This window comes from Phoxinus phoxinus (genome assembly GCF_949152265.1).
Source record: "Phoxinus phoxinus genome assembly, chromosome: 24".
NCBI lineage: Eukaryota > Metazoa > Chordata > Actinopteri > Cypriniformes > Leuciscidae > Phoxinus > Phoxinus phoxinus.
In genome coordinates, this window is record NC_136899.1 from 8,526,401 (window position 1) to 8,814,758 (window position 288,358).

The 288,358-nt window shown below is 37.6% G+C and overlaps 10 protein-coding genes and 2 long non-coding RNA genes across 29 annotated transcripts in view; 4 read left to right on the forward strand and 8 right to left on the reverse strand.

The window, feature by feature from the left end:
- Positions 1-635: 635 nt before the first annotated feature.
- Positions 636-32,380, reverse strand: tmtopsb (teleost multiple tissue opsin b). Its single transcript, XM_079602749.1, has 4 exons — positions 32,002-32,380; positions 25,466-25,794; positions 11,017-11,250; positions 636-2,985 (listed from the first exon to the last, which is right to left on the reverse strand). Exons 1-4 carry the CDS (start codon positions 32,363-32,365, stop codon positions 2,710-2,712), a joined length of 1,203 nt encoding a protein of 400 aa, XP_079458875.1. The 5' UTR covers positions 32,366-32,380; the 3' UTR covers positions 636-2,709.
- A 24,129-nt stretch (positions 32,381-56,509) lies between these two features.
- Positions 56,510-69,574, reverse strand: tnk2a (tyrosine kinase, non-receptor, 2a). Of its 3 annotated transcripts, XM_079602393.1 has the most exons (17): positions 69,234-69,574; positions 67,588-67,733; positions 65,327-65,504; positions 65,008-65,078; positions 63,864-64,091; positions 63,618-63,773; positions 62,691-62,968; positions 62,486-62,612; positions 62,261-62,407; positions 62,017-62,111; positions 61,527-61,721; positions 60,563-60,654; positions 60,411-60,455; positions 58,960-60,332; positions 58,777-58,872; positions 58,549-58,676; positions 56,510-58,357 (listed from the first exon to the last, which is right to left on the reverse strand). In XM_079602393.1, exons 3-17 carry the CDS (start codon positions 65,487-65,489, stop codon positions 58,351-58,353), a joined length of 3,201 nt encoding a protein of 1,066 aa, XP_079458519.1. In that variant the 5' UTR covers positions 65,490-65,504; positions 67,588-67,733; positions 69,234-69,574; the 3' UTR covers positions 56,510-58,350. The 3 variants fall into 3 exon arrangements, with proteins under 3 accessions (XP_079458519.1, XP_079458520.1, XP_079458518.1); XM_079602394.1 differs by lacking the exon at positions 60,411-60,455 and having other exon boundaries at positions 69,234-69,353; XM_079602392.1 differs by lacking the exons at positions 67,588-67,733; positions 69,234-69,574 and adding an exon at positions 65,640-65,785.
- Positions 69,575-69,703: 129 nt separating this feature from the next.
- On the reverse strand, positions 69,704-80,266 carry tfr1b (transferrin receptor 1b). Its single transcript, XM_079602498.1, has 18 exons — positions 80,071-80,266; positions 77,907-77,956; positions 77,562-77,787; positions 76,484-76,664; positions 75,973-76,110; positions 75,698-75,785; positions 75,472-75,597; positions 75,220-75,306; positions 74,741-74,880; positions 74,502-74,647; positions 74,310-74,426; positions 74,142-74,227; positions 73,976-74,039; positions 73,052-73,181; positions 72,843-72,933; positions 72,375-72,611; positions 72,121-72,270; positions 69,704-72,020 (listed from the first exon to the last, which is right to left on the reverse strand). Exons 2-18 carry the CDS (start codon positions 77,949-77,951, stop codon positions 71,778-71,780), a joined length of 2,295 nt encoding a protein of 764 aa, XP_079458624.1. The 5' UTR covers positions 77,952-77,956; positions 80,071-80,266; the 3' UTR covers positions 69,704-71,777.
- Positions 80,267-85,440: 5,174 nt separating this feature from the next.
- On the reverse strand, positions 85,441-87,681 carry ccl20b (chemokine (C-C motif) ligand 20b). The gene is made up of 4 exons (XM_079601902.1): positions 87,481-87,681; positions 86,919-87,021; positions 86,077-86,154; positions 85,441-85,979 (listed from the first exon to the last, which is right to left on the reverse strand). Exons 1-4 carry the CDS (start codon positions 87,566-87,568, stop codon positions 85,931-85,933), a joined length of 318 nt encoding a protein of 105 aa, XP_079458028.1. The 5' UTR covers positions 87,569-87,681; the 3' UTR covers positions 85,441-85,930.
- An 8,253-nt stretch (positions 87,682-95,934) lies between these two features.
- Positions 95,935-123,427, reverse strand: map3k15 (mitogen-activated protein kinase kinase kinase 15). Of its 3 annotated transcripts, XM_079601035.1 has the most exons (30): positions 122,646-123,427; positions 120,944-121,083; positions 118,472-118,495; positions 116,486-116,563; positions 115,659-115,852; positions 114,390-114,558; positions 114,201-114,307; positions 113,901-114,071; positions 112,841-112,953; positions 112,578-112,737; positions 112,198-112,348; positions 111,997-112,104; positions 111,867-111,916; positions 111,544-111,639; positions 111,240-111,327; positions 111,009-111,142; positions 109,943-110,070; positions 109,730-109,860; positions 109,542-109,647; positions 108,007-108,164; positions 106,958-107,141; positions 104,606-104,783; positions 101,986-102,160; positions 101,727-101,912; positions 99,640-99,745; positions 99,319-99,550; positions 98,372-98,490; positions 97,669-97,778; positions 97,449-97,525; positions 95,935-97,271 (listed from the first exon to the last, which is right to left on the reverse strand). In XM_079601035.1, exons 1-30 carry the CDS (start codon positions 122,950-122,952, stop codon positions 97,175-97,177), a joined length of 4,077 nt encoding a protein of 1,358 aa, XP_079457161.1. In that variant the 5' UTR covers positions 122,953-123,427; the 3' UTR covers positions 95,935-97,174. The 3 variants fall into 3 exon arrangements, with proteins under 3 accessions (XP_079457161.1, XP_079457162.1, XP_079457163.1); XM_079601036.1 differs by lacking the exon at positions 116,486-116,563; XM_079601037.1 differs by lacking the exons at positions 116,486-116,563; positions 118,472-118,495.
- A 5,053-nt stretch (positions 123,428-128,480) lies between these two features.
- Positions 128,481-172,997, reverse strand: sh3kbp1 (SH3-domain kinase binding protein 1). Of its 7 annotated transcripts, none has more exons than XM_079601163.1 (20): positions 172,965-172,997; positions 172,376-172,460; positions 158,216-158,373; positions 143,606-143,729; positions 142,806-142,847; positions 142,322-142,428; positions 142,053-142,182; positions 140,460-140,653; positions 137,886-137,961; positions 137,660-137,754; positions 137,293-137,394; positions 136,858-136,909; positions 135,142-135,213; positions 134,700-134,859; positions 133,226-133,290; positions 132,884-132,993; positions 131,209-131,358; positions 129,766-129,983; positions 129,337-129,400; positions 128,481-128,786 (listed from the first exon to the last, which is right to left on the reverse strand). In XM_079601163.1, exons 1-20 carry the CDS (start codon positions 172,980-172,982, stop codon positions 128,748-128,750), a joined length of 2,061 nt encoding a protein of 686 aa, XP_079457289.1. In that variant the 5' UTR covers positions 172,983-172,997; the 3' UTR covers positions 128,481-128,747. The 7 variants fall into 7 exon arrangements, with proteins under 7 accessions (XP_079457289.1, XP_079457288.1, XP_079457290.1 ...); XM_079601162.1 differs by having other exon boundaries at positions 133,226-133,293; XM_079601164.1 differs by lacking the exon at positions 142,806-142,847 and having other exon boundaries at positions 133,226-133,293.
- A 26-nt stretch (positions 172,998-173,023) lies between these two features.
- klhl24b (kelch-like family member 24b) lies at positions 173,024-189,411 on the forward strand. Of its 2 annotated transcripts, none has more exons than XM_079601169.1 (7): positions 173,024-173,239; positions 174,634-175,612; positions 177,419-177,603; positions 179,598-179,716; positions 183,717-183,905; positions 186,367-186,555; positions 187,431-189,411. In XM_079601169.1, the coding sequence occupies exons 2-7, from the start codon at positions 174,693-174,695 to the stop codon at positions 187,629-187,631; spliced, it is 1,803 nt and encodes a 600-aa protein (XP_079457295.1). In that variant the 5' UTR covers positions 173,024-173,239; positions 174,634-174,692; the 3' UTR covers positions 187,632-189,411. The 2 variants fall into 2 exon arrangements, with proteins under 2 accessions (XP_079457295.1, XP_079457296.1); XM_079601170.1 differs by having other exon boundaries at positions 173,065-173,239; positions 174,665-175,612.
- Positions 189,412-191,561: 2,150 nt separating this feature from the next.
- On the forward strand, positions 191,562-218,542 carry LOC306992887. Its single transcript, XR_013796356.1, has 3 exons — positions 191,562-191,675; positions 214,024-214,143; positions 215,789-218,542. It is a non-coding gene; the product is annotated as an uncharacterized lncRNA (long non-coding RNA).
- A 3,526-nt stretch (positions 218,543-222,068) lies between these two features.
- On the reverse strand, positions 222,069-223,239 carry LOC306992957. The gene is made up of 3 exons (XR_013796371.1): positions 223,007-223,239; positions 222,621-222,673; positions 222,069-222,133 (listed from the first exon to the last, which is right to left on the reverse strand). It is a non-coding gene; the product is annotated as an uncharacterized lncRNA (long non-coding RNA).
- Positions 223,240-226,245: 3,006 nt separating this feature from the next.
- Positions 226,246-228,533, reverse strand: camk2n2b (calcium/calmodulin dependent protein kinase II inhibitor 2b). The gene is made up of 2 exons (XM_079601513.1): positions 228,117-228,533; positions 226,246-227,563 (listed from the first exon to the last, which is right to left on the reverse strand). The coding sequence occupies exons 1-2, from the start codon at positions 228,274-228,276 to the stop codon at positions 227,493-227,495; spliced, it is 231 nt and encodes a 76-aa protein (XP_079457639.1). The 5' UTR covers positions 228,277-228,533; the 3' UTR covers positions 226,246-227,492.
- Positions 228,534-230,513: 1,980 nt separating this feature from the next.
- Positions 230,514-236,835, forward strand: chrnd (cholinergic receptor, nicotinic, delta (muscle)). Its single transcript, XM_079601512.1, has 12 exons — positions 230,514-230,903; positions 231,434-231,579; positions 232,066-232,110; positions 232,321-232,430; positions 232,516-232,671; positions 232,771-232,883; positions 232,965-233,165; positions 233,602-233,713; positions 233,848-233,962; positions 235,368-235,578; positions 235,683-235,801; positions 236,379-236,835. The coding sequence occupies exons 1-12, from the start codon at positions 230,849-230,851 to the stop codon at positions 236,559-236,561; spliced, it is 1,566 nt and encodes a 521-aa protein (XP_079457638.1). The 5' UTR covers positions 230,514-230,848; the 3' UTR covers positions 236,562-236,835.
- Positions 236,836-240,422: 3,587 nt separating this feature from the next.
- Positions 240,423-288,358, forward strand: part of cnksr2a (connector enhancer of kinase suppressor of Ras 2a) — a 79,903-nt gene continuing 31,967 nt past the window's right edge. For 2 of the 7 annotated variants that reach the window (XM_079602395.1, XM_079602399.1), the window contains exons 1-8: positions 243,998-244,508; positions 261,144-261,307; positions 266,241-266,443; positions 271,892-271,997; positions 277,724-277,765; positions 280,504-280,623; positions 281,337-281,396; positions 282,761-282,829. In XM_079602395.1, the coding sequence (XP_079458521.1) occupies positions 244,445-244,508; positions 261,144-261,307; positions 266,241-266,443; positions 271,892-271,997; positions 277,724-277,765; positions 280,504-280,623; positions 281,337-281,396; positions 282,761-282,829 (828 nt within the window). In that variant the 5' untranslated portion in view covers positions 243,998-244,444. Of the gene's footprint in view, positions 240,591-243,923; positions 244,509-261,143; positions 261,308-266,240; positions 266,444-271,891; positions 271,998-277,723; positions 277,766-280,503; positions 280,624-281,336; positions 281,397-282,760; positions 282,830-288,358 lie in introns of those variants that run through there. The other 5 variants (XM_079602397.1, XM_079602398.1, XM_079602400.1 and 2 more) reach the window with 4 other exon arrangements.

Genomic DNA, 288,358 nt, shown 5'->3' on the forward strand with positions numbered 1-288,358 from the left:
GAGAAATTAAAGTATTACTGGCCTCAAACTTTTGAACAGTAGTGTAAAATGAGACGCTGCTTTTTTTTACATTACAGTTTTTAGTGTGACCCTAACAAGAAAGTATACTGAATAAGTACAAATGAAACTGATCAGTAAAAATTTGATACCAAAACACAAAACACTTACAGTAAGAAATACTTTGAAGAAGTCGTAAAAAAATATCTACATCTTTCAAATCTGCTTCAGAGTTCAAAATCTTAGCTACATGTGATTTATTTCTCTTATAACATTTCTCTTGTCCGATTGTGAATGTTGCTGCATTTGTAAATGCAGACCAGCTGATTAGAACAGTCACATCCCATCTTGGGACCCCTGGACCTATCCCACATTATTCAAGTCTTGAGGAGTCAACGCTGAGAAGCCTGTCCCTTTAATGCTAAACAAATGTAAATATAGATTACAAAACTTAACTACCAGAATCAAAACATATAAAATGCTCGTAATGATTAAAAACTGTAAATAAGTTGTGAACAGTTTCTGTTGCATGTTTTGGCTTCAAGGCATCACATTATGGTTTATGAAAGCTTTTTGGCATTTCATTATTATTCTTGTGTATTGGTAAACAGAATGATGAAGAGATTTCATGGGTGCTTGCAGCCAATTTCACATAACATGCCAAAGAAATTGTGAATTGAAAATGAATGAATTGCTCATTTAAACCTGGAAATATACTGGCAAGGCTACAGAGAACTTTTTTCCATTGCTAAGCAGTTTTACATGTTAAACAATAACTGTTAAAATAGACAGAGTGCTAAAATAGAACTTCAGAGCTTACGTATAAATATTTATTTGTAAAAGTGTAGTTCATGTAGACTATTGCATTTTAATTTTAAAGGGGCCATATGATACATTTTTAACACTTTTCCCTGAGGTCCATTAATAATGATAGTCAAGTTTTCTCATGCCTCAGTGTTTTCTAACATTTTGAGGATTATCATAAAGCAAATCCAGCTTTAAGGGGTAATTCACCCAAAAAAATAAAAATTCTGTCACCTTTATGTCGTTCATTTGTGTTCCGAAGATGAACAAAAGTCTTAGAGGTTTGGAACGACATGAAGGTGAGTAAATGATAAAAAAAGGGGTCACTATCCCTTTAAATGAGCTGCGTGGACTGACTGATGCAATCAGGGTTAAGATTCATGAAACTTAAAGTCTATTGACAATTTACCTTTTTTTTTTTATGGAATATTGCTAGCCTAGAAATCTAGACGCACCCTAGAGGGAGCAAAATTAATTTTGCAGCCAGGGTAGTCTAGCAACTCTCCGTTGGCTTTCGAGCTGGAAAAACCGAACTCTAGTCAGGCCAATCACATCGTGTATAGAGTCGGTGGGCGGGCCTAACATAATGACTGCAGAGTTGTGACGGTTCCACGTGAATTCCCTGCTACTTGAAAACAAAGAATGGCTGCTGCTGCCGGCGAACAGCGGTCTTTCGAATCGGCTTTGGCCGCGACTCTGGAGGACTTGGAGTTAAGCTTTTCTTTGAGAAAAGAACAAAGAACGGCACTTAAGTCATTAAGTCACGAAGCTCCGTAGTGCCATTAAAAGCTATGGCAGACGTGTCATTCAACGTATTGTAAGTCGATGTACCATCACAAGGGTCTTGGAAATATATTATGAAGGTTGAAAAACTACATGGTGTTGCTTTAAGTCATTCTTAAAAAAGGAAGATGTGTTCGGAGTTTTGCCGACCGGATACGGCAAGAGTTTATATCAACTAGCTCCGCTGGTGGGAAAACGCATGGGTCTCACTCAGCCACAACCGTTCGTTGCTCTGGTTGGTTGTAGCGCTATCCTATTGCGTGCAGAGGAAATTTGACAAACAACCGTTTATCCCTTTCCCTTTGGATTGAGCCATGCCAATGGTGAGTTCCCATACCTAACATCTTGATGTGGGGGTCTGGCTTGCCAGGCTAGAATATTGCAGTAATTCTTACAAATGATTTATCTGTTGATGTGTAAATGATTTATCTATTGATGTGTAAATGTGGACATGTTTTAAATGTTTTTGGAATTTTTATAGTAGAATGACTTCAGAATGTTCAGGAATTAACAGATGCTCTTTTTGGATTGAGGAGGAAGTTATGAGAATCTATTACTGTATTTCAAAAGATCAAGGAAAATGATATGACCCCTTTAAATTTCAGCAACATATATATCCCTTAACAAACAGAGCATCATGTGCTTACTGTGCTTGTACATTTCCACATGATGAGCAGAATTACAAGAGTAAGAAAAGTATCTCTTTAAACAATCTGTTCTAGTCTTGTTGTCCAACCACAGGAAGGAACTGGTAGTGAAAGCGTCCTTGTTAAAGTAAAATATCAGAAACAAACAGGCTCATCAGTTTCACCTCACCAAAATCTGAGAGCACGTTTACATCCTGGACTGAAGAAACATCAACCAAATTAACAATTAGATCCATGTGCATGTCCATGTTTACTTGTTCTAGAGAAGTCATCCCTTTCTCCAGCTTTTCACTAAATATCCATTCATAGTTTTGTTCCCCCAGAAAGGTCATGACATGATTGTCAGTAAGGGGCGTGTCCTAGTTCCATATTCCAAGACACGCCCACTTATCAATTCTATTTTCTTTCTACGCAATCCGTGACCTCCATCACCTGTAATTCCACTGTATTTGTGTTGGTTTGGCCTGACCGTATGAGCTCAACCATTGTAATAGGCCACAAGAGAGACAACAGGTCTGTTGGTGAGCTGGCCCGCAGCAGGAGATGGTTTCTCACCCTCGGAGGAACTTTTCGGGCCCCCACTGTTTGGGGCACAGAAAGTAGGATGGCCAGCCGAGGCCACCGCGAAGGTCACATTCTGGCCATTGGCGCGTCGCACTGTCCTGAGAGTTTTGGTGACTTTGGAGGAGTTTTTAAAGCTGGAGCCTCTCTCTGGGGTGGTGCACATGACGAGCGCATGGAAACATCTGCAAAACTGACACACAAAGATTGAGAGAGCAGGGATTACATTTCTAATCCTTAAAGGGATAGCTCACACAAAAATGAACATTTAGTCATTTATTTTTTACTCACCCTCATGTCATTCCAAACCTGGATTTTCTTTCTTCTGTGGAAACACAAAAGAAGATATTTTGGAAAATGCCTGTTCACACTAAGAATGATAACTATTTTAGCATCCACACCAAAGGACAATACCATTCTGTTATTAAAACCAATTCTAGTTTTCATTATAGTTAATGTCCTTGGTGAGAACAGGCATTTAGTGTTTTTCGTCCATACAATGAAAGTCCAATGTTGTTTTGGACCCCAATGACTTTCATTCTGTGAGCAAAAAACACTGACATTCTCTTTAAAATATCTTCTTTTGTGATCTTAATACTAATTATAGTTCTCATTATAGTTGTTGTCCTTGGAGTGTACTGGCCTTTAGTTGTTTTGTTTTTTGTCCATACAGTGAAAGTCAATGGAGTCCATGTTGTTTTGGACCCTAGTGACATTTATTGTATGGACAAAAACTACTGAAGCTTTCTTTAAAATATCTTCTTTTGTGATCCACAGAAGAATATCAAACAGGTTTAGAACAACATGAGTTTCCTCTTTAAGAGAAGGAAATTCACATTTTCAGTCGAAAGACAAACAAGACAATGCCTGAATGTTCACTTGATTGCACAGCTCAGCTCATTTCTCCCGTTCTTTGCCGGATTTGCAACTGTACAGACAGCAGGAATAATACAATAGCAACGTGGGAATCATCAGCCCTGTAACAACAGCTGATGCTATGTCTCCTCTAATGTGGACAGGGTTGTTTGCAAATTGAAAGCTCTCTGTTCACAAAATTCATTAACAGAGGCAGGACCTCTTGGCAGGAGTGTAGGCAGTGATTATCTGAGAATGATAGAGATGCCTAGACTGGCGATTTAATTTCGCCCTGGAGCTCAGTCTCGAAACCTGTACATTTATCTATCCTGCTTCCTTTCCAAATTTGCGGGAACCAATCACAAACTGGCTTATCCACCTGACGCGCTATTGGCAGGTTTAACACGATAGAATGACGATAGAAAAGCACCGAATCCAATTCCTTTTAACCTCTCGACGATGCTCAATGGCTTCTTTAGTTTAGCAAACAAATCGTTCGAGTGGGTGTAAATACCACTCACTTTCATGTTTTTTTTTTGCACAACCTGCGAAAATCGCTCGATGTCATTGCTGTTAGCCCTGCAAACCGCCTATCAATGCTACAAACCAACATGTTTGTTTTGTACAAACTGGAGTTTTCGCGTCTGATTGGTTGAAGGACTATCCAATTGCGCACAGAGTCATTTGAACTATGATCACGCCTCTTGTGCAGTAGAAAATACAGAGCAGACTCCCCAGACTAATGTTAAATCTTAAAAGATTGAGCTTGGTCTGGTGACTGCTTTGACTTGGTCCAAACAAAGAGATGTCTGATTTAAGGTGCAAATCCCTCGCTGAGCATCTGTGTATATAACTCTACATTCATCCGCACGTGGATCACACACTCAGAAGAAACAGTCTGTAGGCTTTGACCACCAGGTCGCCACGGATGGAAGCAAAGCTAGCTCTGTGTTCTTACACTGCACTTTTCATTATAGATAAAGGTTTATTGTAATTAATCATAACTGTCTGCTAAGGTCTCAGAGGAGAAAAACACATTTTCCAAGAGAAGGTGTTCTGTCGATATGTGTGTGAGATTTACCACATCCTCACAAAACAACCTTCACCATTAAATTGACAAATTCAGCCAAAACTTTGAAGAGAGTTTTATGAATACTAAAATGCAGAGGTGCAAGTATTGGTCACAAAGGTTGAGCAATTCAATTTCTGTAACAGTAACACTTATTTTAACCTTAAAACAATGACAAAGCAAAATATTTTGCTCCAAGCAAACCCATTTTCAGCAGAAATGAGGAAATGTTTGTGTGGCCATGACTCTATACCACCTTCAGATTGCATGCAAGTGTTGAGTAGATGAATGGCTAGTCATGAATTGTTCCCTCAGAAGGAGAGTGGAACTAATCTGCCCTTTAAAATCCTCCTTGTTTCTGGAATGGTGGCTTTTGAAAAACATTAAAAAATATATATAATTTCAACCTGGAAATAAACAGAAAGTTTAAGACGTTTGACAAATACAGAAACATTATGATATAAAATGAACAAGAAAAATTTAATTGTGAAGTATTTCCATATATATCATTGAACAATATATATTATTGTAAATACTTTTTTGACCTAGAAATACTCAATTACATCTTGTAAAATAAACCTTTTTCTGCACAGATTTTAAAGTAACATAATCCACAAAACACAGAGCGAGATTTCACCCCTTGAGAAAACGTAGTGTACTTAGTATACGTCCATGTTCACTGTATACTTATAGTCTACTACATTTCCTCAGAAGATGCAGAACCGTCATGTTTTGGCAGTTTACTCTCTTTGTATGTTATATAGCCTACTTGAAACATTGCTGTATTAAAACAAAAGCTTTTTAGATACTCAATAATCAGTGCCTTTCAAACAGAATGACAACCAAAAGAGAGAGTCAGAGACAGACCTCTGCAGGGGGTTAGATTTGGGTCACGGGGTCACGGTTAATGGCAGACTGCAAATACACACTTTTCCCAAGACATCTGACTTCAGTGATCCTGTTAATGGCCATTCAGTGTTCTGTTAGTGCTGATGGAAAGCAATCATGCATGACCCCGACACTCACTGATAGTCCTCCCAAAAACACTCTTCATGCCTCCACCTGAAATCCACAGCTAGTCCAGACATACACATGTCCTTAATGCTTTCTACAAACATGGATGACCTATAATGCAATGAATCTGAAAATTGGTCATGTTGCTGTCAGCCGTTGCAGGTGTGCAGCTTTTTTTTGAGCGAGCAGGTGAGGAATGTGATGAGTCTAAGGTGGGAGGAACGAGTCTATAAATGGATTCAGATCCACACACTCATTACAGGAGCTGGCAGGAGGTCTGGTGAACCCCGCAGAGATGACGAAGGTGGCTTTGCATCTGGACATGCTGTAAGACATAACACAACTATCTGGCTGGGTGTTTCAACCGGAATCAGGTTTAGCGCATATGGCACATTGATTTTACATGGCCATAAACTTAATTTACAAGGATTAGAAGACATTAATTTAGTTGATTAGTGTGTGCAATTTTCATGGTTTAAAACTAATTAAACTCCATTGCCAGCATTTGTGGCAAAATGTTGATTACCAGAGAAAATATTTGTGACTCTTCCCATAGTATGGCATCTACAATGTAAGTACATGGGGCTGTTAGATTGGATGGATCTCAATGCCAGAATAGGGATTTGCATCATTTGATCCGACCCAGGATAACGAAACCCTGCCAGAAGATTGAGAAAGCCAGAGAAGAGCAGAATCAGGAGACGAAGGGATGATAATAAAAAGAGCAGTTTATTGAATAATCTTAATGCCCATAATGTTTCAATGCTCAGACTTCATCTGACTAGTACAAATTCAACAAGTGTTATTATACCACAGCAAAAATAATTGAAAATGACTGCTTCGCCACACCGTCCTTTAACGTTAAAAACCTTGAAATGGAAACATTATCTCTTACTCATGAAAACAAATAATTCTTGAAACCATACAATCACACAATTAAATAGCAATCATTAGGAAGCATCGCAAGAGCAACAAAATAAGTTAAAAAAAAAGTAAAATAATAACTATTTGATAAATAAACTAGCTAGTGATGGAGGACATGTAGAACTTTGTGAATGACCGGCCTTCAAATTTTGCAGACATCAGCAGAGCTTGCAATAACACCTTTACCTGTACTTTATGTTCCCCATGATCTGATAATCTGGTAAGTCCAAGCGTGAAAATCCAAACTGAAGCGTGAGGGGAAAAAATGTCTTTGCAATTTCCCTAAAAGTCTGAACTTGACTTAAGCAGTTCTTTCTCACCTCTGGCAGATAATGAGCAATAATTTCTGTGTATACTCATGCTGGATAAGTGCATGTTCTTTTGGCCGGGGTAGCCGGGTACAATCCGGATCAAAGAGGAGTGCTGGGTAGCAGACTTTTGAGCAGATGATGGTCTGGAAAGGAGATGATTGGCTCTCTGCGGGGTGCTGAGAAGCTTGGGAGAGAAGGACAGAACTTACTCGCCAATTATTCTACACCTGATCACAGGTGGTCCGGAATAACTGATCCCAGTGCTTGGATAAACTGCCTGTCTCTCTGGAAAGCAGGTTTGTTTGTCTCATTGTCTCTTACATAGTGTGCAATACAGGTAGGCTATATTTGCAGTCACTTTTACAGCAAAAAACAAACAAACATTTATTTACTTATATTTTTTGTCTTGTTTTGCAGTAAAACCATCAAATTATCACAAAAAACATACTCTTACCAGAGAAGAACAAAGTTGTAAGACATTTAGATTTGGTTCACCATTAAATTTGGAATTTTTTATTTTTTTTGCCAGGTGGGTTTCTTGTTTTAAGCTTAAACCTCACAAATGTGTGTTATATTTATAAAAACAATGAAATATAAGTAAGTAAATAAATAAAAAGCAATTAAGTAAGTAAATCTAGTTCAGTCATGAAACTCTATGTAGGGCACAGGCTGATAGGCCCTTTAAATGCTTGTAACTGTATGGCACAAGCCACAAGCTGATTGGCTGCTCTGCTAATCCTGCAGCTAATGAGATTGCTTGCTCAACATTTAAATAGTCTGTTCTGTAAGTCTTCCAACGAGTCAGAGTTCCTCTAAAACCCTCCTCCTCCCCCAGCTCCACCTGTCTAGATCTGCAACAGGATTTATGTATGTCTATTTATGCAGCAGCAGCAGCAGCAGCATCTCTTACATGCTCACAGTCTGTGTATCTATTAGCAAGTCCATACAACAGCAGTTGTAACACTTCAGTTTAGGGTCCTATTCTAACTAACTATTTGCTTATGGTCATGTATATTACTAGGATATTGGCTGTTTATTGCATCCAATCACTGGTTGGCTGGTATCTCTTGCCACAAGAGTAACCCCTGACGTCATGTACAGTATGATGTAGGATATCGGAGTATCGTATATTAAAGTTTTAAATATGGACATTTTTCTTACAAAAACCCAAACCAACAAAAAAGTCAACTTGCGCAGTGCATATCTGCCAAAAGCTAGTTATTATAGCTAATAAAGTTTTAAATATGGATTTTTTTTTTTCTTACACAAAAGCATCGCTTCGCTTCACAAGGCCTCTATTAACCCCCTGGAGACGTATGGATTACTTTTATGATGGATGGGTGAATTTTTTTGTGCTTCGAAATCTCCCCCATTCCTCCCATTATACAGCATGGAAGAGGCAGGATATTTTTAAATATATCTCAAATTGTGTTAGTCTGAAAGAATATAGATCTAGGATGGCTTGAGGGTGAATAAATCATGGGATAATTTTCATTTTTGGGTGAACTATCCCTTTAAGGAAGTTTTCAATGGAAGCCAATACGAAAATATTGAGAAAATTACTTTTTTGCAGTGCAATTTACATGTGCTTGTGATTCTTATAGCCAATTAATGAACAAGGGAGTTTTTTTCAGTGCACTGATGCTTCCCCTAAGCACACATTGTGCTCTTAATAAGGGAGAAAATGTGAAATGTGCCAGAAAATTCTTTGCGTCCCAGGAAAGAGGAAGCAGTAAATGCAATTACCACAAAGCATGACAGCTCCTGAACCAGGGCGGTATAACAGTACAGTTATTTACTCACGGGCTCAGGGACTTTGCAGCTCTCTTGCACTCCAAAACTCACTCTTTTTCCATACTCTTCCATTTTCTGCCGTCTTTCAATCTCCGGTGGTCATATCGACACATGCCGAGTAGATACTTGAATCTGTACAGCACTTTAAGTCTTCAACTCGCCTCAACTCACAGTTTCCATGGTTACGGGCTGGGAGGAATTGAAGACTGAAAATGACATACAGGTGACTGGTGTCTCCTCCGACAGTCAAAACTAGTTTCTCCAAGTCTTCATCTCCGGTCTTATCACAAGGAATTGTTTGGAGCAGAAGCTTAAACCCACACAGAAGAGATAATACAAAACCTGTTCATATGTACACAGGTTCAGAAATAACAATAAAATGTGCATCTTGTATCAGTTTGATCATATAAGAAGTGCTGCTTTGAATGAAAAGTTTCTTTGAAAACTTTTTACTTTCGCTGAACATACTCGGATACAATCCTTGATCACAAACTAGAGCATTGAAAGTTTATATTTACTCGAATGGTTTGTGCATTCTTCCAAAGACCAGCATAAACTATTTGCTGTTTCATTTTTTGCCATAAACTAGAATGAAAATTCAAATGGAATACAAACCAGGCATCAAAGCGGCATGGGATGGATTTGAACAGCTTTACAGGAGAATGCACACTGTAAAATATAATCCAAAGATAAAAAAAATAACAACACTAAAATACAAAAAAAAAAAAAAAAAAAGTTTTTTGCTTTCTGGAAAACAAGTAATGCATCTAAAAGCAGCTTTTCTATTACAATATGTTCAGATTTTCTGAGAAACTTGGCAGATTAGTTGGATTAAAGCATTTTTTTTTAGCTCAAATACGATTATATATATATATAGGCCTATATATCAAGAAATTGGTTTTATGATTCAGTCTCATTTTCCCTCTTTCCAGCATTCACTGGAGCTGGGATAATCAATATTGTTTGGCCTTTTACCAGTAATTCACATCATTGTTGTTAGCTTTATCATGTGTAGTAACTTGAAATGATAAGGTTTAAGGTATTTCATGCATATTCATGAGCATCCATATAGTTTTTCAACAATTTAAGCCCTTTGCTCTCCATAACTTGTACATTACTTAAAGAAATGAACAGTACATAAGAACATAATTCTGAACAATTTAAAACCATGTAAATAAAGGGAAAAGTCTGAATATAACTCTTTGCGAGCTAATTCACCCAAAAATGGTAATTCTGTCATTATTTACGCAACCTCATGCCGTTCCAAACCTGGATGACTTTCTTTCTTCTGTGCTACTCAAAAGAAGATATTTTAAAGAATGTTTTTAAAGAATTTCTCAAAATATATAGAAGAAATTAAGCCATACAGGTTTGTAATGACAAATGACAGATTTTTCATTTTTGGGTGAACTATCCTTTTAATAAATCTCAATATATAATTTGAGTTTGTGGAAACATGACCTTTTAAGTACATTTTCATAAAATAAGTAGATAAGTTGTACAGTGCAGGGTAGGAGAGGAAAAAGATGAGCAGAAAGAGAGATTAGAGGTTATTAGCAGAATACAATTCAAAACCAGTTTTTAAAAAAAAAGAAAAAAAAAATCCTTGTTCAGTTTCCTTGTCCACTTTTTGTCCCCAATGAAAAACTGAACCTGAGAACCTGATCTTAATATTACAGCTTAATAAAATGTTCAAATGGTACAGTTTAAATCAAATGGTCTTTGTATGTCAGCCTTGTGATTTTTCAATACACAACCCATAAAATGTTATAATTGAATCTATAATGACTTGTCCAGAGGAGCTATGAGGACTTTTATTTTTATGGAGCTATAGTTTAACTTAAGCAACCCAGACATTCAGACAATTTTGCCTTCACATTTTTTTTCAGCCCACATGTTTTGGACAAAAATAAGTTCTTAGGCAAAACACATATTTCACATTCAAAGGCGAATTGGACTTAGACAAAGAATGCCTTTAACTAAGTTTGTGTGATCTGTGCTGTTAAATTCATTCTAAAATGAGGTGTTGTTGATCATGTTCTTTTGGGAATGACACCCAAACTGAAGTTATCAAGTTATCCTGCTTTCAGTGTGTTATTTTAAAGAAAAACTGTTAAAGACTAAATATAGCAAAGAATAGCATGTGCTTATTACAAAACACAGTAGCATCAAAAGCATTGAGTGACATAACATCATGTAATATTCATATTGATATAAAAATAGCAGATTACTGATTAGTAGCTTGTGGGTTACCCACCTGTTTGTTCATGAAGATGTAGATGATGGGGTTTATGACGGTGCTGGTCTTGGCTAACAGAGAAGGAACGATGCTGGCCGCTGGTGTGACCAGGCCGGGCCGCCCAAACGTAGCTAGCAGGGCCATGATCCCGTACGGTAGCCAACACAGCAGGTAACACACCACCATGGTGACCACCATGAAGAGCACACGCTGCTCCCGTTTACGACTCACCACCGTATTGATCCGGCTCACCTTTGTCATTGCAATTAGGGAAGAGCAAAAAGAGGAGAAAAGAAGACAAAGAAAAATATGTGAGGAACATGACATTACACTGACAGCGGTGTCATTGTTTCTAAGGCAAAATGATAAAACTGTATATGCAGACATTTACAGATTAGATGAACGTTTAGCATAAGCTTCAGGACAGTTTGGCAGAAATGGATACAGCCGTGAATCGATCGCTCTGGTCTGTAATAGACCCTTAAACACAACAATGGGCGAACAGAAGGATCATTACACGTTGTAGAATTGCCTACTGAGCATGACACACCATTTTTGCGGTGTTGTAGCACTTTGTCTGACAGCTGCTAAGTGCTCTTTTGGTGTAGGTGCCCAAGAGCTGAGAGTTGCTACTTTGGTTGAACTTTAGTCCCTGAAGTTTGGTGCAGTGGCGCTCTGAAGTGCATTTCGCTCCCAGAACGCAATGTGGATGCGGAGTCAAGTCCTTTTCTTTATCAGTGCTTTTGTCTTATTCCAGTATAACTGTCCACCAGATACATTTACTTACTAACACTTCTATTCAGCAAGGAAGCATTAAATTGATCAAAAGTGAAAATAAAGACGTTTACACTATGTCAGTTCTTTTGAACTTTCTATTAAACAAAGGATCCTGGAAAAAAGTATCCACAAAAATATTAAGCATGCAGCACAACTGTTTTCATCAATGATTGTAATTTTTCTTAAAATCAGCATATTATTATGATTTCTGAAGGATCATGTGACTGTAGACTGGAGTAATAGCTGCTGAAAATTCAACTTTGCCATCAGAGGAATAAATTATATATTATTACATAGAATAATATATTATATATTATAATATAAAACAGTTATTTTAGATTGTAGTAATATTTCACAATATTACTGTTTTTAATGTATTTTTGATTAAATAAATGCAGTCTTCTTAAATATAAGAGACTTCTTACAAAAACATTGAAAAAATCTTACCAACCCCAAATTTCTGAACAGCGGTGTATGTAAAAAAATTATAAGTAATTTATGTGATCAACTTTGGTCATGGGATCTTCAAACTACAAATGCAACTTTGAACTGGTTAACAAGAAACATCGTGCAACCCAAATCTGAAGTTTCTCCTAAATACAAATTTATTGCATATTTAAACCAACATATATTATTTTAAACGAAAGCAGGGTATTTTTTCTATACGTAATATAAAATATTTACAGTTTGGTTCCACGTGCGAAATATCCTAGCAATGTTGTTTTCTAGTTTTAAGGTTAAATTGAACTATTTATATATATTTTAGATTTATGCTTTAAACAGTAAAAAAGGGGCATAGAAAAGAAACATGAAGATATGTTCTCTGAAAAACAAGTCTTAATACCTTACACAATTGCGCTTTTGATTTAGGATGTTTACAATCCTTTTCTTTTACTGGAAAATTAAGCAAAAATACTCAAAAACTCACATTCTTCCTGCATTCATGTCAAATCACTTGTCAAACCCAAATAAGTGACCATACAAGTAAAATGAATAAAGCTGTCTGGAAAAAGAGAGAAAGCATGTATTGGTAAGTAGTAGCCTTGATAACGTTTAAATAATTTACAATAAGCCACATTTCCTCACACATAACTTGATCAGAGTCATCCAGCACTTTGAATTATATGCGATACCTTAAATTACAACATGAACACATTTCTTCCTGATTGGCCTCTGAATGTAATGTAATGGCCAGTGCCCCGAGTAACATAATTGGGCTTTGACTATGAGCTAATTAAGAGCAATGGAGTGGAACGAGTGCAGCCTTTTCTTCACAGGCGGTCCGCGCTAGGCACCCTCGATTCCACCGTCCACCTTGAGCAAAAGCCGCAACTTGACAAATTATTACTTAGCGGAATGTCAGATCAATGTCAAGTTGCTAATAGGCTCCCCATGGAGTTGTGCCACTGTTTTTTTTTTTTTTTTTTTTGTGGTTACATTAAAAAGTCCTATTTGCACAGAAGGGCACCACACAGGGGTTCAGACTGTGAATAACACTGCGAGGTGTGAAGGCCTACGGGGGTGTGAAGTCATGGTGCAGAACATCACCAGAGGACACAGCCAGCGGCACATCTGCGGCCGCTCTACCAATTAAGAACTAGAGAAGACGTGATGGCTGTTTGAGATGCAGTGCTGAGGTGGGTGGACAAAAAAAAAAAAGGGCAGTTCGTAACCCGTTAGTCATCCACAACTTCAACCCAATTGAAGTTTGATTGGCAGGTGGAAATTTCATGGTCACATTAAACACAGGATGCCAAGCAAAGCAGGCTAAAGACAGACAACCTCAGATGTGAATCACAATAGGAGACAGCGAGTTTGTTGTGTTTCTGTGTAGGTGTGTGTCCGTAATCCTCAGATGAATTCCAGTAATTACAGCACAACTCCTGATGAAACATTATTGCTGGGGAATAGCAATTATAAGCAGTTATTTAAAAGTGCCGAAATGCTAAATGGATTAAACAAATAAACTGTGAAATAGGGAAAATCAGTCTAACTAGGACAGCAAATGTGCTTTGGGAACATTACAATAATCACACGGAGTGTGAAAGCAAACGCTCAATCAATGCTCAAACCCTTATTAGCATAAATACATATATTGTTTAGCGCTCGATTGAATAGATTAAGAACAAAAAAACACAAAAATCTGATGACAGTCAGAGCTGTCAAACTAAAATGTGCCTGGAGAGACATACTGCAACCGTTCACAAAGTTGCATCATTAGAGCGGGCGAGTGCATGTAGATCCAGGCGCGTGTTACACACCTAACCCCGATGTTGTGGTGGTGTTGTGGTAATGAGGCTCTCCCCTCGGGGTGCGTGTGAGCCCTGCAGTCAGAAGGTGGCAAACCCAGCAGGATGGAGAGCCGTGAAGGAGATGCTAATGCAAGTGGCATATCCAGCGTCTGTCAGAGTGTGTTTGGTCAGGGAGGATCCCTCGGGTATGTGGGTAGGTGGACGTCAAACATTATGTTGCTAAGAAGATTCTGAAAGCTGTGATCACAGCTGAGATCGGCAAAATAAAGTTGTTTCCGGAGATCTCACTGTGGTCTTCTTTAATACTGATAAAACAACAGTCTCCCTTAGAAAAAGAAATGTCTGTCAGCAGTCTGGGGAACTTGGGTAAATCTTTCAGTTCTCCAGTGAACCTGATATTTTGCTGATCTGGGGGGTTCAGTTCTAAAGGCTTAAGCAAGATGATGATACTCCTTAAAAGTTCACTGCTCCGAGGCTTTATGAGTGATCCAAGTGCAGCATTTATTTAGGACAATCCATAAAAGTAGTCAAAATCAGACAAATGGTCAAATACACACAGCAACCCAAACTCAGCAGAATCCAAGGAAACTGGCCGAGGACACGAAATACCAGAACAGGGAAAAACAACACAGGTGCTCAGAAATGCAGCGCTAACCCTAACAAGACTACGCAATGAAAGCAAAGGAGAATACAGGTTAAATAGGCAAATACAAACAAGCTAATGAGCCACAGGTGGGAGAAATCAAATCCTAATGAGGCATAATAATCCTAATGAGGCATATTACATATTTCATATGTAAGCAAAATTGACATTATAACTGAAATATACCCATTAATCAGAATCAAATCGTAATCAAATTGAGCGCTTCTGAATACAAATCAAATTTAATCAAGAAATCTGTTTCTGTAAATCTGTATACCCAGCCCCACAGTACAAATGATCATGAATCCTGTTCACACACACAAAATATCAATTTCACTTGCTACCAGTCTTAGAAACAACAGTTGATATAGATAAGTCTGAATGCTTCCATGAAGTTCACAAAAACAGTTACAGAGAACAGTTTCTTATCATTAAATAATTTCTCTGAGCATGCTATTGTATGGAAATTTCAGTAACTGGCTCCATATATCAATTATGAAAACAGACTGATCTGTTTGATGACTCAACTGTACGTAATCATTCAATAAAAAGAACAATAATCTGGCGATAGAACAGTTGTAAGCAGTGGGCACAATCTGCACCCACCGAAGATTTCCACAGAACTGGAACAACCTTCATTCACCAAGTTCTACACATCCCCCAACTCTTTCATGCTCAATGATTAAATATTTGGGCTAATTTAATTGTGTTTTCAGCTTCCAATACTCTCAGCTCCGATTAACACATTTTCCCATGCTTAAATCCCTTCGGCAGATTTCCCCATAAATCAACGCAGAAAATAATCCCCAGATTCCCTCTGGGCCTCTTAACCATTAAAGCCTATAATAGGACATTTTTATTTGTTAATAAAACTCTGACATTTATGACATCAGCACCATTCCACTCATATGTTCTTGTGCATCCCCGAGCTCTACATTTTACACCATTAAAATAATAAAAGATGGATGGATGGATGGGTGGACAAACAAAGGGGCAGATAGATAGAAAGACAGACAGACAGACAGACAGACAGACAGACAGACAGACAGACAGACAGATAGATAGATAGATAGATAGATAGATAGATAGATAGATAGATAGATAGATAGACAGACATAGATAGATAGACAGACAGACAGACAGATAGACAGATAGATAGATATATAGACAGATAGATAGATAGATAGATAGATAGATAGATAGATAGACAGACCCTAAAGCACTAGATCTAATTAAAATAATTATTCTTGAGTAATGAAGGACATTAGGAACTAAAAAAAGAAACTAAAAAAGTGTGTGGGGGGGGGGAAATAAGTAGAGAAAGAGAGTTGATAGTTGAAAGATGGATGGCTGGGGTGACAGATGGAGCAGTGAGTGAGAAGCACAAAGCAAAGTCAAAAACAGACTTGAAGAAAGTGTCAGCCAGCGAGAGAGAAAAGGGTGACGGTCGGTACTACAGTGTATATGTATGAGGAGTAGGAGTAGAGTGACAAGGGAGAAGGACAGATAAAACATTCTAGACCAACCCATTTCAGTAAAATAGGGCCTGAGGATCCTCTCCTGATTGATTTGGGGCATAACCTGATCCGTCGTCACTCGCACTAAACAAATACAGTGGACTAGATCATTAAATCTTTTGTCTGACAGGTGGGCAGACCAGTTGTGAGTACAGCTGCTTAAAAAGCTCCCAGGAGAGTGTGTTGCTCTGTGCCTCTCTTTCTTTATCATTCTTGCTCTCCCTCTATTTTTAAGCAGCCAGTTGCTAGTACAGCATACATAAATCAATGTCTTTTGGTAAACAGAACAGAGTGCAGACGTGAATGTGATGAACTCATTTTGGCGGACTCTGTCCTCATGTAAACTGGTGACGGGGTTGAGTGTGTGTTCAGCAATACAAACGCTCCTCCCACCCCCACAAATCAAATTTTCTGAGTGTAATTATATCACTCTATTTGTCATAACATTTTGATTAAATTCAGTGTCCACTAATTATAGACTGTTATAAAACTCAATCAAATGGAAATGATAAAGTCTGTGCAGGAGTTTCATGAGAGAGATAAGCCAATAAGAAAAGCATGAATGCATTATAAATGAATGAGTCACATTTTATCCTTTTAATTTAAACTGTACAACTGTTTCAATTGGACAGCTACTTGTGTGTGATCAGTCCTGAGAAATTAATCTTTAAAGGAACACACCAACTTTTTGGGACTTTAGCTTATTCACCGTATCCCTCAGAGTTAGATAAGTCCATACCCTTTTCATCTCTGTGCTTGCCGTAACTCATTTTAACGCACCCACCGCTAGCCTAGCTTAGCACAAAGACTGTGGTAAACGGCTCCAACTAGCATACTGCTCCCAATAAGTGACAAAATAACGCCAACATTTTCCCATTTACATGTTTTGATTTGTATAGTCACAGGGTGTACAAATAACAAGGTCACATGAGACACAGCCATCTTCTAACCGTATATACTGGGAACTATATTCTCAGAAGGCGACGCGCTGCTACTTGGGCGGAGTGATTTGCTCACAGCACCTGAGATTTGCTCACTGCCTCCGTGCGGCTCATCCTCTGTGCCTCGGGCTTCCCCTCCACCAGCTTGGGGAGAGGCCGAGCCCCCAGCTGCACCTAGGGCCTCCGGGCCCATATCTCCACCTCTGCCTGTCAGCCCGCCACCATCGACTCTGCGGCCAGTCTACCCGGTAGCTCTGCTGGGCTCCCTCGTCTCTCCAGTTCAGCCCCCGGTGGTCGACGCCCAGCTTCCGCATCGGACTTTCGGGATTCCGGCTGCTTCTACACCCTGCACCCCTACAGCTTCATCAAACTCCTCCCTTCCTCCAACCTCCCTGTATTCCTCACTCGCTCCAGCGTCATCCCGGTCATCCAAGTCCTCGTCACCGCCTCAGTCCAGCGAGTCAGCGGCTCAGCTTCAGCCCTCCAAGCCTACGATGTCGCCCCGGTCCATCAGCCTCTCTGCTCCACCAGTTCTTCCGCCACTCGCCTCCATCCATCGATCCCAGGGTTTCGTCCGCCCCCTTCTGTCAAGACTCCCCCCTGGTTCCTCCCACCGTCAGCTCCACCATGATCGACAATTCCACCGACTCCTCATCACCATCCGTCACCAGCTCCACGCCTGTTCTCTTTAGTCCCCGTCCCCGATTAGTTTACCGTTCTCCACCTGTGTCTAGGCAGTTTCCTCATTTCCTCCTGTGTATTTATACTCCCTGTTCTGTTCAGTCCCGTTTCGGTTCTCGTTCATGTTGAACGTGGTTGTGTCTGTCCTGCCTGAGTTAGTTTCAATAAAGACTGTTGTTACCCACATCTTCGTCTTGTGCCTTCAACGACCACAACAGTGTTACAACGTTTTTTTTATTTTTTCCCATATAAGCATTATTTATCAGCATATTAAGAGAATTTCATAATAAACAATGTTCTAATTTGGTAAATTATTTAGAGGTGGCAAGGGAAGACTTTGAAATTCACCTTTGTTTTGTCCTCATGAGAGTTTTGATTAATTAGATTACGTACGTTGCTTGATTATTACTTTGAGCAAAATATAAAAATGGTCCATATTTTTCATAAGAGGTAAACGCTGCACCCCCAGTATGTTTTCTCAGTCCCAAGGCCATCTATGTGCCATACACCCATAGGTGTAAAAAAAGAAGTGCACCGTCTGGATCCATAATTATTATTTTTTAATGCCGATTTACATTCTCAGTGCATATCGCCACCTATGGGGCAGTTGTGCAATCATTTTTTAATCTTATCTTTTAATCTTTTATCTTTAATCAGTTTTTTTATTACGTGAACAAGAATTAAATAGTTTTATTTTAGTGTAATCATTCATCAAACAAACAGTGTTTGCAAAGATAATATGGCTGTAAAAGTTAATTTAGACATTTTACTTCCACATTTCATGTAAGGTAAGATGTATCACATAGTCTATGTATTTTTATAGAAATATATTATATAGAAAACGTCCTGCTGCCAAAAAAAGAAAGAAAAAAAAGATCTACAATGTTTAAAATGAGAATATATGCTGAATACCTCTGAAGTAAACTAAACTGCTCCAGAGTTATGTTCAGAGTATTGCTATGGCTACATACCCTGAAAGTTACCTCACGTTATCCGCTTACTCTGAGTAAACTTACCCAGAACACAGCACATTACCTGATTTCTGGATTAGGTTTGCAGAAGCCCCTCCCCTCTAACCCATTCCTGAAGGACCCTATCCACATTAGAACATCTGCAACATTCGCCCAACCACAAAAACAAAACAAAAAAACACTGCTCTAAATAGTACAAGACAGAATATGACAGTGCAGCACATTTTCAGAATTGCCTCATAATAATCTCTTTCAGGACTGCAGAGTAGGATTTCAGCAGCGGATATAATAAAGACATGTGACAACAGAGATTTGGTGAATTATCTGACAACCTGAGGGCTGTCTGTTCAGTCTGAAATGAAACAGAAGATGAGGAAAGACTGGGAGAGAGATGGCTAGCTAAGAGCAGGGGTGTCCAATTCTGCTCCTGAGGGGGGACATTTGTCCTGCAGAGTTTAGCTACAACCTTCCTCAACAAACTTGCATGGAAGTTTCCAGTATTACTGAAGACTTTGATTAGTTGGTTTCAGTGTTATTTTTGTGTCAATGAGATATCATTATAGATTTTAATAATAGTTTGAAGATTTATATTTTCCCCTTTAAAAAATGATGGGTTATTTCAACCCATGTTTGGGTCAAATATGGACAAACACTATTGGTTTAAATTTTTTAATGAAAATTTTAAACCCAATGGTTGGGTTTGTCCATATTTGACACAGAGTTGGGTTAAAACAACCCAGCATTTTTGAGAGTACATTTTTGTTATTTTGTTATTTTTATTTACACTTTTTATGAACACACATTTGTTCACATTAGTGAATGCTAACATTAACAAACAATGACCTACATTTGTTACTATTTTTATTCATTTTTCTTAACGTTAAATACAACAGTTTATTGTTAGTTCATATTAGCTCAGGTTCATTAAATACTATTAAAATATATAACTTTTGATTTTAATAATGCATTAGTAAATATTGAAATTAACATTAACTAAGAGTAATAAATGTTTTTCAGAAGTATTTTTAAGTTAGTTAACTAATGTTAACAAATGGAACCTTATTGTAAAATGTTAGCATTTTGTATAGTTTTTATTTTATTTAGTTTTAGTTATTTTAGTAGGCCTACATCAAGTTAAAGTAAATGAGAAATATTTCCTTGACAACTATCTGAAAAACTATCTTTTTTTTTTTTTAACCGTGTTCAGCTGTGTTTAATTAGGAATGGAGTTAAACTCTGCAGGATGGTTCCCTTCCAGTAGCGGGACTAGACACCTCTGTTAATATCATTGGTCCTTGAAGTTCATTAAAGAATAACTGCTTTTACAACATATGGCCACTTAGTCTACCAATTCTCCAAAAAGACTTTAACTTCATTGCCGATGTCATTTGAAGGCTCCCAATTAAGAGGGACTGCACTGTAAATAGCAGACTAATTAAGTTGCAAGTCGTCAGGCTCAACTTCAAAACAAATAATACAAAATAGGTAATACTTATATACAGCTCATCATTTACTCACCCTCATGTCATTCCAAATGTGTACGACTTTCTTTATTCTTTGGAACACAAAATATATTTTGAACAATCTCAATGTTATATGCCGATACATTAACAATCAATGGGGCCCAACACAGTTCCACTTTGATGTTCATTATATGGGCAAAAGCAGTTGAAATGTTGTTCTGCCAAAGAAAGAAAGCCAGAGTAAATGACATAATTTTCATTTTAAGGTGAACTATCCCTTTAAAGAAATGCAATTTGAGAAGTTAGAAAGAGCTGGGAGCAAGCAGTAAACTCTGACGAAAACCATTCAACCCCATGCAGCCTTCAAATCCAAACCTATTCAATTAAATCAAAACGATTCATCTGCAAAATTTCATTCTTCAAACCTCACCTGAGGTCAACACTTTTCAGCGATGGCAATGTGACCTATAGCAGATGTGAACTTGGTTTCTCTCTCTCTTTGTCTCTCGTTCTGTCTAGCCTGTCTCTGTGCGAACGGACAGTTCTGTCTCGAAGGATGGAAAAAACGAGCGTGGCAAATCTGCTGGGTTTTTCTCCCTACGTTTCCCCAGCATGCTCCTTTTTCACCCGCAGTGTGAGTTTACAGAAAGAGACAGGCCGTGTCCGAGCAAATGAGGCTGTTCTTTGGGAAGGCGCTCGGCCCCCTACCGGGTGACATTTTGGATGGGTTAGTCAACGGCTGAGTGGAGCGATAGGAGCTGGGAGGGTTACTATGTGCTCCATGCACTGTGAATTCGCAACTGTCACATCTTCATTCAAACTTATATAACAATGTGACACTTTCTGGGGGACGGAGGGACAAAGCCTGTAGGTGTACTTACTGTAGGTGACATTCAGACTGTCACAGTTTCCACCCTAGACTCTTAAAAATAAAGTTTCCAAAAAGGGACAGAAAATTTATAGAAAAAAACATTTTAGGTTACCTAAAGAATCTTTTAGTGAACAGTTCTTAAACTAACCATTTTTTCTTAATTTAAAGAAGGAATGAAGAAAGAAATTTTTTTCTAAATAACGTTTTGTAAGGTTCCGTCGATGTTAAAGGTTCTTCATAGAACCATAGACACCAATAAAGGCGCCATAGCACGGAAGTTGCGATAGCCTTTTCTTCCTTGTTGTGACGTACGTCCAAGTGAAACGACTTCTCGGACAAGTAAAAATGTAGGCCGGGACTTGATTTCGTCCATCAGGAATTGATTGGATCTTTGTTAGTTTGTAATTGCTGTGATTTCATGTGAGTGAAAGGCTGTTGACATTTATAATAAATGCTGCAACATTCAATAAAGAAAAATAGGAATATTCAATTTTGATTTCATGGTGGTTTTAAGAGTGCATGTTGTAATAAAAGCCTGAAAGGTGGTTTGTGGTGTTATTGATCGTAAATGTACCTGAATCATTATCCAATTGATTGCTTGTGATGCATGCGATTAAAAAGAGCTTTTAGCTTAATCGAAGAGCTGGTAACTATGTGTAATATAACATCATGTGGCATTTTTTATCACCCCCTTTGAGATTTATCAGAGTGGAGGGTGAATATATTTGACACCTGTCCCCCTAGGACTCCACCGCATCGAGCGGTCAGAGTCACATCTCGAATAAACACACGGGGTGCTAATTGTCTAAAAGACTCTGTCTCTGCGCCTGTGGTTCAATACCATCAGTGTGGAGCTACAATCACTCTTATACAGTGGAGACGACACTCTAGTTATCTGATCTCATGCTACGATTGGCCTATAATTGCCTTGCATTAAATGACATCTAAATAAATTGCAGGCAGCGGATAAGGAAAAATGCATTTGATCAAATTCAATGATTTTATCATCTTCAGGACACCATTATGCAAATGATTTCGTGTGAGGTGTCATAATGCCGCTCTCTAAGCATCTACATGAATCATATAGACTGTTATATACTGTTGGCAATGTCGTTAGTAATGGTCTAGCCTATTTATAGACCTACTGTAAATAACCCTCAAAAACTTGAATGGAGGTATGAAGTTAAATGTCATGTAGAGGTGACTTCAAACTGCAAATCTTGAGCACTTAAGCACTTAACCCTGGGTTGCTGCAAAGGGACTAATGGCGCAATTGGATCCCCGAGGCCAGTTCCGTAAACGTAGCCGCCAAGTTAAGACCATGCCTTAAGAACTAGTCTGACAAACTAGCGATTAGTTACGGCCAATCAGTCTTTCTTTTTGTATTCAAATTAGACCAATCTACATTTTCATGTAACTGATTTAAAATAGCTTTGAACAGTCTTGAAGAAGAAAAAAAAACTTGTAAGGCTAGTCTAAGCAGTTTATGCAACCAGCCCCTGGTTAGTGAGGAAGTGTGCACAAATTGTTACAGTATATACAGCTTATATACAAGACCCAAGACCCAGTATATACAAGACCCTTATCTCGACTGGGATCGTGTCGAGGCTTTGAAGCTGCATTGAAAAAGACATTTGAAGCTTCTTTGACCATTGGAATATTTGGTTGCCTTTAAAGTCCATTAAATGGAGAAAAATCCTTGAATGTTTTCCTCAAAAACCTTAATTTCTTTTCGACTGAATAAAGAAAGACATGGACATCTTGGATGACATCGGGGTGAGTAAATTATCAGCACTTTTTTTTTTGAAAGCAAACTAATCCTTTAATCCTACCCAATTCCTAAACTTAACAACTACCTTACTATTATTAAGCATTAATTAGGAGTTTATTGTTCATTTTATAACAAATTTGGTTAAATTTGGTTTATTTATTTATTTTAATACATTTTTCAAATGTAATTTTGTTCCTGTAATGGCAAAGAAGCTGAATTTCCAGAATCTTTAATCCAATCTTCAGAAATCATTCTAATATGCTGACTTGCCGCTCAAGAAACATTTCTTATTATTGTCAATGTTGAAGAAATTTTTGTAGAAACTGTGACAGATTTTTTTTCAGGATTCTTTGATGAATAAAGTATCCAAAATAAAAGGAGACTGCAAGGTTATAAGCCCTGTGAGGTACCCATTCTAAAGGTTCGTTTCCCTTTCTGCCCTTTTGAGATAGTAACTCGTTAATTGGAAATGATTTCCGCTCAGGCTTAAGGAGAGACCTCCCTTTGTTCCTGCATCTATCAACACAAGCCCAGGCTCAAAGTTATCTGCTCTCACAAGCATGTATCTGTCAGAGAAGCAAAGTCTTTTCACCTCTGAGGTTAGATCACACCACTGATGTCTGGCGATAAGTCTTGACCTAAATACAGTACTGTGATGCAACACGGTATAACCGTGGCTTCACATAGGCTATACAGTGCATGAATCTACAGAAGACATTCAGACCAAAATGAGATTCAGCAGAGTTTTCGCACGGGAAAATAACCTCTATGAAAGTGCTTATGTTAATGCGATGACACAAGCTGAGCGGTTTGAGTTTCTGTTGAATGAAGTGAAACGAAAAGGTGACGCTTCCAGTTCTCAAAGCATCAATGGCCCATTTTAGACAGGGCTAATTTACATAAACATGAATGTTTTAATTTCCAAACTCTCTCAGAACATCACAGCATATTAAAAGTGCTGAAACACCCATTTCGTACATTGTACTCCATTTAGACGCAGAGATTTTTCATTCATTGTTGCTTTTGAAACGTAATTCAGCTGCAAATCAAAGCATTTTGTTGAGTCAGTGCATTTGATGTAAGCAGCTGGTGGCCTCTGTTAGCTAAACCACTCGGCGAGGAAGGAAGGAAAGGAATTGTGGGAGCTTTGAGAGCACTTGTTTTGTGTTTACTTCAGAAAATTGGGCCACTCTGGGTAATCAAATAAAAACTTCTCAATTGAAATGTTATTTTCTTCCCATCTTCATGCAAATTTGGACACGATTTGCTCTGTGCCCGACGTAATATGGCGTTTAATTTGCATTCAAGAAGTTTCACACTAAGCATTGAGAATAATTGTCAATTGTTGCTGACGGACTGTTGATCACCGGACAACAGGACATTTCCTGTCGAGCGGTCGACAATGAATTAATCTGGCTTCCTCTGATAAATTGGAAATGATAGGAAACACAGACAGGAAACTGCCGCGAGCTGAAATACTCAAACTGTTTTTAATTCAAACCACAGGTCGAGAGGCCTGCTGAGTGGTTTTGTCAATTAATGGTGCAAAAAGGTCATTGTGAAAACTCATAACAATTTATGAATATTACTCTAATTGAACTTGAAGTCATGTAAAGGAGTTTTCCACACAAGAGAGAACATTTTGTTTTCCCTGCAATTGTATAACACATTTCAATACAATATGATGTATTACTTCATGATAAAATATGAAAGCAGATGCCCTGATCCACATTTTTGTTGCTTGTAGTTGGGGGAAATTCATGAATTCTGAATTGCTTATTTGCACATGCTGTTTGCATTAAGAAAATGCTTCACTAAAGGAATGATCTAAATCATGTAACAGTGCAAAAACGCTCTTAAAATGAATGCTGAATGCAATTTGTATAGTGTAATTCCCTATCTTGCAGCCCGAATCTGAGTGCTGAGTTCTGTACGATACTAACTTGATCTGGCATAGTGTATTCCTGTGATGGCAAAAGCTGAATTTTCAGCATCATTACTCCAGTCTTCCGTCACATGATCCTTTAGAAATCATTCTAATATGCTGATTTGCTTCCCAATAAACATCTCTTATTATTATCACTGTTGAAAACAGTTGTGCTGCTTAACCTTGATACATTGGTTAGGATTCTTTGTTAAATGGGAATTTCAAAAGAACAGCAATTATTTGAAATAGAAACCTTTTATAATTTTGTAAACATTTTTACTATCACATTTGATCAGTTTAATGTGTCCTTGCTGAATAAAAGTATTAATTTAAAATACTGACCCCCAAACTTCTGAACGGTAGTGTACACTTACACTACAGAAACTATTAACAGTACTAACGCTTCTTCGTTTTGTTTTCAAATATTTTGTCTCATGGGAGTTTCCTCTTTGTCTTTCTCTATCATTTAGCATTTAAATGCGGAGATATAGTGAAAACAATGGTATTACTCAAAGTTAAGTGTGAGAAAAGCACTTAAATCAATACTTTAAGTCTCTATACAAATCACATAATGGACTGTAACTCTAGGCAGAAAGCTTCTTTGAAACCAATAACTCATCAGCTGTGGTAGACGTAATAGTTTTGACACCTACCTGTGTGATAGCCTGGAGGAGTCTTCCATAGCTGTAGACAATCACGATAAAAGGGAGAATAAGGCAGAAGAAAAACAGACAGACAATGTAAGACACGTTGTTGGCCGTCCTGGCGGCCCAGTTGACACTGCATGTGGTGCCGGGACCCTCCGGACCGTAGCAGCTCCATCCAAACAGTGGTGGAAGAGTCCAAACCATGGAATATATCCAGGAGAAGGCAATACCCATGGCCACCTTTCTGTAATTAGTAGAGTCGGCTTGCGTAGCCCCCATCATGGTGCAATAGCGCTCGTAAGAGAGCACCGCCAGCGAGATTAGAGACACAACGCCTGTACAAACAGAAGAGAGATACAGACAACACAACGCTCTGTTATGAGTAATAGCTGTGGTCCTGGGTTGCTTACAGATCATTATTGGCTTTGAGGGTTTGTTTACATCAAGTAAAAGGCCAAAATCTGCAGATTTATCGCATGCACTGCAAATATACATCAAGCTCAATGCTGTTGGTTTACCTTGCTTAACAGGAAAAATTTGAATTTAGATGCACTGCATCTACACCGTGAAAAAACTTTTTTCGAAGCTGTAAATAAAACAGATTGTTGGATTGTTTTACAAAAAAATACTATGTCAGTCTCAAATAATAGAAATTTAATTTAATTTGTTAATTTTCTTTCTTTGTAATCATTTGAGAAATTTGGTTAAAATTGTTTCAAAGTGTCACACTGTGGTTTCCTCAGGAACAGACTTATAGATACAAACTTAAAACTTTAATAATAGTAATCTAGAAGAAGCTGAGAGGCAGGGAAAACACACATAAACGCAACAGAGATCAGACAAAGACTGAAAGAAAGGGTGCATTTTAAATAGCAAACAGAACCGAGATAATTAATCATACACGGCTGGGACAAATGAACTCATAATGATAGTAACCATAGAAATGAAGGAGTGGTGGGAAAAGAACAAAGGAAAACAGGAACCAATCAAAACACAAACTGAAAGTCCAAACATGCACTGACATGTGACAGAAAGTAAATCATACAACTTTTTTTTCAGTGCACCTGTTTTGCATCTAGCTTTTTAAAAACTATATATATATATATATATATATATATATATATATATATATATATATATATATATATAAACTATTGTAATTTTAACAGTAAAAGACTGTAAAAAAAAAGAAGCTGTTAAGTTCCCTTTACAAGTGAAAAACTGTTTTTTTCTGGACCTTTTTTTATAGTAAACTACTATTAATGTAGTTTTTGGAAGTGAAAAACAACGGCTCACCTTAAAGGGGTGGTTGATTATGATTTCACTTTTCTAACTTTAGTTAGTGTGTAATGCTGCTGTTTGAGCATAAACAACATCTGCAAAGTTACGACGCTCAAAGTTCAAAGCAAAGGGAGATATTTGCTTTTAAAGAAATTGCTTTTTAAGGACTACAACAAACGGCTGGTAGGGACTACACAACATTCCTCCCAGGTTAGTGACATCACCAATTAAAAAATTTACATAAACCCCGCCCCCTGAACACGATTTATAGATTATCATGACAGAATATGCTAATCAATGACTACACATCAGCTACATAAATTCATCAACTAACCATTCAGAAATGTTGTCTACATGTTGTCACTTCTTCTTGAGTCCCTCCATCATTGTCCAACTCCGGTTTGAACATAAAAGGCTAAAAGTTTTTGAAATTTTCAGTGCGTGTCTGTGTGAGGTAAAAGGACACAAGCTCTTGAAGCTCCGCCCCCTGTGCCGGGAGCAGCAGCTCATTTACATTTAAAGGAACAGACACAAGTGTTTTTGCTCACCCTAAAAAAGGGACAATTTTAACATGCTATATAAAAATATCTGTGGGGTATTTTGAGTTAAAACTTCGCAAACACACTCTAGAGACATCAAATACTTATTTTACATCTTGTGAAAAACCTTACATTTTTTCTTAGAAAAATTCTGTGAAGTGTTCAGAATTCTCTGTTACACTTCACATTTCAAATAAATGTATTCTTAGCTTTTTCTTATCAGCTATGTACATAAGGGTTTTATACTAAATCCTAAGTTGTGAAATTAATGTTTGTTTGTTGCATAACTTGCATTATTTTAGTGTTGTGTGTTTCCATAATGGTGTTTTGTTTTTGTGTGTATTACACGTTGTGCCTTCTATATACAGTATTTGTATTTACCTCAGCTTATGGAAAAGTTATTTGTAATGAACTTTGATTCATTTTTCTTTTCTTTTGGTTGTCAGTTTCTCTCAAAAGTAAAAAGGTAATTTTTGTAATTTGATATATAAACATTATTTCAGGTAATTAAATATACATTTATTTTACTGTAAATTTAAGTTAAACTTAAATTGTTGCAACAATATTTTGTTACAGTAAAGGCCTGGCAACCACATCTGCCTTTTTTATTGTAGGCTACTGTACAATTCAGAGATTTTTACAGTGCCATAAATAATAAGAACCAGATCTTCTACTACGACAAAGTATTATTTGTCTCATCTTATCGAGTTCCTCTTCAGATAACCTGCTTTAGTGGGGGGAATTGTGCACTCCTCCTCTGACATTGTATAGTGTACTGACATTTGTGCTGGCAAAGCCAAAAAACTCAGGTGGATCTTAAATTATCTCACCTGAAACTGAAGGCAGCTATCATGTCACTGCCATTTTAACTGTGAAGAGCAGGTGTTCACACTCATTTGAGATGTGACTAACTGCAGGGTCTCTTGGTAACGCGCAAGGGAGTGTCTCACGATCAAGCCAAATGTATAATAGTGCAAAGTAAAGGTGTCAAATGTGCCGGTACTTCGATACCAAGTTTGATACCCAGCAACAAACAATAACAAAACAGTTTTACAGAGTAGGCTACAGACTCAATTCAGTGCATGATTTATGAAACGACTTTAATTTGTAGCAAACAAATACAGGATTATAATAACAAAGTGTCAGAAGTTGTAACCCTACCATATTAATTATTCAAACGAGTGGCTTAATTAAGGCTTGATTAAGCAAAGAAATAAGGACTCTACCATTTTTTTTTTTTTTTTATCAGCCAAGTGGTCAATTTGTGGCATTTAGGTTTGTTGTTGTTGTTGTGTGAATTTGCAGAGTTCACCAAACTATGTTAAGCAGAAAAAGTAAAAACTTGCAATGTGCTTATGTTTCCCGTCTCTTGCGCAAACTCTTTGGGAGATCATTTCATGAAAATTATCTCAAAATCCAGCCAACTTCATCATGAAGAGCTTTTTAGAAAGACCTTCGCTCAAAAATTATTCAAAGAGACTATTAGCTTGAATATTTAAACTATACGCCTGAAAAAATATATATATATCGAGAACATTTTGATTGTTAATAGTCATATTTCCCCGCCTGGTAGGTGTGTGTACGACACCGATACATCTGGATAAAGCTATGTCTTCATGAGCCTGACAATGTGCTTGATGATTCAAAGAATAAAGGCTGATATTTCTTATACAAGTATTAGCATTGTTAGTGTAATTTATTCAAGGTAGATAATCAGAGAAAGAAACGTATAGTCCGCTGCTTAAACTTAACATCATTATGGCATTAGACATTGTTAACGAGTAAAAAAGCAACTTAAATCATATATGCATGGTGGTTCCTGATGAAAGCTAATCAAGAAAGCGAGTAATGAGCCTTTTCAAAGCAATGAGAGGCATTTGTCATCAGGCTTTCAAGGAGTGGAACTGATTACAGAGCTTTTCTCCATAAAAAGCACACTTAGTTCTCCCATAAGCACAGTTTCATCGAACCAATGCCGATTCATTCTGCTTTGTTTAGCCGAGGTCCCTGACCGGTCACTTAGGGTTTGACAATTACAATGAATCAACAATATTCTTTAATTACCAACTAGGTTGTACTTCTAAGCACTGATGTAAAAATTTGTTGTCATGTAATACAGACCAATTCGATCTTAAGGGGAGCTGGCATGAGAAAAGTGACACCTGTTAATTAACTACAAAACAGCTATTCTACTGACTGGAAATACTACACTCATCTCTGCCCCATCAGAGCCTGTGTTATGGGTCAAGTACAGGACAGCACACATCTCTTTTCCCTGAAAACAGTTCTCCACACCTTCAGGTCGATTGCTAAACCCCAATCAGGAGAGGAATACACCTCTGCCCTGGTGTGTTTATTCCAATTATGGAGACGTATGGGTCTTTTCAACAGTACACTGTACAATGTTTTCATAATCTTTGTTTCCAATTATTTGTCATTTCTACTTATTTAATGAGTTTTCAACTCATTTAATAGTTCCAATTTCATTTTCTTCACCAGTAAATAGATTAAAAGTGGTGAAAAAGTGCAATGAACTTATTACTGTGGTTTGTAACCTTGGCAAGTTTTCAATTTTAGTGGGTTGAACTTTTTTTGTGTACTTTCCAGCATTTCTTTTTGGTGTAGACTCGAGTCTTTTCTTGTTCACAATCACATTCCTATACAAAAATGTAGGCTACTACGTGCCACCACGTTATAGTATCAGATCATGTACTTTGGAATAGCACTAAAGTGTATTGCAGTCTGTGGTATATTTCCAGAAATATGGTACTACACTTTTTGTGGAACATATGTTCCATAAACTAAAGCATAACCAGAGGAGTTTAATCTATCAACAAGAAAACATCCCTTTAAACTGATTGCCATCTATGGGCCGAGGGGAGTTATCCTGCTTTCCTATTATGTGTAAACATACAGTATATATATGTTGGATGAAGCAGCTATATTTAGGCCTATGTTACAACTGCATTCATTTTTGGATTCTGTGCTATAAAGAAGAAAAAAAAATCAAGAAACCTTTCAAGAATCAAGAAAAAAAGGATAGAATCACAAAAAATTTAGATATCAATATGATGTATTTTATTGATAATAATAATAATAAATAAATAAAAAAACAGACCAAACAACGTTGGTGGGACGTTAGCTATATTTGGTTCTTTGCAATAAATGGTAACACTTTAGAATACTGTTCTTTCATTAATGAATAACTACACAGGAACAAATGAAATGAGTAACGGACTATTAACATTCTAGTACTATTAACTAGAAACTTTGATTAACGAATTAGTAAGTTATAAGTGTTACTACATCCTTCTCTAAAGGAATTTGATCAGTATATATCAGTAAAAAGCTTGATATAATATTGACTGAAGTCATAAGCTTTTGAGGTTTTTGTAAAGTTGTGGATAGTAACTCAATAGACTCAAGTGTTACATCTTTCCAAATGAACTACTAATTATTTGGATCAGTATTCTAAAGTGAAGATCACACACTAGTAATGACTAAAGTGTTACCAAATCCATCGGAAGGAATTAGGCTACTGTTTTTCTTTCAAAAATCTCAAAAGCTTACAATGACTTCTGTCAATATGTATTTATCATTTTTTTTCACTTAGCCTAATTAGTTCCTGTTGTAACACTTGAGTCATTACTAGTGGGTTACCATTACCTTTTATCATAAATTATCCATTATTCATGTTAATTATGAACCTGTATAGCTTAGTTCTCTGGGAGGTAGCCTATGAAAAAATTTGTTACTGATTAGCTAATGAACAACCACATTCAACCGCGCTATTAGTGTTATTTTGTTAGTTAATAGTAGTTACTAGGATGTTAATAGTGCTATACTCATTTGTTCCTGTGTAGTTATTCATTAAGGAACAGTTTTCTAAAGTGTTACCCAATAAACTTTCCAATATTAATGGGAAATCTTTCTGTCCCAACAACGGGTAGTTTATTACCACAACAGCAAACATTACACTTTAATAAGTTGCAATTATTCATATTATTGCAACTTTTGGAATGGAAAAGACTTCTAGAGTGGGCGTAGCGGCAAAGTCTGCCTGGCGAAGCCCCGTTAAACTAGCAGCGCGAGCACGAGTCTGACAGGAGGCTTCTGAAGCGAGACGCTTTACCTCACGAGAAATGATTTCAAAGATTTATATTAAAACCATGCAAATTACACGATTGCTTTTCAGATATCATTTAAGTGTATAGGTTACCTAAAGGTAAGGAGGATTTTAAAAAGAATAATACGACTAGAACGCTGGTAGGTAGGCTATTGTCGGTTATTCAAATTAGTCATGATGACATAACTTGAGTTCAGAACGATAAGTTAGCATGAAGAAGTATACAAATATACTTATACATATCTCTCTTTATTAATCACACTATTATGTTAGACATAAACATGTTTTTGAACAAGACATGAACATTTTGACGACGTAGTCTACGTCGTAGCGATGTTTCCAAAGTGTCCCAAAGGGAATGTGCTAAAACATTTCTGCAACGTTGTGAAAATACGCATTTAGAATGTTATAACATCGGTCGTATGAAGTAGGCTAGGCTATCTAAAAGGCTACACAAACGTTATAATAACACTTTCACGATTAAAAAAAGCGTTATTAATATGGCTCGCGTGATTCCAAAGTACCAAACTATGGCAACTGCACGCGATTCCTAATTTAATCGTTTATTGACATCGCTATAACATATACAGACTCACCCAGACATGAGTTTATGAAGCCATACCACACGCATCCCGCGCGTCCGATGAGCCACCGTCCCTGCGTACTGGCGGCGAAGCTGAACGGAGTGCCGAGGACGCACACCAGCAGATCACTGACTGCGATGCTCACCAGAAGATAGTTCATGGGCGAGCGCAGCACTTTGTAGCGACAGAACAGAATGAGAACGAGCGTGTTGTTGAGAAACCCGAAAGTCCCGATGAATCCAAGGCACACCGCGACCACCAAGTGTCCCGTCGGACTCAGAGTGTGTTCTAAATGATTCTCATCCAAATGCGCGCTGGTCCCGTCACCTCCTCCAGCGCACCACGCGCAACCCCGACTCATGTTGGACTCAATCATTGCACCATTAATTATGGCTTATGTAAAGGATTTAGTCAGTTTGCTTTTTAAACGAGAGTCTGTGCTTGGTTTTCTAACCCATTGTTTCAGTGGGACTGGAGTTCACCAAACGCTAAATGCAGAAGTACATTATTGCCACAGATAGAGGTTTCAAGATGTGGTCAAGCCAATTATGCCCCTCCTTGGGATGAATGGGAGTTTTTATTACCCCCCGCCTAGCTGACGTCTGCGTCTCAAGCCACCGATCTTCATATGCCAATATGCCACTCTTTCCTCGTTCATTTTTCACCCTTAAAGCCATCCCTTATATTTATTCACCAATATGCAAAATGCTAATTATAGCTTTAAGGGTGAAATAAACAGTAAAAAGTACAAAGGTGAAAATAAGGAGGTTGGTTTATTTGATTTAACCTGACAAATATTTAATAAAGTCAGGTTCATAATTATGACTTAAAACCATCCTTTTTAGGTTACCTGCATGATATTGTTTTTACTCTGTGCTATACAACATAACTTGCATTATAAAATAGTCTACTAGTCAGAAGCAGGTTATAATTAACAGATAATGCCAGGTCAAAGTCTGTTGAATGCTCACAAATTTCATAGCGGAAACACAATAGGCTACAGATTCATGAGCAGTTTTATGATTTTTTTTTTTTTTTTTTTTTTTTTAATGGTTGTGTAACCTTTCTTTCTATTTATCCATTGTGGTATATATTTTAAATATGACGTGTGACCTAATAGATGTGGTTATGTGGTAAAATATAAATTAATTGCTTTTATATTCATATTCTATATTAAAATATTAAATTGGACAAAATATGCATGGATCTATAGATTGCACCATAAACATTTACTTTTAAGGTAAAAAACAACCTTCACTGTACTTTTTACCTATTTGTTGTTCATTTTGAAAATGTTACAATAGTTTTTATTTATTTATTTTTATTTATTAAATAACAATAATATTAATTACATTAATTATAGTATAGCCTAATTAAAGCAGCTAAGAGAGATTTTAATTCTACTCCATAAACTCTGAAAGTGCTCTGTGGAAACTCATAGGAAAATAAACTCAATGAAATGATGCTGTTTAAATATAATAAAATCTTGTACTATGTGCAAACACATATAAATTATTGTATTAAGATTGTAATAAGTTTTTCTTAGAAGCAGCAAGGCTACATCCGCTGTCTCCTGAAAAAAGATGTATGTACATAGGCCCTATATTAAGTTATTCATAATTTACTCAATTTATGTTGCATAATTATTATTTTTTTAAAGCATACTGGCAACAAATTGATTTCCAATATTCCAATTTTGTCTTTGCTGAACACTGACACCTGTGGGTATTATATAATATATTATATAAATTGATATAAATATATTATATAAAATATAATAAAAATGAGACCAAAATAAGATGCGTTCAATGAGGGAACAGACTTTGTGGTCAATAAAACTTCAGTGTTTCCAAAAAATAAAACATAGCCCGGCTTTTCCTCTAGAACCTGTCCTCATTTGACTTATACAGACATAGTTCAGAAATACACATTGAAGAGTTCAATGCAAAATCATTTCTGATCGGTCATCTGCTTTTTTTGGTTGCCTGATCAATCTTTTCCTTTCTAAGCATATTTACCTCTTCAAATGGATTCTTTTTGACAGGTGAGAGGTCAGGGAAAGCAATTTTCTCTCCCTATTTATCCATCTTTTTCCACAAGGGCTCCGCAATCAATTCTATTGATATGGGATTTCATTGTGTTTTTTGTACCACTTGAGGTCCAAATCTATCAGGGATGTTTTTAAAGAAAAGTATAAGAACATCTATTTTGAGTGAACTGTGCAACACAAAAGAGATCCATTCTCTGTATCCTGTGTTAATTATTGCCATTTGATGCATCTTTGAACACACTTTAAGCTCAAAATTGAATCTTATTTGAGCAAAGTCAGGTTTCTAACCATCATAAAATTGCAGTTTATACAGTATAAAAATCATTAATTCAATGAAAAGTCCCCATAAAACATGCAAACCCAATGTGTGTATATAAATCACCAGAAGATGGTCTTTAAAAGTAAGATCGCCATAAACTGCATGGGTTCCATGGCAACTTTACGAGCAAACTGTGCAATAAGATTCCAGGTTAGGTTAAAAGTTAAATCACATTAGTTGGAAATAAAAAATAAGAGGGCTCATGGGCATTACACTTTTGCTGATCAGCACTATGAAATATCATGCACCACAAATATCCTTCCCTCAGAAAACCACAAAAAGGAAAAGCTGTGAAAAAGCCAGCAACGAATGGGATATTTTTGAGCCCTAAATATTTTTCCTAATAAAACATTATTTTGTCTTCCACCAATGGAGCAATATCTGTATATTATATCCCCTTCCCCTAAACCTACCCTAACGTTCAGCATATTTGCATTTTCAAAATACAGAAATTTGTGTGATACAAGCGGGTTTCCTCAAAAAAAAATCCCTACAAAGTCAAAAATGACTGGTATTACTATCTTAATATTAAGTACCACAACTTTTTTCACCATTGATAATAATAAGAAATGATTCTCGAGAACCAGATCAGCATTAGAATGAGTTCTGAAGGATCATGTGACACTGAAGACTGGAGTAATGGCTGTCAAAAATTCAGCTGTCTGAAATCGTATACTCTCGAGTAGGTACTTGTTTTGAATAAGTAATTACTTCGCAGCAGCTTGTGTGTGTAGTATGAATGTAATCTGTCATTATCATGTGACCTACAGTACCAGTGTCAGTTACTTCGCTTCACTGCCATTCACAAATCCTCTCTCGTGCCTCATGGGATAGTAAAGTGTCCATCGTATCCACACTGCCAGACCTCGGCGGAAGAAGTAGCTCATCGGGGAACCTTTTGCCTATTAGTACTGAGTACTGTTAATTCGGACAAACTTATTTGTCACATAATGTTTTTCGCCTATAGGGAAGTATGTGATTTCAGACGCAGGTATGCTGCATGGAAGTTACTGCATGGAAGTAACTATGTTCCTTATAACTCTCAAAACACATATCAGCCAGCATTACCACTAAACATCTAAGCCTGGTCGAGATCTAAAGGGCCAATGCTCATGAGTTCAGCTGCTGTACAAAGTGAGTTTGAATTAACAATGACACGGTAGGGGTGAAAAGTAGGGTACTCATTGATTTATAGGATACGTTTTCATCTTTCGTCTGTACCTGTCATCTCTGAAAAGAAACAACAAATCTCCAAGACAAAACATTTTTTTCTAATAATGTTAGGATGGCAAGGCAACACCATTGCAAAATAAATCCATCCCTCCAGTGTGCTATCAGCTGGGAGGCTGCAGTTTATTGAATTTGCTCTGTGTGCTGTGCGCCGCTCAAGGTCGTAATTATGAAGTCTGATTAGTTCATATGGGTGGACATGAGGGAGGTGAAGAGGCCTCAAGATAGAGTGGGATTTGTTTTATATAGTCTTGCTTAGCTTCTTCTCTCACACATTAACCACACGCATGAACATACATTCATTCAAACCACACGAGCTTCATAGATTCAATTTGATTGTATTTACTATCACACCATAGGTGTCCTAGACTTTCTTGCAGAAATCGAAAGCCTGATAATGAGAGTGATACAAGTATGAGACACAATAAAATAACATCCAACCGCCTACAGACTGGGATGGACTAAGACTGAACTTGGAGGGGGAAAAAAAGTCCGGCTTAAGGTCTCATCACTGCTAGAGATTCACAATATAGTGGTACATATTGAATAATGTCCAATATTTTAGATTTCATAATTGTTTTTGGTAAATAATATCAGATGCTTAATTGTGCATGCTCAATTTTGCCACCACTTAAAGTTAATCTTTAAAAACATAATGAAGTAACACTGAAAATGTAATCTGTAATCTCCAAATGAAGATGTATATCCATTTTTCATTCTGCACATTTGTTGTTGTGACCTATGGTTGTGATGCTTGAATTCACTTGTAGCATTTAAAATGGTTTATTTAAGTTTGTGTTTTATTTATACTTTATTTAGCACTGATTTTTAAATCAGCGACTAACATGGAAGTAACAATGTCATTCACTATAAACTTGGTAGTCATCAAATCCTGAAAAAAAGCATATAACGATTTCCACATAAATATTAAAGCAGCACATCTGTTTTTAACATTGACGTATTGAAAGAAATGTTTCTTGAGCACCAAATCAGCATATTCGAACGATTTCTGAAGAATACATGAAGATATGACCTTATCAATATCAGCCTGAATTTTAATATCAATACATTTGAAATATTTTCCAGTTCAATCCAAGTAGATCCTGGCCAGTACAGCTTGTCCACAACCTTGAGAAGACTTGCTGCCAAAGGTCAGTGATACAGCCTAAGTACCATCTTTCTAAACTGTGTTCCAGTATGCTAATCATCCCATGGGTATTTGCAACAAACCAACAAGCCACGACTCCCTTTTTAAGTGCATCGTATGTGTGAATAGTGACTGTCGCAACAAATTTCCATCAACGATGCCTTATGTCTCAAGATGGTCTCTTTCAATAGTCCCACAGTGAATCGTGACAGGGTTACAAAGTACACTAAAACGTCCCTTTGCATGCACAGGCTCAGAATAACACGGGGAAAAAAGCTGCTTTGTTCAGGAAAGCAAGCCACCTTGCAGCACGGTCACGAGAAGGGAAAAAAAGGAAGATGGAAATCAGCAAAAGAGATTACCTGTAACGAATCAAACAGGAGTAGATGGGATTTCATTACGTCAGGGTTTCAACTAGATATCGAGCAAAAAAAATAATAATTGAGCAAAGCCATCAGTGTTGGCGATGATAACACCAGAGACTTATTCAGGATTGCACAACAGCCGAAAGCAATAAAGTTCAGTGAAGGCAGAGAAGCTCTGCAAACAAACACATGAACAAGGCTTTGATACAGTCAATAAATGATCTAAAGCTCTAGGGTTTCCTGTACATTGAAGCTTTACTTTACAAGCTATAACTGGTATTTTCAGACCAAGGCTCTGTACACACAAATGGAAAGGACGTGATTTACATTCTAAATACACTGTACGTTCTTGGTCTTATTGTGAATAATTCATTGGTGCACATCTTATATCAACTTTCCTCACCTCTGAAAACGTCACCTCTAAAACGACTTGCATTTTTGGATGACATCAAGCCCTTTAATTGTTTGCCCCTCCCCTCCAACCACAAGCCATATAGAGACCAATACTCACAATAACTAATTATAATAAAGTCGACCCTAGATTTTGTTTGTTGATTATACTGACTGAGAAATACATGAAAAGACAGAAGTGATCATGAATCTGTTTCATGTTGACTTAAAGGTATAGGGTAGGCACTTTTTTTTTTTTTTTTTTTTTTTTTTTACGTTTTGTTATACTGGTTGAAACTCTCTTCACATCCTGATATCAATCCATTATAGAAGTGGTCTAAATATGAAAACATGTACATATATAGTCTGTGGTCCCCAAAATGTTCATCCAATCATTGCATTCGATCCGATATTAGAATGAGTTTTGAAGGATCATGCGACACTGAAGACTGGAGTAATGGCGAATATTTGGAAATGAATAGCAAAGGCACTTCTGGAAGCCAGATCGCTGAAAAAGTCAGCAAACGCTGTTGTCATATTGCTTGTCATGGTTTTGCAGTGAGATTTTTGTTCTCAGTTCCGAAATTTTCCACTATTTGAGACATACCCCGAGCTTGAGAAACATATAAGAGAAGCGAAACTAACCGTTCATGTCAAATAAAAACAGAGGGACATGTTCCCACCTCACGCTGTCTGATTTTAACCAAAACCTCTCACTTTCTCATCACGCCGCGACTGTTCCGTCTAACGTGATATGAAATCCATGCCTCCAGTGTGCTATCAGCTGGGAGCCTGCAGTATATTGAGTTTCCTCAGCGTGGAGTGTGCAGACCAAGGTCATAATAATGATGTCTGATTAGATCATATGGGTGGACATGAGTGAGGTGAAGAGGCCTCAGGATCAGACAGGGATTTGTTTTATGTAGTTCTGATTAGCTTCCTCCTTCTCTCATTACCATCGAACACATGCATCTACGACATGTGAGCATTACGCCAGCTTCATAGGTCGCCTCTGCTTGGTATTCACCCTCACACACAAACAAACTTCCTACAATTGAAGAAATCGGAAAGGTCAAGTGTTTCAGTGGATGCTAAAGCTCTATTCACAAGTCTGCCGCTTCAATAAAAGACATCTTGAAAGACATCAGAACTTGAAGAAACATTCAAACTCTCATTCCTTTTAACTGAAAACATGTTGAGTTGATACATACAGAAGTTTACTTTTTCAGTGCCATGAAAAAAGCAAATGAGGTTCATATGTGACATCCAGATTCCAGAAGGCCAAGAACCCAGGCACATACACACTAAATATGGTTGTCACGGCTCTTCTGTGCTCAATGCTGGTTGCCTACGGGAACGGCAACTGAATTGTACAATAGTATTTTTTTGTAATTGATTAAAAAGTTGTGTGCATAAACTTGAAGATATGCAGAAAAATAATTCCCCTCAAGTCATGTGGAAACACATATTTGCGATTTTGTTTTTGCCATATTCTAATTTTTCACTCAAAGTAAATGAGCAACTTGACTGGACACAACCACAGACAGATTTTGTGAGGTGGTGCTAGAAAAAAAATAGAGTTGGTGTTTTAACTCATTAGCAAACATTAATAAATGTAATGTAAACTATTAAAAATTCTTAACTACAAAGAGCTAATTGCTTACACATTAGATTTAACAAACCAATGGTTCATGTGAAATCCATCAGACGTTCTTAAAGGAGAACTCCGGTCAATTTTAACATTGAGCTCAATTTTTAGTAAATTTGGAGTGCTGTCAATACAGAGAACAACGACAAAAATCGGTGTTGCCTACACCGTGTTATCCTATTTTTAAAATTTGCACCCTATTGACTTGAATGGGGCAAGTTTTAAACCTGCTTTTATCCTCTTAACATCTTTGATGTGTCATTACATGTGCCCAGCCATGTGAGTGATTCCTTCAGAGTGAACACGAGTGAATCTGACTGCATTAGATGTGAAAGATATGAATAAAAATGATGTTAATTCAGCCAGCGCAAATACCTGTATTTAGTTCCTGTTTTCGGTGGAAGTTCAAAGTAGTCGATTGTCGAGTTCACGCGCGTGATCATAGTAACTAAACCTATGCGCGTGAACTCGACAATCGACTACTTTGGACTTCGACCGAAAACAGGAACTAAATACAGGTCTGTGCGCTGGCTGATATAACATCATTTTTATTCATATCTTTCACATCTACTGCAGTCAGATACACTCGTGTTCACTCTGAAGGAATCATCTAACATGGCTGGGCACTTGTAATGACACATCAAGGATGATAAGACTAAGAACTGGTTAAGTTTAAAACTTGCCCCATTCAAGTCAATAGGGTGTAAATTTTAAAAATAGGATAACACAGTGTAGGCAACACCGATTTTTGTCGTTGTTCTCTGTATTGACAGCACTCCAAATTTACTAAAAATTTAGCTCAATGTTAAAATTGACCGGAGTTCTCCTTTAATTAAAAGGGTTACTGAATTTTACATTTGACAGCCATCAGAAATGTCATGTAAGCAACTAATACTTTAGTAGAAAAAAGAATCCTGTACATGTAATCCAGGGATGGGCAACTTTGGTCCTGGAGGGCCACTGTCCTGCAGAGTTCAGCTCCAACCCTAATTAAATACACCTGAACAGGCTAATCGATGTCTTCAGGATTACTAGGCAGGTTTTTATCAGGATTGGAGCCTTCCAGGACCTAAGTTGCCCATCATTGCTCTCAGGCACTACTACACACAAATTATGAATCTCCTCATCCTTTGTGTTTAGGGTTTAACACTTTTCTGTAGTGACAGCGAATTCTGTTCAGGACAAACTTCCCTTTCCCTAGGCCACACATTTAATGCCAGAGTGTAGATAAAAACATACTTATCGCTTCCATCTAGACACAGGAAATCACTTTTAGGCTCAAACCTACAGCACAGCATAGGGAGTTGTCTGCTCCCACTTTCCCTGGTTCCTCTGGGATATGGGCCAAGACAGGAGGAGATTTGATTGGAGGAATAATGGTAAAGAGGATCTCGAGAGGTCAAGAGGATGGCATTTCCACCATTAATCATGTTCTTCAGAGCTATGTCAGCTAGTGTCACTCTCCTCCAAAGCCATTGGGATCCAATCATAGCTCCACAGCTGATACATTTACTTCAGCCACAGTTTTACATCCTGTCTCTCTTCATTAAGTGTAACAGTTTCAATGTGTCATTTGTCAAGAAACGTACACATATGTATGCATGGTGCTGCTGGGTTAACACATATCCAGGGTAAAGAATATGGAATTTTAATTGACTCTTTATACACAAATATGATGGGGTGACATATGGCAAGATGACACTTGATGGATTTTTTTTCTCGAATGTGTCTGAAAACTGAGCTAGAACTCCTTACATTGTTCACAGTCAGTGTGAAGATGTTCTAAACATGCATGACGTTCTTTCTTCTGTTTAACATAAAGGAAGATATTTTGAAGAAAGATGGAAACCAAAACAGTTGCTTGTCCCCATTGACTTCCATAGTATTTTTTCCTATACGATAGAAGTCAATGGGGACCACAAAATATCTACATTTGTGTTCAGCACAAGAAAGAAATTAATACAGGTTTGGAACAACTTGGCGGTGTCACAGTGTCTGGTGGTTCCCTGGGTTTAACATTAGAGGTCTCAGTTTTCACGGTGTCTAGGCATCTTCACTACATTTCCCATAATCCTGTCTGCCACTGATTGTTCATTTCCTTCAGCTGTTTCTTGTCACCCGCTTCGCAGAATCTGTCTTGGTTTGTCTTAGTGTTTGTTTCTTGTTTTTGGACTGCTTATATGGTTTTGACCCTTGCCTGGACTGGTTTTGTGAGTACGGATTACCCTAATAAATAATACTGCTTTTGGATCTACCTGTTTGTGTGTGCGTACGTGACAGGCGGTGAGTAAACGATGACAAAATGTAATTTTTTTGGGTGAACTATCCCTTCAAGTGCTTCACTAACACAGATTGTTTTTTAAAAAAAACAAATGAGGAAAAAGTAAATATTTATTTTTGGGGTAATCAATATTGTTGTTGATTGAGCGTTACACGATATCCTATCACTTGCCCAACTAGCAGTTATTCGCCTCCTGAGAATATAGTTCCCAGTATGTATACGGTTAGAAGATGACTGTGTCTATTGTCCATTGTCTATTGAAATATTCTCAGAAGGCGAAGCACTGCTACTATACAAATCACAACATGTAAATAGGAAAATGTTGCCGTTATTTATTACCCACCCACTAGTGGTGGGTGCGTGACGCGTCAAACAGAGTTAACTTACGGCACGCACGGAGATGAAAATATATGGACTTATCTAACTCTGAGGGATACGGTGATAAGATAAAGTCCCAAAAATCGGGATGTTTCTTTAAGTGTTTTTTGTGTAAAGTTGTACTCAATTTTACCACTTTGCTACCATGATTACCATGATTGTAAGTTGTAGAAAATTAAGGATCAACAATCAACAGTATCCCACAAAATGCTGTTTATTGAGCTTACATAACTGAGCACATTATTTCAGCAAATTTAACACATGGTTAAAGTGGATTGCAAGTGGTTGGTGACATTAAAATACTGCATGCAGAGTGGCACAGCTATTGAATTGTCACAGAAAGTTTTTAGCATGCCAGTGACGTCCATTTGCTGTTATTTTGAAAGCGATTCAGATATCTGCTAGAATCAGCCTCATTATTCATATAAGAGGCATCAGTGATCCAAACAGCAACACATCCTGCCATGCTGTGGTATGAATGAGCCATGACTCTGATACGACAGTGAAAAATGTTATATGACACTGCTACATATCTGGCAAGAGAGATGGAGTGTGTATGGATGTATGTGCAAGAGAAATGTGCCCTGAGAGTGTCTCAGATATATCAGACATTGAATCTTTGCTCACTTATCCAGAATGACTGATACATTTTTGTTCCGTCTCGCCTTACAAAGTTACACAATATACTGGAGAGATTTTCCAATAATGTGACAGAGCCTCCCTTGTGGAAAATTCAATAATGATCAAAAAATGTGATAGCACTAAGATATCCTACACACTTGGTTCAACAGACTCCAAGCTACATTCAAAAGCATTAAAGTTTCCTCAGAGTATTAGGTAGGCATATAGGTACACCATTAAACTAATAACTAATTTTCTTTGGACAACCTCATAAATAATAAAATAATTCAGAAAAGTTAAATTAGTTTTGAGAAAAGTCTTCAAATTATTTTTGGGGTCACTGTACATTTTTCAGTCATGTGTCAGTTTTCAGTATAAACACTAAAGTATCTCAACAGTCTCCTTTCTTTTAATTAAGCTTTGCGATTGAATCATCAGTTTATATGCTGTGTACTCCGACAGATTCATTCAACGAGATTAAAGTTGCCTGCCTTTCATATTTTACTCGACTAAAGAGAAATCTGCCTCACTGTCAGCTGGTGATTGTCCATTCCACACACCTGCAAATGAATGCAAATCTCTTTTTTAAAGGACACTGGAGTCCTGTTTCCTAGTCAAGAAGAACAAACTACCGTTCTGCTGGGAGTGGCCTTGCCTTCTTTTCCAAAGCCATTCATCACATTGTCAATTACTGTAGGAGAAAAGAGAAAGTGCATACATAAATCACCATTATGAGTAAGTTCGAGAAAGAGGCAGGCAAGGTGAGGTGACACAGACTCAACCAAATGATAATGTGGTGGAAATCAGACTGCTGAATTGAACTTAAGGGATTGTTCACCAAATAAAATAAAAGAAGAGAAAGAAAGAAAGAAAGAGAAAGAAAGAAAGAAAGAAAGAAAGAAAGAAAGAAGACAGAAAGAAAGAAAGAAAGAAAGAAAGAAAGAAAGAAAGAAAGAAAGAAAGAAAGAAAGAACATTCTGTGACTAATGCTGATGTCGTTTTAAATCTTTATATATAATCATTGTAAAAAATGTTGCCGCCTTAAATTTTCATAAAATCAACTTAGATGTTTAAGTCATTTCAAGTTAAAGTACATTAAAGTGACTTAAAAAATCTTGTATAACATAAAAAGTTGAAAATTACTTAACTTATTTGATGAGTTAAAGCAATGATTTAAAAAAATAATAATAATAATATATAGGCTATATATATCATTATTATTATTATCATTGTTTTAACCCATCAAATAAGTTAAGTAATTTTCAACTTTTTATGTCATACAAGATATATAAATATACAGTATACACACAGCTCTTACTGGCTCTTACAACTCGAATCTGGCCAAGAGCCTTTTCCAGCTGTGCGATATTCACCAAGTAGGCTACAGCACAGACGCACTCTAACCGTTTCACCGTTTGTATCACTCCGCTTGCAGCGACTGTCATGGTGGTCAAACAAATTGAATTCACCATATTTAAAAAAAAAATACTACTGTTGTTGTGTCATGAAATCAGTGTCATCTCGGCCAGTCCTTGGGGAATTTGCCGCTGGCTCTTCTGTAGATAGTGGTTAAACATGATATATAATTCATTTGGTACATCAAACAGCAATATTTAGTCTTATTACTCTATTACTTGTTCCCGAGCCAATTGATTTTGGTCAAGGGGATAACTATGTTTCATCACTTTATATTAAGGCTATTTCGCTTAAATCCTGTACTAGAGTGCTGCCTGTTTGTTTTTACTGAATTGTTTGCTTGAGTGTATTTCCAATTGTCTTTTATACTTTTATATGATGTTGTTATTTAAATATTGTAGTTCAATAAATGTTATTTTATATAAATAATATGCCGCATTAGGTATTGAGAAAGGATTGAGATATGGAGTCATAACATTAACATATAACAATAACATTTTCTTCAAAATATAGGACTTTATGTTACACACAATAAAAATACTCTTGATCCAACTGCATGTGAAGGTAGCCTTCCAAAAAGCAAGAAATCAATGTAGAAAAATACACAAAGCTTCATTTTGCATATTTAAGTGACTGAAAATCCATAGGTATAATGTACCTATGATCGTTGCTTCCTTGATGGAGCATTTGATCAGTCATTCTCGTGTGCAGCTGAGCACGGTGAAACTGGAGCAGGGAGTGTGTTAATACGGTCAAATAAACAGCTAGGCGTTTTGCATTGTAGCATGAATCATCAGTTCACCCTGCGCCTGAAGGCCTCCTGCAACGAATACACATCCCATCCTTACAACAAAGTCCCAGTCCCACACTTAGTCACCATCACAAGAACTCCAATGCCTAATAATGACTAAATAGGGAGATGGGGAACAAGGTGAACTTACTGTATTCAATCTGTTCTCAATGGTAATACAGAAATTGGAGGTCAGAAAGAGAGACAGTGTGAAAAAGTGATCGGGGTGCTCGGTAGTCATTATTCATGTTTAAAGAAGTCCCTCTGCGCTTTTTTCATGACCATCTCAGTCGCTGATGTGTAACTTTGTTTGGTGATGCATCTGTGTCCATTTCCACAGCCCATTACAGGCATCTGTCTCCATTAAAGACCAGGATGAGGGAGAATCCCCATAGAGAAAGAACAACAAACACAATGTTTTTTCTATCATGGAGACTTTCCATTGACTTCTATTGTTTTATAGTGAGCTAATCATATTTTCTGTCCATTAACCCTTGCAGAAACCTTTCTACATTTTTACCATTTTCATTAAACTAATTCCTTGTGCTTAAACCATCTTCAATCGATATCAGCACATGACCTCAGTGCCATTTAGAAATGAACTGAAAATGCACTCAATTCTTTAATTTGAAATAAACTGAGGTAGCAAACATGACACAGAATTTTTTGTTTGAATGGAAGGAATTATAATAAAAATGAACTAAAAATGAATTTATGATTTTTTTAATGCAAAAGCAAAGTTCGTCAAAAAATTGAGAACGATTGATGGACAGAACGCCAGATGGATGAATGGGTGGACAGAAAGATGGAACGGACGGATGTATGGATGGAATGAACAATTGAAGGATGGAACGAACATTGGCAAGGCAAGGCAAGGCAAGGCAAGTTTATTTATATAGCACATTTCATACACAGTGGTAATTCAAAGTGCTTTACATAGAAGAAATTAAAATAATCAAAAGAAATAAGAATAATTAAAACCCTATCTGAGATGGAAGTGATTGAGCAGGTTTGCGGTGCCACTGGACCTACAATCCAGGGATGTCCTCTGCTGGGGTGGTGTCCCCCACAGAGTACGTTTCACTTTTGCTGTTTTAAACAAACAGCGAACCTCTATACTCTCCGTAGTATAGATAATGGATGGATGGATGGATGGAAAGAACAATGGACAGATGGAACGGGTAGACGGATGGAACGAACTATGGATGCAACTGGCAGCCTTATTCATAAGCTTACAATTTGTTGTACCAGAAAATCTTGCAAGGTTTCAAAGACTTGCAAGATGACCTGATAAAAGGAGGAAAAAACATTACAATGCAGAGTATAAGAAGAACACTAGACAAGCATGGCTTTCATGTTGGGACTTGAATATGCTTAAATTCATTTGGATAGACCAGCTCTGGAAGAATGTGTTATGGAGTGATATGACCAAACTGGAATTTTTTTGCCCCATGGATCAAGATTTGCACCGTCTGGTGCAAAAAAGGCAAAGCTTATGAGCAGAAGAACTCCATCTCCGGTGGTCAAACATGGAGGTGGTCCAGTCTTGTTATGGGGGTGCTTTGCTGTTGCAGGAAGTGGAAATATTGACTGTCTGAAGGACATCATGTATTCTTTGAAGTATCAAGCCATTTTGGCAAAGATGGTGATGCCTTCGGTGCTGAGACTGAAGCTTGATGATCAATGGAATTTCCTGGACAGCCATTTCAAAGTATAAATCCAAATACTTAAGCTTGGTTCAGGGATCAGATGTAGAATGCCCTTGAGTGCGCCTCTACCATCTTCAGATTTAAATCTCATTGAAATTATTTGTGGTAATGTGAAAACCAACGGTTATCAGTGATCTGGAAGCTTTTTTACTGTAAGCTATGGGCCAAGATTGCAGTAGAGAGGTGACAGATGCTTCTAAGCACTTACGGGCAGCGTTTAATGGAGGTTATAAAGCAAAAAAGATTCTGCACAAAATTTGGCTTTGGGGGATTGACTAATTTTGTACATGAATATTTTGAGCCAATTTGAATTTTTTCCATTTTTCATCAACTTTAAGTTCTCAGAATCACTCAAATGTGTATTACGTAATAAACTTTATGTAAAAGACTCCTACTGGTGACTCGCAGAGGGAGCATTTCAATGGGGCATCAGCTAAAAAAAACCTTGAGGCAACATCCATTTAAAATCTTTATTTAAAAAGGTTCATCAGACTGGTTTATTTGTACAAATCCTCAACAAAAATTCCTGAGCAGCAAAGAGAAGAACAGAGAGTAACCTGCTCTATACAGTAATGCAACCCTTCTTCAAGGCCATAACTGGAGTCACAACAGGCTGCAGTTGCCAACAGTGGGCGGAGCTTCAATGACATCAACAATGGCATAGGGATTTAGGCATAATAGTTTATTGATGCCTTTATTTAATTATTTTCATTCAATTTTGTTCTCGGCAGCAAAATGTCTTGCAGGTCAAGGGGGTGGAACAATTTTAATTGAAACGATAGATAGACAGATAGACCGATGGATGGATGGATGGATGGATGGATGGATGGATGGATGGATGGATGGATGGATGGATGGATGGATGGATGGATGGATGGATGGATGGATGGATAGATAGATAGATAGATAGATAGATAGATAGATAGATAGATAGATAGATAGATAGATAGATAGATAGATAGATAGATAGATAGATAGATAGATAGATAGATAAAGAAAGAAAAAATAACATTTGGATGGATGGATGGATGGATGGATGGACCCACATACACACAAAAACATGTATACACTCATGCTGAGTGCATATAAGAAAGAAACTTACAGTATATGGTGATGTTTTATTGTCCTTAATGAAAAGAACACTGTACATACACTGCTCTCTTCGGCTCATGCATTAGGACACCATAAAACCCTTTTCACACTTGTGATACACAGAATCACACTCAGAGGAACAGAGCATAATTATTATGATATGAATTTTGAAAAAGCCCAGTGGACGAGGATGAGCAGAGGTGAAAAGAAAAGTACTTAAAATTTCACACCACGGAGCGAGAGGATGACGAAAACAAACACCTTCAACCCAAAGTCGCTGCCCTGGCCAAAGGCTTCTGCTTAATGAGAGGTGAAACCAGGAAAAAGACTAAAGTGAGAGAGGAAGACTGAATGATAAACATGCATTACGTCACACATTACAGAGATAACCAAGAACTTTGATGGGAGGGTTTGTATCCATTAGTCATCAAAGCGTAAATTAATTTGCTGTTGGCTTTTCATCAAGGTGTGTGTATGTTTGCGTGTGTGTGGGGGAGGGGGAGGGTGTTGGTACGGAAGCGTTATGATGGTGGGGAGCTTATTAGGTGACCTGCAGTTATCTGTCACTAAAATGACAGTTTGGAAATTGATGGGTGTAAAGCTGTTTGAACTACAGCCATGGTCTTATCTTAAGACGAGCCACCTGCACCCTCACATTTGTTACTCCTCCGTCACGTTAATGTCTAAAGTCTGACCATCAGACATTTAAGTTATAAGAAAATGTCACTCAAGGCCTTCTTTCTCTCTGTATACACCGCAGACCGTTCACAATATACGGACAGAAACAAATATTTTATAATATATATTTATAAACATATATACATAAATCGCACTGAATGCATGGAATGGTTAGACTGTATAAATCATGCTGTTTGTTGGTACTGCATAATCAACATTTTGTTGATCTGAGTAAAAAAAAAGATACTTTTTTTTGTTACATACTTTCCCCATATTCCAGTTTAAACCCATTTGGAGGCTGACTCCACCAAAAGTGATTAAAGCTTATGAATTAAACAGATAAGCTTTCCATTGATGTATGGTTTAAGATAGGACAATATTTGGCCAATATACAACTATTTAAAAATCTGGAATCTGAGGGTGCAAAAAAATTTAAACATTGAGAAAATCGTCTTTAAAACTGTCCATTTGTGTTCGCGATTGTGCTGCATTCACTCACAAAAATAAATGTTTTATATATTTACGGTAAGAAATTGACTAAATATCTTCATGGAAAATGATCTTTACTTAATACTAATCATTTTTGACACAAAAGAAAAATCGATAATTTTGACCCATACAATGTATTGTTGGCTATTGCCACAAATATACCCTTGCGACTTATGTGATCCATGGTCACATTTTATACAAAATAGTAGGCTATACCTAGTTTTAGTTGCTTAGTTTAACTTTTAATTTTTGGCCTAGTATGTTGTTGGTTTCAGCCAAGAACTTTCACTTCAGTGCGCTGCGCTTACGCAATTACCTTGGAATATTCCTTTGAATAGCGCATTATCTATCTTGTAGCCCTTGGGTTTAACACCTTTGAATGAACCTTTTTGGGGCCCGGGGAAGAGCCAGACATCATCTGAGTGTGATGGGATCAATATACTCAGGTTCGGCAATGAGTCACAGAACATTTAGGTCTCCAACACAGCTTTTAATGCTCCGGCAAACACAAGACAATAAGACTGGGAATATGTCCCCTTTTTCTGTATGGACAAACAACCACTGCAGACAGCACTTTCGGGTCTCTTGGTAATAACGAACACACACCCTTTGCAGATGCACACCTTTTAGTTTAGCCAACTGTGTCATTTTCCTCCTGAGATTTAGAAAATGCTGAGAAAACCTGTAGGCCTATATATAAAGGTTTGAAGTATCACCAGCTGCCTTGGTATACCAGGGCAACTCAAGGGAAGCACAGCAGCTTTGCTTACAACAGGAGTGTTATCGATCTGAATCTCAGCTGTCTTAGATGTTTCTGTGATCGCGGCTTCTACAGCAGACACAAATCTGACCTGTAGCATTACTTCTAATGTCTAACCTTAGCAGGAACAAGAGTCATCGGATATTACTTGAATGCAGTGGCTTTTCAAGCGTTTAAAGAAACGTATTTGGTCTCCTAAAGCATTCAATTCCAATTTGAATTGTTACTGTAATATGTGTCAGGGCTATTTCAATATTTCCAATAGTCTGTGCTTTATGCGCCACAAGGTTTTAATAAACAAAGGAATTACTGAATGGAAATTTGATTGCACGGTTCACTCTGATGCTTTCTTGATCAGTGCTTCTCAATTGGTTTTGCTTTAGAGCTTTACGTTGGACATCAAGTGGAGACCCAATAAAGAAATCAAAATGATTTGTGATGCAAACGTAAACTAAAATGTCCTTTAAATCTTAATGTAAAAAATAATAAGCATTAAAGCATTAAGCTTATTAATACCCCCCCCCCCCACCCTTTATAGTTGTAACCCTTTATACACCACTGAAAACATATTTATATGATATTGCATTTCTGTCAACAGATCCTCCTAAATATTACACAATGCACGTTTAAAGGGGCAATTAAATAACCTTTACACAAATATATATACAACTTTGAATAAGACAAATAAAAATGTATGAAAAAATTCTTAAATATAGCCTATTATTATCTGTTTATTTTTCCCCAAATAAAATAATAAATGTACAAATAGTGAAATAAAAAAAAACAAAATTTTAAGGTTAGCTACATAGTTATTTTCATTTTATATCCGATAACCTATAAATGGGTTATAGTAAAATTCTACAGTATTTTGTCTAAATCAATTGATGTAATATAACGTTTTCGTCAATTCTGTCCACAGATGGCTAGGTTTATGGATTTGATGTGGACCTTCTTGTTTACTTTTTTCTAAAAAGGTTTTCTCTAAAGATCAAATCGCCACCTCGTAAAATAGTTATGTTTTCTCATGATAATGGGTTGCAAGATGCCTGAAAAACTGCAGCGAAAGAGAAGGATGAAGATAAGACCTATGAAGTCAGGAGTGTATTCACATTCAGCTGCACAGATGTCTTTGCAAATTGTCCTTCCCAACCAAACACACACATTCACACCAACACCTCCGGGACAGCAAAGCAGGTGTCAGCGGCACCTTCTAATTAAGAAACTTTACTAGCATGAGTGTGACAAGTCACAAGGCTTGAGACACACTCCCTTTTTCAAACACACGTGGTAAATTTCAATGGTCACAGACTAATAAAGCGATTGTCTCCTAAAAGAAAGAATCGATTCTGAACGCCGGAATGAGTTGTCAACAATTCCCATTACATAACTACGTAACAATTAAAAAAAAAAAATTGCATAATGCTTGCCTATGGTCTTCATTTGCTGCCCGTGAACACATACTTTGATCCGCCCTCAAACACTGTAGGTGTAGCTGAGGCATGGAAGACTCGCACTGGAATTAATACGAAAAAATGACTCCATCAGAACTGTTCGTAATCAGTGTGTATACAAGTGTTGAAGAAGCCTCTGGAGCTGAAATTCAGAGATAGCAATATAGCGTTTTGTTTTACGACACATGCTGTAAGTGGTAGACCAATCAGAGCAGAGTAGACTCGTGGAAAGGAAAGGTTAAGAGAGACTGAATCTTTGAATTAACTGTTTCAGACTCTCTGAGAAATGAGATGATGTGCAATGTAGGCTATATTATAAGTGTTTTCCTACATTGGATGCGTGTAAACCGATTGTAGGAGACCTAGAAACGTTTAAAATAGCATAATAGGGGCACTTTAAAGTAATACATGCTGATGGCTAGTCTAACCAATCCAGTCTGAATCTAAGTCTAACTGGTTTTGTGCTTGGAGCGAAATTTTGTACGAAATAACATGGATTCAATTAACCAATCATCCCCTGAAACAGAAGAAAACCCCAAGAGACAAACTTACACCGACCTTAAGCATCTCAGTATTGACTGAGTATTGATTTAGCAGACCAACAAATAAGTGTAGTTTATTATTTAGGGAATGAAATGTAATCCATAAATTCCAACACTAAGCATGATCATAGGTTAACTACATGTCTTGTTCTTATGTCATCTGTTGGTTGAAATAAATGTAAAAAATAAATAAGGTAAGAAACATAATTGATTAGACAAAACTGTATAATTTACCATAAACACACCACATCCCAAATGTACTTACATAAATAAAATATGGTATTCTTAACCAGGAGAAAATATCATTTTGATTTAGTTTTACACATTTTCACTGAGCATGATAAAATTAACTCCAGATATTAGCTTAGGTTACTACATGTCCTGATGACTAAACATCGAGAAGAAAAAAACAAACATTCAATATCCTCCCAGTCAACACTTGAGATCATGCAATGATCACAGTGACATCACACCATTCTCATAGTGTGATACTCAGTGTGAGCAATATGTGAGCTCACTGTGAATTCAAAATGTTGAGCAGGTTTAGAGGAGGCAGTTCAAATGTCAGTTACCGGAGGAACATTATACTTCCTGTTTCTAAACACTGGAAAACGTGGATAATGCAGAATTTTGTAAGCAAACCGTTTGTGCTGTGTACAGTTGTGTTCTGGACTTAGCATGGAATTGTTACACTGGAGAAATGGTGAGTGGTGTCATTAATTGCTATTCACATACACTGATCATATGAAATTTTAATGTCAATATGCACTGTGGCCTGACCTTGTGTTAGCAGAGTACTGGCACATGGCCAGGTAGGCTACATGTGAACTAGCCATCTTGCCATGGTGTGGAATCACCTGGCTTCAGTAATCACACCAGTAATCAAACTGATTGCATTGACATATTGCTCTCTGTGTTTCAGAATGTGTTAAGTCTTTTCAAGGGGAAAAATAAATAAAGGTTAAGAAGTGAAAAGTAGACACCAAAACAATACCAGAATCTGAATGCATCCGTCAAATAGAAATATTTGTGTCAAATGCCAACAGCAAATAATACAAAATAAACAAGGAAACTGAATTTTGTTGAAATACTTTGTTGATGGAAATAAAATATGAACTTCTTCATGATGTTTGTGATATAACAGACCAATATTAGAGACATTTTAGATCACAATGAATTCACACTAAACTGACAGAATGAGAGTTCTGCTTGCTCATAAAACATTCACTATAGGCTTAAAAGATCGAACCAATTTAGATGAAAACGATCTCAATGGTATTGCAGCTAGACACGGTATACCTACTTGAATTTTTTTTTTGCGGATATTACGATGTTATTACATATTTATTACTGTGTAATTATATGTTTGTTACTAAAGTGTTATTACATGTTTACTACAGTGTAATATTGTTTGTTACTACATTGTTATGTTTATTAGAGTGTAATAGTACATTTGTTTCTACAGTGTATTTATACGAAAGCCCAACAATGCCCCCTGGAGGTATCTATGTTGGTGCTTGCACGGGCTTGGACAAGTCATGGCTTTTTAAAAAAAGAATCCATATCGCTACTTAAAAAAAAAAAAGCTTCTTAAAAAAAAAAATGTATCCATCCATCCATCCATCCATCCATCTTCTTCCGCTTATCCGGGGCCGGGTCGTGGGGGCAGCAGTCTAAGCAGAGACACCCAGACTTCCCTCTCCCTAGACACTTCCTCCAGCTCTTCCGGGGGGACACCGAGGCGTTCCCAGGCCAGCCGGGAGACATAGTCTCTCCAGCGTGTCCTAGGTCTTCCTCGGGGTCTCCTCCCGGTGGGACGTGCCCGGAACACCTTCCCAGGAAGGCGTTCAGGAGGCATCCGGAACAGATGCCCGAGCCACCTCAGCTGACCCCTCTCTATGTGGAGGAGCAGCGACTCTACTCTGAGCTCCTCCCGAGTGACCGAGCTCCTCACCCTATCTCTAAGGGATCGCCCAGCCACTCTGCGGAGAAAGCTCATTTCGGCCGCCTGTATCCGGGATCTTGTTCTTTCGGTCATGACCCAAAGCTCATGACCATAGGTGAGAGTAGGAACGTAGATTGACCGGTAAATCGAGAGCTTCGCCTTGAGGCTCAGCTCTTTCTTCACCACGACAGACCGGTACAACGACCGCATTACTGCAGCAGCTGCACCAATCCGTCTGTCAATCTCCCGTTCCCTCTTTCCCTCACTCGTGAACAAGACCCCAAGATACTTGAACTCCTCCACTTGAGGCAGGAACTCTCCACCAACCTGAAGTGAGCAAGCCACCCTTTTTTGACTGAGGACCATGGCCTCGGATTTGGAGGTGCTGATTCTCATCCCAGCCGCTTCACACTCGGCTGCAAACCGTCCCAGTGCATGCTAAAGGTCCTGGTCTGAAGGGGCCAACACGACAACATCATCCGCAAAGAGCAGAGACGAAATCGTGTGGTCCCCGAACCTGACACCCTCCGGCCCCTGGCTGCGCCTAGAAATTCTGTCCATAAATATTATGAACAGAACCGGCGACAAAGGGCAGCCCTGCCGAAGTCCAACATGCACCGGGAACAAGTCTGACTTACTGCCGGCAATGCGAACCAAGCTCCTGCTCCGGTCGTATAGGGACCGGACAGCCCTTAGCAAAGGACCCCGGTCCCCATACTCCCGGAGCACCCTCCACAGGCCGCCTCGAGGGACACAGTCGAATGCCTTCTCCAAATCCACAAAGCACATGTGGATTGGTTGGGCAAACTCCCATGAACCCTCCAGCACCCTAGAGAGGGTATAGAGCTGGTCCAGTGTTCCACGGCCGGGACGAAAACCGCACTGTTCTTCCTGAATCCGAGGTTCATTAAAAAAAATAATCGCTACTTTAAAAAAAATAATCGCTACTTAAAAAAAAAATAATCGTTACTTTTCCTAAAATGAAAGCCTAAATATAAATGCATACAACGGACCAAGATATTAAAAATATGGTGAAGCCCAATGTTTCTGTACCTTAATGTATAACATACGTTTAAAGTATGACGTTTCGTGTGTAATAAAAGCATACCGTTTCGTGTCTAAGCAAATTACGCTCTAAAACGTTAGGTGGCGTTACTCGGTTTACGCTGGTGTTAGAACGTAAGCTCCGCCCCTCACTTCCGGTTCTGGCGCTGGTGTTAGAACGTAAGCTCCGCCCCTTACTTCCGGTTCTGGCGCTGGGGTTTTGAAACTGGTGGTGCTGCGGGTCTGCAGCTGGATACTATAGGCTTGCACGGGCATGGACAAGTCATGGCTTTTTAAAAAAAAGAATCGATATTGCTACTTAAAAAAAGAAGAAGCTACTTTTCAAAAAGAATCGCTCCTTTTCTGAAAAAGAATCAGTACTTTTTGAAAAAGAATAGCTACTTTTAAAAAAAGAATCGCTACTTTTAAAAAAAGAATCGCTAGGCTACTTAAAAAAGAATTGCTACTTTAAAAAAAAAGAGTCGCTACTTTTCTTAAAATGAATCTATACTTTTCTTAAAATGAATCGATACTTTTTTTTAAAGAATCACTTAAAAATGAATCAATACTTTTCCTAAAAGGAATCACTACTTTTTCAAAATGAATCGCTACTTTTTCCTAAAATGAATCGCTACTTTTTGAATAAATGAATTGATACTTTTCAAAAAAGAATCGCTACTTTTCTTAAAATGAATCGCTACTTTTCTTAAAATGAATCACTACTTTTCTCAAAAAGAATCGCTACTTTTTCTAAAATGAATCGCTACTTTTTCAAAAAGAATCGCTACTTTTCCTATCATTTTTGTATCGGTGCATCTCTACTTATTATTAAGATAAATATGATTTAGGATAGATTTGAACTTAATGTTAGCCTAATCGAGAAGATTTTATTTACGGACCAAAAGAAGCATGCCCAGCTAAACTGTAGAATTATTTTTGTTTTACTGATATCCTACTTTAAGTCAAATAATTGTTTATTCATTTCTTAATGTCTGTGAATAAATTTAATATTTTAAAACCATAGATTGTTTAAAATTCATTGTTATTTGGTGCTAAAGGCATTTAAAATCTGGATACCCTGTGAAATATAGTAAATCATAGTGGACAAATTTAATCTTATTTAATCTTCCAGATGATGGTTCATGTCCTCAGATTATTATTTTTAATGATTAAACAATAAAATAAAAAAAACTAGATATGGTTTGTAAAATAATGAATATGGGTGTCCATACATAGAGCTCTGGGAATGTTAGAATAATGTTAGAGGAACATTAAAATATTGATAGAATAACGTTCTGGGAAGGTTAGAATAATCTTGGGGGAACGTTAGAAGAGGAATGTTAAAATAGAATTAGAATAACGCTAGGGGTGTGTTACCATAAGTTAGAATATGTAGAATGTACATTCTACAAACCAAAAATTTTCTATTTCCGTTTAGAAAACTTTTCTGGCTAACCAAAAATAAATATATATATATTATATTATGCATCAGACTTTCAGCCAACGGTCTATAGGTGTAACGTCTGAGGCTGACTGATGGACTCCTTAAAATCTGGGGTTATTTGTCAAGTTTGCTCTAGTGCTATTAGTGTAATGGAGAATAAATTCATGTCTGGGGAATATGAAATATGATACAAGTAACTTAGACAGCAATGCAATCTTTCATTCTTTAGCACAGCACTGACATCTAATGGTGGATTAGAGAAATAAAGATTTAGAGAAATCGTCAAAGTATCAGCATCCAAATTTCAAATATATTTTGATGCCTGACAAACTAACAACATAACAGCAAAATAAATGTTCATTCAATTTTAATATTTTATCTATTTCATTATATTCTAGAAATATATTTATATTCATTAGACAACACCATGTCCTGTGTACATTTTGACATTCAGTAGATTTTCTGTAAGACTTCTCATAGCTCATGTGGAAATCCATGGTGCAGCTCCACTTCCAGGGTCAGTGGGCCCTATGGTGCAGCTCCACTTCCAGGGTCAGTGGGCCCTATGGTGCAGCTCCACTTCCAGGGTCAATGGGCCCCATGGTGCAGCTCTGCCTCTTGGCTCGATGAGTCCATAAGATTTAAGAATCTTGCGTTCTGTATAACCTGTGAATAGTTGCCATAATACTTCAAACTCAAAAAGGCTGATAAAATAATGAAACCTCATTCACACCAGTTTTAAATATATACTTCATTACAAAAATACATAAAGATAATTATAGATTACACATTTATAAAGCTTTTACAGTAAGCCCAGCATTTTGCCATCCAATTCAGAAAAAGTGGGAGGCAACCTACATAAGGTGAGCACTGACACAGGCTATATTCAAAAAACTGAACAATTGCAAAGACATGAACACAAAACCAGTGTGGGTAAAACATGACTAGAATACTGAGCGTCTGTACAGGAGGCAGATGAAAATTACAGAGCACACAAGCACAGAGCAAAAGCCTCAATTTGCGTAGTAAGACGTCTGTGTGTGATTGATGCAAAGTGTATGACGTGAGGTCGACATGTTCTGACAGAAGAAAAATGCACATAAAAAGCTGTTATTCAGTTCCAGTTAAGATCATTTCATTAATACAAACTTCCTGATCTTCATACAGGCTAAGTGCTGTTTCTGTGATATATGAACCTGAGCAAAATGCAAAGTTCAAAGCAGAGTTCCACTTACCTAAAAGTAAATGAAAAAGATAATATTCTGATAATAGCTAAATCAGCAACTGAGAACAATTGGTTCCGTGATAAAGACAATGAAGACCAACAAAACTAACAAGAAACTGATGAATTAAGAATACACTAAGTGCATTTACAGTATTGTCTGCAGCCATATGGCACATGAAAAATGGGTTTATTCTAAAATAGTCTAGTCTAGCCAGACTTTTGACATGAGGAATGCACATTGACATTCTCAGTTCGTCCACAGTTTGTTTGTTCTAATCGTGGGCTATCTAAAATAGATTAAATCACAATAATAAAGGTATGGAAAAAAAAAAAACCAACTGTGGGGGATCTGTGGCTGTGCAGTCTCAGGCGGCGACTAATTTTACCACCACAGAATAAAATAAAACGAATGAAAAACTAGTACAAGCTGATATTAGCAACAAGGCCTATATACTGCATGCAACATCATGAATGAGAGCTAACCGAAGTATGAGCGGAATAGATAATGCATAAAGGTGTGCTAATATTATCATGAAATTTCACAGGAAAAAGTCCATTGTAGCGATGTATGAAGCACAGCTTACACAGAAGTCCCTTTCAAACTAAGCAGCAAAAGTCACTTTCAAACCAAGTTGGTCATTCGCCATGTGACCTTGAACCCTTTGAGGAATCTGTGTGGGGAAATCTTTTACCCTCACACGAAATTGCTGATCACATGGACTTCAATTCCTATTGAAATGACGGACTTTGTACACAAAAATTCACAGAACAGTAAACGCGACTGCATCTTAATGGTCTATACATCCATTCAAAAGCTTATAATGTCTGACCAGTATACCCTGCAATTTCTTTACATAAAATATGGGATGTAGCAACCATTACAACTCACATCACTCAATTAATATTAAGCAGTGCTGATAAGATTTAAATTATGTCTTCACTTTTCAGATAGTCCCTACACCCCTGCATAAAATATTCTGAATAAATAAACTACAAACATTTCACAGGCTGAATGCAGTAGGGTAAATTCACATTTGATGACCTTTCACAAACTTTTCTCTATTTTAAAACTTAAGCAAAATATACAAACACAATCTGATGTACAAGGTTCATTTTTAACTGTTCACATTGCACTTGTTGTCCTTCAAGTAAGTGAATTATGCATTTTTCTTGTATTGATTATAAGCAGTTAAGCAATGAATATTCAAATGACCTGCATAATCTATTAGCAAATATCTATTGTATAACTGGTCCACAGTCAAACAGCTGAATTCTCATTGGATCGATTCTCATTGGCTTTGCTTCGCTGGAACGGAGATCAGCTCTGTTCTTCCTTTTTTTCTGCCATTAGAACCTGACACAAATCAGAAAGATATGTTGAATATATGATGTATTCTTCTTTACTTATTATTTTTCTGTGTAACACAAAAGACGACATTTAAAGAATTAGTGAAGAAATCACTAAAGAAAGAAAGTCATACAGGTTTAGAGTACATTTTCATTTTTGGGTGAACTATCCCTTTAATAATCATATAGTTATACTACCTATGTCTAGATGGACCGTAGGAGTCCAGCATTTGAGTGCTGGCCTGCTCCAGATTCCAGCCACATCTCTCCAGAGCTTCTACGCATTCAGGCCGAGCCTTCAAACCCAGTCGGAACAACTGCTCCACCTACATCAGGAAACAGTCATCTGTGTAAATGCTTCAAAGATCTTTCATCATCCACGAGCACCTCTCTCTCTTTTGTGTCTGAAATGAAGCACACAGATACCTTCAGATATTTCACGGCCTCCTGAACGTTCCAGCTGTGTGTCTGAAGGGCCGTTTGACACTCCTCTACAGTCACTCCATGTACCGCCTCCTGCACCTACAGAAACAACCAATCAGTCATCTCGAAATACCATGACATCGTTGAGTAGCCAATGGTGAGAGTCTCTGGTGAAAAATTGCTTACTTGTTGTATCGTGACACGGTTGTAGGCACCTGCTTGGGTGCTGCTCGGCCAGGCCAGACTGTTGGAAGTCCCGCTGTTACTAGTGTGTCCGGGGGAAGAACTGGGCATGTTGATTTGCTGTTGAACCATAGGCCTCACAGTGGCCATATTTGTGTTTTTTTTCTCATTGTTTCCCTCTGAGTCCTTCAAGAACCTCTCGTACTTGTCCAGGTATGCCGGTTTCTCAGGTAGCAAGTAGTAATGAGTGCTGCTGGCCTTCACGCCACCATACACGATAGGGAGGATGCAGGGACTCTTAGCCAGAGTCTGGCCCACTTCAGTAGATCCGTACTGAGAACTTGCAGTGGTGGCGGTTGACGTAGATGATGTGATGGAGGAGCTGGATGGCGCAGAGGAATATGACGACGGGGATAGGCAGGAGCCCAATGATCCGACGCAACAAAGGCTGGATCTCTGTTGAGGGGAGCCGCCTTGCGGCACCATAGGGCTCGGTGCCCGGGAGTTGGGCTGAGATAGAGCGTGATCCCTTGGGGGTATCTGAGGGGGACAGCGGCTCACGTCTTCTTGGTCTCCAAGAGAAACCGACAGTCTGCTGCCATATATTCCTGCCCGCTTAGAGGGTCGCATGGGTGGGATTGGGATTCTTGGAGGGATTTGAGGCCTGTCCTCATAGGAGGATGGCAGGATGATCTGTCGGTGGGGGGCGAGAGCTGAAGGAGTCGGGAGGGGTGAAGAAGGGAGGGAACGTCCGGTTGGAGGGACCCGAAGCTTCACCATCACCTCCCTTTGTAGCTCCTTGAAGATGTCTGCTGATTGGGAAAACGAGTGGGATTCCTCACCATGCTTGAATGCTTGAAAGAGGTTGTCCTCCACATTGCATTTACCATCGACTTTAATGTCATCCTCTGATTGTGTCTGTTCAGATAGAGTGTCTTCCTGCACCGCAGACGCATTTATGGAGCTCACTTCCATGTCTTCCTGCTCAGCACACTCCAAGGCCACTTCGTCATATGCCGGAAGAGAAGGTAGGGGCCGCATATCCCAATCCACCACTGGAGTAGGGTGCATGGGGTTGGGAAGGGCTCGATTGGGGCTCTGCAGCGGCGCCATATCTAAGATAGACGCGGCGTAGGATGCAGGTGGTTTCGCTGTGCTGGGGTTGGGCGTCTCGGTAATGGGAGAGGGTGATGTAGAGCTGAAACTATCGTCTCCAAAGTCAATGAGTGAGACTTCACTAAGGCGGTCACTCGGACTAGTGCTTTCCCAAGGCCAGGGGCGTAAACCCAGGTACGCGGGAGTCTTAAGCGAGAGTTTCTTCACACCCGTCACTATCAGATCATCATCATTGTCCAGCACAGAGTCGTAAAATGGTTCTGGGAACAAGTCATCAGGAAAAACTTTAGGAAAATTGTTTTTGTCTTATTTCTTAGAAGAAAAGAAATGGTTCTTACTCTTAAGAAGAACTGCAGGTTTAGGAGGTCTGGGGGGAGGTTGTTCTGACACAACAGTAAGAAAATATCAGAAATAAAAGAAGACAGAGAGAAGTGGTGAATTTGAAGAAGAGCAGAACAGCCCAGCTCAACAAAATCAAGCAATTGCTTACTTTTAGCCCGGTTTGGAAGTTTAGTGGGCTTGGCCGCATTCGAATCCATCCCAAGAACATCTGGAGGATCCATAGGATTACCAAGATACAGACTGAACACAAAGCACAAAGCAGTAAATAACTAAATCCACCTCTGCGGATTTTCTGTCATTCAGTGGTTCTCAACAAGTGGGCAGAGATGACTAAAACAGTATTTAAATCAACAAATTATTATGACTATATTAAAATAATTCTAATTAAAATGCTTAAAACACATCAAATCAAAATCTAAAAGAAAATTTCCCTTTTTTTATATTTATATTTTATATTCCCGTATTTTATATAAAAATAATAAAATAATGCAACAAATACATTTACTTGCTACAAATACTCACAACAAGTGTCAAACCTGGATGAGACATGCTTATTGTTCAATGTCTACCTGTCAGTGGTGTTGACGATGACCTTAAAGGTGAGTTTTTTGTTTATTTTAACATCCTGATCGTATGTACGTTGTGAGTATTTACAGTGTGTTTCTGTATTTGGTTGTATTGTGAGTATTTTGAGCACATGTGTTGTTAAACTGATGTTTCCTGATGTTTTCCTCATTTGCTGTTTTTTTTCTATTTGCATGTGTTTTATTTTTCAGTGCATTGAGCTCTTTCGGGCACTGTATCATAAAGTTCTTGAAATATTTGAAATAAAAAAATTAATCAACGTTAAATAATTTAACATATCAATATTCAAAGTTTCCATTAAAAGTTGAAAAGCAAGAAACTTAATTATAATTACAGCAGAATTCCCGGAAATAGCATATTTCGGGACAACGGAGAGCTTTAGAGTAAAAAAGGTTAAGAATTGCTTGGTTAAAATAATATATTGCTGCTCTCTAGAGGTGAACACAAGTAAAGCGGTCTGTTCCCTGAGAGATAAACAATAGAGTCTGCTAACAAGAGGTCAGTCGTGCATGGTCATGGAATATTACTCATCGATCTTGTCAGGGGCGCCCCAACTTCGGTGTGGGTCTGTGTCTCCATGGCCTGTGTGGATGAAACTGTGCTTGAGAGGTCGGCTGATGTCGTGAGCAGACAGACCAGCCACAGAGGTCACCACATTCCTCGGGAACTGTCCCACCTTCAGAGTCTGTCTGTTCTGACCTCTCCACCAATAGTTCTCTGCTCTGCAGTACAGAAATGATGCTGTAAAAACAGACTAAAAGAACTAGAGTAAATACCAAAATCGTTTTTTAGAAGAAAGCAAGGCTGCTTTGTTAAACATTCATGTCATTAGCATAAATGGTGAAAAACTAGGACTGTCAAGAATAAAATAATTGCAATTAATTTAATGATTATTACATTTCTTTATCAAATTCTGACTTTGGCATACCTTAAAAAAAATTCTATCTTTCCTGGGCCACATAATACAGTGGTTCCTCACACCTGGCTGATGCAAAATACTCTAAAATATGTCCTCACCTGCCCTCAATGATAGTGATGATGTCATTGGCATGAATTTTAAGTTTGTCTGGTTCATCAAAGTCCTGCAGTGCCCTCATGTCAGTGGGCATTGTCTATAAGTGAATTAGAAAGACTTCCTTAATTAAAACAACCCATAATTATATTGACATTCTGGTGTATGTGCAATTCAATAAAAAGACTTTGATACAAGGACATTCTATCCAGTATAATCACCTTCTGCTGTTGCTATCTGAGACCTTACCTCCACGAGGAAGTCCCTGAGGGACACAAATGTCGGCCTGTCCTCGGGTTTGGGCGACCAGGACTGCAGCATGACGTTATAAATGTCCTGCGGACAGTCCTCTGGTTTGATAAGCCTCTCTCCCTCCCTATCGATCTTATGGAGAATCTATGCAAAAGGACACACAGATGTCACACCAACTTTACTTACATAAAAAGGTGTTTAGGGTCAGGTATGTGTGTATACCTGACTACCATTGAGTCCAACCCATGGTTCTTGCCCGTGAGTGAACATTTCCCACAATGTTACTCCAAACATCCAGGTATCACTGGCATGGGAGAAGGTACGGGTCTTCAGGCTCTCTGGAGCACACCTGAAAAGCACAGAGCATGTCAACATGGGGTGGGGGGGAATGAATACAAAGTAGATGGTGGTCTTTGACTCTTCTCACCAGGCAAAAGGGACTTTGTGATGCTCCTGCATCACATAATGATCATCGTTTTTAGGCAAGGCCCTCATTAGGCCGAAGTCACCGATCTTGATGAGGTCGTTGGAGGCTAACAGGATGTTGCGTGCAGCCAGGTCTCTGTGAATGAATCGTCGGGACTCAAGGTACGCCATGCCACAGGAGATCTGAACGGCGTAGTGGCACAGCACCGCTATCAATATATGGCCTTGACGCTTCCTCAGGCGGTCCAACAAAGCACCCAATGGGGCAAGTTCTGTCACCTGAAACACAAAGAAGACGGGTAGTTCACACAAAAATGAAAACCATTTACACTACCAAATTTCAAAAGTTGGGGCCAGTAAGATTTTTTTTAGGTTTTTGAAAAAAGTCTCTATTGCTCAACAAGGCTGCATTTATTTGATCAAAAATACAGTCAAAACAGTAATATTGTGAAATATTATTACAACTTAATATAACTGTTTTCTATTTTAATATATTTAAAAATGTAATTTATTCCTGTGATGGCAAAGCTGAATTTTCAGCAGCCATTACTCCAGTCTTCAGTCACATGATCCATCCTGTAGAAATCATGGTAATGTGCTGATTTGGTGCTCAAGAAATATGTCTTATTGTTATCAATGTTGTGATGCTTAATATTTTTGTGGAAACCGTGATAAATTTTTTTTTTCTTACAGGATTCTTTGATTAATATAACATTCAAAAGAACAACATTTATTTGACATATATTTTTGTAACAATGTAAAAGTTTTCACTGTCAATTTAATGTGTCCTTGCTAAGTAAAAGTATTAGTGTAGTTCAGTTTGATTTGGTTTAGGTTTGTTTGCTATACCATAAAGGTCGACTATATAGTTACTGAGTTGACACAGACACAGAATGCCATTTTTAGTACTTCAATTCTCATTCCTCACCATCTTCATGGGGTGTGTGAGGACAACACCATATAGACGAATGAGATTGTGGTGGTCCAGGGAATGCATGGCGTTAACTTCCCTTATGAAGTCATCTAGACCTTCCCCCTGCTGGTCCAACAGGTCTGTCTTCAGGCACTTTACAGCCACACTCAGCTACAGCACAGGAAGAAACTATGCATTATATTCATTTTGCATATGGATACCTAATCATTACAAGTGATGTTTATCTGTCTTCCCTCTTACCACTCTTCCAGAGGGGGCTTGCCATTCTCCACGTTTCACCACTCCGAAGGAGCCGTCTCCCAGTTTCTCGTAGAGGGTGAGGTCTCTGTCACTGATGAGGCAGGTGAGATCGGCTGGCTGACCATCTGGTTGAGCTGATGATGGGGATGAGCTGCGGAACACCGCTGGGGTCTGGGAATCGGAGTCAGGACGCTTCCCGGTGAACACCTGCTGGCCCAAGCACAGAGACTACGGCTGAGGGTGATTTCACCTGCCTCTGACTACAAGATGCAGTAACTTTTCAAACAGTGAGAGGTGTCATTTGTAAACCTGGCAGACATCAGTGATAATCTATGTGAAGCTTAAATGCAGATATGAGAAAAAAATACTTATTTAAAATCGACAAAAAATGTACACATAATATCAACATATTAAAAAAAAATATATAAGTATATATATATATTTTTTTATTTATTTTTTATATGTTAATAGAAATAAAGCTGAGATAAAATAAATAACTGAAATAAGTTTAAGTTATTAACTGGAAATGTATGAAAACTTAAACGCACTGGAATAAAAAATATAAAAAAATATAAATTACCCTTAAATAGCATTCATTAAAAAAACTAACAAAATGATACTAAAAATGTAACTAAAATGTAAATAATATTAATAATAATAATTTTGTACATTTTTATATACGCTTTTCTGAGAACTCAAAGTGCATTACATTTGGAAGGGGGGAATCTTCTCAACCACCACCAATGTGCAGCAGAACAGAAGCCATATCGCGCCAAATTTTGCCATGTTACACCCCTACTCTTTTAAGAAAGACATCCTGGGATTTTTAATGACCACAGCGAGTCAGGACCTCGGTTTAACGTCTCATCCCGAAAAACGGTGCTTTTTGACAGTATAGTGTCTCCATAACTATACTGGGGCGTTAGGACACACACAGACCACATGGTGAGCGCCCCCTGCTGGCCTCACTAACACCTCTTCCAGCAGCACCCAGGTTTTCCCAGGAGGCTCATCCAGGTACTAACCAGGCTCATCCCTGCTTAACTTCAGTAGGCAACCAGTCATATATCACAAATAATAAAACTAAAACCATATATATATATATATATACAGCCATTTTTTCATTTCAGGATCCACACCATACCTTGCTCATCCATGACTTCCGTTTGCACAGGGCCCTTCTCCTTTTCACTGCCTCCCACAGCCGTCTCTGACCTGCGGAGCCAGAGAGGGATGAAAAATATAATATAATATAATATAATATAATATAATATGATATAATATAATATAATATAATATAATATAATATAATATAATATAATATAATATAATAATACTCACTTCATCTTTTTTATATTATATTATATACCCAAATAAAATAAATAATTAAATAATAATTTCATGAATTCTTCCAACATTCAAAACTCCTCTCACACAGTTAAAACCCATGCAACCCCACTCACCTGGGCGGCCCATGCCGATCTTTTCAAGGTCTTCATTTTTGACATAGTCAAAGTGTGAGAGACGTGTGACATTGAGGTCGTCACGGATACGCAGAAAATACTGCTGGAGCTGCACATCGGTGAGCAGCTCCTGGAGCCACTCCGTACCCTCATCAGACTGCATGTCTTCACCGTCCGGCTGCACACACACAACATAAGCATAAACAATATTAGCCTCCACAGTTCTGCTTCTCAAGTAAATCTGTTATTTTAAGGACAAAACAAAAATAGAGTTTTTTGCTGTGTAGAGGAAACAGTACACAGCATCTTTTACCTCGTCTTTTACATTATAGTGTCGCTGGTAGTCTGAGACTGCCGCCATTTGTACATGGAAAGCAGTGCTTTCAGGGAGTGTGTGTATGAGTGAACCGCACTCCCTCGGGGTGTGTCCTGTTTTCACAGTAAACTGTCAAGCGTCTCCTCTAATCTGCAAGATATGTTTGTTTGATTCTTCTTCCTCCCATCAGCCGCAACATGAGGCTCTCTTTTATGAGCTATACAGTCAAGAATAGCGTGTGTAATCTGATTCTTCGGTGAAAAAATAGTTGCAGTCTCATGTGAAACTGTGTCTTCTGTTGCAAAACCTCTGCCCAGCCTCCTGAGACTCAGCGTGAAAGATTATTCCCAACCCTTGTGGATGAATGAATCAGCGCGCACACTCGCACAGTGCCTTAAAACCAGTTCATTGCAGTCCTGTCCTGTCTCCCAAACATGTCAAGATCCAGCATCCGTCTCATCTCCTTAAGTCTCAGTTAGATTCATAAAAAGGTCACAGCTTGTTAACGGTAAAGCATTTCCATATTAGAGCTTTTTTTTCCAGAAGCAGAATTTTGCTTTCTCTTGCTGAGTCACTGCGAGATGCAGTACGAGTGAGGCAGACCTCAAGACACAATCCTTAAGCAGTATTGCAGCACAAAACAGAATGTGCTCAACATCGCACAGCTTAACCTCGCCCACAAAAAAAAAGAAAAAAAAGAAGCGTTATATTGATGTGTCAACATCATTGTACAAATCCTTTGTTTTATTTGTGGTCATTTTTTATAGTGACAGGAAATTACTGAAATAGGATTAGGAAACGTCTCTAGCCGGATTCAAACTCACAAAAGTGTCATGCCAGAGTATGTACACTATAACGGACGGATGTATAGAGAGACAGACAGACAGACAGACAGACAGACAGACAGACAGATAGATAGATAGATAGATAGATAGATAGATAGATAGATAGATAGATAGATAGATAGATAGATAGATAGATAGATAGATAGTCTATTATGTAGTTTTGCAATTATTTTACATAAATATAACACAGATTTAGCCAACTGACCAATCAGAATCAAGTATTCCAGAGAGCCGCGTAATATACATATATATATAGAGAGAGAGACACAAAGGGTGTCAAAACTTAATTGATTCTATTGGGGAAATGTACATCCACTTATGAGCAGTAAATCAGGACATATTTACCCATTCACTACTGATGAATTATGAATTATGCAGCCTCCCAGTGCGAATGAGAGAAAGGTGTCGAGAGAATGTGATTGTGAGTTGCCTAAACACCCTGAATTAAAACAGCACACACACGTGCATGAAACATATTTATTCACACTTTTTCATGAAACACGTAAACCATCATAAATCCCCCACTGAGTGTGACAATGATGACGCATTAACCCTTGGCAACTAGAGCATGACTAAGAGGAGCAGACAGAATGCCACATGGCATCTCTTTCCCTTCTAGAGATCCTCGACGCACAAATATGAGGATCTCCAATACAGGACACTGTCGTAGGAGACAGGGTGGGTGGAAATGTCCACCCTTTGAAACTGATACTGTGAGATATTATATTTATGCAAAATAGGCTCACACTGGCCTTATATAGAGGTACAGCAAGTATAGAAACAATATATGAAATATTTCATAACCAATTTAAACTTTTCAGTCTGTTTCAGGACATTCTAAGTTTAGAGAACTTAATAGAAATAAGTAGATAGACAGACAGACAGACAGATAGATAGATAGATAGATAGATAGATAGATAGATAGATAGATAGATAGATAGATAGATAGATAGATAGATAGATAGATAGATAGATAGATAGATAGATTTCAATTCAGTCTTTTATTCAGGACATTCTAAGTTTAGGGAACTAAGTATAGCCTTGCTTATATTTATCCAGCGAGGCATTTATAGTGAATTGATATCTAGAAGTGGTCTTACCAAGCTTTAGGCCAGTCCCGAGGTCTTCAGAAAATGTCCACTAAATAGAGGATGTCAGGGACGGTCCTGGCGGTCCAGTGTTTGACAAGGCCATGACAGGCACATATGAGCCAAATCAAGGCCGCTTCTGACTAGTCGACGTCAAACTGCAAAATAGATTTACATAGTAATAGTGAGCTTTTTTTAACCTTGTTACAATGTTTATTTTCAAACATTTGAAACTGATTGCAGAGATTTGCATAGATGACCGTAGGAGGGATAATCGTGGACCCTGTAAGGTGAACATCATCCAGTTTACATTTTCAAATCGTTCTTGTGGACTGACTTTAATCTTTCAATTCGGAACTGCATACTAGCAGACTGCTCTTAAGAGTAGTAGCTGTATGTGGTTTCCAAATGCAGCAAGTGTTTTGAATCTGTATAAGACTCTTACTTAATATACTGTATAATAACGCTTGTTTTGATCGCAAATTGCTGTGTGTTAAACAAATCTGTTGAGTTGAGTTGAGATGGTTCCAAATCATGCCAGCCATTCATAAAACACTTTTGCCACTTGCGGAACAACAGCATTCAAATCTAAATGAATCTTTTTGGTGAATGGGTTCAAAAGATTCGAATAACTGAAAGTAATATAAATCCATGTTATTTTAGCATAACTGAGATTTGTATTTATCATTTTAATTTTAAAGTTTTAGTAATTTTTGTCATTTTAGTTATTGAATTTTTAAATGTCTAGTTTTTTATTGATTTTTATTTCAGTGTTAGTTATTTTAGTAGGCTACATCAAGTTAGACTAAAGGAAAATGACAAATGTTGCTTTGGAAACTAGCTGAAATAAAATAAGTTTATGATTTTGTTTTTCAGTTAGCGTTTATTTGATTTCATGTCAGTTAACAATTTTTTTAGTTAACTGTAAAAATAGCCCTGATCTAAATCTGTGACTAGTTGAATATGGCAACCGGATAGTTGGGATAATGAACTATATTACAATAATATTTATAATAATTGTTTATTGTTTGTGGTGACTGAATTATGAATAGGGCTATTATTGAACGGTTGCGTTTTGTCGTATATTTTATCAAATATATTGTTGTTGCGTCGTGCTAAAGAACACCATACCGTGATGCACTGCATCTTGTGGGTTTATTTCTTTAAATTATAACATTTTATTAGAAATTTAGCTTAGATCGAATGGAAATATAAATCATAAGCCGGACAGCCGGTCCAAAAGGAACTATAAAAACGTGTTGAGTTTCCCATCTGGACAGCATTTCAGGAACCTTAAGCGCGTTTCGAGTCTCCATCTCAGGCCCATCAGTGTGGTCTAGCTAGACACAGCACGCTAGGTTATGAGACACAGCCACTGTCTTCTTTATTTCAGATAGAGGCGGACATAACAAGCTGATTCAAACGAGCGTAAGTAACCTCTCTATAAATAGATAGTTAAGTTAAAGCAAATAGGCATTAAAGGGCGGTGTTATCCATACTGATCAGTGATCACATGCTCAGTAGTGATGCAGTCAGTCATCAGGATGGTTAGCGCAGAGGTACCTGCATTGATCAGTGCCGCAGTCCGAGCTCACATTTATGTAGTTTTGAGTGAATTATATTTAAAAACAGACAAGACTGTCTAATGATTTACTTACCTCTTAAATAGTCGTTTTAAAGAAAGAGAATAAGCTGCTCAACGGCCGTAATCCTTCTTCCCCCTCGGTAGAACAAGGATTGCATCTCTTTCTTAAAGCGACAGCGCTTTTTACGCAGACGAGCGCGCGGGGGCGTTTGTATCGTTATGGGAACCTTACTACTATTTTAGTTACGGTGGTTCTTAAACTGATCAAAATGTTAATATAATGAATGAAGACTTAATATAAACATGCATCTGAACGTGTGATTGGGGACTACAATGTTTAGTTGCAGCACATTCTAAGGTAATTTCCTATAATATCGTCAAATGAGGTCCTAATTTGTTACTGTCACTGACCTCATGAACAGTGAACAGCCAGCACTTAATAGTTTTCATGGTGCATTATGGGGATTTTGCACTCCATTACAGCATATTTGCTTCAATTGGTTGAGAACCACCAATTGACACAAACACACAATTTATTTTATTAAATTGTATTTATTTTATAAACTAATCAGTTACAAATACACCATATTATAACGTATTAATTTTTTCCTTCTTTTCAGAATGTTGACCCTCACAGTTTAACAAATATGAACATAAATGTTTGTCCCATTAGGTGAAAATCAAAGACAAACATGTTCAATGTTTTTCACTACAGATCTGTTTTATGTCTTGTGAAGTAAGAAAATAATAATAAAGTCTTACACAGCAGTAAACATACTAGCAATGCCAGAGTTTATTACAGAGCAAATTAAGATTGACAGATGTCAGTTCTAACAACTAACAGTAATCAAATGATTGTAAACCCCAACACCCAACACATCTAGACATATTTAAAAGATACATTTCCACTTCCCTATTTATTTTGATTAACATAAATTTGGTAAATCATCCCCACTTGTCTAAGTAAAAGTTACATTTAGATTCGATTCATGCACATTTTTACATGCTATGAAAGATCAAACTATTTCTGTTTCTGGTAAGTGCCACAGAGGAGAAAAGACAGTTTCAGAATAGTATGCATAACTTGCTAAATGTGTCCACCAAACTTTGTCAGAAGTGCCTTCAAACATTAAACCATCACATAAAATCAGCAGTAAGCTAATCAGTCATACATATTTAAATCATTGTACAATGACCACATCCTCTTTCCTAACACCTGCCTTAGAAAAATAACAAATACAGAAATACACAACCTAAAAGCAAAAATCTGAGTTTCTATATAAATTACAATTACATCTTTTTGAAATTGCAACAGAAACAGACCAGAAAAGAGAAATCTGAAACAAGAACCCAATGAAACACTGAAAAGAAACTGACTCTGATAAACAAAGTCATGACTAGATGTAACTCACAACTTCAATAGTTATTAATAGTAACAAAGCAGGAAAAAGCCACACAAAAACATGACAATAATGAAAAATAAATATTTACATAAACTATGGAAAACACTGTTCCCGATAATTTGATCCACCCTACAGTGAAATATGAGGATCACTGCCCTCGATATATACACGCCGGTAGGCAAAAACTACCTTCAAACACTCTACATTATGGAAGACACTGCTCCCGATAATGGTTTTAGAATAGAAATATAAATGTTACAGAGAAATGCTGTTGTTACTTAAATGCTTGAGCCCACGAGTTTGGTCAAAATGGAAACCTGCTTTGCCAATTCAATTTAATTGTTTTAGACCAACGAAAACTAAAAAGATACTTTAATATGAAATGATCTGAAAAACCATTCAAAATCTTCACTCAACAGCCCAAACTATTATTTTCTGGTTTCAGTTTTGCCAATTTAGGGCTTTTCTTAATAAAAAATGTTTTTTTAAAGAAGAGGAACTGCTCCGTGTGTAATAAAACCGGTGCTTTTGAACTTATTTCCTCAAGCACCTGTAACAAGAGACATTTCTGATATCAGCTGTTGGTAACATGCATTTCTGTTAGCAGATGCTGCTTTTAAGAACTGACAGTATAACCGTCACAATTATGGAAAACACTGCTTCCGATAATTTTTAAAAAAGAAGACACTTTTATAGTGAACACTGTCACTGATAAATAAATAAGAAATAAATATAGTATGGTCCTCAGTTGGTCACAAAGGCTGAGTTTGGGGGTTTTAAGTGCAAAAAGGACTAAAATCCCCAAGTAGCAGCCGAGAACAAGGTTTACTCCATATGCAACTTGATAACGAGTCATGGATGAGGAAAAACATCTTGAAAGAATTAACTAGGACTTGAAAAGCACCCTAAAATCAGTTTGCAGAAGAACAAATATTGTATTATTTATCCTTAGTCCAGCAAAAATAATGCTCGATATTATAATCATAATACAATAAGAATGATATCTATATAATGTATTAGCTCAATATAGTTCTTAATGTTTAAAGAACTTTCACAATTTAACTTAAAGCTGCCCTATCATACATTTTGAAGCATATTGGGTAAAAAAAATCATCGTTCCAAATCAAATCAAATCTACTTTCATAGTGGCAGGATTATTTGTGTATTGAGAAGCACTTTTAAGCAAAACCGATGTCAGGTTGGTTGATGCAATGCTATATTTGGTTGTCTAAGGACCAGATATCTCCAGCCAGGTCATTGGCACAGCTCTGGATGGTCCAGGTGAGTAGAGCAAACTTGTTTAGGACCTGGTCTATGTCGAAGCTTGCTTTTTGTGCATGTACATCATCCAGGTACTTTTCCAGGTCTGTGGCGGTTTGCCACCCATTACCAAAGAAAACGTGGCGGAACGGGATCTCTCTCATAGAGACGTAAGGAGACAGAAAATTATGCTCCACCTTAAAAGAGGAAGAAAATGACAAGAACATGAGAACTTGGCCAATATGTATCAATCAATGATATAAGATGCACCTAGAAAAGCCAAGAGGAGAACTTCACCTTCATTATGCGGTTATTGATTATGCGACACATCTCGATATCATCCAGGTTGCTTTCATCGATGTCAATAGCTAGAGAGGCTGCGGCACGGCTAAAGGAGCCCTTTGCTTCGTTCAGCCACTTCGTTGACAAAGACTCAATTTTATCAACCTGTTGAAAGATTTTGAGAAACGAGCAAGTTATTTTGCAGATTAAAAACTGCTTAAAGTAAACCAGCATAGCAAAAACATCATGCATATGACAAAAAGCATTACCTTGTCAGGTTTGAGACTGTCAACACGACTGATGATGGCGTTCACGTGATTTGTGATCACGTTGCCATACGTGGTAACGTCCAGTTTGAGAATGTGGTCATGAACGAGACGGAGGGCCATCTGCCCAGCAACCTGAGCAGCAAGCAAGGACAGATCAACCACTTTCTGAGAGGTGACATGATCCAATGTGTTTTTATCATCCATATCGGTTCCAAAATACTCGTAGTCAGTAGTGGCCTGCTGAAAGAAATCATAAAATGAGTACGCAAACTTATGGATGACCTTTATGAACAGAGCAACACTTAGGGCCATCAGTCTCTTAAAAGCACTGGCTGGTGAGCTTGAATAGTAAGAAAATGGCTTTTTGAGGAACTTAAGTAAGGTCAGGCACAATGATTAATTTATCAATTCATTAATTTGTTTATTGTTATAATGACAGACCAATAAAACATTAAAAACAACACTTACCTGAGAAGAGACAAAACTAAAAGACACAGATGGGATTCCAGAAAAGGCCAGGAAAGGATATGCAGCATCATCCATCTGCATGGTCATCAGACTGAGCATAAAACGAAAACTGATTCAGGAGCATGTGCATGGCATATCACCACAGAAACAGTCACGATTATGTTGATGTTTCGATCCATTAGAGCAAAAATCAAAGTAGATTTACTCACAGAGGTGACAAACTACCCCCAAACTCTTGGAGAAGAGTTGAACTTGACCCAATGTCTTTGACTTTTTTCAGGGTTTTCTGCAGAAGGGTGTGCAACAAAGGACTGGCAGAAGCTCTAAAGGAGCCGTTACCTGATGATTAAATAGAAACATTATATTTTTTAAAGGATATGGAGAAGAGTAGGGAAATAACCAACAAATGACATTAGTGGAACTCAAACTTGTCTGCCACATGAGCATCATAGAATTTCTCAGGTGCATAGGCACTAATATGCATTAGATGATATAACTGCCATGTATCTCTTTCAATATGATGTGTTTTTACCACAAAATCAACCATCTTGGAATTTCCACTAATATGGAAGTGTTAAATGAATAGTTTACAAAAATGCATGCTATAAAAAGGCACAATAGAGATATTTAAACATTATTTAAACATTACATAAATTATTTATTTGTCATTCCATCATTCACACTGATAAAAACAGTTGGGAAAAGATAAGATGTATAATGATTTAACATCTTGCTATTCTCAACCTGATGGACATCATTTGTATTACAGCCTTCATTTGAAATGTCTGAAATGCTGCTAGCCCTAGCCAAATTATGTAGATAAGTAAAGAAGAGAAAGAGGAAGCAGAAGAAGAGGAAATAGAAGGATCAGTACAAACACTTCAGTTCTTGGACCCCTAATAAAAATATTATCCATGTGTAAACAGTGAATAATTAATACAACAACAACAAAAAAAACAGTCATGACATTCAGTCTTTACAGGAAATTGTACAACTTGGTACCGAACCACATTATTAAGGTAGTGTGACAAACTTTAATAGATATAAAAAAAAATAAAAAAAAAATAAAGGGGAATTGGGTGTACAAAAGCCTATAATAAACTCACTTGATCACTTGCACTCAGTAAACTTACCAGTGACAACCCCATCCAAACTGATGTAGGTAAAGGCTTTCCTGTCCAGTGATGCCAAGTATCCCTGTTTAACACAAAAGAAACAACATGTTACAAAACCGTAACGGACCTTTAAAACAAACTGCTTACAATTATTGCCAAGCACAGATGACATTGGCACACAAACCTCAAGCCATTCAGTAACTCCGACGTTACCAAAATCCCCTGCAGTCCAGCTGGCAAACACAATGCTTCTTTTGGGTTTGAAACCATCTAAGGTGAAGAGGACAAGGAGTGAACGCATGCCACAATCTACTGACAGACTGCATTTGAACACAGGTAGAGAAGAACATACCTTTCTTCAACTCTGTGAAAGCCCTTGCAAGCTCCATCAGAAGAGTAGTGCCAACTGTAGACTTGGCATATCCCCAGCTCAGGGAGTCCCTCTGCGCTCCAATCACGACATAGCGATCTGACGGATTCAGACAACCACAATGAGACTACAGACGTTCAGATACCTAGACTTAAGCAAAATGTAGAAACTCACCAGGGTCAACGTATCCTTTGATGACTCCAAACACGTTATGGATCTGGGTGTCAACAAGGTTATTATTGACAGCTACGGTTACTTTGTCAGTTTCTTGTCCCACCTTATAATTGGAGTTGTTACTCTTAACATTTTCTTCCATTTTTCTGTGAGAAATGAAAGAATACCAATTCATTTTGATGTTTCTGGACAAAGATTTTTAAAAAAAATGATCAAGGTAAACCAAAACTATAACATACGCAATGATTTTTTTTGCCATTTTATTAGTAATCGTCTGGGCGAGAATTCCTGGGAGACCAGAGGACTTGACTGGAGGAAACTGTGTGTGATTAAAAGACGGGAATCCTGGGGTGTAAGGATCACCTGATCCTAGGTGGACCTGTAATTAATGACCAGAATGAATGAACAAACAACAAAAACAATAAATAAAATACATTTATTATTTTACTTGTTCATTTCATTTTTAAAATTCAGTTCAAACCATCACGGTTACTGATTTTTAATGTTTTGTAAAAGTCAACATTCAACAGGCAATTTAGATTGCCTTTGCCATCATCTAAAAAACATTATAATAAATATATTATAAAAACTTGTATTATAAAATAAATTAATTTAATTAGTCTTTCCATTTGAAATAAATATGCATTTAAATTAAAGAAGATGTAATAGCAATACAGTCAACACAACCATATGAATGTTATTCTTCTGCATAACTTACATGGCCATAGAGCTCAGTATCCTCAGACACTGCCTGGTCTGGGTAGATCAGAGCTGCTACTGCACCCATCTTAGCAGCATTCATAACCTAAAATGGTGACAAACATATTTTGATCAGCACTAGCGAAAAGTATGTTACTATTAATAGACTGTTACTGTTAATGGAGCTGGGCACATTTGAGCATGAGTCTCTAGCAAAACACTAATAGTTCAGAAAGAAAATGAACGTATCGATCTGCTCCTCATGCGTCACCTTCTGTGCCAAGCTGATTTTTCCAGTTCTCATCAGTACGACAGACCCATTTAGATTCACTTTGTACTCGTTCTGCACAGTCTGTAGGTCAGCAAGCTCACCATAGTTGGCGTACACCACTCTGCCCTGTGAATATAATTGTTTGAGAAAATAATTGAGAATGCAAGTCATGGACCAACTACATGACATAGCTGACTGACAAAGCAAGAGGAAGATGAAGGCTCACCTCTTTACTTCCTGTTTCACTGTAAGCCAGAAACCCCTTTGGACTTCCGATCTCATCTGAACCAAACAACACTTTGTTTGGTTTGGAGCTTTTAGGGTTAAAAACAGTCCAGATTACAAACAGGGCAACCAAAGGAAGATGGAAGAACTATGACTGCAGCTTACTAAGGTGTTCTAACATGTTGCTATGTGGTTTTTACAGTGTTCAACTGCTATACTTGCTGGTTGATGAGTGGTTTATTTTTATCGTACAGTGTTTCTGGAGAGCCTACTGACCTGCTAGGATATTGTAGCTTCACATAGTGATCATCAACCCAGGTGTGCATTTTCAGTTCCTTGAAAAGATCATGGATTGTGTCACCTAACTTGTTATCTCCAGATGATCCTGCACACCGGTCCCTCTGGTTATTCTCGCTTGGAAGAACAACGGAAAGTCAGAAAAGAACAATAGCAGATGTGTACATTTACGTATTCACTTGTGTTAATGTTTAAACTGACAATGCAAACAATAATCAATAATATTAAAGGTAACATTTTAGTTTAGGGTCAAATTCTCACTATTAACTACGACTTTTGCCTTAAACTCTTAATTACTACTTATTATTAGTTGTATTATTAAATGTAGGTATTGGGTAGGATTAGGGATGTAGAATAAGGTCATGCAGAATAAGGCATTAATATGTGCTTTATAAGTACTAATAAACAGCGGATACCTAGTAAAATGTTTGATAATAAGCTAGTTAAAAGAATTGTTTCCTAAACTAAAGTGTTACCATTTTAATGATACCTTAATTTTTTTTTGATGTTTTCAGATGACAGTTTATCATTCAGAAGTTTAACAATGTCACTCCAATCCATAGAGGGTGCAGAAGCATAATTAACATCTTGATTTTCTTGAACCTCAGAGTTTTCCAGAGAGCAGGAAGGAGACTCAGACTTACGGTGGACATAGTATCCACTGATTAAACCTGGCACAAGAAGAAAAAAAAAAGAAGAGAAAACATGAGAGTGGTTTCTCACATGAGTCCTAGGGAAAAACTGATAACAATAATTACTTGTTACATTGCTCTCTGAAACACTTTCTGAAACTATTTTGATTGGTCACTCACAGCATTATGGGGTCAAGCATTTTTGTACTGAACTGACCATCGTCCCTGGCAACAAATTTATATCGCTTGTAACAAATTAAATAAATCAATATTTGCAATAAACCAAGAATCATACAAGATCACCTGATCACCTTTCCGCAATGTGGAATCATGGAATCCAGTCATAAAAATGGAATTTACTATAATGTGGAATGTCATAGATTTGGCAAAATTTGGATGAACAAAAAGCATGGGTGTACAATTAATCAAATCATGATCTCACCGATGTGAACACTCTAGGCTGTTCCCTGGAGCATACGATCTCATCAGTGGGATTATAATGTTCAGTGTGTCATGTGATCAACTGCTAAATTCAAATCTGCTCTAGCAGAGACAAATGCGCACTGTGCTTGTCAAACATCACAACTGTTCATTGTTTTCAACCACATAATGTTTCAGACATTTAAATGCACACGAGTACTAGAGAAAGTTTATAAAATACACACTTGCGTTGATGGACGTAATTTGATAAGGAGTTTTATACATATCAGATACACATAGGAAACTATAAAGTTTACTCTATTCTTCTTCCAGTTCACCGGTGAATCACAGCGCAAACTAAAATGCCAGCATCCATCGCCCATTGTAGATGAACTAACATGATCATTATAAAGGTGTTCAAATGACCATAAGTTTTTTATTCTTTAATAATGACTGAATGATATTTAATGACATTAGGATATGGTAAAAACCTAGATAAACTACTAACACACTCACCCACACAGAAGACAGTCAGTATTACACCCACGCAAACCAGAATCCTCCTCATGTTCAATGGCGCAGAAACACTGGATCTCATGTACTCGTCGCGTTGCACATTTCCTTGTTCCGTACCATCCATTTCCTCCTCCTCACTTTCCACAGAGAGCTTCACCACCACACGGCTGCTGTCTCCATCAGGATTCTGAGACTGACTGAACCGGGTGTATGAGCGACTGTTTACCTGTTAACAGGGGGTGGGTTTTTTTTTTTTTTAACTTAATTAAAAATTAAGTTTTAAATTCCAGAGAAATACACAAATCAATATTTAAAGATGGCAAGTTTGTCCAAAACAGAACTTACTATTCTTGAAAACTTCATTTTGGCTTGGTCAATTGTTCCTGCCATGGAATCTGAAACGGAAGAGATAGATCTTTAGCAACAAAGTTTCTCACATGATCAGACAAAGAGAGCCCTTTTTTAAAGTCTCTGAATCCATAAACACAGCCCTACTTGTTCAAAGTCCAAACATTTATCCACTGAAAAAAGGACAAGTCTTTGATTCGTTGAACTGCATCCAAAACCCAGAGCCGCCCTCTACAGCGGCTCCAGAGCTAGTTAAAGCAGTGATAGGAATCAATATGGCGATTATATAATGTTGATAATGTGACTTGCACCACAAACATTTACTAATTGTGAAATACTATGTTTAGTTTAAATCTAGTGGCCCAATAACCCGTTTACAAGGAAGAGTGACAAATACAGATGGAAAAATACAAAATTACTTTTACATTTACGCATTTAGTAGTTGCTTTAACTAAAGCAGCTTTCAACAGAGAAACATAAGCAATTCACCACAAAATCTAAAAATATTTAGCCTATAGTATACAATGCCAGGTTTCTTATACAGCTAGATATGGCAGAGGAGAAATGTAAAAGAAAAATAGATGTGTGTGTGTGTGCGTTTAAGGTTTAAACTTGTATATTAAACAGCAACTATCCAGATAAATAAGCAATGACAGAAAAATTAGAGCCACAGGTTTATGACCCAAATGTTGTTGTGTTTTTTTAAAACTGTGGCTTCATAATTAGTGAAAAAATACTTGTTGCAGGAATACTTTCCCAATGATGTCTGTTGTTATGAGGTTTATTATATAATTTTTTCTGCATTCAACTGAATCTACAATTTTTTCATTAGAGGAAGTAGTTGGTTGTATGTGGCTACAATTGGCGCCAATTTTTTGTTTCGTAACAACTGCATGCAGTTTCACAGGAAATAGTTCAGCAGTTAAGACAACAAAACTGCTAGAGGGCCAATGAATGACTCAGGACACTTCTAAATAAACGTTAAGCCAAACCCAATCCAACCTTTGCCAAGTTAGTTTAGATTTTGCCCTTGATGATTATCCGCAATGATATTTCAAGGTTTCTAATTCTTGAACACAAAACAGCATTCATCACGTTTCAACAACCTTGAACAGTAAAATAATAATAAAAATAATAAAGCGGGTTTAATTATCAAATAAAAAACATACAATCTTCTCTCTATTCTAAGTCCAATTAATTTATTTATCCAGCAATGGTGATCAACATGTCAGCCCAATGAGTTGGGGAGTGGGTGGGAAAGCATAAATGTAATTTAAGCTAAATTAGACATGGAAGCATGAAGATATTATCCTTCAAGACATGTGAGAGTCACAACCAGCATCAGACATTGATATGGAGGCTGGTTCATAATGATTTTCATTGTAAATTGGGTTATAAACCACTTCTTGCAGAGCATTGAGAACTAACAAAATTAGAAAATCTCTGTTTTAACGTTATTCTCATCTCCAGAAAACAAGGAAGTTCCTTATTATAGCACATGCAGCAAGGACGAATATTAATATAATTATTTTCAGTAAAAAAAAAGTAGTCTGTAAAGTAGTCATTAAGTTAATCTAAGAAAAGAAAGCAAATATATGTATTACTCCTTATAGAACACTTGAAGGTCAAAGATGTTTAGCACTTCCTGCCCACGTGCTGGCGCAGAAATTTAATTAATTCTTTATGTTCTAGAGAAATAATAATTAGAAAACAAACTTAAGCACAAATTAATATTCAATTCAGATCAGATGTTATGCCATGTAGGACCTTTTTATTGTTGTATATTATACCATTTACATTTTAGGTCTGTATTTCCGCCTACAAAATCATCATCAAAGAGACTATCTGCTGATCTTTCTAGTTTTAACCACATAATTAATGTGTATGTTTAACATTTTAAAAATAGCGCAAACCACTAAAAACAAACAAACAAACAACAACAACAATCAACTTATTTATTCACCCAAAGCATGGCATGAAGTTCAATGACAGCGCACGATATTCTCACCGAGCTGTCAGGCCATCCGGCTAACGTTAGTTAATTCATAAAAGAAGGAGCGTAGTAGCTTGTTGAAGTGCAACATTCTTGCTTTTACATGAGAAAACTGTCCTGTAAAAGAACGTTTCTTCTTATGTGTGTTGTTTAAATATCAGTACTTACTTGCAAAAGCGAGTTTGAATGTCCTGAATGATCTCACGCGCTCGGTCGCCAGCACCGGTGAGGGTGAAACACACGCACGGCACGTATACACGCACACGCGCACGCGCAGATCATTCTCAACGTCACTTCCTAGTTCCTCCTAACAGGCTTGTTGATCAGCCAATAAAAGATGTAGCCTACACACATGGACAGTGCCATATCTGTATCTCTGCTAAATGAATTTAACACAATGTTTGTGATGCCCTTTATTTTTCAGTTTGGTAGTTTTTTTATTGTTGTTTCAAATTGTAGCTAGGCTACTTACCGAATGTGAAAATGTGTTAAAGAACTTGATATGGAATTCTGTCATAATATATATATATATATCTATATACATTTCTGTTTAATAATAAAATAAAAGAAGTCAATTTAAAAATGATTCCTCATTATTACCCTTAATAAATAAGTAAATTTAACCGAAATGTTTCCCCACTCTGCTCTTTTTGCCAGGAGGAGGAACCTTCTCTTTCACTCCTAATAGTACCGGTACTTCCACTTTTCACCTTCCTACTTCTTGTGTTTTACCAGCTTTGTAGCCTAATATCTTCATCAGTCATTTATTTTTCACTCTGATGTTTCTGACAATAAGGAGCTAGATCAATGTCTTAAACTTTATTTGTATTATGGCTAAATACTATATGATTTTATGTGATATGTAGTGTGTGGTTGTGCAGTGTGCCTGTGTAAGCTACTGTAATGTGCCCTTTTAAATTTCCCCCAGGGGACAAATAAAGTGCTTTGAATTTGAATTTGAATATTCACAATGCAAAATACCTTAAATTCCAACCTAACTGCAAAGTATTCGCTTATGATTTATATTTACTATTGTCATCACTTCAAAAAAAATCTCCTCCAATAAAAAAAGCATTGAAAACAATGACCAGACAGACAGAAAGACAGACAGTTGACGGTAGGCATTGACTTCCATAAAGGAAAAAACAATACTGTGGAAGTCAATGGGGTCCATCAACTGTCTGGTTACCAACATTCTTCAAAATATCTTCTTTTGTGTTCAACAGAAGAAATAAACTCATACAGGTTTGGAACATGAGGGTGAGTAAATTACAACATTTTGGGTCAACTACCACTTTAAGACATAAAATCTATCTGCTCTTTATTCAGGAACACAAGTGTATCTAATGTAATGGTGAAGTCATCAATTCTCAACAAAGCGATTCAAGAATTTTTAACAGTTTGTAAGATAATTCTGAAGAAATCTAAAGTTCTTACTGCATAAAGAAAATATTTTGATAAAACATGCCCATGCAGAACATCTGGAAATGGTTGTGGGTGTTTGCACATGACTAAAAAGAGTAAAAGAAAAAGAAAACAAGGGAATTTTTAATCATCATTTCCTTCTTCTACACCGGTTTTGTTTAAAAGTCAGCCAAAAAAGTATTTTTTTTTCCATTTCAGATTGGAACTTCAATACAAACAACAAGGTAAGCTTATCACGCATATCTGTTTGAAGTAAGCCGTGCTGTGTGTAACTTACACATCATGCAATTAAGGGCACAAAAAGGTTGTTATTATTATTTAAATGATTGATTTATTATTATTCAGAATCTGTATCAATATGTATTATAAAAAAAACATTATTTTTAACACACTAAACAACACAGTCTTCAATTTTTTTTAAATAAAAAATAATACCAGAAAAAAATGAAAAAGACAAAATAGCAGTTGAATGAAATTCAATCCACTGAAAAAACAACAACTTTAGGTTGAAAACTAAAACTGGTGAAAGAGAAGGAAGTGGTCAATAAAAACCCCATCCTTTACTTGTGTCTAAAAGATGCACTTTTAGATCCTTAAGTGCACAATAAAGAGCACATTTGTGTCTTAATGAAAACAGCAGATCAGAAATGTTTTGCTGGCGTGCAGTCCACTGTACTAACAACTCAACAAGGATGTGCTTTTACTAAACTACATTAAGCAACTGATTGTGAGAGAAGTGAGTGACTAACAGGAACTTTAATGTAAAGTTGCATGTTGCAGCTGAAATAAGAGAAGGAAGATCTGCAGCATTTCAGCAATCCAACACCATCTAGTAAACTGCCTCGAAAAAGTTACCATTCTGGTTGGGCCGGTCTTGATCCAAGCCATCCAAACGTATGTTGAGTAAAATGTAAGATAACTCTGACAATAAGGTAAAGAAATGTGCAGGTAAAGTATTATTAGACAAAAATATATATTTTTTTATGCTCCAAAATTTCACGTATAGATTTTCCAGTCTTTACAGGACTGTGTACCCTCATTTTAACTTGATGACATGCTTGGCGGTTTGTATTACACACGGTGTTACATCATGGAACCCAACCAGTCAGTTTTTAGGTATCCATTCCAGTGTTTTCACTCCATTGACATCTAAACCTTTTCAAAGACTGTTTGATTGATTCCTCAGCTTCAAATATAAATGGTACACTATGCAACTTTTGTTTGTTCGAAATGAGCAAAATTTAAATAAGGAGTTAATACACCATCAATCCTTCTTCCAAAACATGTTTTTTTTTTTTTTTTTTGTCTTACCCTGATTCACTATCCTGTTATGTGTATTTTAGACCTGACAGGCAGCATGGTTTTTGTTGGGAAATTGCGTACACGTCACTTGCCTGTGTGTGTCTCGCATCTGGCGTGACACTTTCAGCATCAATCTCACCTCTCACGCACACGCAAGTAATGTCACGCCAAAATGTCACGCCATTTTTCTCCCCTCTCAATCCGTTAATTTTCTGTTGATGAGACTAGACCATAGACAGTATATAAGAGGACTAGACCACAGCATGACAGGAGGAGTTTAGCTGAGCCCACAGCTGTAACATCTGCCTACAACGTTCTCACTGCAGTATTCTCTGATCGTTGATTCGTTGAAATCCTTGCACCTGATACGCCAGTTGCGTGTGAGAAGTTCAGAGCATAGATATACCAGAGAATGTCTAATAAGGGGAGAAGGTTCACTCTCGCTACACTTCCGGCTTCTGACTGGTTGCAGTTCCACTCTGATTCCATATGAGGGCGCTCACAGGACGAGTGCAGAATGAATGGAGGTCTATGGAGCTATACCCCTCAAAATCCACTTTTCTCAAGATATAATTTTTTGTCTAGTAATTTGAATGTTGTATTCGTAAGGAGATGCAAAGAAATTGCACATTGCTGGGTGTTAGATTTTTTAGAGTCACTTATTTGCTTTAAAAAGTCTTTCAAAATGTCAATGACGTCATACACATCGTACGACCAGAGATACTGCTTTACGGCAATCCTTCAGTCACTGTGGTGCTTTCGCGCTCTGCACTTTATTTTCTCTCGAGGCATCGCCAGCACAGCGGACACAGGTAAACACACGTGCTAGAAGAGTTTCTGCTAGAATACATTCTGTTCCCGCTTCGGATGCCATGATGCCATCAAGCGGTATCTCTGGTCGTAACCAGTCATTCACTGACCAATCAGCGTTCGTTAGCAGAATGCTAGCGTGTTATGGGCAACAACAACTCAACCTGTAAGAAATCGAAAGGACATAAGTACTCGTTCATTCAATTTTAGACCTATAACCCATGTTGAACTTGCCAAACCTACAATCAAATCTGAGATTTCTCAACGGCAATCGGCTGAAAGGGACAAATTTAGCCGTCTAGCCCCATAGACTCCCATTCATTTTGCACTCGGGGGTGATCGCCCCCAGTGGAACTCTGGTGGAACTACAACCAAAATTCGGTACAATAGGACTTAATAGGGAGTGAACAGGCTCTCCGTAGACGGGCTCTGGATATACATAATAAAGGCTAGGGGTGCGTCCGAAATCGCGTACTATGTGAGTAGGTAGGCTACTACATTTAAATTAGAACGTACTTCGCGACCGTTAAAAAGTAGGCTACGTTCTATATAGTATGAGTACGGGTAGTATGGATGGAGTCCGGACCTCAAAGTTGAAAAACCGTCAATGCAAGTGAATGGGAGAAAATTATTATTTTCTGGTCCCGTTCGAATTGTGCCATGAATGTGAACATATGTTGTCTGTGAATTTTTTATATAATCTTTCGTGTGAAGAATGCTACAATTTAGCGAGTAGAAGTTTGATACGGGTAGACTTTGTGTGAGAGCACTTTGTGGACTACAACTCTTCGCTGCTTTCGACGCGTTTGAAACGTGAACACCACTAGCACACGGCTCTAGCTCACGGATCCCGCTAGACATGGCTGTGTCTTTGGTGCACTTCACCGCCTTCTTTCAGGGAGAGACAAAATCGTTGAGGTTGGCGAAAACCACGGGTAAGTCAACTTTATGGGGTGACGTCACATAGGCGACATGTAGTCTTTCTCGTTATGTCTTTTCCACAACTGCTAGCCGACGAATCATACCATATACTGTCAAACTTGTAACATGAAAGATTATATAAAAAATATAGAGCTGGTAAGTCCCGCCCCCTCCGTAAAACCCCGCTGGACCTCAAAGTTGTAAAACCGTCAATGCAAGTGAATGGGAGAAAATTATTATTTTCTGGTCCCGTTTGAATTGTGCCATGAATGTGAACATATGTTGTCTGTGAATTTTTTATATAAAAAATATAAAAAATATTTCTAGAGCTTTATTTCTGCGCGCGCACAGAAATTTTACAGTCTCACTCCAGCCAAAGTCCTTTAAATAAGAGAAAAGTTGCTCTGGCTACTTTGACGCGTGAAAGTGGCAAAGGTTAGGCTACTTGTTACAATGAGCGAGAAAGGTTGACATTTGCCCGACTTGGACGGTAATTGTTTCTCATGGGGTCGTAAGGTATTTTCAACATTTACCGGGGTTAGTCTGTGATTTTATTGCCGTCCGAATCCAAATTGTCAGTTTTTTCCCCCACCACCGGCGTAAAAATCCCCAGCTGAATTACCTACTGTCTAGAAAACTTCATGGCTAACCAAAAACAAAACTTAAAAAAAAAGACGTTCTGTGAACCAAAATCTAACGTTCTGGGAACCAAAAACTAGCGTTCTTGGGAACCAAAAATTGTTAGCTGGGAATATCTTTCTCTGTCTGGATATTAATCGTGCTTATCATTTTTGAGCAAAATAATCGTGATTATCAGTTTAACCACTATCATGCAGTCCTACAAAAAAATTATTGAATTAATCAGTTAGTTACCATTCTCAATGAAACAAGCTCTAAAATATTTTGCTTTGTACATTTTTTTTAACTGAAATCCATTGTATAATCATTGTATTTGTAGTGCTACTGTATTACTGTAGTTCATCACAGAGATTCAGAGTGAAATTAAGGACCTTTATTTAAAAATACAGTAAAAAATAACAAGTGAAAATATAAGTGAAATGTAACAGAAAACAAAAACAATTTATATATAAAATATTTATTATAATTTATAATATTATATTAAGATGTCCTACTTAGTCGTACTGGCAAGACTTGAACAGAAGAGGGCAGCAATGAGTAACCAAAGGCAACATTCCAAAATACAGGTTCAAGAGACCATTTGTGAATCGTAGAATCTTATCAAATATACAACTCCTTTACATATATTATTTCTTTATAAGAAACATTTAAATAGTATTTGAATGAGTAAAAGACAAAAAACACTCAGTGAACTGAATTAGGTATCAATACAAAAAGCTCTAAATTGTTTTGCTTGTAAAAAAAGTAAAAAAAAAAAAAACACAAAAAAGGCCTAAAATACATAGCAAACTAGCTATTTAGTAGCTCATATTCCACGCTCTATAAATACTCTGTTGAAGAAAGTGCAATTAAGTAATGCCAATAAAGAATGTGTGTGTGTGTGTGTGTGTGTGTGGTACAGAAGTACTGTAACTTTAAAAGTAAGAAGTTCTTATATTGGATGTCCACTGCTTATGACCTTCACTTCTGCTGCTTTCATCCTATGGGGACAGAACATTTTTCCCATCAATTTATATATTTTTAAGCACACAATATAAGACTGCATTCTTTCATGTTAGTGATTGATAAGTCACTTACTTTAGGCACTCGACTCTCCTTTGTGTCCAATTTTGTGCTGGGTCAGCGCAGATTGATTTTCCTTTTACGGTGTGGAAGCTGCAATGACATAACATGCCATGAACTCAAGCACCAGAGACAATATTTTCATTATTATGTCCATAATAAAATAAAGGACCACACAAAGAAAGAATTTTTGCTAAATCAGAATTGAAAAAAATTTATAATGCTTTATATTTAAACTCAATATAACAAAGCTTGGGAATGCACATACAATTTTTCCACATATTCACACATAACAATATACACACAATTATTCTGTATTATTACTATTTGTCACAATTGGTGAAATAATCAAAACTATAATATAGGCCTAACACATTTTGCTTTAGTGCACTTTTTTTTGTAAAATGATTAGTGCTGGGCAAAGATTAATCTAGATTAATTGCATCCAAAATAAAAGTTTGTGTTTCCATAATGTGTGTGTACTGTGTATAATTATTTTCTATATATAAATACACACGTGCATGTATATATTAAAGAAAAATCTGTTATTTATATATAAAATATTTATATTTATATATAATATAAATTATATATAAATATATACACAGTATATAAATGCAAATATTTCTTAAATATATACAAGCATGTGTGTGTATTTACATATACAAAATAATTATCCACAGTACACACACATTATGGAAACACAAACTTTTATTTTGGATGCGATTAATTAATCTTTGCCCAGCACTAAAAATTATATTTACTCATTTATTATATTATATTTCTAACTTAGAGTGCATCAAACATGCACTAAACATGCACTAATGTATGCAAAAAAAAAAAAAAAAAATGCTTACATAATAGCGGCAAGATCACATCTGCCAGTTATAGCTTGGATATCATAGCCTTTCAGAAGTGCACAGCGTTTGGGTCTTTTAGTGTAACTGAGGCAGCAAATACCTGTGAAACAGAATGGAAAGAGTTATTCAGGTCTACATATCTACAGGCTGTGTCCAAAATGACAATAACAATAGTAAACGGTATTGTAGTGTAGCATTAAGGACTTTAACATGCGTTCGTTTAAAAGACAGCAAACGCAATGGTTTCTAATTTTAATTCAGCATGGACAGGCCCATAACTGAACAGACCTATGAGATACATCTTGTTTTTGTACTACAATTGTACCAATGATCGTGAAACATAATCTTAATTTTTAAAGTGATACTAAGTCCATGCAATCAATGGGTAGTGTAATTCAAAAATATATACATTTTATTTGAAAGCAGTTGCTCAACATTTCAGCAGCACATTTCTACAACACGAGTCAAACAACATCATGCTGTCGGATCATTAGCGCGTTCAATAGAGCGCATTCAATTTAAAATATCTGTTGCATATTCGTTGAAAGCACTGACTCACCTGCCTCTGTCTCCACCTGGAAAATGAGGAGTGTAACGAAGGCCAAAATACATATTTTTACTACCATCTTTGAACTCTGAAAGTGCATGGTCCAGTAGGCTATCTCATAAAGTGTTGTTAAGAGAGTGGTAACACACAGAGAAAGATCTGAAGAGCTTCAGCGAGATCGCTCTTTTTAAGCCCTTGATTTGGGTTTCCCCCACCTTTGGAATTTATGTTTACTCCCCTTTGAAATTCCTCAGTGGATTTGTTGGACGCAACTGAGCAGGTGTGAGACCGTTGAACAGTAATCTACTTCCTGCTTTCAAAACCACATTCCTTTGAATGAGGTTCTGATATTAAGTCTATCAAATGCATTATGCTTGAAAAAACAGATTTGACTAATTCAAAGGCTAATTTACAAATAAAATAATTCTTTTAAAATATGACTTTTTCCCTGTAAAAGTGTTCAGATGACAAAAAAAAAAAAAAAAAAAACGCAAAAAAAAAACATTTTGTTCAAATTCTGTTTGTCCAAACACTTTTTAAACAGGCCTATGAGGGATGGATAACTGTGATGGATACCTGTGATCATAAATACATAGAAACCAACCAATTAAATATTAATAGATTAGATAAAGATTCATAAACATTTTTATGCCTTTAAAGGTTGTGCATGATTTACATTTTAGATGCTGTCTATTCAAATGCTAGTGTACGTGTGATAGAACCACATCTGACGTAGATTAATACTCATCAGATTATCATGTTGCACCGTTGCAATCGGACAAAAATGCAGTGTATGCGTAACTCACATTACAACTAACGTGAGTTACGTAATCAGATTACTCTCCCCAAGTCACTAGTAAAGTACACATTGCATCACAACAAAATATCTGAGATTACTTTTTCAATTGAGTAACACAAGTTGACAGCTCTCCTGACCCCATAAGAATTCGGGAGTAAGTGCAGAGGCGTTGTGTGCGCTATTGTATAGTTCTACACTAAAGGTGAGCATGCATTTCCTCATTCAATTTGCACAAAAACAGATTCAGTATTCCTCAAAATGAATATAAATAGTAAACTGCAAACTCAGAATATTACGCAAACCTGCAATAATTAAATAGGCCTATTAAAACATTCGATTGTCCAATTCACCCAAACCAATTAACAAAACTTACTTTAGATAAGCATCACATTTGTGTTCAATTTTGTTTCATTTAGTATTATGGCTGCGTTTAACTCTTAACTCTTTTAGACACACTCGTGAACTTTCCTATTCACTTCCCCTCGATGGAATCATAGACAGTGAATCCCCGCCGCCATTTTGAAGCGCGTTCAACTTCGTTAAGGGGACGAGACGTTTTTTTGAACAGACCATCGATCGACCCCTCTATTTTGACCAAGGGAGCAAGTCTACTTAACATGTACAGTACACTTCAGGCAGATCCATAGACCACAATGCACCATGATTGTGACAATCATGTCACAGCAGATTGTGCTTAATTTACCCGCACCCATCACAACTCTATGTAGGCTATTGGCATTATTTTGACATTTAACCGCATTTAATACTTGTATTATTGTAGCTACCTTGAGCACATTTAACACAGTTATAGAAATGATCATTTTCGTTTGTGTATTTTTAATATAGCCTAGATAAATTATAATATTTATAAAAATGGTGCATAACATTTAAAAAAGTTGAAATAATAAATTAGCACCATAGAAGATTTCATGTCACTTTTGGTGTGAAAGGGCATTTACATTTGCCAAAAATATAACTTTTTTTGTTAAATTATTAAAAAACAAACAAGCCAAGCCTATGAGAAAAAGTAACACAAAAGTAATGTAACATTACTTTCCAGAAAAAGTAACTAACGCAATTAGTTACTTTTTTAGGGAGTAACGCATGTAATGTATTCATTGTAATGAATTACTTTTAAAAGTATCTCTCCCTTACTCTGCAGAAATGTATGAAGAGCAGTCATTTTTGTCAACAATGTATCATGAATGCAGCTGATGTTACATTAATTTTGGATGATTTCTATTGCACACATTTTTGTATCAAGGACATAAAAAAGTAAGAGCTGTTATGACTCATCTTATAGGCCTAAATCCACAGTTACTCAATCCTTTGGACTTATCAACTAAAATAACGTAAGCATTTACAGTTGCTCACACCTTATTTTACATATCTTCATATTTTATCTTTACAACTACAAACTTCCGTCGAAAGTGTCAGCACTGACGTGCAGCCGATATGATAAAATGTGCCGACTAATCAAAGATTAACTTATGGATAACAAAGTGAGTAAATAATGACAGAATTTTCACTTTTGGGTGAACTGTCTCTTTAAGGAACAGACCTATTATTAATTTGTAGTTTAACAAAACTTCACAATAAGTCTCCGATTTCAACGGTTGCATGTGGTTTTAGTCCTTTTCACTCTTTTTGATCGACTCACATTATGCTGATTTGAAAGTGCTTCTAGTCTTACACTGAGACACATCCCTTGATTTATGTGGTTCATTTTCTTTAAAGCGTCACCAATTACAGTTGAGGTAAAATCTGCAGAAATTAATGAATAACTCACTGTATGAAGAAAATAGCACTCGCTAATTTTAGATGTAACCTTTTACTATTTTGAAATTATGTAAAATAATCATATCAAATTGTGTACAATTTTGGATCTGGGCTTAAGATGTTTTTCCAGCTGTCTGTACTTTGTTTATGCAGAAGTCTAAAAATAGCAACGTGCTAAATTTAGTCGTCATTCAGAGCTATAAATAGCACCCAGGAAATCATTTGAATGCGATATGGTGAGAAGCACAGGTTTTAACTGAAAGGGACATTAAAAAAAGGTGATGTAAGATTACATTTTAGAAATATATATATAGTGAGGCTTATGCTTAAAAACATGCAAATATAGAACAAGGCAAAATACACTAGAATAGATGTCTTGAAACAAGCACTTAGATCTAAATCATTTAAAAAAAACTTTAATTTTTTTTTTTTTAGCTTGAAATCTTTTTATATTATATACCGGTATATGGTAAAATGTATTATGCATTATGGTAAATATATAATACACTTAGTACCATTAAATGTATTTTATGCATAAAAAAAAGATAAACGGCTAGATTCATGCAATCAGTATAGATCACTTAAAAATATATATATAAAAAATATGATTTTTTTATGATATGAAATTATACATGCATTATTCTCCAATATATGAATTTTATGCTTTTATCTTGATGTTCACTTAACCAAGTGAGTGCTTGAAAACCTTTGAAAATATCCTAAAATGCCAAATATAGCTAAATATTAACATAATGACATAATCATTTATCAATTAGAATTGTTCTTCCATGAGATCATATAGCTGTACAAAGTCTGGAGTCTCCTGAGGCTGGCCGGGCACGCTGTTAAACATTTGTTAAAGGCAAGCGTTTTTCACAACAGGTTCTTTATTGGTATCTACGGTTCCGTGAAAAACCTTGAAAAACCATGGAACATTTCCATTGCACAAAAGGTTCTTTAGAAAATTAAAATGTTCTTCACACCAAGAAAAAAACATCTCCTTTAAGACCTGTTCACTGAAATGTTCTTTGGCAAACCCAGAATGGTTCTTCAATGGAATCGCCGTGAAAACCCCCTACCTTTATTTTTAAGAGTGCAGACAAGGAGCCAGCAACACTGTGAAGAAGGCACCTTGCAGGTCACTTCTTGGACATTGTTGGAGTCTGTGATGATATCTTTACATGTTTATCTTTGGTGGAAACAGTTTGCATACCAAGTTTATTTCCATGATCGTTGTTTAAATTCCAGACATTTTTGTATCTTGGCTTACCCTTAAATTGATCAGTCACAAAATGGTCTGTGTGCGTCACAAAGTGAGCACACCTGCTCAGGTTTCTTTGCAACCTTCCTTCCCTCTAACTTGAACATAGTGACATTTAAATTACATTTATAAGAGTTTCGGTAAGAGTTCGACCAATACTTTTCTTGGCGTTGGCGTTGCCTTCAAGATGCTGGTGGCCAACACCATGCATTCAGTAATGCATTCTTATTTTGTTGTCATCAGGCACAACAAAACAGAAAGAGTTCCATAGGCCAAGTCCTTCTGAATGCAATAGCCCATATAACTGCATGTTTGTTTATAGCACTTGAATGATTTGTTTGATAAACATCGTGATGTTTTATATAGATATATCATATTTCTCAGTGCATGAATACTGGCACTATCTGTGCCTACGTGTTACATCCTTGAGTTGTTGTTTTTTCTTTCCTTGAGTCTCTCTCCCTTTCTTAGTGAAATTAATACATCTCTCTCTCTCTCCTTACTTTTTACTGTTTTAAATTATACATGCATTATTCTCCAATATATGGATTTTATGCTACACTTATTCACCTTTTTTATAACCTGAGAGCGGGCGCGACCATTTGTAACCGGAATGTGTCAGGCTTGCAGTTTCATCCTCTTTTATTTTACCAGTACAAAAACAGTCCATTATACTGCTTTATATTGCTTTTGCATGTTGGTACATGTACTGGTATGTTATCACATTATTCAATGCATTATAATAATAATAAACACATTGGTATGTAGTGCAAATAGTTTTACTGTTTAACGCACTTTGTTATTCTTCTGGAAGCCTATAGCGGTAAATGAATCGAAATTCTCCGACATTTAGATAAAATAGTAATAAGGTGGATATGAGCTGTTTTGCTTCAACTATAAAGGCAATTAGTATGGCTGTCAATTATAATAAAACCTCTGTTTTAATAGAGTTCAAAAGTTGCTCCTACAGTAGTTCCCTAAAAACTATCCACACTAACCACCTCATTTGGATAGCTGAGCTCATCCACAAAAACAAGAGGATTCCATTTCCAAATTTGATTCACTGAAAAGAAACTTTGCATTGGTCACTCTCATTTACGAGTGCTCCCTGCAGACTCAGGACATCAGTGTAACGTCAGGAAGACGTTGGACTCCCAACTTTGTGCAGACGTAAAATTTTGGTTGAAAATGAAAATCGGACTGATGTCGAAATTCAACGTTTATTTGACGTCAAGCTCCAACGTTGGCATCAAATTTTGGTTGAAAATGAAAATGAAAATTGGACCGACATCTAAACCCAACGTTTGTTTGATGTCAAGCTCTGTTGTGCAGATGTAAAAATGTGGTTGAAATTTAGGGCTATAAACGATTAATCGAATCCAAAATAAAAGTTTGTGTTTACATAATATATGTGTGTGTGTTGTGTATAATTATTTTGTATATAAATACACACACATGCATGTATATATTTAAGATTTTTTTATTTATTTATATATAAAATAGTTATATTTATATATAATATAAATAAAAATATATATGCAGTATATAAATGCAAATATTTCTCAAATATATACATGCATGTGTGTGTATTTATATATACAAAATAATTATATACAATACACACACATATAATATGTAAACACAAACTTTTATTTTGGATTCGATTAATCGTTCACAGCCCTATTGAAAATTAAGATCGAGTTACGGCTAAATCCAATGTTTGTTTGACGTCAAGCTCCGATGTTGAACAGACGTCAAAAACTAGTATTAATTTGATGTCAAAACCTAATGTTGACTTTAAATCAAACAGAGTACCTAAAATGATTTAAATAAAATGTTCACATATGGAAATTTATCACATATGGATTAATTAGTAAATTGGTATTTTAGCAACAAGCAAAACTAAAAAGCAAGGTAAAATGCATTGGAAGTTGGAAAACAAGGAAGGGGAAGAACAGTTTTTTTCTCCATCACTGATTTTATATAGCCTGGGTTTCCCCATACTGCCTTTGCGCAGCCCGATTTTGTTCACGCTGAAAGTCTCAACGAGAATTGGGTCTGGCGTTAGCCAGGCTAGATTTTATAGCTAACTACGTATCATATTTGTAGACAAAACTCTACATCATACTTATGTTAGGCTTGCGATGCAGCTAAGTGAAACTTAAAGTACTTTAAGCTAGGTGGAAAATGGTGCCAATTGAACAATCCTGAAAATGCTAGCTTGCTATGTCCCACAAAAAAATCTAACAAATGTTATCATGACCAACATTCATTTATATTTTCCTTACCTATGCTCATGGTCAGTGCACAATCTTCTTCTTTGGGTTTAATGACGGATTAGTGTCGAAATCACATACCGGCAACCTACTGTACATTGTGCATCTATGCTCCAAATATCACTAAATTACGGTGACCGGGAGGGGACATGTTCGGTTCACTTAGTTTTATCGTGGCCACAACATAAACTCGTGGGAACGTGATAATATGTTGTTGCCACGAGATATTAATTTGTGGGAACGTCATATTAAGTCGTGGGAACGTGATAATAAATCATGGCCTCGAGATATGTTGAGGGAACGATATAGTTTTCTCGTGGCCACGTCTTCATATTTTGAGAGAACGACACATATTTCTCGTGGCCACGAGTTATGTTTAGGGAACCACACCGGTCAATACTGTATACAGCACTCGGAGATGGAGATGACAGATGAAACAATATATTATCACGTCCCCACGAGTTTATATGTTGTGGCCATGACAAAACTAAGTGAAGCGAACATGTCCCCTGCCAGTCACTGTACTAATAGGCCTATGCTAATATACTGGAAGGATTATCACCACTAGATTTAAACCTACATAAAATCATGTTTGAGATTTTAATGATAATCAGAATAGAATCAATCATTTATATTTGTGTGGACATTAACATTATGTTGTTCAGCAGACGTTAGGTTACAAATCCTGACTTAAAACCACTCCTTCCATCTCCTGTACGGTTTTCCCCATCATGAACTACACTTCCCATAACCCATTGCCTGGGCTCATTAGGGTCACATTACTTGCACCTGTGTGTGTGATTAACTTGTTAGTGTTTGCCTTTTATAAGCTCTTCATTTTCTGTTTTCACTCACTCATGGCGAAGTCTTGTTGTTACATTGCATTTCTGAGCATTATTCTGGTTTCCTGTGTCTTGTTTTTTAATTTTCTGCTTTTTATTTTTAGGATTATCCTTTTTGCCTGTGTTTTCTGCCTTGTTTTTGCGTGTTTGCGTGTGTGTTTGACGATTTGCTTGTTATATGGATTATGATCCTGGATTGTCTCAATAAAGTTGGCTTTTAGTAAGATACCATGACTTAAAACCATGCTGATAGGCGTTGTCACAGACGCAAGAACCTTTCAACCAAATCGCAATGTCTTATGTCAATAAACGTGAGCTTGCTGGGTTCAGTCTAAGGTAAGCACAATTTCAACATCACAATTTCAACAGAACCAGGCTTTCTGCATTTCTCCCCTCATTTTACATTGGATTTGGAATGACAAAAATGAATCGTCCATTCAGTCATTACGTCTCAGATTCATGACAAATTTGTATCAGTCAATTTCCTTACGGTCTTAAAGGAATAGTTAACTTGAAAATAAAAACACTGTCATTATCAAATTACCCTTATGTTCCAAAGCATCACATTCCAAACACATATGGCTTTTAATCCACCATGGGAAAAAATATGTTTCTGAAAAATTACATGCACAATTTGCATACATAGGCCTATTTTCCATACAGTGACAATTGTCTTAACCTCAAAGAAAGCCAAAACAACATTCAATCATAATAACGGCCAGAAGGCTTCCAAGTCACATGGTAGCATTGTGTGAGGCCAAGGCGGAAATGTAAGTCTTTTTTTCCTTACTGAAAATGTTTCTCTGTACAGTGATCTGTTAATTCAAGACCCACTGTGAGAACCGGCGAATCAGTTTAAATCATGACCAAATCATTTAGACTAGTTTTATAGTACGGTGTGTTTTTTTTATTTTTTTTTAACAGACTATGGTTGAATGTAAAAGAAAAACTATGCAAGTAAATGACAGGACTGGGACTGAATTTTAGTCCAATTTGACTTAATTTGTTATGTTGTTTAATCTTATGCCAATGAATGGATGTGATGCTAACGATTAGTTTTATCTTTAGCATCTGACATTTAGATTGAGAACTGAAAAACAGATTCATTTTCCAAAACATGACGTATTTCCAGAGAGCAGTTGAGGATGAATACATGCAAAAATTATACAAATTATGTATTTGTGTCACTGAGATAAAACAAACACCACTACGGTGATTACTTTCCTTAAGTTTACATGATCCAGAAATGGAAATCTTACAATAACAATGTTTTCGCTCCTTATAAAATCAAATTTTTCGTTTAACTTTTTTTTAAATTCTTTCACATTTAGTGATTTTAAATGCACGTCTTTCTATCTTAAGAATGTTCCCAGTGATTGCAACCTTTTCCATAGCTTAGTTTCCAAACTATGGCAAATATTTGAAGGCAGTCAAATGACTTGCTTAGTCTAATAACTGTCATGTTACATTTAATGGAAAAACAATTTGTGGCCTCAGACATTTTAGAAATCCAGTTGCATGTCTGAGCTTTATTCACCTGAAGGGTTTGGCAATCAGAGAAGCAAGTTGGCATTTTATCTCAGACACAGCCTGAATATCCAGTTTACAAATCATTTTGAAAAGTCAGAGAAAGGCATCTTCCATCATCACATCATTTTCAGCGCACACAGAAGAGCAATAATTTAAACAGCTTAGACAGAACATTGGTGCTCAAGCACTACCGTTCCCACAAAACAGATATGCGATGCATTAACACTGAAACACGACAGCTGAGATATAAAACAAAAGATGACCAATCAATCAAATCAAACATAATAATTGGTGAATCCAAGACAAACAATTTTGGCGCTTTGAGTCATTGCATTTTCAGGTCATGGTGTTCAGCTCTGTATCAGACTACATGAAGGCTGAATGAACCCATATTAGAGCAACCACTGACACAACAGGTCTCATCATTCTTAAGAAATTGGATACATGTTTGTGGAACGTAAATTGCGGTTTAAGCAAGCCGAAGGCTTTTGTTTTCTGCAAGACTGGTCTTGCACATATTTTCATAAAGAATGAAAGTTGTGCGACGGTTGAAGTACAGGTAAGTATCATAGTTCCTGAAGTTGCATCTTGAATGTCATGATGAGGAGATAATGTTTATTTAAGTATTTATCTATACGTACAGGGGTAATTACATCCAAGCTTATTATAATACATCTAAAAGAGGCTCCTTAGCCCTGGTCCGAGAGGTCTGCGGTCATTTTGTCCATACAGTCCCTCAAAAAAGTATGTCACGTAATATTTTAGAATGAACTCAACACATTTTCCAGACTTGTAACGCTAAAACAAACAGTAACCTATATAAACTTTCTATCATTTAAAATGGCATGATCTGAAGTCCTACATTAAGTAGGTATCACTCTCTCCTCTTCCATTCTAGGCCCAGTCCATAGTCTCTTGGAGAGGGTCATTTCTTTACAGGCAACACCTCTCTGTAAAAAGCGGAAAGTACGATCTTTCCTAGATTGAGCCGTTTCATCCGCATGGGTTTTCCAATTGATATTCAAATGGAAATTAGATGTAAATCTTGGAGAGGCTTAAAACATATACAAAAATACCACAAATACATTAGGTCATAGCTGAAAGACAAGTAAACATGTCCAACCAGGAGAGAGCATGACATAATTACAAGTCTCTCATTGTAGGGATGTGTGTGAGGATGCAGGCTCAGGTGTACATTATCAGCAACTTCCTGCAGCTTTCATCCTTCTGAATTTCCCTCGTCATTATTGACCTTTCTAAGCCCTTTGTTTCGGTGCCTCTGAATGGCTTTCCAGACACGACACAGCACGCCACCCCTATAGTATGCACATACAAACAAAACAAATTCTGCAATTATCTACTGCAAGTACTGTATTATATTATATTTATTGCATTTAAAATGTGGCTTACGTGATCAAATAATTGAGATCACTATATGCAAATTAATAGTATACACACTCACTCAATTAAACATATCAGAATAAAACTCTCACCTAAGCCTGAGGCAGCGAAGGTCTTCTTTAGTCACATCGCTGAGAATGTCGTTGAGTGTATAATCTTCTACAACAAACTGTCAGAAACCACAAGCACTTGCCATGAATCATCTGTTTGTTTATCTATGAACAATCAACTTAAACAGTGAGTCATCATTTTTATATCGTGGGAAAGACACTATACACACACAGCATGATTCAGTGTTTAGTATGTTTTAACCTTATCTATGGTCTCAGGGTCAGCATCCTGCTCTTTCAGCCAGTCAGTGAGCTTTTTGTCAGGCTCGGGCTGTGCAGTAACGTGGAATATAGAGGGGGTGGAGGGCGTCTCTGGTGAGGATAAAGGAAAGATGAAGGAATGTTTAAGCACAGATGCTAAGATCCTTCTATATCATGTTAAGGCTCACTATGCAGAGCATTCAAAATCATTCAATGAGGTGCCACGGGCATTTCCTCAGATTATTTATTCATCCAATTATTTTTAAGGAGGCATTGCCTCTTCAAATGAAGTGGATGAGAAAATAATCTGTATTACAAAAATAAAACTGCAAATGTGACAAAATATGACATTAAAAAGTGTATAAATCACTAGTTTTTCTAAAGTAACACTGTCCAACAGCGTTTCAGTCCTCATTTCAGAAAACCACTGCACAACACTGTTGTGTTCTGTGATATTTGAGGTTGCCTATGTAGGCAGTAGACAGCATGGCGTCTCGCTAGTTCTTTTTAACAGAACTTGTATTTGCTTTGTTCTTTGAACTGGTTGTAAACAACTCCAGAGGTCAGAATGGGACACGGGAAAATAGATAGTGGTGAGTTGAACACTTTCTCTATTATGATTTCAGTGTAAATAAAGACAGAGTGAATGGCATAATAAGCGAGTCTAAATCAATAAGTGTGTGTGATTTGGTTACACAACTAACCTGCAGCAGCAGACTGCTGTCGGATCCTGATAAGCTCGATGTCGTGTACCCGCTGTTGGAGAGTTTGTCTCAGTACCTGCTGATACTCCCTCTCTTTCTGTACCAGCTCTTCAAGCAGCCTGCAGAGGGAGACATATTGAAACACTGTCTCTCAAACTATTCAAGCTATTGTCTTTATCATGAACTAATTGTAGTCGTCAAAGATCACATTTCACCAACTAAATCCAACAAGAAATGTCAGCACACAGAACACGGTTTTATGTTGTTTTTACAATCAAGATTTACACTCAAAAGTAAAACGGGAGAGTCTATAAGTGTTTTCCACAAATATGAATAAAAACATGGAATTTATTGGTAATATACTCACAGTATATTTTGTATTTGTAATATATAAAATACATCACCATTCAAAAGTCTGGGGTCAAATGTATATATAAAAATTTTTTTTAAACGTTTATTCAGCAAGGATGCATTGGCGTGATCAAAAGTGACAGTGAATATATTTATATTTTATGAAAGATTTCTATTTCAAATAAATGATGTTATTTTGAAGTTTCTTATCATCAAAGAATCCTGAAAAAAATTATCAAGGTTTCCACAAAAATATTAAACTGCTTTTTCTAAACATGGGCCTATTTTAAACTGTAATATTTCACAATATTACTGTTTGTACTGTATTTTGACCAAATAAATGCAGCCTTTGTGAGAAAAAGATATTTCCTTTATTTAAAAATAAAAGTAAGTAGGCTTACTGAGCCCAAACTTTTAAATGGCAGGGTATTTTAAATAAAATAAAGATCGATGGCCAAGAATTGTTTTTTTATGATTAGTTTTTTAGTTCTATTTTGAGTTTTGTTTTTCAATCCACTCGCAAAAAATTATTTTTACATTTAACTCCCTTCATCAGAATGATATTGAGTGTTTTATGAAGAAACTGCGGTGTGCACCTGCTGGTCTCCTGTTTGAGGCGTCCGAGCTGGGCTCCCAGCGGGTGTTGTGGCCGCTGAGCCTCATGGGATATGACTGAACTCAAGGTGCTGACTCCAGACGTGAGGGCTTGATCTTCCTGCGTCGTACGTGCCACTGATCCAAACACCCCATCATCCTCTTCATCTACTTCATCTGCGTCCTTATCTGCGCCCTCACTTTCCGATGCAGGCCCGAAATGTGTCTGCAGCTCTAAAACAGAGAGAGTGAGACTGTTGAGAAAGGTCTCAGTCTTCTGGTTTCTGGTTTTCCTTGTTTTTCCTTGTCTCTCACTCACACACCTGGAATTAAAATCGTAACAGCTGCCTGCACAGCCCGTCTGATGATGTTGTCCATGGCAAACATCCAGTGTGGTTTAATGTGGTGGTTCCTCAACACTTTATTCACCTGAGACACAAACAGTGAGGAAAGATGGATATTAAAGGGTTAATTCAATCAAAAATTTAAACTCTGTCAGCAACTACTCACCACTCACCCGTGAGACTTTCGTTCATCTTCGAAACACAAATTAAGATATTTTTTGATGAAGTCTCACTGCTTCATAGGCTTCTAGGTAATTTCAGTCTCCCGGCCCAGAAAAGTTAGTAAAGACACCGTTAAAATAGTCCAAGTGACTACAGTGGCTCAACCTTAAGATTATCAAGTGACGAGAATACTTTGTGCATTGTGTGCAAAAAAAAAAAGAAAAATTGAGAAGATGACGTCATGACATAGCCGGAAGCGCTACATTGTCTGTTTACAAGCAGAGGAAGACTTGTGCTGTACATAAAGCTGTCTTCGTAAATATGTCCGCAGATTTCGACGTAGATGAAGACTTGAAATTTTTTAACAAACCTTACTTATTCGAACCAGAATACACAGATATCTGTGTGAAATATCTGCGTCATCTTCTCAGTTCTTGCGCATCCGTCATCAGAGACCCACATGGAAGAAAATGAATAGTTGAATAGTTTTTTTGGCGCACAAAAAATATTCTCGTCGCTTGATAAACTTAAGGTTGAGCCTCTATAGTCACTTGGACTATTTTAACAATGTCTTGACTAACTTTTCTGGATCGGGAGAATGAAATTAGCAGCCTGTGAAGCAGTGAGAGCTCTCAAGATTTCAACAAAAATATCTTAATTTGTGTTCTGAAGATGAACAAAAGTCTTACGGGGTTGGAACAACATGAGGTTGAGTAATTACTGACAGAATTTTCATTTATGGGTGAACTAACCCTTTAATGTCATCAAACTCAAACCAAACACAAGAGGGAGACAAAAATGAGGCACTAACCAGATTCTAACATTAGGGGCTTTCACACCGGAGGAACCTTTTCATAGTTCCTAGACCTATTGGCGGAAGTTCTCGGATTTGGCAATAGGAACGATTTTAGTTCTAGGAACGCCTTTTGGAGGGACTAATTTAGCTCTTACTTCAGAGTAGGGTCTAAACCAGCACTATAGGAACTACCAGTGACGTGAGTGTACGCTGATTGGCCAAACGCACACGAAACACCAGCACCCGCCATTTTTAAAGCTCTGTAAACACACAGATCATAGCCTATATGTTTACTCTAGAAACGAACTCTACGAACATGGAAAACAGTGATAGATGGGCCTCTGAACCTTTACGTTGAGGAGAAAATACAACACAACTTTGAGGGGACCAAGCCAAACATGATTAAATTATGTATTTCTACTCAGCAAGCAACACTGGACATCAACCACATGGCATATGCTTATAACTTTTCATTACTGTCTACTACTTTCTATATATAAGTATAACAGTTCTATCTAATAACGTATTAGACAGGACTGTTAGACACATCGTAAACTAATGAACACGGAGAATGCGAGCGCTGTGTGCTCATCGGCTGGTGTTCTCAGCGCCGGGCGCCGTCAAAATGGAGCGCAGCTTACGGCACTTTAGAGTTCCTACTGGCGGTGCGAATGCAACCAGGAAAATGTTCCTAGGGGAACCATTAGTTCTCGGGGAACCACCCTGGCGGCTAGTTCCTAGAACTACCAGGTGTGAAAGCCCCTTCTTTATCAGAATACTTTATGTACTTTTTCCAAGATGTTAATCAATATAGAGAAAAGAAGAATCTCTTTGATGAATGAAGAGAAATTTCTTTGAAAAATGTCTTTGGTCCCACAACCAGGTGGATAAAAATCACACATCATTTGTTCAATGTACAACTATGTGCTGTGCGATTATGGAACACTGAAAATCCTTTGTTGGTGGCACATTGCAACAGGAGCAACAGCATATCCTCTGAGAGATAAATAGGATTTCATCAACTGTGTATCCTGTCTGGGAAGGACAATGAGATTGTATACTGCAGCAGCATTAGAAAAAGATACTATTCATACTGCAATCCACTCACAGAATCCTGAAAACCAAACAGAACAAGCTGGATCTGGTTGATTGACGTGCTGTCAAAGTCCAGGTCCAATTTGAGTTTTGATATAGTGGTTGCCATGACGCGTCGCTCGGGGCAACGTATAAAGTCCCGTAAGATGCAGATGATCTGTTTGATGTGGTCCACCGACAACTTCAACTCCTCCTGACCCTAAAAGACAAGGACACAATAATCAGTGCATGATTCAGACAATACACACAGACAATTACGCAGGGATACACACCTGAATGTGGTTCTCCATGAGGTTGGAGATCACTTTATCTTGGTCCTCATTGAGGACCTTGTAGAGTATGGCACGTCTCTCACTGTCTTTCTTCAGCAGGAAGAGGCCGGAGTCGCTGTTCTCAGAGGAGGCTGGAGAGCTGCGGTCCTCTGCTGTAGGACTCTCATCTGGAACACTGAATCAGTGAGAACATATTAATCCAAATAGTCTTCTACTTCAAAATATTTTAAAATGTAATTTATTCCTATGATGGTAAAGCTGAATCTTCAGCATCATTACTCCAGTCTTCAGGGTCACATGATCCTTCGGATCATTCTAATATGCTGATTTGCTGCTCAAGAAACACTTATTATTATTAATGTTGAAAACAGCTGTGCTGCTTAATATTTTTTGTGGAAACTGTGATTGAATAAATGTTCAAAAAAACAGCAAAAAAACGTTTGAAAATGTCATGGTTCTTGACGATTGATTCTACTATGGTAATCCAGTGTTTTTGCACAAATAAATGGTAATTTCAGAAGTAATTTCTAGTACCATATACAGAGACGGCCTTTTCAATTCGGAGGCCCATTTCAAAGAGAATGAGAAAAAATGTCTCAATGAGAAAAAAAGACAGACAAAAACAATGTATGCAAGCGTAATAACTTTATTATCTCTTATTTTATACTTGCTAGTTTAATATAAACGCATTTTATGTACCACTATCTCTTTAACCAGAATCGTGACCAATCACTGCCGAAATCACAACCATGACCAAAAACAGCATTCAATCTTCATCCCTCTCTTAGCCCCTCAGCGAGCATATTGGAGAGCGAAATGACTAGGCATTTAGAGCAAAGAAATACAAATTAGAGAACACGGATTAGATAAGGGGTTTAATAGGAATTAGTAATAAAATATGAATACGGATAGAAGTTGGCATTCCAATGACGGAGTGTTGCTAAAGCCCTGACAAGTTTGTCCTTATCCAGCAATCTCATAACATTGTGCTCGATTGACAGCAAGTGCAGACAGTCTCTTAATGCAGCATGGTGGATTTTATCGCAGGTTTGATTTTATCAGCCGCAGGCACGAGATATAAATATAGAAGAATAAAAAGCTAAAACTGTCATTAGGTGGCGGGAAATCATTGTTTTAACAGGCGAGTCATTGGCTGCATCCGAAATCGCATACTTCCCTACTATATAGTAGGCGAAAAAAAACAGTATGTGACAAAAGTTGACAAGAATTCACAGTTCTCATAAAATAGGTAAAAAGTACACGGATAACCTACTACTTCAAATGTTTCGCTCAAAACGGCTGTCTATTTCTGCCATAGATAGATGTGATTAACGTAGTACGGGAAGTATACTAGTATGCAGTTCCGAATTCAGCGTGCCTTGAGTCGTTCATTAGACCGATTAGTTCACTAAGGAAACATCAGTGTGTTGCTCAGAGATGCGTAATGGCTCTACTGTGGGATTTGTTTGGAACTATTTTCGTTTGCGAAATAGAGCAAAAACAGACAATATTCTGTTACAAAAATAGTCTAAACTGTAAGTCGCCTTATATTAACTTATTGTTTATTGAACTGTTGTATAAAATCAATATCACATTTGCAATTGTGCTGATATTCAGGAAAAAGCAGCTCTTGCTCGTGTGGTATTGCCTAAATATTAAAAACTCATAGATGGACATGTATATTTTCATCATATCTTAAATTTTGTCAGCATTTAAATATTAATTTTATTAATTTGGCTATTAACAATTTAATCTCATGATTTGTACCATTGTTTTTTTATTTTTTATTATCTCAAATATGGAATTTTAAATGTTTTATAAATGTTATTATAAAAATGACAATTTGTAATAAAAAATATATTAGGTATAATGAAATGTTAAAAATTAATAAAAATTAATAAACTTTAGGACAGAAAAAAAATGTGTCACTAGTAAGCAGCAGAACGTTTATTACATTTTACAAATGTTTTGCTCATATCTCATACTTGAGCTTTCAAATATCAACAAATTACCTGTGAATTTAATTTATCTGAAAAGTAAATGTTAACTTTGCCAGCCAAAGTATAAATAAATCTGGAGTGGTGATTAAAAACGTGATTTCGTTAGAGGAAAGAGGAAACGTGGTTAATGTGTGACAGCTCTGTGATTGGGTGTGTGCGTTGAAACCGAGGTGAAGAAGTGGTCAGTAAAGTGTTCATGGGATTATTTTATGAGCAACCAGAGAGCACCTGTTGTAAAAGGCATTATCTCATTACACACACATACATACACCTGCCCAGAAACCGCGGCCCAGCACACCTGTCTCCTCATTCCTCCGTGTTAATTAAACAGCGTTTCCAAGGAGTCGACTAGCTGTCAGGACGGGCCTCAGCGCTTCATGCCCAGGAAGTTGATTTACTGTCGGGCTGAGAGAGCCGAAGCAGACGCGGGTACTCAAGCTCCGTAAACACAGTCACGTCATTAACATTCCAGACGCTAATCCAACGCTCACATAATCTCATACATATACACACTTAAGCAACTACAGCTATCGCTGACCATGCATGACCTAAACTCGTCTGGACCGGTTTTCGGCTCTGCATTCACCTTAGTGCTCTGGCGAGGAATCTTCTGAGCTCACCTGAGGAAGTTTGAGTTGGGCGGTTTGATGAGGTTCTCGGAGCTAGAGAATTTTTTCTTCTCGAAAAACACGTCTTGTTTGGAGTCGCAGTCTGGAGACACGGAGCCCGGTTCACTGCTGCTGCTTCCCGTGGCCTCCGTCTGTAGCTGTACTGGTAACGAAACGCTGCGGATGTAGTCTAAATGGAGTAAAACACACACGGTTACACACACACAGCCACACAAATATGTACTCATTCAGTCAGACCAGAGTTTACCACAATTTTTTGGCTTTTTCCCACTCTGAAGTTCAAACCTTTCAATAAATTTATAATAGCCTAAATAATAAAGTGTAGTGTTATATTTTTAATACACTTTAAAACAAAACATTTTGTTGGGGCTGTCAATTCAACATGTTTTTTATATTGTTATTAATTAATTATGCCTCCTAAAGGCCATTAATAGACTATACAATATACATATAAATATACAATACCTACTGGCTACTGTATATACAAATACATAATAAACAAACAATTATTTACTCTAAAGACACATTTTGTAATGTCAGTTCAATTATTAAACTCATCTTCCACATTAATATAAATATATTTGCATTAGGGGTTTTAAATCAGCAAATATGTGAGATTGACTGCAATTAATTAAGAAATAATAATAATTGACTGACAGCCCCCAATTTAATTTATTACAATATAAAAGCACAACATTGTAACACTTTACAATAAGGTTTGATCTGTTAATATTAGTTAACTACTACATTAGCTAACATAAACAATGAAAAAATACTTACAAAGCATTTATTAATCTTAGTTAATGTTAATTTAAACATTTAGTAATACATTATTAAAATCAAAAGTTGTATTTGTTCATATTTTTTTATGGACCTAAGCTAATATCTAACTAATAATATTAAAAATGAATAAATACTGTAACAAATATATTGCCCATTGTTAGTTAATGCATATTAACAATAACTAATGGAACCTTATTGTAAAGTGCTACCCACAATATTACAATAATAAAACAACAACAAAAAAAATCTAAAAAGCTTCAATAGTTAAACCCCTAGAACCAAATCAATATTAAATCACAGAGAACACAAAGGAAAAGAAAAAAATGAAGAGAATTAGGAAAAATATGTCACAAAGAGCCAGAGCACACAAAGAACATGCACTCAATACAATCACAAGAAAACAAAAAAATATCTATGATTATGATTTCATGGTCCTCAGGAACACATAAGGACACATAGATGGGAGACACAAACCTTGCCACACTGTTAGACAGAGAATCCAAGCAGCCGATTGGTTGGCGTGAAGGGAGAAGGAAATATTGAGTTGTTATCATCTGCATGCTCCAGAGGCAAAGGCTGTTCAAAATATACTCCCTCCTCAGAGGAAACTTTTTTTGACCAAATTTTAAGGTAACACGTAGCATGTATGCTTCACAGAAATTACATTTTCCAGAAACCATTCCAAAAACCAGTAACAAATTCTTTCAAATACATTTTACAGACCCAAAACTTTTGAACGGTAATATATACAAAATTATATTTAATTTAATACATAGAAGTATTAACAAAAAGAGTGTTTAAACAAATATTTGGTGACATTTTTATTATTATTTTTGGTTAAACTTTTTATGTAGGCTAGCCTATATATTTTAATTCTTATTCGAGTATCAAGCCATTAGCTTAGCAACATGCTAACACCAAACTATTAAAATCAACCAAGGCTTCTGTGCAAAAAGTATTTATGTTGTTCACTACATGGAGTTTTTTTTGATTGAGTCACTCGTGAGCTTAAACGACAGACAGCAGTAGCCAGCTCACTAATATTTGGAACAGAGCTCTCTCACTAACATTGTTGTCTTCTGTCAATGTCAAAGAGAAATCTGAGTGGTTTGTAAGAAAGCAGTGTGCATGTTTGTGTGAAACACCACACCCTGAGAATGCTTTTCACGGACAGCGGGGTAGCTGACATGTGCGGCAGGATGGAAACAACTTGTGATGGTAGCGTGAGGCCGTACTGTGGGCTTTCCTCTGACCCCTCCCCTTTTCCAGGTCCTGTTGTTCCAACCCATCTCTTGTGCAAGTTCGATCTGGACCGCAATCGGCCGGCTGAGAGCAGTTCGGACCTGTTGCGAGGATCCCAGACAGCGCAGAGAAGCAGGAATGCCGGGCAATGGGGGGGGTTTGGCAGCTCTGTGTGTTTGCCTGCGAGAAATTATCCATGTGCGCGCTCTCACAGACCCAAAATGCCTTACACACCATGGATATGACCAGAAGGGTCAACCCAGGTCACATTATTATCACAGCTGCGGAAAGCATGTTAGACTTGGTAAGAGACGTTACCTGAGGGTTTGAAAGCGATCTTGCTCTTTTTGCCTTTGATGTTTTGACGCAGGAACAGATCCTTGAGCAGGTCCCCGGCCGTGGCTCGTTTACTTGGGTCCGGCTCGAAGCAGGAAAGGATGAAGGATTTGGCCTCTGACGAAAGAGACTCTGGGATCTCAGGATGGATCTTAAACATGCCCACCTGGTAGAAAAGAAAACCGAGATGAATGGAGGAGATGCTCTCTGATTAATAATAGCCTATTGAAGAGTATGAACAATACACAATATTTGACCAAAAAACAATGCATCTCTACAATCAAAAAAACATAGGCATGATGATCCATATTTTTTATTCATCATTTTAAAAATAAATAAATAATTAAATATTATTATAATTATATATACATACAAATAAATCCTTTCTTGGTCGGTTACCTTCTGCTTTGAAACCAAATTTTCTGTAAAGAACTAGATTATTAAACAAAATGATTTCTAAAAAAAGATCTCCAAAAATACTGTAGTAATTATATATTTCTTTAAAAGATCCAATAAATTAATACATTAAAAATATATATTACACACATATGCACAGACACATTATATGTTGCTTTATATAGTACATTCAATACCCATATGCATAAATAAATTATTATGAATTATACATTTATGTATATATTTCAATGTTATATATGGTAAAGTTGAATTTTCAGCATCATTAGTCCAGTCTTAAGTGTCACATGATCTTTCAGAAATCATTCTAATATGATGATTTATTTTCAGGGATTCTTTTCCGAATAAAAGTATTAATTTCTTTAATTTCTTTCCAAAAAAAAAATAATTTCTTACCCCAAACTTTCAAACAGTAGTGTATAATAAGTGTATAACTTGCACTATTGATATGTTTTAAAGTTTTTTAATCAAAGTTGGCATTAACATGCTATAACTTCTATCTAATGATAGTAAAATTAGTAAAGATACATTTATTGGGAATACACATGAATGAATGAACGAAGTATCAGCACGTTCCCTTTTTTCATTTATATTTTTTCAAGGAAATATATGTATACCTTGAACATGGCAGCCTGTGGCTCTCCCAGCTCATGGAAAGGTGGTTTGCCTGTCGCCATCTCTATGATGGTGCAGCCCAGGGACCAGATATCAGCAGGTGCCCCGTAACCTCTAGGGCCTTTATCGATGATCTCAGGGGCCATGTACTGCAACGTGCCTGGACAGAGGTTTACCAGAGAAGAGCAGAACTTCAGGAGATACGAATGTGCTGTGACAGGATGTTACACAAAATACAATAAATCAAGGAGAGAAGTTCAGAAGTGATGACGATGACAGTGGAAGGCGAGAGGGAGGACGGATGAGTGCACCTGCTCTGATGCTTCAGCAGTCACTAATGAAACACAAACACACTCCTGTCTCAGACGCTATGCTAATCTAATTACTCTCCCACAGGAGACATTCTCATGTTACCAGTGACCAGGACTCAGAATCGCTCACAACACTAGAAGAAACGCAGTCTATTTTGAGTCAGGAAATAAGGGTTATCTAAGTCCTGGAAAGGTGACCAAGTCCACACCAGTGGTTTGCAAAAAATGACTAACAGCCAAGTGTTTTCAAATATTGAGGAGACCCTTTCTAAAATATAAAGCTATATAGACTATTGTTCAAAAAGTTTGGGGTCACTAAGAGTTTTTTAAAGAAATTAATACTTTTATTCAGCAAGGATGCATTACATTGATCAAACATGACAGTACGGACTTTATAATGCTAAGAAAGATTTTTATTTAAAAAATTTTTTTAAACAAAAATATTAAGCAGCACAATTCGTCCATAACACGAATAAATTACCGGTACATTTTAAAATAATTTCAAATAGAAAACATATTTCACAATATTAGTTTTTATTCTATTTTTGATCAAATAAATGCAACCTGGGTGAGCATAAGTGACTTCTTTGTCAAATAATTTTATGTCAAATTATTATAGTTTAATCAATTACTTATTAAATACATCTTTATTTTGAATGATTAACTATTATTATTCATTTAAATAGCAGCTATTTGTCACGTCTTGTTTCGGTCCATGTTTCATGTCAGTCATGTGATTCCCTTGCCCTCATGTGATCCTGCCAGGGGAATGGTCTCCTGGAAACATATGTGGAGAAATGTATCGGACTCTGATGACAGGGGATCACAAGACTAGAAAAATGAACCACATGACAAGACATGAAACATGACTGACATGAAACATGGGCCAAAACAAGTCGTGACACTTTGATTATTTTACACTATTTTTCTCTTAACCTTTTTCCATCGACCCCAATTTGAAAACCCCTAATGTAGAGCATTAATACTGATATTGGAAATCACATTCTAAAATGTATTAATGTATGCTGACAGTGTTGGGAGGAATGAAACTCCCTCGGATCCTGTTTGGTGGGCTAATGATGGACTGAACTTTAAGCCCAAAACCCTGACCTGGCAAGACCACCAGGATGTATGATGCGTGACACGGGTCAAATGGAACAGGCAAGAGGGTCACATGGAGAGCACATTCTGTAACTAACAAAAGGCGATGAAAGTGAAACAAATACCAGTAAACGTTTCTGTGCAGGGATTGACTCCAGCCAGCCTCTTGGACGTGCCGAAGTCTGAGATCTTCAACACGCCGCTGTAGGTGTTGACTAAGACATTGTCTCCCTGTGGACAGATGAACGGGCATTGAACTTCTGGTTTTGGTTGCCCGCAAATATAGACCCAAAAGGTTTGTCACCGTTGTTACCTTGATGTCCCGATGAACGATTTGGTTCTCATGCAAATAACGAAGTCCTTCCAAGATCTGCCGAGTGTAGAAGATTATGGTGGCTTCTTTTAGAGGACCCCACTTTGAGCGTAACAACGCTGACAGACTTCCTGTGGAGGAGAGATGATGAATCATTTTTAAAGTAGAAAAGACATACTTAATATTCTTCCACACATGTAACCACACATGTACCTCCAGGGACCTGTTCCATGAAGATCTTGATATAGCCATCCTCTGACACAGAGCCCAGGTACTGAACAATGTTCCTGTGTTTCAGGTACTTGTGGAGGGCTATTTCCTCATGCAGTGGTTGGGAATACCTGTATATATCAGTGTTATTATAGTATTATTTAAATGCTATTATAGTATTCAAATTAGCTTTTATTTTTATATTTGTACTTTTCAGTTAACATTTTTAAAGCTTTAATTTCAGATTTTTTCTTTCGGTTATAGTAAGTTTAATACTTTAATTTAGACTAGTTTAATTTCAGTTAGTTTCAGCAACATTTCAAATTTTTCTAATTCATTTTTTATTTGATTTTATCTTTATTTCAATTAACAAAAACTATTATTAATAGTTTTAGTTAACAATAACAACACTGTAGAGGTGATATCAATTGTATATATCTTATGATTTAGTATTGTAGAACTACAATCGAAAAAAATGTAATTCTCTATTCATCTTCCCTCCTGAAAAGACCATCTATAGACCATTTCTCTGTCTGTCATACAGGGACCACTTTTCACAATCAAATCAATTCCAAATTGATCAAATTAAGTCCTACCCAACATTTATTCTGGTTAATATCATTTCAGTTGGAAATGCATCATATTGCTCCAAACAAAATCCAAAATACGGTAAAAAAACAACAACAGTATTGTACATTTTTAAATTCATTACAAAATTATTATTTGTTAATTAAAGTTATTGTTAATCATTACATACATCATTTTTATAATCACTCACTCACTCACTCACTCACTCACTCACTCACTCACTCACTCACTCACTCACTCACTCACTCACTCACTCACTCACTCACTCACTCACTCACTCACTCACTCACTCACTCACTCACTTTAATGTTCCACAAAAGAAAGTCAGACAGGTTTGGAACAACATGAGGGTAAATTATGACATATTTACTATTTTTGTCCCTTTAAGTGCCTGATGGAAACACCAGCATCCATAACACAACATATGCTGGTGAACATCCATGCTGGCCTTATCAAAAGGGTTATCATAAAAATATCTCACCTGCTGTCTCTCTCTGGGATCTCTTTGATGGCAATGCGCACCTGGTTACTGAGATCTCTCCCTGCGTAGACCACGCCATACGTTCCCCTACCTAGAACCACTCTGTCGCCATTTTCATTGTAGTCGTACTCGTACTACAGAACAATTCAGGAATTAAGTACACCAATCCACACCAATCCAACAAGAATCGACTAGTTTTTAGTCTAGTTAGTTAGTCTTTGAAGCGTTCACCTCCAGGGTGTCCCCGTCTCCCTCCCCCTCCAGCTCGACTGCATTTCCTGATCCGTCTGTGATCAACTCCTTCACCATGGAGCAGAACCTTCAAACAGGAGACAACCATTCCCACATCAGTGAGCAGATGACTTTTTTCAAGTAAATATACTTTATGCATTTAATCTAACTTTATTAACCAATGTCTTTGCTTCTGACCTTCAAAGATCCAATGCAATCATACTAAGCAAACATGACTTTAGATAAACATCTCATTTGCGTTTCATTTTTATATATTTTATAGAAACTTGACCTGAACACCAACCTGCCACACTGTTCCTCTGTGGAGAAGTAGATCTGGAAGTCGTCCGAGTTATCGTGGACGTACAAAAAGCAGCAGCGCTCATCAAATTTTGAGATGCTAGAGAGTGGAAGGATGCAAGATTTGTTTCACATCTCTGAGATCATCAATAAATTACATTTAAATGGAAGAATTGCAGCTGAAACAACATATTTTCATGTTTTGGCCGATATTAAAATTGTATATTATATTACCTATAAAAACAAACACTAGAAATAAAATGTATCGTTTTTTTAAAATGCTATTGTTAATTTAACCATAGAAAAAAAATCGAGACAGAATCTCACCTAATGCCTTTGATGGATGACGCTGTGAAGTTCCACTCATGTATCCCCTTCTATAACCAATTCGGAAAATCAAACAATGATACACAAAATAAAAGATTTCAGCAAACATGACGTCACATAAACCACTGACCGTCTCAGAAGGGGACACGTGCCATATTGAAACATTCTTCTCGTCAGCTTCACTGTTAATGGACACGTACGAGGGCTGGTACACTTTAGTCGGCTCCAGAATCAACACCTGCGTAATGGAAATAGGGACGAGTCTATTAAATGCTGTTTGGCCGATTCAGTTGTGTCCTGGATTAGACACTAATGTCAGGTGGTTTAGTACCGGAAAACGGAGGCCGTTCGTGGTTCCCTGTGTGGCCTCCACGATAATGTCCATCCAGAAGTTGAGTCTCTCTCTTTGAGGAGAATGCTCAGTATTCTGCTTCTTAAAATGCTGAATCAACTGAAGGTTTTGGACGACTGATCGCAGGTACCTGAAAGATGAAATGAATGCGAGTTGCATTAAAGCCCAATTTTGCCATTTCAGAAAGTTGAGCTGTGAAAAGAAATAAGTAGAAGGAGGAGGATGGGGCCAGATTCAAATTCACATTTCCAGCATTTTGGCGAAATGCATCTGGACACAACCGTTAGGCCACAGCTCCAACTCTATTTCTTAAACTTAACATATAGAATAAATATTCTACAGGTATATTGTATATGTACCATATGGGTGGTTTGAGTTTGAAGAGTTTCTCTGCGGCCTGGACAGCTTTGGGGATGTCATTGGCAAGCATGCCGACAGTAAAGAACTGCCCCACATCCCAGTAGTTATTCATCTTCTCCAGACTGCCTTTACGGCCCAACAGACTGTTCAACCTCACACCTGAGAAAGAGAGAGAGAGAAATGGTGATAAGGATGGAGCTGTGCTCTTAATAAAGTCAATGGACTGGGAGAAACAGGATACAGGAAGTGTGCTCCTCCTCACCGATCTTCCTGAGTTCTATGGAAGTCTCAAACTGTTGTCCGGACACTATAAGCAGCACTGCCAGATTAATGCCTGAATACAGAGTGGGCTGCAGCTCAAAGCCTTTTCTATACCTACAACACATACACACTACACATTAACATTTTCATGACAGTCACCACCACAATAATACAGTGTCATAGGTGGATGCCAGTGCTTTGCTATGTACTGTAATTGCTACGGGTTTTTAAGTAGATTTGTTGTGGATGCTAGGGTGTTCTTGGTGTTTTAACCCACTTAATGCAATCATTAGGGTGTTTTAGCACATTTAAGGCCCCGAAATACTTCAAGTGAAATCGAAAAACTGATGTGACGTCATTTCGAAGTTTGTTTCGAGTCAGATGTTCGTGGGTAAAAACATGAACCCACTGGAGACCCGTTTTATATAGAAATTTTCAATTGTCCTTCAGATGAAATGAGACACTGACACAGTTTTTCATGTTTAATACGGCAAAGCTGTTTGCTGTTAACAATCTACCCCTAGGCGAAGAACGAAAGAGAACTTCCGCTTGAGTATTTCGAGGCCTTTAATGCGGCTGCGAGGGCGATCTAGGTGTTTTTATGCAGATGCCTGAGTCTTCTGGGTGTTTTTAGCACACGTAATGTGTCTGCTCTACTCAGTATTTTTAGCACATTCAGTGTTGTAGCTAAGGTGTTTTTAGCACACTTAATGCGGTTGTTGGTGTTCTGTGTGTTTCACGGCTTTTCTTGCACCTGCTATGGTAATCTGGGTGTTATTAGCATATTCAATACACCTACCTGGGTGTTCTACCACATTTAATGCAGCTGCTAGTGCATTCTGATAGTTTTTAATGCAGTTGCTAGGGTGTTCTAGGGGTTTTAGCATATTTAATGAGGATGTCAGGGTGTTTTTTTAAAGTTTTTTTTTAGCATACTTAAATAATGAAAAAATTTTTAATAATGCAGATATTTGTTCCAGAGACTAACCTAAAGGATTTCCTCCATTTAAAAAAAATTAAAAAATAACATGACCTTTGAAAAGTGAGCTTCGCGCACTCACCACTGGATGGCGTTCTCTCTGTTCTTGGTGTCCTTGCAGTCAGAGTCGAGGAAGATGTCTTTATAGATGCGCCCACACAAGCAGAACATATCAGGTGCAGGGTGCTCACATGACTGAAGAACCTGCAACATCACACGCAAAGCCTGCTCTCGATCTCCAGGGCTGTTTCGTCTGCGTTCGCACACACACACACAAATATAAATGCATGTGTTCCTGAGATCAAACGCTGTATAAGTTAAATGTCTGTTTGCCAAGCATATGAATAGGAGAATATACCACACAATGCAGATTTGTGGTCACCTATTGAGCGCAAAAGCATAGTGGAACTGAATCATGGGCTGGATGGCCAAGTCACAGGTGGGCAACATCTCAATGGTCTGTACCAATTTAACCATGGCATCATAGTCCTGAAAACACGAACCAATGACCATTAAAACTCAGCTGTAAAGTTTTTGAATGCTTAGATGTTTTTTGGTTGATAGTATTTACCTGTATATCTCTGTAGGAGAAAAGCAGGTTCATTACAATGTCCTGAGTCAAGACCTCAGTGTTGTCGATGCGGAGTTTGATCCGGGTAAGCTCCTTGGCCAGCTCCTCACCCTGGTATTTATCTCGAGCTTTTCGGATGTCGTTCAGGAGCGTGTCTTTGTAAGAAGCACTGTCAGGGAGGAATTTACAACAGGATTTAGTATACACTGATACATCTGCAGGTACTACAAACCTCAGGTATACTCTTAAAGGGATAGTTCACCCAAAAATGTAAATTCTTTCAGTAATTATTCACCCTTGTGTCGTTCCAAACCCGTAAGACTTTCGTTCATCTTCAGAACACAAATTAAGATTTTTTTAATGAAATCTGAGCGCAAGAAGTTTGTTCTCGCGCGTCAAGCAGGTTCGGTTGAGCTTCTGTTTATGTTCTCTGATCAATGTTTATATGTGAATAAAAGCCAGTTAAATCTGTTTATCAAATAAAGCGACCGAAAATTTGGACTAAACCCCTCAATTCATTTGGATTAGTTTCTCTTTATGAACTTTTCAAGCATCAAAGTGGTAGTTGCACATAGCTTTCAATGGAGGGACAAAAAAAGCTCTCAGATATCATCAAAAAGATCATCATTTGTGTTCCGAAGATGAACGAAAGTCTTACGGGTTTGCTGTGAAAACTACGGTGGCAGAGAGAGAGCTCTTTTTTTTTCAGTCGCAGCGCATTGAGCACTCTCGGTCCGCGTAGAAAACCCCTTTTTGGGACCATCTGATGCATCTAAACATCATGCAACAACAATTAATTTTGTTTGTACCTTACGTGTTCTTGCCCAGCTAAAAAGTGGGTTAGCAATAGTCAAAAATCTATCTACACGAGACTTGTACTGTGTGTAACAGGGCGCTGAAATCATTACACTACAATCTGCGGGAGTTCAAAAATTTGATACCAGAGCTCTAGGTGAAAGGACACCCCGATGCTTGTTAGAAGCTACAGTAGTTCCTAATAAATCTTGCATGCACCTGTGCATGTCTGTCTTGACGATATTATCTGACTGCTACATCCCATTTGGGCTGAGTCCCATTTCTACACTTCAGGGACAAGGAGATGTGGTCAAAAAAAAAAGTGTAACAATCACAAATTAGAAGATGTTCGCTTGATTTATGTTCAGCAAAACATGGCATGACACGGTTACGTAACTCTGTAAAGGATCTTCTGAAAGCAAGACCATAGAGTGGGCATCCTGCCAAGAGTGATCATAATGTCAGCAGTCTTACCAAGACGTGACGTGAATGTCTTTGAGTAAGTTGACAAAGCGGTCCACCAACGGGACGCACAGAGGTCCAAGAAGGTTGTCCCAGTTTGGTTGCATGTACTCCGATGCTCTACGCTGGGCCACGTTCTCACAGCACAAGTACTCGTTGTTGGGCGTCATCAAGTAAGGGATGAAATAGTAGTTTCCACTGGAGGCCTAAGAAAGAGAAACAAATTCTAAATCTGAGAAAAAATGCAGTATAGACCTATTCTTTGATGGTAGGAGCACTTTAGAGACCACTGGAATATGAAGTCTGTACCTCTGTGTAAAAGTACAAACTGTCTGTCAGAAATGATGTGTTAGCGATCATGTACTCAAGCAGCTGCCAGCCAAGAGATGTGAAGTGCCAAATGAAATCTTGTTGACACCTTTGTGATCATGTACTGTCCCAGATTTCCAGAGTGAAATGGAGGTGGTCGAAGCGCATCTTAGCAATCTGCCACATCAACACCTCAAATGCAAGGGGTCACCTAAAGCCTCTTTCAAGTCAAATGGTCACCTTACACTTCTAGACTATTTAAACTGTAAGGACTGTGTTCTAATCATAGCTACTGAGCACATTTTAAATCCTCAGACTCTTCAGCTAAAGCATTGTGGTTTTTAAAATGGGGTCCAAGGGGGCCACAAGGGCATGGGGGTCCAGAAACTACCAAGCATTTGGATCCACTTAATGGAAATGAAGCATTTAAAAGTATTTTAGTGATAGTGACAGACATCAGTGGTCACTCTCATACCAATACATGAATATGGGATTTTCCCAGCATGCACTAGCACACTTACAGTACCTACTTTGTTCCTTAGGCTGGAGCCCCTGTACTCAGGAGGCAACTGGACCCATGGGAAGCCTATTTTAACAGGCCTTGCAGCCTACTCCAGGTAACACACGAGATAGAGAGAAAGAAAGAAAAGGAGAGCAAACAGTGAAGGGAACTGAAAGGAAAAGAGAAAAAGAGAGTGACAGAGAAAGAATATACACTACACTGCACAGTATGAATTAAAGACAGGAAAATAAAGGCGGAGTAAGACAAAAGCAAAGTTCATCCGAAAAATTCTGTCATTTACTCACCCTCATGTTGTTCCAACACTAGTCACTCTTTTCCGTGCATTTACATTTAATAGGGAGTTGACATTTCAAGCTTCAAAGAGATGTAAAAACGTAAAAAAAAATATGAAAGATGTAGTTCATACGACTCATGCTCTGTATGAGAAGCCATTTAGAAACCGCACAACACCTTTGTGTGAGGCAGTGGCATTATTGTTAAATAAGAACTATAACTACTAAAACATTTTTGTTAATCGAAAAAAATTTGATATGAAATAAACTATAAATATCATATTAAAAACTTAGTGGACCTATTATGCCCCTTTTAACAAGATGTAATATAAGTCTCAGGAGTCCTCAGAATGTGTCTGTCGAGTTTCAGCTAAAAATAGCCCACAGATCATTTATTATACCATGTTGTAAAAGCTCATTTTTGAGTGGAAGAAAAACCATGCTTTTTCGTGCATGTATCTTTAAATGCAAATGAGCTGCTGCTCCCCACCCCACTTTTCCCGAAGAGGGCGGAGCGTGCCTCGAACACCCTGACAAAAACTAGAACATCCGTTTAGTTTTAATTATCATCTCTATCGCGGTCACGTGACATTGCAGTTCTTCATCATTATGAAAGTTTAATATCTGCATTAGTTTGAAAGCCATATCAGTCTAAACTTCTGATATATGGTTTCCTGAGCGCACACATCCGAAGCACTCGCGCAGAAAGCTGACTGTCAGACGCCGCGTCCCGTGAGTCTTAAACTAAGTTCTCTTTCACGTCTTATTGCGCTTAAACTATCAAATACACACAAACAAATTCACTGCAAATCCTAGCTTCATCCTTGCTACGTTTATGAGAGTTGATGAGAGAAGTAGCCATTTGGAAATGACTCTTTTCAATGAATTGGCTGATCCAGTTCATGGGTCTTTTTACTCATGAATTATTATTCACACAGCGATCAAGTTACTGGAAGTTAATGTCATCCGAAAAGAACACAGATTTAAATTTCACCCCGTTCCTCACACAAAGCCTTCACATGACACCAGAAGCCCACGAGACATACGGACCATTTTTATGAGTGTTTTTGCTGGTTTTTGAAGCTTGAAAGCTTCACTCACCATAAAACTGAGGCACAGTCTTGTCCAACAGAACAAAGAAAGTCATACAAGTTTGGAACATGAGGTTGAGTAGATAATGTCAGAATTCTTGGGTTAACAATTCCTGAGAAAGATGCCCGAATAATTCCTAATGAATATTAAAGAGCAAAAATTGAATTTCATTTGTGTCCACAAAACTGATGTTAAGAAAATAACACACTTTTGCTTGTTTCTGAACCATTTCAATGAATCACATAGCTTTAAATTGCTGCTATAAAAGGTCAGATTCCTCTCTGTATGCATTCAATAGAAGAGGTTTATTTAAAGACTAACACTCAACGACCATGACACCTTGAGAGCCCTTCATCAGAATTCGCAATAGTCTTCACAACTGGACACAGCGACCCGCCATAACCGTGTGTCCACTCACAGATTAGTGTACTGTGTGTGCATAAAGAAGAGTTTGGGAAATTATCTGCCCACCAAATGAAGTGGAGGATATATTTTCGAGCGCTGACACAGAAGAGCATGTAAACGTACTGTATGTCATAAGAGCTCCAAAAATAGTCTCATACACAAAGCTCTTGGCACACCAACAACGGAGTCCAAACCTCATCAGATTACATCCTTTTGATACTTACTGTGTTTTTCTGTGCCACCATGTCCTATGCAAGAAACAAAAGAAAAGAAAATAATTACTGAATATTTCCAAAAATGCATGCATACTAAAGCAATAAGCCTCAAGAAGCCATGGTTTACAGTGAATTTAGAACAGCTTAGTGGCGTTGTTAGGCATGACGCAGAGCAAAACCCCATTAGCTGTTCTAAATTCACTGTAAACCATAACTTCACAGGGCGTATCGTTTTATAAAACGGTTATTCTACATACCTGGCAAGGTTTTATAAAATAAACACATAGACAACTCTTCCGTCAAGCAATATAGTTCTTCAGAACAAGCAACACAGAGGCATAGTGGCGGAGTAATATTGATGTAATGCGGTCACATGTGTATGTTTGTGGAGTCATTTACAATGGCTTAGAATGTGGGTCAACCAATCATAATCAAGGACTCGAACTGTCCAGGACTATCCTATATAAGTCCCAAACTTCCCAAGTTTTGCTGTCATGTCATTTATTATACTTATTCCATGACTGATGGCCATGTGGCGCAGTGAATGGAACCGGACTGAATCAGTTGGACACAGCAGCGTGACAGACAAATACACAAACAGATCGTGTGACAACAACGCTCCTCCCCGCACGTGATTGTCATCATTTCAGTATGCTAGAACACATGCCTTCCAATGTCTCTGTGGCAATGTGGCTATGAGCAGCTGTCCCGGGCTGATAGCATTCCTTAGCTCGAATACAGATCGTGTTGTTCAGGCAGCTCTCCTGTCCGGTGCCACGAAAAGATAAACTCCATCCCAAGCTGAGAATAGCAGGTCAGGCCCTGCAGCCTAGTAGTGGACGGCCTCTTTGTTCTGGTGACAAAGATACTAGTCTGAGGGCTCGAAAGTTTAACCTCCCATCAATCTTTGCTAGTATTTGTGTGGTGGTTGCACTTAGAAAAGGTTCTCATAAAAATATGTAATTCTTAAGTAACGCAGCCGGATCATTTCCACAATGACCAACGCAATCTACCAAGAGATGCTTTTTGGGCCATTATGCCATTTTTTTTTTTACAATAGCCCCAACTTAGGAATTATATTATATTCCTGTCATAACTTAAAGTGCCACCACACAAATACTAGCAAGGATTGAAGGGAGGTTAAAACTTTCGAGCCCTCATGGTTCTCTTTTAGTATCTTTGTCATCTTTGTCAACAAAGGCGCCGCCCACTGCAAGGCTGCAGGGCCTGGCCTGCTATTCTCAGCTGGAAGGAGTTTATCTGATAGGGAAACTCCTTTAAATGCATATGCAATACAGTCAGCCGCAAAAATAACCCTTTTTTTCACTGTGTGTCTTTAGGAAATCCTTACAGTAGTTTTGTAGCGCCAAAAGAGAGTTTGCACAGGTGCAAGCTATTAGTAGATCTGACCCAAAGTCTCTTTTTGTGGACATTTTTTAGGTGAAAAGTAGTTAATTCAATATTAATTTTTTAAATAAAATTTCTAGAAATTAGCTAGACATCTGCAAAAGTGCTTTTTTAAAATGAATAAAAAAATATATATTTTCAAGAAATAAGCTAAATAAGACAAAGCTTTTTTTGTGTGGATGTCTTAAAAGGGGAAAGTAAATGTTTTATTTATTTATTATTATTAATAAATAGGATTTTCTTTAGGGGTAAGATTGTGGTTTTGGATAACTTTCTGCAATCAACAGCACTAAACAATTGCAAAATAATTACTGTTACCAAACAGGTTTCCAATCTTCCATTGTACAGGCAGTCCTACCTCAAACTCAAACTATTCATTAAATCAATATTATTTAAACCAGTATTTACTCTTTTAGGGAAAATCAGACTACATATAGCTTTGTTAAAATCATCGAACATTAAAAAAGTGACACACATCACCTTTAAGGGTGATATATTATGATTTTTTTTTACATTTCTTTAGTGTGTAATGTTGAGCATGAAAAAGGTCTGCAAAGTTATAAAGCACAAAGTCCACTCCAAATGAACGTATAATCTATATCAGGGCATACTGTTTCTGAACCCCCTGAAACACCATGATTATAATCTTGAGTTTTCTTACAGGAACGTACACATCACAATATCCCACATTTAAATAATTCCCACCAAGGCATATGCAAAATAAAGGGTTGAAGCCTGGCTGAGTTGTGTCGAAACTTGCAGTAATGATAAGGGGAGTGGCATTTCCGAAACATGCTGGAAGCGGTTGACCAATCATGACACACTGGTTCAGCCAACCAATCAGAGCACATTGAGCATTTTTGAAAGGAGGGGTTTCATAAAGACCAGAACTAAACAGAGCGTAACTGACAGAATGTAAAATATGTGAAATATAAGGTGTTTTTTTTTTTAATTCAAGCATGAAAACCTATTGTAGTAGACCCTATAAACAAAATCAAAACTTTGTTAAAGGGCTTAACAGGTCAACAGAAGTCTAGGTAAACATACTGTTCATGAGTGTGTTAAGACTCTCACCTTAAGGGATTGTGCCGTGTCAGGGTCCGTGTCGTGGTAGAGGATGACATTGTTGGCCATGTCAAAGCTCTCACGCACACCGAGGTGATAAAACAGGGATGGCTGTCTGAACACATCGCTCATGTCCACAACTGCAATGTCTGCAATCAATCAAAAGACAGTAAGCACTCGGGGAGACCATAATGCTGAACCCCACTATAGTACACTCTAGTTTTGCATACTTTAGGCATCAGTCTAAGTGCCTGTTATTTAAGAAACATTTTATGAGCTTCTTTTGTTTATTATGACTGTCCATGACAACACGCACTAAACTCTTTAAATAACCTTTTGTCTGTTTAAAGTTAGTCCTAAGGGCATATTTGTTCTACTATATATGGTTATATTTGTTCGATTCCAGTCAAACACAGGCTGTGCTTACTCTGTTGAAACTATGCAAACATCTGAAATCATGTTTAAAAGCCATGCACTAGTATAAGCTCAAAAATACAAGACCAGACTTGATGTACTGTAAGATGCATGACTCACATTCATAGTAAAGAGGAGAAGATGGAAATACAATAACAAGAAGACTTGTCTATAGAACTGCAGAGAGTTTTGAGAAGTGCTGCAAATGAGCCATGCTCTAGCAAATTTTTCTCATTTTCTCACCCTCCTAAAGCTCACATGTAAACATATTTTGATCACCCAGAGTAATGCGTGCAGCCACTCCCACGAGAGAGAAAGAGACCTCACTAGACCTGGCGAGTGAATTCCAGGAAAGGAATGTGCTTGAGGCAGAAGATCCCAAAAACACAACTAATATCCCTTGAAAGAGATTGCCATAACCTTTAAGTAGGCTAATAGCCTTCCCATAGGAAAGCTCATTGATCCCTAACATCACTTACATTACCGTTAACTATTTAGCATAATTACTTTTTGAGAAACTTTTTTACCTGTAGTACTATCTGTCTGTAATATGTATAATATACTGTTTTATAATATATATTTAATATGTTTAATATATATATATATATATATATATATATATATAATGTAGGCTATAAAAAATAATATATATAGTAATTATAATGGTTGCTTTTTCTTGTGTTATATTGTTTTATTTATGATTATTCAATGAATATATATATAATTTTTTTGCATGGTATTACTATTATTCACTTTTTTAAATGAATTTACCGGTATGTAATAATTATAAGAGAGCAACTACATGTTCTTGATTATGTACAGCACCACCATTTATTTATTTATTATTTATAATTTTACATATTTATTTATATTGATATTTTATGAAGTTTTGTTTATCACGTTTTATTATTTATATAATATTATTGTATTTGCATGATATTACTACAGTTGTAGTACTATTTCTATTCTTACAAAATAATTTAATTCAATTGCAAACCCATGCTCTAAATCTTACATGACCAATGCCAATGAGTTTCTATCCTTCTAGAGATGCACCATCCTGCAGAGCTGAATGTTATTATGCAAGTCCTGGTCCAATAGGCTCTCTAAAATCACACACTTTGGATGTTTCCGTGATCCAGCACACACTATTCAACTCATTAGCTCGTTGTTAGAGGCTCCAAGAACTGAACTGGGTGTGCCAGATAAGAGAGACACCCAAAGGGTAAAGTGTTGGGGGGCTCTAGAACAATATCCTCGAGCACCCATGCCTTAAACCTCCCTTGCAGTGCCTCACCTGCGTCATAAAATGTATCAAGCACAGTGGTCTCCCCAAAGTCTAATCGTCCAAAAGTCACTATAGTTAATATGGCACTCTCCGCGTCGCAGGCACGCTGGAGACACTGGAGCGCCCCGGATTCCGGGCTGTTCGCGGCCACTGCTTTCAGTCCATCATTCAGCACATAAACCGCTCGCAGGGACCTCTGTTTGGTCACCGGACTCGGGCTGGTCACATCAGTCCTCTCCACGCCTGCCGACATGGAAACCGCTGCGGTGTGGTCGCCACCAGTCTCTGATGTGGGTTGATTGGACATGATCTCCATACTGCGAGTAATTGTTTTGTCCCTCTGCGCGTTCCTCCTTTTCTTTGCGCCGTTAATCAATAATGAATAACCAAAGTTTAGGGCGCACCTGTGGCACGGAAAGGCGCGTGGCTGTGACGTCCAGCGTCTTGCGATTCATTAAAGCAGCGCGCATCACTACATATTAAAATCCGGTCCAGTTTTATCTCGTTTGGGCCAGCGGTTGTGCAATTATACAAAATGCAGCTCCTGTGAATTAACGCGGAAAGTGCAGAAAGTCAGACAAACTTAAGGCGTCCCGCGCACTCGACGTCTCCAAAGACAGGCATTACCATCCTATTTGAGGAAGTCATTCCTCCTGCCCTCTCTGCAAACTGATCTGATCATTTCCTCAAACCTCTGTCCTTCCGTTCAGGCGTAAGTGCATTTCATAAGAGTTTAGTACGCGAGGAACGTCTTGTGGTTGTTGCTGCATGTACGGTCTCTATTGAATCATCTGGAGGAGATGTCTATATATAAAACTTGCCCGTGTTGATACGCGCATGGCAAACAGAGCACCACCACCAGCTCGCCAAACTGGTTTACTTTCTGTTGGTTTCATTTCATTTCAGAATCGAGAAACTGGAAGTAAACACTTCCAATAAATTGCAAGGCTTCATTGAAACTTTTCCCACGCTCACCAACAGTGTAGGCTACATTCAACAGACTTTTGGCTCTGTAATTATGTCATTTCCATCACGTTTGAAGTGTAGAAATGATGACGTGGAAATTGCATTTTACACATTTTTGGTAATAAAGCGAAACTGCTTGTTTCGGTATTTTATAGCTAGCATTTTATGACTCATAATTAGCCTCCACAGAATTCATATTTTAATAAAAAAATGACGCACCATGAAAATATTCTGTAAATATTCACAAATGATAGGCGGCTACCTTGGTTTTACTCTACACGTCACACCTTTCACATTTTATCTCACTCTTCAGTGACACGGACGGATGCCTTCTTGGTAAACAAATAGCCACGTTTTTAAAGTTCACTAGGCGCAAAACGGCGACGTGACGTCATAACCGTGATGACAGCAGTACTGTAGGTGTAATTGATGTAGCCTAAATTATTTTCACACAATATATATTGAGATGTTTTTGTTTATTTCACCATCTATTTATAATATTTTTAAACATAATTCATTTTTTTAAATAGACCTATTGAACAGCATACCCAGCTAAACTCCAACAGTAACTTCCTTTTATTTTCAAATAAGCATTCATTTGTATTGTCATATCTGTATGTCTATCTTGTCTGTAAACAAATGAAATAGATGGTACTGTATATATATGAGTGAGTGAACGTTTTATAGTCAAACATACAAAATATTTAATTAATTGAATTATTATGATTTTTTTTTTTTTTACAAGTTGGGACATTTTACTACTAACTTTGCCACTAAATATATAAGTTAGTGGTCAAATTGTAAATCTTGCCCTCATGAGGGTCTAGAGCGGTTCAGTTTTTTTTAAAAAACAATAGAAAATATAAATAACAACAACAATAATAATTGTGATTATTGTTATATTAATATAACTATACTACTAATAACATATTTATATAAATGTCTCTTTTGTTCTTTAAGAGGATGCCATTTAAAGAATAACTCTTTGTTTACAGACAAATAGACAATACATATGATATCATGCAGAAGGGACACATGATTAACACATCCTTTTACGCACACAAATTTTAAAAAAATGTAATTCGATTTTAATTACAACACAGGATTGTTTCTTCAGAAATGCTGTCAACATACTGGCCTCATTGACAGAAATTACTTGGAAAAACTGGTGGTTGTGGCGAAATGCCGAACTACTAGTAGTTCCTCATTCATACAAACTTTACTCTTCTAGACAAAAGGTGTGATGAGAGGGTTCATAATGATGTATGTTTTGTTTATGAATAAAATCTCCATGTTTTCTATTATTCCACCTGCAAATGCACTGATATTTAATATTTTAAACATCTGCATTATCAAATAAATAAGAAGTATTAAAGAAATGTAATGCATTATCAAATGTAATATAGGCTATATATTTTTTTCAAATGATTGACCCAAACAACATAATTTACATACTGGATTCTAAAACATTTCTGAGGTGTACTCGCATCTCCTGGTTTTGTGGATCATTAGTGATGTGGCCGTCCTTAGAGACACAGTTATCTGCAGGCCTCAGTGGCCAGCAACCAGGAGACCTGATCCTCAATTACCAGATCAAATACCATAAAGAGCAGTGGATGCCTATGGAATGATATCAGTGAATGTCTTAAATGTGTTTGAGAGAGGGGTCCATATAGCTGCAGACGGTGAGCGCTTCTGAGGGCCGTCTGAGTGTTTGTTTCTATCTGAGCCGCTTGATGTGTGTGATCTTACCCTTAGGAGCTGAACTCAAAATGACCATCTCATAAAACATCTCACATACATGACCTTTGAAATGATACATAACAGTAACCCCTATCTTTATCTAATTATAAACGCAACACTTTTGTTTTTGCCCCCATTTTTAATGTGCTGAACTCAAAGATCTAAGACTTTTTCTACACAAAAAGCCTATTTCTCTACAAATCTGTCTAAATCTGTGTTAGTGAGCACTTCTCCTTTGCCGAGATAATCCATCCACCTCACAGGTGTGGCATATCAATATGCTGATTAGACAGCATGATTATTGCAAAGGTGTGCCTTAGGCTGGCCACAATAAAAGGCCACTCTAAAATGTGGGGGGGGGTCCGGGGGATACTGACCAAAAACCAGTCAGTATCTGGTGTGTCCATCATTTGCCTCACGCAGTGCAACATCTTCGCATAGAGTTGATCAGGTTGTTGATTGTGGCTTGTGGAATTTTGGTCCACTCCTCGTCAATGGCTGTGCGAAGTTGCTGGATATTGGCAGGACCTGTCGTATATGCCGATCCAGAGCATTCCAAACATGCTCAATGGGTGACATGTCTGGTGAGTATGCTGGCCATGCGAGAACTGGGAGGATTTCTTCCAGGAATTGTGTACAGATTTTTGCAACATGCATTGTCATGCTGCAGCATGAGGTGATAGTCGTGAATGAATGGCACAACAATGTGCCTCAGGGTATCGTCACGGTATCGCTCTGCGTTCAAAATGCCATCAATAAAATGCACCTGTGTTCGTTGTCCATAACATACACCTGCCCATTATATAACCCCACCACCATCATGGGCCACTCGATCCGCAACGTTGACATCAGAAAACCGCTCACCCACACGACACGCTGAATGCCATCTGCCCTGTACAGTGAAAAGTGGGATTATTCATCCGTGAAGAGAACACCTCTCCAAAGTGCCAGACGCCATCGAATGTGAGCATTTGCCCACTCAAGTAGGTTACAACGGCGAACTACAGTCAAGTCCAGACCCAGATGAGGACGACGAGCATGCTGAGCTTCCCTGAGACGGTTTCTGACAGTTTGTGCAGAAATTCTTAAATGCAAACCGATTGTTGCAGCAGCTGTTCGGGTGGCTGGTCTCAGACGATCTTGGAGGTGAAGATGCTGGATGTGGTTACACTTGGTCTGCGGTTGTGAGGCCGGTTGGATGTACTGCCAAATTCTCTGAAACGCTTTTGGAGACGCCTAATCAGCATCTTGATATGCCACACTGGTGAGGTGGATGGATTATCTCGGCAAAGGAGAAGTGCTCACTAACACAGATTTAGACAGATTTGGGAACAATAATTGGAGAGAAATAGGCCTTTTGTGTGCTACATAGAAAAAGTCTTAGATCTTTGAGTTCAGCTCATGAAAAATGGGGCAAAAACAAAAGTGCTGCGTTTATAATTTTGTTCAGTGTATATAACAAAACTACTTCAAAGATTGTACTTCAAAAATATATTTGAAGTAAATATATATTAATAAAATGTCAGACAACCTAACTTTGACATATTAGTTTAAGCCCTACATTTAAAGGGGCCATGAACTGGATTATTTTATAATATTTTATAAAAGATTTAGCAATAAAAGGCATTTTTCCTAGCCTGATTTTAGCCTCTCATTTGAACATGGTTCAAACTGGGTTGAAGGGGCGTGTCTGCTGTGAGACTTCAGTGTAAATGTCCACGGCTATGATGATTGGCTAACATGTTTGCATGTGAAATAGCTAGCATTACATGTGGAACTCTCTCGAAATCTTTTACGTTTTTTTCTCTCCTATTACAGCTATCTACAAATCGTGTAAAGTAATGATTATAGCATTTAGATTTATTCCCAACACATGAAAGATTGCAGTGATGAGCATTGAGCAGATGAAAAACAGTATGTTGATCGCATGAATGAAGTGATCTCATCATTGCGCAATTCCTCTCACAAATGCTTTCACCAAATAATAATGTATAACACGATGTAAATACAGTAATTTGTTGTGCAGTGCGAGTTTTGGCAAGACTAGTGTCCAGATAAACTTGTATTGAATGATTGACAGCTTGGAAGATTAGAAAAGGGAGCGTTCTTTGATCGCTTTCTGTATATAATTTATTCACAGTTTAAATAAGTATATTTTTATCCTACTAAGAGAAACGACGTGAAGTTGATCGCTTAGTCACTACCTTGATTTGCTGATGCATAAACAGTATTGAACGATTTTGAGAGAAAGATAATCTATCTGAACTTGAATAATTATACATCAGAAATCACTGATCACAGGCATTAGAATAAACATGGTTACTTACATGTTTGTGGCGTTGCTGGCAGATCCATATCGTAAAAGCTTGTTTGCAAAGCCTGCATCGAAATTGCGACTACCAAATAATCCACAGTGAAATGCACCGAATACAAAATAATAATGCACTGCTGAGACATTCACATTGTTGAATTCTCAGTTCATGACCCCTTTAAAACATGTCCAAGTCACTGTATTATGATTAGCAATTTACATTTTGTTTAAAATATAAATTCTGATTAATATATTTTTAATAAATCCAGGCAATAAGATTCACATACTTGACCCTAGTGCACCCCCTAGAGGACATACGCATATAATATACAAAGAACCAGAAAATCACTTTTTTGAAGTATCTTTTTTTTAATAAAATCTGCACACATTATTGTATTTAGTACATTAAAATATAAAAAGTATATATAGAAGATTTCAAAGAAAACAACCGAGTCAAGAAAACAAAATGTGAGTTTTCTCATTGTCATCACCAACGTAAAGGAAATAGGAAAGACTACGCTCCAAATAAACAAGGCCTCAATGTGGGTTTGCTGCATGTGGAAACTGCAAGGGGTGTGAAATCAAACGCATCTTTGCATATAAAGAAAATAACAGAAGGCCTCCAAGTCAAAAGAAAATAACTTAAGGTGAAGAGTATTTACCAGTAAGTAAAAAACACTGCTTTCTCCTTCATTTGATGTGTTCTTTGACTAGCGTTCAGAGGCAGTACTAGAGAGGGTGATGGGGTAACTGTGTCACAGTTGTGCAGGAGACCAGCTAATCCCCATGACAACCGCTATCACCCGTCTCCAGGTGTGGGTCACCGGCACCCTTTAATCACATGACCCACCGTAAGGCCACACCCGGGCAACAGGTCTGTGAGTCAGCGCCCAGTCTGAGCATAACACGCAAAATAAGCTTCTTAAAACAACGAAAGCTGAAAGAGTACAAGTGATTTGGGGGGTAAACAGTTGTTTTCTTTATGCAATTGTTCTGATACATTGTTCTTCTTTTTTTTGGCACAATCTACTCGGGCTATGGTGTGGAACCTCAGCCAGATCCTTCATCTGATACATCCAGCATGCTTGAGTTCATTTGGACAGGGATTTCTTAATCTGCTCCACTTCCATCTACAAACAAAGCATAAAACAAAGAGGAGTCAGTTCACATATTAAGTTCACATATTAAGATTTAAGAATATTACCCCCCGGTTTCACAGATCTTGTATTGACAATGTTAAGCACTCTGTAAAGTCTACTCCAGCACATCCCAAAAGACTTTCAATGAATTTTAAGGTCAGGTTCAATGAATCAGAGATGCCAATTCATGTGTGAAAATGATTCTTCATGCTCCCTCCCAACCATTCTTTCACAATTTGAGCCTGATGAATCTTGACATTGTCATCCTGGAATATGGCCATGATGTATCTTCCTACATGGTTGTTTAAGAAATGAAAATCTACATACTCAATTAGGGTTAGAAGAACTGTTGCCAAACATTTAACATGCTAGAAACATAATAATCACGGCAATACTGATCCATAGACTTAAGCATTTATCCATTTAAACCCAAACAGAGACTTTTCTTCTTCTTTTTTTTGGCCAGGTAGTGTATGTTAGGCTGGTTAATATTGCTTTATCGAGTTGCACCTGGTTAGTGACTGATCTAATATCCCCTCACCTGCAGTGAAATACGAATCCTCTTCTCCTCATCCAGTTCACTCACCAACTGCTTGATTTCTTGTCTGATAAAACAAGTTTGGGAATTACACACATTTCACATCCTTCTAAAAAGACACCAATCAATCAACTCATCAATCCCACATCTCATCTCAAACATTTCCTTCTATACTTTCATACATTGATTAATAATTTCCTTCTCTTTATACTTCCTTCCCCTCTTTCACTACTTCACTCCATCTGTCTTCCGTCAAACCAGGGTCCTGGAAGGCCACTGTCCTGCAACGTTTAGCTCCAACTTGCCCGCCTGGAAGTTTCTAGATTGCCTTGTCAGACTTTGTTTGATTGGGGTTGGGGCTAAACTCTACAGGACAGTGGCCCGCCAAGAGCAGGATTGGACACCCCTGATCCCCATCCCATTGGTTCATACTTGTGCTGGCTCTTCATGAGCTCCACGGTTCCTTTCAGGTCTCGTAATTGTGCTTTGAGCTCCTCCAGCGTGGAACCCTGTTCATTCTTCCCTCTCGCATCAACGGAAGGGGAATGGGGCCGCAGACCAGCGGCGCCCTGGTGGAGAGAAGCCCCACTGGACCCAGAAGAGGATGGAGGGGCACTTGTTTTAGGGGCTAAAGACGATTTCTCAGGAACCTGTGGAAAACCCCCATGAGATATCAGAAAAAGAGCATATCAAACAATCACTCTCGGACGTTTGTGATTCACTCTCCTTCCATTTCGGGCCTCAGTCTCTCTTTGTGTGTGTGTGGCACCTTAAAGTATTTGGACACTTGAAAGGATAGTTTACCCCAAGATTAAAATTATATCATTATTTACTCACCTTCATGTCATTCCAAACCGGCATGACTATTTTTCATCTGTGAAGATATTTTTAAGAACTGTTTTTATCCATACAATGAAAGTCAATGGGGTCCAAAACAACAAATGGAGTGCTGCAGGATCGACATATTTTTGGAGGCGAGTTAGCATTTAAGCACTTCCGGCTCCATCATCCAGTGGGTTTTTGCTTAAATGCTTGAAAAAAGGCCTGCGGTGAACACAAGCTCAGGATATTTTCATGCTTTATTCTATAACATAAAATACATCAATAACAGCCCATTGTGATTTTTTTTAAAAGCTTTGACTTGTCTTGATAAAGGCAAGTGTCTAAATGGGACTGCAGAAGTTGCTGGGGACATAAAACAGCATCACACCGAAAAGGTAAACCATGATTGGTGGTCATGTGACCAGGGTGTAGTTTGTTTATAGCTTATTGGTTTGTGTTTAGGCTTCCAAGATTACATTATCATTTAAGATCTTCAAAGATTGAAGATTATTATCATGATGAACAAAATGTGAAAGAATCATAAACTTTAGTTGGTCCCAAATCTTATTTTCTACAATAATCCAAATGCCAATGAAAAAATATAATTAGTTTTTTGTCGAACCAGGGTAATGCTAACTTAAAAATAAAATAAAAATCACAACAGCGCTCTATTGGACCCCACTGACTTTCATTCTAAATACAAAAAAACAGGCATTTTCCAAAGTATCCTTCTTTTCTCCTATTCCTATCTTTTTTTTTCACAGAAGAAAGTAAGTCTTACAAGTTTGGAACATCATGAGAATGAGTAAATAATGACAGATTTTTCAATTTGGGGGGAACTATACCTCTAAGACACACTTCAAATGTAAGAATCTTTGAAGAAATCATTTAAAAGTGTGACTCAAGTATCCAAAAGTAATACTTTTTGTGTCTGTACATAAAAATGCTTGACAAGGGTGCTCCCTTGTGGTAGGACAGGGATGTGCATGCAAAAGGAGAGGTGGGTGTAAGGGGGTGGATGACTGGGAGGGGAGGGGAGGGGAGGGGGCTTACTGTTATGACAGGCACTGCCTTGGGCATCTTCTTGGAGTTGTCAAGAGTTTTGGGAGTGAATGAGTCCTGCTCTTCCTTTCCCATCTCCTTGTCTCTCCTCTCCTCCTCTGGAGATAGGGAGTCCAGGAGGTCAGGACTAGAGAGAGAGGACTAGGAAGTAGAGAGATATTTAAGTGATCATGACCAGATAACCCATAGACAGGCAGAGTGGGGTAAACCCATGTGACGTTCACACATATCAAATGGCACAATCATATCTGATGGATTAACACTGACTGAACACCTGCAAAAGTCACAAATCTATGACACTTTGTCAGTTGATTGCATCTGATAGGCGTGAAAACCCCCCAAATGTAATTGACTTGACACTCTGATTAGTTAAAAATAACAACAAACAAGCATGTGTGGCAGAGTTATTATAGTTAACAGAAACTAAAACCATAAAAAATTTAATGTCTAATGCCAATGTCATTTTGATGTAGCCTACTGTAGAATACTGACAACAGTTGAATTGATATTTTGTTGTTTTTAAGTTGTGGTATTACTTAACAAAATTTAAATGTTTTCCAAACATATAATGCCAACATCAAATTGACATCCAACACCAACATTTAGTCATGAGGTATGGCAACTAAAAGTCAACGTCTGATAAACGTCATATGCTAATGTTGACACAATGTTAAATTATAACATAATTACAGTTTGATATTTTGTTGGTTATAAGTTATGGTTTTAAGCAACCAAAAGTCAACGGTGGTCCTGTGTTGGAGGCTGACAAAATAAACAATGTTGGATTTTGACGCCAACCCAATTTGAATTTTCGTCCAAAATTTTACGTCAGTACAACATTGTCCTTCTGATGTTACATTTGGCGCTTTTCCACTGCATGGTACGGCTCGGTTCGGTTCGGTACGGTTCAACACGGCGCGGAGCGGTTCGGCTCGCTTTGCTTTTCCACTGCGTGGTACGACTCAACTCGGTACGGTACGGTTCGGTTCGCTTTAGCTCGGTTGCTTTTCCACTGCAGTTAGTACCGCTTCAAAGTGGGTGGGACTGATCGTTAAGTTGTATGTCCGGTGGTAGCCGTGTGCGGCTAAGAGCTGTGCTACTTCCGCTCCTCGGCAATCAACAAAAGGAACGTCTGCACCTCGTCCACTGACCACGATTCAGCCATTTCTTTTTTAATTTTTTTTAAAGTTATTTTGTCAAGTAAATACTCTAAAAACAGGTGCTACTGCGTTGGCTGTTGTCTGGCTATTTAAATCTAGCGGGTTTAGTGTCTCGTATCGCAAATACAATGACGCTGAAGTGACTGACCAATCAGTGATCTGCAGTGTTTTCACGTCACGTTTAGTATCGGTACGGTACGCTTGGAACCTCAACAGAGGTGGTACCATTTAAAGCGAGCCGAAGCGAGCCGTACCGTACCGTACTATGCAGTGGAAATGCGCCATAAGTGAGCCGTACCGAACCGAGCCGTACTGTACCATGCAGTGGAAAAGCGCCAAAGCGTGCCGTGCCGTACCGAACCGTACCGTACTATGCAGTGGAAAAGCGCCAATTGACTTCCGGTACCCACTGGGTATATATAGATATAAAAAAATATACACTAATAAAAATAACAAAAACACATAACAAAATGATGGAAATGCACAAATAAAATCTGTGGACTCACAGACGTGAAGATCTGCGATCGCGGCCGCCGGTCCATCACACGGGGCCGTGATACGGTCGGGTGGTTCAGCTTCTCTGTGGATAAGACGACGGAGTCGAAGTCTTCTACATCTTCAGCCGAGAGTCACACGAATACAAAGATAAACACACGGGACCACATATAGATCACGTGTATATGCATCACGAACACAGGAAAAAAACACCAGACCATCATCTCCAGAATGGAAATGAATGAAGTGAGTTGGACAGAGAGCTGTTTTAATCTGATTAGATATGGATTATTATAAGTCTTATTAGTCATGAGTTATTCTGGATTGAATGGGACCTCTGAACAGGGACTCACCGATATCTAGGGATTTGTCTGCAGAGCCTCGATCGGCTGCCACACCATCAGTCTTCGGACTGTCACTACTGTACAAAAGATAATTAAACCAGAATGAGCTTTAGTAAAAACAAAAATAGCACAAATGTTATTGGAAATGACAATAAAATGTTGTAATAATGTGATAAGAGATTAATAGGATTTATAATACAGTATGTAGCATTGGAAGTCTGATTCATTCTAGTGAACTGGTTCATTTGGATGTTTCTAAATGAATACATTCAAAAACAAAATAACTCACTGATTCACTACCAGAAGTCATTTGAATGGTTATAAATCAATCCAATGAAATAAGTTATTGATTCATTGAAATCACTGAACAGAAGTAGTTTGGATGGTTTTAAATAAAATCCATTCAAAAACTAAATGATTCACTCATTCATTGAAATCTCTACATGGAAGTAATTTGGATGGTGCTAAATGAATCCGTTCAAAAATAAAATGAGTCTTGAGACTCAGTAAAATAGGGTATTTTTAAATTGTATTATTTAGTGTAAATTCGTCTGTTAAAAGTGTAATGTTATCTGTTAATGTTTACCGGTAATTGTGACACTAATTGAGTTCCATCTTTGTGCCAAATAAATAGTGTTCTTAGTGTAAAAATTAAGAATATCATCTGATACTCTGATACATGATGAGATATCATAATGCATAGGTTTTGAAATCGAAAATCTATTCCAGTTCTGGAATTGTATACTTAAAAGGCAGGAATCAGATACTTGTTATAAAATTAAATTATCGATTCCTTTGTGTGCATCTTAATATGATTTTAAACCATTCATGCACAAGACTCGCACGCTGTTTTCTGTTATATCTTAAGTAAACGTAAACAGTTGACAAAGAAAACGCAGGTGTATCAGTATATTGGATCCGTGCAGCTCTTAAAGTGACAGCAGCCTAATATTCCTGCTGCCGTCTCTATAATAACGTTAATAAAACAACAAAAGACAAAGAGAAAATTCACTCGCTGTTCTTGACTGAGTAACTTTTGTAAGTATATTTGCAATGTGGGTTTTATTTATAAAGTGCAGTGTTATTTTACATTTGATTCGGGTGTTTGTACCTGAATACCAGAAAATCTTAAAACACTGTTTATTTCAATTGTGTCTTTGTTCAGTTGTGCAATTGCTAATTTGTTTATTTGTTCTTTTTTTAAATTAGTGAGCGTTTAATTGTCTTTAATGCTTGAAATTTATATTAGTTAGGCAATGGTATTTCTCATTTGTGTAAGTGTTATTTATCCTGTTGATTTTTGTTCATGGTATTCAGCTACAATAAATGTTTTTTAATAACACTTAGAACAAATGTATTGGAATCAAAATTAGGAATCAATAAGAATCAGAATTGTTAAAAATCAAATGATCCCAACCCTAATGATGCATTATGGTATGATGATTGTGATCATGTATGTGTTGTACATGTGTGTGAGACTGACGGTATATTGGGTACAGCTGGTCTCTCAGGTCTGTCTGGGCGTTTGGGTGGCAGGGATGACGGTCGATTCGACATGTTGTTGTTCTTCGGAGGAAGAGGCTTCTTTGGGAGGAAAACTGGGAGGGACGGCTTTGAAATCTCACCCAACTTCGACTCTTCACCTACATGTAATAACCATCATCATTACTGACATCATCATTACTAAAGGGTATACAATGTCCTACAAGGATGTTTACAGGAAACTAAAAGAGGGATTGTCAAAGCAGAGATAGAAAATGTTATTCCAACTTATGTTTACTTCAGAGAAGCAAGAAGTCTTTGAAAACACAAGCACTATGTCAATCTAAACCTTTTAGGAAGGCAAGTTTCGCAGTAAAAGTTCTAAATAACAGAATTAGGGTTGACCAAAGCAAATTAAAACAATTCTGAAAGACGCTACCAACCTTTTTCCTCAGCTCTGTGTGGGAGAGATTCGGGCCGTTCTGGTGGAACCTTTCTTGCCTCTGTCTTTTTGTCTGGGGATCAATACACACAATATGAGGGTTCAACAGCCGACTCACTGGAAACATGCACAAATTGAACATCTAGGATTCGAAATCCAATTTAAACATGGAAAGAAAAATAAAATTTAAAAAAATAAACGTTACAATGTAAAATGAAGAAATACTACATAAGACTGCACTATTTCTAAGTCACTAATAATATAAACATATTTGTGACACTGATCATGTGACTCTTTGTACAGACAGTCAGATGTTCTTGCTTCCATTGAAGCAGAAGACGCTCTTTGGATCATTCTCAAATCATGATGGAGAATATGATCATCAGGTTTTACACAAACCTGTGGAGTTCATGCAGCTCGAGTGCTGCTGTCACTGAAGCAAAAAGCACATAAAAGCAAAAGGGTAAAGTCAAGAGTATTGCATTGTGGTATACAGTTATCCCACAATGCAATAGTCTTGACTTGACCTTCCATTTCCAGTGAGACAAATGTCAGCAAGAAGGATTTAATCATTTATTTCTGTCACAAAAATAACGTGGTCATGTGGAGTCTTATTAAACAATGTAGCATGCAACAGTTTTAAAATACAATCTATTATATTGTGATTATATAACAATTTTACATGACTGAGACAATGTGAAATCCATGTTAATATTTATAATTTAACTTTTTACTCAAATTGTTATGCTGATAATATAATTTGTGATGGAAAAATAAGTATTTTCATAAGCAGTTTCAAACTTTGGCACCCAATCAAACAATTTAATTGCAGGTGTAACGTAGGCCAGTAAAGCTGTGCGTGTAAACCTCACTCCCCTGGCCTCAAGAGGCGTATTAGCAACTGACGCTAGATGCTGCAGTCTTTAGCGCCAGTGTTAGCGAGCCCGCCTCCCACACCAGAGACCCCAGTTCCAATCCGGTAAGACCAGGTATACAAGCAAAGCACTGAAATTACCCGAACACTCAATTTTAACAATATTGATTGATATAAATTGGTTGATAATGCAAAAAAGGTCAAATATCTGTTCCAATATCACTATTCCATATACTAGTGTTGGAAGTATTACTAAAGCATAATCTCTGTGTTCCCTCTAGACATAGCCTTTGTTTCTCACTCCAATTTCATGGTACGTTAATACAAAGATTACGTGGGCCGAGTTTCAAAACCTCTGAAGAGAAGCTATAAGGAACTCTTGTCTATTTATATTTTAAGCGATTTCTGAGAAAGCTGGTGTACATACTGTACATCCATAATGTATATCCATACTGTATATCTATAAACAAGTGAACACTATTATGACAGAGAAGATCATTATGATAGATCATAATGATAGATTCCAATGATCATTAAATAGACAGCTGAAAGATTTGTAAGCCACAAGGAAGAGCCAGAATAATATAATAATGGATTTTTTAAAATCCGTTTTAAACTGATACATTGGTTGCATATGACTTCATAGGACCACGTTGCACGTTTAATTTAGTGACAGAAATAAAAAATGTTTGCTTACATTTGTGACACAAGAAATGGAAAAGGGTTAAGTCTAGAGTAATGCATAGTGGGATACAGTACCCCAAGTAGAGTACTCTGCCTGTATACTACACATTTTTACATCTGCAGAAAAAAAGCAGAAAGAAAAGGAAAGGAGTTTGTTACCTGTGACCTGTTTAGTGGTTGGTGCTGCAGGAGGAGGTGGTTTCTTAGGTCTCTGTAAGCACACACACCGTTAAAACACACAGTACACCTATTAAAACACACATGTACACCCATTAACACACTGATCGCCCTTTAAAACTCATACTAAAACACATACATTAAACATACACATTTGTCTTATTAAAAACACAATCCCTTCAGGCCAAACAGCAAACATCAAAGGACATGCTGCTCAATCAGGCAAAGGGTAAGGAGGGAGGCAAAAATACAGGGCAGAGTGGAGCGTGTGTGTGTGTGTGCGTGTGTGTGTGTGTGCGTTTATTCCACCACAGCTCTCCTTTCGCACAGAGACTGAGGCCCGTTGACATACAGGACTGGAGTTCCCCTTTGAAAACAGCTAAAGTGTGTCAAAGAGAGACAAAAATAAGATCTCACCTCTTTTTCTACCTCAGGAATGAATAACTTCACAAAGTTGTCTGGAAACACTCCCTGTTTGCCGTTCACCTCTCCAACCCACCAACCAGCGTCTGCACAATCCTACACACAACAACAAACAACGACAGCACACATTTCAGCAGTCTGTCTGTGTTCTAAACAAGCCTGACATGGTTTCAGTTACAATTTGTTAACCACACTGAAAGCAGAAATGTCAATCAGAACATATTTGATGTTATATTGTATAGTTATCTGGAGAGGAATTTTGAACCAATGAGATTTCACAGTGGGCGTGGTCAATAAAATTAATAACTTATATATATATGATTGGTTTTAGAACAATTTTGTGTTTAATCACCATACTCACCTTATTGACAATCGCAACAATTTCTCCTTCTTTGATTGAGAGCTCATCTTCGTTCTGAGCTTCATACGGGAAAATTACTTTGCAAAACTCCTTTGCTGTAATTTAAATGTTCACAGCCACAAGTCACATCAAGAAACAATTATGTCGTATTTGCATACAATTTGAGTACATGGACAATCTAGGCATAGAAATAATCCACAGGACATGTATGATCTAATCCTGTTACCTTTGGCCTTGTTTTCAGGCTCCGCCTTCATGGTTTCCTGGGCAACAGCTGGAGCGACTTTCTTCACCATCGGAGGCTGAGGAGAATCAAATACTTATATTAAATACTACTTCGAAATTATTAATTCTTTATTATTAAAATTATTAAATTATTTTAAAATTAAAAATAATAATGCTGTTGAGTATGCATGGCAGTCAATGAGGGCAACTAGAAACATTGACCCCGAGTCCAACAGTCTCACAAAAAATTCAGCATTTTTTGATAACAAAGAACAATCTGCAGAATTAATCAAAAGCTATTGTGCAGTTGGGAGGCCATAAGGAAGTTGTCAGGGGCCCAGTGAATTCAAACATACGTGTGTGAATAGCATACTGTCCAGTTGACTGTTTATCTGGCCTCTTTCCCACAGGGAAGCCACAATCCTTCCACAAACATGGCAGGGAATCAATCCAACCTGACATACAACAAGCTCTTTAACATCCTGCACTCCCAATGTGGCCTTAACACACACATTCGCTGTTCACTCAGAAAAAAAAAAGTACCCACTCTTCCTTTTCCTCTCACTTAGAGCAGTCACGATGGAGTCGGACTAACAAGCGCCATGTGGCACCCAACTGTTTAAACGACATAATAAGAACATCATTACAACATCTGGCTGCACTGCTCTTCACAAAGGCCACATGTCATCTCTGTGAAGACCCTACGGTGACTTCCACCCCCGAACACCCATAATGCCCTGTCTTGAAGCCCAAATCACCGCCACATGAAACGAAACATCTCGGCGGTCGTATTTAACAGCTCACTTCTAGCGAGGAAGCCACAGTTTTAGCATCGTTAACATACTGTAGAAAGAGTTGCAGAGAAAAATAGGTCTTATTTACCTTCGTCTGTACTCAAAATGACAAAAACAATCCTTCAGAAATATTCGCCGTGCATACGTAGGACCGTGTGCGCAAGTCCTGCCTGCAACAGGAACCTCCAACAAGCTTTAAGTCTAACCACGGTTCACTCCCCCCTGAGTCATGCCAGTCTCTTACAGTCTCACATGCCCTACTTCTGCTTTAAAACAGCCCTTCAGTCAGGAAACCACTCAGAGAGAGGAAGAGAGGAGGAGAGGGGTGGACATGGAAAGAGAGCCGTGTCAGGGTGTGGGTAAATTTGTATGTGGGTAAACCTTCAGCTTATAAACGTCACTGCATTTCCATATTGCAATAATCACTTGCCTTGCAAAGAAGAAAATTGTCTCGGTTGGTAACAGGTGGAAGAGCACTGGAATGTATAATAATAGATCTGAAGAGATTTCCTTTTCTTTCGGACTAAACAAAGTGAGGCTGAGAGACACAAAGTCCGGAAGACGACCCATAAACACTTCTTTGAGAATAATTTCCTTTCTAAGTGACAGAGAGTACCGGCCCAGCTCACACACACACACACACACACACACACACACACACACACACACAAAATATATATATACATACAGTATATATATGAAATGGATAACTTACCCACTGCATACTACAGTATGATGTGTATATACTGCAAACTGCCTACTATTTATTTAATTAACGTGAAATAATATCATGCAACTATAAACATTTAAACAGTATTAAGATACATTGTTCTCCAAGTGTTAGATAATTGCAAAGATAATGTAAATGTGAAAATATGGGAAATTATCATGCATTAAATATTTAATGACGGGCAATAATCAATAAGGTACTAATATATTGCCCATTGTATTAAATCAATACACACTATTGTTCAAAAAGAAAATAATTATTTTAATTAGCAAGGACGCATTAAAGTGATCAAAAGTGACTAAGGACATTCATGTTACAAATTATTATTTTTTTCAAATAAATGCTGTTCTTTTGAACTATCTATTAATTAAAGAATCCTGAAAAAAATGCATCAAGGTTTGCACAAAAATATTAAGCAGCACAACTATTGTTAAAAGAAATGTTTTATGAGCACCAAATCAGCATATTATAAAGATTGGAAAATTTAATTATAATTCATAATTTAATATTTAATATAGGACGATAATCAATATGGTACCTATATACGCATCCCTAGAGTACTCTAAGCATATAGAAAGTTCACATGAATATGATACATACTGTGTATTGCGGAAATATTATGCATTGAATGGTAGTATGCTATTTCACACATAACTATTGACTTCTTAACTACACAGACTCACACTTCTGAGCAAGGACTTGGCAGAGAGAGACAAACACACAAAATAATCAGTTTCCACAATAACACAAACCAAAAAAGAAAAAGAAACGAAAGGCATAAACTAAATGTGGGACTAATAAAGAGAGCCAACGATGGGTAGAGAAAATGAGGAAATGAGCAAAGGAATGCTTGCCACTCTCAGTGGGACGGGAAGGCAGGAAGCTTTTAATGAACAAGAGACCGTGGGGCCGAAGGCAGAGTGAACGCAGGGGAGCGAGATAGAGACGGCCTGACTGTAATTACTGAAGAAAAGAGTCGTAAAATCTGAGAGCCGCACATCCGCTTTTCTTTTGCTTCATTAAAACACAGACACCAATATTCCAAACTCACCTTCTCCACATCATTGTCCATGTCCACGGATCGTGGGCGGAGCTTGATCGGCTGGTCTTTGAAAATGTCCCCGAAGCCGAACCCCCGAACCTTTTTGGGCTGAATCTCAGAACTGGAGGACACACTGCCAGTGTCAGACCGTAAACTACTGGAGTCGCCGCCATCACTCTCTGAGCCGGTGCTGTCCTTTATACCTGCAAATACACAAACACGTTTCAAAGGAGGACTGAAAGCATTTGCATGCAGCTTTGAATACAGCATTATTCCCAGCTGGACTGTTAGAGTAGATCTGTCCAGGAATCCTTGCTGATAGTGCTGTGCATGCTTGTGCATTTCAGTAGGTGAATTTAGGTAAATACCGGTAAATCCTGAAATTTCGCTGATATCGGTATTATATGTAAATGTTACAGCTAAACCGAATGTTAGTGAACAATTTATTTATAAAGTTTAATTTTAATATATAAATATACACTACTGTTAAGAAGTATTTTTTAAAAGAAAAAGACTTATATTGTTTCACTATATTACTGTTTTATTGTATTTTTGATCAAATAAATGTGATTGGTTAAAAGCAGACAAGTAAGTGAATGCTAAGATGCATGAAACATGATTGATTAGATGTGGCTGGATATTTTGTAAAACATATTTTAAAGCATCTGGATGCATTTCTTCCATGTGTTACAAATGTTTCACCACTTATCTAAGTGACTTCATCAGCTGTTGGGAAGAGGTGGAGATTTCCCCACACTTAACCTCATTACACTCAGTAAAACCACAAGACTCACAAATCACTGTGGGAGTCGCTTGCTTAATGGTGTGAATCATGACCGTCATATGCGATGGGATGAAACTTTCATGTTTGCTGGGAAATCGTCACTTCAATAAGCCAATAGCTCCAAAATATATTCTTTTCTATCATGACCTAGACTGGGTAAACCCAGCCCGATCTGCCGGAGATTTGATTTCGCCCTGCAGCTCAGGCTGGAAACCTGTACATTTTTCTATCCTGCTTCTGTTGCAAATCTGCAGGGACCAATCACAAACTGGCTTATCCACCTGGCGTGCTATTGGCGGGTTTAACACAATGACGATAGAGAAGCGACGAATCCAATTCCTTTTATCCTCTCAACGATGCTCAATGGCTTCTTTAGTTTAGCAAACTAATCACTCGAGTGGGTGTAAATACCCACTTTTTTTTGGCACAACCTGCAAATCGCTCGATGCCATTGCTGCTTCTGCAAACCGCTGATCAATTCCAATACAAACCAATACGTTTGTTGACACGTTTCCTGCCTAGAGTTTTTGCGCCGCTCTGCAAAGTAGGCCACCCGGATCGTTGGTCTGATTGGTTGAAGGACTATCCAGTTGCGTACAGTCATTTGAACTATGCCCGTTGATCACGCCTCTTTTGCAGTAGATAATACAGAGCAGACTCCCCAGACTAATGTTCAATCTTAAAAGATTGAGCTTGCTCTGGTGATAGCTAGACTAATCATGACCTGGATCCCTGGGAATTTTCACAGACATTGGGGTTGGCAAGATGAGGAAGCATCTTCAGAGGTGGTCAAGAGAGTATGTGGTGTAGAGACTGACTGGTTCGTGTGCTGCGCGTGTCTTCCTGTGGGGTCAGATCCTCAGCCTCGGCCAACAGCTCCTTGGTGAAGTTAGAGGGGAACATCCCAGTTTTGCCGCTGAGAGATCCCTCCCACCATCCCTCCTCCACCTGAGCGAGAAAACACACACGAAGGCAGTTTTAAGAATTAGAGACTCCATATTTGGTAGAAACAATCTGTGACTATGAATATTTCTATAACGTGATGGTCATGTATTTGTTTTAAACTACAGTCTTGTACAGTACTCACTTCTCCCAGAATCTCAATAACATCTCCGATCTTCAGTTCTAGCTCATCTTCATTCTGCGGAGCGTAGCTAAAGGTAGCTTTGCAGCGTCTTTTTCGGATTGCCTCACCTGTTCACATGAAAAACACATGGTTAAATGATGTGTGAGCTGCCTATCTACCTATCATCCATCCATCAGGAAAATAACAAAACAGAGCAGCACTTACACATTCTAGCACTAGATGTCGCTCTTCTCTTTAATTTATGCTAGACAATTAGGAACACATTTTACTCCAGTGCTGATCACTATACACACAGACTTGTATGTAGCTCATGAATCAGCTTCTGACAATAGATACTCAAAGTGTCAGCTCTCTACAGAAAGAGAGAACCTGGGCATTCCAACTCTGACCTATCGATATTAATATTTTGATGCCATACACTACTGAGAATGGCAAAATATTTCAATACTTAATACTCTGGGGAAAACCAATAAGACACACATACTGTATTTTGGTTCACGTTTTCTTTGGAAACCAACATCTCTATCTGCAAAACAAATTAAAGTCACATGAACCCACACTAGTGCTGTTGTCTGTTGACTCTAAACAGAATGTTTCTTTGTTTCAGAAAACAGATATTACATTTAAATAGAAAACAGTGAAAATAGTATCCAGTAGATTTAGTAGATCTCTATGACCAAAATGATTAACTTAAGTAAATAATAACAAAGTGTACTACTTTTTATGGTTATATTTTCATCCATATTACGCATTTTATTTTAAATTAATTTGGCAACATACTCAACTATCTCTGACCACTCAGAGGATTCACAGTGGCCCAATGAAGACTATATGTGATGTTTACGTAATTGTGTCTGTGGAAAGGTGATTTAATAATGTATAATTGTATACCGTCATACGCACACACAGGAAGTGGTAGAAGTAGATGGTTTCTGGTCTGAGGAGAGTAAAACTGTACTTACTCTCAAAGGCCCAATCACACACTCACACACACACACACACACACACACACACACATGGTCTGATGGACAGATTCTGGACCCGTATGGGTGACTTGGCACATTTAAGAAGGATAAGAGTCTTTGCAACATTTTTTTATATATTTAACTGTCTATTTTCATCTGTGAGAAGCAAACCTGAGCCAGACCTCTGTTTAATTGAATCTTTGATCCACAGAAAGTTTAACCAGCCCCCAAATCCTGTCCTGTGAGACACGAGGGTGTGTTCGTGTGGGTGTATTGTGCTGAATAAGCACTGGTCTACTTTTCAGATCAGATGTGCTACCTTTCTTGGCGGGTCTGAGGCTGGGTTCTGATTTTGGGCTGGCGCTGCCATTGGACAGGTCTGATCTCGATCCGGCCAAACTGGACTCCTTCTTCACTTCCTTTTTCGAGTCTTTCTTAATCTCCTAAAATAGAAAAAGGGCATTTAATGCAGAGAAACAATAGGGGGAGCACTGGTCCATTCTCATTCACTGTGTGTATGAGTGTGTAAAACAGAGAGGCGGTGATAGGCCTCAGTGCAGCAGAGCGGCGCTCATTTCCTGGATGGGCCATACAGTGACTCAGAGTCAACCCCTAACACGCGCGCACACACACAGCTTTAAAACACTTCTCCATCTGTTAGCAAAAGTAGCAGCTCTGTCTGTACTGCACTTCTCTCTTTCTCCACTAGAGCTGTCAAGGTTGTGAAAATGTGGCTGGTGATTTATAGTTAGTCACAAATACTTGTCACAGTTATTTGAATAAATATTTAATAAACTATTTAGTACATTTCTGTTTAATATGAAGCTCACATTAAACTTGTCAAAATAAACTATGATTTAGGTGATCAAGGAATAATTACTACTGGTTCTAATGACAAAAAATATAAATGTTAAATATTTGTATATATTTTAATAATAATAATAAAAATAATCTGAACAGATTTTAAATATTTTGCATATGTATATATTTTAATAGTTAATATGAAGTGTTCGTTTTATTTCATTTATAATAATAATAATAATATTCTGGAATCAAGCTCATCTGGATATTATAATATTTTATTATAATTATTTGTGTTGTTATTATTATTGCATTGAAATTTTACAACAATATGGCCTGGTTTCACAGACAGGGTTTAGATTAAGCCAGGATTAGGCCTTAGGTCAATTAGGACATTTAATTAGCTTTTTATAAATGTGCTAAAAAAACATACTGGTGTGCATCTTGAGACAAAACAATAGTACTGACATATTTTAAGATCTGTCAGTGCAAGTTGCTTTCAGTTAAAACAGCTCAAACATGCATTTTAGTCTGGGACTAGGCTTAAGCCTCGTCGGATACCGGGGTATATGTCTCTGCCTTGAATTATTCACTTCCAAACAGCGCTAAAGGCAGTCTGGTAAAGCCGTTGCATTAAGGAGGATGACCTAGTTGAACTTGATTGTAGTTTTTTAATATACTCCTCATTCCAAATCTGAAGTAATATGTTCATCTCCTCTGAACTCGGCAAACTGTAATGGTTAAATTACCTGTGCTGATGTAAAAATAAAGTGAACCCACGGTGTGCTGCATTTTTAATGGAGGATATGAAAATTACACTGCAAACTGAACTGAGTTGGTCATAATACAATATATGATTGGCAATATGCGATAGTAATTTAAAAGCACAATGATTGATCTAGCCTCCTCGTTCTCTGGTTCTGCACATAGGGACTGTGAATGTAAGGTATCTGACTTCTTCATGGCCTGTGCAAAGGTTAAGAGAACGGCTGAGAAAGATCTCGAGCATCTCTTGGCTCCGACAGAGCTGTCATCCTTTCTCAATTTCCTGCATGTTATCTTTCTCTGCTCTCGCTGCAAGTTCTTTCTGCCTGTTTTACTCTCTCTCTCACTCATTCTGACATGGTTATTTATTTAGAGGAATAAGAGTAGACTATCTGCTCGCTGGATGTTTCATACTTACAGATCAAATTGTCATTCTCCAGGTGGACATTTTAAAACATCATTAATCTCAACTATATTTTCAAGAGCACATCTTACATTTTTAAAATCTGACTCATGTCTCTACACATATCTCTGGCTCTTAGTAAAGACCAATTTGGTTTAATATATGCAAAAAAAAATTCTGTGGTGACACATTTCCTTCTGAAACTAAAAGGTTAAGTCAGGACATATCGAAAGATATATCAGGACATTATATATAATATATAGCCAGAACATATCCAAAGATAATCAATATTTTTGTTGGATTTGATCAACTGTTAGGTATAAACACAATAGATGGCTGGATCCATGGTCTTTCATTCATGGATCTCATTAAACTCTTCATTAGTAGCACAAACAAATCTTCATATATCCTGCAGACAAGTCTCTCGCATCTAAATTAGTTCAAAACATCATTAACTCCCAACTAAACGCAAAAGGTGCTATATTTTTCAGCTAGTTAATGTTTCAAAAATCCAAAAAGTAATAGATGCGTTTTAAAAAGCTAATTAAAAAAAGAAATGGGATGACGCATCAGAATTTATCATGACACACAAACAGGAAGTGTCTCTCACAAAGGAAAATGTGATTTTATTTTTTGAATAATGTGCAGAAATTTCTCAGCCAGGGAAGGAAATAAGGTTACAGTATTTAGCTTATAAAGCTTTCTTTATGTCGACTGCATGTGTGAGGAAAGAGATTGAGGGAGAGCGGTGAACAGTCTAGGCGTGAAACAAGAAGGTATCAGAGAAAATGCTGCATACGAGATATCCAACCATAAAAATTATGCATTTAACATCCGCTCAGACGACCACTCACATGTGCAGACCACAAGAGGCCATTAGATGTTTACATTAGATATTGCCCACAAATATGATGCTTAAAATAGAACAGAATCAATATTTTAGGTCTGTTTTAAATTTTTCCCTAGAAATATAAGGAATATAGGTAAGACAGAATGCTATGAGAGCTAAAAAGAATACGTACGTACACACACACACACACACACACAGTACACACGCTGAAAAGTCAGGAGATAACCAGGCAGATCGAAAGGACAGAGCCCTCAATAGCAAATAAGAGTTGACCTTGAGCAGCATATCACACTGGATCCTGTAAATGTCCGTATTGTGTTGCGCGTGTGTGTGTATATAGACACAAATCTGTGTATACCAGAAACATTCTTTCCAAGAAAAAACCCTGAAAACAAAATTCCATTCGCTCTGCCATAACTGCCTTATCAAGTTATTTATGATGAGAAGAACGCACACTGCAACCGTCCTGCTGAAAAGACCAGAAGGATTTCATGCTAGTTCAGACTGGTTTATGATGATTAGTGCTGGTTTGGTGGACGAGTTTAGCTGGACTATAAACATAAAAATATTTGTGTACGCATGCATGTCAATCAAATGGAGCACAACAAAGAAACTGAATGCAGTCATCATAACAATATCTTTGGACATCAAATGTAGGCATTAACAACTTTTTATATGAATTTGCTTATATTCTATCACTAAGTTATATTTGCACTGGGTTGCAGCCCTAGCATTAACGATACAGTTAGTGTGCTAAGTTCTCTCAGTCACTGTGTTAGCACTGCAGACAGGCGAGCTCATTGATTGATGGGTCGTCACCAAACTCCACATCTCACAAAGTCCTACTGTTCGAATCGGATCAGCCGGTGCCAGCCATCAGCATGGAGCTGATGAACTCTGAAAACATCTGAATACATCACAGTGTTCAGAATAAAAGCAGCAAAGTGAGTGTTGCTGCAAGTACGGTTTAAATGTTAAAGAGCTCATCATTAAAAACTCAGTAATCAGTCCTGAATTATATATATATATATATATATATATATATATATAAAAAATGCATTTCTGGATTGAAACTTTTTTTGTGGCTTTTGGAGCTTCTCCCCAAATAGGTTGACGGTGACCTGATTCTAACCAATACCACACTTGGTTTTGGTTAGAGAGTGGTAAACAAGTTATTACAATGTAGATGCAGATCCATCCAAACTGATAAAAGCATGGACGGTATGGCATATGTGTAATGGTCTACCTGCATACCTTATGGTGTCGCTTCCATGGCAACTTATTAAAGCCAGGCCCCTAGGGGCCGAAGTACAGCTGGAGATCACATAGGCCAAACAATGAAACTTGATCAAGAAGAATGGGGAGGATCATGCAGAACCATAACACATTAATGGGTCACAATAGCCGACTAGTCACCCAAACAAAACGTTTGTCTAGATTATTTTGGTAAAACTTTAAAAAAAGATTGAATTGATTAACTTTAGTTGGTGTAATTATACTGTAGTACTACATAAAAGGTATAAATTACATTTTAAAACATATTAAAACAGCTGTCATAATATTTTACAATATTACCGTTTTTACTATATTTTTAATCAAATAGATGGAGACTTAGTAGACTTAATAGACTTCTTTAAAAAACAGTAGAATATGCACAATTTAACATGAACCTGCTGCTAAATGATGTAAAAGTATTGTTCATTGTTATTTCACGTCACAGCTAGGGCTGTGAATCGTCACTGGTCTCACGATTCAATTCGATTACGATTATCATGTCAACGATTCGATTCAATATCACGTTGCGTTGCATCCTCACTTTTCAATATTACTGGACATGCCTACATTTTTGTCGATGAATACAAGCAGTGAGATGTATGAACTCCCTATTTATTTTATCTGCTCTAAGAAAGTACACTTCCTGAATGTAACAAACATCGAAACACAACTTAAGTCTGAACACAGCAGATGACGGGACCATTCAGAACAAACACTAGTAAATACTAAAAGCGCATGAAACGGTAACGCTAACACACACTCGACTCGCGCGGCCTCGCACAGACACACACACACTTGTGCAAATGTACATGATCTTGGAAAAGTTGTATACTTAAATTCTTCCTCTTTAATGCACCACCAATGCAGCCAAACACAAATCTTTGGCCACAGCATCACATCTCGTGCTGTTTTTTTGAGGGTTCAGGTCAAGTATAAGCGCTGCGTTGCTCTATTGTGTGGTATTTGAATGCAAAGACACCTGTTTGATCAGGGTCAAGTGACCCGAAACTAGCTTGTTACACAAGGCCTCCTAAAGATAGATTAATCGACTGGTCGTTTAGGCAATTCACGAACTTGTTGATTTTTGAAAATACAGTTTAACACATCACTAACAAGCAAACAAGCTGTGTTTCTGCTCAAGGATACATTTGGATTGCTATATTAAAACCATTTATCATTTTTAGGTAAAACTTTCTATGCACTATAAAAAATTTAAAAAAGTAATTTTGCACAAAAAAAAACATTTTAAGATGGTAACTGGTGCTTGTAGAGGGGACAATCACAACTCGTTTTTTTTTTCCGCTTATCTCGCTTTACGGCACGCAGCTGCAAGGCTCACATTTTTAATATACACTTCCTGCCAAACTCAAAGGCTTCAACTGAGCTAAAGACAAACCACAGTTTGTAGCTGCAAACTTCTGCAGTGCGCCCCATCAAACGATACTGATACACACACGCAGACATACAGACCAGACCAGACGAGACCTTTTCCTTTTAAACTGTAAAAATAAACTTGCCAGCAGAAACAGCAGTTTTGCAGTGCATCGTGGGAACAGCAGATGCCTAATAAGACTCACCTGACAGAGAGAGAGAGTCTGGGTTTATCAAAGGAACAGATTAGGAGGGGGGCGTTTCAAATCCTTGCATACTTCAGGCCACGAAGAATTCAACTTCCACCACTACTGACCGACTATTTGTGCATGAATCTCAAACATGGTTATTCTTTTAACACATTGACACACACACACATTGACCTCATACTCGGGGCTGTCACGAGACTCCCTTTCACTGACTTCCTGTCCACAAGAGCATTAACAGAGCTCTGAAAGTGTGTGTGTGTGTGATCTACATTCCTCCCCCCTGTTCATTGGTCTGCTCCAGATGGTCAATGGTAGCTGGTTTCCACAGCGTCCCATCATTCCTTGGTCTTCCAATACACAGGGAGGAGGGAAAAAAAGTCATCATGTGCTTCGGGGAATGACAGGCTCTCTCATACACAACCGTGTAGACGACCTTGGTATGCTAGCGCTGCTCTTTGATCAATGCCACGGGCCTGCTCATGCTGAGAACCAGGCTGCACGATGTACGAAAAATGTATTTATTCCCATAAAAACAAATTTCACGTTGGAAGACAGAGGAGGTGAATAATGGAAATGTCTCCCGTAAACCACCAAACCATGTCTCAACAGCTGTTTTAACTAGGTTTATTCCATAAAGTCTGAGTTATTTCACAGGTTTGAACAACACAGAATACAGAAGTAGCAACAACAATAGGGTCAGATACTGTTCTTTTAAAGAAAGTACCATAGATTCATGTTAAATTGAAGCATCTAACATGTTTAAATGACTTGCGCCCTGGGTTTGGCAAAAAGGGCACATCAAGATTCAACAGCGGCTATAAAAAGATGCAAGATCACATGTCCACATCAACTGCGGCATAAGGAAAGGGTCAAATGTATATTTCAGCTAATGTAGCATAAAGTTAGCAGCTAGCGAGCCAACTTGCAGATACAATGTGCAGTCTTAACTAATAGGTACAGGTAAATTGATCCAATACTTGGATCTTTAAAGAAACAGACACTTCACATATAAATAGAAAGGTCAAAGCCAAGATGGTTGACTTGTTTTAGGTTGTCTTATGTTTTGATTTAGTTAGCATGCTAACAGTGTGCTATACTTTAACTGTTAGACAGCTGGCAGGGTAAAATCCTCTTGAAAAAGTTGTTTACTAATTGTTGGCTCAACTGCTTTTGATGCTCCACTTTCTTTCCCATTCCGTTCTATTCCACTTAGCTCTTTCAGAATATAGGCATGCATAAGGACCATTTACCGCTGTTCGGCAAATTTTCATCGGTGAAATCCAGATGTCATTTCAATAGGAATACATGCAGACAGGACTTTCATCTGAGGGCGAAAGAAGTCCCTGCACAGATTTCACAATAGGTTAAATTAGAAAAAAAAGGTTAAATTTGCTATGTTGATAAAAAAAAAAAGTTGCTTGGTTTAAAAATGACTTCTGTGCCAGCTGTGCTGCCTGCATTGCTGAACTAGCCTATTGACTAGAGACAATGGATCTTTTTTGTCTGCGAAATTTCCCCCAAAATTATGTGACCGAAAGTTCCTTAACAACTGGTATGGTGGGTGGGAATTCGTCAGTATCATGACGAGACTGCAGAGAAGTGCAATTCTGACTAGAATAGAAGAATGGAGCAAGAACAACGAATGACGTAAAACTCCAGAATCCAGCACACCACCTAAACCTCCATCTTATTTTAAGAGGTTAAATGCTCTACAACCCAGTTACATCAGCAAGTGCTTCAGGATGCTGGGATACAGAATTCCACGTTTCAGGGTGAAACGCTTCATTGGCTGTGACACAGTTTCATGAGCTGCCGCCCCCAATGGATTATTAGTGCAGTGGAGCGAGAACAGTGCCCCACGCTGAGACACACTCGTACAAAAGTACAGATAGGTAGAAATGGTACTCACACATAAAAAAAACAATATACACATGCATGTAGACACATACACACATGATTTTGAAGGATTTAGTACTTTAGACAGTGCAGACACCAAGTGAAATGTAAAGCACCTCTATGGAGAGAATGTTTATGGTATGAAGATAGATTGAAATAGAAATAGATAGATTGAAGTCTATCTATCTATCTATCTATCTATCTATCTATCTATCTATCTATCTATCTATCTATCTATCTATCTATCTATCTATCTATCTATCTATCTATCTATCTCCCAATGGGACAGTGGGGAGTGTCTGAATGACATGTGAAACAACAAATCAGTTAGACATCTGTACTAGGGCCAGGTAACTTTGTAATAGATGATGCTACAATATATTAACAATAAATAATGCCAACTGTATTTGTGAAAAGTTGCAAAGACGACAACATAGAAATGAAGACTTTAGAATTAAGAGCTAATTTAGCTCATCCTCTTGAATATACTCCAAATATTCAATGCCATGAATCATTGAACATGAATCAAACTTTGGCAAATCCAGTGATTAGTTGTTCTGCGTTGTGCCATCTGACAAAATCTGAGCAGATCGAGTCTGTTTTTGCTGAATCATAAATGTTCTGGAGATGATGGAAATAATGGCAGTTACAATTTAATGGTAAACGTTAATATATATTCACGGTACACTTGTTCAAAACCTTAGGTGATGAAAACAAAACACAAATTTTCAAGAAATGCATAAACAAAAAAACTGTTTATGTTAAACAAGCACTATTTATGCTATTTATGCGATATGATGAAATCCAAAATCCAAAATATAAAATGAAATAAAAATAAAATCTAGTAAAATAACAACCCAGAGGGAGAGGGCAAAAGTGAGATAGGAAAATTAAAGGTTAAAAAGTAATTTATGACAGAACATAATCTCCTTATTTCAATTCAGAGAATAGCAGATTATCTGATCTTAATTAAAAACGTGAAACTGAAACAATCCTTGCCAGCTGTGGCGAATTGAATTAGAAAAAAAAGAGAGAAAGAAAAGCAGGACGGCATGAGTCCATGATTGAGTGCTTGTGAAGAAAGGATGCCTGTCTATTTAAAATTACATCGCTCATTTAATCACAAAAGAGGCTAAATGATCAGCCCATTATCACATCACCAAAACAGGAAGCTGGGATGCACGAATGACTGAACCAATCTACGAGAGAGGAAGCCCCCCGTACAATAACCGACCGGCCCACTGGTGTGCTTGCGACTGTTATTTATCATCAGTCATTATCATAACCTCCCCATAGCATGTGGCGGCTCAGCAGAACTACAAAAGATCTGATTGAGCTCTGTTAAAGCGATTCAAGCATCACGGCGGAGCACAAATCGACAGACAAACAGGATAAGGGTGAGATTTACTTGTGGCAGACCTCAAACAGGAAACACCTGTAGATGGCAACATGCTTTCTTAAGACTATTTCTCTTAAAGATAAATGCACACTTCCACTTATACATCACACGAGAATGTGTCAGATGGTCCACTGCTTATCTTTGACTAGTTAAGTTGTTAATTAAGCGTGGTTGAGTAGAATGTTTAGTTTGTTTTAGAGCCATAACTTATCTGAGAGGGTTTTAGCACACTTTGATTTAGCATGCTGAAACTGAAAGATAAGTTCAAACACAAACTACAAGTAAAAACAAAACTAAAAGGATTCCTTTTAAAGCACAGCTTGAAACAAATAGACATTTAAACCAAATAAAATCAATAAATTAACTAATGTACATGAGATGCCCAAGAGCTAAGAACTGCACTTTGTTTTCAAAAGTCTGGTTTGGAAGTCACAGCTGCTCAACTGCATTTTTGCCCAAAGTTGACCATCTCATGCTCTGATAAGAGATTATGTAAGATTATGAACTTCTCAAGTAAACAGGGGGTCTGGGAATGAAGCTAGACAAAATTCAACACATTTTTCAGATGCTTATTTCCTGACGCACTATGAGTGTCTGAATGTTCACGCTCACTTTCACACAATCCTGCGGGAAGAAAAGTCACTCACTACAGAGATCCTCAATTGTTTCTCCTGGAAGATTAAATAAAGAGAATCGAGTTTCTTGTTTCTCAGATTTTCCTCCTGACAAAAATAAAATTATATATATATAAATAAATAAAAATTACCCATGTGCCATGCCAAACCCCAAGATTTTCAGAAAAGATCTCAACAGATCTCCCAAAACTTACAATCAGAATCAAGAGAACTCAAATTCATCTCATTAAATTCTCCAAGTCCAAAGGATCTGTGCTAAATCCACATTCATTTTATATATCTCATATGCATTTTCATTTTTCATCCCAAGTAATTTTATTTGATACTTAAATTAAACATGCACTGCTGTTCAAAAGTACATTTCTATTCAGCAAGGATGAGTCAAATTGATAAAAAGTGACAGTAAAGTCATTTATAATGTTACACAAGATTTTTATTTCAAATTAATGCTGTTCTTTTCAATGATGCTGAAAAAATTACATTTCAAAATATATTTAAATAGAAAACAGTTATTTTAAATTATAATAATATTTCACAATAATCCTGTTTTTACATTATTTCTGATCAAATAAATGTAGCCTTGGTAAGCATAAGATACATTTTCTTTCAAAAACAATTAAAAAATCTTATACAGACCCCAAACATTTGAATTAGCTATCCTCCTGAGATATTAAAGAAAGAAAAAAAAGATGAAATGCTCACACAATGTGTTTTTAATAATCAGATAGCTTAGCTAGTGCAAAATCCCTAAAGATTGCCATCCACCTTGAACCAAACTAAAAAGCAACTGTCATGTGAGGTGAATAAACTGGAACATGGAACAGACTCTGGAATGTTTGCATAAAGTGTGTGGAAATTTAAGATTTATATATTTATATATATTTTTTGAAACATGTGTGAGGTCAAAAATTGATCGGATCGCAATCATTAATGTAAACAGGCCAAAAGAGCAACCTTTGAGCAATTAAACTATCCTCAAGAAAGAGCCTCAATAAAAACCAACACGTTTGCTCACATTCACACATCTTGCTTTTGTTTAAGGTCATCAAGGAGCTGAACTCTGAACACGGTGGATTAATTAGCGTAGACACAAATAAGTGCAAATGTTCCAACCTCGCTCAGCTGCTTCAAGACCACTGCGAGCCGTATGATGTGCGAGTGCTCTGAGCTGTTCAGGTGGAAATCTGACTCCCACACCGTTTTTACTGATACCCCAACTCAGCACAATCCAAACCCACAGAGAGAACATAACAAAACTGGCCCTGCTTTAGTATGCAGGCACCATGAATCGCTTCTGAAACACTCCATTGCAGCCAAAATCTGCTGTTTGCATTAGTGTTTTTGTTCTGAAAATGGGCGTGGGTGTGACGTGTACAGTTGATCATCCATATGTGGGTGTATGGTCACTATGCAAACCATTCTGAGAATGGAATTTCACTCTAGCTTATTTAATGGCCATTTATTTGGCAAGCTCCATTTAGCATGCTAAGAGACTACAATACACGTTAGCAGTAAACAAGCTTAGCTAACATATGTGACGCAATGTGATAGTGATAAATAGAAGCTAGTGGGCAGATTATTTGATAGTAACATTAATCTAACACTCACATTCAAATGTTTTCTCATTAAAAATACAAGGAAACCACATGAAAATGGTCCTAAATGTGAAGTACATTTTGTCATTTTAGTAGTTAAAAATATGCCAACTTAAACCTGTATAATGTTATTCTGTATACCGTTTTTGTCTATATACTGAGAGCCAATGCAACATTGGACACTGCTGACTTTCATTTTATGTTCCACAAAAGAAAGAAAGACAAATTTAAAAGAAGTGAGGATAAGTTTTCCTTTTTGGGTGAACTATCTCTGCATAATTTTTATAATCAGCTTCCAGTGTGTGAAGATAATCTTTTTGTCTTTAAGGAATGACTTCTATGATGATGTTTTAGTGTCTTTAGAGTGACTGCTTGTCTGAAACGCCCATTGGTCATGCTCAAGCTCAGAAAAGCATGCAAATTGCACCCGTAGACTTTCTCACCGTCTCACTGCATCTACCCTCCCCAGTGCCATCAGAGGAAGTCTATACTTCCCTCTAACCATAGAAGAGGAAGTGACCTCACGAAGCTGCAGTCTCACTGCATAAACGGCATAGTTTACAGGCCTACAGTACAGACAAGCTAAAGGTTGTGGGATCTAAATAAAAATGGCAATATTTGCTTCCAATCTACAGTATCTTGTGCTTTTTAATCAATATAAAACATCAACAGTCTCAATTCAAGACTATGAATAAAATGACTCAAAAGGACAGAAAGAAAAAAACTTTGTTTGGTGTTTGGTGCTTCTTTAAAAAAAAAAAAAAAAGATGGACGGTTCTTTCCTTGCCAAATTTGATTTACTTAACTTCCAATGCTTTCATTTAAATGAGCATATCAAAACTAACAAATAAACAAACGCCAAAAGAAGACATTATGGATATTGTAAAGTGCTTTTTATTTGGCCATTTAGTTTCCTAAATCTTTAGTTTCTCTTTTTTACTACTTTGCAATCTTTTCTTTTCATACAACAGAAAAGTAGCAAAGTTTTTAAGCTCGGTTAATTAATTTAATTCTCAATTCAATGATTCATTTGTATAATCAATTAAAAATAACTTTGCATAAGGAATTGTGATTTGAGACTAAATTTAGACTCATAAACAACTGACTTGATTCAGACTTCAAATGACTCAAAGACTTGAGTGAGATTTCTCAGAAAATAACTGTGTTTTAGTAATTCAATGAGGTTTTTAGAAGTTCCTTCCTTGCCAACTTTGATTAAAGTAAAACCTGCCATGCTTTCATTTACATGTGCATATCATATGAAAAAATAAACAAAGACTAAAAGAAGAAAACGCTGCATCTTGCAAAAAACTAACCTGCATAGAAAAAAATAGAAAAAAACGAAAAAAAAAACTGTTAACAGCTCCTAACATTTCTGCCAACCACATGATTTTCACTAATGTTCACACTGACATTTGTGGTATTACTAAACACACTACTTTTCAGCAAGTAAGGAATTAACAAAACAAACGTACAATAAGAACTGTACTATGAAAATACTGATAAGTCTACTAGCGTGATTAGAAAGAGCCTCATTTGACGTCTTACTGGAGCTAACTGGAGGTATGTAGTGCTACTAAGATAACAAGCTTTCATGGACTCTCACACCTGAGCTCAAGACAACCTGCTAGTGGAGTTCACAGGTTTCCTGTTGCTATACGCCCCTGATTTAATGATGTCACTGGAGAGAGAGAGAGAGATAGAGAGAGAGATAGAGAGAGAGAGAGGGGGGGGCGGTGTGTGCACAAATCACAGAGATGCTCTCTCTTTCTCTCCAAATCAACACTAGCATCATGTTCGTCTGCAGTGCTGCTCAGTTTGACCAATACTCTTCCAGTTAGCACACACACACACACAATCCTCTGACGGTCAGCATTGGTTGCCTGCTAAGTTCAGTTTAACAAACATACACACTTGCGAACACACACTGCTGGGTGATATATAACAAGGATGCACGGATCAGGATACACTGAAGACATTTTTAATGATTTCACGTCTAAGTGGTCTACTTAAAAGTAATGGCTTCTAACTCTACAAAAAAACAAGGTATCATCAAGCACATGGTCTCATTTGATAGAAAACCTTTCAGATTTCGAAGAAAACTGTTTTTGAGAATGTTTGGAGATTCTTATGTTACAACAGTGCAGAGAAAACCCCAGAAAAAGTGATGCAATTTATTGATTTATTTTGTTATTCATGCTTGACATTTTGCATCAGTAGTGAAAAAACAGTAGTGTATTTGGTTGTAATTGGTGTTCGATTTAAAAATGGTTGCACTGAAATAAACCCTTTCAGAGCACATACAGTAGTGGTCAGAATTAATAGGACCCCTGGTAAATATGAACTATGAACTATGAAATATGAAATATATTTAAAAAAAAATCTGCATTGTTCATCAAAAATCGAACCTTTAATTGCAGTAAAATAATAGAAATTGTGTGTGTGTGTGTGTGTGGGGGGGGGGGGGGGCATGAATTTGTCTAGCTATGACTTTATATGTATGTTTATATATGAGGAAACACAAAGGCCAAATTCCCTTAATCATCCATCACAATGAGTAAAACTAAAGAATATAGTTCTGATGTGCATCAAAAGATTGTTGAGCATCACAAACTAGAAAGTGGCTGTAAGAAAATAGCTAAACAATTTTAGCTAAACAATTTTGAGCATCAGGGCAATAATTAAGAAGTTCCAATCCGCTAAAGATGTTATGAATCTGCCAGGTAGAGGACGCGTGTCTATATTGTCTTAATGCACGTTGAGGAGGAAAGTTTGAGTGGCCAAAGACTCTCCAAGGATCACAGATGGAGAATTGCAGAGATTAGTTAAGACTTGGGGTCAGAAAGCCTAAAAAATATATCAAACAACCCCTACATCCCCACATGTTGTTTGGGAGGGTTTCAAGAAAATCCTCCTCGCTCCTCCAAAAATAAACTCCAGCATATTCAGTTGTCAGACACGACTGGAACTTCAAAGGGACCGGATTCTATGGTCAGATGAAACAAAAAAAGGCTTTTTGGCAGCAAACCCACCAGATGTGTTTGCTGCAAACAGGGACAAAAAGTACCCCATGCCTACGGTTAAATATACTGCTGGATCTTAAATATTGTGGGCCTATTTTTTTGCTGGAGGTCCTGGACATCTTGTTCAGATACATGGCATCGTGGATTCTAGCAAATACCAACAGATAACAAATCAAAACCTGCCTCTGCTAGAAATCTTATAATGGGCCGTGATTGGATCTTCCATCAGGACAACTGTCCAAAACAAACATCAAAATCAACACAAAAATGGGTAAGTGCGCACAAAATGAAGCCCTATAGCAAATGAGTGGGGTGAACTGAGGAGAAGCACCACCAAAATGAACATGTGAATCTGAAGGATCTGGAGAGATTCTGTATGGAGGAATGGTCTCTGATCTCTTGTCAGTTGATCTCTTGTAGATTTATTTTTTACAGCCGTTTTTGATCATATTTACCAGGGGTGCCATTCATTCTGACCACAGTATATATATAGAGAGATATGTATTGTTTTTTTTGTCAAAACTGTGAAAAACTTCAAGATAATAATTTTTGCTATATCACTCTCCCCAAACACACGTATTGCACATTTAGTGTTAAGAGCGTGGTCATGCTAAATGAAGGAAAATGTGGTGAGACTGTGGTGTGAATTCATCCACTACCCCCGGCAGTGAAAGGTCAAAAGTGCAAACACTGAGTTCAGCACTTACCCTGACAAAGTTGTCGGGGAAGAGACCCCTCCGACCCTCCAACTCTCCCTCCCACCAGCCCCCCTCATCCTTCCTGATGTTACTGATGATGTCACCGACAGCGATGGTCAACTCGTCCTCATGCTGGGCCTGGTAATCAAACTCCACAATGGCTTCCACTGAGAGAGAGGAAAGCAAACAGAGAGATTTAGTGCTTAATAGTTACACACAGGAAGCAGGATATACAGTATTACTGTACGAGACTTATTTAGACACAGACTTTCTCCATTCAGTGAAAAATAAAACAACCTACAGGAGATCCATTTATATTTCTCAAAGAATCAACATTTCATTTTAATCATCATTGCATTTGACCTTATAGGAGATGCAAACATTTTTTATATGCGACTTTTGTAATTCAACATACACAACCAAAGATCCTGTTTTTGGTACTGTTGCCGATTTATCTTACTCTTATCTTATATAGTAAAGTTAAACTAGATGTTTTTAGTGGTGCTTGCCTAAGTGGCTGCAACAACTAGTCTGTTGTGGGTGGTTGCCAGGGCATTGCTATGCGTGTAGTAATATGTTTGGAGTGTTTGTAGCATGTTGCTATGCTGCTATGTGTCCTGGGTTGTTTCTAAGGTGTTGCTAGGATGGACTGTTTGAAGTGCATAGATAGGTGATAATAGGGTGTTCTTAATGTTTTCTAGGGTGTTGCGGGTGATTCTAGGGCGTACTGGATGGTTTCTAAGGCATTGATTAGTGAGAATAAGGTGTTCTTGATGTTTTCTAGGGTGCTGCTAGTTGATTCAAGGGTGTTCTGTGCAGTTGCCAGGGCATTGCTATGTTGATACTAAGGTGTTTGGAATGTTTTTGAGTGTGCTGCTATGCTGCTATCCATGTTCTGGTTGTTTCTAGTGTGTTTCTAGATGATTCTATTGTATTCTGGATGGTTTCTAGGGTGTTGCTAGGTTATTTTAGAGCAATACAAACAGTGATGCTTACCATAAAAACTACTTTGTCATGTGTGCTCTGACAACATCATAACTTCCTTTCTTTTATCACATAATGATACAATAATAAAACATTTACTGAGATAGCGAAAGAAAGATATGAGGACTTCCGAAAGGATAAGAGCTGACAGGCCCCTGGAGCATCAGAAGGCATCATGTTTTCACTGCAGATAGGATTCTTCTAGGTGAGATCAAGGCAGGAGCGAAAGCAACAAAACAAGGAACCGAGAAATTAAAGTGACAATATACGTTTATGTTCGTAATATTTAAAGAACGCTTTTTGAATTCTACTGAACCACAGAGGTGCTATTTTTGTTAGGGAAGTGCAGGATGAGCATGCCATCCTCCCAGCTTTATGACTCTGCGGGTTTGAATTGAATTGTGTGTGTTTGCATGAGGTCATGATGGTGGGAAGGGGTTACCGTCAGGATGGGGATGAGAGATGGAGATAGAACATCACAATGATGCGTTTATGAGTCATCAAGCCATGCCACACAAGACGAGATCACACCCACGCTTCGCTTCAATGCAACGCATGTTGCACAGACACAAACACACACAGCAGGACATTGCAAACATCCTTTGTGACATCTATACAATCTTCGCTCTACATAGAAGATGTCTACATGTTTTTGTAAATTATCACAGAATTTTTGGGTGAACTAACCCTTTAAGCTTTTTTAAACCAAATTCTATAGTTTATCCAACAAAGCAATGGAAGAAAGGCAAGAAAAGTCTGAAGAGATTCTCTCTGGGCCTGATCAGCCATTAGAGATGACAAATCTCCATATGACAACACAGACGGTCGCATTTCTGCAGTTCTATTGTGTGTGTGGGTTTGTGCCGGTAGGTTTTTTATATCCGTGTATGCGTAGGCGCGTTCCACCAGATGTTTGGAAGTATTCGGTACCTTTGTGTTTGTTATGGCTGTGGGCTGACCGATTTCTTTTATACAACCTCATGCTTTTCTCCCTGCACAGCTCAGCAGAATGTTCCAGAATGTTCTGCAGGGTCATCTGAGGGATCATATATAGACCAAGCTGTTATGTATTTTGGAATATCTAATGGTATATCAATACCCTTGTGCGTGAAGAGATAATCTGGGTGGGTGGTATTTACTCACTCTCGTCTCGAGTCGTTCCAAACCCTTAAGACTTTTGTTCATTTTCAGAACACAAATGAAGATATCTTTAAATAAAATCTGAGATAGCTACGCCATTGACAGCTACGCAACTACTACTTTGACGCTTCAAATAATTCATAAAAAAATTGTAGAATGAATCGAGCGGTTTAGTCCAAATGTTCTGAAGAGCCTCGATTCCTTTATATGATGGACAGAATGAATTTAGTCTTATAATAACATATAAACAACATTTATCAGCGAACATAAACGGAAGCTCACCCGAACCTGCAAGAACAAAGCTCATTGGTTCCTGAGGAAGCTCAAACGTGCTGCGTAACACAAGAATGAACCTGATTGGTTCTCGCACATCAATTAATATAGATTACGAACTCTTAATGAATTTTTTGAAGCGTCAAAGTGCTACTGTAGTTGCATGGACTGTCAATCTTCATTTAGATATTCATTTGTGTTCCGAAGATGAACGAAAGTCTTTGGGTTTGGAATGACATTAGGGTGAGTAAATGATGATGTATTTTTATTTTTAGTTGAACTGTCACTTTAATGAAATTAACCAAAAATATATAATAAAAATAGGGGCGCACAATATACCAGGACAATATCAGTTAACAATCTGAGTGATTTTTTTTTTATGTATTGTATGTTCAATATTAGATAATTACCAGTCAATTACCAGTTTCATACTGTACATTATAATGCTGTGAGTGTGATGCCTAAATTATATTTAAAAGGAACTGTTATGCTAGACTTTGATGTCATCCTGAATGATGACCATCAAATCGGCCCATCTCTCTCTCTCTCCAGCTGTTTGAAATTTGGATTAGAAATAAAGATGTGACAAAGCACAGCTGTGATGTTTAGGGTAATGCGCCTTCCAAAAAAAACAACTCCCACACACACTTACACCCCCACACCAAGAATATTCGCATTTGTCTTGAATGTCTGTCACTCCCACAAATAGCAGTCTATGTCTGACTTTTCAGCACAACCTAACCTTTCTACAACTGACCTACACAAACACACTCACACACAACAACACACTAGAATTACGGACATAAACAACAAAGCTGTTTCCTGTTGATTCTTGTCTTTCTTTTTATTGGCCACAAGAGAGACTGAATCAGGATCCAGTTATTAGTGACACATCCAGGGTATGAAATCATGATATCAACATATGAGCGTAAAATCAGCTTTTTTGTATGTAAGAGGAAATGCATTCTCAAATTCTCAAAAAGAAATGGTGTTAATGAATTGATTAAAGTATTTGACATGAAGGATAACAGAATATTTTTTATAAATAAAATGAAATATATTATTTAAACTATATTTGAAATAATTTATATAATATATATTATATAAAATATAATAATATAATATATATATATATAATAAATCATTTTTAAATAAAAATATCCCCATAAAGAAAGCTATAAAAAAATGTCCTTTGATTTTTGTTGATTTAATTTTATCTGTAAGAGGAAACAAATTCTCAATCTATTTATTGAGAACATGTTAATGAATTAAAGTATTTGATGAAGTATAATTTAAATATATATATATATATATATATATATATATATATATATATATATATATATATATATATATTCTTTAAAATCTATTTAAAATATAATATAATAAAATGTTTAAATAAAATATTTTGCAAAAAAGTCTTTTGAAGGTAAAAATGCACCAGAATATCAATTCGAAAGGGAAAAAAAATGTTGCCCCTTAAAAGGAAAGTTAATTTCCTACACTGGAAGTATCGCAATGATTTGTGACATAGGCTATATGTTACAATGTGAATTATATCAAGAGGTAGTTGCCAATTCCAGGCCATATATTCTAGGCAATTGGACAATTATCATGTGGATATTTAAAAAATATCACATAGACCCAGGTAATATCTAATATAATAGACACTTGAGCCAGCAACAACCACATAGTAATGTCCTAGTAATCAACCACCTAAAACAACTTAGCAACCACCTCAGCAACTGCATAGCAAGCACTAAAAACACCTCCGAACACCATAGCAACTGCATAGCAACACCCTGGCAACCACTTACAACATATAACATATACACAGGCAAACACCAATCAGAATGAAACAAAACGATCTTTGCACCACGTGTGTGCATTGAAGATTAGTGGATTGTTTTTTTTTACCAGCGTCATTGCGTGCTGGTCATCTCCCTGAGCAGCTATAAATAGGCCTACTCCTCTTCTTAAGTAGCTCCTTTACCCTGTGTGTCTGGACTCAGCTGATTTGCACTGATGTGAGTCAAGTGTTTGTCTGCTTTAGAGGACCTCAGTGAAATCATGTGATGCGCTTTTCACACCAGCACAACTCTCTGAGCTTATGCATTAAACATCAACACAGTCGATGTGTAATACTCACTGAATTCATGTATGCCTGATCCATTCCCTGCCATAAGCATTGCACCCATAATCCACTGCACCCCATTTGCATAAATCTTGGAAGTTAAGACATGCACGCATTATTGTTAGGTTTCATTGATTCAGAACAAGATCAATAATGTTCCAGCGTTGTACGAACAACCTTTTTGGCTAACGATGTGACTGAACTGAACTAAAACCCCTCATTGTTTCACGTAGGGAGCTTGTGACTTACATTTTAATTGGTAATTCTCGCATACTGACTCAGACTGCTTTTCTTTCATGTACTCCCTAAAGGTTAATCAACTTTACGGTATTAGATTGCATTAAATGGAACGGACATGAATTAAATTAATTACACTGTCTGCCAAAAGTATTTTTACACAGCAAGGAGCTCATGCTTAACTCTGACTGGTTGAGCAGCATTAGATGCGAATGGCTCAAAATGACTCCAATGAGTCAATGACATGAACAGCTGATATCCTTCACAGCCAAACCATTTCATGCCACCCTGACTTATTACACACCTCCGAATGTAGATTGAAGGAACTGTCTGCAGGCCTAATATAACTGCAGATAAAAAATAACCACTATGAAATGTGGTGGACCCTAACACGAACATACAACATTCAGAGCAGTGCTGTGATCACAGGCGTAGTCCTGAGTCTGACCCATTTCACCAAATGCACTCTGCTGTGGTCTGGTTAGCTCTTTAGGAGAGACATCAATGTTCTTTCGTACGAGCTTTAGTCAAATCTGTGGCCAGGGCAACAGAAGTAGTAACAGTGACATGAATATACATTAATCAGCTGATTCGACGTGGGTGGGTTGGGTGTCGTTGACTCTCAACCACACCTGACCAGAGACATTACTATTAAAGTGCACAGCCTTCTATCAGGGAAACCATGTGCTTAAAGGGTTAGTTCACCCAAAAATATATTTTCTGCCATTAATTACTCGCGTCATGTCGTTCCAAACCCTTAAGACCTTCGTTCATCTTCGGAACACAAATTAAGATATTTTTGATAAAATCTGAGAGCTTTCACAAGCCGGTTTCCACCATACATTTATGCACACTATAACAATTATCGTAGTCCTTTTATTTCTGTGTGTGTAATAAGCAAGATAAGTGAGAGTGTAAGCATGTTGTGGAACCGCCTATAGGTGTACATTACTAATGCGCTCTTTAAATAACCAAAAAAAAAAAATATTGCGCCATTGACTTTAGACCAGGTTTTTGTTGGTCAATGGTCTATTTCAGTTGCCTCAAAATAGCAACACGCCAACAATGTGCCTGAACACACCTCGTTTTCAGACCAGCACGCCCATGGGCGCACAAATGGGCACAAATGCATTTGCTATTTAAAAAAACGTGGCTCAGGACGTGAAAATGATAACTGCGTCAGGCTGAAACTAGCAGAAAACACTTGCGTTGCGCTTGGCGCTGCATTGCGCCGGGTGTATGATAGGGCCCTTAATGTTATGAAGCGTCGAGAATACTTTGTGCGCAAAAAAAAATTAACAACTTTATTCAACAATTTCTTCTCTTCCGAACAGCGCCAGATGCTGATGGTAATTGAAATGTTCATGCTCATTTAATCTATTTTTACAATTAAATATCCAATATTGACATTTTAGAAAGACAGGGGTTTCTGAACACTCTGTGATGACAAACGAATCAGTGTTTTGAAGCAATTCACTAAAATTAACTTGTTTGAAAGAATTGAATCTCAAAAATGTATCAAACTTGTTTGATTGTTAAACGGTCAATAAGCGGTTTAAATCACTGCAATATTCTTAATGATGTTTAAATTTATATTCCCTATGAATCAAACAAACTAACTCTGTATGTGTGTGTATATATATATATATATATATATATATATATATATATATATATATATATATATATATATCATTTTTTTATTTGTTTACAGGACCTTCATATAGTAGAAGAAAAGGGGAAGGTCCTCTTAAACACATTACCACATGTGGCTCACCATGTGTCCCGGCTTCCCAAATTCTATCAGCCAAGCCACTTATCATGTGGGTTAGACTTGGGTCATGTGAAGAAATTCAGAAAAAACCTAACATATGATTGGTGCAAGAAACAAAATGACGCACTTTTCCCAGAAGCATAAAACATGCAGTTAACATGCCATTAAATTATGTAGTATGTAGGACAAACACTCTTGTGCTCAATGCTGGAGACTAAAGTGTAAGACTACTTCCTTAAAGCTAACAAACAACAATCTCATAACTCTTCTTTAAAGTTACTGCTCCAAAGTCAAACACGTTAATAAATCATGAAGTTGCTTGTGATTACAAAGCGCTTGGTTGTTTGTATGTCCTAATGCGGATCTTTGAGAGCATACTGCAGAGACAAAGTTTCATCATAGCTTAAATGCATGATTTAAAAGTGAATGTTCAGCGAGTGTAACAAAACTTAAATTATTAATGTCCGAAAGCTCTTTCAGCAGATGTTTTCGGCTGTATGTGATGAATAAATCTGGAGCTATTGCACAATATTGTACAAAACTCTTACACTGGCCATGGTGGATCTTCTCTAGTACCACATGACACTAAGTCTGTCTTGCACTTTAACACTTGGAGCAATCTCCTGTAGACTTAAGAAATCAATGACTACTCGTGCTCCAAAAAACATAACTCTTTCTTCCTTCTGTTTTTACGAGGACAACTTTATTATTTTTCCATCTGATAAAAAGCCGTATGGTTTTTATTACTGCATATTGTGCATTTCCCCTCCAGAAATATGCACAGAAAACTTTTCGTCTATGCCATACAAAACAAGTCTCTTATGAATTATTTTATTAGGATCTATGAGTGCTATTATTTAACATAGGCATGCCCAGAAGGCGATCTGCTGAAAATTAGCATTCTCTGGCCTGCTTTTGGGGGGAAATCAGCAGTAATGGTTTTAAACATGGTAAGATGTGTTAAATTGGAAGCTGAAAGAATAATCAAATTAGCTAAAATATTTAGTAACCAAAAAACAAAAGCAGTTGGAGATGTGTAGATCTTCCAAACCAGTCACCTTTAGGCAAGAAAGAGTAATATAAACAACTACGACTGGTTCCCCTACAATGTTTCCACTGACAATAAAATAGCAACTATAACATGGAGGAACTTGTGGTAGATGTGTAAATGCTACACTATAACGGGAACTCGCCATACTGTACACAGAAACATGCTTCTCTTACCACTTCCCTGTTCTCTGCCAAAGGGCAATGAATGAGCATTACACAGCAGCCATGACAGTAAAGAGACCGGAGTACAGTGCAACACTTCCCAGAATCCAAAGCGCACCACATCACTGGGGAGGAAAAGCAAAGCTGGAGCTTGCGGGCGAAAAACAGTAACAGAGGAAGCCAGGGCTTCATTAACTTGCATGCGATATGAGGATTCACACTCACACTCACAGGGAGCCCTTGATCACTATGAATTCACTTACTGATAAGCATGTTTAATTCAAAACAGAGGAAAATAAATGCCTACACTCTTAAAAATAAAGGTTTACTACTGTCATTGACGGTTCCATGAAGAACCTTAAATATCAATGAAAGCTTTTCCTTACACAAAAGGTACTTCAGGTCAGATTATTCAAATGTTCTTCAGAAATTTTTTTTTTTTTTAAGAACTGTTCACTGAGAGGTTCTTTGGTGAAGGTTATGATTCACCATTGCTGAAAAAAAAAAAACTTTTAGAAGGTATATTTAAGGATGTGGGTTGTGTTTTATGAATGCTGCAGTCAGGATGATCACTGCTGAATCAGAAATCATGGGTGGGTCACGCATACTATTCTGAAAATTATTCATTTTTAGGCTTGGTCAGATAACAATGTTCATTAAATCACTGAATAAGTCACCAAATATTACATACATGTGTGTCTTTGGGAATGTCATCTGAAACAGCGGATTCAAAATGTACTAAAGTAAACCTTTTGTATCTTCTTTCCTTAACACTTTCCCCACCAAACACGGAATTTTCCGTTATTTGTGAGAAAACGCTTCCCCGCCAAACACGAAATTATCCGGGTTTCCGTGTTTTCACTGTTATACGATAGGGGCGCTATGACACATCTTCTGTAAGAGTACTGAATCTCCTGATCAAAGCACATGCAAAGAAGATGCAGAAACAAGCGATCTCATAATCATATGCATATGAAAAATAATGCGATCATCAACATTAAACAGCATATAAATCAAAACTGCCTGCTGATACTGAATGAAATGTCGACCCAGGACAAGCTATAGGACTGTGCAAGCTTTGGGGGTGTTGATGGACTCGATCTTCTCCATCTGTGTTTTGATCATCATTCTGAATCTGATCCAGATACAGTCTTTGACAAAAACATGATTTTTTGTTGTTGCTCAAAATGTTACTATTTTATGAAACTTAGCCATATTCAAGTGTTAATAAAAATAATTTATGAAGCTAGAAAACAACAGTTTTGTCTAAAAGCAGAGGGTCTATTATTTCTTTTGATGTATTGAATGTTCAGATATTCATACAACAAAATATTCTACACTTTTTGTGAATCTGATCAAAAACGCTGGCGGTGGCTGAAAACTTTTATTTATTTTTTAAATAAGGAAAAGAGGTGCATGTTATTACCGTAAAGGGATCACCAATTTGCCCTCAAGTCATTCTAAACCTGCGTAACTTACTTTCTACTGCAGAACACAAAAAAAGATGTTTTGAAAGACATGTTTTTTGTCCCTATACAATGAACGTCAATGTTGTTTTTGACGTCACTGACTTCGACTGTATGGACAAACCAGTTACATATTCTTCAATATCTTATTTTATGTTCCACAGAAGAAAGAAAGTCATACAGGTTCAGAACGACATAAAGGTGAGTAAATAATAACATAGGCTAATATCTCTTAAGGTACTTATATGCACCACTTAGGGTTGATATAAGGTACAAACATCATGCATGTTTTATATTTTTTCCATATTTAGTGCAGAGCATGGATCATTTGTCAGATTGATTTTTAAATCATATCAGTCCTGCAGTCCTGTTTGTGTCATTGATTTATGTTTTGAAATAGTTGGTACACACAGCTGGCCCTGGGTCATTAATATCCGTTACCGTTTATGTTTAGACAGAAACGAACAAACCTTTTCCTAACAAACACTCCGGTGGGTTTGTACACGGATGGCTTTAGTCACTAAAGAATGTAACCAAATGGGATGTGCAATGTGCTCAAAAACTGGATTGTGCCGTTTAAATTTTCAACACGTATGCCTGTTGATCTAAACGCTTTGATGAATCTTGCCAAGAGATCAGAGACACGTGTGTGACGGTCTCACGCTGCTGTTTTGTCAAAGACGCCCCCCTTTTTGATGAGCTCATCATGGGATAGTGCTTAAACAGAACGGATCATAAGACGATTGTACGTCTGTTTGCGCTTCATTCAATAAGAAGTTGCTTTTAGTTTGTTAAATATAAACCATAAACGATTGTAATCCAATGCCAATGATAGGCTCAGTACGGCAGTCTTACATATGAGATTACTCTACAGTGATGACTCTGCAGATATGACTCTCATTTCCCAACGGTGTGGCATTCCTCAAAAATGTTCTGTCATCCTGTTTTATCATCAGTGTAGTATAAGAAAGGAAAACAACACCAGTGACTTTCTTTTTTGGACTGAGATGCTAAAAACAGTTTTGGCTGCAGCTGCCCAGTTATTGACTGTGATGAGCTTGTGGGCGTCAAGGGAGGCCGTGTGTTTAAAAACAAACGTACAAACAAGTCAACTTTATTTAAAGCACATAATGTGATCATACCCGAACAATCTAATGTAAGAAGCATTTGTGGCCTGTTTTGTTCCGTTTGACCAATATTATTTGCCGATATTCACACTAAATTCTACCTAAAGTCACAATGAAACGGAAGAAGTGTGATCTTTTCTTCTGTATTGTTATGTACATCTGAGTGAAACAGAGATACAAAAATGTAGGGGAGGGACTCGGTTCTAACTTTAACATTTCTCATCTCAAAGCCATTTTGATCACAAAGAAACGTTTCCTTTTTGGAAACATTCCACTGAATTTAAATGCACACTTATTAAAGTTAATATATATATAAATATAGAAAATGTGCATTGTCCATTAACAACACTGAAGGCCCTTCACACCAAGGACGATAACTTTGACGATAAAGATATCGTTTTAAAATGATAGCAGACTCCACGTCACAACTTAAGGACGCAGTGGAATGATATTGTTGGAACAACTTTTAAAATATAAAATTTTCCAGCTGATGAAAGATAAAAACATTGACAGCCAATCAGAATCCATCCATCCAGCATTTAAAGTGGCAGACAGGTATATTAATCACCAATTGGGTTAATGCCCGATACTGACAATCTATGAATATCAACCAATTAATCAGCCTGCCGATATCTGAGTCTATTACTATTTATGAATTAATATAAGCCGTAAGACCATTTTATTGAAAACTATTTTGTATTTATCATTCTGTGGAAACTAATAATTAGCCAATTAACAGACATTTCAACATGAATCTATACAATAATCAGTCGTAAATAAACAATATCGGTCGATATGTAGCCTGTTCAGAACTATTCAAGGTAATCCAAAAAGGGAAACAGATCAAATGTGATGAGCAGTTTACGTTGCATTGTTACGTCTTAATAAAATAATATGCATAATGAAAAGAGCGTTCCTGCACATCCTCATGAAACAATGTAGCAAAAGCCACATCTGTAAAGAGAAACATAACGGACAGCTGGAGGAGAGCAGGAAACCTCATAGGGAAATGAAATTCAGCTTTTAACTCTTCATGATCTTTCAGCAACAGAGAAGAGAGGGGGGGAAACATGCAAACGTGTCCACATCTTGAAATGATCAGATCTTCTTTCTATAGTTATAATAGTGCGACGGACGCATCATGCAATCACTATCAATGATATCAGTTTCATTAATGTTTTATATGACACATCAATAGCACACTGAGGTCAAGATCTAGCATAAAAATGAACGGACTTATCCCAAATATGTTGTACTCACCCATTTATGAACTTGTTTACGCGGCGTGTTTGTCTAGGATGTTTTCAATGTAGAGAAGAAAAAAAGAAATCCGCTACTTTCGGAGATGCAGCACACTGGGTCGGAAATACCTCAAATAATCACTTAAAATGAAAGCGCGACGCGGTTTCTAAGCATATTTCTTACGAATTATCCTGCCCCTCATTAAAAAGAGCAAAAAAGGGCAGGGGCAACAATGCAAGAGGGGGGAAGAGATGATGTGAATGTTGCCCCAGCCGTAAGGCGCTTCACTACAGTTTTGCCTCCGTCGCTTTACGAACTCCTCCAGCTTGCCATCACTGCGCTCACTCAGTGGCGCTCGTGAACCGAAAGTTCTCGCGAGAACTGGAAGGATGCGCTGTAATGATCGAGGCCATTGAACGGGATTTTCCGCTTTTACACAAATAAATAGGCCTACCTGGGGCCTGCAAGTCGCAGGTAATGGCTTCTAAAAACATGTTCTTGTGTTGCGAGGGCCTATGGGCTGGTTTTAAGTTTTTGTTTACTCAATACAGATCATTATAGAGCGTAGTCACCGGAGTGTAACATATTTGGTTACTTTTAAAGAACTTTAAGTGTTTGAAACTGTAGGGAGACAGTAGGGGCGCGAATGTAAACTGTAGTGTAGGCAGACAGTAGGGGCGGTGTTTGGTTTAAACGTCAGAAAACGTGCCACATTTTCCCATATTTGTCAACTAAATAGCCTACTTATTCATAAACGGTGTAAATCAATGTCAAATAGAGGGCTGTTGTTTCAACCTGTAAGACTTATAGCATTATACAGTATTATGCTTACCTCAAAATGATTGTATCTCTAAAACTCACTCCTAGGCCTGTATAAAATGTTGTGCTACATAAACTGATAAGACCTTAACCATGTTAAATAAATAATTACAGATATGGTATATTACAGCATGGATTTATTTGTAAAATATAAGGCTACAAATTAGCCCTAAATTACTATTTTTAAAACAATAATTCCAAATACCCATTTGTTATCTTGCATGCGCTTGCAAATTCCCTGTTATGCTGATTCCAAAGTCACTACTGCCACCCTGTGGTCAGTTTAGGATACAACCCGCTGTGCACTTCTGCATTTTTTGACCATCCTTAATTAATATTCAAATATAGAATAGTACTTCCGGTTCTTGTCTTATATTCTGCTTGGCTTAAGTCAGTAAATTTGCTTTGGACTCTCTCCTGGTGTGCATTAATGAGGCTTAACTGAGTGGATCTCTATAATAGGACTATTAATGCTGGAATGACTACTGATCACATAAACACACAGAGACATAGGAATGTGCTTTAGACAGCAGAAAGTGCAGTCAGCTGCTGTGCAGTAATGGTGGAAACCAAGAGAGAACAGGGACACACGATAGCAACAGAACACAAATAAGGCAGAGAGAGATAGCAGGTGAAAGCATTGAAAGAGGAGGGAAAAGGTCTGCCATCAGAATGCTTTAGGCCTCAACACGTTTCTTCTTTTTTTTGCCACAATGTGCAAACTATGGAAGCTTGTTTCTGCCACAGAATGTAAAAAACTAAATAAAAATAAACTCGGAATTCTGACTTTTTTCACTTGCACTTGCGATTTTATTACTATATCACTTTTCTCAGAAGCTATAAAGTCTGAATTGTGAGATAAAAAAGTTGCAATTATGAGAAAAAAAAGAGTCTGAATTATGAGATAAAAAGTCGCAACTACTGGTACCTTTTTTTATTTTTTTATTCCATGGCGGAAACAAGTTTCCATTGCAAACTAAAGTAGACTTTACACACCCTGACGAAGGCATGTAAAGCCGCAACGCGTAGGTGGAACTGTCACCATTTTTAATGTTTTGAGCCATCAATGAAATAAAGGCTTTTTAACTTTTTTCTACTTATTTCGAGTGCCTTGGAGTACTTGGATATATTTTGTTAATCTGAGAGAACTTCACAGTCCAAATTTAGCATTGAAGCAAAACGGTTTAGTCCTAAATGGGTGCAATTTTTTTCAAACCAATACAAATAAAAGTGTGTGGGGAAAGTGTTGTTGGTGTGTGAAGAACACCGGGTGAATTATTCTATTGTAGTTCTGAGTCAGACTCATTTGAACCTATGGCTTTCTCATACCTTCTGCTTACTGCCTCATTCATACATATAGGCTACATGTTTATACATTTTAAATATGACCTATTCTGTAAAAGCTTTTACAAAATCTTAGCTAGGTAGGGCTAAGAAAGTTATTATTTTTTCTTGGTTCTTTCAATGACTGAAATAAATTATATTTCATTTGTAAGCCTAATTTCCTTAATTTTTTATTTATTTTTATTAGAGTTCTAATAGAATGGATAAGAAGCAGTAAGGCTATATATTTTTTCAAGTTCAGTTTCATTTGAAACTTTCAACATGTCATGATTCAGTAGGCTATGTTTATGTTTGTTATGTTAGGCATTCAGAGGAAGTGATGAATACAGAAATGTATAGCCTTAGCCTATTATTAGGCCTCCATAACCGTTTAGCCTCCAGTCATTCAGAAGAAGATAGGAAGTTAAACCGCCTCACCTGCTTTCCAAATGAGCCAGACGTCACTTGTGTAAATGGTGCCTTTGGTGTTGAAAGGATTGCGAGAGAAAGAAATGTCTTGAACCTCACACAATACAATGGAAAGGAAAAAGAAACATTGTTAATGTTCAATGTTCCCCAAATTAAACATAGCTACGTGTCTTGGTTTCACAGGCTAAATTTGGCTATATTAGGCTATAGAAGTAAAAATGTTCTTACAATGTAGGAAAAAGTTACACTCTTTCTGTTCAGACTGTTAAATAAGCATAGCTACTAAGCAATGTCTTAATGAGAATGTAAAAATACTCTTGTGATTACGGTCGTTAGGGGATATCATCAGCACACAAAAACAAAAGACGTCAATTAAAAGTAGGCCTATATGTGCGTGTTGTTTATGATTGTTTACTAAAATGTGTTACTTATTTTGTATATGAATGTATTTTATAACCTTCTTTCAAACTCTTAAGAGGAAAAAAACTGACTATCTTTCCGACATGAGATTCACCTCCGCCACTCTTGTGACTGTTGAAACGTTTACAAACAATCTGTGGCCATGTGGCGTTTTGAGCACTCTGGTACTTGTAGTCACCTGCGCTTCTGCCGTCATTCTGTCAGCCTAGATGAAGACTACATTTCCCAGAACTCCCTGCGTCATCAGCTGATTGCCGCTCGTGTTTTTCGGATGTGATGATGGCAATAAAGCACCCAGCGGACCGTTTTTTCCCCAGACGTTCTTTCGGGTTCATTGCTGGAATAGAGATGACCGCCGAGGGGTAGACGAGCAGAGTTTATATGTACTGATTTTCTGACTTTAAGTAGGCTATTTAAGAGACTTCCACAACAAAGTCTTCACTTTTTAAACTGGTAAGTTTATGCTTGTTATAATATTATAGGCCTAAAGTTTATTCTATTCTATTATTTTCTGTTCAATTCTATTCTGTAACAGTTTTCTATCTATGATAATTTAAATTATATAGGTATGTAACACATTTTGTGACAATTAATTGTAAAATGTATGTATTCATAATGCACATTTATATAGCCTAAGTCCCACGTAACAAATGCAACAAAAAAACTATTTGTCTATTTTTATCTAAAATTGTTCTTACCGTGGTAGGCTATCTGTTTTTAACCGTGTTGGGGGAAAAAAGGCATAACTGCGACACAAGAATTATGGAATTTTACTAAGTTTACAGCCTGCTATAAGTTGATGTAATTTAACTTAATAATTTAATTTCATTACGATTGAATTTAATCTTAAGTTAAGTGGTATGGACACATTTTAATGATTATTTTTATCAGTCAACACGTGGTGGCAGGTCAATTTCTGAAGTATATGTTGTTGACGTTCCCCAAGTTCTTTGTTTTGATCCTCTTGTTGAATACGGAAGTGGCCGCTAGGCGGCGGCAGTACAAGAAAAGCACCATTCTGTTTTCTAAAGGTGAATTCACCTGGGGCAATGAGAGGCCATTGTGAGACAAACAAAAGGTTGTCATGACAATGTCATTTTTGTAAATTAGGCATAGATTTGTACTTTTCTGATATAAAAAAAGTTAAAATGTCATTTAACTGTTATATAAAAAAAAAAAAAAGGTTTAATACGTAATGTCTGTCATATGTTTGTCACATAACATTTACCAGCAACATGGCAACGCGTTGTGTATGTTACTGCATGGTTGATCAGCTGCTTCTTTTCCTTTTGTACATCGAGCCTGAAAAGCTGTATAGGTTATAGTTTTAAACTTGTTTTCAGTTAGGCTAATACAGCATATTTTTATATTAAAGTCGGCATGAAATCAAAATTGACCCTGTTTACTTTGTTAGTGGATATTACTAGTCTTGTGGTAAACAATTAATCCGTGCAAGTTCATACACAGAAAAAAAATAGTTTGCCGAAGTTATCTTTAATCAAAGTCTGAAAAGTTACTTCCGGGTCTGGAATCGTTCTTTTTCTGATGACATAGGCTTGACGGCTTGGGTTGGTTAAACGCTTAACCACTCCCTCAAACCGTTACTCTGCTATGGGCGAGAGATGGAGAGGAGGAGCGCTAAAGTAAAACCCTGCCCTCTGTTCAATATTCCGTTTCACTCGGAAATGCGTCACAACACTTGAGAAAAGTCGTTTGCAACTTCCGGTTCACGCGGACTTAAGTTACAAAAGCAATGATTCAGAAATGTGTATCATTGTAATTTGTATATGCTTATAACGAGTTGATGGATTTCCTGATTAAAATAATATTTCTCTTTTTCATTTCAGCTGACACATAATTTTCTTCAATTGTCTACAGGGCCTCTGGCCTCACTGGTCTAATAGCAATGGTACTTATTCTGGGCAGAAGACTGAACCGGGAGGACTCTGGAGTCCGTGAGTCTCCAGCAGTTAAGAGAAAGGTTCTGGAAATGGACAACAAGTCCGTCGGTAATCATGATGTGTTCGATTTCACCTCTGGCCCGTGCCACTCTGAGAGCATTCTGCAGATGTTTAACGAGTTCCGTGATGGCCGAATGTTCACGGACGTGGTGATCAGCGTTGAGGGTCGTGAGTTCCCATGCCACCGCGCCGTGTTGTCAGCTTGCAGCAGCTATTTCCGTGCAATGTTCTGCAATGACCACCGTGAGAGCCGTGAGATGTTGGTGGAGATCAACGGCATCCGTGTCGAAGCCATGGACACCTTCCTACAGTACGTCTACACTGGACGTGCCCGCATCACCACAGACAACGTGCAATTCCTCTTTGAGACCTCCTGCCTCTTCCAGATCAGCACTCTCCGTGATGCCTGTGCCAAGTTCTTGGAGGACCAACTTGACCCATGCAACTGCCTGGGCATCCAGCGTTTTGCCGACGCGCACTCCCTCAAGCAACTGGCCAGCCGCTGCCGTTCTTACGCGCTGCAGAGCTTCGCCGACGTGGCCCTGCATGAAGAATTCTTGGACTTGCGTAAGGAAGAACTGGAGGAGTACATCGCTAGCGACGAGCTAGTCATTGGAAAGGAGGAGACTGTGTTTGAAGCAGTGGTTCGTTGGGTGTACTACGATGTGGACCACCGCAAAATCGTGCTCAAAGACCTTCTCAACCACGTCCGCCTGCCCCTGCTGCATCCAAATTATTTCGTACAGACGGTAGAAGGTGACCAGTTGATCCAAAATGCACCGGAGTGCTATCAGCTTCTGCACGAAGCCAGACGCTATCATGTGTTGGGCAACGAAATGATGTCGCCTAGAACCCGTCCACGCAGGTATTTCTAGCAACATTTCCTGCGCTAATAATGTACTCTTATTCAAGCAACATATTAATCCAAGTCTCAATCTTTACACACTAAATGCACCAAGCAGTTTAAACTGTGTAAGATGGACCAGTAATTGCAGGAAAGAGAAGAGTCTTTTATACCTGGCGTGAACTGTTTGTCTAGTTCACTCAAGTCACTATCAAAGAGTTTGTTTACTAGGACTTGACTTCAAATTATTGGCTACCCAGGAACATCAAGCAAATGGGAGTTTACTAGTTATTTGTAGTTGTCTAGCTTGGTTAAAAGTAAAACACGTTCTACTATGTCCTTAAAGATCCCAGAGACTTCTGGAACCTTTTTCAGAAAGGCTACATTATAGATTCAGTCATCCTCGAAACACGAAGGCATGATTCAACAAGTAACTTAGGCTTGTTTTTTTTATAGCTTCGCACTTCATAGTTGATCATTGGAAACCCAATGCTCTAATTTATGGATATGGAACAATCCGAGCCACACTGTAAGTACAGTGAGATGGAGCAAGAAGAGACGGCCCCTTCAGGCCCACTTCGCAGCGCACTGAGGGAAAAAAAGTCTCAGCGGGGCTTGCCCGTACACATTCTTCCTTCACAAGCTTCATAACACACAAACACCTGAGTTTCAAAACCTGTTGACCTGATCCTGCTTGCAGCGTGCGCTCTGTTTTTGTTATGTCTGGAGGAGCATGGGGTGAGAGAGCAGGGGGAGGGGAAATGCACACTTCTGTTTTTCTCAGAGCCAAATGTATAGTGACCTGGAATCTGCCTGAACGTGATTTGCTGAAGGAACCACCAAAGTTACAGGGCTTATTTATTAACAGTCTCATTATAGACTGCTTGAAGAAAGGTGTAGCACAGCCATTAGGATAAATGCAGCCCAAGTCTCACGCAACCAGCTAAACTGACAAAAGTGTGCTATATATTCATCCAAGACAATGCAAGGGTGCTTTTTCAACTCCATGTACCTTTGTTATTCCTTGGTTTGGTTATTTTTGTTTATTTTTTTTACTTTCAAAACACCATTTCAGCTTCAGCATACTGTGTTAGAGTTTTCAGAGGGGGGTCGTCTTATAATTGGCAGAAAGTTGTAGTTCCACCTTCTGTTTCCAGGCAGATTTGCAATTGTTCTTAAATTTGAATTATGAGATGGGGCCTTGCTGATCTCCACCAGTTATTTTCAGGGAATTATGTGGGTGCGGTACATTTACACTAATTACATCACGCATGAAAGACTGATCAGATTTTTCCATGTTTGCATGAATTGACTGGGCGGCTTGCTCTATTCGTTCTAAGCTCTTTCCCCCAGAGAGGGTATTCAAAGTTCAACTCTAACTTTAGCATCTTCGCTTGAGCTTTCTCCAACCCCATGATCATTTACACAGAGAGCACAGTCTTCTAGGCAGAGGATTTCAGGGAAAAAATGGGGGAAGTTGGTTCTGGAAAAAATGTGTTTGCCTGCCGATTGGTTCTTTGAACAGAGAATGCATGTTGTGCTCTGGGCACGAGTAGACAGTGTTATTTACTGCTATTCTTAGAAATGGTTCTGTACTTTTCTCATTTCAGTGTCATTCAGTGAACAAATAGACTGAAAATGACAAGAAAACTAAATGTAAACAATGACAAGAAAACAAAATGTAAACAATGAGTCGTGCAGTACTGATAATATGATAAAATATGTGCATGCCATGTGAACACTTTATATTTTCTCTAATGTTACCAGGACTAAACGATTTACATTTGTCCATGTGTCCAAGTTTGACATCCTGTCATGTCCCTGCAGGTCTACAGGATTCTCTGAGGTCATTGTGGTAGTTGGAGGATGTGAGAGAATTGGAGGTTTCAACCTGCCGTACACTGAGTGCTATGATCCTGTTACTGGGGAATGGAAATCCTTAGCCAAACTCCCAGAATTCACCAAGTCAGAGTATGCTGTGTGTGCCCTCAGGAACGACATTTTGGTCTCAGGTAATCATGTATATTTAACATTCTTGAGCTCTAAATTGTTTTGTTGGCAATTGTCGTCAGACTTGACTTGGTTTTCTTCCCTGTGTTGTTTAGGATTTTTAGGCAAGGTATATCAAAGGCCTTGTTCCTTTTTAAATGCCAGTAGCCTTTTGTTTACATCACATCCAGGATGATTGCTAATGCTAGCATTATGGAGAGAGGGGCATTCTCATTCTAGAATTTGTTTGGATAAAATGTTTTCTAAATTTTAAATAAATAACTAAATCTTATAAGTGCAAGATGAGCTATTATTATTTTTGGTCTAACATAGAAAAACTATACATTTTGAATGCGTATATCTGCTAATTTTGTAATTAGTGGTACATTAGCATAATAATGACATTAAAGCTAACAGACATGGACACCAACTCACAAAACTTGATTTTTGATTTTGTGGGGTCTTTAATATGTGGATTACTAACTGTAAATGCAAGATATTATTTAGAAATGTTTAATTGCTGTATTGTGTTTTTTTTCTTTTTCGTTTTTTATACGCTGTCCATCTGTCAATTATCCGTATCCTCTGTCTTAATTTCTCAATTATTGTCAGTTTGATGTTCATCTTTTGGCTGGTTTAGTCTGCAGGGGTTTGTTAGACACAGCAGAGCTCCACACATTACAGAGCAGCTCACTTTGAACAGTGAGCAGGTTCAGCAAAAAAAGACTGTCAGACATTATTAAAAGAGACAGCTATCTCATGAGAAAAGAGTGTTAGAGAGAGAGTGAGAGTGGGGGGCTAGAATCCTGAGTGATCAGTTTACATTCTGCATGTGCCAAGCGCTCACGTGTTTCCAAGAGAACAGATCTGCTAGTTAACGCTTCTCTCTCTCTCTCTAGTTTCAACCTCTTTAAGTTCAATCCTTCCCCAAATATTTTGTTCTACTCCTCCTTTGAAGTTTGTTTAGTAAGCCAGGGCCAGGCAGGCTTTTCCAAGGCAGAAAGCCTATGTGTTACTCAAGACTAAGATATGCAAGTCAGAAAATAATGGAAACTGATAGAAAGATGAGCTTCAGGTTGAGCAGCTTTGCTGAGTCCAGTGTGTTCTTTCCACCCTGGTGCTTCCTGAAGAACTGGAAAAGTTTTGTAGATTACTACCTTCTGTTAGCACAATAACACAGATGCACGCATGTTAACCGATACACTAGCAACCAAATGTTTGGTCATACCCACCTGCTCAGTCTTTATTACTATTTTTACATTGTGTTATTGTAGTAAAGTCACTCAAACTATGAAATAACACAAATGGAATTATGTACAGTAGTGGCTAAATGAATGTTTCACGAATCAAACCTACTTTATAGTTTTAGTTCTTCAATGTAGCCACACGTTGTCTAGATTACAGTTGAGGGCTGAGTTTCCCCTAAAGCATTGTGAGCCAAGTTGATCTTAGAGACCATTGGTGGCAATAGTTCTACGATCTACTTACTATGATTTTGCGAAACACAGCCCTGGGCAGTTTCTCAACCAACTTCATGAGGTTCATCCTAGGATGCTTTTTAAACGGTAGCATGCCGGATGCTTATTGGCGGATTTCTCTTCACTATCTGGTGTAAGAGATGCATTTATTTTATACAAAACCCATTTCAAACTTTAAGTATTAAAGGATTTTAAGATGGTGAGAAACATAAATTCAGTCACGCTCAAACTTGTGACTGGTAGTGTATATGCTAATAATGTATTATGGTTTATTCATTGCATTGCACATTTGTTTTCATAAATATATGACTCTGGTCTAATTATGTTGCCTCACCGGAATTATCTCATAACTGGGACATCCACAATTGTGTTTTTTATTATTTACATAATGTGTTTATATGAGATAAGATAAGAAACAAGGAACATTCAATAAAATTGTTTCATGGGTCATTTACCTTTTCACATTGTTGCAAGGATTATAATCAGTGTGTGACGGCACATGCAAGAATGGTGGTGACCAATTGGTGCTGTAATTTCAGGAGGTAGAATCAACAGCAGGGATGTCTGGATGTACAACTCCCAGCTCAACATCTGGATCAGGGTTGCCTCCTTAAACAAGGGTCGCTGGAGACACAAAATGGCTGTCTTGTTAGGAAAGGTGAGTTGAACGACTTCCACATTCATACACTAACCAATAGCCCACTAGATGCCCCTAACTGGAGACATGTGATGTGGGAAACCTCTTCTGGTAGATAACATGGTCAGGTTGCTTCACATGCCCTCAACTATGAACAAAAATATACAAGTACTCAAATGTGAAAAACTTGAACAAGACTAGATTTATTACCAGTTGACTTGTAGCAAAGATAAACATTGTTTGCGCCAACCACAGTGTGTTGTGTTTTGTGAATTATTGGCTGCTGAGAGCATGAAACCATCAAGCCATTCAAGAGACATTTAGAAACCAATAATAAACCAATACGTTCCAGTGTTTAACTTTTAAGGGCGGCCTTTTCTGCCTTTTCAATGAGTCCCATGAATTAAAGTCTTGGCTTTAGTCATGCCACAGAAAGAAGACATTGATTTCCTATTTTGATGATGGCCTGTGGTTTACATACCTCTAACCATGATGAATATGTCCCACATATAGAAATGGGTGTTGGACTATCTTCATCCGTATTTAGTTTTCAAATATCTTCCAACCCTTATAATTGATTGCCTGCTTGTCATTTACTGCTCTTTGTCTTGTGCTCAGTTCCTCTATCACTTTCAAAGTCTCGATTTGTCCTTCTTTTCCTGCTTGAAACTTGTTTTCATTAAACATTGTTTTCATTAAACAATGACATAATTCATTTTTAACTTCTCCCTTGGAGCTGGTTTGCTTACACTGCATTTTTTTTATATAATCAGTAACTGACTTTGAACATAAGGGCGCTGTCAAAAGAGTTTGGATCTGTATACTTCACTTGATATTGCATCACTCATGAGGCTGTTTTCAACATTTCTTTACTAACGTAATCGGCTCCAGAAATCTGATTTACTTTGGCAGGGGGTTAAATAGCTTTGTTCTCTCCTGTTTGCGAAAGATCTGATGCATTTTATGTAATCGCTGAGGAACTGGCTCAAACGTTCAATAAATGAAAAGTGTCTTGTTGTTAATGGAATGAACTGAGCCAACAAAAGCTACTTGTGTAATCACTATTTAACATGCACTGTAAGTTATAGCCAACTGTCTGCATGAACGCCTCTTTCTCTTGGTTTGTTTGTTTTGATGCTTTGTATTGTGGCTTGTTCAGATATGTCCTCCCAGCTTCCTGTCTCTGGGTGTCTGCTCTAGTCTCTCCAACTCTTTGTGTTTCAGGCCCATGCTAGTTTTGGACTCATTTGACCCCGAAAGATCATTTGGGTTTGTTTTTGAGCAGCAACTCCTTCAGACATATGGATTGTTTGACTGCAGTTGGATTTATTGGTTGTGAAAGATTCACGACTGACAGATAGAATCTAATCAACTGAAGTCAAAACACTGAGTCTAGAAAAATGAAATGCATGACCACAGGGTTAAGCTGCAATAATCTGATGTGAGCCCTTTTGACACTGGTTAGATATATACTGTATGTGATTTTTGTGTATGATATAAAATTATAATTAACATTTAAATGAGAGAGAATGACTCGCATTCTCACACCCTGTCGGCATATATTAGCCTTTTACTTACCCACACACCGAACAGGAAATCTAATTCCTCTGAAGACATTTTATAATTCCTTTATAATGATTTTTATAGCTGTTTGTTGATATAACATCTTATCAGTCACAGGGGTGATAGGACCGTCTCAATAACATGAGTCTGAACAAAGAGCTCATCAGAAAGCACATTGGTTTGTTTTTCGTAAGTGATGTATTGCCCCTCTGTGTTTGAGCAGGTTCATGCGCCACCACTGGTTAAACCGGTTTTCTTGGTGTTCCATTAAGGGAAACATGTTTACCTTCTTCTTTTTACCAGAATTGAGCCACGAGGCAGGAGAAAGAGACAAACTCTTCAGGGGTTTTGCGGTCCTCGTGTTTTCATTTGAGAGTGAGCGAGAAATTCCTCAATCTCTTCAGGGACTTACACAAACAAGAGTGATTGAGTGATGCGTTACAACACAGAACTGTCAACGAATTGCATTTAGAGAGGTCATGTTTTTGCAGCGGTGATGTTATGATCTGTTGGATGCTGTGCTGTCAATAAGTCTTACATCGACTGTGATTAATAACCAGGTTATGCAAATACCTTGAACGGTGGTTTTTAACGGTCTTAAATGATTTAAATTGAACCTGATAGGCACACATACATTTCCATCCGTTACCCCTATTTTGCATGAAACACATTTAGTGTTTCTGCCGACTTATTCGATAAGGGCATGTCTGTTTATGTCTTGACATCAAAACTAGAGAAAACCTTGATGTGTAAAGAAGGGTTTCTTGCATTGTCAGGTTTTTGTAATGAGCTGATTTTTGTGTTTGAAAATCTTGGAAGAAAAAACAAATACATTGTACAAATACACATGCGCACTTCAGGATCTCGGCTGATTGGACACTGGATTTCTTGGAAGTAGTCAAGGAAATTGACATTCAGAACTTTTACATATAACTAGGTTTTTATTTTATTTAATTTTTTCATTTGTCATTGACCCTGCTAGGAAAAGTTACTCAAAGTACAGTAAACCTGCTGCAGCCTGTCTACTCCAGAGTAAACCAGGAGATTCTAACCACTGGCACAGTCAGATGTGCTACATTATGTTCACCTCATGACTATTTCTAATGTGTCCTGCAAATGGACATTTGTCGTCATTTTGTCGGGATCAGGTTTGTTTAGTCCACTTATGCAATAAAACGCAGGTATAATCAGATTTGTCATGTTGCTAATGCAGTGGTAGCCTTGAGGCTTCTGCGTGTGTCTGTAACAATCCCTTTGTCACTAAATCAATTTGAGAATCATGAAATGAAAGAGTAAACAGTAGTTCTTGTTTGGCAAGTTCCACATGCTCCAGATTGTTTCATCCACGGAAACGTCATGTGTACATTTCAAAACAGACAAACACAGTTTGAACTAGGGTTGGGTACCGAAACGCGGTGCCAATAGAGAACCGGTTCCGACGTAAACGGTAGTAACGAGACCGAATAAGAGCGAAAATTTCGGTGCCTGACTTTTACCGCCCCCTGTAAAACCTCTCGCGGCACGAATGTTCCAATACATAAATAAAACATCTCCAGCTAACCAGCAGAGCATTCATTTCATTCGTTTGTTAAATAAGAGACGATCTAGCGCTGAAATGTGTTTTTTAAATCAAGTGATCAAAGTGCTCGTTGCCGCTGCGACCAGTGGCGCGGATACAGTGTTTTCTCTTGTGGCTCGCGCACACCGCACTGTCTTCACTCGGACGCGGCGCACGCTTCAATCCGTTGCGGAGACTCTCTATTCGTTTCCGGTGAAATCACAAAATATAATGCACACAAACGTGTCCCTGCTTGATATACAACCACTGATGAGCATAATCGGTTTTGATGAAAAAAAAAAAAAAAAAACTGTACGAATGCGGATTAGAACCCAGAACCTCTGACACGCTTGCTGCCAGTGTCTCTATAGCATGCAGTGTGTTTATCGTGCAATTTATACGCGGAAATTAGTTTTTACGTGCATATGATACGCAGTTTTCGCGCATTTGATACGCACTTCATTGCGTACACGCATCCCACACCACTATTCTACCCAAACGTATAATACACACGCACCCCACACCACTATTAAACCAACCCATGCGTATCCTATGCACATAAAAACTCATTTTCGCATATAAATTACATGATAAACGCACTGCGTGCTATAGAGACGCATTTAGTGTGATCGGGTTGCGACATCACAGATGATGATAACAGCAGCCGTTCCTCTCCGGGTAAGTCTAGGCCTATTTTAATTCCAACTGCAAATCTTAATAATTTGGCAGGGGGTGGAAACGGTGGAACACCTGAACCGTTTAAAAAATACAGAGTAGGTACTGGTATCGGATAAAACCCAACCAATACCCAAAGCTTGCCTACATTACGCAACACTAAAATGGAGTATTGTGTACAGGGTCATTGCTTAAATGTAACATTTCGTGTTTTTTTTTCTACAGGTGTATGCCGTTGGTGGATACGACGGTCAGTCACGACTCAGCAGCGTCGAATGCTACGACTCTTTCTCAAACCGCTGGACAGAAGTGGCCCCAATGAAGGAGGCTGTCAGCTCGCCAGCCGTCATCAGCTGTGTCAATAAACTGTTTGTGATTGGAGGAGGACCCGATGACAACACATGCTCTGATAAGGTTTGTAGAGTCTGACGCATGGTTTTGAGGAGTAGGGTGTCTTTGAAACCACCCTGTTGTTACCTCTGCATGTCATTGTGTATTTACTGCATGTAAACATGACAGTTATTTTTGGGTCACGCTACCAGGGTGTGGTAGGCTTCGTTTTCCAGTGTAGTGATCTTGGCATTTCTCTGAACAGTGCAGTGGACCATGAACCCAGCCGCTGTAAATAAAACAGCTCTGATTATATAGTTTTACTTGAGAAATGGGCGATGTCTTTATTTGTATTCCAGTGGTGTTACTATAGTAAATCCTTATAATTCATGTCTCATTGAAGTCTGTTAGTTCTCACTTGGGACAGTTAAAGAAACAGTTCGCACAAAAATGGAAATTGTCATAATTTACTCATACTCATGTCATTCCAGACCGGAATGACCAGATATTTTGAGAAATATCAGTTTTTTTTCTGTCTTTCTTTTGTCCAAATTGTATTGTATGGACAAAAACAGCATTCTTCAATTTAAGTAGCTTATCTTATTTGGTGTTAGCCTGGGTTTCCCCATACTGCCTTTGCGCAGCGCGATTTTATTCACGCTGAAAGGCAGTCTGGAGACCACGGACCAGATTTTCGCCTCGTTTAGGGAACCAATCACAGAACGGGGAGGGAGCAGCAAGACGATGACGACATGCGACACAACTAAGCAGTTTGTTTATATCTATGGATTCAACATGGCAGCAGACGCGATTCACGCGAAGCTACCTTTTGATGCAGCCTTAGATATTGTTCTAAGTAGTTTAGAACGCAAGTTTATTTTGAAAAAAGAGCAGCTTTTGGCGTCTCTACATACGTCGTCTGGTATAATGGAAACGATTGGCTATGAGCTACGTACAGGCGCATTTGATAGACATTCTTAGCATCCAATAAACGGCGCCAGGCATTCGTAAACCACGCCTCAAATACGAGAAAATGCACATGTGGTTCCCAGACCCAAGTCTCAACGAGAATTGGGTCTGGCGTTAGCCAGGCTAATTTGGTGTTCCACTGGAGAAAGAAAAAACATACAGGTTTGTCATACAGCTTTTATTTTCCGTTTATTTTATTTTAAGTTTTAGTAATTTTGTCATGTGCTTTTGTCATTTTTATTACCGGTAGCTTGAATTCATTTTTATTTCAGTTCAAGTTTGTTATTTCAGTACTTTAACTTCAACTTTTTATTTATTTATTTTTATCCAATTTTTTTTTTTTTTGGGGGTATTTTATTTCAATTAACAAAAATTATTTTTAATAATTTTAGGGTTTAGTTTAACAATAACAACACCGCTTTAAACTCAAGCTGAATAACTTATCAATATATAAGTGGGTTGAACCAGAGGTCATTCTACGTTTAAATGGGTTCTGCTCACGAATGACAGGATGTTTAAATATACAAAGCCCCTACAATGGTAACTACGACATTGTGGGTGACCAAAATGGCATCAATCGCCTAAACCTTGAGTTTACCAGCTGTTAGATTCCCCCTTTGTTACATGATGGCAGCTTGTTTACTCTTACACTGTGGTTACCCTGAAGAGTTTTTCCTTCATCACGGCCTGACTTTGCCTTAGCTTAGGCTTAGCTGAACAATAGATGGAAGATGCATTGAATGTGCTGCCCACTGCCCCCTAATGGAGATCAACAGTTACGACCATCTGACCTGGATCTGTCAGCCCGCTCTGATACATTCTCCAGGTGTCTCTTTGGAGAGAAACACTCAGCCGCAGATATTTCGTTGGATTTCCTTAATGCATTTCACTGGGATTCAGTGCAGGTCATGTTAGTTCTGACCTAGCTGACTTTTACTTCCAAATAAAACCACTTTGGACCCTTAATTCCACATTTGTACAGCTTGACATTTTATTTTATTTTATTTGTTGTGATGGTTGATTTGAATATTGAAGGAAACGTCCTCAGAGAATTGCATAACTTTGGAGCTTTTCCTGCTTCCTTAAAAGGAAGTTCTGTCATAGTCACGTTTCTATCCTATTAGTCTTCCAGATCATTTGTGCCCAGAGCATTCTCCTGCACAAGTGTCTGCTATTTCTAAATGTGTGATAATACCTTCCCGTCCACTATTACATACTCCACACAGAGAGGGAGATAAAAATTCACCCAGGCTTTTCTCAGGAGATATTGTGTCTGACTCTGTGTGCGATTATGTTTCCTTTTTATCAGGACACAAGATCACTGATTACTGTTTTTGTGAGTTCGTGTCCCTCCAGGGTGGTTTCATATTTTTAAGATCACAAAAATCTGTGAAGTTGTCATCAACACTCTCCTTTCAAGGATGGCGGGGGGATTATTGTATGTTTGCGGTTACGTCTGTTTTTCAGCCTGAGGAGGCAGGCTTGAATGAATAAGGCTGCTTTTGCTACCAGTTGTATAGTTAATTCCTTAAGTGAATTTAAAAATTTGAACGTCACTTTGTGTGTTTGCCCTCAGGTTCAGTGCTATGACCCTGAGTCCGACTCCTGGTTGCTAAGGGCCAACATCCCCATCGCTAAGCGCTGCATCACAGCCGTATCACTGAACAATCTCATCTATGTTGCTGGAGGCCTGACCAAATCCATCTACTGCTATGACCCCACTGTAGATTACTGGATGCATGTGGTCCACACTTTCAGCAAACAGGTACAGACTGTAATGAAGTTACGATTTGAAATGCTACAGAGCGCAAAGTGACTTGGCTTTAGAAGTGGGTTTTTTTATTTTCTCTGTTAGAGAATAAAGAGTTCTAAGACTTGAACTGAACAAACCAGTTCAACACGAATCACAACATTACAAACTATAATTTGAAGCCATAAAAAAAGAAAGAATAACAATTGATGTACAAATGAAATATGATATATATACATATAAATAAACGTATATACACATACATATAACAATTATTTACAAAATATAAATAATATACAAATATATCAATTGTTTTAGAGAGTAGGGAGAATGACGTGATTTAGTCATTTACAATACCATCGATTCCCGTTTTTGATAGTAACCGCAACATTCCTAATGGACTACTGACACAACTACTTTCGCGTTCTACTTATCGGGAGTTTCCGGTTAGAGTGTTCAGCGCACCTCCATACATGAGAATGCAGATTATCACTACGTTTTATGGATGCCAATTGATTAAAACAATGAATAATGATCTCTGTATTAATTATCTTGAGCCTGCTGAAATGTTCCTATAAATATATTATTCATTCTGAATAATAAATAGGCCATACTTCCAAACGGAAGTGTGTCACGAAGTTCAGTACAAGTGCTCCATTGGTAAGTATTGCGAGTAGTGTAGTTCTTCATCGGGAAAACGATAAATGTAAAAATATCGAAATCGCACTGACTTACGGCATCTACAGAAGTATATATTAGTCCATTTAACCACCTTAGATCTGTCTTGAAATGTTTGTTTACACTAAAAATGTTTCTCTGTGGAAATGCTCTATCTGTTGCACTCAGTTGACACACGTGTGTAAACAGACCTGCATGTTTATGTTTTTCAGGAAAGTTGCGGTATGTCGGTATGTAACGGCAAGATCTATATCCTGGGTGGACGTGGTGAAACCGGCGAGGCGTCAGACACCATCCTGTGCTACGACCCATCCACGGGCATCATCACGGGCGTGGCCGCTATGCCCCGCCCCATTTCTTACCACGGCTGCGTCACCATTCACCGCTACAATGAGAAGTTCTACCATTCATGATACTAAAAAGCTCACTCACAACAGGGACGCAGATAAACTGAGCCTTATTATAGATAACGGAGCATTACGACAGGTAAGGTAGATAAGTATGGTTTGTCCCAACCCCCCTCAGTTCTCAAGCTTTGAGAGCTTTCCGTTAAACTGACAAATATACAACCCTAACTGTTTTACATTCTACTATCAGGAATCAGTTTGACAGCATCACACAGATTTTGTATAGATTTGCATACTGTTACACAAATGCTATTCTCCGATCGCACGTTCTCTGTGATCAGGGTCTTTCCCTCGGGTTACACTCCTCCATTGGGGATTAATTTTTTCCACTTTATTATTATTGTATTTTAATGTATGGTGTCAGTGGTTGTTTAAAATGGGTGAATGGTGTAATTATTTGTGACTGGTCGAGAGAGCGTTCAGTTGTGATGGATTTGTGTATATATAAGTGTGTTTGAAAAGATTCAGCCAGATGTTTGTGAGACAAAGAATACGCAGGAACCACTTTTTTGTTAAGCTCCCACATCTAATGGGTATAGTAAACAAAAATCCATCAGGCACCAAAAAGTATAGTGTTTCTTTTAATATTGCTTTACATGCATGTTTTCTGGTGATATTAAATATTTTCTGTATTTTGTAGTAGAAATTGCGGCTATCGTGACATTTATCGGGGGGGAACATGTTTGAGAAATATTCTGTCTGAACTTTTCTAGTAATGCCAGCCATATGAAGCATTACAATGTGAGTCGACTAGCCAATGTTTATTCAGTTTAATTTAGTCTACGGGAAAACATGATTTATTGCATATAATGTAGAATACAATCAGGAATGTCTTGTTTATAAGTGAATCATATATGTGCTTTCACTTTTTAAGTTATTTATTCTTGATCGAAGTCCAAAAGCCCCAACCAGGCACTTAAGTTTTAATATTTCTCAGTGTCCCGGATGTAAATATGATCCTTCTTCAGGTTTACTGTATCAGTAAGTGTTTGCAATGTTGATGCATCAGGCCAAAAGGCCAGTTCACTCTCTCAGCTCGTATAAAACTCTTCCCTTTTTTTTGTTCTTACAGTAATCTGAGCTCAGTATTTGTGCATGCAGTTCAGTGATGTAGCAGCAAAAGATTGTGTGTTTGTGTGCCAGGGATTCTAAGACTAGTGATGTCAGCTTCGTTGCCTGCTTTTGGTTAGAAGTATTGTTTCATTTTGTCAGCTGCAAGACCAGAACAACACATTGTTCATTTTACTCTGGGAATTCAATTTTACAATGCAACTGAAAGACAGAGTTGAAACCCTGCGTACAAATGCGACAACACATGGCCTTTCTTTAACCTTTTTTGGTGTGCAGTTTTACGACTTTTGTGTAAATAAATGTATAGACTAGTTGATGTGAGTTTGGTGTCTTTTGGTGAGTGCTATATAGGCTTGCTTTTTCTGATAACTTTCAGTTGCTAAAAGCCATAGACAGAATGAGAGTTTTTTATTATTTTACAAATGTTTCTTTTTGAATGAGTCCTTATAGGGTATTGAATTATATGTGCATGCCAAAAACTCGTATGTCAAAAAAAAACACCATTTGTTATGGCAAGAATGCGGCTTAAGCACTGATTACAGTGATGGTTCTGCAGAAAAAAATGCAGATTTAAGAAGATATTACCATTTTGTGCCTTTGTGGCAGAATGATACACATTTGACAACTCGCCAAAGATATGTGATAACTGAAATGTACAAGAGCTTAATGTGGTGTATATGCATACGTTTTCCTTAATAAAGCAATTTTTAGTATGGATGTTTAGTTTTTTTCTTTATTGGACCTTGAATTTCTATGAAACCACCATCTCACACTACTAACATTGTAATCAAAAGCTGTTTGCAATGAACAAATCAAACACAAGTAATTAAAATAGCTCAACACAGCATGTTTCAAGTGGTTTCCCCAAATTCAACTGAAAATGCAACTTTTAATGATTCTGCAGTCTCAAAATTATTCAACCCCCTGAATAGAATCCCTCACAACAGCACACATCTTCAAAACAGAGGTTGTCTCAACAAACAAGCACACCTCATGCAACTGATCAAGGGCTTCATTAGTTGCACCAGGTGTGCTTGAGCTAGAACACATGAAATATCTAAACTGGCTAGGTTTGTTGAGTGTTACTTTGACTGAATGTTAGAAATATGGGGGCAGAAAAAGGAAGCTATCGACAGCTGCAACAAGATTTCTGAGAAGGCAGGTTCAGAAAAATCATCGAATGACTGCAAAAGACCTGCAGCAAGACTTGGTGGCAACAAGGTTAAAGCTTGCACAGTAAGGTGCGTTCTAAACATGCCAGAACTCCAGGACGTACACCACTACTGACCCAAAAGCACAAGAAAAGTGCTCAAAGTCATATACATAAGCCACAGAAGTTTTAGAATCCTGTTCTGTGAAGCGTTGTGAACAAAAGTGGAACAGTGAAACAACTGGAACTATTGAGCCCTATGGTATAGTGCTTCACATATGCAAGGGGAACCTAAATTCCCCCTTCTTAAATTATACGTTCAACGAAGGAACCTGAATCATAAAGACCACAATATTTGTACAGCTATTGAACAGCAACCTCATTGCAATTCCCTGGTATCACTGTGGTGAGTTTTTCCAGGTAAACTAGTCCTGTTAAAAAAAGTACAAAAATCTGGTATGTTGTTTAATGTGCTTTTAAAAACTGATGGTCATGATTTAGTTGTGTTTTGGTAACACAAAGGTTTCATATTAAATCTAACTAAGTAATTATGTGAATGTGATTCTTGCCTTGCGTCATGTCTTTCAACAAAGTCTTGTTTCCTTCCAGTGTGCTGAGGGACTAAATTGAGTCACTTTGAATAAAAACCGTCGGATAACTGACAAAAACGCCACTCTAGTCAAACAAAGAGGAGAAGTGTTGAATTACAGAGACACCTGCAAATAAATGTTCTCCAACTGGAGCTACTGTTCCTGATGTCACTATACACAACACCACAAGGCAGGAACTGTAAACTGTCGCCACTGCCAACATGGGAACGTTTAATGGACATATTGACGTTGAAAATGCCAAGACGTGCCTAGATGGAATCTGGCTGCTTAAGCTATGAGTTTCCTCTCATGAATGTGTTTTACTGGACAAAAAGAAAAATAAATTCTCAGAAGAACTAACAAAGAAGGTCTTTGTGTTTAAAGATAAACATTGGGTCTAGTCTAATTCACTAATTGTTCTAGTCTACAATATGTGCAGAAATCATGATCTATAAGTTTGCAAGATCTATAAATGTATTCACAATGAAATTTAGAACCATCTAAAACCACTCATACAACAAAATCCTGGTGGCTTTGAAAATGCAAATGTAGGCAAATATGAGATTCAAAACACAACTGTGTGTAGGCCTAGTCTATAAAAGTAGTTTTAACTGGTTTTTAGAATGGTTGAATATCTTGCTTTAATATCTTGCTGCGCACGCGCTCTGGTGAGACTTCGTGGGAGCGAACATGAAAAAGAGGGGCGTGGGCGTGTTTATGCAAATCACTACCTCCTGGCACTTTTCATGAAAATTAGAACAGATTTATGTGCGTATCTATGCACCTGTTTAAACTTGGAACACTCCACACATAAATACACCAATTGAAATGTATATTTGAATGAGCTTTTAATGAGTTCTTTGTTCACTGAAATTGTGTTTAACTATAAGTGCGTGTGTGTGGTTGGAATATATTTTTGTTTTTTTAACAGACATTAGGTCATATGTACGAGCACAGATGACTTGGAATAACACGCACATTGAGTGAAGGCACTATGGCAAAACAAAAAACAGCTGAGTGTGCATTTCCCCTAAGCCTAAGGTGAATATGGTTTCCTCGTTCTTCCCTCTTATGGTTCTTCCGAGTCACGTGCATTATCTGGAATAGTCAACAAGGAAGTGGTGTTTTGTTCAGACCTGCAGAATCCTTCTAAGGAAAATCGTCTTCTTTGTTCCAGGTTGACCTTTTACCTGCTTTCTGATATTTCCAAAAACCTTCAGAAAAGCATCAAAATATCAGGTTCATGTCTATATTTTAATAGAGACATGCCTGCCATTCACATGGTAAAATAGTTTGATTTCTTTAAGAAATCACTACTGCTTACAAGTAAGACGTTAACACAGTGTATTTAAAATAAGAAACTATATTTGAATTCTCAGAATCTAGAGATATGCTATGTTGTTAGAGACACTGGACACACAGAATCATGGTCATGCATTTCAAATATATAACCATAAGATGTCAGCATAAGACAGGAAATCTTGTTTTACTATGAGCAGCCCTAATAAAGCCGCATTAAACGATTATGTTAAAGTCCCCCTGTGCTGAAAATCAAGCGTTTAATTTTATTTATATATGTCTATAAGTTTTTTTTAATGTGCTTTAAGACAAACCATGTAGCCTACTAATGCATTCAACACCATGCTGAGTATTTTATCCTTAACACTGCAGTGAACCAAAGACATATTCTCTTTGACAGCTATCAGCTCTATAAACAACAAAAAAGACAATATATTACATGAGTACATGTTAATCAATAAACTTGAAGGAAATTATGTTGCTATATCCCCATCCGCCCATAGAGGCCAGTGTTGAGCTGCAGCACGCAGATGAACTGCGCAGTAGTTTATGTATGTACAGCATCACCTGTGGGGCTTGAAAATCTGTGTTAGGGAATGACAGGAACTCTCTCCGCTTTAATGGACCGGCACCGCAGCAGAATCACTGACAGTCACTGCAACCTCCTCTCCTCTCTATTAATTGAATAGAGTTTCTGTCCTATGCGTGTTTAGTTTGGCAGCCCAGGCCAGCCACCCTCAAAGCTTTGCCATTTTCACCCTTCAATCTGCACTGACATGCATGTAATGTGGTCTGAAGCCCATGAAGAAGATGGAGGGTGGGAGAGGAGGTGGATATACATGCGCTCATCATAGAAACACGTGTCTTTATATTTCTCCACACATGCGTGTTTAATGTGTTTTGCCCTACATAGCCTACACAGGCTCGCGCACATTTAACATTTACCCACATTATATGGACTCATAAATACATAAATATTTTTGCTACTTGATTTGTATGCTTGTCTACCACATGATTACCGCTAAAACAAATCCCTGATGCATATTATGATTTACCATGGTATTATTTCCGCCAATCACGGCTGTAGCATGGACTCCATGATCAAACTTTTTAATTAAATAAATTTAATTTTCAATGAGTAAGCTAGATTTATGCTGATTCAAACTAATTAAACAAATGCTTTTTGAACATAAATAAAATCAAATAGATGCAAATAGTTAATAAGCTATACAATTTTTTTTGAAAGCAGATATATTACATGTTTCATATGTATGACTGACAAATATACATCACATTAAGATTTTCTTTATGAACATCTTCTATGGAGCTAAATGAGTCTCAATAAAGATAAATGCACACACTACATTCACATATGCACACACAGGATTCATACATGCACACACATGATTCATAAATACACACACAGGATACACAAATGCGCACAAAATTCACAAATGCACACACAAAATTTAAAAAGCACAGAAGATTCACAAATGCATACAAAATTCACAAATTCACACAAAATTCATAAATACACACACAATTCAGAAATGCAAACAAAATTTACAAATGCACTCAAGATTCAGAAATGCACAGGGCAAGATTCAGACGTGTATTTCTGATGCACACACAAATATATATTGATTTACAAACTGCTTGCGGTCTGTGAACTTCACTGCATTTGTGTGTGAATTTTGAGACTCCCTTGACTTGGCTCGACACACAAATGCCTTTTTTTAAACAGGGAATGATCAGCAACCAATCAGATATCTCCCTTGGTTTAGCCAATCACAAGAACGCACCCCGCGTGGGGGATTGTTTACTCATAAGCCAATCACATGAATGCGTTCACACAGCGCGATATGCATGTGGCGCGGGCGCGGTGGACTTCTGTCTGTCAGTTGGTTGAGACATAGACATCATATAGATAGACGCCCTATCGACCGCTACTGTATGGGAAGCCAAACAAACCAAAAGTGGGACGAGACAGCGGGGGTTTACAGAGCTCGCGCCGCGCTGACATGTCATCTGCGCGGTTCAATGGTCCGAGCCGCGCGGCCGACTCGTCAGCGCAGCGCGGACGTGTTTCCTAGCGACAACCAATGGGCAGCGCGGCGCGAACACTCCTCACCAGCGCTGCACTGATCAAACAGCGCAGCGCAAACCATACATGCAAATACATGTACAATAAAGAAACCCCAGCTTCCTTACAAAACATTGGTTCTCTGCTGAAGTTTAGGAGTTTTTCCCTACAGAAGACAAACAAGAAGAAAGACAAGATGAAATGCATACATTTCTTATGTTTATTATAGCTATTTAATACTGTTAGTAAAGAGTAGTGTTGTGCGTCGATACTTTGAAGAACTGCACATATATAGAGGCTACGGAAAGAGCTGTACAAAGCAGAAACTTCAATGACTTTCAATTTCGTAGTCGTCTTGAGGAGCACGCCAACCTTCTGGAAATTATATCGGACAGTTTACATGTTCAGGTAATGTATGTTAGTAAGTTTTGCATTCAGCCATCATTTGTAGACTTTAAGCTTTTTATGTCTGAATTCCATAATCATTTGTTAATTTTGATTAAAATGTTAAAACTAAAGATCAATTTTATGTTATTGATATTTTGTGATATTGATTTATAGGGTGAATTCAGTGTGATTTGGACACTTTTTGCTATTGAGATTAATTGGAAAAAGTGTCCCTCCCAATCAACCTGGTCGCCTATATATAGCCTAGTCTAAAACTGTATAATGTTTTAGAATGACCTTGACCTCATCACCACAATCTATGAACTTCAAGAGGCTATACAAGACTTATGTCTTCTGGTGGACCATTTTCAACCCTCCTGTGAACGCCCCATTTTCACTACCAATTTTACATACCAGGGGACGGCCAAGGTAATGTTTATTTTAAGTTTGACACAGCAGTTTTGCAATTATTCATTTTTCAAGGCTTTTTCTTTAGGTTCATGTAAATCAAAATCTGATTTTCTGACAAAATCTAGTTTTTTTATGCTATGGAAGTCAGTGGGATCCATATATTTTTTAGTAACTGACATTCTTCTTTGAAATATCTTCTGGGTTCACTGTTCAGCAGAAAAAATCATACAGGGTTGGAACAACTTATATTAAGGGTGAGTAAATGATGACACAATTTTCATTTTTTTGGGTGAACTATAAAGGCAAAACAAATTTGTTATTGTCTTAAGAATAGTGAAACCATAACATTTTAATTCTAACTTCCACATCATAGTGGTGATGAGGTCAAGGTCATTCTAAAACATTATACAGTTTTAGACTAGGCTATATATAGGCGACCAGGTTGATTGGGAGGGACACTTTTTCCAATTAATCTCAATAGCAAAAAGTGTCCAAATCACACTGAATTCACCCTATAAATCAATATCACAAAATATCAATAACATAAAATTGATCTTTAGTTTTAACATTTTATTCAAAATTAACAAATGATTATGGAATTCAGACATAAAAAGCTTAAAGTCTACAAATGATGGCCGAATGCAAAACTTACTAACATACATTACCTGAACATGTAAACTGTCCGATATAATTTCCAGAAGGTTGGCGTGCTCCTCAAGACGACTACGAAATTGAAAGTCATTGAAGTTTCTGCTTTGTACAGCTCTTTCCGTAGCCTCTATATATGTGCAGTTCTTCAAAGTATCGACGCACAACACTACTCTTTACTAACAGTATTAAATAGCTATAATAAACATAAGAAATGTATGCATTTCATCTTGTCTTTCTTCTTGTTTGTCTTCTGTAGGGAAAAACTCCTAAACTTCAGCAGAGAACCAATGTTTTGTAAGGAAGCTGGGGTTTCTTTATTGTACATGTATTTGCATGTATGGTTTGCGCTGCGCTGTTTGATCAGTGCAGCGCTGGTGAGGAGTGTTCGCGCCGCGCTGCCCATTGGTTGTCGCTTATGGCGTTCCGATCGGTTCTTTAATATGACTTTGCAGCACGCACTCGTCTCAATGAACGTGACGTCTGCGTCTGCCGAACGTCTCGTCTGCGTCTGCAGAACGTCTCGTCTGCGTCTGCCACATCACTCGTTCGTGTGCAGAACGTGACGTCTGCGTCTGCCGAACGTCTCGTCTGCGTCTGCGGCAAGGTGGTTTCCAGCACATTCCACACACTTATTCGTTCTTTATTATTTTTCCCCACTGATCTTCAATTGTATTTTATTAGCAATTAAGTGATTTTACCTTGCTTATGTATAGCTTTTTATTCCAAATAGTAAATATTAATTTATTTGAAGGGCCGCCTCACCTCATACCCGCTACAATTGAGAATCACTTTAAGCATGACAATTTGAAGTAGGCCTATTCCACTTAATACACAATAAAACAATATACAATAATTAACAACCGCTTGTTGTTCTTCTAAAGAGAGGACGGGCCACAAATCCGAAAAAAACCCCCATAAAAATAACAAACATTTCCAAAACTGTAAAAGTTCATAGGTATAAAAATAAAACATTCATAACTTATTTTATGATAAACATATTACTGTCTATTATTGTTTATACGGACAATAATTATGTCCCAGTGGACTATGATACAACGGATTGCACTTTATCGACTTTTTATTGCACATATTGTAGGATTCTCTGATGTTATTTCGTTGTTATTTATAACAATGACAAAAAATAAATAAATAAAGAACAAACAATAATAATACAGGGTTTTATTTGATTATTTATCACAAATAAACAAGATTTTGACGCATATATCCAATGGTTTCTGCGGAGTGGAGCGCGCGCACGGAGGCGCGGGCGCGAACACTTGTATTTTCCTATCAACAGGAAACAACTTAAAATACTCATAATTTATGGTCATACAGAAAATAATAATACACCATTCGCAACTACTTTTTTTTTTTGTAAACTCACAATAACAAGAAAACGTTTTGATTTCGTAAAATAAAACAATCAGGCGCGCTTTCATGATCTCCCTGAACTGGAGTGAGTCTAAAAAATGAACTGAAACAAAATAAAGCTTGAAATGTCCACTTTTAAACGAACAAATTCGAATCGAAAGCAGATACTGTCTGATTATGTAATCCGTGTGAATTTTTATCTAGAGCCGCATCTGCTTTACAGCGGAGATGGAGATATGTTTGCAGCTATTTTTATTAATAGTTTATTAATAAAAACAATTCAAATGCCTCGTTATTTTTTCAGACACATTCACTATCATTTGCCTATAAACCACCTATAAATCACCTCTCTGTATGGTTCCAGAGATGGCTATTCTCATTCAGCACTGCGGGGAAAATACATTTTGCATTAGAAAACCAGTAAAAAAAAAATAAAATAAAAAAAATAAATATCCATATTAATTTGTGAATATTTTAAATGTTTAATACGGGTTATTAATCCGTGGGCAAGATTTGTTAAACCGAGGGAACAGTTTGAGAATTCGTAAGAACGGTTTATAAACGGATTGTATAAAAAATAAAAATAGTATTTTTCAATTCTATTCTTCTATTTAAATGATCTACAGAAACAGTGGTTGTGCGATCGAGTTGTCTGTTTTCTAGTTTAGTGCTGTAGCCTATAGGCCTTTTAAAACTATAAAAAATAAAAAACACAATAACAACCCCAACAATAAGCTATAAAAATGAAATAGCCTATATCAATTTTGTTTCTTCATATTTCTATCTTTGTGGGGGCATTTCGCCCTCAAAATGTGGGTTAAACAAGAACACACACACACACACACACACACACACACACACACACACACACACACACACACACACACACACACACACACACACACACACACACACACACACGCACACACAATATCCTATATATAAATCCTATAAATCACAGACGCAGACGTCACGTTATAAGGCAGACGCAAGTGAGACGAGTGCATGTTGCAAAGTCATATTAGAGAACCGATCGCAATCGCTGGCGCACTGCACTGAGCAGTGCTGAGTAGCGTGTGCAGTGCGTGTTAGAGAAAATTATAATAAATGACTTCACTGCCACACGTGAATGACGTGTAACGTCTGACTTGACACTTCACTGCTACGCGTGATTTACGTGACGTCAGCGTGACGTCTGCGTGACGTCTGCGTCACGTCTGCGTCTTAAAATGAATGGAATAAATAGCAGAATAAAAAAAAAATTAAGACGTTGAGTGAGACGTTCATTGAGACGAGTGCGTGCTGCAAAGTCATATTAAAGAACCGATCGGAACGCCATAGTCGCTAGGAAACACGTCCGCGCTGCGCTGACGAGTCGGCCGCGCGGCTCGGACCATTGAACCGCGCAGATGACATGTCAGCGCGGCGCGAGCTCTGTAAACCCCCGCTGTCTCGTCCCACTTTTGGTTTGTTTGGCTTCCCATACAGTAGCGGTCGATAGGGCGTCTATCTATATGATGTCTATGTCTCAACCAACTGACAGACAGAACTCCACCGCGCCCGCGCCACATGCATATCGCGCTGTGTGAACGCATTCATGTGATTGGCTTATGAGTAAACAATCCCCCACGCGGGGTGCGTTCTTGTGATTGGCTAAACCAAGGGAGATATCTGATTGGTTGCTGATCATTCCCTGTTTAAAAAAAGGCATTTGTGTGTCGAGCCAAGTCAAGGGAGTCTCAAAATTCACACACAAATGCAGTGAAGTTCACAGACCGCAAGCAGTTTGTAAATCAATATATATTTGTGTGTGCATCAGAAATACACGTCTGAATCTTGCCCTGTGCATTTCTGAATCTTGAGTGCATTTGTAAATTTTGTTTGCATTTCTGAATTGTGTGTGTATTTATGAATTTTGTGTGAATTTGTGAATTTTGTATGCATATGTGAATCTTCTGTGCTTTTTAAATTTTGTGTGTGCATTTGTGAATTTTGTGCGCATTTGTGTATCCTGTGTGTGTATTTATGAATCATGTGTGTGCATGTATGAATCCTGTGTGTGCATATGTGGATGTAGTGTGTGCATTTATCTTTATTGAGACTCGTTTAGCTCCATATCTTCACATTTCTTTTGGTGAGACAGAGCGCCTATCAGAGCATGGTGTAACAATTGTGATATATCCATGTTTTGGGGTGATTCGTTGATTGTACCTGCCAGGAAAAGTGCTGTCAATCATTCCCAGCTGCAATGTTATGTATCACAGCAAGCCAGACCTCTTTAGCTTGTGTCCAGCAAGACTTCCCACATTCATATACTTCCTGCAGCTGGGAGTGAGAAAGAAACCGGAGAAGCTTCACCCTGCTGAAATATCCATGAGCATGCGAAAGCATGAATTACACTCAAGAGCTGTTATTCACTGCACTCTCTTGTGTGTGTGTCAGTGTGTTGAGCACCCCTCAATATGCTCAAAATATCACCCAAATGCTTCCTCACTTATCTGTATGATGAGAGAGACTACATTATGTGCTTTCGCTTTCATCCCCTACTTAGTATGCAGGTGCACGCTTGGGTTTGTTATGCTCTCTGTGCTCTCATTGATGTTTTGGTGGTGTTTTGCAGCAGAGAGCTGGGGTGATTCCTCCCTCCCCTGTGTAGTTCTGCTTCTGTCAGTGGTGTTGCTTCTTATGAATGAGATTCAGAGTTGAATGGAAGGCAAAGGGGCTCCACTGTCTCCCCCTAAAGAATCCAATTGCATTCAGATCACAGACGACTCAAGAAAGAGAAGGAAGCCTCAGCTTGTATGCGCACGGGCAGCACAGACAATGGGAGGCTTCTGTCTGCAGGGAGGATGCAGTGAGTTCGTGAGATGCATCTAAATTCCTTGATTCCTGGGCAGCAAAGCCCAGGTGAGGGTTGTGCTGAGAGAAAGTGAGAAGTGTCAATAGCATGTTAACATTTATCTCTTAAAGCAGGGTAGGCGATTCGTTCCACAATTGTTTTTGCTATGCTAGTTGAAAGTCTCTTTATTAACATCCTGATAGCAATTTCTAAGTTAAGTGGTCTAATATTTAAATGCATTTACAGTCTGTGGAAGTCGTAGGACCATAAATTGGTCCGATTGCAATGGTACGATGTCCTAGCTGCCTGTCAACGTATATTCCAACGCTCCCCACGACCAATTCATACTAATTTGTACGAGTGATTAAAAGGTGGCTAATTCGTACGATCTGTCTAAACCCACGTGATGGGTAGGTTTAGGGGCGGGGTCAGGGATAGGTCATTTGTACGAATCCATACGAATTTGGCAACTCGTAAAATATGTACGATTTAGCAAAAATCGTACGAATGAGGTCGTACGAATTAGCCACCTCGTAAAATTTGTACGAATTGCCATGAGATCGGGTTGTGTATTCATACAGGTCATCAGCGTGTTTAATGCTATGCAGAGTTAGACAGACGTCTGTCACCGAGCACCGCAACCAAAACAGCAGCCATGCACCTTTTACAGTTCCTCCTGAACCAAAACATGATGCTGCGCTCACGCCAAAACTACTGTAATTTAGAAGAGATGCAAAACTATGACGTTTTACTCTGAGCAGATCATGACTCGAATTTATATATTTCAATGGCAACACTATCAACGCTGAAATGAATCTGCAGCAGTCAGGTGGTACATGTCAGTGCTCTTTAAGTTGTTCATGTTCATTATTATTGTAATGTTATGTGCTTTGAGAAATGAGGTAGTTTAACGCCGTCTATCGTCTTGTGACGCTTTGCAAACTCTGCTGTGTGCCATCATGTGTTTTGAAGGAGGAGTGGCTTTGGAGACGCTCTGATAGGACGGTTAGATCTCATGTGAAAGAATGCCCCTGAAGGCCTTTATGCTGTCCTGTCACTGTCAACTGAGAAGCACAGGTCAGTGGGACAGAGGTTTGTGGAACTGAGAAGACATGATGATGTCATCGAGGCATGCATGAGCGTATTCTTAGATCCAAAATAAATTATCAGTCTGTCTGTTGACTGTGTTCTGAACTTTCATTGGATGGATAGATGGATGGATGGGTAGATTTTTTTTAAAAATTTAGTATAGATTGGATTATAAGCTTTATATAATTTTCTGTTGCATTCTATAATCTATTTATCTGTTAATCTGGAGGTGTTACTTCTATACATCAAAATCAACGAACTACAAAATTAAAAACAGAAAAGCCAACCCAATATGCACACACCTTCAAAATCTCTCTCTCTCTCTCTCTCTCTCTCTCTCTCTCTCTCTCTCTCTCTCTCTCTCTCTCTCTCTCTCTCTCTCTCTCTCTCTCTCTCTCTCTCTCTCTCTCTCTCTCTCTCTCACACACACACACACACACACACACACACACACACACACACACACACAATACAATGGATTTGCATCTGCTGGATTGCAGCAGAGAGCACATCTGCGCATTCTTTTTTTTTTTTTTTTTTTTTGCATCTTGTTTGTACAGTCTGTACAACCCCTCTTACGGTGCAGTAAATATAATCTTTTCAGGAGTAAAAACCCCTAATAAGCTCTCAAGGCAGAATGGCAAACATCTATGCCGTTTCACTATTGAAAGCCCAGCTCACCAACCAGTTCTCCCTCCCAGACACATTTCAGAATTCACTAGAATGCTTGTGGACCTTATCGGAATAAAGTCAGATGATATAGACTGACATTTTTTTTAAAGATTAACAAGCCAATCAGAATTTAGACGGTATAATTACTGCAAATTGATTGAATCACCTGATGTCCCATGCTGTACACAAGGTCACCTAAACTGATGGTTAACCTGGGCAGAAATCTCACCAGCCAGTTGACTGCCAAATCACCAAGGTCACCTTGAAATAACAATTTAATTAATGACTTCTTAGAAAATATGCAGCTTAACACGTATTATCTATCTCACAATCCTGTTAATATTGATTGTTGTGTGCTCAGCTGGTACATATGGCTGTTTCTGGGATTATAAAAAGGTTAGAAGTAACTTCCTCTGTAATACGTTAAGATTCAGCGATCACGGACACTAAGTGCAGATGAGACCACGGTGTATGATCTAGGTTGAGAAGAGGTTATGGTCCGTCAGGTTGTGTGAGAGCAGGAGATTATCTGATGTTGCGGCACTCCTGGTTATTCCCTCCCTCGCCGTTTCTCGCGTTTTCTCTCCTCTTCAGTCTGTGATTAAAATCTGCTAGCAACAGACAAGAGTATAAAAGCCTTTAAAACCCAATCAGGGTACACACACACACACACACACACACACACACGAAACCTTGGGTTCAGTAAATGTTGCATGACTACAGAATTTTTATCCTGGATTGCACTCCTGGAGTGCTCTACTGTATGGCCATATGTACATACAAACAATATATATTCCTGACCCAAGGCTGCATTTATTTGATCCAAATTACAAAACTATTGTGAAATATTAATACAGCTAAAAATATATTTTCTATTTTAATATGTTCTATTTTTAAATACATTTACCTAATTTATTTATGTGATGTCAAAGCTGATTTCTCAGCATCATTACTCCAGTCTTCAGTCACATGATCCTTCGCCAGAAATCATTCTAATATGCTGATTTGGTGCTAATAAAACATGTCTTTGTATTATCAATGCTGAAAACATATAAAAAACAGAGATTATAAAAAAAACGAATATTATATTTGTTAATATTTTTATTATATGATATTATTTATATAATCAACCAAAATAATATTATTAAAATAGCAGTTCATTTTAGTTAAAGCCTTTACACATTCTGCACCCTATGGAAAGAAATTATTAATATTATAATTTTGTGGGATAACATTAGAATATAGTGCATATACTGTAAATCAGATAGAGGTCAGTAGTTGTCTAATTTCTATTTTGGCAGGCCTTTATAGTAATATTAATTATAATGCACCAGGTTTGCTGTTGACCTAAGACGTTCAATGCGACTTGCATTGAACCAAATCTGAGCAAGCAAAGGTGATCGCACACGCACACATACAGTCTGAAAGACAAAATGTCAGCATGCAATCATTTCTCTGACCTCCTTTCCCTCTCGTGTGTTACTCTGGACATATGTTTGGTACATCCCGACCTTGACTATAATCTGCTGCACTTCCCCAGGACTGCGGGGCGTCGGGCAGACCGAATGACAGGCGGTGGGTCTGAAACCAGTGCCCGGTCCGCCTCATGTCCACGCTGATTAAAATATCCCCAAGGATCGGTGATGTAACGCCACAGGCTGGACTCTTTCCTCCTCTTACTGTAATAGACCTCTGGCTTCTGTTCCCAAAAGCATTCCTCCGAAAATTGAAGGTCTTAATCTGCCCTGTAATGCTGTCTTTCTGGACAGGCCAGACCGAGGGGATCATCTATACGAGGGACAGATTTGTACTGTTGGCATCACTGCAGGCTAGAACAAGGAGTTCTGCTTTACTGTGTCCTCTGAGGAGTTTGAGAGGTATTTAAACTTATTCGAAATAACATACTGGTGGCATGCTGGGGTCAGATACACTACTGAGGTCCTGTAGAGGAGGACAGTATACAGTATGTGTGCAGCGGTGCTCTTTTTGTAAATACAGACCTATCTGTATGAGTGTTGGTATAAGGACCCTGAGAATCCCTCTATGGAAATGATTGGTCAGGAAGAGACAGACTGTTCTCAGTAAACCCTTTAATCTCATTTTCTTTTACTGAAATCTCAATGAATGGACGCACCCACAAGCACATACTGTACATACACAGACAAAAACATACACACAGATATACACATGTATTAAGATGTAGAATAATACAATAAAAATAAAAAATGTAAATCTGAAAATATAGGCTTTTATAAGAAATTACAGGTGTATTTTTTGTGTGTGTGTGTTGGTTTTTGTGTGCCTTTTTTTAAGCATAAGAGCAACAGAATTAGTGAGGTTCATATTTAAAACGAGACCAAATTTTTTTAATAATAAAAATAAATATCAAGTTGTAATATACAATTTTGCTTTTTTTTAAGCGCAAGACCAAAGTCCATCTTTTTTTCTTGTAAAACAATATGCCATAGAAAATTATGCAATCTCTGTCTCTTTCTATCATTGTATTATACATTATAATGTATGCAGAAACTGATATTTGGCCTATGAATTAAGCAAATGGGATGTAAACATTAAATATGTCTCTTGCCAAATATTTTGATATCTTAAATCAAAGGGATGTGATAAAGCAGAGAGTTTCTCTCGTTTTAAGAAGTTTAGAAGTGCTCGATATCACAAATATGATTAAAAGGAGTGCATGCAGGACTGGATATAACATACACACACAGTACATGTGTCACGATCTGTGTGTTTAGTTTAGTTTTCATGGACTTTTAGTTTGTATTCGTCAGTAACCTGTTTATATGTTTCCTTTTGTTCTAGTTTACCTAATCTGTTACCATGGACATTCATTAACAATCACACGTGTTTGTATTCCTTCTTTATTATCCTCAATTCCTCAGTTTGGTTACTTCTTTGACCGGTATTCTTTGTCCTATGCACGCTGTTTCGTTCGTGTTTGAGCTCTTATATGTCTATATTGGAATTACATCCGTCTTCTCTTAGATTAAGCGTGACAACATGCAGTCTACTGTACCTAAACACACATAGCATGCAGTGCACACGCAGTCTCACACCAGCCCCACATACACCCAAACACACTCACTCAATTAAACTTTGCCCATGTGTGTTAAGTGAGTGCTGCCATCCTTAAATAATGGATGCATTTGCTTGTGACAGATCAATTTGGAAGCCTCATCATCACTAATTAGTTGAGCCCCTCAGGGAGAATGTAATTGGTGTCTGTTAGGCTGCTCTCTGCATCACAGTTTCAAACACAGCCTCTGTCTGTGTGTGTTTCCAGTAAAGTACTTCCCAAATGATGAGATATCAAGCTTTAAAGAATGAAATCTCTCCAATAGTGCATCCTTTATCTCTTCCCTCTATCTTTTACCAGTCAGGAAAGAAGGATGGCTGTGCCAGTAATTTGTATCATTAGGTATACATTTGCAAATCTAAAATACTGCATTCAAAGAGAGTTGCACGGAGAGACTGTTGCTATGGAAACCATTTCGTGAGGCTCACCCTCTCCAAACTTTGATAGCAGATGAGTGTGTGTGTGTGTGTGTGTGTGTGTGTGTGTGTGTGTGTGTGTGTGTGTGTGTGTGTGTGTGTGTGTGTGTGTGTGTGTGTGTGTGTGTGTGAATGAGACAGAGACAGATGTGCATGCAAGATTTACAATGATGTTTATACCAAAACAACAGGGCATTTTATCAGCACTGGATGACATCATAAAAATAATTCCGTCATATACACGATCTTTAACAGAAATACTGGCCTAAATTTCCCAGAACACACTGTAGGCCAGAAAAACATGCATCTCAGTAGAAGAGGATGATGCATTAAATTTGTCTTCTTGTTTTGTGGGAAATAAGAGAAAAAAATGCTGTATTTTTTTATATAAGATTAAAATATTTTTCAGTAAATGTGTCACTATACATTTATTTGGAAATAAAAACTGTCTAATATAATAAGACTTAAACCTCACACTCCATTGTATTATATTTAGGCTTACACCCAGAAAAGCCTATATTGTCAATGGCTAATAAATATAAATGCAATGAAAGACATATTCTCTGAAAAAAAAAAAATATCTTATACATTTTCCTTCTCAAGTAAATTATTCTTGTTTTAAGGAGGCTTAATGAAAAATAATAGGCCTACAAAAATGATTAAAAAACAGATTTTTTGCAGTGTATCTTCTTAAGGCCATAAGACTTGGGCATAACAAATTTGGCTAACATGATGAACTTTAAGTCTGGTAAGCTGTTTCTAAGAACACATGGCTGGGGAGAATCACGTAACGGCATCTCTGTTCGCCTCTGGATTGCTTGAGTATTTTGACTGCTGTATGAGTGATAATAGTCTGGTGGTTCCCTGGAATAAAATCTCTCATCCCTAAAATGACATTTTTGTCTGAGGCGTATTTGCCAAGTCATTTGCACGCTAACGAGGTTACGTAAGTCTGCGATTCTTCCACCCCTCAGCTGTCACTCACAAACACAAATGAACCCACATACATGCCGTCACATGCTTTTACAACGACAGTCAGGGTCTTTTTTCGCTGCCTACAACGCCCAGAAACAATAAACATCCCACCAAATCTTCACACCTCCTCCTCCTCTTCACCTCAATTCATCCGTATGTTCTCTTCCACCCCTCATCCTTCAGTTTGACGCAAAAGCCTCCCGCTCTCTTCTCTTCACGAACACCTGCCTCCGACTGCACTGAACTGCGGCGTGTCTGATGAACTCATAACATCACTGCACAGCTGCTAACCTGTGTGTGGATACTTGTGAGTGTGTGTTCCACGGTAGAAACTAGACAGACATTTACACGGGGTTGGAACGACATGAGAGCAAGTTTAAAAAAAAAAAAGTGTTCTTTGATTAACTTGACAGACAGCATTGATGGCTGCTGGCCTGTCACTTTAAAGGGATAGTTCACTTTAAAATTAAAATTCTGTCATCATTTACTCACCCTCAAGTTGTTTCAAACCTGTATTAATTTATTTCTTCTGCTGAACACAAAGAAAGATATTTTGAAGAATGTCAGTAACCAAACAGTAGTCTGGTACCCATTGACTTCCATAGTATTTTTTTTTCCTACTATGGAAGTCAATGGGTACAGACTACTGTTTGGTTACTGACATTCTTCAAAATATCTTTCTTTGTGTTCAGCAGAAGAAATAAATTAATACAGGTTTGAAACAACTTGAGGGTGAGTAAATGATGACAGAATTTTAATTTTAAAGTGAACTATCCCTTTAAGATCTGACGCCGCTCATACACCGTACGTTCCATTTCCTCACAACTCCACGTTTATTTAAGACTTTATTTAACTAATTTAAGACTGCTTTTATGAGGATACTCAACAAAACGGGCAGTTTGGCATTAATCTGTATGTTATTGATCGTTCAAGTGTAAATGAGAACTCGATTCTGGCGCGCGTCTTTCTGTGCGTCGTGTGTGTGTGTCACATACACAGGACATTCACAGACATTCTTCTGTCTTGAATGGTTTAAAAGCATTTGCATGAATAAGAGCGTGATCGTATATTGTAACGCTAGCCAAAGGATGACAGAAAAAAAGGGATGCTGCGGTTATTGCGTTAAATTAAGCATAACGTCAGTTCTGGCAGGTCACGTCAAGCTCTATCATCTTGATAACTGTATATAAGCTCCTTCATATTATCAGGAGCTATCGCGTTTCTCAGGAGCCAACCCTCCTCCATCCCCAGCTCCTCCTCTTGTGCAGTCAGGATTTGGCCTTCTGATTCCCCTGAATCAGACTAAAATTCACTAATTATGTCGTACATTAAAATTAGTTAATAATATCTGCAATACATTGATGTTGGTTCTGTTCTGTTGACCCTAAGGGGGGTTATTGCTGCTCTCCCTGCTCTTATCCATGCTAGGCTGCAAGGATGCGCAGGGAGTTCTTGCCCAAAATAACACAGTCTCACCCCAAAACGTCACATACTGACGGGTCTTGACCATACGGCAACATACGACGAAAAGGGTACCCTTTAACGTCCATGTGTGACGATTCGGGTATGGTTGGGTTTAGGTATGCGTTAGGGTACCGCTAGGAGGCGCTGCTGGTGCGCTTATGTCTGCGTCTCATATTGACGTTATAGGGGTACCCTTTTCGTCGTATGTTGACGTATGGTCAAGACCCGTCAGTATATGACGTTTTGGGGTGAGACCGGGCTGCCCAAAACAGAACCATACCGCCAATCCAAACTGTATGCTAATTGTCAATCGTATTTGACGATAGTGGTCCTGACAGAAATATTTTTAACGCATTAAACTTAAAAAAAAATTATCGCATGCGTTAACAAGTTAGCGTTGACAGCACAAAAAATAATAATAGTCCCTTTAAGTTACTGTTAGTATCTTGTTATGTACAAACAGAATTGTGTGTAGTGCATGGAGTGTGCCTGTGAAATCTATAGGACATTTTTTGAAGATGATTCATCCGTTAGGTTCTCTGGACAGTGACCCTTTCATCCGCCCACTTACATGGCAAATGATATTGCCCCGTGTGACGGAAGAGGTCAGCGAGTGATGAATTGCTCTGTCTTTGCGGCCAATCGGATCAGCGCTGACCCTCCAAACACACACGAGGCATCAACTGTCACGCAAACACAGAATAGAGCAATCTGCTCACAATCACAGTAATTTACAGTGGTTTCCACCAGATGTTTCTTAAAGTGTGTGTATGTGTTTGTGTGTGTACGTTTGTCTGTGTGGTAATAATGGCATTTGCCTCAAATCATTTGTAATGAAGTTGTTTTCAGGGGGACGTGAGTGACAGATTGAAACCTTGAGACAGAAGCTAATTTTTCAAAGGCAAAAGAGAAGCTGCAGAGAGATGGAGTGTGTGGGAGAGAAGAAGAGAGAAAATATGAAAGCTATTTCATCATGCGGAACTCAGTGAATATTTCATCATGTGATCAAAAATAGCTATACACTCTACCGTTTCGCTTGTCTCTGTGGTTCTTCATACAGCAGGGAACTGCCATCAGTGTTCAAACATGAATTTGGCTGTTGTTTACATGTGAACTCCCACCTTTACATTTTTATCAAGCAAACAGAAATATTTTTTTTGTATATTGTAGGGCAGCTTGTGTGTTTTTTTTTTTTCCTGTTAGGATGCAGGTTAGATTATAACTACAGAGAAAGTCTGTCTTTATTAGGTGTGTGTGTGTGTGTGTGTGTGTGTGTGTGTGTGTGTGTGTGTGTGTGTGTGTGTGTGTGTGTGTGTGTGTGTGTGTGTGTGTGTGTGTGTGTGTGTGTGTGTGTGTGTGTGTGTGTGTGTGTGTGTGTGTGTGTGTGTGGAAAATCTAAAAAGACAGAACGTTTTCTGAGGGCTATGGGATATAATATACAGCTTGAACAGTCAAAAAATCATTATGTCTAAAGTCCCCTTAAAACATGAAAACCCAACATTGTTTGTGCGCCAGATCCCATGACTCAACATCCACTTGACTGAAGTAACGGCTTATTCTTTATTTTAACAATTCAGTATCGATCCACAACTGTGTGTGAAGAACAAAGCATTCTTAAAATATCATATTTTTACCTTGAGAGGCCATTGTGAGTGGATGTATCATGGAATAAAAACCAACATCTGTTATCTCAGATTTCTGATTGCCTGTGATTTGGGAGAGTTATGCAATCTCTCAGGAAAGGTCTGACTCCCTGCCCTCAGTATCCACTTGCATTTAATGATATTATATGCACTATTGCAAGAAACTATTATTGGATGAGAGAGACCGTTCATGGAGCCTGAGGCAGAGCCCCGCAGGTTTCTATTAGTACAGTAGATGTTTGATAGTATCCTTCCAGTGAACTGATGCTGAAGCTTTGTTTTAGCGCAGTGTTTCGTATCCCTAACACAACTGACATTAAGTTACACATATACCCTCATAGCAATTTTTTTCTGGCCCAGTTCCAGTCCACACAGCCACTTTTCCCTTGGCCCGCATACAGAATGACAGCCCAGATCTGGATTAAAGACAAGAGCTACACATGAGCCACAACTGGACCAAATCTAAGCCAATCAATAACTGGTTGTAGCTCCTTATTTTGCATATTATCTTGTATACTTGACTCTTGTCTTTTTTTAGTGTAAGATGCAAGATAAATGCACCTAAATGTACAACATTTTTGAAAGTGTACTGGAAAAGTGTACTGTACGCTGTGGAGAAGTTTAGACTTTATTTGTTTACTTATATTTGACACAAATTACTGAGATTAGGGGTAGTTGTCATTCAGGACAGTTGTCACAAAGGCTGCGCATCTAACTTTTGAGTCAAAATTCAAGTTTTTAAAGATAGTTAGTTGTGAAGTTCACACCTATATGGAGGCTTGTTTCCACCAGAATAACAAATAATAAGGGTAATTGTGACTTTTTATCACACTCAGTCAAGTATAAACTCGGGATTGCTTGAAATTTCTAGAAAATTTCAGAATTGCGAGATATGACGTCGCAATACCTTTTTTTTATTTTTTTTGGCAGAAACAAGCTTCCATACACATCCTTTGACTAAATCATAGAATAGATTGAACAACAAGACATGTTTGAAACCTTTGTTCAGTAAAAGAACTCACTTCTGTGTGTTAAAAGTGATCTGTGCACAGCAGGAATAAGCTAGCTAGAACTAGCCTTTCTGGGGTTGTCACACATACTGGATATTTGCCATAATTGGGTCATGTGATCAAAGGGTTCTCATAGCCTCAGCATGAGCCTTCAGTAATGAGAGTAGTCAGCACTGTCACTGCGAAGACAAGCAACGGACACTGGGGTACCGGGCTTCGATTCAGGTTGCCATGGTGATGCGCATCCCAGCTAGAGTGGGTGCCATGAGTTACCGTGGAAACTGGAGATGCCTGAGGGGGCCGGAGGTAATTGGCAGGAATGATAGTGGCAGCCACTTTCTTCTGTGGTGCAGAGAATCTCTTGATGGCTGGGAAAACAGCTTTTTTTGTTTGTTTCCTTTTCTTTCTTTTTTTTGGTTAATCTCTGGAGCTGAGAGCCTTTTTCCACATGGGTAACTCACAGCCCATGATGGATGTGTGTGTGGGTGTGGAAGGGTCAGAGAGAGGGAGGAAGGGAAGAAAAGAGGCAGGAGAGGAGGTAGATGTGTGTTTTGGCTCAGGCCAAACGGTGTCAGCCAGCTTTGGACTTGTACATTTCAGACATATTCAGATCAAGTAAAAGACACTAATCAAATCGTTTATTGAGAACTTTGGATGTTTTTGTGCTATAAACTTTTTTTTAATGTCATGCCACATGTGATATACACTATACTGTATATAATGTATTGTGTAATATACATTTTGGTCACACATTAGATTAGGGTCAAATTCTCACTACACTAACTAACTAAGACCTTTGCCTCAATAAACTCCTTATTACTGCTTATTAATAGTTTATAAGTTGTTAAATTTAGGTATTGGGTAGGATTAAGGGATGTAGAATATAGTCATCCAGAATAAGACATTAATATGTGCTTTATAAGTACTAATAAACAGTCAACATCCTAGTAAAATGCTTGCTAATAAGCAAATTTGGACCCTAAACTAAAGTGTTACCTATATTTTAAATGGCTAAATATCATTGCTGTCAAATCCATTAATCACATCTAATATAAACGTTTGTAAATATATATATCATTCAAAACTTCTGGCATGGTGTATGCTTAAAATAAATTAAGATATAATTTAATTCCTAAATATTAGGATATTTGCTCTCGTTCTTAAATATTTATGTTCCTTAAAAATGTATATCTTACACAATTTTGCTTCAAGTGAATTTATCTTAATTTGCCAAAATATTTTTTATAGCTTTGTGTCTGTTACCTGCAAATTGTATATTTAGTTGTGCTGTCAAATCGAATAATCACGATTAATACACACAGACAAACAATATACACATACAAATTAATATTTTTACACGTTGGTTGATCAAAAATACATCTGTGCATTGTTAGTTCATGCTGTAGATCAGGTCCTTTCACTCTATCTACTCACCTTCACATAAAAGTTTATATATTTCACATATTAACAATATTTAGAGGGGACTTACATGTTTAAAAAGTTGTCGTTAAGCGTCAGCTTATTATGTTTGTTGAAACTATGTTCAATAACTATGACATAATCATATTCAATAATTTAGTCATTAACGAAAGTAAATTCAGTTTTATGACAATATGGGTTTTTTCCAGGCAATTTCTGTCAACACTTTCTATGACACTTTCCTCAGGCCCAATTAGGACATGCCAGTAGCCTTTATAAACTTGCCTTAGACAAAAAAAACAAAAAAAATGACTGGTCTGCATCTAGAGACAAAACAATGACACTGACATATTCTAACCTAGCAGTAACCTGACATCAATGATTGCAAATGTCACTTCTGTTCATAACTGAACCATGTAATAGGCTACCAGCCATTTTCACTCTCTGTACTCTTAATCCTGATCTCTCCAGTTTTATCTGATAATTCTCCATATTTCTAGGTCAAACTAAAGATATCTACTACCTGCCACTCTGAATTACATTTCATATAGGCCTACTGCGCTTTATATGAACGGGAACGCTGCGTGTTTCTTTAATTTGTGGTACTTTATTCTTGTTACAGGGATGAAAAAGGAAACACTACATGTTTCTTTAACTTGTGGGATTTTGTTCTTGTTGCAGCAGGGATGAAAAAGGAAACAAAACAATTTGAAAAGATCCTGTTTAGGAGGCTCTGGGTTTAATCTGGTAACCAGGCAACAGTGGAGCCTGGATCCTCTGTTAGTGAGTGCAGACTCACCACGTGAATCCACCGCACGTGCTGTCCGTTTCACACGCGCGCGCACACACACACACACACACCTACTGTACTGTACACACACACACACACACACACACACACACACACACACACACAAACACTTGCACACAATACTGTTAATGAGCACTGGGATTATCTCATGCATAAGTGACTTTCACCGCTGTCAACAGCAGTGAATTTTAATTGGGTCAGTCATCCAAACCTCTTTGTGCTCCTGATCTCACCCAAGGAATGCTTATTTTATTCTCAGTACTCTTAATTTTATTCTTTTGTTTAGATTTAAGTAAGTTTAGTTTGGGAGAGGAGGTAATTTGGTGTCAATGTTTTTAATGCTTGACAGACTCTGAACATTATTAACTAATTTGGCAAAAGCTGATATAATATGTTGCAGCACATAGATTTTGATAGCCTACATAAAAAACAGACTTTTTTTTAAACTTAACTTCCTCAGATCTGCTCTCGCAAACAAGTGACATTAATGATTTAGCGTTTGGTCTGTATTATTCGTTATTTTCTTATTATTGGTTTTGGTGCACTGTAAACCCGAATAAGTTGTCAAAACTCAAATAATTTGAGGTAATTTTCTAAGTTAAGAAGTTTAACGGTTAAGTAAGCAGAACATACATTGTTCTCAAACCGAGCTCATGCTCCACTCGTCACCATGGTAACTCCCCAAAAAACCTAACAGTAACTCTTCTAAACAAGCATAACAAAACATTAAACACTACTAAATCTACTAGTAGTGAACCAATTCAACCAATTAAATCTCCCATTTAATATTAATCTGGCACAAAAAACATCACATAACACTTAATTTTATCATTTACTCTCCCTTTTGATTGTCATGGCAAAACATGTTGGTAAATAGAAACCCCAGCCCAGTTTAACTTACATTTATGTTTTTCTAAATTAAATGAAACAAGTTCATAAAACTCAAAACAATTCAACTTACTTAAAATGTGTCCATTTTGTGAACTCAAAAGAAAAAAGTTTTAAATACTCATAAATGTGAATTTGATGGAACTAATTTGTATAATTTGAGTTGGCTCTACTCAAACCAATTAAATATTTTGAGCGTATAGGGTTTACTGAGTACACAATAAAACACAAGCTTTTGAAATCCGGGTTCAAAGTGCACGTTTTTGAAAATAATGCTGTTATCCATCGTCTCCATACAAAAAAAGCATACTTGTGAAAACTGTGACGTCAAACATGCGTATTGCGTGTTCAGTCAATAGCCGTTTAATGTATCTTTACAAAGTGACATCGCCTATATGGCCTGGCAGCAAAATACAGTGTTTTTAGTCGTTTTCGCGGATCCTTGTGAAGGGGGGTCGTTCTGACTTTGCCTTCCGTATACGCAAAAAACACTGCAAAAAAGTTTCAGTTTTAATACATCTTTGTTGTGTAAACGTACACTAAGAACAACATAGATTTACAAGAACAATAATAATAATATGGCTATTGCTTTTCTTTATTAGTGTTTAGTGTTTTCTCATTATCATATCAGCAAAATCCAATATCAATCAACCTCTTATTCAAATGTTTTCACTAACCAATTTAAATATATTATTGACTAAAACATGTCTTGAGTATTTTAAACTTGCAGTTACTGTTTTGCTGATAACCAGTATTGAGTGTTGCAGTCTGTTTTAATTAAGTAAAAAAAATCTGAGATTTTGAGATTGTATAGGTTTGTTCTGTATGGCTTACGGTAATAATTTTATTTGTGCAGATCTTGAAAAGTCTTGAATTTGAGTTTAAAAACCCTGCTGCATTCCTCTGTAAAAACTTACTCTTACTCGACTGATATTGTGTTTTCATTTTTCCCTTTACAATTGTTGCTCAAGGCATAATGTGCAGATATTAGATAAATCGTGAAGTAAACCTAGCAGCACATCTCTAATCTACCTGGCTCTTCTTCTTTCTTTCTTTCTCTTGAAGATGGGGAATCCAGCCTCACGGCAAATGTAAATGTAGGCCACACGAGCATGACAGAAACAGACAGGAACTTCAGCAGGTGCCAAGACAATCTCTGACCCTCAGCTTATGGACCGCTGCGGGGTAAGTTACTGTCGACGCTAATGAGGATGACTCACCCCACCAAGTTTCTCTTCACGTATTCTGGTTGCTTACTGTTGCCATCTCACAAAGAATAATGGTGGTCTGGTCTCAGTCTCGTTAGATATTGCACATAATCTGGAAAGCATTTGCAAAATAAAAAATGGAATAATTTTAGCACTTACGTTGTAGCGTTTCCAACTGAGCTCATATTTTATTTTAGTAAATGTTATGAGTTTCATTGCATCTGACTGAAAAGGAAACTGGGTTTCAGTCTGATGCAGTGAAAACTTCTGCTCAGGGAAAAAGTTGGGTAAGCAGACAGAAACTTTGGTAATTAGACTGTGCTTTCTTTCATGCACCTTCTCCAGAGGGGAAAAGAGAGAGAGACTGAGATCACTGAGAAGTTGAGGTTATGAAGGAAGAAAATGTAACAAATGATCTTTCTTAGAAAGTTCTACTTCTGTTGTCCTTCAGAGTCTTTTACTATGTATCCGACAAGAAGAGGGCTGCTCTCGTGGGACGTACAGGGTCCCTGTGGATGTTATTAACTTATTAGTTATCATTTTTGACATAAATATTTCCAAAACATTTCAAACTATGTATTGTGTTTAATAGCATTTTGTGGTGGAAATGACATTTTAAATAATTTATAAACAAAATGGGTGCTTTAAGGATAGTTTCATCATTTTTTTTTTTTCAAAATAAACTAAATGAAATATTTTCATATTTTTTGCATAATTTAATAGGAATTAAAATAAATGTTCTGTTCACAAGTGATATTTACCCTGATTTGTTGATCCTTGTTTTTTTCACATATATTTCACATTTCATCTCTTCCCGGACACTGTTGTCTTTTCACTAACTTTTGAAAAATATTGGGCAAAACTGGTTGTTGCGGAAATAATGAGTCGTAATTTGGGTAAAATATATTTATAAATCCTTTTAAAAGAATAAATACTAATAATAATTTATTGGATGAAAATTATTTTTATAGTTTAAAGTCACTCACCACAAAATCAAAATGGACAATTCTTGTTTTTTTTAAATGGAATATTGCGTTTAGAATGAATGACTTATCTGTGCACATCTTTTTTTTGTGTGTCCCAAAATACTTTAATCAAAATAACTTGCCCTCCCTCTTCTCTTCTCTGTTGACATATTAACTGGCACAAGGGCGGGAAAACCAGTCACTCACACGAGATCACAGCAATAGCAAACCCCAATGATCCAATCAATTTTTCGATGGACAAAATCAAGTCCCGTCCGACATTTTTTCTTGTTCTAAAAGCGGTTCCATTTGGATATTCCACACAATAGGGAAGAGAACTTCCTTTTCAATAACTTAAGATTGAAAGCCTGGTTCTGAGGCAAAAGTTAAAAGAAATCCAACCCCATGAACATGAAAATCCCTTTGCTGACAAAAGATTTTGGATATTTGTCAGCATGTCCCCAAAATGACATTTGACGTAATAGTCACTTACAATAAACATTTGCATGGTTCATTACCTCACAGAAACACTAGAGTATTATTGATTATTCCTGTCCCTCATCAGGTGGTTTGATTGGCAGGAGATATTTGTTGTCCCAGTGAAGGACACATTGATTTATTACTGTAGCGATTATCCTCACTCTCTCTCTTCTGCAGGACTGCTCAGATAGACATAATTGGTAAGGACATGGACAAGTCCTCCGTCTTCCCTCTGCTGAAAACACACGTCAATGACATCTGGGGCCGAATCAACATCCAGCCCCACACCAATAGCTAAAGGACAGATTTCAGATCACTCTGAAAAAACAGGAAGGTTAATGCTTCCCTTGAGCAGACATTTAATGCTGATCCAAGTTCTTCAACTAACTAAATGAGGTCATTTGTCAGGCATTTGCATTGATATATTGACTAATACATGGGTGTTGGCTTATCAGGATCACCATTTACACATTTTTACATTTTCTTTGGCATTAACCCCCCAACAAACTTGCTTTGTCTCAACTTCTCTCCCCAGTTTCTGTAGTTGTGCTTTGTTTTAATAAGAGTAAGTCAGTAACAGGCTGCCAGCTCTTGCTCATTGATCCAGGCAAGCACATCTCCCAGCTGGCTTAAGAACCCAGGCTTGCCACATTGATTGGAGCAAGTGAGCCTTCAGCAAGCAGCCGGCCTCCTGAGAGAGCTTCGCACATTCACACGGACACACACACACACACACAGTCTGTAATCTGCTTTTATGGGCTGTTTTTGTGTTATCAACGGGAGGGAATTTTAGAAACACAATGCGGGACACATAGCCAAATTTATGCGATGACTCTAATGCTAATGTACACACAGGGAACAAGGTCATTGTTGAATATAATTTTTTTTTAAACTCTTTTAGAAATGACCGACCGTACATTAATACTCTTCTAAATGTAACTCGTTTATAGTTTGTCAAACAACAATGTCCTGGGTGAACACACATGCAATACTGAAGAATTATGTCTGTCATTGTCTTCATCTCAAAACTATGGATACCCATTTCCAATCCATAAAAAAATGCATTGGTAAATCGTAATTATGACATAAAAAGTCATAATTATTCATTACAAAATAATGAAAAGTTAAAAAAGTTAAACACCAAACATCAAAATCCAAAAAAGTAAAAACAAAAATGTTTCTCATAATTTCAATTTATGTCATAATTATGATTTTTTGTCATAATTATGACTGTTTATGTCACAGTTATTACTCTTATATTATATAATTATGACTATGTCATCAGAATTATAACATTCTATGTCACAATTATGATTTACCCCCCAAAAAAATTCTCGTGGTAAAAATGGGCTTCCATACAAAAACATTTTCTTCTTTTTTTAGCTCGACAGTTCAATATGAAGCATAGTTCAATTTGCAGACAAAATCCTGGTGAACAGAGAAAAACATCTGACTCATATTTTATTTGTATGTGACTCTTAGGGTTGGATTAATCTAAAATAGTTGATAATAAATAGGAGGTTGCTAAAAATTGCCCACTCATTCATATAGTAGCATGGCAGCTGTCGCATAAAATCGTACAGACAACACTGGACAAATGTATGAAAAACACACCACTTAAAACATGAGCAGAACAAATTTCTGTGTAAATGTAAACAGTCTTACTGAAATTGAATATACAAAATATACATTTGTATGGGTTTGGAACAAAATGCGAGTAAATGACATAATTTTGATTTGTGGGTGAACTATACCTTTAAGGCATGAGAGACGTCATAAGGCATGAGTTTTCACACCAACGCAAGCTTGTCATGTGCAAGAAAGACATGCTGTTAAACTGTGCTCCAGAACTCATGCTTCGTGTTATGAGACTATTTACATTGTCATCAGATTTTTATTTCAAAGCCATTCAGACTATAAAGACATATAGAGAGAAAAAGAGAAGGATGGCAAAGACACAAGGCAGACGTGTCCTGTCACCCACAAGGATCTCCCTTACGCACCGAGAACAATCACATCCCTGGGGCCTGCAGAGGTGGCATGAGAGACAGACAGCTTGCCCTACTTTCTCTGAAGCCTCTGAACAACAATAATAAAAACTGCTCTACAGAAAACAAGATGGAGCCCACTCAATCTCGAATCATCTCCTGTTGAATACGGATTGTGCAGATAAATCAATAGACATGCTTTAAGATCATGAACGAGAGACTGAAGACTAAGTTTGAAGCAGGATATAGAGCAGAACTTCAGCAATGTATAACTGTACATTTGTTTAGTGAAATCATAATGGACAATTTAGTATTTATTGTAAAGGATTTTTCCCTGCACCTAAAAAAAGGAAATCATAATACCCTCTTGAAGCAACATCTCTTCTCTGTGTTTGATGACGGTGGGACAACCTGTCACTCACATGACATCACAACAACAGCAAATCACAGCCATCCAATCAATTCCCGATGGACAAAATCAAGTCCCGCCCTACATTTTCTTTCTTGTTCAAAAAGCCATAACTTCATGTACTGGTAATTAAAGGAGATTCACATTCTTTTTATCAGGTTTTTACATTTGAAAATATGTATGTACCCCTTAAAACTCATTCTAAATATTTCCGTACCCTGTCTCAGCACTGAGGGTGTTTATGTAAGGTTTTAGCCTGCCTTTTCAAGTCTTATCAGCATTGTACTAGTGGATGAAACTTACATAACAGGCAGCGAGGAGCCAGTGGACAACTGACTGTCTGTGTGGCTTTTATTGCCAGTTTGCTTCTCTCTACCACAATAATTCCACTGGTTTGCTCAAAGGCCCCATAGATTGAACCAAGAACACAAAAGAGCATGATCACCAACTTATTATCACATTGTGATATAACAAAGCCCAGTGGAGGAGAGATTTCATCCTCTTGGTTGAACGAGACAGCTGAAGGTTTGTTCCATCTTGTCATAGAGATGTTCTGATAACAATACAAAACAAACAAAGTGATATCCTCTTATCAGAGGATATCACTTTGTTTGTTTTGTATTGTATAGTGAAAATACTTCTGTTTTGGCGAATCTTAAAATATTTTTCCTATTCATTGGATGCCATTTAAATGCATTCATTGTAATGCATTTAAAAACCGGAGACACTGGGAACAGTAAAAAGAAGAAAAAGAAAACATTGCAGTGAGAGTGTTTTTTAATTTAAATCTGTTTTTTTTCTCACAATTGAGTGTTTATATCTACCAATTCAGAATTTTTTTCACAATTGCTCATTTATATTGCGCAACTGTAAAATATAAACTTGTGATTGCGAGTTTACAACTCACAATCCTGACTTTTTTCCTCTGAATTACTAATTATATACTCAATTCTGAGTGTATATCGCAGTGGTTCAACAGATCACAAAACTTGCACGGTTTGGATCATATTAGGGTTTATGAGTCACAGATTGGAACGTTTTTCGGACCAGCAAGAAAAAAATTAAATAAATAATTGGGGGGGTCAGTAAAATAAAAACAAATACACTTATTACAAGCATGGATAATAATAGAATATAACAGTTACAAATAAAGCAAGGTCTAACTGTAGTATTCAGGTACAGAAATGTAATAATAGGCTTAATGTACAATGGCACTACAGTGTATACATTACATATTGATTAATCATTGTTAAAGCTGTTTTGTTGTTTGATTAATGACATATTTATAGATATTTATAGGCTGCTGTCACTTTAAGAGAGAATGCACGGATCCAATAATGACACACCTTAGATTTCTTTCTTAACGGTTTATGTTCACTAAAGACATATCCGACTGTGTTTTTGAGAATACTTGCCGATACGGGTATTTTGAAAATTGTGTGTATGTGTCCGTTCAAATTCAAGGAGATGCGAAAGAAGAATTATCTGAAACGCGCCTCTCTACAGATAACACAGCGCGAGTACTAAATTGGCAACACAAAACGTGCAAAATGATAAACTTTCACTCTATTATGGTTAAATATATGAGAAAAAAAAGTCAGAATTGCAAGAAAAAAGTCTGAATTGGAAGATAAAAATTTGCAATCACCTTTTTTAATTTTTTTATTCCGTGGTGGAAACAAGCTTCCATATCTGACTTCTGTAATCATCTGTCTCCATGTTTAACACATGACGCCATTTGGAACACCCCTGGCTTATTCTGATTGGTCCACTGTGGAAACTAACAAAAAAAGTTGCGAAAGTGAACTAATCAAAGCATTAAATGTTCACATGAAAAAACTATTAAAAGAAGCATGTTCTGTGTGAACCAGTTCCTAAATTTGATCAGCTGTATGGTACTGTCAAAAATACATTTTTGGTTAATACAGCTGTGGAGAAAACCGCAATGTAATGCGACATTATAAAAAAATATTTCACTGTAGAAAAGGACATGTGCTTGAGGTCTCTCTCAGCGGAAATGTGATTCAGCTAAATTATGTTTTATGCATCTGTTAGCTATGCATTTATTAATTCATTTTTTCTCTTCCTTCATTTTAAAATTTTGATCATTCAGATATTGTGTGATGATGAATGGATGTTTTCAAGTAGAAAGAGCCTCTCTCGTCTCACTCTTAATACAGTCTACTATTGAGTCCAGGAATGGTTGTCATGATGATGACAGAGCACACTTCAAGGGAAATTGTCTGACTCATGCCAAAGAAATGCCAGAACTGATGTGTTCAAACAATAACACGTGAATAAAAATTAATGTGATAAACATGAAGTGGGAAATGGCTGGTTATTACAGGAAAAAGTATTTGACAGGAATAAGTCAAATAGAAATTGGATAGAAATTTAGTTTTTTAGCGCATAACATAGGATATAATTATACATAAACTTATTCTGTGTCCTTAGATGTTGCACATTTTAAAGGATTTTTTTCTGGTTCTGTACACTTACTTTATTAGAACACCAAGAACGATAACTATAATGAGAAGGTTTTCTTTTTATTATAAGCACACACTGCAGTTTTAACATCTGACGCTTTAAATGCTTGAGCACTCGAACCAGGATGGATTCTGATTGGCTGTCAATGTTTTTATCATACATCAGTTGGAAAAATATTTTGTGAAAGAGATTCCAATGTCTTTCCTTTTGGTCGTCTTTGCCGTTATCGTTATAGTTTTAGACTCTGCAGTTCTTTTACATTTAGAACGATTTTTAAAACTATATCTTTAGTCATCTTCCTTGGTGTGAACTGGACTTAATACTGAAGGAGGTTTCAAACAAACCATGGAAACCATAGAAATCATAAAATTATGGAAGAATAAATTAAATTTTCCAGTTAAATTTATTCTTCCATAATTTTGGACTTCTAAAGTTTCACTATTCGCTCCTTTCTTCCTTTGATTTCTGCTCCAAGATGGTACCGTCCAATATAGTGTTCGTGGCGTGCCATGTTGTAGTTACCGTAATTAAGATTCCCATTTGTAAAAAGCGAGCCTGAGTTTATAGAGTTTAATGACATCTAGAGTTTAATGATAGAACTTTGTTTATTACCCAGTCTGAGTAGAACGTCACGTGTTGTCATCTCGAATTTACGGTTACGACATGGTGTGAATGCAGCAACTGATTAAATATTAAATAACCAATAATAAATGTTTTGTTTTTAAATGTAGTTATACGTGTAATTTAAATGATTTAACTTGAATGCATTTATAGAATTTGAAATTATACTATTTTGTTCTGCTTTCTAAAAACTGATCAGAAATCATGAAATCAACTACTTATTCTAATAACTGCCATAGATTTTATCATAAAGAAAAACAAATGTTTATTTTTATTTTATTTTAAAAGTGTAGATTCCATGTGTAAATTTAGTTTGTTCTTTTTATATTAATACAAGTACATTTCACTAATACATTTTACGATCTTATAAGTCTGAATCAGCCTAATTGTGTTTTATTAATTTAATCAAATCAAATCATAAAGCACTACTTTTTCTTGGTTTTGTTTCAGAGGTTTTCCTCATGACAACAAACTCAATGAGCAGGTTGTATTCAGTATACAATCAGTATAGAAACCCTTCAGATGCTCACATCTGTTAAAAACAGAAACACACGCTGACTCATGGTCAAGAGACACAGTGGCCCAATTTAGCTTGAATACATTCCAGTGGCTGGTGTTTGAGGGAAGTCCCATGGTGAGCAAATGAAGAGTGAATTATGGGTCGCATTCACACGTACAATGAGTCACAACTAAAATGTCATTCCTCTAATCAAATATATACAGTACAAAAGCCCTCATCACCAGCACTATATAGAGCACACATTGTCAGACCTCGTCTGATGCTACAGACTACTTACCTGGGCTGCGTTTCCCAAAAGCATGCGTTAAGTTGATCGTAGAGACCATCAATGGTTCTATAATCTACTTAGCCTTATGATGCTTTTGAGAAACGCAGCCCTGCATGATGTTCCTGCTACCTTGCTAGCTACTGATATCTCCAGTCATCACGTCATTCAAGTTGTCTTCCAGTCATCCTTCGTCTCAACGTTGTTCCCTTGTGTGTGTGCTCCAACTTTTCTGAAAGACAAAGACTCAAAGCTCTCATCTGCTATTCTAACAATCTCAAGTATTATCACGTATCTGTTTATACATTGCGTATCTGCCATATCTGCAAATGTTTGAGCAGTTCTGGTCATTGCGTCCAAGCCTGAGCATGACAACAAGTGTAGTAAGTTAAGAGACCTAGAAGTTACTAAGCCAATCAGTAACTAACAATTTCATAATTTCATCTGCTATTCACCATACAAAATGTTACTCGATCTTTCACATTTGGATTTATTTTGCTGTGAGCTGTAAGTCAGCAGTCGCTGCTGCTTATGTCTGTCCTGTTCTTGATACGGTTATCAGAAAAGGAATATCAAGTGATTTATTTTTAGCTTTGCAGGGAGGACAAATAAACAATAGACATCAGATACAGCTTCCAACGACATATTTATGTCTGTGCAGTTACTATAAATCATTTATGGATGATTTGAGTCATGAGAAGAAAAGGGTCTCTCTTTACCTCAGTCTCTCACTCACAGACTGACCCATTTATCAGTACATCTGAAGTAAACCCTACACTCCAAGAAAAAGTATGTGAATGTTAGTTTTGTGTGTAGTGTATAGTTTAGGAAACATGTTTTATTATATATTACTATTATATCTAATATAATATTTATATTTAGTAACTTTCTCTATTAAAAGGAAAGAAACACCATGTAACTTTTGCAGTTTAAAAAACTGCATGCATTTTGCGGAAGAATATTACTTTGGTTGTGCTTCGGCTCTACGTGACTGCGGAATAATATGACCCTTTGCAATAGATAACACTTTACAGTAAGCTTTCTTTTTAGGGAGCTACTCAGCTACATATGACAATGTATCTGTTCCATAAAATACCATACTCACCTGCTTAGAAATAAAAATGCCATATCAAATCCCTTGTTCTCCTCATCTTCGAAAAGCAAAGCCAAAATTGATTCTCGTTTTATTGCGAAGCTCTGTCGTTCTCTTTTTGCCAGCACACTCTTCTGTGTTCAGCGATTTTTTTTACAAACAGGTGATTACTCGGAGTTTCCGGATTTAACTGCTCCATGTCAATCTCATTCGTTCTAACAACTGATAATAACCTATGCCACGACTTCCACAACAAACATGCGTAAGTAAATAACTTTCTCTATTTGCGGATATGACGAGACACGCACGGGCGAGTGACGTATGTACGCAATTTCCCGCGAAAACCACACTGACAGCTCTAAAATATTAACAATTATAATAGGCTTACCATAATCAGGGTAACAAAACGGATTTATGATTTTGACTAATTATTTTGTTAATTTGATTTTTTTAAAAAAAAGAAGAAGTTACATAGTGTAGGCCTACTGTGATTCTCTAATAGAAATGTATCAAGGATGCATGATGGGAGTGAAGTGTTCATCTAATCCTGCCTAAATTAAGCACGTGACCACTGCATACAGCATCCCATTATGGGGATTCCTATGAGATGTGCCCATAAAGGGATAATCTAAGGATTATATAAATGTGAATTCATGAAACATCCATTTAAAGCTTCATGTCATTGAAGGATAATGTTTAATTCAACCCCCACTCCCTTCTTACAGTCTTCTCATCCGCACCACAGCATGTAATGTCATAGTTATGAGTCAAAACTATTGCTCAACAGTTTGTAGGGATGGATATTAAATTGTGTGTTCTTGGAGTCAAAAAACAAAAGCAAGTCAGTATGTGCCATATAAATATTTTAATTGAACCCAACACAAACCCACAACCAGTGAGCTGGCAATTCAATTTGCAATTCAACATAGCCTATCTAATATTAATAATAATAATAATTAGAATTAGAATAAAGATGTTGACAGATGATTCTGTCATATGTAGAAAACACTTTAGCATGATTAGAATACATAGAATACTGTCAAAACAATTAACCTAATCAAAAAAAGTCCATTATTGTTTTAGATAACTGTATAACAATATTGATAAAAAAAATTATATATTATATAGGCTACATAATAAATATAATTTTAAATGACTAAATTAATTAATTATAAAAAAATGAAATATGTAATTGAATAAATAATGAACATTTTCATGGCATTTAAAACACTAATTACTAGTATTATGTTAATGGAGAAAAGAATTTACAAACTACAGTCAAATGTCAAAAAGAATATGCTGTCTGAGATTATGGGTGATACAGTATGACAATGATATGACATTAAAACACACATTTCATTAACTTCAAGAACAAGACCAGACTTTCCTCTCCACAAGAATGTCTTTTTTCCCCCCTCTTCTTTGTCCTCTCCCCTCATTTGACATTTCTTATGTTCGTTTGTATTCGTATTACCTGTTTTCACCTTTCAGAACATTGCCCATGTTTTCAATGATCTAAAATTCAAGCACACAGTGATACGTGTGTGTCTCTGTGAGTCAGCAGAGAGGTGCTGCACATGCAGATCAGCACAGCAGGCTTCAGTGTCCCTGCAGAGAATGCTGGTGCCCTGCCCTGCCTGTGTCGTGCTCCGACGCCTCTCCTCTGTATTCGTTGCAGAGAAACATCAAACACCACACCGTGCCGCAGCACAGCGCACAACTCTTCTGAGGTCTGCATTAATAAACCAGAAACCATTCATTTTTAATCCTCTGCTGAAATGTAATTTGTTTCTATTTTAGAGCTCGATAAGAAATAGAGCTTGAGGGTTGTTTAGACTCTTCTGTGCTATTTGAGTCACTATGGCCTGTTACACACCTCCAAGAGGCGCTGGTTTGGGTCATCACGAAAACGGATACAGCAAATCAAACTTTTGAACTGAAATTGAACCTTCTTGGTTCAGGATTTGTGGTTATAACACAGATGAAAGCACATTTTAATTGCTAAATGCAATTATGCATAATATTCATGACTATGCAAATCACTGATGCAGTCTATTTAAAGAAACGTATTTAAACCAAATATAGCTTTCTCTTACAGTGAATGACAACCATCTGCGGTCTCCCAGTAGCTTACATTATTGGCAGTAGTGTTCATTTACACCAAAACAAAAGATAACGTATGCCATTATCTCGGAAAACCTTATTTTTTGTCTTATATTTCATAATGAACTCAGACAAGCTCGTTTTGCGTCCGCTCTTTCTCATGAAGTGGAATGTGTGCAGATAATTGTGTATGATTGAAGGCCACGAAGGATACACTTGATGCATCCTTCAAAATGACCTGAAAGAAGGAGGAGAAACAAAGGCCGCCTTCCAAGGATCCTTCAAATTGAGACGTCCTTTGATGACGTGCCTGCCGAGATCTCCACAGCAGACCTCTACCCGACAGTCAAAGCAGCATTGACATCACAAATGTACTGTAGGCTACTGTATGGGCTTAGGGTTCCATCTGGGACAGGGCCATGAAAGTAGAGCCGCTGTTGTGTGGCAGCATTGCCATGGACGACAGCAAATGACAGCGGTGTCCAAAACTTGGTCCTGGAGGGCCACTGTCCTGTAGAGTTTCACTCCAACTTGCCTCAACACACCTGCTTGGATGTTTCTAGTATGCCTAGTAAGACCTTGAGCTGGTTCAGGTGTGTTTGACTGGAGTTGGAGCTGAACTCTGCAGAACAGTGGCCCTCAAGGAACAGGATTGGTCTGGAAAATAGCAGACCGCTGAATGCTGCGATTGACCATTTAGGAACAGGTATTCCAGAAAGCAGTAATAATTAATGTCTGGCATTTTTACAAAGAGGTGCATTGGCTTTTTGGCATTGGTTATTTAGATGCCAGGCTTAATATCCTGAAGGTTTGCACGCCCAGAGCGCATGTGTGGTTGGCAGACTGTGTGAGACATTAAGTTTGTTTGTTTGCTGATTTGTTCTCATGCTGTTGGCTTGGCTGGAGGGGCAACATTCGCTCTAATTTCTGACAATTGCAGAAATCATCCCATTTAATAACTCATTCCATTCTCATTCCTGCATTAACACCCTTAGATACCCCTCAAATTCACCAGATTATATCCAAATTAAAGGATAGCCTATGATCTGCAGTTCACTCTTTTCTCGTTTTTATTTAAGGTATTTATGTAGCTATATATTTTTAACAGTGATTTGAATACGTTTTAGGTAAAAATGAAACCTCATGATGAATGAATCCTCTAAATTTATTTATTAATTCATTTGTAGAATGTTGAGACATTTGTGTACAGTTTTTTGCTTCATAAATGTATAAGCTTGAAAGATATTCATATTTCATCATGCACAATAAACCATACACATTATGAATACAAAAACAAACAAATAAATAAACTGAAATGTAAAAAAAAACACACAAAAAAACATTGATGTAATTGCAGTGAGAGCGCTGTTGAACATACTATGAAATTATATTTCCTAATCATTTCATTATCAACAAAGGCATGATCACTTATTGCAATGAAAAGCATGTTAATGCAGATGTGTGAAACCCCTTCCCCAAAATAACATTCAGTCTGTCCTTTTATGATTATGTGTTATGCCTCTGTATCTACACATACCCTGTCTGTGTCGATGGACTATTAAGAATTAGATGATATTATCATAACAAATATTCAGATATAAAAAATACAAATACTGATTTCGGTAAAAACAAGCGTGCCTGGGTTTAAAAGAGGTGGAAACTCCCGCAATGGCACAAGAGAAAAGTTCATGCAAAGAGAACCGTATATATATATTAATCTATACACGACGCCAAAAAACGAACAAAAAAACAGTCATAGAAAAGACGCAATAAATCAAACAAGAAGTTATACTCCTCCTTCTCATTTTCCTTCCATTGCTGTCATCCTTCAGCTCTTCCTTGCTGGCGTTTCAGTGGCTTTATTCGCTATAAAATGTATTCTGGGCATTTGATCAGTCAAGGATTGAAAATGGAATGTGTGTAGATATGACAGCAGTGAATAAATGTAATCAATCTCCCCTCGATTACATACATCATCCCATTTCCATGCAAGATATAGCTTATTTCTCTGGAAAGACAGTCAAGTTGTGCGTCAGGTGCTGAACTGGACAGCTCCCTTGAATGAGCAGCTCATAGTATGATAGATGCCTATGTTTGCTGATGTCGGGATGAAATCTCACACCCAGACCCATGGCTTCTACGAGACAAGGGGCTAAATGACCAGAAATCTTGAGCAGCTTTCTTCACAGCGGCAGTTTGGGATGGGTTTCAGTTGGAGAATTGCCAGCATCTTCAAATCTCACTATTTTAACCCACTGCCCAGAGTGGCTCTTCATCCATCATCCTGTACTTGTACACCGAACCATCATCTTCACCTCTCGTTCACATGCACAGGCGACAAGTGCTTCAAACCAGTGATTAAAAGAAAAGGTTGACGAGGTGTAATCGTTCAGGTTTACACGCCAGGAGTTGACTTGTCTGTCATCCCTTTGAGAACTTCATCTATTCGGTCATCTTCAATGACCACTGTGGAGAGAGGACACAGATTATTTTAGAGCTTTTAAATAGTAGGGCAAAAAAATGCATATATCTATATGTTTCAACAAGAAAAGAGGAAAAGAGCTATTTTGGAAAACTACCATCTTAATGGAAAAAGAATGCTATGGATAAATAATAGCCTATAAAATACTGTAATTGGTTAACTGTAGGTTACCTCACCATATGCAGTAAAAATGTGCAAGAAACATTTATTCTTATATTATGTGCAAGAAAACAATCTATGAATTACCATTTGATTTAGAGTGAAATAGTACATTTTATCAAATACATGTTGTATAAAAATTTTTTTTATTGTTCTTCATATTTAATTTATTAAGATATTAAAATTGTACATTTAATGCTTCTTGGTTAACGCTTTTATTGTATCGTGTTTTAGCATCATGTGTTGACCTGATTTAATTTCCTTTGTGTGTAACCTCTGTTGTTAGGCTACACACAAACAATGTAATTAGCCATTGTTACAGGTAAGACCCGTTTTTATATGTTATGGTGGTTATCAGTATATTTTGCTGATACATACCATGTTTTGCCCTGCCAATCTGCCCGAGTTTCGGTGGCCTTTTGGACTGTGATGTTCCGAAGAACGAGTTGGTGTCTTGCAGTCGACAGCTGTAGGAGACTTCACTGTCCGCCCCGTAGCCGTTCATCTTCCCCTCGTTGTATGGCAGCACTTCGGACATGGCTATACTCAAGTATATACTCAAGTTCCCAGCTAAGGTCGTATGGAAAAACAAATATTTTTGGGGGTAGATATCAATAAATAAAAAGTATTTTCAGGCTACTTTCCCCCCTTCAGTGTCGAAAGATAAAGTCCAGCTAAGACCCTGGAATAATAACTATCTCTCCTGGCCGAACCGTCGGGTGTATCTGGAGAGAGGAGTGCTGCGTCCGCCTGCTGGTGAGCTCTTGAGAGAAATAGAGGGAGATCCCGAAACCAGAAAGGAAACCCAGACGGAAAAGTGAAGTCATCCATCCGGGTTTGAATGGGGGAGGGTTGCAGGCAGGGAGAAATAAATGAATAAAGATGCGCGAACGTTTTGCTAGGATCTAAAGCATTTAGTAATGAAATTCTACATTTCTTAGTTTCAGCGTTTTAACCCAATATTGACTACTATTCACTATGTGTTTATTCCTTTGCTATTAGTCTTAAAGGGTCAGTTCACCCAATTGTTTTTACTTCTGTCATTAATTACTCGTTCATCTTCGGAACACAAATGCAGATCTTTTTGATGAAATCTGAGAGCTTTCTGTCCCTCTGTTGACAAAGCTACGCAACTACCACTTTTTTGAAAGTTCATAAAGAAATTGTAAAACTAACCCATATGCGGTTTAGTCTTGATCACTGATCGCTAACAGATTTAATTTACTATTTTATTCACATTTGATCAGCTAACATAAACAGAAGTTCAACCAAAATAACATGCAGAGCAAACCTCATTGGTTCTTGCAGAAGCTCAAATGATGCAACACACGAGAATGAACCTCATTGGTTCTCGCACGTCAAGCGAACATGCTTGAGCTTCCATTTACCACAACTGATGTGTGAGTTGATGAATGTTTATATGAATAAAGGCCTAAATTCAATCTGTTCATCATAAATTGATCATGTCTCTTTAGAAAATTCGGACTAAACAGCTCAATTCATATCTAGTTTAATGATCTCTTTGTGAACTTTTTGAAGCTTCAAAGTGATAGTTGCATGCATGGACTGTCAATGGAGGGACAGAAATCTCTTATATTTCATTTGAAAGATCTTCATTTGTGTTCCAAAGATGAACGAAAGTCTTACGGATTGGGAACGTTGGGTAATTAATGACAGAATTATTTATTTTTGGATAAACTATCCCTTTAAGTAACTTGTTAATAGTAACCAACTGGAAACCAATTTATGGTTTTGAAGCAGGGCCAGAATTTACCTCATAAATTATATAATTATATAGATAGATATTAGATAAAATACATTTTAGAGTGTTTTTTGTTTTGTTTTGTGAGTAAAGAAAACGCACTACTTATTCAACAAACTAGTTCTTTAATTATCCTCACAATCAAGCAGAGATGGTCCAAACTGCATTTGGCACTTAATTCACGATAGAGGCGTCTATCGTAGAGAGTTTGAGGATCCAATGGAATTACGAGTTTAGTCACAAGATCTTTCAATACTTATCATTTATGAAATATTTGCAAAACCTTCAGACAGACGTAAAGGTTGACCAATAGTAATGATTGTTGAAAAATGGAGATTCAATCTTCTGCCCGACAGCAGCAATATTATACATTTTATTAATTTATAAAATAATTGCAGTACTGAGTTTTAGCATTAGAGTGAAATAACCCCTTCCTAGTATAGTCATAGGATTAACTATATTACAATAGGCGACTCATGGTTATTTTGTCAATTCAAGCTTTACTTTTAATAGTACTTAGTAAAGTAATTGAGATAAAAAGTTGACTGAGTGAAAATATATATGATTGATTGTGACAAAGTAAGCAGCTATGACAGCTTATTAATTTCAGAATCACATATGTCATAAATCAATCTCTAAAATGCACAACTTCAGACGTCACTGACCCAAACTTTTATACCAAAGGTAAACAAATACATGAATGGGTAAATATGTAAACAGCTGCTGCCCATATGCTGTCATCTCCTAATCACAAACCTTCAGTTGTCTTTTGGCCCCCTCTGCTGGACATTTCAAAGACATCCTAAAACTTGTACAGTAGCAACTCGTGCTGCACGAAAACAGTGTTAAAACTGGACAATCCGACTCTTTTTTTTACTATCAATGTCATGTCAGGTTAAGGCTTCTAACAGATCTGACGTTTGCCTTTAAGACATATGGTCTGTGCAAACACATTTTTTTTCATTGACAGGTGGCCTGCTAGGATCACCACTGGAATGTTGTGTGATCCATTTATAGACCTGGCCGTGTGGACAAAAGTAGAGAGCAAAACAGTTGGCATCTCACAGCTGATGATGATGAGTGGTTTGGGATGACTCTTTTGGATAGATATAAGAGCACATATATGTTTCTTGACTACTTTGCCCTCTAATTCTGGGCCCTTGAATCTTGTTGAGCATTGTCCACATTCTCTTTGAGGCCGGCAGTGGACATTGGAGATTGTGTGTGCTTTTTTCCCTCTGTGGATTGATCCCACACCTGTCTGTGTCAGTCAAGGGAAAAGCTGTACAAGAGCCCTGGACGGGCACAGCAATAACAGTGAAAGGAAGTCATTCAACGGCAAGCCACGATGAGAAGCATTCTTCATCTGTTGACAGTGTCTTTGTTTTTCTTCTTTTTCCAAGGTAGGACAAGCTAAATTAATATTTGATAATTTTATATTTAAAATATGGGATTTTATGGCCCTCCATCTGTCAGCTGTTGTTATGGTGTTTATTTAGTAAAACAACTACTAAATGGTACGTAGGACTATTTCTAATGTTCAAACTGAAACCAACTTATTTACAACCAGTTTATATATTCGTATTGTGTTTGGAAGTCGATGTATGGGAATTAGATTGCACTTTTACAGTGAACTAAGGACTGAATGCATTATATAAAAGTTGATTATTGTCATATTTTTACGATGACAATGTTAAATACCGGTACTTGTCATTTAGAGTCGTTTTGAAGCATGTAGAATTAGTTTTTTGTAAGACTACAACATATTTTCTTTGTAAAAAATATGGGACCCAAATACCTGATGAAGGTGTTTGTTACCATTAATAAACTGTTAAAGGAAGCTCATTCTGAGATAGAACACATCTTATCAATCAGAAATGATTTTTTGGATAGATTATCCTGAAATAGGCCTGCCTGTCAATGTGTTTTGCAGAATGTTGGGGACGCAACGAAGAGGAGCGACTCATCAACTACCTTTTCAAGGAACGCGGCTACAACAAGGAGCTTCGGCCGGTCCAAAATAAAGATGAAACCGTAGCTATTTACCTGGCGCTAACACTTTCTAATCTAATTTCCTTGGTGAGTGCATAATATTACCAATATGAGCATTTTTGGAGCAGGGGAGATATGATTATGTACTATTATACTGCGATCAGTGTTTGGGTGTGACACATTACAAGTAACATGCATTATGTAATCAGAATACTTTTTTTGATGTAACAAATAATAATTATTTTATAAATGTACACATTAATGTTTAATTAATTAAAAAAAAAAGTGATGCACATTACTTTTCAGTTTAATTCATTTGCTTAACATTTTTTAAACTACTGAATTAAAATGTTCTCTCTTCTCCATAAAGTAGTCACTTATGGACAGTCATGCATGCGTGTTAACATTATATAACAAAGTTAACATTACGTAATTAGTTACTTTTTTAGAGAGTAGTGCAATTGTAACACAAAAAGTAACATTGGCTGTAATATAGATATCATAGACATTGTATTGATGTTTGTAGTTTGTTACTGTGTTAGTCTGTTTAACAAAGATGTTTTTCCATGACAGAAAGAAGTTGATGAGACATTACTAACAAATGTGTGGATGGAGCATGTAAGTACATTATTTTAATTGCTCCATGCACACACACACACACACACACACACACACACACACACACACACACACACACACACACACACACACACACACACACACACACACACACACACACACACACACACTATATATAATTTTTTTATATTTTTTTATTCATATTTAATGTGTGTTCACCAACATATATTTCTCTCTTGTTCTTTTAAGGGCTGGAATGATTATAGACTTGAATGGAATGAATCAGAATTTGATAACATTCCCGTACTTCGTCTACCGCCAAGTATGGTGTGGTTACCAGAGATTGTCCTTGAAAACAAGTATGCTACCTTTCGTCGCCCTGTTTTATTTCTCAGTATTTATTTATTTATGCAATGAAGGAAGGGATTTTTCTCTTTTAAATAGCAATGACGCCCAGTTCCAGGTGGCCTATTACTGCAACGTATTGATCTATCCCAGTGGATACGTGTACTGGTTACCTCCAGCTATATTTCGGAGCTCCTGCTCTATAAACGTCAACTACTTCCCTTTCGATTGGCAGAACTGCTCTCTGAAGTTCAGGTACGTTTCGTAGTATGTCTATACACACTAACTACTGTGAATTACTTGATGTATTTTATAGTCTTATGAGCCCCACAACACTTATTCTGTCTCAATTAGCTCATTAACTTACAACGCCAGAGAGATAAGCATACATCTGAAAGAGGAGGAGGAGGAGAATGGAAAGTCCTACAAGGTGGAATGGATCGTTATTGATCCTGAGGGATTCACAGGTGAGATATAACATGATGATTTTCTCCTTTTCTTGCCATTTCATCTAAATTCAAGATCCCTCCCTGTCTTCTTTCCTGTAGAAAATGGCGAGTGGGAAATTGTTCACAAGCCTGCCAGGAGAAACATTTATAAAAGCATACCAATGGAAAGCAACAAGCACCAGGATATCACATTTTACCTTATCATTAGACGCAAACCGCTGTTCTACGTTGTGAATATAATCATTCCCTGCGTTCTCATCTCTTTCTTGGCCTCGCTCGTCTACTACCTGCCTGCAGACAGTGAGTGATCCTGCCATTTACACCCTTTTATAGCTCATATACATCCTGAAAAACACAATGACAGAATATTGAAATAAACAGGCAATACTTTTATGTTTAAGCACCCCAGTTTGTTTTTTTCAAATATTACCTTTCATGAAGTGTGAAATGTAACTGTTTAAAGTTTTAAAGATCAGTGTGCATCACAAATAAAGTTGTCTCCTAAGAAAGAATTGATTCGGAACTCCCTGAAACGAGTCGTCAGCAATTCCAGTCTCACTTTCTGTTATGTAACAATGAAACAAATTTGCATAATTCCAGCCCATGGTCTTCATTGGCTGTCTGCGAATGACGTCTACTTTGACCCGCCCTCAAACAGTTGTAGCTGAGACTTGGAGGAGTTCGGCCTTAACATATATTAGAATAAATATATAACATAAAATGTATTTTGTTTCAGGTGGTGAGAAGATGACATTATCCATCTCTGTGCTGCTGGCTCAGTCTGTGTTTCTTCTGCTGATTTCACAGCGTCTGCCTGAGACGTCGATGGCGGTTCCCTTAATCGTGAAGTATGCCGATATATTACATGAGAATGTTTCAGTATCACTATGACAATATTAAGTATTGATTTTAAAAAACTGCATAAAAGTATCAATTTTTTAAGAAAGAAAAGTTAGATAATATACATATTTTGATTTGACAGGTATCTGATGTTTATCATGGTACTGGTCACTGTGGTGGTGTTGAATTGCGTCATTGTGCTGAACCTGCATTTTCGGACCCCTAGCACCCATGTCATGACAGAATGGACCAGAGAGGTCAGGCCCTCACTTGTCTGTAATGTTTTTTTTTTTGCATGTGACATAAACATCTTAAACACAATATCTACAAACTTTGACTGTTGTGCCCGTCATATTTCTGAAAAAGTTGATTTTTTATTGATGGTGTTATGGTTGCATATACATAGAGATGCGCTAAAATCCTTTGGGCTACATGTTATGTCCAATATTAAAATTCTATTTTGTCTAAATAAATTAAATTAGTAAAAAAAAAAAAAGAAAAGTAAAAAGTAAAATCAGTCATTTTAAATACTACACTGAAGAAAAAAATTGGCTTAGAAACCATTTGCACTGAGAAATTGCTAGAAAAATTCACAAATAATTGCTATGTTATTGCATTGAAATGGCTATTTCAATAACATTACATTTTGAAGTATAAAGACTGAAATAGTATTTTTGTGTAAAATGGATTTTATTTACAACTTTGAAAAATATTTTTTTACACTGTACAAGCAAATTTAAGCATCACAACATGCACAATGTACATTATTGAAAATTATTATAATTTTTAAATAATGATGTGCTAAAGATTACATTTAAAGTTGGCATGAAACAGAAGTTTTGAAAGTCTTTTCTTCCCTATTGTGATGTTTATCCGAATAAGAAGAAAATAGGGAGGGACTTTTTGTCCACCGAGGTTTGATTGGACGGTTGTTGGTTGCCCCGCCCTCGTGCCAGTAAACACGTCATCAAAGAAGAGATGTCATTGCAAAGTTAATTTGATTAAAGATTTTTTTTTAAATAATGTGCACGAATACCAAAAGTAGGCCTACCAAGGTACTAAAATATCCCATAAAAATTACAATAGTCCATTTTAAATGGTGACATTAACAGCATTATTAAATTATTATTAGTATTAGTAAAGACTAGTGATTGTGCAACCCGATCTCACGGCAATTCGTACGAATTTTACGAGGTGGCTAATTCGTACCAATTCATACGACCTCACTCGTACGAATTTGTACGTTTTTTGCTAAATCGTACATATTTTACGATTTGGCAAAATCGTATGAATTCATACGAATGACCTACCCCTGACCCCGCCCCTAAACCCAGCCGTCACGTGGGTTTAGACAAATCGTACAAATTCGTACGAGTTGAGGTCGTACAAATTCGTACGAATTAGCCACCTTTTAATCACTCGTACAAATTCGTACGAACATTGTTAGATAATAGAAAATGTAATAAGTGTAAAAATGGGGAAATGAGCATCAAGAATTAAATCCAAAATTGGCAGATAGCCTATGGGTAATTAAAAAAATTGGGGCGAACCAGTAGCGATATAGGCTATTGTGCATAAAAGCTTTACTGCACATAACATAGCCATTGATTCATTTCTAAGCTTCTTTTGGATTATTTGACAACTTCTCATCTTGTCGTCTAGTTCTTTTTGGAGCGTCTGCCTCGCCTTCTGTACATGTCCCGTCCGTCCGATGACAAACCCAGCCTGGAGGGGGCGCTGCCGCGACGCTCCAGCTCACTGGGATACATCGCCCAGGCCGAGGAATACTACAGCGTTAAATCACGCAGCGAACTGATGTTCGAGAAGCAGTCCGAGAGGCATGGCATGGCCGCTCGCCCCACTCCCAAAGCCAGTCAGTTCCCCACATCACCAGAGTGATACTGTAAACTCGCATTATGATCTTGTTTTTGAAGTGTTATCACAGTTTAGTGCCACTAAAAAGTAATTTCTTCCCAGCGTACACATCCAGTAATGACTCAGAGGTGTCGGAACAGCTGTACAACGAGATGAAGCCAGCTGTGGAAGGAGCCAATTACATTGTCAAGCACATGCACGACAAAAATGACTATAATGAGGTATGAAGACAATTAAATCCAGTAAACACTTTGCAGGTGATAACTTTCTGTTTTTAACCCTGTACAATACTTTAATAATTGTAGTAGGCTGCATATATAAAAATACATATATTAGATTCCACTCTAAATATATCTTAGAAAAATTATATTTTAATTTTTAATTACATTTTAAGGATTCATTTAATAAATTCCATTTAATGTAATGATTCATTTAATTAAACGCACAACAAGAATGACTGTAATGATGATCAAAACGTCAACACAACAGTTTTCCATTACTTTAACTCATCAAAATAGTAGACCAATTTCAACTTAAAAAAATAAACTTGATTCAACTCGATTTTTGTAAGTCAGATTAGTATTTATGTTGAAATGACTTGTACATCCAATTTAATCATACAGCAAATTATAACTACTAAAGTTTTTAAGTTGCAATATAGGGGAATTTTTTTTCACAGTGTGTGCAGATGCATTGCATGAACATCTTTATTAAAAAACAATAAAGTATATATGGACTATATATGAAATATATGTGTCATTCAAGCTGAACTACAATCTTTTACCATTTCTTTATCAGGAAAAGGACAACTGGAGTGGGATTGCCAGGACAGTGGACCGACTCTGCTTCTTTCTGGTCACTCCAGTTATGACGTTAGGAACCATCTTCATCTTCATGATGGCCAACTACAACCAGCCACCAGCCCTGCCCTTCCAGGGAGACTCCTTCACTTATATAGAAGAAAACAAGCGCTATTCGTGACCTCTCTACACTAAATAATGGCTGAAGCGCTCTGAGAAATATCATAAAAGCTATTCTGACAGAAATACAAAGCATGAATATAAATTACCCTCCATTTAGTCTTTTTATGCAGGCTTGATAACTAACATTATGTATGTTGTTTAATAAGTGTGCTGAATGAGCCTCTTCTGCTGTGAGAAGGGGGGCGTAAAATAATATTGCTTGCCTTTTTCCTCCTGGGTGTAATTTTTGTTTCAGTGGGTAAATAATAATAAAAAAGTTTTTTTCCCCCAGCCATATTTGCTGTGTTGTTATTGCAGAACAATCTCACAGGGACATGTTCAGAACAGAAAGAACCTAATCCATCGAGAGGATCCTGGACATGCAAGGAAAGTAGAACTGAGTATTTTAAATTATACATAGAGTTATAAATGGCACATATCACAAACCAGCTTGAGAGTGCCTGTCTGTTATGTAATTATATGAATAAATCATAAACACTGCACTGCAATGCTTCACCACTAGGGTTTAGTATTGCCCTAAAAAAAAAATCTGTCCATCAACCTTCCCCTTCATAATTAACGCTGTTGTGCTATTGAAGTGCTTGAGATATTATACAGCACCACAGGGACAGGAGAAGGAGGGAAGTGATTGGAGTGAAAAATATAGAGGTTTGATTATGCAAAGTGTAATAGACCGTAGCTGATTCATTCAACCTTTAGGTCTAAATCACATCCTGTTATTAAAGTACATAAATCTTCCTTGGTGGTGGAAACTGGAAACACATACATACACATACAGGCTCGAAATAGGGAGGACTAGATTGTGTGTGCAAACCAACCCCTGTAAAAGTCGCAATTATAATGCAAGGGTTTGTGGGTGGTTGCCAGGGTGTTGCCACCATGCTCTGAGTGTTTTTTGTGTGTTGCTATAAGGTAGCTAGGGTATGCTGGGTGGTTGCTAAGTGGTTACTTTCTGGCTATGCCGGGTTCAGACCACACAATATTTTTGTCTGTTACGATAGTCACTGTGTCGGATGCGGTTTTGACTCATAAAGAAAAATGTAGCTTCATAGTTAGCTGTCTTTAACGGCTTGTGTGATGTCATTGAGAAGGCGGATATGTGGCAAAAAATATCATATCACAATTTTTTTCAGGAAAATAACGATTCACGATTTTCTCACGATTCTTTTTCATGTTGGTTTTACTATTTTGGTGTGGCACGGACACGGACACACAGGCATGGACACTGGCACCGGCACGGAAACCAGCACCGGCACGGAAACTGGCCCCGACACTGGGACCGACACGGACACTGGCACCGGCACACCAATATGGACACCGGCACAGACACGGGCACACCGGCACTGACACGGACACACCGGTAAGGGCACTGGCACACCGGTACGGACACCGGCACAGACACGGACACACCGGCACGGACACTGGCACCGGCATGAACACACCGACACGAACACACCGGCACGGACACCAGCACTGACACCGGTACGGACACCGGCACGGACACCGACACAGACACGGGCACACCGGTACGGACACTGGCACCGACACTGGCACACCGGTACGGACACTGGCACGGACACACCGGACACGAACACCGGCACCGACACACTGGCAGGAACACACGGGCACTGACACCGACACACTGGCACGGGCAGACTGGCATGGACACCGGTACGGACACCGGCACAGACTCGGATGCACGGGCAGTCCATCACGGAAAAAGACACACCGGCACGGACAAAAAAAACCCCGCTTTAAATGTTTTTGTTTTTTACATTTGTATCATTAGATATTTGAGTAAACTGAAACCCAATACTTTTCATAATTCATAATTCAGCAATTATTCAAAAAAAGTCTCTGAATTGGGACATAGCTTTTCTGTCGTGAAATGGATTGTGCCACAATCTAGCTGATATTGTGTAGTTTGAACATAGCATTACTCAAATAAGCCTACCTTCAATTTTATGCCCATCCATCAATGCAAGTCTATGGAATTTATTTAGCCAATTTTTGCCTGCCATGTTTGGTTTCCTAAAGTAATAACAAACTCTCCTTGACTTGCATAAACTGTGCAAATTAGCATTCTCTCCCAATCAGTAGCCTGCACACACACACAATCTTGTAATTTATGTAAGCCACTGCTTGGAGGCCCCAGTAAACTCTGTCTGTCATTATCCATTTGAAAAAGAACATGCAAAAAAGACCAAGCCTCAGATAGGAGGCCACACTGTCCTCTCTAGAGTGTCTTTGCCCCATTTAGATGAAATGAGGATTTTCCCACCATTACAGTCCAAGGCCCTTCCCTCCAGCTCAACCTTCGCCGAAGTTGTCAAATGAATAATTAATAGTCCACATGCCGTGAGTTATTAAGTGAAAATAACTCGGCGCTCTGTCATGTCTGGAAAATGATCTGGAAGTTGGTACTTTGATTGATTGACTCCTAAAAACCTTGTTACTGTGGTCCACACAAATTGGCCTTGAGATTGGATCTGAACTCTAAACTGGAGATTAATCCAATGTTGTTGACGGTGGGGGGCCTGAAGAATGGATCTATATCCCCACCACTGGGACCCCAGCTCCTCTAGATATTTGTCCATTGGTCTTGATAGAATGGCTTAATGGCCTGCAATCGCTCTATTGGAGAGTGTTTGTTTAGCTGTGTGGAAACGGCCATCCATCAGCAGAGCGGTTATGCTATTATAGAGAGAGAGAGAGAGAGAGAGAGAGAGAGAGAGAGAGAGAGAGAGAGAGAGAGAGAGAGAGCTCAGACCAGCGAGACCAATAGCTTTAAAAGCAGGAATTGTGAATACTATACTGACATTCAATCTTTGGTTGAGTTGCACTGATGTAATACAGTATCATGTACAAAAATTGGAACTGTACAGCTCACATTTGTGTTGAAGAACTTAAAATTTTGAGTTTTTGAGAATATTTTCAAAATTCAGGCCCATAAGGTGACATAGGCAAATGCCTAGTGCGCTACTTTTTGGAGGGGTGATGATTATCAAGAAAATTCAACAAGCACCAGTAAAACTTTACAGATAAATCATTGGCTGGCAAGGGAAATACTAACAATCTGAGACAAATTTCCCTCATGATAATGCTGAGTTTTTCCATAGCCTTAAAATCAGAACTATCAAAGCTCGATTGGTAAACAAAGCACTCTTTTAAAGGGTTAGCTCACCCAAAAGTGAATATTCTGTCATTAATTACTCACCCTCATGTCGTTCCAAACCCGTAAGACCTTCATTCATCTTCGGAACACAAATTAAGATATTTTTGAAGAAATCCGAGAGCTTTCTGTCCCACCCCATCCCCCCATAGCCTACTGCAATGTAATAACCACTTTCAAGGCCCAGAAAGGTAGTAAAGACATTGTTAAAATAGTCCATGTGACTGCAGTGGATAATATAATGAAGCGACGAGAATACTTTTTGTGTGCAAAAATATAATGACTTTACTCAACAATTTATTCTCTTCCATGTCATTCTCTGACACGGCCAATACTGAGCCAGCGTTCTGACCTAGAACCCGGATTACAACGTGAACAGCGTCAGAGAATGACATGGAAGAGAAGAAACTGTTGAATAAAGTCGTTTTTATTTTTATTTTATTGTTTGCGCACAAAAAGTATTCTTGTCGCTTCAAACACTGTTCACAGCACTATGGCATCACTGTAGAACAGTTATTAGTTGGATTTTCATATTGTAGAGTTAATTGTAGAGTATTGTGATGTTTTCAAGCGGATGTACTCCCATAGGTAAATCCGTATCTTACCTTCATGCTAAATACAAACCGGAAGACAGAAGATAACGAGCACGCGGTGCTGAAAAGGGGCGGGGCTACAGAAGGTCCGTAGTGCTACTTAAGAAAACAGAGCACTGGATCAAATGAAACTACCGGTATATCTACAAACAGTTAAAACAAACCTGCATATGCAATGCTCTTTAAAGTTGTTTGCCAACCGCCATGAAAAACAAGAAGAAGAAGAAGAAGAAGAAGGAACATGCAACTGTGAACTCTTAAGGTACACACATTTTCCAATCAAAGAACACGAAAACATTCAAAGTAATTATTTGTTATGTGTAGGGCAGGCTACGTTGGAGTACCATGTGTAGGCCTAACTGTGAATACCTTGATTCATAATATCGCTATTTTCTGAAACGTTTCACGTGAATGTTTTTTTGAGATGCTTGTTATCGACAACAACAAGGCATCTCTAAAAGCCATTCACGTGACAAGTTTAACAAATAGTTCAATGGTTAATATAGTCCTATATATTTTTTTCTTCTTTTAAGTGAGCATTTTTATCAGGCTCCTCTGTTTAGGTTCAGTAATTTCACTTTAATGGCAATGAAAAGGTTATTATTCAGTTATTGAAATGCCTTATTTTCAGAAATGTCACTGATAAGAGTAAAGGGCAGCTGACTCTATTCTTAACATGAGTAATGTTTAAATATTGTGGCTTTAATTTTTTAAACGGTGAAAAATTTTTTTTTTTTAAACATGATTTGCTGACGTCTATGTAAGACGTATGTTGTAAGAACATTACCTTTATGTGATTTTTGTTTTGTTGTTTACAAATTGTGGATAAATATTCTGTAGCCTAGTAATTGACAGTATGCCAGAGATGCTGATAAAGCTTATATCTTCTATTGAGCCCTGAACATTCCTCTAACATCAGTCTTCCTAAAGATTACTAATGGAATGGAAAAAAGGAGCATGAATATGCACCCCAAACCTCTCAGCTTGTTCTCAGGATACACACAGGTATCTTGGTGCCAGACAAGCATATTCCTTCCAACTGTTTATTATGGGTAAGGAGCCCTGTGGCAGCTGTCAGACAGCACTGCTAACCCACTTCATTTTCCAAAACGGCATACGCTCATTTTGTTTGTTTGTGCCATTCTAGAAGAGTAGGAGCAGCATGGATAGATGAATAAATTTGACGTCTCCACAACATCTAGGCCGGCAGGAAATAAAAACACCCTAGTTCCTCCCACTCAAAAGCAGCAATGCGTTCTGAAGCCGATACCCCCGCCATCCTTCTGGAGGTGTTTGTGTACCACCCTGTTTGCACAGCAAAAACAGCGAAAGGAAGCAAAGCTGACAGAATCTTTCTATCCGACGTTCCCTAGCCCCATGGGAAGCAGTGCTTTCCCTGCTTTTCATAGCACTCATCCCAGAACAAAGGACAGGCTTTCCTTTTGTATCTAAAACTGATACCCAGATCTCACTCTAAGCAAGCGATTATTACTAGATCACAACTTGTATATGTATCTATAAACCTGCACTGTTGAGACACTGCAAAATACGTTGAAAGTATTCAAATAAAGAGTGAGATCAATCCTTTCTGTTGGACTGCAACTTTGGCTCATGTCTCTGGGTGGCCAGAAGGGGGCACACTACCCCAAATATGCAAAAATAAAATCAAAACGACATACAATGACAAATATCCGTTTCAAAAGCAGTTGTGTGCCCTCGTAAAAGAGAGCAGACTTAGATAAAAAATATGAAAGCTGGTGCTAAAAAAGCCCCTGAGCTGGACTGCGCTGCATGCAATCGGCTGGAAATGAATCCGGCAGCTCCAGTTTTTCCTGCTCTGATTCTACCCTCCCCGTGTGATTAAGAGTGCATGTTTATGGGGCAGAGCCCACTGATCACTGAATCTCTGTGGTGAGGTTCCACAGAATCTGTTGTATGATTCATGCTGACATACTGGGGCCTGATCTGGGCCCGAATCCAGCCTCCTGGCTCCATCTGCTCTGGTTCTGAAGTAAGGATGAGTTGGAAAAAAATCAATAGGCTGCCAGGATGAAGGCCAGGGATGATGGTGAACTGGCGAAACTGTCCATGTTGGCTGGGTTTGCTAGACCACTTCAATTTATATTGAAAACACTCACAGAACTGTTTTGTTCAACATAATACATTCTAAATGCAACAAAAACATGCTATAAATGCAGTTTTTTTACTGAAATGTTTATGACTAAGTACGAAATTCAATGTTTTTGTAGTTCATTGAACCAGTTACAGATGTCTAAGACAGAATTCATAAGAAAAATTAAGCCTTTTTTCTACTTTACACTGCTATTATAGCTAAAGACTGCCAGTGCCAACAATAATAAACCACATTAAACAATGTTTTTGTATCCAATTGTTATGCTCAAAAATGTATACAGTACTTCTTTTGGGGCTCTTTCTGTGAATAATAGATGCTGTAGCTGTTTATTTTAACATTAGGAATGTGATTTGGATTTTAATTTTGAGATATTCTTCAGTACTCCCTTATAATGTGAAATTAAAATGTATTTTGTTAAATCTCTCAGTTTATGAGTTAGGATATATTATGATAACACTTTACAATAAGGTTTCATTAGTTAATTTAAATACATTAGTTAACATGAACTAATAATGAACTGGACTTCTACAGCATTTATTCATCTTTGTTAATGTTAATTTTAACATTTACCAATAAATGATCAAAATCAAAAGTTGTATTTGTTAACAATAATGTGAACATGAACAATAAGTTTATTAACTAACGTTAACAAAGATGAACAAATACTGTAACAAATGTATTGCTCATTGTTAGTTCATGTTAGTTTACATTAATGTTAAGAAATGAGACTTTATTGTAAAGTTACTGATATTTTATGTTTTGTAAATAATGGCTTGGTTGGTTTCAAAAACCTAGTCTTTCTTGCTAAATTCATTTTAGGACCAAGGCCATTTTTTTGGCTAAAAACAAGTCTAGTTAATTTGTTACCTACATGTTTCATGAATGCCATGTTTTTATATTTTGCAGAAAAGCCTGAAATAGGCTGTTTAATGACAGGTTCCCTTGTATTGAGACAACTTGCCCATAGTTTCACCAAAGTTTTCTTACATTAACAGCATCTTTTTTTCCTGGGCAATTTGTGTTCAAATCGAAATGTTTAATAGCTTTTTAAGACTTTAGGCTATATCTTCTTGTACAGAAATTGACTTTCAAAAATAAACCTACTGTGAGAAATATTCACTGGAGTGAAACGTGTGACAACTAGCCCCGATTAAACTCCCATTTATAAATCTTTGAGTTATTCTTGTCACTCATATGGTTTATGCTACCACAGTCCTCCATAATTTTGGTTTAGACCACACTACATAGTCCCAAGTGCCCAAGTCTCATGCAAATATAGCACCTCTGCATCATTTCATGTATATTCCAGACAAATACTTTGCGTGCACTGCTTTTACAGAGTTTCTGAAGCAGGGCGAACCAGCGTGCCCTTATTAAAATGAATACGGCCGAAAGCCTTTTATCCTCGTGGGAAATAAACCGAGCGCGCGAGTCAAATTCACTTTGCCGCACCACCCACAGGAGGAGCGCGCGCCCAATTGAATCAACGCTCGCCGCTGCATTTGAAAGCGACGTTCACTTGAGTCCCCGTGGGTACGCCGCTCATTTCTCTCTGTCTCACTCTACATACCCGCTAGTCCACCCCTGAAAGGTACAGACTCCTAAAGAAGAGAAGAAAACGAAGGGAGAAACAGGAGAGACTGCATTTAGTGCATGGCATGAAGACGCGACTGTTGGGGACCCGGCAGAGCATGGCACATTATGCCAGGATCTGAACTGAAACGGGGACCAGCTAGGTTTGGGCTCTAAGATATGGGTGTTAATAATAAGAAACGCTTGAGTTTGCTGGAGTAAAGGGTTAGGAATGTGCTTGATGTCGTTCGCTGTGACGCTTTTGGATGCGCAATTCTGGATGGGATGAAATCGCGTAACCGGGGGCCAAATCTAGGCGCTTAACGTGAGACCACCGATCTGAGCTCCCCAGAGCTGCGTGAAACCACATCAACATCCGTGTCGAGGGGGCAACCACAGAAAGTTTCGCGATGGCTCTCGTCATGGAACCTGTTAGTAAATGGAGCCCCAGTCAAGTTGTGGACTGGATGAAAGGTACGTGATGCGTTTTGGTCCCTAAACCCGCAAAGCCCATTATTTACCCTACTAATCGAATGGCGCAGGGTAACGTTTGGCCTATTCTTAAATTTGATATATATCAGATCGTTTATGTTCTAGTTGGGTATTCTTAAGCGTACAGATGTCTGATGTTAATGATAGCGACCAGGGAATGAATTATTGGTGGACTGTTCGAGCTAACTCACAATATGGCTTGAACACCTCAAAGGAAGTCAAACAAAAAGTTTAAAAGTAGCCTGTCTTCTTTTACTTGTAACTATATGTTTGTGTGTCAATTAGTTATACACACAAAAGTTATTTTACAAGTCAGAAAGCACTAATAGCCTCTAGCGAACAGAAGTCCCGTTTGCCTGAGGAGGTAACCATAGCAACAGTTCGCTGCTCGAGCGCTTTCCTCGGTATGGGATGGTATGACAGCACGATTAATGCTATTATTTATCTATTTATTTTTGAGTTACACATCACAAATGTATCACAAGAACTTTAAAGTTTTGTTAAAATGTCTTTAAAATAGCTGACTGTTAGATATAGGGGCACTGGTTACAGTCCTCGACAGAAACTTGGTGACAGAAATTCCTTTACAACGTCGAACGCCCTTAAAAAGCCATTGATTAATACATATGCCAACTCGCATAATTCGGCCAACTAAAGATAGCCTATCAGCTACTTATCTATAATCACAAATAACGTTAACCCTAGAATTTAACTTTGTTATTTCACAAAAAGAGCTTGAACTCTGACATAGCCTACAATGCCAGTAATGGCAATGCTGGTCAAGGAGCGTCAAAAATCACCATTTCCATTAGGTAATCAACATTTTATGGGGATAATAAATGTAATGTGAATAAGCATCCTCATAATAGTTGAAGAAAAGAAGCAGAATCTTTGACGCGCGGAGGCGGAGGGGCCATTACGCGCCTTCTCTGCTCTCGTGGGCGTGGGCGGCGTGTCATCAGAATAACAAATCGAGCAGTGAGTTATCGAGGTTGTATGACAGGATTCGAGTGCGTCCCAGTGGGATAATGATTCACAGATCTGTGATATAAGGCTTGTTATGATATCACTCAAAAGTGTTTTTAATATCATGTCTTAGAGCTAATATGATAGAAATATGTGAGAATATAAGAATAACACCTCTGGGATGTATGGTGCAAAAGATGAAGATTATGAAAGCAGCATATTTTGCCATTTTAATAGACTTTTGCATTGGTTCACTGGAAGCCTCAGATGTAAAGTTACTATAATAGTAGCCTAATAGTTATATTGATGGAGTAACATTGATTGTTGACAGATTAATACATTTGGTCTCCCTAATCCTGAATCTAAGCTTTGGCTGGAACTAAATTCTGTCATTAAAGGCGGGGTAGGTGATTGGTTTCTAGAATTTTTTTAGTTATGCTGGTTGAAAGTCTGATAGCAATCATTAAGTGGTCTTAATGTATTTATATACAGTATAGTAGGCTAGATCTGTGGAAGGTGTATAACCATAAAATGTTCATCCAATAAATGGTACGATGTCCTACCTGCCTGTCAACATATGCTTCCATACATGAAACACGCTGATGACGTGCGTTTTTATGCTATGCAGAGTTAGACAGACGTCAGTCACCGAGCACCGCAACCAAAACAGCAGCCACCTTTTACAGTTCTTCCTGAACCAAAACAATTAGCTTAAGCTGAGTTAACTGCGCCATAACTACTGTAATTGGAAGAGATGCAAACCCGTGACGTTATACTCAAATTTAAGTGTTTCAATGGCAACACTATCAACGCTGAAATGAACCTGCAGCAGTCAGGTGGTATAGGTCAGTGCTCTTTAAGTTGTTTGTTCATTATTATTTTAATGTTATGTGATTTAAGACATGAGGTAGTTTAATGCCGTCGCATTTGTGCGTCAATGTGAGCATCTGTGGGGAACAGAGACTAACCATCAGAGAAGAAGGCCTTATCAGGAGGGATATTTGCCCTCATTTTAGATTCAAATAGTTGTGTACCAGGTTTAACACAGGTTTAGTGTTACTGAAATCAAATTTATTGGTGTGCTCTCTATCAATTTGTCTCATGATTTGTCCTTTCAGATGTGTACCTATAAGCTATAAAATCTACCTAGTCACATTAGTGGCTTGGTTTTGACCCTTACTGTCCCAATTATAAGCATATAACCTGGAAATAGAGCTGTGAAATGTTACCTGCTTGTGAAGAGAAGATTAATTTAATAGCACGGCTAATGCAGCTTACAGGGAGACAGGATGTAGCCGAATCAGTCTGGTTCAGGCTAAATTGAAGTGGAGGCTCAGGCTTCTTTGGTGTGCGTGCGTGTGTTGGAGGGGTACATTATGTACATCAGCTTTAGGTCAAACTGCATCTGTGACTTATAGTTAATCTATTTTTCAGTTTGTGACTCAGAGAGTTTGTGAGTGTTTTGATCGCACCTCCCCAGGCCTACACATTACACTCAGCACACCCCCTCTATGGCCCTCTCTAAATGCCATTATTAAAGTCTTGCTAATAGTGTATCAGTGCTCTGAAGGCTGCCTGGAGTGCCACAAACTAAGAATCAGCAAAACATTGGACATCTCCAACAGCTTTGTCCTTTCTCTATGACACTTTTTAAAGTGTTCATCATGTGGAAAAAACACATTTTCACATAGAAATTGCTAATAAATTTCACAAAACAATTGCAAAGAAGCAGCCAGTAACACATTGAATCTTACATGAAATTTTGTAGTATAAAAACTAATATTTTACATTGTAGCACCTGCATATTTTTTTCTTATTGTAGAACTGTGTGTGTCTGGTTAATGGAGGTAGTGCATATTAATTTGTAGCAAAGTAACAATCTTTATTTTTCTTTCCCAATACAGATTTTCTGTTATTAATGACTTTTAGAGATACTGTAGTTTCCCCACAAATTAATATTCTATCAACCTCATGTCATTCCAGACCTGTGTGGAACAGAAAAAGACACTATTCTGTAAAATATTTTAAAACGTGTTTGTCCATACAGTGGACATGCATATGGACAAAAAAGGACTAAATTTATTTTGTGTTGTAGAAAAGAAAACAATGTTTGGAACAACATGAGGATGAGTAAATTATAACAATATTCTTGTATGGACTATCCCTTTGAATTTGGGTTGAACAAAAATTGTTCCCTTTTGGTTCATCTATGGCTTCAGAAAACTTGCCAAGAAGGGACTGGTGTTGTATTTGATCAGCCTGAGATGTGGATGCTGTCTGGAATCATTGAGAGTGTGTATTAATATGCATTCAATGAGACATGTGCAGCTGAAAGAACAGTGAAGATGGAGATGAAGATGCAAGCAAGTGATACTGTAGGTAGAGCTAAGGCTGATTATTGGTAAATGGAGGGCTCCTAAGACCTGCATTTTTAATGCTCTTGAATGAATATATTACTTTTCTCTATGCAGTTGTTGTGGTGTCTCAGAGCCATGCTGGGCCTTTAATAAACAGTGTTTAGGAAAGATGGGACAAAGGATACAGAAGGAAATGTAATGGTACATCAGCCTGCCCTGGAGACTTACAATAAAAGGCTTAACAGAACGATTGCTCTGTTCTGAAATATCGTGGCCTCAGTGCCTTGGTTTAAAAGGTTACTATTAACAGATGTTGCAAACCAAAGTTCCAAAGTATGATTATTTCTAAGAGCTACACATTATGGCCGAAAATATCACATTATAATAATTTTGTTTAATATTGTGTTTGTGATTTGAACTGCAATATGATAAATATTAAAAATATCAAGGATACAATAACAAAAAGACATAAGATATCGCAATGCTTTGATCTCCAAGTTTTGCCTAATGTCTCATTAGAATTAAAGCCTTGAAAATGAACTTTGATATAATATAATATATATATATATATATATATATATATATATATATATATATATATATATATATATACATATACACACACACATACAGTTTATATATATATATATATACACACACACACACACACACACACACACACACACACACACACACACACACACACACACACACACACACATACAGTAGGCTATATATAGATATACAGTAGTCAACATTTGAATTGGATCAAAACCTTTCATCAAAGTTATATGAATTTTTAACAATTCAGCCATTCTTGTCTTAGGAAAACTTTGATGAACTGTTTTGATCCACTTCAAATGTTGACTACTGTATATATAATTTTTAATTGTTTAAAATAATAAATAATAATATTTTAATGTTTTACTAAAATTACCAGTTGTATTTTTGCATCAAACGTTGAGTTCTGCATGTGGTTTTTGTCTTGTTTTTGTCCAGTTGACTATTCATGTGATGTTTTTCTCTCCATGCATTTCATAAGCACATATTATATGACACAATATTGTAATTTGCATTGAACAACTTCTTACAGATACTTAACCTAAAGTTGTAATTGTTGTAATGATGGCAGATTTTGAAACGTGACTTTTTAAGTTCACTCAAGACATTTCCTTGAAATAATTAAGCCAGCTGTTGTCTTCATGTCATCACTATTTAAAGATCGAACATTTTTTTTCCCCAGTGTTCGGAATGCAACAGCTGGAAACACATCTTCAGGGTGTCTGTGGGTGTGTGCATGCCTGCTCCTTCCTCTTGATTAGCTTTCTGACCGCAGGGCTTTAGATCTAATCAAGCTCTGTCACATCACTGCGGCCTTACAAACTCTCATAGGCAGCAAGCCTCTTCTCTCCATCTCTCTATCTGACTTTCTTTTTCTCTTTTTCTTGCTCTTTCCCATAAGTGCTACTGAATATATAATCATCTCCTGCGGCTAACCAGTGTGCATCACTTTCCTTGAATACGGTATGCTTTGGTAAAAGCAACAGAGGCACAACTCTCATTTTTGTTATTGTGTGAGAACTATTAGAAATGTTACATAACAATTTAACAAAATTGACCTAACATAAAGTTAAAATATGCAAAATATGTATATTTATACTCATCCAGCTTAACCACAAATTTTTTTCTGTTATTCAAGTTTTTGGTATATATATATTTTTTCAAACCCTATTTAGTGTTTCAGGCTCTATTTGTAGAAAAGTCCATGTATCTGCAGTGCTAGCCAACACGTTCCAGGGAACAGAGAAATAAACATCTCAGCTTCTGATTGGAGGCCCGTCTCTGATGCCAATGCCTCCATCTCTGTAAAGATCAGGGTGGAGCACTTTGGCTAAACTAGAACCAGCATCTGTGGTTTCCCAGTTAGACTGTGGTCCTGGTTTTGCTGTGCTTTTGTGGCTTGTGGTTTTACTGGAAGGCAGCACTATTTCAGTAGAGCCATTGCCTCAGAGGAGTGTTCAATATAATAACCAAGCGACACTGGAAGCTGTGCACTGGAGCCTATAAATGTGCTGATGGACCATTCAAGTCCTGAATCACCTACTGAGATATTTTGGTATCAAAATCAATTCAGCTGAGAATCGTTCATCACACGAATGCCTGTGATGAATAGATAAAGATGACTGAGTGATAACTCTTTTATGGCTCATTAGACTCTGTTGTGCTCATTTAAATATCAACTTTGTTTCAGATTTCTTCCTTTCCTCTTGAATATATTTGTAAAATAATTGTAGTAATTATTATTTTTGACAGTATAGGCTAATATAAATAATGAATGAAATAAAATTGTATTCAGTTATCAACACAAAAAAATCTGATTGGCTGGCTGTTATGCTTATTTAAATAAGCATAACAGCCAGCCAATCAGATTTTTTTTTGTATAGCTTTATATTCTGTGCTGACAAATCAACTTTGTCTCGGATTTTTCCTCACAATTCTTTGAAAATTATTTTGGAATTTATTTGCAAAAACAAAACTTGTATGTTTCTGTAATATATTATTCATATTAACAACAATAATAATGTATATATAATACATATATCTAATCAACTAGATTAGTAAATAAAACAATAATAATAATAAATCTTTATTGTTTCTATTATTAGGAATTTTAAAGGGAAAAATTGGACACAAAGTTTATGTATTACTATTATTATTATTAAATGAAAAGAGAAACAAATTAAATGATTCATTGACAAACAGTGACATATAGCCTAGCAATATTGTGGATAGAAAAATCTGAGAAGCTTGACGCAGTAACTACTGTATATCATGCCTGTCTAGTAAACAATTGAGATCTTAACCCTCCGACTGCTACATGCCCATAGATATAATAAGGCCTATATATATTTCAAAACCCTTCAAGAATTTCAACTCATTCACTTTGAACTAATTTTCCTTTCTGGCATCCTTCACTTAAACTTTTTTTTTAACAAACGAGCAAAAAACAGAATCGCAGCTTCAGCTGAAATATCTTGACAGGAAGATGAAAGATTATGTTACGGCGCGGCTCTCTCGCTCCACTACACATCTCATAATTGATTGTCATGTAGGAAGGTGCATTAGCTGCTTTTTGGGATGTTTGCCTGAAATGACACGCTGTCGTTTAGCGCTTTTCAGCTCAGAATGGTTTGGTTTGATAGTTTTTCTGATGGTTTATGAGGCCAATGTTGGTGTGCTTGAGTGGAAAATGTATAGCGCGCACTTATGGAGGTCATTAGAGCATATGTACTCGCACACACGTATCAGGCTCTCCGAGGCATTTTGGGGATTCCAGGCCTGTCTCCGGGGTGTGTCCTAAGGGAACACATGAATATTGTATTTCGTATGACATGTGGCAGAGCTGGGGAGGATTGACTGCGTGTGTGTGACAGAAATACAGAGAGCGAGAGCGAGAGGAAGAAAGCGAGGTTAAAGACCTTTGAATAATAATACACACACATACACGCAGAGCTTTAGCACTGCGTCCTGGGCTGCAGCTTCGAGGGGCGGGTGTGTGGGTGTGTGGCTTGGCTCAGGGCGACTCTTCCCTCCTGTGAAAAAGTGTAAAAGTGTGTTTGTGTGCTGTCAGTGGGTGTAAAGGGTGTGAGTCATCTCTGAATCACTTTATAGAACTGAAGAACCGCAGTATAGAGGGAAATATTCAGCAAATCACTCCAGAAAGGTAGCAATACAGTATGTACTCAGTAAGAGACTGTACGCTCTTGCGCTGTATCCTGTCTGTCAGTGTTCACATTTTTCAGGATGGTGATCTAAAGAGTGTCAGTAGTTTATAAGGAATGAAACCACCACAACAAGGCCACCCCCAAAAAAGTCATCAATCGAACTGGCCAAGAGCTGCATAGTTTTACAGATGGGAGGGAAACAGATTCGCTTCAACAACTGTTGTGTGTCTGTAGGGAGTAGAGCATCTGTTAGGAGACATATTTGGTGGGAAACACCTGGGTTCCTCTGCTGATGCTCTGGATTCAGATCATTACTCAAGAGTCAGTACCTGAGAGCAATCAGAAACCGGTTTTTAGGCCCTGTTTACACGAGAACGCTCGCGGGTGAAAACGTAAAAATATTTTAGTGGATGTGCCTTTCGATTACACGCCGACGGCGTTTTGGGGTCTTAAAAACGCAAAAAAGTGAAACCACCCTCCAGAGTGGAAATCTTAAAAACGCTCCACCATCGCTTTCCCGTCTAAAGGGTAAAAACAGTAAAAACGCAAAAGTCTGCTAGACAGCGAAGGCGTCGCGTACGCGTTTACGTCACAGGCATGCGCTAGTACAGGAAAATAACAAAACATTATCAAACTAAAATACAGCATTAATTTCATTTACAAAAAAAAAAAAAAATCTGTCATTTTTGAGCGACACGCGAAGAGCACCGAGGGTTAAAGCAGCAGCTATACCGTATTAAACATGAAAAACAGTGTCAGCGTCTCTTTCACTTTCAGTGCTTCACATTGCCACCTAGCCGCCTGGAGTGCACACTACATCCAATTTCACACACTTTCGCGTCACCATATGCACGCAGATTTCCCCCCATAACGCTCGTCTAAACGCAGAATAAAAAGTGATAACGCAACGCCAATTATGCGCTTTCTCTTCAGATCGTTTCCGTGTAAACATAGCCTTAGATGGTTGATGTGAAAATGATTCGCAAGTTCATTCCCTAATTTACCGACGTGCGTCTGTGGAGGGAAAAGTCCGCTGTGCGCGGGTGCAAAATAGGAATGATACATGCGTCGGTGTTCAAAGTCAATTGCGCTGGGTGCAAGATAGGGCCCATGATGTTACTGCTTGGGAGCCATTATAAACAACCAGGTAGAGATAGGAGAACAGAAATGTTGTTGCGTCTGTGATGGTCCAAGTCAAGTTTGTTGTCATTATTTTAGGAAAGAAAAGTAATCTTATGCTATGTTCAATAGAGTTACAGAAGAGATCTCAACAACATCTCAAACTGCACACAGTACTCTCCTACTTCAGCAGAGGCTTGAGATCTGGCTCTGCACAGCTGGATGGCTCATTTTAAGACAGGGTTTATTTAACTGATGAATTTCTCATCTCCAGAAGTCCCCTATGGCTTTGAGATTAAGTGACGGCAGAGCAAGGACGATTTAGTGGTGGACACACATATTAAGAGCCTCGTCGCAGGTGGTGTCATGGCAGAACGACGGAAAACCTGTGTAGGAGTTCACAGCTGATTCATGGGTATTCTTATCCCATCCTTTTGCAATCTGTATTCATGTTTCTTTTCAGGGACGTTACACCTTTTAGTAACCATAACTAAGGCTAGATTCACACTGTAAGCCTTTGTGCTTTTGTTTTTGTTTATTTGTTCACATTACTTTTTAAATGTGGCCAATATCAGATTTCGAGGGTGAACTGGTCCCAGCTCTGCGCAAAAGAACAATAACAAAGACGGCATGCAGCATGATGTCATGCGGAAGTAAATGTCATGGAGACCATTAAAGTCAGGATTTAAGGTGATTTGAAGCAGAAGCCAGTGAATTTGAGTGCAGGCGGTAAGGAGGATGAAGACGAGGAGGATTGAGCACTAAGACTTGCAGTGTGAACCCAGACTAAAAGTAGCGATGCTACTAACTTGACTATTCAGTAGAGTGACAGCTTAGTGTATATTTTTCAGAAACAAGATAACTTTCCCCAACAAGTAGCCTTGTATCTCACCAAGCCGTTAAACTGGTGATATTTTGTCGATAAACTGTTCACAACTTTAAAACCAAGAAAAAACTCTCTAATGTGGCTTTCGAAAGTCCGATTCATTTTAGTGAATAGGTTTCTTTTAATGATTCATTAAATTAATTTGTTAAAATTATTCACTCATCAATTTGAGGCATTTACACTTTTTTTTGTAGCCAAATCACTTTGTATTTGACTCATTTACATAAATCAGTGTGTTTTCTAGTTTTATTAGTTGTATTTAGGGTAGATTTACCAGTTGCCACTGTGAGCTACTGTTTTTATGCAAAAATGTATTATGGCAAAGCTGAATTGTCAGCAGCCATTAGTCTAGTCTTCAGAGTCTGAAATCCTTCCGAAATTATTCTAATATTTGATGCTCAAGAGACATTTATGATTACGGAGTGTCTATTTACACCAAGTGCAAATAGCCCACCCTGCTGGCAAAGGCTATTTATACTATCTCCTAAGGAACATTATTATTTTCGAATTGAATATAAGCTCAGAGAGGAGTTTATTTTAAATAAATATTCAACAAGTGGAAATAAAGTGCCTAATGGGTATTTAGTAGCTGGGGAAAAAAGTGTTTTGGGGTGAGGTTAGGAGTAGGTGTAAGGTTGGGCTTTAAAGACAGGGACAGGTAATGTCCCAATAAAGCTGCATCCATTTTTAAAAATAAATATAATCATATACACTGAATATGTTGTTATTTTTGCATACTACTAAACGAATGCACTATGCAAATTCTTATTCTAGCTCTCCACCTCCCCCAGCACCACCTGCCTAGATCTGTTACGAAGGCGTCTCCCTCTCTCTAGCAGCAGCAGCATGTTTCCATTCATTTTACAGTATGTTCCGAGCATTTAGCAGAAGCAAGTCATTCTTGATCTGCAGCAGCAGCCGTGGCAGCGTATAGCAGATCTAGTCTGCCAAGACCAAATCTATGTAGGCATGTGCTGGTTAGACGCATTCATAGGTCAACATATTTTGTTGATCCTGGAACAACATTACGGTCCAAAAATGTTATTATAACCATATTCCTACCTTTAAACCTAACCATAGAAGCCCCTAACTCTGGTTGTAAGCCTAATCTCGACCTAAACTATAAACTTGTCCCTCAAATCTGATTGGTTGATTGGATTGTTGTTCCAGTATCAATATGTTGATCAAGTTGAACTTGGTGAAATCAGGTTCTGGCCTATTCACATTCTATTTACATTAATACAATGTTTTACAAACTATCCCAAGAGTTGTCTTGACTGAACTACGTTTTTTAAAAGTGTAGCTTTAGATTAGTTTAAAGGACAAGTTCGGTATTTTACACTTAAAGCCCTGTTTACAGATCGAATCTGATGAAATAGAACGGTTAAGATTAAAATTGAAACACATGCTGCTGTCGCGAGAATTTTAGGTTTGTTTAGCTTTTGTGGACCTATTTTGCCAAACGTGTCACACCCGTGATTCTTCCGTTGAGAGCTTGAATAATAGACACTCCAGCGGCGGAGTAATACCGCACCTCACACAGCACATTCAATACAAGTCATGGAGTTGGACAAAAACTACGATAAAACCTGTTGGAATGCATCTTTTTCAGCGATTTTTTTTGGAACCGTATCAGTGAACACCCCTGACCACTCGGTGAGTTTCACGTCTTTGTAAACGAAAGTTTAATGTGTTTTAGGAAGGAATCTTCCAGTGAACATAGACAACCATTGTGGGGGTGAGGGGGGAAAGCGATATAAACCTAAAATTCTCGCGACAGCAGCATCTGTCCAAAGTTTAATCTTAACCGTTCTATTTCATCAGATACGATCTGTAAACAGGGCTTTAAGTGTAAAATACCGAACTTGTCCTTTAACTATTTAGATTAGTTAAACTACTAACAACTAGGTAACTTGTAACTTCAACATAGTTACCCCATCACCGCTCTCTGTAAACTATTAAATTGCAGGAGCTTTAAAACAAACCAGAAAAGCACTTTGAGTTCCCAATAAGACCTTGAGCACTTTGTGCACCTTGAGCGGTTGTCACGACAACCCGTTCAGTGGTCACCAAGTCTGCATAATGCACAGCACAGCTGCCAGAAATGAGGTGAAGAATGGAGATTGATAGACTATAGAGAGAAGAGCACGAATAAAGGACATTGCTTCGACTGCATCTGGGAGAGTTGGGAAGGTTCAGAATATCCGTAACTCTAGAGCTTTTTACCAGATAGTTTTATCTATCATTCAATGACGGGAAGCCGGGGAGGTGTTTAATACGTGTCATATTTTAAGTGCTCAGGCTAAGCTTTTTTCTTTATATCCTTTTGGCCCATTTTTCTGGCTTTTTTCTCTCTCTCTCCCTGCAGTTTTACTGTGCTACCTGTCAGTGGAGCAGGCCATGTGCAATGAATAATGCACTATAACAGAGCGAGGCTATTCTAATACTCCTGTACGAGTGTGTGTGTGCAGAGAGCGAGAGCGAGATAGGTGTCTGTTCAGGAGAGAATATATAATCTGTAAGTAATTTGTTAATAAATCCACTATAGTGATGAATTAATGCTGCTTGAGTGTAATACACTTTGCTGTCTTCACTGCTGTGAAAAAAAGTTGCTGCCTTCAATTTTTAAATACAATCAACTTAGATGTTGAAGTCATTTCAACTTAAATTACATTCAACTGACTTAAATTAGTTGAATCTTGTATAACTAATTAAAAATAAGTTTAGCCATTTTCAACTTTTTTTATGAGTTAAAGCAAAGTAAAAACAAATGTTGTCATAAATTATTGCCTCCAGTTCAGTTGTAAACCATAGTGTAAAAATCAGCCCCGGCTCGTTTGTAAGGGCAAAAATATTAATGATAAACACAGACCTCTTTATTAACTGAATCACTAATAAATTGTAAATGTGTTCAGCATTCTGCAACAAACATTTTTCAGATTTTCTAGACTATTTTAATTTGTAAAGTGAGCATGATATGTTAGAATTTTATGTAAGGTCGGTGTAATGTAAGATGCCTGAGCCCTGCCCAGCTTTACAGCGGCCCACAGTTCAATGTAAATATTTGGTGAAAAAATGGCACGCTCTATTTGAGAGATTTTAAGGGCAGATTTGAGACTGCCCCACTTATTTTCTATGTGTGTGTGTGTTGTTAACTTAAAGCCTGTCAATCAACATTAAAGCACCACACTGAATGAATAACGCAAGGACATTAGACTCTGCCAAAAGTGTATCAGTCTGTATTCAATTCAATTCACATTTATTTTGTATAGGTCTTACTCAATTCACAATACACATCGTTTCAAAGCAGCTTTACAGAAAATGCATGTGTCTACTACATTACAATTTAGAGTGATCTATTATCAGAGGTAACTTTCTAAGTTATGTATTTCAGAATCACAGTAAGATAAAAACGTACCAATTTAAACAATGTAATAATTCAAGGCAGAATTTGAAACAATGAGCTCATTGAAGTGATGAATACTTGTTTGTTAACAAGTGATTATGATATTATATAAAATTGTAGCATTGGTGCATGGTGATTCAGAGTTTGTTTAGTGATTAGAATATAAATCTTACAAAATGTTTATAATAAACTAGCACTAAGACCCAGAATCTGCCCTACTTAAATTTACGGTCAGGAGCCGCTACTGGTAAATAAATAACGAATAGGAGTATCAGCCAAAATGTCTTTATTGGTGCATCTAGTATCGTTACTTGAGTTCATAGGGCCTGAGACAAAATATTTAAGGGCCTTGTCACAGGGCCCAATTGTCTTTCCTTTGATGATGGCCATAAGTGCATTACAAGATTAAAACTGAGCGTTCACGCTCTCTCTATACCCTTCTTTCATTCTTTCCTTTCTAAATCTCTTCATCCTGTTGCCCACACATCATTATTAACACCATTAACTAACAATGAACTGTTCACTGCACCTGTCCAGTTTGTGAATCAGAGCCACAGCATCAGCAGAAGTTAGTCACTGCGCTCATTTCAAGATTCTCATCTTTAGCCGTACCTTCCACGTTAAATTCAGACCTCGGATCACCAACTAAGTATCTAACAACAGAAAGGGTCGCTCTATAATGAGTCAGATATTGTTTAGCAGTAATGACAGCTGTTATTCTTGCTGTCTTGGCAAATGAGTTTTGGCCCGTTCTGTTAATGAGCTGGTTGTGTTAGATTTAATTATTAGAGGGCAGCTAGTGAGATTAAAAAGAGTTTCTGCTACCTTCCATCTTACATGCACTATCATAAACACATGCGCATGCTGTAAGCAAAATATGTAAATCCTGCAGTTATGTACGTTGTGTCGAACAGCAGCTGTCGGGAGATCACGGCTGCTGTGAGACGTGCCGTTGGGAAACAGACTGCCCAAGACTGACAAATGCAGTCCAACAAGTGTGTGTCACTATAGAGAGAGTGTGTGTTGTCACCTGTTTGATGGTGACAGTTGTGAATGGTGGTGTTTTCGAAACTTGCTAGATCCCTCACTGTTTATTAGACTGTTTCTCTGTATTTATAGCTTTCATAGTCACATCTATCCTGTACAGCTGACGGTAGCTTTATTATTTTGATTTATGTGTGCATCCCATCGGGTTTTCAGAAGCATTACCGTAGACAGTGCAGCAATCATTTCTGATTTGATTTAGGATGGTTTTGATTCTGGACATGCAGCTTTACTGATACAGTCACAAGAAAACTTTCTATATAACCTTCTGTCAGGCACTTCTTATATTGAACCTTTTAGGGGTTCCATTCATCATCGTTTTAGTGGATTTAGTTTGAATTAATTGTATTTTAATTTCTTTGTCACTTTTATTATATTTGTATTAATTAAACCGCTCATAAACATGCTTTATCAGTAGAAAAAATAAATGTAATGATACATTATTAAAGTATTATGCAATCATTTAAAGTGTAGCTTCATCGGTTTTCACCTTGCTTTTTCTTGTTACAATGTCAGTAGAATATGTAAACGAAACATGTTTACTTGTTGGCTGTTACCTGGACCGAGAAATTCACATTAATTATGAGCAAAAGTCTGCCGGATGGTGCAAAACGTGTCTTCAGGCAGACTTTTGACAGCTCCAGGGCTTTTGTGAAGACTACAAATACTTTAACATTTTACCTGCCCCTGGACAGTTGAATCGACAGAGGGTTATTTACAAAACTGTTATTGTAAGAGTAAGTTTAACACTGAAAATTGTATCGTACTTTTTCAACTTTTTAAACGGCATTATGGTAAAAATGGAACACTATGAGAGCATCTTTCTTACATGTACGGGACAGCGTTTTGGTTTGGAGGAACTGACAGAACAGCAGCTTCTTGCAGTTTTTTTTCCCTCCATTTGGCCTAAAATACTGTTTGTCATCCAGTTTTTGAAATGTTGACTACAAACACTGAGGCTTTTCAGATTTTCAGTCGCAGTGTTCCATATTTACGATTCTTTACAGCCTTTCGCCGCTACCAATGTGGTAGATTGTTCACTGGAAACCGGAAATAACTTGCTCCTGCTAAACGTTTACTCTTTGAATTCTTGCACCCGGGAACAAATACGACTAAAAGCTTGCTAAGACGTTTTTTTCTACTAAAGCAAGGCGGTATTTGACTGGTTAAGCGTATCCATAGGAAACTGGTAGTGGCCTTGAACGACAACATGTCCTATGTTTTCCTACATAGTTTTAGGAAAGACAACAGCCATTTTCCTCTGTTTTATCTAATCAGGTAGCACCAATTTCAAAAATTGGTTTGCCTTTCTACTGCATAAGCAGCCCAGTTTTGTTGAACGCCCATTTTGCCAGTCTTGAAGAATAGTCTACCTTTTTCTCATATAGAAACTTTTTGGCATAAAGTTTTTTTTTAAATTTAGTCAAGAACCCTAAGGTTCTATGTAAAACCCCATTGAGAATGTAGATCTCAAAATGTTCTCAAAATTGCATTACGCTCCCACACAAATTCTATTTGCGTGCACTTTTTTTGGACAGTGACGACTCTGTCCATCAAATGAACCTCTCCCTCAAACATGGGAAAGCTTAGAGGTTATGATGTTGCTTAGCTGTCATTTACTGTCAGTTTGATGGATGTGCGACATTGTTAGGGCGGAATACAGGTTGTTGACTCAGTCATCATGTATAAGTGTGGCAGCCCTTGTGTGTCTTTGTCATCGCTGATTTTGGAGTAAATAGAGTCTAAAGCAGATGAGACAATTGAAGCAGATGCATTTATTAGGATTGTGTGCTGCATTCGGCATGGGCAGCTCTGATGACATTATAATTTATTATCAGTTACAGCTGCTTTAAGTTAACTAAAGTTTTTTTTAAATAGATTACACCAAATTGGATCTGAATCTTGTTTATGTTTGTTTACAAATTGATATGTATGGCAATATTCATTTCAATGTTTATTTAGATACTGACAGACAGTATACAATGTAGATATCAAAATGACTGTTAATCATTAATAGTGGTCAAGTGCAATGTTTCTGAAATGAAATACATTTATTTCAGAAACCTTGCTCTTGTCCACTATTAAGGCTTTGATGAGCAATTATAAAATGTTCAACATGTTCTGCATTACTCATTTGCTCTCTAACAGAAACCAGGTCAGTGCTTAATTTACCAGTATGTTCAAGCAAGGGGGTGTGGGTAATATTAGATGCTTTTAGTGTTTATTATGTTTATGCTCTTATTCTAGATTTTGTTTTCATTGAACATTAATCTTTGTGTAATTTTTATTCCATCTCAACAGTTCTATATTTTTTGCAAGTGGATAATATTGACCTCTTCATTTTTGTTGGATATATATCTTTTAATTTGTTAATAAGGGAATTATGGACACTGTAATTACTTTAGTTGGCATAAAATGAATATTCACTCTTTTTCCGAATGCCTGTTATAGACCTTATTCAGAGCAGCGCCGATGACAGGTATTAAAGGTATTATGACAGGTATAAAAGCGAGGCTGTGAGGGATAGACTTACCATGTTTTAAGTGGCATCCGCTGTAAAAACCTGTATAAAGTAGTGTCCTTTGCTACGTTTCATTCAAAATACATTCAAAAGTGATTTTGCTCTTTGGCTGGCGCTGAGGCAGAGACGCTCAGTGCTTTTCCTAAATCACAACTATTCAGTGTTTACAACCACATAATGTTTATTTTAAGTTTCAGACATTTAAATAGACATTTATACAATATAAAAAATACATTACAAACATAGTTTGTTAAACTGATTTACAATCAGATGTTTTTGTATAGTCTATTTGCAAAAATCAGATGACAGCAAAGCTTTTTGATTTTCAGTTTTGTGCAATAACAGTTGCAAATGTTTCAATATCTTTTCGGTAATATATTGGAGGATGTATCATTGTCTTGTACATGCCCAATGCATCTCTAAATATGTTATAATTTAGCTGTAAATGTACTGCTGTATTAAGGGGAACATCTCCCATCTTTCCTATCTTTTGGGCACCATGGCTTTGGGATGATTTGCGATGTTCTAATCTTTGCAAAGTGAATCAGTGTTGACCCTAGATTCATTGTTGATGTTTTTTAATGTCTCTACAGGTCTGGATGACTGCTTGCAGCAGTATATAAAGAACTTTGAACGGGAGAAGGTAGGAGGTGACCAGCTGCTGAGGATCACCCATCAGGAGCTGGAGGATCTGGGGGTGTCCCGCATCGGACACCAAGAGCTGATCCTGGAAGCTGTGGACCTGCTGTGCGCTCTGGTGAGAGCCTTCCTTTATACGCTTGATCCTACATCTGCTGTTCAACATCCTTTCAGCTGGTGGACACCGAGTCCCCTACTGCACAATGTCGACAAAGATATAGAGATATCACTTATAGAGAAAAACGATATCGCATTCTGAAAAGACTAAAAAACACTTGTTTGCATTTTCGACTGCCAATGAATGAATGACAGCAGACTCAATCTATTTACTTATTTATTATGTTTACCTGGTCTTATTTCACACAATATATCAGAAAAAAAAGAAATACAATCTGACAACTTAAAATTAAAAATAATAATATTACAAAATGTAAAAAAAGTATATATATAAAAAATGAACCAATGACTCTATTTTCTTATTAGTTGGCAGACACCAGTGGAGTCATCTACTGCACTATGTTAACAAGTATATAGAGATATCACTTTGAGAAAAAAACAATATCACATTCTGAAAAGACTACAAAAATGTTTGTTTGCATATACTAACAATGAATGACAGTGTTAAAAATGTAAAAAGGCTCTATTTACTTATGTATTAACTCTTGCCCCGCCATTTATTAATGTAATTTATGACACAACACATCCCCGTCATTGACAGAATTTTCTGGCAATCCATGATTTCTTTATATCACTATTTTTAATTTAACAATAATATAAAGACATATAAAATAATAATAATAGTATTGGAGCCTCTTTTTTACAATCCACTCAAATTAATATTCAGTTTTACTTTGAATAACGTCACATTACGGAGATGAAACAAGTTTCAAATACCATTTCATGCTCTCTTAAAAGTTACAAGATTTAAGAGTTGCAGCTTCAATTTTATGAGATGATAATCTTGTTCTTCTGGGAAATATTTCCTCAGATTTGTTCTTAAAATGTCACTCAATCAGTATTTAAATCAGGCTTTTCGCTAGGTGGGTTTGTTCCTTATTCTGTATCTGCTCTGTGTGCATGTGTGTCTTGACTATTTTTTTTTATTGCTGTGAGATGTTCGACTACTTGAAAATGATTTTCAAAACGGTACCAAGAGTACAGACAGTGTGGGAGATGGGAAAAGGATTTAGGCTGAAATTTGCTCTGCACCGCTTGAGCCTTTTACATTATCTAGCATTTAATAACTAGCTTTCCATCTAATTCTCTCTCTCTCTCCTCCACTTCCTCTCTCTCGAAACTCTCAGTTGAGGTATTAAAACAATGACTTACCAGCCCACGCTTTCAGAATGTCAGCAACATGACGGGAGGGAACAGACGACAGGATGATGTTTATCGCGTCCGTGTGAGCCGTCTCACCATCCCGAGTCTCTCCTCAGCCTTTATCCTTCTTGTCCTTTTTATGTTTTACTCTTTTTCCATCTTCGCTTCAACCCGTCTTGTCTTTCTATCAGACATGTTTCTTGTTGCCTTTTCCTGATCTGTGATATTTCTAACACAAGGTGAACTATAATGAGTGTGAGGTTGTGTGTGAGTGACTGTGAACCACTGGCCTGTGCTGCTGACATTTAGGAGAGCGTAAATCATAAATAGATGACTTTGCTGTGCTCTCTCTATCTGTTCTGAACGCTGATCCCAAATCAGAGCTGATGACATTCACGTTACACAGCATGTGTGTGTCAGCCTGTAGACATGTGCGTATGATATTAGCTACAGTATATTTCAACTGAATCATTCACGGAAACTGCACTAAAAATGAGATATTTTGCAGAATGTCCCTGCTGCTCTTTTCCATACAATGAGCATAAGGGATAGTTCACTCAAAAATGTTGTTCCAAACCTGTGTGACTTTCTTTTTTTTTGCACAAAAGAAGATATTTTGAAGAATGTTGGTAACCCAACCATTTTGATTTCCATTGTATAGACAAGAAACACTGAGACATTAAAGTATCTTATTTTATATTCCACGGAAAGAAACAGGTTTGGGACAACATGAGGTATAAATGATGGTAGCATTTTAATTTGAGAGTGAACTATCCCTGACATTTTTTAGCTCTCAAATTTAAATTTGCTTTTATCAAGTATTAGGAGTATCAAAATTAAACTTTTGAATGACTGAAAGATGAAAAGAAATATTGAAGACTATGTCTGCTGGTTAAAATGAAGCTGAAATTGTTATTTTTTAAATATTAGATGTAAAACATAAACAAGTGCCTTAATGGTATATAAGTCTAAAATAACACTGATGTAGACGTGATGTGCCCTGTTTCCCCACTGTAAGGTGTCTTTGAAACCGTCTTAGATACAAACTTGCACACAAATATTGATGGAAGCCAGAGAACTGTTGAGTCTTTATAGTTTGACAGCATATTGACCTCAGAGACACAGAGCAGCCCACTCTCTCCTTTCCTGTCTCTCTAAACTCTCAAAAGCTGTCATTCTCTCACGTATTTGTTTATCTCACTCTTCCCCTTCCAATTGCTTTATATTTCTGTCATTGTGGTGTGTGTTATCTGCTGCATTCATGCAGAGAGCATGAATGCCCATACCCCCACCACCACCACACACACATCTTCTGTGCGTTAATCAGTCTCCCACCACTCTGAAGCTGATTAATGTATCTTTTGTGAGTCTGTGTGTATGTTGTACAAGCCTGTTTTAGTGTTGCAGGTGTGTTTATTACCTGTTCTTGTACTCTGAGTGCGTGTGTGGGATTTGTTCTTCGGACGAGATGGAGCACATTACTCTGATCGATCTCTTGCTGATGTGAGAGGAGATAGGCCCTAGTGAAATTGATGCACACTTTAGCACACACACACACACACACACACACACACACACACACACACACACACACACACACACACACACACACACACACACACACACACAAAAAAAAACACACACACACTTTTCTATCATGGTGGGCACTTTCCATTGATTTTTGTTTTTTTATGCTGAATTCATAATATTTTCTATTTTCAGCCTCTAAACCCAGCCATCACAGATACCATTTTCCAAGGTACATATAGCCCCTATAAAGCCACAGTATGTAAGTTTCATCGCTAGAGGTCATTATTCAAAACAATAACAAAGGCGTAGCTTGATGACGCCAGTGTGGAATCATGGGAGTTGTCGTCTTCATCTCCAGAGCGGATGGAAAGCAATCCAACAGGGACTCGTGAAATTATGTTTATGGATTAGCTAATGTATTAAAGTTGTATTAACGTAACTGTGGTGAAGCAGGGGAGGGCTGAGTGCCTGGGACATTTTACGTTGCCGCATTCGGGTGCTGCTCCTTTGAGTGTGTTGAAAGTTATGTTATAACGTTACTCTGTGTGTTTGCTTAGTGGCTGGTATGAGACACTTGTTGCACATTTCAGTAAGCTAGATCGATATTAGAATATCATATTAATAAAAGCTGGATGACTTGTGTTGCTAAATGGCATGCAATTAATGAAAAAATATATTGTAGGGTGGAGAACCTTGTATTGCAGTTACTACAAATACTCTACAAATACTACAAATACTCTTTCTGATTATGCTATGTTAGCCACTTGACAAAATAGTGTTGTCTCTGAGGCATGGCACAGACATGTTACTTGCGGTAAATCAAGAGATTCAAACAATAAGACTATATTGAGCTATATAACAACAATTTATTATCAGAATTGACACAATGTTGGAAACTTTTGGAATAGTTTAAGTTCAATCTAATCTAAAATTATTACCGGTACGTATTGTGCCTTTACAGTAATATGTTGTTCTGCTTATTACCATGGGATAGGAGAAAGAATTGTAGCATCAAATTGGACAGTGGTCACCTAATAATGCAAAAATATTTCTGTAAGTGTAAGGTTTATGGATAGAAGTTATTGGACGAATGTGTGTGTTCCTTCTCCTGAATGTGTGCATAATGCTGCTTTTGATCAGCCTTCGCTCCTTGATCCCTACTCTTTATGCAGGAACAAGGTACTTTGGTACCCTGCCAAAGGCACCTGGTGCGACCTCTCTCCAACACAAACAGCAACTTAATTTCCAATTAAATTTTTGTTACGTCCTATGCCAAAGACGCCTATATCTGTATGCAAAAACTAGTGTGCTTTTTGGCTTTTTTTTTCTGACATGGTTTTGTCAGATATAGATATGCAGATTTGTCTGAGCTGATTGCTTTATCTCACAGAGGAGTGAGGCGTGTGTAAGCTCCTATCAGCTGGCAGCAGAGACTCTCAGTGCATTATTCATACTCTGAACTTTATGTTCTGTCTCCACCCACTCAACACACCTCTACATATGAAGCGCTCACTCTCTTTCTCTCTCTCTGCCAGGTGCTGAATATTCATTTGGGATCTCTGAGTGATCTTTGAGGGTGTGAGTGAGTGAGTGATAGAGTGAGAGAGAGAGAGAGAGAGAGAGAGAGAGAGAGAGAGAGAGAGAGAGAGTGAGAGAGAGAGAGAGAGAGAGAGAGAGAGAGAGAGAGAGAGAGAGAGAGAGACTGCCAGTGAGTGATGTGCTTTGTGCCCGTCTCTATCACCAAATTTATGCTCATTGTAATACATCTTTAGTTTAACCTTGTTAATAACTGAAGTTATGTATTCCTTCTTAAATTAATTGATTGGCAATTTTATTTTATTGTTACTAATGTTATTTTTTTTCTATATGTATTGTATTGTTTGTACTTTTTAAATGTATTATTAAATTAATGTTAAATTAAGTTAAATCAAGCCTTTGTCAAGTAACATTCAAAATTAGTTTAACAAACTTTCCTTTTCTAGTTTTACTTGCACAATTTTCACAATTGCAAATGTACAACTTCTTTCATGCCAATAATGCACACTAAAATTGAAAACAGAGAGATGAGAATCTTGTATCTAAAAAGGGACACTGAAAAGAACAGTGCGAAAACAAAAAGCGATGTTCTGATTGACTCATTCCTGCAATTGTTGGGAGTTTTGTCACTAAAGCATTTCATTTTCTTTATCTCTGTTTGACAGAATTATGGGCTGGAGACAGAAAACCTGAAAACCCTTTCTCACAAGCTCAATGCCTCCGCCAAAAACCTGCAGAACTTCATCGCGGGCCGCAGACGCAGCGGACATTATGATGGCCGGACAACCCGCAAGCTGCCCAACGATTTCCTCACCTCTGTGGTGGACCTCATCGCTGCCGCTAAGAGCCTTCTGGCCTGGCTGGATAGGTTAGTCCTGCTAAGAGCCGCATACACACTCAATCAATACATTAATGAATACGTACTTAATATAAATATAATACAAATTCCACATTGATGTGTCAAGTTGGGGTATTGCCAAATTCAGTGCCCTTTCCATTAGAGATGGGCTCCTCTGAGAAACGTGATGTTTGACATCAGATAAAGATTGAAGAAGTATGACATTAAAGGTTAATAGGGGTCTTCTCTTGAAATCCAGGGTCTTATGTCATCTTTTGTTGTTGATGGTCAGATAAATGCTGTTGTGACGTGAGTAAGTGCTGTGAATTCTCATGACTTGATAGTGGTAGATCTAGAACTGCAAGTAAGTAAGATTTATTTTAAAATAAATTAATGCCTTTATTCAGTGAGGATGCATTAAATTGATCAAAAGTTACATTTATAATGCTGCAAAAGATGTCTATTTCAAATATAGCTTTTCTTTTAAACTTTCTGTTCATCAAAAGTATAATGATTTCCACAGAAATATCAATCAGCACAGCTGTTTTTAACATTTATAAAGTAAGAAATGTTTCGTGAATCATGTGACACTAAAGATTAGAGTAATGGCTTTTTTGAGTAATGGCAGATTTTACTTTTTTTTACTGTTTTATTGTATTTTTGATCAAATAAATGCAGCCTTGGTGAGCATAAGAGACTTCTTAAAAAAAAAAAAAACACATTCAAAAATCTTATCGACCCCAGACTTTTGAACGGTAGTGTATATCATAAAAAATTATGAGAGTTTTATTATTTGTATGAATTAGTTTATGGATTAGTTTGAATTTAATATGTATTCCTGTATTGGCATCCTCATATTAGTTGTTCCTTAAAAAAGGCCTCTGATTTTGGGCATCGGCTCAGAGATACGGTTGTGATTCCTCAAATGTTATTCCTGGAATGAGAATGACAGAGGGTGTTGATCCAGGAACATTTCCTGTTTGGCAAATCATTTTGTGCACGGCCTTCCCTCTCGTCAAGGGATGACACTTAGAATTAGAGTCACAACTTCTGTGTTGCAGGGTGGACAGAAGTTAGCGACTTGGGGTCCACGTCTTGTTTAGTGTCCACGAGGCCAGCTTTTGTCTGTACAAATCATGTTGATTTGCGTTCCACCCCTCAGCAATCAGGTACATAGATGAGTGAAGAGGTCTTATATAACACTGACTCTTTCTCTCTCAGTAACTTCCGCTTCTTTCGGGTCTAGTCTAGTCAATGCGCAATGCATTGCTTCTGTTCATACTATAGTGATTTCTTTATGAATCACTAGACTACAATATGTTCAAAATTCTGCTGCCAAAGTCATCAATCAAGTCAAGAAATCTGATCACATTACTCCTTTGCTCTATAATCTACATTGGATACTGGTTCCTCTCCGCATTCAGTATAAAGTTATCTTGTTAACTTTTAAATGTCTTCATGGACTTGCTCCAAATTATTTATCTGCACTTCTGCACTGTTATTCACCTTCTAACTCTATCCGGGCATCTGACTTAAAACTGCTTATTGTACCTCGTTTTCATCTTTCTACAATGGGTATGTATGTGATGCATAGCCTACTTATGTTTGATGCTGTTTATGTTATATATCTCGCTTTATAAATAAACCTTATTATAATAATTATTATGATATATTGATGAGCAGAGAGAGAGAAAGAAAGAGAGATGCGAGGAAAGTAAGAACTGGAACATTTCTGTCCAGTGTTTTTTCTTCTCATAAGTAGGTCCACGTGGAATCTGTGCATATTTTTTCTGTAGGAAAAATCTGTAGAAATTCTGCTGTGCCACTAATACTGTAATTTCACATCCGTTTATCCTCTATGACTCTTAACCTTTTTGACTCGAATGCAAAATTTGAAATCCCCTGTATAATGTAATATTAACAGGAATAATTTATGTTGTGATTCCAGAAGTTAAGAACTGTATGTTCTTCAATAAAACAAAAGGTATTGAGGGAAAAAATAAATGCATGTAGATGTTTTGCATTGTAATTCCATTAGACTGTATTAATAATATATGTTAATATTAATAAATTATAATAATAAAAAAAAGTAGCCCCTTCCGAAGCTTGAAATGGCCCTGGTTGAGAACCACTGTTTGACCTTTTGTCTTGTAGATTATTGCAAATTCTGCTGATTTGTCACCAAGATAATATTATCTAGCTGGCTAAGGTAGAATTTATTTATTTTTAATTGCGCAAAAAAACCCTCTTTATAGTCTTGAAAGCATCAGCAAGAACGATCAGTAATGATTTGCACAAGTACGTATTCCATTGTTTTAAAGCAAAGATGCGTTTATGATTTTGTTAAATTATAGCTGTATAAATGAATTAGAGATAAAAAAAAGTGAACAGAATTTTATTTATAACAAGTATACATATGCGTTGGTGACCATCTTTGTATTTATTTTGTTGTTGGGATCAGTTGAAATAAAAAATAAAAATAAAAAACTTGTCCAGAAGAAGGATTTTTGTAACCTGATATGTTAGTGTGTTAAACAGAGCTGATAGTAGACAAATGTGTGCTCATTGTACTGCTTTGCTTCTTATTATCATAAATTTGTATTCTGCTTAACTTTGTTGCTTAGTTGCTGCAAATCACTGTCATTATAAAACCCCTCATAAAACACTTAAGTTATAGACTGTAGTGCTGCAATATTTCTACTTTTTAATTTTGCAATGAATGTAAATCAAGTGGGTGGTTTGTGCTGAATGATCCATTTGGCACCCAGTTGCTTTACTCGGTCCAGCTCCCTCTGGTACTGAGCCTGGCTTAAAGCTCTGGACTGGGACAGCACCGCACAGTAGGACCCTTTCCATCAGACGGCATTTGATTTCCTCTCAGCTACACCCCACTGAGAACGCCATCTCTCTATTGCTGTGCCCAGACACCCCCAGCCCCGCTTTCTGATCCTGGACCCGAGAGCGGTCCATATCACACACAGTTCACATTGGCCCAGTCTGGATTGGGATCAAGCTGGGAGCACTAATCCACACCAGCTCACGGCTTGCTGACTAAGGTGATCTTGTAGCCAGTCAGTGTTTGGGTTAGGGAGGTTTCTGAGTTTCTGTATCCATTATCAGGAACGCACACTGTAGGAACAAGGCCACCGGGTGGGAGGAGTGCCTCGTTCCCCGCTTTCATTAATGATGGCCTAATTACGCTCCCCGGCCTTTCTTCTCTGCCAAAACAGTCCCCAGTAGAGCCGTCGTCTCCCCTGCAGACATAGTGGAAGAACAGAAGGAACTCTGAGAGAGGGAGGGAGGAACAGAGTTACACTAACGCAGGTGAATGGATCTGAAGCCAAGAGACATTATGACTGACTTGAGAGTCTCGGTCCCTTAAGTGTTATTGGTTGATATCCATCCAGGCTGACACCAGCTCTCCTCTGCCACTTGCCAAGCCGGTGATCATCGTTTAATGATATCTGTTCTGTTGGGTTTGTTGTGGGCTTTTCCTCATTTTCATTCACTGTGGGCGGAGCTCCATGTGGGAGGGGCTTATTGAAAAAATATGCAGGGGAAGTTCAGTCAGGTTTGTTTACTCTTCACTTACTTTAGTAGTGTTAGTTCACCCAAAAATGACAATTCTGGCATTAATTACTTACCCTCATGTCGTTCCAAACCCGTAAGACTTTCGTTCATCTTCAGAATCTCCCTCCATTGACAGCTGACAACTGACGCTTCAAAGAGATCGTGAAATTAGTTTTGGAACGAAATGAGGCTGAGTAATTAATGAAAAAAATCACATTTTTGGGTGAACTATCTCTGTAAGAGGCATAATAGATCAGTACTCGTCATATTTTTTGATTGTTAATAATTCAGGCGACAAAACACTTATAATGTCATTTGAAGTTCGTGAAAAGACTGAATGTTCTACCTCTATGCACAACATTGCGAACGCAGTGTACTTCCATTCCTCACAGTCACATTTTCATTTGTGCCACTTTACATTTGGCATTTACTATAGTTTTTGATATTACACTCAGCTCAGCTGTTTTCAAACTCACTCCTTTTCAAATTCTGGCCTAAATGAGCCTTTCGTACTGATTAATCCGATTATAAGTAAACCATACTGGAAATAAAATAAATAATTTTGAATTCTAGCCTCAATATCAAGCCTTAAATTTCTTGATGGTGCCCCACTAGTCACCCATATTTAATATTTATGGTGAAATCAATATACCTAAAGGTTCCTGTAGCTCAAACACTAGAGCATGGCACAAGCAATACCAAGGTAATGTGTTTGATTCCCAGGGAGAATGTGAACTGCTAAAACGTATACCTTGAATGCACAGCAAGTTGCTTTGGATAAAAGCATCTGCCAAATGCATAAATGTAAATGCCCTGACATTATTCGTGCTAATGTTTTTTCATTGATTTGTTCAGATGGGAGCTGAAAGTTTTCGGATCCTCTCTCCGTGTGTAAAAGTATATTTTTAAATGAAGATAGACAGCAGCACATAAGCAATTACAAAAGCACCCAGACTCATTCATTGATCGAAAACTGGAGCAGGAAGGGGTGAAACTTTGAGGCCTGGCCTTGAGGAGATGGTAGTGGTCTTTTTTTGCCCAACTGACGGATTTCCCGTCAGCCTGGAGCCTTCGTGTCCAGATGGCGGCATGTGCTCAAATGCTTCGAAAGAGCAAAAGGTTGGATGTAATGAAGTCTAGTCGATCCTGGAGAGAATCGAGTGAGCTGCATAGATTTCAGTGTCTCGCAGACTAGCTCGGATGACTTGGTTTTGAACTTTTTCTTCTTTTCTTGCTGCTATCATTTCTTTGTCTCTCCCTCCCTCTCCATCCCCTCAGGTTTCATTCGGACAGTTCTCGTGAAGCGTCTGTCCACTGCGTTCATGCTTGCTGACAGGTGTCCTTGAACCCGGGGTCAGACGCTGCCGCTGTATCTACCGCAAAGTGATATTTGGGAATCAAGCGAAGTCGCTGACATTTAGAAGTGGAGTTTTGAATGGGGATTTGGTATTCGCCTAGAGCTGCGTCCCAAATCCTGTTTAGAGAAGAGAGTTTGACTCAGGAATGTGTGTTCGGTGGTGTAAGAGCACTTGTGGGGTCTTTGAATGAACGATTTCTAGCCCAGCGGTGAAAGATTGTTAGAGTTTCTTAAATTGTGAGGGGCTTCTGGGTTTGAGTCAGTTGGTATTCCCAGCGGTCATAGAGGAATATTTAGAGACAGGATGGAAACGATGAACCAATGTTCTTACAGCCCTGTATATATAGCACACAGCCTCAATACACACGACCCACATTCACTTCGTCACTCACAGAAAGAGAGAAACTGGGTCTGGAGTACATTCACGACCAACGGGGATAACCTATAGCACAGCACACACCGACACATATTTCTAAAGTTTACACGCACACACACTCAAATTGTCTATCTTGTGGGTCTGGCTCTAAGAATAATCTAACGGTTAATTCCAGGTGCTACTTCTTTTGCAGGTCACCGTTCGCTGCCGTAACAGATTATTCCATGACCCGGAACAACGTGATCCAGCTGTGCCTGGAACTCACTACCATAGTACAACAGGTAATGACATTCATTTACCAAACCAACTAGATCAAACACTCTCATATTAGATGCTAACACGTTGAAATGGACACATTGTAATGGAAACAACATTTCTGAGTCTAATTCAACTGGGGAAATTCTTTGAAATATTTATGTAGGTTATATATGGCTGTAGTCTAGCTGTGGAGAAGGACTTTCAGAGAAGATTTAGCTCTGCGATTGGTGCAGTGAGGGGTTTTTCATTTTTGCCAAATATGATGATGAGGGACTGAAACATAAAATATTGAGGCAGTTATATATTTTCATGGTAATAAATAAATAAATACATGCATAAATAGTTTCAGTTTCCAAAATTAAATTAAATTAAATATTTTATTGTCACTGAAAATTGTTAAATGATCTGGAAAATCATTTTTTTTCCAAATCATCAAAAAACTTTTCTTTTTTTTCACTAACTGAAAACTTTAACTTTATTATTAAAAATGAGTGTAGTGTATTGTACTGTAAAAAAATTTTTTTTAAATGAATCATATGATAATATGCATATTAGTTGCTCAAGAAACATTCCTTATTGTTATATCAATGTTGAAAACAGTTTTTTTGTGGAAACTGTGATAATGTACTTCTTTAGGATACTTTGATGAATACTGTAGAAAGTTCAAAAGAACAGCATTTATTTAAAATTGATATCTTTTGTAACATTATAATCTGTTACTTTTGATCAATTTAATACATCCTTGCTGAATAATTATTATAGACTTTTAATGTATCTCAACTGTGATGTTTTTTAGCTAACAAGATGACACAGTTAAATGCTTTTGTACTGACACCAATCTCATATTAATTTCTATTACATAATTTTTTAATGATGAAAAAGATGAAAGGAGTGTGCTTTTAAGATATTAATATGAAATTAATTTAAACCTCTCACATATCTGCTCCTTTTACGTTCTTCCACATGTATGTTATAAAGAGGTTTTAAAAAGCACTATGAGGGTGTCAAGAACTACAGCTCATTTGTTTCTGAATGCATCATGGGTAATGTAGTCCTCTAGAACAGAGCGGGAAGGGAAACTTGACCAGTCTGAAACAATCATTCTAGACAAAAGAGAAATACGAGAAAGGCTGCTGCAGTCATGTGCATGCTAGTGTGTGTTAGTATGTGTCTGTACCCAGCAGATCATTTTTGGTAGGGTCAGAGGATCATGGCCAGCAAGAGCAGCATTAAATGGATGAGTCTTTTACAGCCAGCTCAGCCTGAGCGCTGCGCAAACTCTCTCTTAATCCAGGAGAGATTACAGCGTTGAAGCCAGAGATCTGGTTCTAATCTCAACTAATGCAACTAGTTTTGAGCGCTCAGGACCAGCAGAGGTCCTTTTCCCAGATCGGCCCCTGTGAGATTAGGTCTAAATCTTCCCCCCCCCCAAATAAAGCCATGTTAAGTTAGCAGGAGTGTTTTTAGCATATGCTACCTGGTTTCTACCTGATCCAAGATAATTCAAACAGGTTTAGATGACCAGATGGACTTTCTGATGGTTAGAACCTGACTGAGCTGGTAGACAATCTTGTGCCAGCCTAACATTTTCCAAAAGCCTGCTTGACCATCTGATTTATCCACTGGTAGTCTACCACTGACTAGTCGCTAGTCAACCACCTAAACGAGCTTTAATGACACAGTCCTCATTACTACATTATAGCATTATAGCTTCGCTTGTATGGTTGAGCGCCCCCTGCTGGCATCACTATTACCTCCATCTTAGGTTTTGTTTGTGTGTGTCTCTCTCTCACTGTTTCGCTGTGTGTGTTGTCTGCTCATCATTTAAAGTAATGGTTTATCCAAAAATGAAAATGTATACATTTTTACTTCTCTTGTTCCAGATTCTAACTTTCTTTCATGGAACATGAGTGTTTTCAATACAATGAAAGTGTGGCTGCTTACAGCACCATAAAAGTGTCCATCTGCACATATATTTCAAGTCTTCCAAAGCCATATGACAGCTTTGTGATAAACAGACCAACATTTGAATATTTATTCATCCACAGAGCTCTCCTTGGCATGTTTAGCCATGTTTGATTTGTGGATAAATTGTTCTTTTGATTCTGATGTTGTCAGTGAAGTTGGGATAAAATCAAGAATCTGTTATTTGTTAATTCTCTTGAACACTTATTTAATTGACAAGTACAAAGAAAAGATTTCCAGTGTTTTCACTGATAAACTTGATTGTATTTTGTAAATATAAACACATTTTGAATTTGATTGCTGCAACATTTACACATTTACCACTGTCTCACATCATCTTTCCTTTTAATTACACTTAAATGTTTGGGAATTGAGGATTCTAATTGTTGCAGTTTTGCAAGTGGAATTTTTGCCCAATCTCGTCTGATACAAGACAGCTGCTCAACAGTCCGTGGTCGTCGTTGTCTGATTCTCCTTTTCATGATTGGCCGCACATTTTCAGTAAGTGACAGATCTGAACTGTCGAGGCGCAAAATGAGGCCTGGCATTGTCTTGCTTCCCAAGATGTCATCTTGATGCCATTAAATGTGTCTGTACAATCCCAATATACGCCTCCATGTCAGTGATACCTTCACACAAATGCAAGTCACCCAAACCGTTCGGACTGATGCAACTCCATAAAATGACAGATGTTTGCTTTTGGACCTGTCGCTGATAGAAATCTGGATGGTCTCTTTCATCTTTGGGACTGAAAACTTGATGTCCATTTTTTCCAAAAACAAGTCGAAACATGGACTCACCTGACCACAGCACACATTTCAACTGTCTTTTGAACCATCTGAGATGAGCTCGGGCCCAGAGAACTCGGCGGCATCTCTGCATTGAACAGATGTGTAGCTTTCTCCTTGCGAAACAGAGATTTGAGTGGCATTTCTTGATGCAGCGTCAGACTGTGTTAAGTGACAACGGTTTTCCAAAGTACTCCAGAGCCCATGTGGGTATATTTAACTGAGCAGCATGACTGTCTGAGGGCTCAAAGGTCACGGACATTCAATGGAGGTCTCCTGCGTTGCTCTACACGCACTGAGATTTCTCTGGTTTACCTGAATCTTTTCACAATATTATGTATTTTAGATGGCGAAAGACATAAATTCTTTGCAATCTTGCATTGAGAAATGTGATTGTTGACAATTCTCTCATGACATTTGGCACAAAGTGGGTGAGCCATGACCCATCTTTGCTTGCAATGACTGAGAAGCTCTTTTATACCCAAACACGATACCCTCACCTATTATTACCAATTCACCAGCTCATTATGGACTGTTTAAAAAGAATCTTTTATTCTATTTAATCTGATATATAATCTTTTCACTTTTATTTTGCCCATGTCTCAACTTTTTTTGGAGTGTGTTGGAGCCATCAAAATCTAAATTTGTTTATATTTACAAAATGCAATAAAGTTGGTCCGTGAAAACATTGGAAAGTGAAGAGAATTAACAAACTACAGACTGTGGCTTTAAATGCATTTTTGACAAAATGTCCCAAAATGTTGGGTTGTATTTCCAATTATGTTTATAAGCAGTACTAACAACACATTTAAAATACACTACCGTTCAGAGGTTTGGTGTCAGTAAGATATATAATTTTTTAAAACTCTCTCATGCTCACCAAGGCTGTATTTATTTGATCAAAAATACAGTAAAAAATAGTAAAATTGTGATTTATTATTACAGTTTAAAATAGTAGTACAATTAAAAAATAAAAAAAACTTTTATTGTGCTTGACAGTTTCAGTCCCGGTTTAATTTTCCTCAAAAAAATATTTTTTTGTGTGTGTAAAAGAAGAAATTATTTTGGGTTTGGACTTTGAATCAACATGAGCATGAATAAATAATGACACAAATTCATTTTTTTATGTGAACTATGTCTTTAGACACTATGCTGTGACAAATGCGAATGCATGTGTCTTAAGTGCACCTTAAGTCCTGATGACACACAAACACACACACAAATATGCACACTGGCATTCTTGCGTGATGATCGATGGCTTGAGTGACAGCACTGGAGAATAGGTACGGAGATGCTCAGGGGTGCTCGAAAGGGAAGTGAATCAATGCGGTTTCATTTCCCGGGAACACTCTTTTCTTTCTCTCTCTCTCTCAAGGCTTTTGCTGTGTGAGAGTCTCAGGTGTGAGGGCTGGTTATTACTTTATTGTGATGAAAGGGAAGAGGTGCATGTGAGAGCACCAAAGACGATGACAAAAAATAAGCTCTCTCACTAAGATGCTGCAGAAACGGAGACATATATTTCTTTAAACCAAAGAAGAAGAGAATCATGACCTCCTACTGGCATTGTTGGGTTTGGGGGGTCAGTGATGGATACAGGAATCCGAGTGGGTGTTGCCATGGTGACTGCTGATGGCTAGAGATCAGTTTCTTCATTGTGTATTCTTTAATATTTCATAAATGCTCAATGTATCCATATATACGAAGCAGGAATTTATAGTCTTGTTTGTCTGTCCATGGACCAAATGTCCTCACCAAATGTCACTTTTCCAAGTTTTATTATGGACATTTGGTTTATTTGGTTTAAACTATCACACCATTTGGTTGATGCATACAATAAACTGACCATTTATGAAATATTTAAGGAATATTAAGAATATCAAATGAATGACTTGGCTGCTACAAGAAAAAAACACTTCATAAAAGCCTTATTCTTGTCACAATGGTTTCTGTAAAGCGGTAGAATTGCAAAATTACGTTTAATGACAGTGTCGATGTTGCAAAGTTCATCAATTATGAAACAAATTTGATTCAGCTTTAAAGCAGCCGTACAGAAGATAATCATTATTCAGCTCAATATAGTTCAGTGTTGATTCAATTCAGTTTAATCACTCTGTCAATGTTAGTTCATGAATTATGAAACAACTTCAAAGGCAGAAGACTACAGAAGACAATCATTATGTTTATTACAACGTCTTATTCTTTAATGAATAGAGAGTTCAAAAGAGCAGCATTCATTTGAAATAAAAATATTTTGTACAACAGTGAACAGTGGTAAACCTAATTCAAAGCGATGAAAATAAAGCTTAAAATAGTTATGCTACTGTAAAATAGCCTATTCAATGCCTGTTTTATACCAATGAACTTTATATTGGAAGTAAAGTTCTCCTATTTTACCGTGGCTGAAATCTGACGTCAAGCTCACATTTGATTGGTCCACGGTTCGGTTAGTGAACATTCTGAATGTGCAGCCTCAACAACTGTAGACCTCCTCAAACTGTTAATTCCAGTGTAGACACATCTAGTGTCAGGTTATAATAATAACAATCTATGTACTTGATAAAATATATCTGCTTGTGACCAATAGACAAGCAAATAACTGTAAAAAAATTCCTGTGTATACACTTCATGCAGGACTTACTGTACTGTATATTACACCTGTACAAACACAATCAAATGGCAGATTTGCTATTTTTCCATGAACTTTCACAGTAGTTCCGGCCCCCAGCGGGAACCTCGGGAGCTCCTTGAAATGTCTCCATCAGAGCCTGAATGTTAAATTGAGCCCGGGGCTCTCCTCTGTTCAACCTTCCTACATTAGATCCGCATCTGAAAGAGAGAGAGAGAGACATTTCTGAACGCAGTGACCCAGCTGTTTGGAAGATTATCTCATATTTTGCTCAGTAAATGTTTTCTCAAACGCTCTGTGTGGGTGAGTGTGTACACGAGAGGCCTAAACTGTTTAAATGACAGTAATATCTTACCTCTCCTCTTTGCAGGACTGCGCCGTCTATGAGACAGAAAATAAGATCCTCCATGTGGTAAGTATTTCTCTTCTTTTTTTTATGCTGCAATATGAGGCTGATAATGAGCTCTAATGTTTCTCCTGTGAGCTCTGCCCCCATTTCTTCATTTACAGGAAGAATCGTGAGGATACACATACTCTCTCTGCCTGCTATTTCTGTGGTAGACAAAATGCCTGACTGATTTTATAACCACACTGTGTTGTGAATAGATGTTTTAAATGTAGTGCGTTAAAAAAATGATTAATTTGAGTCATCATTCTGTAGTGTTTTCAGAAGTACCTGCATTATTGGCCCCAAAATATGTTTTTTTAGTAACAGTAGTAGTAAAAACAGATCTAGTATTACATTAAATAACGCTATTGCTTGCAGTTTTACATTTATTAAATAACGCTATTGCTCACAGTTGTACATTTATATTATATTTTATTATATTATATTATATTATATTATATTATATTATATTATTAATCACTCCCTGCCAATTGATACAGTGTCACAGTTATCTGGACTTATTCATCTTTAGTTTCACGTTCATAACCTTTTAGTTGGTTTTCATTCATTACATGTGTTCCTTTGTTTGATTTTCCCGCCACTCATCAGTTGTCATGGACACTCATCAAATCATCACACCTGTTTGTCATCTCCTCATTATCACTGTGTATTTAAGTTCCTCACATTCACTCTGCGTTTGATGGTTGTTGATTGTGTGTGCTCGTGTTACACACGCTGCTACTTTCTCTTTGTCATTGTGGATTACCTGAGTTTGTTTTCATTAAAGAACCATTTTGTTTACAGAAACCTTTTTGAATTCTCCTTCGTCTACATCTTCTTCAACTGGTGAACCTTTTCCAAACCAAATGATCAATTTAATGTAAACTCTTGACTGATTTTTAGTGATGCGAATAGACATTTTAAATGTTCAAAAAAAGCTGATTAATTTGAGTCATCATTCAGTAGTCTTCACAGAAGTCCCTGCATGTATTTTTGGTTCCAAATACTCCCAGCCTTTTAATTTAACATTGAAATAAATTTTAGGGATGGCTTTTATGATTTATAAAAGATGTGATTCTTCATGTCAATGTTTGTTATTGTAAAAGTGTCAGGTAACATGACCAGTGGATATCATTTAGTGAACATGCATTATGCTGCTTCAGGCCCTGAGGTGAAGTTCCCTTTGCAGTCACAGGAGACCCACATCAAGGCTCTTTGTGAGATTCCGGTCTCATACGCACTAGCACACAGCAGTGTGTGTTGCAGGTCCTGTTGTCGCCACAGACTGCTGGGCTGGGCACAGCTGTCATTCTCACTGAGTCCCACAGCTATAAATACCTTCACATTGCGCCTGTTAGCAGCAGATTTCATTTTCCTGCACCACCCCACCTCAGTTACTGACTGTAGGAGGAGAAACAAACACACCAATGACACCAGATGAAAGCAGAAGTAAAGCGAGAGATGAAACCATAAAACAAAGTGAATTTAAGTGCTACACAACCCTAAAAAGCAAAAAAAAAAATTGCAATATACCTACAGAAATGCTAAGCAGAGAAATCCTGGTGCACTTTTTGCAAATCCAGTAGCAATTAGTATCATAACTTCATGTCGGTGTGCCTTTCAACATGGCATTAGGTATATATAGGTACGTAGGTACGATAGAATTAGTAGCTACTGTAGATAGGTTGCTACAATACATAGTTGAACGACTTCAGATCTTTTCAGACTCGGACATAGGTTGCCTTGTGCACAGCTATGGCATGACACAGCGCTGCCCACAAGGCTATTGCTCCTACATAACAGCTTATTTTTATCGGTTCTTTTGTCTTTGGGTCGTTATATGTCTCACACATTTCTGCTCATTCTAAATCAGATACAGATAAGGCAGCACGGTAAAGATTACATTTACTGAATGCAGTACTGAGAGAGCGATTGTGTGTGAATTAATTCTACCTGGCTGTCTCTCTACTAATAAAATCCATAGCTGTGGATTTTAGTTTCTAAGAAATATATGCTAGAACTTTTCAGCATTTTACATTTCTGCGCTACTAAATGTTTCTGTGTACGCGCGATCTGCAAGTGATGTGCGAGCTACTCTCTGTATGTATGTGTGTTACAATACAGCAGCGCATTAGTTTAGAAAGGCGATTAACTTGCATGTATAACCTGTTTAAAACATGCATTCACCCAATCATTTTTGCACATCCATATCCATATAGTATAATCAAACATATCTTGAGGAGCTATGCATTTATTTGTCATTTTAACTGTTGCAAACATAGCGTAAAATGTGTACCTCAAAGATTTCTTATCCTGTTGCGCCCTCTATTGGCCATGATCAGCAACTAGTCAACATCAAGCTTAAAGGGTCATGGCAGAGCATTAAAGTCGACTAGTCTGTGCAATGTACATAGATGTCTATTTTTATGGGCCGATAATCGTAAGCCGTACCCCACTCACAATCGTAGTTAGACGCATGTATGAATATCTATATCTGCAATAGACTTCAGCAGATCATTTTGCTGTACTAACATAATACAACAAGACGGAGGTGTAAGCTAACAAGACGTTAAAAAGTTACCATAGTAAAAGTAAAAACAATAAAAAGTACCACAAACATTGACTTCAGCTAAAGATGCATTCTTGGGTCACGGGACGTTAAACCTAAATGACATCATATTAATGAGGCTGAGTTGTATCTAATAAATGATCAGCCAGTGCAGAAAAGAATTGATATGCTCTCTCTTTTTCTCTTTCTGAAGTGTAAGACATTATCTGGAGTATGTGACCACATCATCTCACTGTCGTCAGACCCCCTGGTCTCCCAGTCGGCACATCTGGAGGTGGTTCAACTGGCTAATATTAAACCTACAGAGGGTCTGGTAAGATCATACATTAATACTTTGCTGCTGGCCGCTGTTCTAATTACTGCTGTTTTTTCACTGTTTTTAATTCAGTTATTTAGATTACATTTAATTAGAAATGTAATGTAAATGTATTTGTTCATAACTTCATGTTAATGCTGTCACACTAATTGTGATTTATAAACACTTTTGTAAAGATAAATCAGATTATCTGATCATTTATTTACATATTAATTGCTATTAATTAAGGTCTTTAAGATAAAAAAAATGTATTCAGCAAGGATGCATTAAATTAATCTAAATTGACAGTAAAGAAGATATTGATAATGTTACAAAAGATGTCTGTTTATATTGCCACTTTAAAAGCTGTAATGTAGTTGTTGTTATCAGTATAGCTTACAGTCAGCAGTGTAGCTTCGGGAAGCTTGGCTGTAGCTGAACTAATTGTAATTACTGTATAAGTAACTTGTGTAGCTTGGCAAACCGTTTCAAAGTAATTTCCCCAACACTAATCCTTGTCCTAATGAGCGTATATGTGTGTATGCATGCTTGTGTTGATATGTGATCAAACATCTCTTTTATTAAAAGTAATTTCCCTTCTCTATATGCACATGAATAAACTAGAAGGGATTTGAAATGTTCTTCAATGTGAGTGTGAGACAGAAAAAGGAAGAAATGGAGATTATTTATTCAAGTCTATTGTCTTTTTCCTTTGTCTCTTAAATCTTAAGGGAATGTACATCAAATCCACATATGATGGACTTCATGTTATCACAGGAACCACAGAGGGGGTAAGAGCCAGTCAGTGTTAATGTGTGTGTTCTAATTCATGTGTCTTTAAAATGTCCATTATGCGGCTGATAAAACGAATAAATCTCAGCAATTGATTGTACAGCTATTATTGCACATGATCAAACTAGAGAGAGAGAGAGAGAGAGAGAGAGAGAGAGAGAGAGCTATACAGACAGGAGTGCTCTCACTAAAGATCCACCGATATGATTGAAAGCTCTTAGATTTTGTTGTAGCTCTAATAGTGGGTGGAAATCGCCCTGTATACTGCAATAGAATACCCATAGAAAAGAAAAATGCACAATATATATTTCATTTGTCATATTTCAGTTGCATCTCTTAGACCGCACTGAAATTAAATTGATAACAAAAGAAGATTTCAACATGATCTCATTTCCCATCAAATTCTTACCAGACCAAATTATCAGAGCTATTCTATCCACATTCATTTTATATCTCTTTGTTTTTTTTTCTATTTACAGTACATTATAACCGTGATATCATAAGTATAATCAAGTTACAATATAATTAAAATACCAGACTGCTTTTATATGCAATTACTGTAGCTCAAACAGTAGAGCTTTATAAAATCTAATAAATGCAGCCACGGTGAGGAAAAGAGACTTCTTTCAAAAAATATCAAAGGGATAGTTCACCCAAAAAATTCTAAATTCTGTCATAGTTAACCAAGTTAACTTTTTTTCTGTCATTCCAAACCAATAAGACTTACGTTCATCTTCGAAACACAAATGAAGATGTTTTATCAAAAATCTGAGAGATTTCTGTCCCTCCATTGACAGTCCACGCAACCACCACTTTGATGCTTCAAAAAGGTCATAAAGAGATCGTAAAATTTAAGAGACACGATCACTTTAAACACTAAACAGATTGAATTTAGGCTTTTATTTATATATGTTTATCAGCACACACATCAGAAGCTCAAGCATGTTTGCTTGATGTGCAAGAACCAATGAGTTGTGGATTAGTTTTAGGAACTCTTTATGAACCTTTTGAAGTGTCAAAGTTTTTAGTTGAGTAGCTGTCAATGGAGAGACAGAAATGTCTATTTCATTTAAAATATCTTTATTTGTGTTTCGAAGATGAACGAAAGTCTTATGGGTTTGGAACGACATGAGGGTGAGTAATTGAAGACAATATTTTCATTTTTAGTTTGAACTAATCCTTTAATTATTCCATATTTTTGACCCGGATTGTATACCTTAAATGCAAGGTAATGTTTGGGTAAAAGCATCTAACAAATTCTTAGATGTAATTGCAATACTTAGAATATTGCAGTACATCTTTTTTATTTATTTCCCCCAATTATTCTGTCTTTTTATATCTCTCCTTTGCATCTCTTTTTTAGTCTCCAGCAGATCGCTGTAAAAAGATTCACGCAGGCGATGAGGTCATCCAGGTGAACCATCAGACAGTGGTGAGTCTCTCTTAGTCATTCAATCCATTTGGCTCATTTTACTTCTTTTTTATCATCCATCCACCCATTTTATCCGTCAGTTTTCCCCCTTTTGTATGTAAAGTCTCACTTTGCATTCAACAGCAGTTGCCCCCTTCCTCTGTGATTGTGTATAGAATTATGGGACTGAAATGAGTTCCATTTGAATTTAAGGGCTTTAACGTGTCCTTGTTAAAGCACCAAGAGGTTTAAAACATATTTCAAGTATTACTTGATGTATTTTCAGCTCATTTCTAGGACTGGGGCAACTATATTCCAATTTGACTAAATTCACAATGCTGATTGAGTGTGTTATGGTGTTTCTGAATGAGACTGGAGGGTGTTTCAAGGGCATAAGAGGCTATAAATTAAGGACTGTTGAGAGTGTTTTTAAGGATGGTCGTATTTGAGTGATTTTTTTTATTTTTTTCGTGAACATGGAGTGCGTCAATAGGTACTCCAGTGATCATACCATGTGGAGTTGCCTTCAAAGAGTTGATAAAGAGCCTTTTCTGCGTATACTATATGTGTCCACGAGTAATTGCACATGGATTTTAGCTTGTGAAATCAATTCTGTTTGAAATTATTCCCTTAGTGTTTGATGTGTATGAGGTGCTGAATAATTCTTTGAATATTTGAATTTTACTCTCAAGTGGTGGCATGTACAGATGGTACTCAACCAGAATGCCTATTACCGCCGCGACAGGCACCGCGGCAAAACTACCGCGGTAAAAATAATCCAGTCGCATTTCAAAGTCATTCGCGAAATGACCGCCAGGTGGCGCAGAGTGACATTGTGCAAAACAGCAGCTATTGCCGTATTTTGAAATGTAAGCGGGGTTAATGTCAATTAACAGATGAAATAGGCTACTATAGAACATTGTTTAGGACAGAAAAATAGAATCATAACTTAAAAATAGAGACGAGAACAATATAGCCTTTATTTCATATTGTAGCCTAGACGTCGGTGGGCGACAAGCCTATTGCCCGTTGGGAGCAGCGTGAAAAAATAATAATAATAACAAAAATAACGAACAAAAATAAATTAGGTGCAAAGAAGCTGATTATTTGTTTACTACTCTATTGAGGAATAAGACGAATGATGAGCGCTTCTCTGTAGAAGACTGGATAAACAGGGCATTTCTAAATGAGTACATTCATGGCCGAGTGGTAGAACTGACGTATCGGTCATTTGGATGACAAGGGTTCGAATCCCGAACAAACATAGACTATTGTAGATTTTATATTAGACTATTAATGCATGTCATAGCCTGTTATTAATGCAGACAATCAAACAAACAAAAAAATTTTTTATACAGGATTGCCTTTTTTTTGGTTCTAATAAAGAGTTTGTAAAACATGGTTTTAAGCAAGGTACGATTTGCCAGGGGGACGGGGATTTCCTTGTCTAAACATCCCTGCTTCTGCTGAATTATTTTAATCCCCCCTCCCTCCACAGTAACCAATGCTATAAATTACTTCACCAATAGACCATTTAAAATATATAATGTAAAGATATGCAACAGGCACGTTTAAACGACAAACAATAAAATCAGAACCAGTGTCAGTTACGTTCATGGTTCCAGTGCCTTAATGCATGCACGGCTTTCAAAATGTCACAAAGCTTTTTGAGATTATTTTGAATAAAATATTGAAGTTTATAATTAAGTATTTTGGCACACCACGCCGAGTGGCGCTATCCATTGTTCTAAAGTCGGGTTTTATTCTGGCATGTTGAATCGGCAGACGCGGCTGCGCGTTCATTTGGATTTATTTTTCTCATAACAGACAGCTAAAATAACTTAGGCCCTAATAGGCTACTCCGTAGTTTTTTAGTCATACAGATCAGAGTAGAGTAGCCTACATCGTTCAAAACTGTAAACTTTTATTCATATTCAAACTTTTATTCAAAAGTTTATCTGTCGTCTCTGTCTCCAGGAACTGCGCGTCACAAAAATGAACCGAAAGCCACTTTCCTCCGCTCAGTCACGATAAGAAATCGGCTATGTCTAAAGCCTTTAAATGTCAAAATATTTAATAAATGTTATCTGATTAGGTAATCCGTATGAAACCGAGAGGTGCAGAAGATCTACTCAAACTAGCTGTGAGCGCTTCCCAATGATGAACGGACAAGGGTGAAAATCTCGCTAATTAAATGTAGTCTCTAGGCTAAATCACCCTGAATTAAATTGTAGCCTAAAAATAGATCAGATAATTTATTTGTCGAAATGTTGCGATATTGTTTCATTTAAGTTCATAATTATTATATAAATTTTATTTAGTTTAGCAGCAGCAAGCACTGTGGTTCGAGATTTATATATAAAAAAAATAATAATAGCTAATTCACAAATCGCGCACCTTGGTTGTAAGGATCCAAAGATCCCCGTGGAATTTAACATTGAGTTGAACATTGTATTCATGACAACAAATGAACATGCGTTTGTATTTAGGTTTGCTTGGAAAAAGCTGGCCCAAACCGAGGTAGTGTTTTATTTCTTCAATTATTGAAATAATTAAATGTTTATTAATAAACTTTTATGACATAAACATTAGCCTACATAGCCTAAATAATTTAATTATTTCATTATCAACACTTTACTAGCCTAATGCTAATGTCTAGTGTGAATTGCGACTTCTCTTTGTTTTAAGTCGGTCTCAGACTCAGATCGCCTGTGGGGGGTTGGGGGTTCAGGAGGTGTTGAATGTCTTTCATATGCAGAGTGAGTCTGATGACCAGGCAAAGGCAAAATACTTTTAAAGATAAATCTCTCGATGTGTCCAAATGTAGGCCCTTAAATTATAAATATTGTAGTTTTATGTATTGTATTTAAAGAGGTTTCACACACACTTTCAGTTGAAGTGTTCAATCCATTTGTTTCAACTGGTTTTGTAGAATTTTAACACGTTTGAGTAGTGTGTTTGTCAACAATCTGGCATTATCTAAACATGAACTATCGACGAAACGCGTTCTTGCCAACTAAACGAATGCAAGTGAGCAGCAGATACAGAGCGCGTTTATTCGCGATCCACCTCGTTTTATTGTACGGTGAATTCAACCAGGCATTCTGTTTGAAGCAAGACTCAATCATTTGTTACAGTTTTTTTGCAAAGAAAATCTTAATTTATGTTGCTTTGCACTATTTTCGTTTTGTAGACTAGCTTAGGCTACTGTTTTAATTGTTTATTTAGCTGCAATTTATTTGGCAATACAGTAAATGTCGCAAGAGTAAGATTCTGTTTCTTAATAAACTCTAACTCGATGCAACCCTGTTTTAAATAAATAAACTGCTCCCGACACTTTATTTAAACCTTGAAATGTCCAGGATCTGTTCTAAAAAATTTCTTCCTTTGCTATGGCGGGTATCAATTGTCAGTCATCTCAATTTCGTGGATGATTCACAAAACAATAATTTAGCAGATTAAAGATAGCTTCGTCATTTTCATTTTCTGACGCGATCGGCTGATAATCTTCCTTTATCAGTTTTGTCGTCTGTGCAGCGGCTCTACTGGAATCTAGCAAAAGTATGTTGTAATGTGCCATTGATAATTAAACAAAACGCTTGACTTCAATAAACAGTTACCTATCTAAGCATCAAGAATGGTAAAACATTTAACGCAGTCAGCCAAAGCTAGTGAGATTCGATCTCGCATCGATTGAGGCTCCGTGAATCTCGTGCTGTTGCGTTGTCCACTGCGCTACCGTCGGTCCGCTGATAAGCCGTTGCTCTTGCAAAGCCTCATTGATGTAGCCTAATATTTTTCTATTGCAATGTTTTGTGTTGAAATGTTTTCATTATTTATTAAATGTATTAGGCCTACATTTAATTTCAGTCTTGTGATTATATGAATTCATTTAACTAAATGTTTAACTTGAATTGATCTGTTTTAGCTACCACATTTCAAACACTCTCAATGAGCCGCGGCGCGGCGGCAGATTACGCAATAGAGAGAATAAACTGACACTTTTCAAAGTCTGCGATTGTAGCGCCTCTTAGCGGTCAAAGGCAGCAAATACACCCCCGCAATTTTACCGCCGCGGGAACGGCGGCGGTAAAAGTCTCATTCTGGTTGAGTACCATCTGTATTATGAAGTTACAAAAGCAGAAATCTAAATGTTCCACTTTGATTACTCTGACTTCTGACAACTCGTTTCAGATTTAAGCTCTTTTCCTTTCTGTTTTACCTCAAGGCATCAGAGTTCAACTTCTGCATCAGTTTTTCTCGTTTGTCTTCAGTCGTCTTGTCGCCGTGGTGAGGGATGCTGAGCTCTTTTTGTGATGAAAGATCAGCAACACTAAGGCCTCATTAATCTTCGTGTAATTAGATTGTCATCGCCTTCATAATTGGATAAAAGTGCCTCTAATGTGCGATAAGCGTTACGAATTCGGCTTGTAGCAAAAAAACACACAGACAAACAATTACCGTAACAATGAGCAGTTCTTGCTCAGGAACAACCTCAGCGAGCGCTCAAGAATGGTGCATTGTGGGAGCTGCTCTATGTAACATCTGTGATTAGTCCCCATACGCTACAGGATCAGGTCCCTTATATCCAGCGATTCCAGCCCATCTCAGTGTGTGTATTTGTGGTTGTGTATTGTGGTTGTGTCTGTCTGTGAAGGGCATGCTTAGTGTAAACTGTGTGTGTAGGTCAAGTTTTGCCTACATTGTGGGTAATAAATGTCCCCACAAGGATATTAAAGGATAGTAAAACTTCAAACCACATACATTTTGGCGACTAACCAACAGTTAATGTGCTAAATAAACACATTCAATTATGTCTTAAAGGGATAGTTCACCCATCAATTACCCATATGTCTTTCCAAACACGTACTGTAATAATTTTATATTAAACGTTTCTACATTTTATTTGATTTGATCCCTTTCCCTGGACCAGTTTTCTTATGTTGCTATTGTCACTTTACGCCACTTGAGTCAGTAATAATGTACAATGATTTTTATCATATTTTAGTGGCTTTGTATCTAACAGCCCATCTTAATTATTGTAAAATCGCTTGTGGTGCTCTGCACAGCCTTATTACGTTACTAAACTTTAGAATATTATGAATTAATGTAGTTTAATAATTCATCTGTAATATAAACATCTTTAAAAATGTATAGTTTGCATAAAGTGTCTCACTATTTTAATTGCCTCTAGCTATTATCTTCACTTGCCGGCTCAGTAAGCATTTTGCAACAGCGTAACATAATTATTTAAACCATTATAAATATATATATATATATATTGTCAGTGTATAAACTTATTTTATTTTAATTTATTAAAATATAGTCAGTATTGTAATTTATTTTAACATTCATCTGAATTATTTTATGATATTTTCCACATTAGGCATTTGGTTCTTCATTCAGGCTTATACATAATATATTATGAACCGAAGGCTCAAATATTGACATTTCCAGGGAATGTCAAGTTCTCCTGTAGACTTCAATGTTGAATAAATTGAAAGATTAGCAAACATCACGCCTTATTAGTGTACACTAATCCCAATATAT

Bases quoted from the DNA above. Each gene is read 5' to 3' on its own strand.
- tmtopsb (XM_079602749.1), bottom strand. From the start codon at position 32,365: ATGATTGAGTCCAACATGAGTCGGGGTTGCGCGTGGTGCGCTGGAGGA. The intron at 11,251-25,465 runs GTAGGTGTCAAA...GCAATGACAAAG, and splicing joins TCCTCCAGGCTATCACACAG to GTGAGCCGGATCAATACGGT. The intron at 2,986-11,016 runs GTGGGTAACCCA...TTTGTGTGTCAG, and splicing joins ACATCTTCATGAACAAACAG to TTTTGCAGATGTTTCCATGC.
- klhl24b (XM_079601169.1), top strand. From the start codon at position 174,693: ATGGTACTTATTCTGGGCAGAAGACTGAACCGGGAGGACTCTGGAGTC. The intron at 183,906-186,366 runs GTTTGTAGAGTC...GTTTGCCCTCAG, and splicing joins ACAACACATGCTCTGATAAG to GTTCAGTGCTATGACCCTGA. The intron at 186,556-187,430 runs GTACAGACTGTA...TATGTTTTTCAG, and splicing joins TCCACACTTTCAGCAAACAG to GAAAGTTGCGGTATGTCGGT.
- ccl20b (XM_079601902.1), bottom strand. From the start codon at position 87,568: ATGCACTTTCAGAGTTCAAAGATGGTAGTAAAAATATGTATTTTGGCC. The intron at 86,155-86,918 runs GTAAGCATTTTT...ATGTCATTGCAG, and splicing joins TGTGATCTTGCCGCTATTAT to CTTCCACACCGTAAAAGGAA. The intron at 85,980-86,076 runs GTAAGTGACTTA...CTGTCCCCATAG, and splicing joins AGGAGAGTCGAGTGCCTAAA to GATGAAAGCAGCAGAAGTGA.
- tnk2a (XM_079602392.1), bottom strand. From the start codon at position 65,687: ATGGCGGCAGTCTCAGACTACCAGCGACACTATAATGTAAAAGACGAG. The intron at 64,092-65,007 runs GTATGGTGTGGA...CCTCAGCCGTAG, and splicing joins GGAAGTCATGGATGAGCAAG to TCTCTGTGCTTGGGCCAGCA. The intron at 58,873-58,959 runs GTAAGCAATTTT...TTGTTTCTGTAG, and splicing joins ACCGTGTCACGATACAACAA to GTGCAGGAGGCGGTACATGG.
- chrnd (XM_079601512.1), top strand. From the start codon at position 230,849: ATGAGAAGCATTCTTCATCTGTTGACAGTGTCTTTGTTTTTCTTCTTT. The intron at 233,166-233,601 runs GTGAGTGATCCT...ATTTTGTTTCAG, and splicing joins CTACTACCTGCCTGCAGACA to GTGGTGAGAAGATGACATTA. The intron at 233,714-233,847 runs GTATGCCGATAT...TTGATTTGACAG, and splicing joins GCGGTTCCCTTAATCGTGAA to GTATCTGATGTTTATCATGG.
- camk2n2b (XM_079601513.1), bottom strand. From the start codon at position 228,276: ATGTCCGAAGTGCTGCCATACAACGAGGGGAAGATGAACGGCTACGGG. The intron at 227,564-228,116 runs GTATGTATCAGC...CTCTCTCCACAG, and splicing joins GATTGGCAGGGCAAAACATG to TGGTCATTGAAGATGACCGA.
- tfr1b (XM_079602498.1), bottom strand. From the start codon at position 77,951: ATGGCAGGAACAATTGACCAAGCCAAAATGAAGTTTTCAAGAATA. The intron at 75,307-75,471 runs GTGACGCATGAG...TCACCATTTTAG, and splicing joins AAATCAGCTTGGCACAGAAG to GTTATGAATGCTGCTAAGAT. The intron at 74,040-74,141 runs GTTTGTGTGCCA...TGTGTTAAACAG, and splicing joins GAGTTACTGAATGGCTTGAG to GGATACTTGGCATCACTGGA.
- sh3kbp1 (XM_079601162.1), bottom strand. The intron at 158,374-172,375 runs GTGAGGCGGTTT...CCTCTCTCTCAG, and splicing joins CTGGCTCATTTGGAAAGCAG to TGGAAGCCATTGTGGAGTTT. The intron at 137,755-137,885 runs GTAACAGGATTA...TTTAAATTACAG, and splicing joins GCCTGAAAACAAGGCCAAAG to CAAAGGAGTTTTGCAAAGTA.
- map3k15 (XM_079601035.1), bottom strand. From the start codon at position 122,952: ATGGAGATCATGTCCAATCAACCCACATCAGAGACTGGTGGCGACCAC. The intron at 112,105-112,197 runs GTACTAAACCAC...TCCATTACGCAG, and splicing joins CGAACGGCCTCCGTTTTCCG to GTGTTGATTCTGGAGCCGAC. The intron at 111,640-111,866 runs GTGAGATTCTGT...TCCACTCTCTAG, and splicing joins TCATCCATCAAAGGCATTAG to CATCTCAAAATTTGATGAGC.